This window comes from Mastigoproctus giganteus, chromosome 4 (genome assembly GCF_048544385.1).
Source record: "Mastigoproctus giganteus isolate SK-2022 chromosome 4, ASM4854438v1, whole genome shotgun sequence".
Lineage (NCBI taxonomy): Eukaryota > Metazoa > Arthropoda > Arachnida > Uropygi > Thelyphonidae > Mastigoproctus > Mastigoproctus giganteus.
Window position 1 is genome coordinate 129571013 of NC_143578.1, and position 261808 is coordinate 129832820.

Below are 261808 nucleotides of genomic sequence, written 5' to 3' on the forward strand. Positions count from 1 at the left end.
TTCGCAAAACTCTGCAGTCCATAATTACCAATATCTTAATTATTCTAATTCTAAATGACAGTATTCATGGAATTTGTTCTTGTTTTTAATCAAAGTTTGTTTGAAATTGGCAGATTTACAGTGCAATAATAATACAGACAGTTGTAACTAACGCTTTTTAACTATTTTAGTACGTGAAGCTATTTGGTACAAGATCTTGAAAGATCTTGATCTCGAAAAAATGACTTTAGTGAATCTTCTAGTATTTAAAAAAAAAAAAAAATTTCCAAATTAATAAAAACAAGAACGCTAGTTTAATTGGAAAAGTGACCTGGGGAGAAAATAGTAAATATAAAACTGGAACTGTAATGACAGGGAAATCGAGATCTCGAAGACAGACGCAGCCAGATTTTCCGGTTACCGGAAACTAGGAGCTTGACTGCCTTCGTGTGATTTGAGTCCAAACATTAAAAAAAAAAAAAAAAAAAAAGGAGGAATGGCCATCAGCCAAATGGAGGCAAAGCTGTAATCCTAAGATTTGTACTTTAGAATTGTACAAGCTATCCGAAACACTTTGTCTATTAATACCCAATAATCCCGCCCTCTTCAGAGATAATTTAGCCAGGATTACCCACTACCATAACTATTAAACGCCTCAGATACAACGTAGAATATACTGTTCGAACAGAACATAAATATTTTTAGAAGTGAACCGTTTGCGCAAAGAACAGGAAAAGAACAAAATGCCTTATATTTTAAGATTCAAGCTCTAAGGAGCAATCGAAAAACCATTTGAAGACAATGTTTTACTCACAGATTTCTCCTGCCGTCTTCATAAGACAGAAAAAATAACGGAAAGACATTACAGCTGTATTTTTTAAATCCCCAAAGTGAGAGGATCATTTAATTTAGAAAAGAACAGATGAATACAAAATGAAAATAACGCAGTTGATTTCTTGTGTTTATTTGAAATCAATGCGAAAATGATAAGACCGGCGAATCACGGTATTATTATCATTAGGTGGGGGAGGGCAGAACTTTGCTGCTGACACCAATTAAGCTGGATGAGAAGGAAGAAAAAGGCAGACATTTGCAAACTTTAGAAACTTATAACACGTACGGATGTACTCTTTGGAAACTATTCGCATACGAGACCATGAACGCAGTAGCGCCTAGTACCGTGATTATAATCGCTTCCATCTGGAAAAAGCCTGGGTTCGAATTTCGTCTCGACGGTAGTAACTTATGGTGGTTTTTTGTCTGGCCATGGCAGAGTTAGTCACCTCTGGCGAAGGTCACGTGGTTTTCCCCCACGAAAACTCTGGTTTTTCATCCCGAAAAGCAAGAACTCGGCCATCACGAAATAATCAGGGCTCATAACCACCAATGCCATCTGTGGGCTACCGATTAGTGCTGCGATCCACTGATTACCAAAGAGGGACGAAACATGAAAAACAGCATGAAACCTGTCTGGAAAATCCAGAAATACTAGAAAAGAGAACGTAGTATTAGCGGAAAAATTATCTAAAAGAAACAGACCAAACAAGAGGCTGACAAAAAAAAAAATACCAAGCAAGAACAATTAACTGACGCGTTTTCAAGCAAAAGGAAAACAGAAGAATGAACACTGACAGACAGAAGAAAGAACATTCAGTTAATGTAACAAGAGAAAGAAAAGCAAAGGACAGCTAACTAGATTTAAGAAATACAAATGGCACGTAGGAGTCAAGTGAGAAAGCAGCAGAAACGCCTTTGAGGGAAGAACAAAGGCAAGTCAAATACAATAAAACATAGTAACGGAAGGAGGGGAAGGGGTGTAGTATTTAGTTGGAAAACTTAGGCAAGGGAGTGGGAAGATAACTTTCAACTTTTTATTCTTTTAATATTTTCCTTCGTTTCAGATTTAATTTGAATTAATTGGATCCCTTCACAATCTCAATTTGACAGGATTATTAAGAGTTATTCTTCTGTATTTTCATTTCTTCATAGAGGACTAAGTTGAGGTCGCCCCCGTAAAAGTTGCTTCGATGTAAACTTAAAAATAGTGCGCAAAAAGACCACTCCTTTTCCGTTACTTGTATGAGCTACAACTGACAAGCAATCAGCGAACCCATTATTGCAAATACATTTGAGATGGACGTGTTCTTCTTCAGCTAGTAGCCAATTCTAAGTCCAAAGAAAAATTTGAACAACTGGTTGGATCATCCTTGACTTCTGGCCTAGAAGAGGACTTTTCTGGATCAAAAAAGATGGATAATCGTTACGGGTGTATTGGGTGCGTTTCAGACTTCCAGGGCCCTGCCACTGTGAGGGGCAAAGCCGTGAAAGTGGCTTCATCCAGGCGTCATTTCATATTTAGAGGAGGGGGAGGGACCTAGAATGACATTTGGTCGTTTGTACACAAGTTTATTTTATAAAAACAAGACTGTTATAGTGAGGTTGCGGTAGCGATGCAATTAGTTTTAAGTTGTGCAGTGAAGTAATCTGTACATGATACGCTTTGCAGATAATGTGGGGTCATCTGATCCGCTTGCACCCAGCAGCAACGTGTTGCAATTAAAACGAGATTCAAACACAACCGTGGTAGCTTGTTGTTTTTTTTTTTTTTTTTTTACAACTGCGCTGGAACAGATATTCGCAACACGAAATACAACTCTCTGCAGATACTTGCGGCGAAATGCAGTATTTAATAGACCGTGACGAAACACAATACGCCATCTTTATTTGGAGCACGACAGCATAACATTGTCGGTACATTGCAGGGAGCGGACGGATACAGATAATGACAGAGAGAGAGAGAGAGAGAGAGTGGATATAGGATTACTTGGTGTGATCACATCTTGATGAGTGTGTTGTAAGCAGGAGCCGAAGGGTGACCTAATGTGCGCAGAAGAAAACATTCTTTTAAAAGAAGAGTTAACATACCACAGAAACGTGACTCATTAGAAATATGACATCGTCGTATTCGTTAACAGCCAGTAGTAGCTAGTTATTACAGTTTGTTTCTTTTATGCTAAAGAAACAACGCAAAAAAGGTGAGTGGGCATTATAATTGACCCCCAGCTTCGAGTTTGTCATCCTCATCATGTGTATGTAAATATTTGGTTAAAGAAAATAATCAAAAAATATATATACTTTTGTCAAATAACAACAGGAGTTAACGTATGTGGAAATCTAATAAAGTACTGTACAGTATTATCAGGCTTGTTAGCGTATATGCGTAAGTGCCTATCGTCTTCCCCATGTCCGTCTGTCTGTCCGCATGTAACAACTCGACTCCCAGTGGACGGATTTTCATGAAATGTTATGTGTGGTTCATACAGAAATATTTGTTGAGCCATCCCAAATTTCATTAAAATCGGAAAAACAGAAGACTGTGGTATCTTCGATTAAAGTATATAAAATAAGTGATAAATACCTTCCTAGTTGTAGGGGTGTGGAGGAGGCTACAGTATCACCAGATATCTTTCCACCTGCTGTAAACACTTTTGTAAATGGCGGTGACAGTTTGTGCACGTGTCCTTAGCTTTAAATTCGAGAGGGTTCGGTAGTGGCGTAACTAGGGTTGATGGCGCCCAGGGCAAATAAAAAAAAATGGCGACCCCTGAAAACCTTTTGGAATTTTTGCATATTTTAACCATGAAAAAGCGTCCCCCAAATTTTGCGCCCTGGGCATGTGCCCCATCTGCCTCACCCTAATTAAGCCACTAGGGTTCAGTAGTGTGAGAACGTTGGAGGCGGTCGATTGTGTTGTTCCTTCAAGTGGCTTTCGAAGTCAGTCTCCTTACATCCCCAAAAATGGAGTATAAATTTTCTCCCTATTTTAAAAATGGTGGCTGTTTTCAATGAATTTTCTGTTTATACTCCGGTATAAACAAGAATTTAGCGACGAATGTTAGAAGAAAGTTAGATGTGGCATTATTCAGTGGATACAAAAATCTTGTTTTCTTATACGCATAAAAATATTCCTTTTTAATGGAATCTATCTGTTTTAATGACATCAAAAATATACGGAAAACCTTCTTAATTCATTCTCAGCATGTCCTAATTTTCGGCACTGGTTTTTTTATCCAATTAATAAGCATTTTTATCCTGTAAGATTGCAATTCGTAAAGATAAAAGCATTGGGAAAGGGGTTATGACGCTACATGCATTCTACCAATTGAGCTATTAGCACACAGCGAATGAATACATTAGAATTATGGACTATTTTTAAAGTAGTAGTTACAAAAGCCACGAATGCGTGTATACAATTAAGAAAAGTATAGCACGAGGAGGATGAAAGCAGAGCTGGTCAAATTAATTGGAGCAGAAAAAGATGGCATGGGGAAAGACACAGAGTATTAAAGATTATAACAGATAGAAGTTGATCAGTAAAAGTAATACAGAGATGGTTAGGCTGAGTATATGATGATGATTCGCATCAACAAGAATAAACTAGTTATACATTTTCTCAGGAGCAAGGAACTACCCTCTCCCGGCGGGGGTAGCTCCCGTAGGAGAACCTTGAAAGTTCAATACCCCAAAACGGGGCATTGAAATTTCAAGAAACGCGAAGTGTAGTGGTCTGTAACTTCGTGTGTGACCGACTGTCGATTTTAGGTCTGTGAGGGGAAACCGGAGTACCCGGGGAAAACCTCACTCCACGGCCCGAGATCGACTAACTCAGCGCAGAGAGGAAGAAGGCAGGAAAACTTCCTGAATACCTTCTGCTGGATTCGAACCCAGGCCCTTCCACTCTGCGAACAAGCACGTTACAACTGTGCTACCGTGAACCGTGCGAGCACGAGTCAACTTATATGTTTTGTAGTTCTCCGTAATAGTGGGGTTGTTATAGGTAAGCGAATCATTCATCTTGAGATGCTACAAGCAGCAGAAGCTATTTACAATTGCAAAACTCAAAATATCATTAATTAAAATGCGTTAATTCTTTCACTTTTAGATTATTTAATTATAAAAATTTATAATAAACACTAAAATGTCAAACTTCTTGAATTCGTGCACGGAATCTTTTCATCATATTCGGTTGATATCTTTTGTATAATTTTTTTTTTTTTTTTTTTTTTTTGTGCGAGTCATGAACTGTAATCTATTTTACGAAAATTGGTTAATTATTGATTTGTTCGGTTCCAGTGAATCTTGATATTTGCATTTTTATTTATGCAATTTTGGATGAGTTTGTGTAAGTGTAACCTCACACCACCGCTCTGCATGCGCAGATATACAGCGTTGCCAAAGACGTGATTTTGGACGAATTGTGTACGATTATTAAGATGAGACAAACAGATTGTTCGTGAATGTCCTTGGTTCTTTTATATCAAATTGTTGCGAATTCACAGATTTCTGCAAGGTTGCACAACCGGACTTCAAATACCGCATACAGGTTCAGCTGAAATATTTCGGGGAGTGATAATAATCGTAAACCTGATTATGATAGGTAATTGAGGAGGGAGGGACAGACTGAAAATAAAATATTATTACTTCTCAAGCTGAAAAAAAAAAATATCATCACACCTTTTGTAGGATAGGGGATGTATTCCCAATATGCCCTTGTTTAAAAATCGGAAAAGTGGATGAATCTTTAATGCGAAACATTTTGTAAAAAAAAAATATTTGCGTTATTTCTTCCCTTTTCGGGGTGGTATTGGTGTTTAGGGTCTAACGGTACCAGGGGTTCCCCCATCTCCGCGCAGTGCACATTGTCGTGTGATACAGAACACTGTAGAGGCCAGAGATTTAAAGATGTATGGATATTGTAGAATGTACCATTGTTCTTTTGACCTTTTAGCCGTTGGGCCCCTGGTGAGGCCACCGTTGTCCACACTATGCCCCGAGGAGGCAGATCAGATACCCAGTAATTTTTTATAGTACTCTAGCAGGTCCTGATACCTAGTTTCCTGAGATTTCAGTGACTAGGACCTAAAAAAACAGTAGTGGCAAATGGTGAAGGGAAGCAACCTTTCACTCATGAGCCAAAATATTATGACTACCTGCCTAAAAGTGTTAGGCCACCTTTCGCCCTGATAACCGCTTGCACCCGGCGTGGCAAGACTCTACGAGAACGCAGAAGATGGTCTCAGCTATCCTGGATCAGCTGGACAGAAGGAGGTCGGCCAGATCGGGGCACTGGCGTAGCGGGCCTCAATGCTTTGAACAAGATTTTTGATATTCTACTGAACCTTGCTCTGGTGGATTTATTGCGCTGATACTGTTGCCCAAGATGAAAATGAACTGCAATCGAGTTCGCTTTTGTTATGGTAGAAAATAAAATGCAATTTGGATTTAAAACACAGCAAAATATAAATTGGATATACAGTATATTGAAAAGCACTTCCATAAAAAAAAAAGAAAATATTACGTATGCACTTCCATATAAAGTACATAATCCACATTTGTATCAAACTCTTAACCATCTAAAATGACCTATGCGAAAACATTTTGTTTCGTTGGGTGATAATAAATAACATGATGGAACATTACCCGAAAGCACTGAAGGATGTTAGAGATAGTCTGATGTCTCTTTAAGCATGCGTTATTTGGACCATCCATATAGATAAGGTATCTCTGTTTTTACTTCCTTGTTTGGTGTGTACAAAGGACCATATTGTCACTGAAACGCAGATTAACTTTGAAATATACTGGTTCATACAGAGATTACATTTTTCAAAGGGGCAGCAACTTGAAAAATGTTGCTGCCGCTTTTGTTCCACAAAAGAAAAAAAGTTTCGCTTTGAACCACCGCATGTGTAATATCTCCTGCAAGATAGTGCAGGATGATCATCCCATGATTTTGATGCTTTAGATTGTACGAGTGCATTGTTACCTCTTGAAGGCCCCTTTTGATGACACGTGCATGAATGCACGTGACAGTTCAATTCGCAGATGTAAGTAGGAGGATTTACCTCTTTAAACTGCATCGAGGATTTTTCGATGGTTTGACATAGGGACGTGCATTCATGTAGAATAATCAATACGTGGTTTCTGCAAGTCGTTTCTGCAGTCAGCAGAAACGACTTAGTGTTCTAAGTCGTTTCTGCTGACTGCAGCCTTTCCAGTGATATGCAATATCCTTCAACTCCGCACCGAATTTCGGAATGATACACTTGTTGTCCACTTTTTCTGCCGAGGAACTTTTTGTGTGGATAAGCTTCCGTATTATTATTGATGCCAGCTTTATTTCTGGAATTTGTTCCAGAAATAAAGCTATGATTGGATGCACTACTTTAGTGATGCATCCGAGTCCCAGTTCATTGAAGAATCAGTTGAACAAACTTGCAATTTGTCCAGACATGCACTCTTCATTGTCCCGTCTGTCACACATGAATTTTTCGGGGATCTGTCTTGCTGACGCTCTCTTGTACCGCAATTTTTCGTGGATAACGTGAAATATCAGTATCTGCAATGTGGTTCAGAGTTATTAATCGGTCTCATTTTACTGTTGTCAAAAAATTCAATATTCATCACTAATAATATTTTGAGGCGGGCTCTTCAGTTGTCTATTTTAAATTGGTCGTGGCTCTTATACAACGCTAATACTCCATGGGTTCTCAACTCCTGAACAGAGAGCAGTTTCAAGAGAATATTCTCGAGAAATTTTTTTATTTTTTTATGGATATTAGAAATAAAACAACACTCGCATCTGCTCCTCTTACGTATTGTAAGCCACATCACCATTTTAAACTATTATAGCAAAGGCATGTCAGCTGACACAGAAATGTACGCAGTGCGTAACATTTCAGGCGCATTCGATTTTTTTTTTTTTTTCTGTGATGAATAGAAGTGAAAAGCAAATACAGTTATCTCCTTATCAAGTAATTACTAATATTATAACTTTATAGAACACTTAATAAAACTCTATAGGTTTACGTTCTCGAAACTTGCCCTTTCAGTTTAATTATAACTGTTATTCTCCTCGCCATATACTCTTTTTTTTATTTTTTTTTTCTCTATTTATATGCGTCTCTTCACAAGCAATATCACATTCACGAGTATTGCTTCACAATACACGCGAGGCATGCACGGACTGTCTCAAGCTAACAATATTGCATCGAAACTATATTTAATCCACGAATTTCTTTTTTCCATACAACTTTTATGGAAAAAAAAATTAATTGCTGGATTTTTATTTGTTCGATTTTAATGAAATTTGCTTTGACTGGGAAAATGAGTCCAAATACGAAATTTCATGAAAATCCATCCACTAGGAGTCCCTCTTTTACATGCGGACAAACGGATGGACATGGCGAAGACAACAGGCCCTTAGCATATAGATGCGCCTAAAAATTAAAAGAGTGCAGACTGATATGATTGAATTCCTCCTCGTTCACCTTTCATTGGCTTAGAGAGAGAAGTTAACACTACGTAGTCAGTTGCGCCCCGGTTTAAATTTTAAAGTGGGGAGGAATGCGGTGCATTTGTTTCTGGTAAAAACAGGACCATAAACGAGAGCAGCATTAGAGGGAAACCGGTATCCACGGCATTGTATTTTCCCAGGATATAATGTTAAAATACAATTTAATCTAAAATTTTAAAGAAAGATTCAGTGATTTTTGCCTTTTCAACAATTAATTTAATTTTACAGATGGCACGAATTGTGAGCTTCTGGGCGAAGTCTCCTTGATATAAATAAAAATTAATGCATTCATTTACATCGTAAACAGGACTGAATACTGCTACTTTTATCATTTCATTCTGCTTCATCATAGCGTTATTTAATAAGTTTCAATCAAAGTACGCAGCCAAGAGAAATCGTTGGGTGAGGATGGCAATGTATACGGTGCAGCAGTTAATTTTACATTTTTAGACTCATAGAAATGGTGGTGGTATATTTGGGTCTAACGGCTCCTGGGATTTCTCCCATCTCCGCATATGTACACTGTATCGGACAAGCCAGTGATTTAAAAGTATATGGGTCATGTGGTATGTAGCATGTTGTGCCCTTGTTCATCCGGCCTGTTAGCCGCCGGGGCCCCTAAGGGAACCCGCCGTTACCATACCTCGCAACGGGTGGCGAGGTATGGTAACGGCGTTACCTATATAGTACTCTGGCGGGTCCTGCCACCTACTTTCCTGGGATTTCAGTGGCTAGAACTTAAGAAAAAAAAAAAAAAAATGCTGCTCGCGATTAGTTATTAGCGTTTGTTAGAATAATTTAGAAGCTTGCGAGGGACTATACGCTGAAATCATATTTTCTATATGCCTAAATGTGTCGGGCAGGAAATTTTGATATACTGTAGTTAAATTTCGACGCTGTGAAAGTTAACAGTAAAGGGGGTGTGAAGACTGGAGGGAAGAAAAGGAAGTAAGGGGCCGATAGAGAGGATGGATGGCCTCGCGATTGCAGTGGAGCAGGCCCGTGCTCCACCAGAGGGAAGAGAAGAAGTGTGAGCAAAGCCCCCTCTCCCCACGGGAAGGGAAAGAAAGTACCGTTCAAGAGAGAAACAGTGTATATTGAGTCATATGACAACCTTGGATGTTCTTTAGTCCAGGTGCCCAACAGGGCAAGATGGGGGTTCTTCTGTGGTGTCTTTGAACAAGTTGAGTCAGTCTTAGTTGTATTTGCATTACTCTGGGCCATTGAGGGATGGCTGATGTCTCGTGATTGATATTGTCCTATTCATGGATTTGTGAACTTTTGGGATACCTCCACTCAAGGGGAGGGTAGGGTCCGTTGTCTTGTGAACAGATTTTGCGCAAAAAGTGTGAATGCTTTGTAGGTCTCTTCCTCTTGTAGAACGATGTCCTCCTTGTTTCGAAGAAGCGAGTGAATCTTGGTGTATAGTTGACATCTGAGGTCCTCGTATTGATCACACGCGTAGACCAGGTGCTCCCAGGACTTCTCCTGTCCACAGGAGCACCGCGGAGTAGCTGAGATTCTAAAGTCATATAGCCTCTTTCTAAACGAGCCATGTCCGGTAAATAGGTAGGTAGGTAGTTTGGAGTACGGGCGAAAACCAGGCTGGGGAGAGTGGATAAACTTGTCCGACATCCAGTATAAACTTCTTAGTAATGGAGCCTTTGTTAGTGAGGTTCCAGCGATTTTGCCATAGTGATTTCACGTGTTGCAAAATCCGTCTGATCACGGTTTTGGAGTTTGTTGGGTCTGTGGTGAATCCTATATGAGAGACTATTTTTCCTTTGGAATGTTGGTACAGCAACCCCCAGCACGCAATCTCCAAGTCCAGGGGAAGGCATCCCGCCAGGACCTGGAGCGCGTGGTTGCTCACAGTGCAGCAAGTTCTTGTCATTATGAGTAATATCGATCGGTGTGTCATCTCCAGTTTTTTCTTGTTGACAGCTGTGCTAGTCTTTGTGTACCAGGCCCCAGCTGCATAGGCTAGTGCTGGGATAAAGAATGCCTTATAGGGAACGCCAAGGGCCCTCTTCCTCAGGTCCCAGTCTTTCCTAGTGACTCTGTCCAGTAGGCTCGCATATCTTCTTATTTTTGTTCTCAGGTAGCAGAGATGTGGTGTGAAGCTAAGGTTTCTGTCAAGTATCACTCCGAGGTATTTTATTTCTGTTAGCAACTTTATGGTTTTCCCGTTTATCTTAATCTGCGGTGGTCTTCTAGGGTCAAGGTGGTGGTGGACAAGAGTTTTTGTAAAGGGCGGCACCTAGAACATCTGTTCAACTCCGCCTCGTATCTCTGTGAAGAACAGTATCACTACAAATGGGCCAGATATGTGTGTGACGTAGGTTTGCGTGTATTATGTGTGTGCATCAACTCTCTCTCCAGAACGCAGAGGTAGAAACATCTGTTGTTATTACGATTTCGTGGAGCAAGGTCATGAGGCGGAAGAGGTTTAAGGAAAGGCTAATACATCGTGGATTTTTAATGTCTGCGTACGAATTTTTGTCTCGCAATGTGCGTAGGAGTATGAACATGGCTCTGTTATTCCAGATCAACAGTCTGTGAGTAGCGTCGATATGGTACTGCTACCTGAGGAAGTCGTCTTTCCAAATCACTCCAAGCAACGGCCCTTGTGTCTTTCCAAGACTCAAGGACCGTTGCGTGGGATGATTTTCAATATGCGTTCTGTCAAACGATTTAAGATTAAATGCGATTATTGTTTATGTATATCGTTGATTTAAAGCATGGTGATTACATTGTGGTAAATGTATAATAATGTTAACATGCCTACTTTTTAAGCCCTTTTTCTAAAATTCCAGCAACGAAATTACAAATTTTGCCCTCCACTCCTACCTCAAAATTCTCGATCGAATACTCTTGTGTTCGTTTTTTGACAGCTATAGATACCAACAGTTTGTTCTCCTGACTCTTTTTGATCCTACTCTTGCTGTGAATCTCTGCTATCAATAACAGGGTGTTGTCGAGTGGCTAAGAAATTAAACACTACCCAAGGGTCATTACGCAAAGTTGTTTATTGTGAAAGCGGAAACAAGTATCAGTGTCCGTAGATCTTCCGGACTCTAAAACTCGTCTACTCTTCTGACCTTTCATTGTCAGTGCCAAAAAAAAAAAAAAAAAAAAAAAACAGAAGGAACTCGAGCTGCCCCTCACTAAAGGTGAGGTCAGCTAGTGAAAGGTAGCGTTGATCATATCCTTTTCCTTGGTTGGGGAACAGCCAGAATTTGTCATATCCTTTCTCATGTCGTCTTTTTCCTACATCACTAAATAACCAATCCTAGATTCGTGTAGTCTTTTCCGTTTAGTGTGAACATGAATGATATTTAATGTGTGGAAGCAGTGGTGGAACTACGACGAGCATCCTGGACAGTACCCCGAAAGCCTATATCTCGCTGGGAGGATCTATGAAGTGGACAAAAATATTGTGGGAGTGAGGAATAAAAAGAACCACTGTGCTGAAATGATTAATTTTCCATCTCGCTGAGTATTAGAAAATTTTAGATTCGTAGGTCTCCATCCTTCGAATCTGAAACTCCATCTGCACAGTAAATTTGGATCAAATTGTAAAACACAAATGCTGTTAGGAATATGTTGATCTCATAGATCTCTTTCAGTATGGAAAAATAGACTAAAAATAAATGGTAAACTTCAGAGCGCGATCAACCACGTTTAAAGGTACTGTACTTAATTTAAAAGAAAAAAAATCTGATAATTTCTGACATTCTCCCAGGGATTCTTCCATGCATGGTGACATTTCGGCATTCGCCTTTATCTCCGGTTGTTCCAGCTACAGACAAATCATTTTGCTTTGTCGCATCTTGTCGAAGACACAGTGGGCGGATGTCTGTTTTGTCTGGGAGTTTGGGAAAAATAAAAGAAACGCGCCACTCTTTTCAAGTATCATTGAACTCTTTCCCTGTCTGGAAGGTGTGTTGCAAATGCTAACGAGATAACCATTGTAACCATAAAAGGACAGCCTTGAAGAGTTTGCTTCTTCGAAGGTCAGCGTATCGCGTATTCAAAACAATTCGCAACCCCAGAAAAAATGCACGATGTCCCGTTGTTAAGAAAGCACTCTGTGGCTGCCATGACGATGGAATTGTTAATGCTCCTCTTGTTGTTTTGCACAGCCAAACAGCAAAAGTTATCGGGTTAATTAAGTCGCAGGTGATTGCCCCAAGCAATACCACATTACGCGAGAGAAAGCGGTAACAATTTCATATGTCACTGCTTTAACTACCCTTCCAGTCATTCGAATTTTCAGCACGCGCTGACCTTTTCGTCGCTGGCTTAAGAGAATCGCTATTTTAAACGTTGATATTGATGAGGTAATTTGCATGTCAATGCCGGAAATAAAAAGCTGCAGAGGATAGCGATAGTGGCTCTACTCTTGCGTAGCGATAGCAGATCTACGTTTCGATTCGTCATGCCCCATACTACACAATTCACATAATCAATGATGTAGATTAACAACTTGACATAACCAGCGTACCACCGGGTAAGATTTAAAGTACTGCATTGTGACGATTAATTTAGTAATAAATATTTTTGAAAAGTTGACTGTGAACAGAGATATTTGAGAATAAGTATTATGAGTTAAATACTGATTGCACGTGTAATATTCATCTACGTCACATACGCGAGTTGCCATTTTATTATTACACGGAGGTATTTCGGATTCTGTGTTAGACTCGTCAGTGATGTTTTTGATCCAAGTGGATCGTAGAATGCTGTGGAAGGTTTCTTACAGTGGGTCAAAAATAAGGTTCCATTTTAACGTTCAGTGGCCAGTTTATTTAATAAGTTCCTTTCAACATGATACTCTTTTTATTTATATCGTCCATTTATGAGTCTGTGGACCCATCTTGCCAGGTGGAAATAGTGCAGACTGATGGTGGAAGTGTAACGGTGTCGGGAGTGTTTTCACGTTGCACATTGGGCCCCTTGATATCACTGGGGCAACATTAGAATGCCACAGGTCATCTGAAAATTTTTTACAACCAAGTGAATCCCTATATGGCACATGGCAGCCCTCGCAGCCGTGTGCCATGTTATGAAGAAATGCATTTTTTTCATAACGTGATTGAATTAGTCCGCTGAGGAGAGAATTGCATAGTTTTTCATCCAGCAAACTGGCCAAAGAATACACACAATTACAGGCACAAAATGCTGAAACTTCATAGCTTTAGTTTCTTTGGCGCTTCAGTGCAGCTAATGTATTCTTTGGTAAAGGACACAAAGCTGCACTGTACCCATTTGCTAATGGGTTCTTCCAAAGCCGTCACACGGTGCCAGATAATGGATGATGCCGTGTCATAAGGCCAGAAATATACATAATTACTAAATTCTGTACATTTTTGTCTACTGTGGTGGCTTCCCAGTCTCCAGATCTTATTCCAATTGAGCACCCGTGGAATGCAATGAAACGAACTCTTTGGAGGAGGAGAAAGATTGAAAACCATCCAATTTGCAACAGTTGTGGAATAAATTTCGTAAACGTGGACCAGCTCTCCTGTGAAACGCTTTCGATACCTCGTTTTGTCCATGCCACAACGAATCTACGCTGTTCTAAAGGCTAAACAGTGGGGATGATCTACTCGCAATATCAGGCAGGTGTATGATATAATAAATAAAGATCCACTCAGCGTATTCAAGGACTGTTTTAATAACGTATAATAGATTGTGTGTGTCATTTGCCTCTCCTCGAATGCTTTCCCCTTTCTGAGAAATGCTTCTTTAGTACGCACCGAATTACCACTTCGTTTCAGATGTGATGCAGCACTTGAGCATGCAGTGTGTTGTAATTGGTCTTCCAATATGGAAGCAGTTTCGGGCCAGATTTTTTGACTTAGAGGTCCTGAGAGTCTAAGAGAATGATCTGATGGTTAATAAACTTAACAGGAAAAAAAAACACATTTTGGCTTTCAGTCGTGTTATTTACCCCTAAAGAAGTGAGAATATTAATAGGCATAATGCGGAATTGAGAGTAGAGAGGTTGGCGATCAGAGCTCAGTGCTAATTGCTGTAGTTCAATTTGTGTGAGGGTATTAAAACTAAGGTGGGGGCTGCTGGTCACCCCTTGTTGCGGATGGGGGCTAAGAAGAAAGCGACCATACGCTGTTAACATAGTTTAAGGAAAGTTCTGGCATTCGCGCGTGTGGAGGAAGTGGTACATCTGTCGAAGTCTTCTGTTGAAACGTAACTTAAGACATATTTGTATCTGTTTTTTTTTTTTTTTTTTATTCTTTATCGTGCAGATTGTCTCAAAGTTATCCGAGAAACTTTTATTTCGATGGACTTAAATCCACTGAACTAAAAGTTGATGATGCAGTTCAGTGCGCGCGCACACACTAAATGGGCATTTCTCAATAAACAAAAAGCATACAAGTGGCAAAGAACAGGTACAAACGGTAATCACGTGCAAAATTATATATATATACTTAGCCCAGTATATATATATATATATATATATATACTGGGCTAAGTTGTTAATTCTGTAAAAATATAATCTTTGAGCAAGATTCAAGTTGGAGGAGATCGCCGAGCCAAAGAAGGCTTAACTGCTGTTCCAATGAAGTCCACGGCCAGTCCAGACAAATTACTGATTTTCACGTTGAAAGTGCGTTTAAAATGTTTGTCACAGATTCGTTCTTGGCCATCTTCAACGAAGTCTTTCACTAGAACTCTTCCCAATATGCTGTCCCAAATAAAATCTTATTTTATACAATTTATTTAAAATGAAATAAGTGTTATGGTTTATTTATGCAATGAGCCAGTATTATGACGTACGTGGGACTTAGTCACTGTTGTTAGGGAAAAGGTTTTATTTAATAAAACCCTTTTCTCATCCTCTGTCATCTTTGTCTCATAACAGTCAAAATAAAACGGGTCCAAGTCTTTTCAAATGCGTGGCTGAGTTAAAACCCTGCTACTCTCAGGCGAGGGTAGCAGAATTTTTTCTCCCAGAAACTCGGGTTTTTCGTCCAGAAAACAGAAAAGCAACCACAGAATACATAAAAACAATTTAAAGATGTGCAATATGGCCTTAGTCGCTGATGCTTCTAAAAACCCTACTCCAACAACAACTTTTCGAATGTTTGCTGCTTCTTTCGCCAACATAAGCTGTATTAGGCTCCGCGACCCCGATATGCTAGTTTCTCTGATAGTTATTGGAGTACAGTAGGATTTATGTAATCAGAGATTAGCATGAAAAGCTTATGTTGTCATTCTAATCGAGTATTCTGTCCAGTTATGGCATCATTAGATCAGCAGGGGTCTTTAGATAACGAGATATCACATTTATTAAATTTTTGTTGACGTAGTGTGACACGAGATTTGCATCTGTGAACTACTACATCGTGGGCCACAAGAGAGCAAATATTCTGATTGCAACGTTTATTTGTATTATCTTAACTAGATAATTTCTCGAACTCACCTTGGATACGGAATACTTCTAGTGTACAGTAGGTTGCAAAACTTCTTAGATGTTCGAATGTGCCAAATTGATTATGTCGTCTATTGTTTTGTTTGTGCGCGAGGCTAGCAAAACTATTAGGAGTCAGTGTATCGTGTGGTCAGTTTGCCTGTTTTTCTGAATGAAAAATCAGTTTACTGCGGTGGATTTCTCACTTCCTGACGGGATTCGAACCTAGGCCTTTTCTACAAAATTTGGAAAGAGGGCGATTGGAACATGCAGGGGCTAGCAAGCAAGGTGTCGGGGATTTTAAACCCTGTTGGGGTCGTCACAGAGCAAGAATTAGAGGGACTAAGAGTTAGAACAGGTGCATCTACACTAATGCTAAGAGCATAGTAAACACATTTGATGAATTTGAAGTACAGATTAAGTTATCAAATGCGGGCATTTTATCGAAGACGCGGTGTCGCTCAAACATAAGCAATGCTGAAATTGAATATGGGGAGTACAATGTATACAGAAAGGACAGGATGGAGGGAGGGATTTGCTCTTAGTTAAGAGACATATTAAATCTAAAGCAGTGCATCCGGTTGACATGGGTGAACGGTGCAACATAAGCACTGGGAAAACAAAAATAAGAGTGGGGTTGTGTTATTGGTCTAATGACCGTGATGAGTACAACGAAAAACTATACAGAGAAATAGTGGGCCAGTCAATCAGAATGTCTTGTATTGGGGGATTTTAAATTTCCAGATATTGACTGGAACTTGTCGATTGGTCATTCTCATGCTAGCAAGAATTTTGTAGATTTATTGGATGATTGTTTTCTACAGCAGCATGTTTGAAAGGCAACAAGAGGAAGCAATACTCTTGATCGGTTATCAGTAGCGATTATACATTAAACATCTGCAGATAAAAGACCCGCTGAAAATTCTAAATTGGAAGCATTCAGGGAAATAATCACAGAAGGTATTAGACTTTTCGTACTAACTAAGAAATACTGTCCAAGGCTTAGACCTAAATGGATGTCAGATGAACTGATGAGACTTGTGGCAAAGAAGAAAAGTGCGTAGGACACAAAAATTATCAGGTGATACAGAAGCCTATGGTAAGTTCAAACTAGTCTCTAATAAAGTCACAAAGGATGTTAGGCAAGCGAAGCAGATTACGAGCAGTCTCAGGCAAAGAATTCAAAGAAGAGCAGCAAAGACTTCTTTACTTATATTAACAGTAGAAGGAAGGGATTGAATCACATTGGTCCACTTGATATTAATGGTTTAATTGATGAACCTGCTCAGATTGCTGTCAAACTAAATAGGTATTTTGCATGTACACATGAGGAATTCTGTAAAGAAGGGGATGCCAGACGCTTATCAAACTCTAACAGAGAGGCTAAATAATTTTGTGATGACTAAAAGGAAATCTGAAGAGAAGTTGTTAAAGCTGTACATTAAAAAATGCGTCTAGGGTGGATCCAATTATATGAAAGGAGGCAGCAAGGAAGGTAAGAAAACCCTTAGCCATAATTATGGGGGCCTCCTTGGATTCAGGGAAGGTCCCTATGGACTGGAGATGTGCGGATATATCCCCAATTCAGAAAGGGGGATCAAAAGGTGACGCGAGTAATTACGACCTGTTAGCTTTCCATTCCATGCGAAATAATGGAGTCGCTGGTTAAAGATGTAATGTAGGATCATCTAGACAGGAATGGAATTATACTGCATTCAAAGCATGGATTTGTTAAGGGGCGGTCTTATCTGACCAATCTGATTTGTTCCTATGCTGCAGTAACACAGGAACATCTAAAGATTAAAGGAACGGGATGCAAAAAATAATTTTGATATCATAAACTTGGATTTCAGAAACGCTTTTGATACTGTTGCGCATAAAAGACTGCTATACAAACTGGAGCAATGTGGTATTAAGGGTATGTTACAGCTATGGATAAAGGGATGGTTGAATGGGAGAAGACGGGGTGGTTATCAATGACCACTGCTCTTCGTGGGCTAATTAATGTTCAGTGCTGGGCCCATTATTGTTTTCAATATTTATTAACGATATTGATCAAGGTATTTGAGGGTTAATGTCTAAATTTGCAGATGATACAAAGGTTGGCAGGGTTGTTAATGACAGTATGGTACTGTAATGAGATCTAGAAAAATTAGGCAGATGGGCTGAGAAATGGCAGTTTAAAATGGACAAATACAAGATACTGAATGTGGGTAGCAGTAAATCCAGATTAACGTACCGAGTCTGTGAACATGTCCTACACTTAGCACATGTTCATGTTAATAAAACTGATAATTTTGTGGTGCCACCTGGACCGTAACCCGTATGTACCATTGCGCCTGAAATTTTTTTTCTTTCAAAACTTTATTCTTTTTTATATAAATTGCTTTAAACACAAAGCCAAAAGAGAAACTATTAACAAAACTTTACAAAACAAACTAATTAACATAAAATTATATTTAGCCACTCAGCCTGTCACCAGTGAATAGCGAATTATCACTATCCAATGGCTCCAGTTTTCGTCCCTTCCACTAGGAGGCTGGCGCCACTACCCAGCCAAACCAGCCATCAAACCTCCACGCCTCCTAAACACTTTATCCACATATTCCACAAACCGGAGAAAATAACTTTTATTGTATTTTCCCGTAAACCTATAGTGGCCAATTCTAGTCTTAGGTCCATATAACAAGCACATTGGAGCATGACATGAGTACCCGCCTCCATTGCCCCACAGGAACATGAACCAGATTAAACTCACTCAGCCTAGATCTCAGACCATGTCCAATAAGCAGGAAACCAGCCAAGGCCTCGCCTTTCTATCCACAAGTTTGACCGAGGGCAGAAAGACTGTCTGTCTGTCTACCCTTCTCAGAGGCTTCCCACCTCCGCTGCCACTATATGTTTACCTCATCATTGATACGTGCAACCTCTGTCAAAAACTTCAGCCGGCTGGGCACCGCTCCACCCACCGGGCACGACCTGATATCTAAAATCTCTATGGAGATGCCTCTCTTGCACCAATACTTAAGCCCTGCAAGAATAACCAGCAAATCAGCCGGTAACTTCCCGGCTATAATGTATTGCATCAGTGGATAGATACAGTTCTACACACCCTGGTCAAACTTAGATCTGTTGTCGTGGGAGTGGGTAGTTTCAATAAATTCAAGGAAGAATTAGATAAATTCGTGGAGGGGAGGGACGCACGAGGTGGATAAATGTTTTTTTTTTCCTTCGGCTGATGCTGCTCGATAAGCTTGCTTTCTTGCATCATTTGCCACAACTAATACTATTATATAATTTTTAAAAAAATCAAAATAAATGTAAGATTAGCATTCCAATTTACCTGAGCAACTCAAGGCCTGATGTTCATCATTCATATTGTATTAGGAAGAACATTTAGTTACCTTCACCCCACACCAACGAAAGCACATTCTTCATAAGAGAATCACTTTCTACGGTCATTGTCAGCTTCTTAGAAGATAAACGTGCTTCACTAGTGAATTCCAACAATGACACCCAACATTCAGGGTGACCCAGTCGCATGGAGTGAGGTAGATAAGCGTATTACATACTTGAAAAAACAAACAGTATTTCGAGTTTTAATTTTTAATCCTATTTTACAAATCGGAAAGCGGACGAGGAAGCTTTGCAAGATAATCATGTCGCCCTCGTGGGCAGCACAGTTGGATGAATCGCCGTCCTTTTCCACCCACACTAGTGGAAAAGACCTGAGTTCCTCCCGTCGACGACGGGAGGAATTTTTATGGGCGTTTTTCACAACGTGGCTGAGTTAGTCGATCTAAGGAGAGGGTAGCATGGTTTTTCCTCCCGGAAACTCGGGTTTTTCGTCCAGCAAACAGAAGCGACCACAGAACACACGAAGCAATATGGTCCTAGTTGCCGATGCTCTTAAAACACTATTAGAACAACACAACCATGTCTCTGTGAGTATATCTCCATCTAATAATTTTTGCGCTAATAGCCTGATAACAAATTTTCAGTATCCGTGGTGGGGGAGTTCAAGAGAATGTTTGTTTTTTTTATCAATTGATTTTGAAACAAGTAACAGACTTCACAATCCACCGTATTGAAAGAAGGTTCCATTTGTTATCCTTTATAACTTGTTTAAAATCTTTTTATTGTATTCATTAGTAATTTTTTGTTCGTTGCTGTTTCATATTTCGAATGTTGATGCTAGGAGGCATCATCCATTTGTTCGGTGACTAATTGAAGAGAGTTATTTTGAACTAGAGCTGAGTTCATGGAGTCTTTTCTAGATCTGACTACAGTATACATTTTAAGATAGCAAAGATATGTCCAATTTTTATTGTTGTTATAGGGTTTTAATTCGACTAAGGCCGTATTATTCCATGTAAATTGCGTGTGTTCTGTGGATTTTCTGTTTGCTGGACGAAAAATCCGAGTTTCCAGAAGAGAAAAAACCATGCTACCCCCCGCCTGAGACCAGCCAACTCAACCACGTTGTGAAAAAGACCCCTAAAAATTCTTCACATAATCGACAGGACAGGACTCGAACTAAGGTCTTTTCCACGCGGTGTGGGGAGCACGGCGATCCTACCAACTGTGCTCACGAGGCCCAGTTTTTATGGAAACACTAGGCAGGTCAAGATTGACCATCGTAGAAGACATCCAGGACTCTTGCGTAAAGGGGTGATTCTGAAACACGTTCAAATAACAGTTAAAAAATGCAATGGTGGCTATACTTGTCTGTGGTTAAAATTATGAAAGTTCTACATCTATTCCTTAACTCTGGCTTAGCGTTTTGAAACTAATTCCTCTGAAGAAAGACGTTGCTGGACATGAGATTTGCTGCTGATGCGAAGCAGTCCTTGGATATTTAACTCTTAGGAAAAAATGAATTTCTACAACATTTGAAACACTTCCTCGTCCCCATGTATTTTCATAGTTTTTGGAATAAAAGTCTTTTCATAATAAACTGTCATTTTACTTATCAAACGGCCATTGTATACGCGCTGGCGCACATACATAGACAGATAGAAATGTTTGAAAAGGATACAGATTTGCTGATATCAGTTACGAAATTTGCTTACGTTGGCAAGTGCAAAGGTTACTGTAACCGAAAAATGTTTCTATCTCTCGCGCTAATCAATCTAGCAATTCTGTATCCTTTCCAATACTGTATTTTATTTTGCAATAACTTCGTTCACTTTTAACGGATATATTAAGAAAAGTCGTCTTGCGCTGGACCGTGTCAAGACTTTTAGGCGCTTGGATGAAAACAAGGAAATGTCACTCCCAAAATACGAAAATGTCCCACTGTCCCTTTTATGCCCCTAAATATGAAATCCTGTGTTTATTTTGACACCCCTTCCCCCGAAATTTGCAATCCGATATTGCCGCTACCGTGTTAACAGAGCTCTTAATTCATCCCAACGCTTGTCTTGGGAGTATTCTTAGTTTGCTATAAGACGACTTGATCCTTACCGATAATTTGGTGATAGGATCAAAAGTCGACAACGTCCATACAATTTTTTAAATAACGGGAGGGGGTTGAGGTACATTTTCTGGGGGATCGTTTGAAATTGAATTGGAGCGTGAGCTTGTTTGTCTTTCCAGTGAGTTTCATGGCCTGAACCTTGAAAATATTAAATGGAACAGTCTCGTGGAGCCGTTCGCGCCAGTGCAATAGACAGACTGCCTTTCTCTTGATATGAGCATTAACTGACATCGTCTTTAACAAAAATATAAGTAGGCCTATTCCATGCGTTAAAATATTATGAAATAATATTTTAATACATGACTGGGATGGATCTGACGAGGGATATTCAAATATGTACGTTTCATGGCGCTTGGCCTATTCGTTTGACCTCGAACAAATCTCAACTCTCAATTGTGATGCTGGGTTGCTATCGTTGCAATACAGGATCCTTCAAGTCCCTGGGAGGCCCCAACTTTATACTTTTAATTACAGCACGGACCGAGGTTCATTTGTGTAGTCGGTTAATTACTACATTCCTCAGTGAATCTGGGATGGCAGGAGTTTCCTTTTCAAAGTGGGCACCAGTTCTTAGATTACAAAGACAATAGGTCACCATTGTCCCGATTTTCAGTCTGTCGCGTCTTAGTAATTCAAAAGGATCTTCGGACCACGAGTCTTCGTGATTTTTTCCCCTCCATCAAGGACTGCAGGCGAACATAAGGTATAAGGTATAAGGTATGTTAGTGTCTAACGGCTCCTGGGATTTCTCCCATCTCCGCGGGTGTACATTGTATCGGGGCCAGAGATTTGAAGTGTGTGGGGGTCATGTGCTGTATATTGTGTTGTGCCCTTTGTTCCTCCGGTCTATTAGCCGCCGAGCCCCTAGTGGGACCCGACGTTACCACACCATGCCACGGGGAGGCTGACCGGGTGTACCACTGTAGCTAGAGTACTCTGGCGGGTCCTGCCACCTACTTTCCTGGGATTTCAGTGGCTAGGACCAGATTTGAGAATGAGCTGATCGCTGTTTCTTGAGCAACGGTTGTAATTTTAACAGAGCGTAGGGTTGTTCGCTGATAACTTGTTCTAGGGCCAAATAGGTCGGGCAGTAATTTTGATGTTTTTAGATTTAGACCTGTGGGGAATGCGTGTATGTGTATATATAAATATATGTATATACACACACACACGCACACATATATATATATATATATATATATATATATAAACTAAATAAAAAAAAAAAAAAAAAAAAAAAAACGTTGTGCAAGAGAAAAGTAAGGGAGGAAGGCAGAAGACTGGAGGGTAGGAAACAGAAGAAAGGGTCCAATAGGGAAGATGGCCCCTGATGACAGTGTGGCATGCCCAGTGCCTCACCAGAGAGAGGAGTGGGGTGGCGGGTGGACGAAAACCACAACCCCACAAAAAAAAAAAATAAAATAAAATAAATAAAAAAATAAATATAAAAAAAAAAAAAAAAATCATTCTGTAAGAGAAAAATAGGGGGGGGGGATAAAAGAACGGATGGCAGGAAACAGAAGAAAGAAGCCGAAAAAAAAAAAAAAAAAAAAAAAAAGGAGAGAGAGATATACTCCGCAAGTTCAGGGTAGGTACAGCTAGCACGGCCAGTCAGTTGGAGCCGACAACTTGCTGGAAATCCAGCAGTGTGAGTGCTGCTATGGTGGATGGGTCATGTTCAGTAAGGTCTAGTTCAGGTGCCGTCATTGGGGCTCCATTTGGTGAGTCTGTGTCGCATCCAGACTGAAGGCTGGTCCAGTAGTCCATCAGAACGAACAGTGGGGGGGGGTCAAAACCGGGAGTCCAAGATTGATGGTCAAGTCCAGGGATCGATGCTAGGCCTCTTCTTGATGAAATGTGTCACATCTGGGCGAGAGAAGTTTGTCCAGAAATCAATGATGAGGAATTTGTCAAGGTATGTGCGGACCCTGTCTTTTATTGCACTGCTAGTCAAGTCTTGTGCAAGTTGGTCCAAGGCGTTAGCATCCATGGCTCAATGATGCGTAGCAACAATTGGCAGTCATGGTTGTTATGACCTATTGATTCGGATACTAAGGTGGTGGTAGCGCTTTCTGCCTGGTAAATAAGTCCATTGCAAATTGAGTCAGAGCTCGGTAAGTTTCTTCATTCTGTAGGGTGAGGTGTTCTTGATTTTGGTAGTTGAAGCGTAGTTTTGTTATTAGGATCCTCCTGAAGTCCTCGTAGATTTCACAGCTGTGGGCAAGGTGAACATAGTGAGTCGATCCAAGAAGTGGTACGCGCAAGTTTATTAGACGATGCATCACGAGCACATTGGAATGGCAATTGAAGCAGTGTGCGCGGGGAGAGAGGGGCAAAACTGTTATCACGCTGCCATAAATATTAATTGACGCATTTCGATCAGGATGGTGTCTTCGTCCGTGTGTCGTTTCTATGGCAACAACTGCGAAACTACGATGGTATTTCTGCGTGTACCCGTCCTTTTCCCGCGATGACGTCATTAGTCTAATTCCTAGCTAAACAGGAACGTGCGACACAGTTTGGCGCTGTGCCAGAGGCCAGCTTACACGAGCGAGTGTGAGTATACCTGCCGCTGTCATTTGGGCCACTGACTGGCGGAGGGCAAAGCTCGTTTTTCTCGGTGTTGGCTGTATATTCCGACGTGGTGTCTTTTGCCAGGTAAGTCCCATCTATTGCTTCTTCTTCGTGCCTACTCGTTTCGTTATTACCATTCGAGCGGATGTCCGCGCTCTCTCGCGTACTTTCGGATCACGTGCATTACGCTACCACCTGTATAAAATTCCTGCGAAACGCATCAAGTGATCCGTAACTGCTCAAATACTAGTACCTGACTGACTGCATACTTGTATGCAGCTCGCTCTAGTTACAGGCTCGCGATGTTTTCATTTTGCCTCTAACCTGTGTATGCGCTTTCATACGCAACTCTGTTGCTTCTCTCGTGCAAATGAATCTCCCGAGAGGGTTATGTAAGCTGCTCAGCACCCTCCCATTTTGGTCGTACTACAGTAGTAGGGAAAAGGGCCCCCAGTGAGATGAAACGTTCCTCCCGATCTATTCGCAGTATATCATTAGAGTCGGTACTTGGTATATAAAGCCAGATAGGGGTTAGTAGCCCCCGATGAGCTGCTGAACTTTTACTGCTTCATTACCAAGTAGAAAACAATCGTGGCTCTCATCTCGCAACGTGTTCGCTCTTTGATATCTTCTTCAGTTACAGTACTAAAAAAAGGGAAGATTACTTCTTAATCTCCCCTCTCCGCAATCATTCACGCCTAGACAGAAGTTCGTACTATCTCTTGCGAGACACGTGAAACCGAAATTCGGCTGATCTTTAGAATAGGGCCCCCCCCTCCAGACTGCTCCAGTCTTAGGGTGTTTACTCCCCCTTGCAGCTATTTTAAAATATTAATCGAGTTTGTGATTTTAAAACAGCGGCAAGGGGGGGGGGTAATACCCTGACTAACACTAACCATAGCGGGTTAGGCATGTCAATTTGCAAGGGGAACCCTGTTCTAAAGTTTTACCCAAAATTCCTTTCCAACTTGGGTCGTATGCATCCTTATATCAATTAAGAAATGGCATCTATCAATTGAAGAAAGCTGCAGGGAACCTGTGAAATAGCTGGCGCGAAGAAGATTTAAAAAAAAAAAAAAATGCACGCGCACGGCGAGAATTACATAATCAGTAATGTAAAGTTCAGAACTGATCACTAAAGCAAAATTTATCCTTTGATTTTACGTTTTAAAATTGTTCAATATGCGTATATCGATCCTGCATCCGTACTTCCAGCAGCCGCTATCAGCGAAGAAATGACGCATTCAAGCTTCTTATGCATTCTTCTTTCCCTCGTTTGAATATTTCAGACTTGAAATTTCTTTCAACATTGAACCTTCATTAGTGAAACTACACACAGCTGGGCTCGTGGCATTGGTCGCTGCCACGAGGGGGGGGGACAACAGCCGAGTTATGCAGAGGATGCTGAGACTTTATTTTATTTGTTTAGCTTATGTAAACCAGGCGACTAACTCCAGCAGCACGTACTACAAGTCCAAAAGTAGGCTATGAATTTTAGACTATTTTTGTGTCTCAATGAGTATTAATGTCCCATCAGGGATTCGTTTTCCTCGCATAACACCAGAAGAATAGTTTTTTCTTTTTCCACAGAAAACAAAACAAATTGATTAAAATCGTAGTTGCACAAGTTAGTAATCGCCCCCCTTATTTTAATACATGGGCGCCCCACCATCGAACTCTCAATCAAAATGACTTCTGTGTGTTGTACTATCCAATCGGATTTTTCATTATTTGTAATCTTCTGTTAAGAAATCAGGACTTAAGGGTTTACATAAATCATCTGTAATTGGGGGAGGAGGAATAAATTGCACGTGCTCATTCCAGTTATACTGTCGTGCACGTAAATTCTCACTGCTGCTTGAAATATTCCCAGAGATTGCTACGCATCAGCTCAGTGAAGGACTAAAATCCTTCCGCTTTCTGCCCTCACCGATTGTAAATTGGCTCCACTCGTCATTAGTGCCTGACACTCGCCAGGAGATATTTGAGTCCGAATCCCATTGGAGACTGGAAGAATTATTAAATGCCTCTTAAATCGGGACTAACCCGGGTACTCAAATTTGTACAGACGTCGTAGACTGGTCCAATATTGCCTTGAAAATCCACCAACAAGAGCACCTCTCGCCCACTCATTCTGCTTTCTCAATATAACGTCACTCCTGATTCGTATGGTTTGGTTATCATTAGAATAACAAAGAATTACCTTCAGCAACCTAAGATTGTTTCGAGACTTTAATGTGTGGATAAAAAGAAGAAAATGTCGCTTTCTTCATCTACACGAAGGTTCCTTATTGGAGGGTGGACTGATGCATTATGCCCATATTGCACTGTACACCCTCCAATAAGGAAATTGTTAAATGAATAATCGTTTCACTGTATGGAATATAATCAGGGAAATATGTTCCGGTCCCTCCATGATAATAAAGATGGGAATCGCCCATTTTTTTTCCGGAAAAAGTCAGTTTAGAGAGGTCAGTGAGAGCACCACTCCATTCAAAGCAATTAAGTTGTTTTTACTGACAATTTAAGGACAATAGTTTAATTTCGTCCTTGTGGTAGAATCACGAGCGTAAAGGCAGCTGATGGGCGACTCTTACTAGCCAAAAAAAAAAAAGTAATTTTTCTCTCCTCCGTAACTCGACATTAACCACCCTTCCGTTGTTCTTGTTAAGCGACGGGTGTAACTTGTCGTAGAATGTTGCCTTCCTCTAGGGGCTGCTGGGAGTTGTTGATTCTTATCGTTTTTGAAAGGAAAAGTAACAAAAAATATATAAAGTGGCAACTTGATATCTTTGACTGGATCCAGCTGTAAAAAGGGAGGCACGAAAAAAGGGAATTAAAAAGAAACATTGGATAGCGAGGTAAAAAAAGGTAAAGGGAAGGACCAAAAATCAGTCGCTTGGACATTTAATCATTGCAATTATTCAGAACAACGGAATTCCAGCACTTCAGCGGTTGCCAAGTTTTCTGCACTTTACCTGTTCTCCTTGATCACCTTTCGCCACATTCCTTCGTTCGTTGACTTGGAAAGCCACCCTTCAATGTCCTTGTTCTACATCGTGTCTGGTTCTACTTCCGTCCTTGCTGTACGGGCAACTTGTTACAAACGGCACTTCTCGCAGTCGACACACGACACTGGCTAAATGGGGTTTCTGGGGGAGGGGGGGTTTGGTGATGCAGTTAGCTGCGAATGCCAGGGATATACTGCACGAGTACAAATAAAGAAACCGATAAAGTTGCCGATTCCAAAGATAAACAGCTCGGGAAGGCTGTAGATAAAAACTTCGGGCTCTTCGTGTGCAAGGTCACAACCATCCAATGTCGCCAGGAAAAGTACCTTTTCATGCTGTTTGCGAATAACATTAAAGACACTTTTAGAGATCTATTCCATTAACAGAAATAGCCCTGATTTGTTCGAGGAGAGAGAATTTGTGATTGCTAGGTTAGTTATTCATTCTTTATCTCTTGACAAGGATAACCCTATTTCTTTGTTCTTTCCTGAACCCAGATGTATTCCGTTCTTCATTATTTAAAGAACTTGCACGACAGGGTCAAAATCAGCGTATGTAATATATTGACAAAAAATGCAATTAAAGTCTAAAAACAGTTAAAACATTAATTAATATAAATTTATATTCAACCGACTTCAACAGTTCATGCTATTTAGTTTATCTTATCGAAATTAAAATCATTCATAAAATATTTTCGTTAGATGATTCAAGAATTGTGAACCTTTCATTGGCTATAAGGATGACAGACTCCAAACCTCCATATTGCTGTCCTCAACTTCCGATAAAAAAAAAATCAAAGTATGGTTTTTAAAGATTTATTGTAAAATTTACGTAATTATTGGAATTCGCTGTGGTCTGGAAACCCTTCCTTCCGCAAACTTAAAGCCTGGCCTCAGTGCCCAATTCATCCAACATGCCAACCGTAGTATCTAGAAATTAGATAATTATTTCTCTCATGAGATTTCCTTGACAGTTATCAATAACAAGCAAGAACAATATTCCTGTTTATGTCAGAGGTTATGCAGTAGCGAATGTAGCCGCCTATAAAGACCACAGCCTCGCCTTCGTCCCACACTTGCCTCGGAAAAACCACAACCTTATTGCGCTTTGTGGTCCTGAATGCAAAAGTTGCTTGGTATGCGAAACCAGGAACTGTTGAAGCTGTAAACATTGAAGTGTCTCTCTCTCTTAATGCATGCTTCAGCAGTCTGGTCATTTACCATTCCCGATCATTAATAATTTCAGAGTTACTGGTTAACTGATAACAGACAACCCCTTTACCATCTTAAGAGCCGAACCCTACCCCAACTTCTGGCCCTCTCCCTAATACGCGGTTAACAACCTACTCATGTTTCTCTCATCCCCCTTGCCGCGGATAACATGGTTTTTTCTCCCGGAAACTTTTTTTTTTGTTGTTTTGTCCAGCAAACAGCAAATCGACCACAGACCACACACAATTTACAGCCATATTATATACGGCGCAGTATGTCCTAAGTTGTTGATGCTCTTAAAATCCAACAAATAAATAGCTTCTACTTCTTGATCCGCGTGATGAACTGTATTAGTCAAACACTAATGCAGTTCACAACAATTTTCATAAATTGCGTAGCCATTGCGTAGATGTCATTTTGGTTTCCTTGTGGTAGTCACAACCTTCTTCTGTGGCAGACCAGATTTATCCAATTGGGTGGAACTTGCTGTCATTCCTCTAAGTATGCGAAATCCATTTTACTCACAAAAACATTATTGCAGCGAAAATCGGAGAAAATTCACCAGACAGGTCGTAGCCGAGTGTAAGAACGGTTTCGCATGTCGCGCATTCGAATCCAGACTATACTTCAAATTACGATATCCATGGTTAACAGTGGGCCTCTCTGGCAGTTAAATTCCTCTATCCTCGTGCTCTTGTAAAACAGTAAATTTTAACTGTCGTTGTCTTTCAGATCGTCTGCCATGGACGTTGAAAAGCTGCGTGAAGAACTCCGCAACTACGGACAAGAACACCTCTTGCAGTTCTGGCCGAAGCTAACAGCGGACGAAAGGAATCAACTATTCAACGATCTCAGCACCATCGACCTGGCACAGGTCACCGACGCTTTCACGCAATGCATGAAGCCTACCAACACGGAAAAGCTAGACGACCTTCTCCAGCCCATCCCAGCTGACCTTCATGGCAGCGTCGCTCGATGCTCCCCAGATGAGCTGAAGGAATATAGGGAAGAAGGTAGGAACGTCTTTCTTTCTGTCTATAATGAGTATTTAGCAATGCATTATTTAGGTCAGCTTTGCTGAACGCTATTGAGGCCAAGGTCGATCGACATTTGGATGCTCACGTTGTCATTCGATTTTGTTGGTTTCCTTGTGGTAGTCACAACCAGTCAAGTGAAAAATACTTGTTGACCTAAGTGTCCTGTCGGATAAGATTTAAGGTGCTATCTTGCGATGAATTTTTAGTAATAAATGTTTTTGAAAAGTCGACTGCATTCAAAGATATTTTGAGATATTATAAATGTTTAGAATTAGTCCTAAGATTCACATAGTAGTCATTTTTTGTTACTCAGAGGGATGCTGGATTCTATGATCTCTACATGCACGAAACTGCTTTATCCATACACTACTGATTCAACTGTTTCGATGGTGCTTAATTTAAATAAATTAATTTTGTATTTGAAAGTTAACTCATTAAATTTTGACTAATATCATAAACTCGATTTCAGGCGGAACGAATTATCTTTGTAGATACAAAACTGGATTCAACAACGCTTGATTACGTATAATAGCTTAGTCTTACTAAAATTGAGTATTAGACATATTTTAGAAAATTATCGATATTAAAACTATGAGTAATCATATTTTATTGATGAGGATAGAAGCAATTTCAATGCTTAATTTCTGTTGAATCTGTAACCTCAAAGTTGTACACTCGCGGCTGTCATTTTGAGAGAGTGCTGTCAACCTTATTTTGAATCTTTACCGATTCATTTGTATTTAAGAACTGCAAGACTTGTTTCTGAATGGATAAATCGATTTTGAAAAAAGACTCGCGATGTACGTATGCTTTATTTCTGACCCATCTTGGTCATATGACACAAATACATGCCATAAGAAATATAAATACCCAAGGAATACGTCTGGAAGAATAGATTGGACTTTACAGCGCCCATTTTATTTATTATTATAAATTTTTTAATATTTCCAGATGCGCAAGATTCAATCCGGTCATTTCTAATTGCAATTCGTAGGAACTTTAAAATATTCTCGTATTCCAATAAGAGTGGTGACTGTAGTTTCTGTTATTTTAAAGCACATGTACCTCATGTTTTCAACCTTCGGGTGCGGTTAATTGGTCAAACCCAGTGCTTGATTGGACACGTGCCGGCTAGTAGAAGAGCCCTGCCTTCTGTCTGCATAAAAAATGGCAACCCTGAACTCTGTGGGGTTTATGATCTATCTGTTTTCCATTGAAGCAGAATAAAACTTCTTCTTTTCAAATGTGCCTGATCCCCCTCTTCCCCCTCCACTACGTCTTATGAGCGAGAAGTCAGTCATTCCTACCCGCCTCCTATTTTACAGCTGCGCCATATCTTTAATCTTCTCTGGAGAGAGCAGATATTTGGAGTGAATGAACAAGGCCATAGCAGTTCACGTATCGTAAATCATGTCTTTTCTTTTTGCGGATTATTTTGCTGATATAAGTTGGAATAATTACTACAAAGTCTTGTTATTTTCTTTCTTTTTGAGAAAACCTTAAACCGACACTCGTCCATCGTGTTTATTTGAAATTAAATACTGCGATTAATGCAGTTATCACGAAAGATATCACGTGAAGAATGTTTCTTTAACGTTTAAGATCACAGAACTTTTAGAAATCGTGTGTCCAATTTAATTGAGTTAAAAGAAGAATCTGTTCAGACACCCATTCCAACCAGGATTGAAAAACAGCTATCATAATTGAACTATCTTTACGCATAACTGTTGAGAGTACCATCTATTTCAGGTAACAAAAGGACACGCCTGGATGCCATCTAGGCGTGTCGTTTCGTTACCTGAAATAGATGGTATTGCCAAAAAACATTTGTACAGAAGTCACCATCAGAGACAATTTCTGATTTAGTAGACGAGAAATTGTTCAATATGACTGCTGCTGTTCATCTTGGAATGAAATCTTTGGATGTTGATTTCACAACGCAATCTCTTAAGTCATATTGCGCCAGTGCATTATGAGTCTGTACAAGGGCGTTGTTCGGGCTGAAGAACACTGATAACCCATTGGAAACACTGTACTACCACAGCACCAATTGGAGATCTTTTAGAATTTCCTCCTCCACTTTGATAGAACTCGAAACTCTGTAAAAGAGTGATAAGTAGCAAAAACCATTATACTAGTATAGAGGATGCCCTTATTCATGTAGCCGTGATTTCCGCAACAGAGGATAGCATGCTCAGCGCCATTATTCACTTAGCTCGTTTTCAGATCTGTGAGATGGTAATGTAGTTCATGTGAACATTGTCCTTCACACAATGTCGGAACCTGCGGATTCGCGTTATTTTGAGCTACGAGAATAAGTGAAAGTTATTGTTAATTTATTTCTCTGTTGAGGAGACATCCCTTGGACAGCCATTGGCTAGAATGGCGTGAATTACATTCATTCTGAAGTGCGAAGCGGACCCCAAGAGCAAAAGGTTACAAAGTCTATGGAAACGTTCACCCTGAAAGGTTGAATACAGAATTTTGAAATACACGAGTAATTATGATTTTATAATAGAATATTTAAAATTTTGGCATTGTTGGCACAGTTGTTGATTCCCAGTGGATTTCAATGTCCACATATCGGTTGCACTCCACTTTAGAAGTGGCCGAGTTCGTAAGGCTGTGTGCACGTGATATCGCTTTCTCCCTTCTCTGGCAGGCATTCATTTTAAATATATGCATAAATTGTTACTTTCGCCCCCTTCACCCACCCAATTTCTCGGCCTCATCTTCCTCCGCAAAGCTTTCGCCCAAGACAAGTCTGGAGCTCACTGTGCCTTCTAGTTTGACCTACTGACGAGATCTGTCCACTTCGAGTCGCTAACCGTGAGTGACCGGTCTGAACAACATTCCTCGATTGCTCTATGACCTTCTGTCTGTAGCGACGTTCTGCGGTTTTCCTGTTAGACCTGCTTTTCTGGCTTCGCTGCCAATTTCACACAAAGTGCATAGGCTGTGTCGCTTGAGTTTAGATAATCAAGTTAAGCTGATAGGCCTTTTTAAACCGTTCTTACGAGGTAATCACGAAAGAATAAGAAAAAATTCTTCGGTAGATTAAGCTGCAAATTACACTCCACTTTTTATCGGTATGACCTCCTTTTATATATGCTGAGAACCAATCGCTGATTTTTTTTTTTTTTTTTTTTTTTCAAAAAGTAGACAACTTTGTTCTTAATATATCTATATACGCTGGTATCCCAAAGTTAAGTTACAGTCGCAAAATCTAAGATGGCAACAAATATGTACTTCATGAGATCCTCAAATCTTTTGTAGAAGGGATATTTTTATTATAAGACATATTTATTACAAATAGAAATGTGTCTACTTTTCATCACTTATGATCATGAGATAATAAGTAGTCGAAGTTGTGGTATTCTGGGTTTCTTTTATCCCACAAGCATGGAAAATACGAGGGGTATCAAAAAGTTCCTATCTTTATCTAGAAATAATAGCCTAAGAAAGGTGAAACTTCACAGGAATTCGAATCCTTTTCTATATACCCTCCATGTATAATAACACATTTCTCCAATCTATGGTTCAGTTGTTTAATGCCTTGATCATAGAAGTCCGCATTTTTTGCCTGAAACTGTAACATGTTTTTAGTCTCCGGATCATACTGATACACCCAGCATTTGTCACCAACCGATCAAAAGAGTTTTCAACATCTGCATTACACAAATCCAACAGTTGGCGAGAACATTGCATTCGACATTGCTTCTGCAAAGGCGTCGGCAATCTTGGAACCCATCGTGCGGATACCTTAGATTATCTGGGCAGACCCTTAACTAATTCCCATTGCGTGTCAGGTTGAACAGCTGGTGCTCAACCTTTACAACCGTCTCACTGTCTGTGGATGTTGGTGGCCTTCTTTTTCTTGGCTCTTCAAAGACATTTGTACGATCGCACTGGAACTCCCGTTTCTACTTTTTTACAGTATCATAGGATGGACAATTCTGCCCATACACAGCTTTCATTTCCTCTTCAATGTCCTGAGCTTTCCTTTTCTCCAAATGCAGGAACTTGATCACTGCTCGATACTCCAATTTGTCAACCATAGCGTTCTTCCTCAGATTCCGGGCTCCACCTCTGGTGTACTATCACCTACGGCAATTAAATTTCTCATGTTAGTTATTGAATAAAAAACGGAATCTTTCTACTGGTGTTTTATCTATATGATAAAGACCATATGAACTAGCAGACCTACACTTCTGTGTGGAGATTTGGCTCTCATTCCACAACAAATCACCTTTCGTTCTCCGATGGACATTTGCAATGCCACTGAACTGTGTCAAATCGTCACCTGTGCCTGTAACATTTGGTTTCTGACCTTCTACATAAAGGAGTACTACTGTATGTACGCTTACCCTTTCTCTACAGTTTACTGGGCAGCGTAATGGCATGTCACAATTTCGCTTTCAGAAGAAAGCGAAGAAATAATTGAATTAAAAAATAGCCGGTAGATGTGGTTCTTAATATTTTATTGTAGCACGCCAAGAGATGCGACAGATAACTTAGAAATGGATGTGTCTACACTTATATTGGCAATTCTGATTTTGTATTATTGTTCGTAGCAGGTGGCGTGCGAATTTTGATTAATTTCAGTCCCTATCTACAAGGTCGTAATGGGCTTGTCTGCATTTTTGGCAGTAAATGATTATTTATTTAAAGAGGGTTATCCATTATAAGCTTAATTTAATCTAAATGTATGCTTTTCCCATTTTCCCCATCTCGCGTTATATAGGGGTGCCGCAGCATCCATTTAGGAACCTCTGCATCGGCGATTACGAATAATAGATGGTGTGGCGTGAGACGACTGCAGTGTCAGACGATAATAATGTTCCTTGGCGGGATACTTACACGAAGAAAGTAGACTGCAGTAAAAGGATTAATGCAATGCAGAGAAAAACCTCGTGTATTTAAAAATGATTGATTCGCTGTAAAAGAAAGGCAAGAAAATCTTGGGTTGAAGATTAATTTCGTCTGCTTGTGAAACACAAGCAGACGAAGCTTTTTACTAAGTTTAAAGTCCGGAATGCGCCAAGGACTATACAATTACGAGGAGATTTTCATACTTAACCACAAATAGGTCGTTAAGATACCGATAGTCGGGGCTGCAAATCCCTTGATTAGAGCTAATGATATTTAAGTGCTTTCTGAATATCTGGCAATGGGGTGTTGCGTGTAAGCTGTCTTAACTTTGATTTACAAGATTAGCATTTGTCCTCCTTACCATAAGGATTTATTAGTATGGGCACACGCACCTTCATGCACACCAATCCTAGGAATTTAAGGTTTTTCAGTTTCTGCCGTCTATTTGATCCAAAAGTTTCCAATGAAACTTCACGTTCAAGGACGAGTCCCTACTTCTATAGATTTAAGAATCTAGTGGGACATTCCATTTGATGTTTTTGTTGTTTATTTTTGAAACACGAATAACTTTTGTATTTTGACAACATCATAAAGTGTACAACTAAATTTCATTGTCATTGCGAGCAATTTCTTGCAAAGTGATCACCCCTTCTTTAATAAAAGTTATTTACTTCATTTCGATTTAAATATAGAAAACTCTGTTAACTTCAGTAGTTTTAAATATGACTTCTCAAAGAGGAGTTTGAAGCTCCTATTCAAAATCTGGACAAGATCATCTATCTCTATTAGGGATTACTGCGACTCTCTCTTGGCAATAAGCACATCACAAATATTGCTTTTGAATTAGCATTTGAAATTACACTCTTTTCCAAACAAGTCCAAAACCATTCGTCCATTCACTGTCTAACTCAACAATTAATTTGATCTCTTCCTCATTTATCCCTTCACATGTATTTCCCGATATACAGAAATTCAAATCTAATATCATCAAGTAATCTTCTGTATTCTCGATCTTCAACCCACGTACGGTACTTTAACTACTATAAGTTATTTTAGCAACCAGATGGAGTTGAATGATCGGTTCTCGTATGGGTTACTAATGGCGGATCTATCAATGGTGGTCATTTGCTGCAAAGGCTTTTTTTTCTCCCTTTGCTGGGCGAGTTTTGGAGCATTTTGTTTTCTTACAACATGCTATGTTAGTTATTGGGGCTAGAGGTATGCAACTTTAACGAGATTCAATTGTCTATTAAGAGTTTTCCGCGTAGTGACTGGAAGATGACCAATTATAAATGCATCGTACTATACACGAGTTTTAGTTTATTTTTATCACTCAAGAGTTTGTTCACACACAAATTTATAAAAGGTTCGTATAATTATAGTATAACGAACCCATAATCATGGCCATATGAACTTTTATGCGACTTCATAAAGCATCACCATCTTGAAAGTAAAAAGTGGGCAGTAATGAAATAACCTTTTTGTACTGTAAAGCATATAGTGCATATATATGTAGCACATTATTTGAAGTATATATTTTGGTGAAACACTGTCAAGCACATGTGATGGAAGGTGCAAATTACCAACAGCATGTTTTATAAAAGTGGTTAATGTTTTGGTAGTTCTGCTGGTCATTTCGCTGATAAATAAGAATTTTTGATCATTTTATTGCAGCTGTGGAATGTACGAAGAGTTCGTTTTAGTCACACTGCAAACGACTTTTAGAAATGGGTTGAGCTTGCGCAACTGTAAGCATACACTTATAGTAAAAGAAAAACAATAGGTGGCTCGAGGTCATTAGGCTTCCAGCGCCTCACTTGTGCCATAGTGTGAGTACATAGTGGGTTGGCCAAAGCGAATGAACTTGAACCGCCTATTCGTAAATTTCCACGGTCTGACTGCAATTTACTGATTGAGAATACTTCCATGGTGTGGAATTCGGTTTTCCGGATTATATTTCATTTATTAAAAAGACTTTTTCCCAAACTGGACATCGCATTCAGATTGTACGAACTGACTGCAATTTCTTACAAGGACTTGAAATTCACATTACATGAACTGCAGGGTTTCAATGTCTTATAATAGGGCGGGTACATGAGGTGTAGAACTTTGGACTGTAATTATCTGTACAGTATTGTAAATAGTGGTGTGGATACCAGGAAAGCTAACTGGGACTGCCCAGTACAATAAATTATTATATTCGTTTTCTTCTTACTACAGATCGCATTACTTTTGCGATTGTTTATTTCTGTCTAAATTATTCAGTAATATAAGAATCTGTGTATATTCATCCCAGCTGACATGTATTTTTGGAATAACCATTTTTATATTTTTGGAACAAATCCTCTCGTTATACCATTATATCCATGGAAAATTTGCTCTTGCTTACAAACTACTTTGAGGACGAATGGTGTTCCTAAATCAGAAGGTTATTGTACCACACAGAAGAGGCCCACAAGACATAGATACCACTATGATGACTGCCTATTGCAACGAAAAACCATTAATGTTACATCTTTTAATGCAATTAACCTATGAAATCGATTAAAAAGTAATTACCATAACACGCCTTCAGCATCGCTTATGCTTCGGTCCACGGTCTTGGATACTCAACATTATTTTTTAAAGAAAATAATGTTCAATTAATCATTGGGGTAAGCCAAACAGTCATTAAGTGGGATTGTCATCTCGCCTTCGATGCGTGATGAATATTCGGTAAATGGGTTGGTGCGTAGCTGTAAAATACGTAAGAAAGATTGCAAAAAGTTAACTGAATGCAGCTGATGACTTTCAAAAGTACTGTAGAATGGAATGTTTCATTTTTAGCCTTCTAGTGGAAGATGTTATCATTGTGTGTGGCCCGGAAGTTTAGTAAGCACACTAAAAGTTCATTATAATGAAAGCAGAGAAATATAGGAACATTTTTTAATAATAGATTGCAGTTACGTATTATCTAGATTAGGAAAAGCGCATAAATGCCGAAGAAAAATTTAAAAAAAATCTTCAACTTATCAATGATAATAACCTCTGTTGAAATCAAACAATTGGACAAAAAAATGCAGCGGATGCCATAGAAATCTTCCAATGTTAAGGAACTTCGACGGAATTGTAGACGTCAGTATGGATCCGTATGGCTGTAGGCCTACGAAATTAGAAGCAGATATGCAAGTAAAATTCGGCATTATTGACGCTTGACTCATCACGTGTATGGACATGTGTATATGTAAAGGGCGGCTCCTAGAACGTCAGTTCAACTCCGTCTCGTATCTCTGTGAAGAATAGTACCACTATAAAAGGGCCAGAAATGTGATTGGTGTGTGTTTGGTTGTTCTGTTCTGGCCGCTTGGCTACCTAGAAACATCAATCACCTGGAGAGATGATTCTCGGTACTCTTCCACACCACAGGAAGGTGGGCCAGTCCATGTAAAGCACCTACTGTCTCAAAAGAGACTCCGACCCACCTGGTATTGCCAGGTGGGCCAGGATCCTCTTGGGGGGCCCATTACAAAGGGGGGGGGAAAAGACTCGTCAGGGTCGAAGTTAAGTATTTTGATGTAGGCTGTCTCAATATCTAATGGATCGATCTGTTCCGCGAGTTTTCGATTAAGAGTTGAGTACCTGGAGAGGAACGAAGTCGTCTTTCTACAAACTGACTCGTGTCTTAAATTTATGAGTAGCACATGGCTGTAGCTAAAAAAATAATACGAAATACTCTATATACATATACGTGTGTTTTTTTTTTTTTTTTTTTTTACCGTATTTATTGTTATTAAACCGTGGTACTTTAGTTAATTTTATTCGAAAACAGACTACTTAAACTTGCAAAAAAAAAAAGCCAATTCCAAATTTTAACGTGTTTTTATCTTCTTGGGCAAAGGGTGAAATGCGAGGGCCTAAATTCGCAACTAATTCATTCGTTAAATTGTAGTGCGTAGTTGACTAGTCGTAGACGGTTGAGAATTTTAAAAGAACATCAGGCTTATAAGTGTTCTCTTTTCGATATTAGGAAGGATTATGCAACTGTGACAACATCACGATCGACACAACGATCGTGATGATCATTCGCTTGAAAAACGAGCCCTGAGAATACTTCGCTTCAATATTTGGATAAAATTACAAATCATACCCCGGGCCGAAAGTCTCTATTGACAGAGCACAGTTAGTCTTCCAATTACAGGATTCAATACTCGTAACTCATTATCGATAGTTGCCTGGTCGACCATTAGTTCGCTAAGCGGAGAGGAAGCCGTTCTGTAATTGCAGGATTTCTAGTCATAAGCAAGTTAATCCATTGTAGGTATAATAATCAGATCCCCTTTAAACCTTCCCTTTTAATGCAAATTAACTTAATTTTTCAGTGAACGTGTTTTCTCAACTGAAATATTTGCTTTTCTTTCGATCTCCAAAGATGAAAGAAGAGTGGAGTGAAAAGATCTTCCAATTGTAACTGGTCGGCACGGCTGCATGCATTTTATAATCTTAAATTCTATTTCTAGCTTTCTGAAGGACTCGCCCGCTCATTAATGCTGATCACGACGCTTTGTCCTCCAAACCCCACGAAATGAATGAGAAATTAATGCAGTGGTTGGGGAAGAAATCTTTTAAATCGCAGGAAGCATGGAGCGAAATGTGATCATCACTAAGAGGATGAATTTAAACTCTCGTCAGTCCATAAATACAAGTTGACGAGGAAATGGAGAAATTTTAATACATTTTAGCAAATTCTTCTATAATAAATGTCCCTTATATTCATTAGCTTTATAAAATGGAAAGCGCGTAAGATTTAGAAACAGCAAATTTCGCTTTGGAAATCTCCAAACGAAATTTAAATCAATTGCAACAAGAAGCAATTGATCCGCGCGTTAAAAATAAGGAGAACTCTTTGTACGAAATATCGCATTATTTTTTGATGTAAAACAGCTTGGCTGAATACAAAATAACGTTTTCAGCTGTGGGACGTGTTGTGCTTACTGACCCGGAACTACTCGCTAATTAAAATAGTCCGAAAGGAAATCTGTTTAAAGTTGGAGAGGCCAGTAGGAAGTGTTTCAAGATAACGGGTATAGAAACAACCGAAACGAGCATTCGCTGCAAACTATCGATGCTCACAAAGTGAATCCAAGTCAAGTGGCAAAAAGGAAAAAAAGAACTTATGTGGAGAAGGACTTTAAATTGGAAGTCGGACTCTTTCGGGACGTATTTGAAACTACAAATCCTATTTAAAGCAGTCCTTAATTAAGCAGTAGCTTAATGTAAACTCTGTAGTTCGTTCGCTTAGCGTTGAACAAAAAAAGGAACTCTGCAAGAGTTGCCCATAATGTTCATGCTAGTATACTTTTAAACTCTGCTCTCTTTAAACACTAAACTACATCCTCGACTGCTTTTTGACACAGCACGTATGCAAGCATAACGCCTGTTGTAGTGGGATCAGTCACAGCGGGTCTGCACTTCATTTAGCCTAAAAAGCGTTTATCGTTAGGCCTTGCTTGGTGGAATTAGTTATTATGTAGATGATTTGCTCTACTTACGTTCAAAGACATCTTGAGCCAAGTAATTTCATGGAGATTAACTGATTATGAGCTACGTGTTGTGGTTGAGTTATTTTCCGAAAGTGTAAACGTGGCAACTTGACCACAACTCACCTGAAAGACCACATTCTTCCTTGAAGAGATAATTAAGAGAATTTGAGATGGATTTCTCCCAGTTACCAATGTAGAATGTGAAAATCATCTTTGCTAAGTTAGAGGAAGTTTATTTTACAATTGGGATGGGGGAGGAAGTTAAAATCTTTTGAATTCGCAGTTCGGAACATCAGCCAGTCGTATTTGTTAGCTAAAAGTAAAAATGGAATCAATTAACGATAGATACTTCGAACGGTTACCACGGAAATTTTGTTACTATGGAGACGTTGACGAAATAGGAGTAAGCAGCACGTCCAGCTATTCTGGGGATGCCGAGAAATCAGATTAACGCTATTTAAGTACAGTTGAGCGATGGAGCTGAACCAGATAAGGTCAGAAAAGCAAAGACGTTACATTTGGACAAAAGTCATGAATATTCTGACTAGTATTAAAAGAAGAATATGGCGAGCCAACGAAGTATTTTGATCAAGTTTTAGTATAAAATTTCAATAAACAACGTGATGCCTTCATCAACCTTATTGCAATTGTCTGATAGCCCCATTGTTATCAGTTTCAGTATCTTCTCTTAAAGAATCGAAACCTTCCAAAATGGTAACGCGTTTCTCTGCGTGGTTCAGATGGAGATAAGCCAACTGGCGACAGGGTCATCGTTTCACTCTTCGTTGAACAAGCCATCTGTAGATAACTATTACTTTCTCTCTGTGCATGTTACCGAAGAAGGTTAGGCTCGTGCAATGACTCGTAGTCAAAGTTTCAAAGGAGATTTTGTTTGTTTTTCACTCCTATTGGTCACTCACCTGTGGCGATCTGAGATGTCAGAGCACGCGCATGTAATTATCGTGCTGTTCTGGCTCCAATCAGAGAGTTAGTGGGACACTGAAACTACCAGCTATTGTGTAGATGTATGTGTCCCCATTGAGGAGCATGAGTGTCCCCTCCCTTCCTCTGATGGGAAAGGAGGGGACATTCATTTATCAAATGCAGAAAAGCCTGCTTCTTGCATCATTTACCTATTATTATAATACTAATATTAATCCTTTTTACACATCTATCACTAACCATCAACATCTCTATCACACGGCGAGTAATTTTACGAAATATTCAGAAGATAAATGCTTGACAGACATTGAATTATTCTCATCGATGATGTCACAGTTGTCAGAAGTGTTATTACCACTCGTGCGTATTCATACATGAAAACTCGTTCACGTTCTCTAATTTTGTGCTACGCGTGAAGTCTAATGAATTTTAGAATAGTTTAATTGCATGCTGGGACTGTTTTGAATTGGTATTGCTTAAAAAAATACCCGAAAGCATTTCAAAGGTGTGCCGCGAAAAGTTACACATTATTCAACCCGTTTTAGAATACATTTGTTCACCATCAGTATTAGATCATTCGAACAGTCTTCACCAGAAATCAAGTTTGGTATTACGTGCAATTAAATAAATTGATATTTAATTACGGAATTTTATAATTGCATCGCTTTTGGCAGCAAGTTGAGCGGCTCAGCTACTGTTTTAACATGGCAGTAGACTTTTATGGATATTATAAGTCAGTTATTAATGTGATTGTCCGATACGATTGTTTTTGTGTGCGTGTACATAATCAAATACAACAGTGAAAATTAATCCCCCCTACCTATTTGATTCTTTGGTAAAAAAAAAATATTAATAATAATTAAAATAGAAATAAGCAAGGTGATACAAACCAGGAACAGAATTCGCTAAAAAAATAGTTTTTTTTTTTTTTCAAGCTAATAGCCAATCTTCCCGGAAGAATCTGGGAATTTGTGTTCGACTTCTCTGCTCCTGCAATCACCTTCCTCAGTTTAAATTTATGCGTCCTCATGTATGTTATCTGAGCAAGAGTAAGGATACCATCAGTATTTAGCTTACTCAATCCATTCAAAGTCTTAAATACCTCAACCAGACCTCGCAAGTGATACTGATGAACTCTCGTAAGAGTATCCCTTTTCTTCCCCTCACTAATCTGGTTGGTCCGTTCTGGTTGGTTTCAGCTGATTCACTTCCTTCCTAAAATGAGACCTCCAGACCTGTATGCAGTACTCAACGTGTGGCTTAACCATCGCCTTATAGGATGGGATAATCACCTCCTTATCCTGATTACAAAATTCACGTATATCATTGAGAAAACCCCATGACCTGTCCTAGCTATAGTCTGCTCTGCTCAGAGAACTTCATGCTTGAGTGCACAATTGTCCCCAGATCTTTCTTTCTCCACTACCCTGAGTGTGTATGTTATTCTTGGATTACAACCATATTCAATACCTTGCACTGCCAAGGTTAAACTTCAAATATTACTTCTCGGCACATATGCCTAATTTTTCTAGATCTTGCTACAGTAGCGTACCCTGATTACTGTCATAAACCACCCTGCCAATCTTCGTATCATCCGAAAACTTAGACATTAACTTGATATGCCATCATTAATAGATATTGAAAAACAACAATAGATCCAGCACTAAGTACTGGAGGACTCCACTAACAACATTAGTTCAAAAAGGAACAGTGCCCATTAATAACCAACTCTTTACCATAACAATGATTTGCCCCTAATCTCACTGTGTCAATTTGTATAGTAGTCTTTCATGTGGAATGTATCAAAATCTTTTCCGAAATATAAGCATATGACATCAAAATTAATTTTTACTTCCAGTTCCTTCGTTACTGCATCAAAGTATCTAATCAGATTGGTCAGACAAGATCGCTTCTTGAAATCCATGTTGAGATTGCAATATAATTAGATTCCTGTCTAGGTGGTCCTACATTACTTCTTTAACCAGTGACTCCATTATTTTCTCCTGGAACAGAAGTCAAGCTAACAGGTCTGCAATTACTCATGTCACCCTTTGTGAATGGGCATTTGCACATCTCCAGTTCATGGGAATCTTCCTGAATCTGAAGATGCTCTCATGATTTTGTCTAAAACTTTGCATACCTCTTTTGCTGTCTCTCTTAAAATAATTAGATATATCCCATCCACCCCAAGAGACTTCAGTAATTTCTCATCCACTTTCCTCAAAATTATTCAGCCCCTTGTTAGAATTTGATATACTTCTGGCATCCACATGAATACACTTTATGGTGAACGTAGATGCACAATATCTATTCAATTTTAACAGTAACACATGATCATCAACTGTGCCGGACTAATCCATTCCCTTCTTTCTAGTATTTACATAAGTAAAGAATTTATTGCTGCTTTTCTTTGCCAGAGACTTCTTGTAATCTGCACTAGCTTGAGTAATCCCATTTGTGATGAGTGCAGGACCAGTTTATATCTACTGTAGGCATCTATATCACCTGATAGTTGATTTGCATCTCATCCATTTTTCTTCTCTGCCACGAGTTTCGTCTATACATCTAATATCCATTTAGGTCTAACCCTTGAACAGTATCTAAGAGATAGCATATTTAAAATTTGCTGTTGGTACCAAAGCCCTTAATAGAATTTATAACTTTTACGTTAAGTCCCACATCAATGCACTGCAATCACAGCCGCCTAGTGGTTCTTTCATCTACAGATTCTTCACCACATAATAGAGAATAAATGTACGAAATTTTGTCAAATATTTCAACCTTGTTTCCCTAAAATGAGAAAGCCTATTTAGCACCAATTAATGCACGCTTGATATTATACACAAGATTGTATATTTTTTTAAATATTGTGTCAAATAACTTTTTCAAAAACCAACCGAAACCTTACACGAAGTGTTAGCTTTTAAGTTCGATAATGTATTTACTGCCTGTTCTGTTACTTTAAAAAGAAAAGTTTTTTATTTTATCTATTTATTGATTTAATTTGCACTGACAATCTGCTTGCCATATGGGAAAATATTTTTGCGTCTTAGGATCATAATGAATACGTAAAATGCTTGTAAGCTGTGTACAGTTTTTACAGCAAGTTGGTTTATTTTGAAACTACGCTCTACTTGGTACAGGTTTTTTCCTGAGCAAAACTAGGGCACACAAAACGATTTTTCACCTAAAACATTAATGCTTTAGTTGAAAATGCTTTGATTTATCTCTTAGGTGAGACCTCATTTGAGCACGGCGAGCATCTTTAGGCCTAAAGGTAGCAACACTAACCGGAAAAGAAGTAACAAAAGAAATCGAATGTGTAAAAGAAACTTTGCGTGGGGGGTGGGCACAGAAAGCTTGTTTGTTAAGAAAGTTATAAGCATCTGTATAGCGAGATGTCCGTGGACAGCTGGCCTTCCGGGTTGTGTTGCAGACTCGTGGCGACCAGAACTGGGTTACCAAAAGCGGGTCATAGCGTTTTTTTTCCCGCTCGTTCGACAGGTTTTGGGTGGGGGTTCTATCAAACTGGATGCTTAAGCGAGGGCCACAAGGACAGCTTTCTCTAATCCACTCCATCTTGCCCTTCTGACGCTACATAATTTGTGTGCTTGCATGACTGGAAAAACGACAGTAATGGATTGTCAGTTTCTTTAGTTTCCTCTGTAAATCTTCTACCCACGCTGGTTCCATGCCAAACTCAAAATACTGTGACTTTAAAAAAAAAAAGCGAATAATGAAAGTGGACTATGGAAATTCTTGGCTTATATACTGCTCGGTTTTACTTCAAATAAATAAAAAAATATATTTATTGGGGTGATAAGAAGAGAAATGTCAATATGATGCAGAGATGGATTGGAGTCTCATAAGGTATTGGTAGAGCTCAGTTGTGGCGTAAACTACTGTTATCCATCTGTAAATGGATCTTATTGGAGAATCTAAGAGGCGGATAGTTGTTTGTGTTTTCCGTTACGACTGAGCTCACAAAAAAAAAAAAACCATCTGACACAAATTTACAATATGTATACAGTGTAACTCCAGTCCAGGACGAATGCAAGCAATGGCCCAAACACAAACGGTGCTTAAGTAGAAGAAAAACTCATCTTTTTACGCATCAATGCCAAAGATAAGTTTTGTTTCCCTTACTTTCGCACTTCTGGTATTGCTTCAAGTACGTGCTTCTTCAATCCATTATCTGAATACACAACAGTGTTACGAAGATTAACGGCAAACTGGTCTGGAAATCATCAAATCCAAGATTCCATGAGATGATCTGCTACTTATGTTAGGGGTCCGAATAGTAAGAATTTATTCTTAAGCTAAGGCATTTCCTGCTCACTGCTCAATATGAATATATCCGTTAGATTATGCTTTGGATTTTTGTAGATCTTTTTCATTTCTACAAACATACGAAGCAGTCTTAGAACACTAACCTGCATCCACCACAAAACGACACCCTTGATGGAGCTCGTCTGTAACTACAAAACTCAAGACGTGGCATCTTCGAAATGTCCCGAAGTAACCAAGCATAATTGATTTTTCTATTTTACTGTTTCGGGGTGACTGTGTAATTACATATGAACTGAAATAAATAAATAAATAAAATAAATTCGTTAATCCGCATGCCAGTTGCATCCTTTCTGTGAGGCTTGAACCAAACTTTAAAGCAGCCTTAGAAATCGGCTGCTTTGCTCTCCCAACGAAGTTCTCTTTTGATTGCAAATTCAGAGAAAATTTCAAGAACCTATCTTGAAGGAATTCTTATAAAATGTTGTGAAAAAGAATATTTTGGATGGAGCATCTTTTTTTTATTTTTTTAAATATAGCTAGTAATAATGAAAACGGGTTTCTTAGTTTAAACCTCCTTTTAAATGTCCAAGTTCAATTTCCGGACAGTTTCTTACTTGTGACAAGTTTCTGGAAAGAAGAAAGGTCATATTAATTTATATTCTAAGTGAAAGTTATCGATTACTTTTAGATTATGCGCATGGAAGCGGGCGCCACCACACAGACTAACCCAGTTGTTTCGGGAATTAGTGAAAGGAGTTCCTTGCTGGTGTTTAATCCTGAAAACAAGCTTGCATTATGACAATTCTCTGCCCTCATTCGCCGCTCTCAACATACTGCGATTATAATCAGAATTGTCTCGGCAGTGATTCAAAAACAAACAAAACAAAACCTGGTTGTTATCTGAGAATACTCGTAGGTTGTAGTAGCTAATCCCCATTCGATAAAGCCTACAAAAAAAATGAAACGATTGTTAGTGAAATACGATTCTTTTCTAGTTCTGTTTCTCACGAATAGCATGGCTTGTATCCCAATGATTCGACTCTGAAGAATTTGATGGTTGTACAGAAATATTAAGTTTTATTGAGGAAGGCAACATTTTCCCTTCTAGAATGAAAGGAAGATGTTCAAGATGCTGGATGAATCTGTCTAGCTGACAAAAGCCTCTGCTAATGTGGCATGGTAGGATTAAACGTAATGGACGACCATAAGGACAAATTATTCCTTTGTGTCAACAAAATAATATTTATTGCGACATCTCTCAATAGTGGTGAGGTGGCACTCTTTGAATAATATTTATTCTGTTTTACACTGCAGATCCTGTTTTTATTGAAATAAGAGCTCGGGATGGACCGTAACGCCCGTTTCTTAAAATTTTCCAATTTCTGTCCCTAATTGGAGTAGTGTTTAATGTTGATTTTTACAGAAGAATCAATATTAAATTTTAATGAATTTGGTAGAGAACTGCTCCGGATGTTGGCGAAATGTAGAGCTTCTGAAACGAGTAGATTGGTAAGGGGAACAAAGGATTACTCTTTACGAAGACGGGCTGAAGTTCTGCAAATTGCAGCGTCTGGAGACTAGGCTCCTGGGAGGTGATCTGATTGAGGCGTATAAGGTCTTGAATGGTTTTAGCAAGCTCAGTGCTGAAGGGATCTTTCCCCCTGCTCAGGTTACGCACTTGAGGGGGCATAAATCTGGTAGATTTGAGGCAAGACAACTGTAGAATAGATTTGCGAAAGTTTGCCTTTCAATCTGATACAGTGTATGTACACTGTATCAGAGGGTGTTTGATTGCCGGAACAAACTTCTATCTGAAGTTCTGCAAATTGTGGACGTTTATAGTTTAAATAAATTCGAGAAAGAACTTGTCAACATTTTGGAGCGAGTGGACGGGTGAAATCGGAAGGTTTTTTTCGCTGATGCCGTATAAGCTTGCTTTCTTGCATCATATGCCTCTACTAATGCTAATCCTGAAAAGTTTTTCAACAAATTTTTCGGCAGGTTGTTGTGTGAGTTAGATTTCTAGAATGAAGGGTAGATGCTGAAAATGACGGATGACCCTGCCGTCCGGCATCCATCTTCAAGGAGTCAATTTGAGTCACCTTAGACAATTGAAATGGGAGCTCACTGACTGACTGTCCGAAAGTTGGTGGAAGAATTGCATTAATTGCTGTTTCTTTCTGCTTTTTCTTATTGAAACGTTACTAGACAAGAACAAGACTGTGATGATCATTTTTTTTTGTCTCCCAAGTGTAGGCAGCTTGGGAGCAGGGGGTTGGCACCCACGGTATTGCACTACATTTGGTGGGTGCGGTGATTTGTGCACAATGCACTGACAGGAAAGTATACTCAGGCCTAGCCCCTCGTGCCAGGGACAGGCACCACGAAGAAGACTCCTTGGTAGTGGTTTCTGCTCCCTGGTGGCAAAGTGGCCTGTTTTTATATATATATATATATTCATACTACATACACACTTGCACTCACTTACACTGCTGGCCCTTTCGTAGAGTATTCTACTTGAATACAGAGGACACTGGTGGAGATGGACCACCTTAGACACATATATATACAACCACAATACTCCAATTTCTCTAGTACGTCTAAATGAGTGTCTCCTAACATCTCAGTAGGTAATCCAGCTTGTTCATTTTAAAGAGATGTTTTAGAAACAAACAAAATGCGTGTCAGCATGACTTTTATACACTTCATCAATAGGTTTATGGGAATGTTTGTGTGGTCCGTTCTTATAACAAAAATTGCGCGATTTTGCGTATTAAACCCAGCCACATCTCAACTTGATTACACGTAGTCTAAATGTTCAAGAGTTCCCAAAGTCTTTTGCAATTCTAGAAATTACTTGATTGTATTTATATTTATTTTCAGGCCTACGCCAAATTTCCGAAGGTCGAGTAGCAGCCCTTCTACTAGCCGGTGGCCAAGGGACTAGACTAGGAGTTCCATATCCTAAAGGAATGTACGATGTAGGTCTTCCGTCTCACAAAACCCTCTATCAGTTGCAAGGTGAACGATTGCTGCGTCTGGAAGAGCTGGCCTTCAAACTGACGGGGAAGAGAGGTCATATTACATGGTGAGTTGGAAAATCTTCAACTAAAATTTCTGTAACTTTACTCTTTTTTTTTAATTTTTCACTGTGATGCTAACGAGTTCTGGAGAAAAGTGGCGATATTATATCAAACTCTACTCAATAAAATAATATCACGGAGCTAATAACTAAATATACAATGAATACGCTCTTTCTGAGTTTAATCCATATGGAATTACATTCCATATTGAAGTTTAATATTGCCAAATAACATTTGTCAGTCTTAAACTTCAATTGCCACTTCTCAGACCATCTGCCTAATTTGTCTAGATCTTGTTGCAGTAGCCTATCCTGATTACTGTGTTTAACCACCCTACCAACACCTTCATATCATCTGCGAACTTAGACATTAAGCCTGATATACATTCATCAGTATCATTAATAAATACAGAAAACAACAGTGAGCCCAGCGCTGAACCCTAGGTGATTTTGCTAATAAAATTAGTCAGAGAAGAGCCAGTGCCATTGATAACCACTTTCTGTCTTCTCCCACTCAACCATCCCTTTATTGACAACAGTAGCATTGCCCTTAATGCCATACCGCTCCAATTTGTACAGCAGTAGCAAAAGCTTTTGTCAATGTATATATATATATATATATTTTTTAAATCCAGTTTCTTTGTTACTGTGTCATTCTTGTTTGACCAGACAAAGAAATGTCTGGTCAAACAAGAATGACACAAAGAAAACGCGTGTTTATATCTACTGAAGGCATCTATATCACCTGATAATTTATAGGTTCATGACTGAAACGTATTACGTATGAACTTGTCACTTATTTACAATAGGTATATTTGGGTCTCCGTAGCCGGGTGGGCAGGAGCGGGAGTGCAGTAGCACACGCTCTTTGAGTAGACCGGGGTTCAAGCCCCTGACTGCTGAATACGGTCGATCTGGCAACCCGCACTGGACCAGCGTGGCAGATTATGGTCCATTTCCCTCAGCATGAATTGTTGAGGAGGCTTCCATCCTGCAGTGGGTTGATAATGGCTGCACTTTACCTTTTTTTTATTTGGGTCTAACGGCTTCTGGGATTTCTCCCATCTCTGCGTATGTACACTGTATCAGACAAACTAGGAATTTAAAAGTATATGGGTCATATGGTTATGTAGCATGTTGTGCCCTTTGTTCATCTGGCTTGTTAGCCGCGGTGTCCCTAATGGGACCCGACGTTACCATACCGTGCCACAGGGAGGCCGGCCGAGTGTTACTTGTAATATATAGTACTTTGGCGGGTCCTGCCACCTACTTTCTTGGGATTTCAGTGGCTAGGACCTAAAAAAAAAAAAAAAAAAAGGTTCGCAGTTAGTCATTAGTTTGTTAGGATAATTTAGAAGAAGCTTGCGAGGGACTATACGCCGAAATATTTTCTATATGCCTAAACGGGTCGGGCAAGAAATTGATGCAGTTAAATTTGGACGAGTAGGGCTGTAAAAGTCAAGAGTAAAGGGGTGGGGAGGCTGAAGATTGGAGGGAAGAAAAGGAAGTAAGGGCCGATAGAGAGGATGGCCCCGCGTTTGCAGTGGAGCAGGCCCGTGCTCCACCAGAGGGAAGAGATTTAGGGAAGGGAGGAGTGGGGGGCAAAGCCCCCTCTCCCCACGGAAGGGAGAAACAGTGTATGATGAGTTATATTGACCACCTTGGATGTCCTTTAGTCCAGGTGCCCAACACCTTATTCACAATATGAATTTATTCGCATATTTCATCTAAAAGTAAAAGTAAAGTAAAGTGCAGCCATTATCAACCCACTGCAGGATGGAAGCCTCCTCAACAATTCATGCTGAGGGAAATGGACCATAATCTGCCACGCTGGTCCAGTGCGGGTTGGCAGATCGACCGTATTCAGCAGTCAGGGGCTTGAACCCCGATCTACTCAAAGAGCGTGTGCTACTGCACTCCCGCTCCTGCCCACTCGGCTACGGAGGCCGATCCATATTTCATCTAGCAGTCTCCTTAATCCATTTTTTTTAAAAGGCTCCAGAAATAGGTACGTAGTTTCATCAATTGATCTGACATCCATTTAACTCTGTACATCCATTTAGCAATTGTATCCCTTAGTTGGTGTTAAAAAAAAAAAAAAAAAAAAAACCTAGTAGCTTCTACGGTAACATCCTTGAATGCTTCCCAATTAGAATTTGATATCGGTAGGTCCCACTGCATAGAACTTAAGAACTGTCTGAGACTAGTGTAGTCATCCAATAAATTCGAAAAAGTCTTGCTATTGTGCATTACCAACTCACAAGTCTCAGTCAATACAGTATCTGGAAGTTAAAGTACCCCATTATTAGACATTGATTTACAGGACCATTCTACAGAATATACTTATCACAATCATTAGGCCTGTAACACACTCCTACCCTCATTTTTGTTTTCCCAGTGCTTACACCAAACTGACTCAATATTACAGTGGACACTCATGTCATCTGGATGCACAATCTTTGATTTTTTTTTTTTTTTTTTTGTGCTTCTTAACTAAGAGCAATGTCCCCTTTGTACACCTTCTAGTCATAATTTCAAATTCTGCATATTTCTGCAATGTCTGCTTTTGATGACTTAATCAATACTTCAAATTCATCAAGTGTATTTACTATGCTCTTAGTTACCTTTAACACAGCCCATGTATTTGTACGTTTTATGAGGACCCCCATCATGCCTTAATCTCCGCCTTCTTTTCAGGCTGCTGCATGTTCCAATAGAAGCACATTCGCCTGTCCTTTGTGGTTTAACTGCATTTGATAAGCGATGATGACCCTTCTCTTGATATCAATTCACTGAACCGAATAGTGAATTTAATTGTACATGTATGTTTATTTATAAATAAATGAAAGGAATATAAAGAAGAGGCACTGCATCGTCACTCACTCTTGGATATCTAAACAGTTTCAAAGGATGAAGAAAATTCCAGAAAAGATAACGAGAGAAGTAATAGTACAGGTTTAGTTGGTGGCACCAAATTCTGTAAATCGGAGTGTTCATTGCATAAATGCTTTTTGGTTCAGTATTTTATATTTCCTGATTTTAATTTCACCTTATATTAAGATTCATAATTTTGATTTTATTATTCTTTTGAAATTGTTATTTAATCTTTAAATGGTATCAACATTTCATTTAGAGAGGAATTCGAATTTTTATTCCTATTCATACAATTTTATGTGGAAATCCCGTTGTGGTTATTTTACCCAGGTACGTACATTCTTCACTTTTGGTGTTATTTTAATTTTATACACCAAAGTCTTGTTTAGCTCATTTGAAGAAGAATTTTGAGTTTACAATTTTAATTTACTGGATTTTTCTGTTCTCATACCTTATATGTGTGATTCAGTCCATATTTTGTATGATGAATAATAATAAATAATAGTGCTCAACTACATTCCCGGATTTTGATTGGTCACGCAAAAACTGATCTTGAACTTGCCTGAATGCGAATGCTACCAATTCAGCACTAAGCAGAATCTTTCAATTTCTGATTAGTTCATCGATAATAAGGTCATTACCCACGTTGTTGACTTCGGTACATGTCTTACATTTGATCTTTGATTCCCTTTAGTCTCGTGTGCTTTTAAAGTCCTTGGTCTAATCAAGCGCAAATGCAATGCATTTTCTTTTGAGGCTCCATCTCTTGGCCTCTACAAACAACTAGTCTTTCCCATCCCTGGCTGTTGTGACATCATCTGGTTTCTCCATCTCAACTATTTAACAAAACAAATTAGAAAATTTTTAGCATAAATTACAGTTTCACCCTAAGCTTAACACATCCCCACGCAGATATCTTAATTTCAAAATTCCGGTCTGTCTTTCGAAACTTTTGCTGGAGAATTACTTCATCAACATTGAAGTAATTAATATTGACACATTTATCGCTTTAAATCTTTCGAAAACGTACAATCAAAATGTATTTCAATCATTTGTTTTTTCTATCATAAGTACCCAGTGAAATACCCGTGCAATCTTTCTCTTCTCTTGTGCTGATTAAACCGATTTGTAAATTTCCTAATATTTTTACTGCACTTCTCATTGCTGCATTTTCTGTTCCCTGCTTGTATTATCAAGTAAAATGATTGGCATAATTAGATTCTCTCCGGTTCACTTGACGAAAATTGAGGCGTACAGCAACGAGAAAGACGTGTTTATGTTAAGGAATATTATTGAAGTGGGAATTCAATCGTTTCTACTCAAAGACGACACGACAACACTTCGGCTTGCGCGGTGGACCAACAAATTAAACAGTGTTTAGGTCAGTGGATCAGTCTTTTAGACAAAAGGAAACGCTATCTAAGCCGACCGTCACTGAGGACAGATGAGGCCCCTAGAAATCTGCTGCTAAGGCCAAGCAAGAATTTGCGTAAACTTTCACAACTGATGAGAATATCGTACAGCCTTCTAAGGAAGATTTATTGGAGTGACTTCTGCATATCCTTAAATTCCAGCTCAGCCAGCCACCAAGACCAATTGAGAATAAAAATAAGAACTTGTTCAGTTTGCCACGAAAACCAGTGCATTCTTAGAGCGAGAACCTGACATTATAAATAAAATCTGTTGGTTTTCTGATGATAAAGAGCACCTTCATTTAGACCAGCGGTTCCCGACCTTTTTTGACTCGCGAACCCCTTTCAATGTAATATTTTTAATACGAATCACTAAGCCTATATTCTCTGAAGTCGTAAAATATTTATGAATTTTTATTATAAAATATTTCCAGTGCTATGTTTTTATTAGCGGCATTGCATAATAATAAAAATTATTAATACCAGTGGTTTTCAACCTTTTTTTTTTTTTAATAACGGCACCCCTAAGTAATTTATTTTATTTTGCGGTACCCCTACTCAATCTAATACATTTTTTGCCTGTTAGATCTCTTTCTCTCTGTCTGTCTGTGTAATATTTTATATATATATATATATATATATATATATATATATAAATGTGTGTGTTATATGATAGTTATTACAATAATATAATTATAAAAATTACATTTCGTAATACAAATTATAGTATATAATTTTATTCTTTATATAAAAGTACTAAGTTATAGATCACCACAATATTAAAAAGATACTGTACATGTTTTATAATGAAATAAACATATCAATTTAAAAAATAATAAGATTATGTAACTTAAATCCAAATTACGTGGCACCCCGGTTGAAAACCACTGATTTATACTTTGTAAAGCAGTTATCAATCAGTCCAAACTAGATTTTTAACAGGCTAAGAATAGAAAACTTTCTTCTTGCCCTAATGGTAGCCGAGCATTCTGGTCTCTTGCCAAAGCTATTGGCCGCAATTTGGCCCACCTCGGACAAAACCAGATGATTCTGTTGCCACATCAGCCAAAGATAAAAGCTGACCCGCTAGCTTCCTATTTTTCTTCCAACTCATGTATTGATGATCTTGGTAAATCACCTCAAACCATTCCCAGTACACTCCATTCAATGCCTCCTGTGGGCTTCCGTCAAAAGGATTTTGATGAATCTAATGCTAAGAAAACTCCAGGCCCTGATGGTATTTCTCCACTTGTTCTCTAAACCTGCACTCATGTGCTTACTCTGTGCTTACTCGTTTTTCATTTTCTTATTCCAAAGGTGTTTTTTTTCTTCTGCTTGAAAATTTGCTCATATCCAGCCAGTTCCCAAAAAGGGTAAAAAATCCCTCCCATCCAATTATCGTCACATTGCGATTACTTCTCCTCTTTCTAAAGTAACGGAGAAATCAATTAACCGCCAACTCTTAAAACTCCCTGGAAATCTTTCATCTGATCAACGATCGCCAGTATGGATTCCGTCAGTGTCGATCCACCGGTGATATTCTGCCTTGTGTTTACCCACCTATAGACAAATTCAATGAAAAAGTTGGGTGAAACTCAAGCTATTTCTCTTGATATTTCAAAGACTTTTGGTCGTGTTTGGCATAAAGGTCTTCTAAATAAGCTTCCATCCTATGATTTGCCAGCTGTTCTTTGTAACAGGGTATATCCAGTTTTCTCTCTAACCGCTCACTGCAGGTGAGGGTAGACGGCTCTATCTTCTAACTTGTCCGCTAATACTGGTGTTCCCCACGGTTAAGTTCTTTCTCCCACTCTTTTGCTCTTGTATATTAATGACCTTCTTCCATTGAACGGAAATCCTATCCATAGTTTTGCTGACGATAGCACATTGCATTCCACCTTCCAGTTTGAGAAACCTGCTCAAACAGCTTAAACTTCTCGAGTATCCACTGCGAAATCCTTAAATGCTGATCTCCAGATAATTTTCCAGTGGGGCAAAGATAACTTAATTTCAATCCTTCTAAAACTCAGTCCTGTCTTATATCTCGAAAAGAAGATTCTTCTGCTCCTATGCTTATCTTCGATGATGCTCCGATTTCTAGGAAAGATCTTGGGGATTACCCTGACTTCTAATCTCTCTTGGCATAAAGCACATTACAAATATTGCTTCTCTGCATTTAATAAACTTAGTTTTCTCTTTCGCTCTCGGCGTAATTTTTCTTCCAAACAGCTGTTCACTCTGTACAAATCGCAAATCCGCCCTACCATGGAATACTGTTCCCAAAACTGTCCTCAGGCTTCTAGATTCCCATTCAAACCTAACTGCCCATTCAAAAGAGGGCAGTTAGGCTAATTGATGTCTCATCTCTAACAGAGTCTCTGCACTCTCTGTCTCATAGACTTTGTTTCTGTTGCATGCCTTTTCTATAGATAATTGCCATGGCACTGTTTTTCTGAATTGGCTTCTATAATTCCTGCTCTCCCTTTCAAAGCAGTCCGAATACGTGCCACAACCAGTCAACATCATTTTGCTGTCCAACTTCGAACTCAGAACCAACTTTTCATCTTCCTCGTTTATTCATTCAACTGCCGTTTTCTGGAACAACCTTCCTTCGCACGTATTTCCTGGGGATTAGAATGGATAGAATCCCAAGTTATAAGATATACCACGTGCGTGTTCACTACTTAGGATCTCTGACAATTGTGCAGATTATTGTGCATATAAAACGTATTTTTTGAGATCAGTTTTTAAAATTTCGCTTTTCTCCATTTCAATTATGAATCTAAAATCTTATCTGTGAGCAGTGTGGGTTTAGATTTCATCACTTTTCGGTGTTTGAGTGTAGGAAATAGTATAGTTACCGATGTTTATGTAGTTGCAGTTGTTTTATAAATACAAATATTTGTTACCTTTTTATTTATCTGATAAGAGGGATAAATCTGTGGGGGATTTTTTATCAAAGCAATTAATAAGGCTTTTTTTTAATTCGAGTTGCTACTACAATATTTCCTTTATTTTTCTTGTTAATCTGAGAAAAATTTTATGCTATTTATATTAGTTTAATTTGTAATTAATAATTATTAAATAATACTAATTAATTATTAATTCTATTTATAATAAAGTACAGTACATCATAATCTTGATCTAGCAATTTCGTAAAATAGATTTTAAAATAAATAAATACGTACCAACTCACAAATCCAGTAACTTGGGACTAGAACTTGCTAGATTTCAGAATGAAAGATTATCAACAATTTATTTCATTTTGTATGGTTGGATAACATAATACTGACTGCATTTTGGTTTTTCTACGTACATATGATGCATAAAGATAAAGCCCAATGTTTTCGATAAATAATTAATGCATCAGTTATTGCATAAAAAGACGAAAAAAATTGACACAATTCTCATTATGGCATTACGTGTACGGGATGGTTGGTATTCATAAATCGGGAGATTAGAGGCCGAAACTGTAAATTCTGACCCTGTTGCCGAACGTCCCCACGTGATGTTAAACATCTATACCAAATGAACCGTAAGGTATCACGACTCCTTCCTCGCTCAGATTAACATACGTGTATGCCTTTTTTCAGTTAGTGAATTATTGAGTTAATCTATTTTGTTGGTTAATGTGTTCCATAAAATTGCAACCTATCAGGCGTTGATGTACCGGATACTCTCTGACGCTACAGTTTAGGTTTTGAAATCGGAGATCTGTGGAGAAAACCACCTGCTGTTCTTTTTTTTTTTTTTTTTTTTACAAAAAGAGACACACACACACAAGGTGGAAGGCTTCATTTTGAAACGAATTTTTGCAGCACTTTTTCGTTGATTGACTCGTGGTGCCTGCCATTAAGGTTGCTTCTAATTCTACATTTGGCATCAGTGTCGTAGTTTACTAATCCCCGGTCGGAAATGTGACATTTAAAATGTTGATTTGTTTATTCATTTAGTGTGTCAATAACTTACTTTTTGAGTGAGTTACTGGACGTTGTTAGATTCCTAATAATTTTTGGAATGGTTATCTCAAGAGAACGATTTTCTCAATTTAAATTATAATCTAAATGTCATAACTATGATTAGTTCATGATTTGATTATTTGGTCTTCTGGGAAAATATTTTGGATTATATTGGCTTATATAATTTCGAAATGTTAAGAAGAATGTAGGACTGTGAAAGGCGTATAATAAAAAGAAATGAATTTCTGATGGGATAAAGATAGAGTTGTCGTTCGCATTACTAGATGGCGCCACATTATAAAGGCATTTAGTTTTTTTTTTTTTTTTTTTTTTTTTGCTTAGGTATGTAGGCTTACGTGATACAAAAAAAAATAACTACATCCGTTTGAAATATCGAAACTAACGGAAATAAATATTTCTTTCTTTTAAACCAATGTTAACCTTAACCAGATTTAAAAAAAAAACACATCACGACGTCAGCGTTAAAAACTTTTTTTTTTTTTGCAGGACTGTAATCCAATTTCTATTAGTTATTTATTTCATCTGTGTTCCTTAGTTTGTGTGGACAAGAGTACTAATACCCACACAGTCTTAGTTCTTGAGTTTACTTAGCCACCTTAAGACTCTTAAATGCCTGAATAAGATCACCCAGGATTTCATTTGTAGAACTGAATTATTTTGAACAGTAACCCATTGCTCTTCACTGTACCCCTTCAAATAGGCCCACAGTCTTCTCAAAAAGTGGCGCACTGTGGCCACAGATTCCGACGCACCTAATAAATCCCAAAACAAACAATCTTCTCAAAAACGCAGTTTCGAAAGCAACCATTTTTCATGATTTTAAAATGTTTTTCAGGAATAGTTTCAAACCCATAACCATCATTAGTGTTCTCTGTCGAAGTTTTATCATTTATGGTATGATGGTGCAAAGTATCCCCGGCTTACTGTATCGAGTTTTTAGAAGAATGTAGATCTCTTGGAAAATTTACAATAAAGAGCGATTGAGCAAATGGTTACTTCTATAAGCAGTTCAGTTTTATAAACGATTTCTTTGTTTTAGCGTTTATGACTCTAAGGCATACAATAAATCACAAAAGTCTTGATTGTGTGTGAATGACCAAGTTCTAATCAATATGTGTAAAGTTTAAGACCCTCATTATAAGAGATTCTGAATTACTGGCCCGCTCTATTTATCTGTTAAGGTGCTCATTACACTCGTAATTTATTTGGCATCTTGCATACTGGTCTTCATTTGTTTTCCCAGTTGTCACACAAAACTAACTCGACATTATACTGTCCATTCATCTCAGCTGAGTGCACCGCCTTAGATTCTATATGCTTCTTTATAAGGTGCATAACTTTCCTTTCCTTTCCCATCCTCTTCTTGCTGTACTCGCGTACCATATTTCCCTGTAATGTCAGCATTTGATGATTTAACCAGTACTTCAGTTTCATCAAATTTATTTGCTGTACTCTTAGCATTAACGTACAAGCAAATGTGCGCCTGTATGTACAATGTGGTTATCAAATAATGATACTGTTGCAATAAAATAAATATAATGAAATATCTCGTACACCTTACAAGTTATTCCCTTCAAAATAATTGCCTTGGGACTTTGCACACACTGTTCCATACGTTTCTTCCAAGCCCAGAAACATTTCTGTAAGTCATCCTCTGTATACTGCTGTCACTTTTTTTTTTTTTTTTTTTTCCCTGAATGGCCCTTTTAATACTACGGTCGTTATATCTTCAATAGACTGGAAATGAGTTCCCTTTAAGTGCACTTTTCAGTTCAGGGAAGAGAAAAAACTTGTACTTTTGCCCAAGTACTTATTTTTGCCCTTAGTAACCACACAGACCCCATATATTTGTCTCAGCTGACCTTGTAATCCCTGGCACCTTTCGTTGCAGGCTACTGCATGATCCAATAGAGGCACAAGAATTAATTTTGCTTGCGGTGCCATTAAACTTTTAGTCCTGTGTATCCTTCTCCACCAAATTCGCAGTTTTCCAACCCATTCAACACTGCCCTCAATAGCATCAGTAAATTTTCTTGCGCCCCTTCTCCTGTTAACAAGCATAGGCCACGCTGAGAAGATCTACCTCATGAGTCTTGTGCAGTCTCTCCAGAATCGAATTGCTTGACAGGGCTCTCATCATGCGCTTCCTCTTATCATATCTGGTCAAATTTCCATACACTTTGTCCTAAATTGTGGTTTTTCCCAACATTTGTTATATCTCTTAAGTAAATCCTCAGATCTATCTATTCTTAATACCATTAGTAACAACGTATAAAACATTATTACCTTTTGTGTCCCTAAAAAAAACTGGTCTACATCATGAACCTTAGCTTTGCAGACATACCTTTTTGTTTTGTTGTACGTATCCTTTTTCACAATATATTTCCATGACGACATGGTCACTGACAAAAACTATTTCCTATGGGACCAGCGCTTTCCGCTCTGTTATCTGATGCACGAATGCGGACTCAATAATTGAGCTAGGCAGATGCATGTTTGAGTCCCTTTTTAATTCCTTCATGAGCATCAACCCTCTTCTTTCGACCCTCATATTCGCCTGTCAGAACTTTTAACAGACTAACAAACCCTATAAGAATGTGTTTCGGCCAAGTACGTTGTTGGTGGCCATTTGTTTTTGTTATCTGTCAACCAAATTTGGCATGATTGTCAAAGGGAGGATTGTCATGCCATTTTATATAAATAGTTTAAAAATTGAACGAAGACCAACTAACTAATTAAGTTATATACTACATACGTTTGTGAATAGCTTATATAAAGCCTAATTTTAGTTAAAAGCAGATAAGGAAAGTCTACTTTGATACCTTTTGCATCAACTAGACCTTAAATGTATCCGTTGTCACTTACATTGCTGATTATGCTTTGTCCTTGCAGGTACATAATGACCAGCGAACACACGATGGAACCTACTCTGGAGTTCTTTTCCAACCATCGGTACTTCGGTCTGAAAAAAGAAAACTTGCTGGTGTTCGAACAGTACATGCACCCATGCTTCACTCTAGATGGAAAGATTATATTAGAGAGTCCTTGCAAAGTTTCCAGAGCTCCCGGTGAGTTCACATTCCATTCTGTGTATGAGAATTACAGAGAATCAATACAAAACAGTATTAATCGACACAAAACTACTATTAAAATATATACAAAATTTGGATTAACAAAACAGTAAAGAGCAGTTTCTTATACATAGATGGTTTAAGTGTAAAATCATATTGTGATTATTCAATATCTGAAGGAAACGAACAGAGGATTACCAAATAAGTGTTGAGTGACAGGCAGTGAGAAATTCGTTTTATAACGACAATTCAAGCGGATATAGTGAAAGGTATTTGTTCAAGAAGAGATGGAGAATCGATGATGGAGTTTATGATATTGTAGACAAAAAGTGACCCATGGAATTGTCGTCTGAAGTGAAGAGGAAAGTATAATAACAAGCAGTTGACAGAACTGGACATACTGCTTAACTGACATTCGTAATGAGTTAATTGAGATAACTTAAAGAATTGAGGTACGTAATTAAAAGAAAATTAACAAAATGAAACGGATATTAACCTCTTATTCTCTCATGTCATTATAAATGTAGTCTTATCTGGGGTATTTATTTTTTAGTTTCTAATGTCTAATTTCTCATTTTCAAATGCGCAATATAACGGCGGACATCCAAATGCTTTTTCTACAGTTCCGTGGAGTACTTTGAAAATTGTCATCATAAATAGCATTAAGATAATTCTTCCTCAAAGTAGATTAATCTTGATGTAATAAAACTGAACTGTGTTAATATACAGGGTGTCCAGAAAATCTTTGTCTACGTAAATGTTATTCCAGTGTTCTATGAGTGCTGTCGTATACTAATAGTATATTATTGTAAAATTATGTGTAACTCCTTCCAGAATGACTCTTCTGGGAGGAGTTTCATATAATTTGACAACGTGGGTACTAGTTTATAGATACTTTATATTATAAACAAGCAATGAGTTTGATAGGTTACTACTTGAAGTCGGTCTTCAAATGGGTGTACAACGTTGGCTGTGGTGTGCTAAATTCAGCAAAATGTTTTCGGGTGGATTTATGGGGTCTGCTGGTTCTGGGTTTGTCTTTAACTGATCTCGTGGCAAAAGCGCTTCTTTTCTCATGCGTGTAGGGTCATTCTGGGAGGAATTTCACGATGAAATATTTCTCTAAATGCTTTGGGTGTTGCTTCTGTATGCATACCTAGTTCGTCTCCTGAACCCATGCAGCATTCTAATAGAATGCCAAATCCACTAATGAATGACTATTATTTTTAATAGTCATATTCGGCCTTTTGTAAGGATATTTTGAGCATGGTTTACACTTTAACTCCAAGAGCACATCCTACAGTTTAATATTTATTTGGATTTACATTCTCCACAAAGAGATATATATACCTTTTTCTAACAGAAATGAAGAGCACTTCTTGTGAACTCGCTAAGTTTCTTATCACTCATTTTTCAAGACGCTTGCAAACCTCTTCCTTCCTTGTATCGTGTGGTCATTAATACTAAAACACAGGTACCTAAATAAATCGATTGGCATAATTTCTCGCCAAAACCTTTGAATATACTTCTAAGAAATCTATAAAAACGTGTATTGAATATTTCCTAGAATTTTAAATTCTAGGCGCATTTTACCAAGATTTCATTTATAGATAAATGAAATCTGTTTTCATTTTGAAAACACAACTGTATATATCCAACACGGAAACTGGCACACAGCACAATAAGGGACATTTTGGAAGGGGGAGGAACCCCTTTTAACTGGTCAATTCCAACTGTGCTTGGTATGCAGAAATAAATAAGAGATAAAGATCTAATCTCATTTATAAAACTGAACGCAATTCAGTGCAGCAGGCAGAGGCTACTGAAACAAAATTCGATTTGATAATAAATTTAATTTCTCTGGTTTAATTTGATAATAAACTGATTTAATTCTGCCCTAATTCTTATTTTCCCCCTCTCAAGAAACCAGCGATAATCTCCTATCATGGGATTATCCCACCGTCCTTGGTACCGCTTTTCCATTGTGGATATATAAGCGCTCCTCATGTTCATCACTTAACTTTCACATTTAAAAAAAAAATTGAGATGGAAATGAAGAAAATTTTCAAAAACATTCGGTAACCCATATCTTTACAACATTGCAATAAAAGTTTACCCAAGAAATTCGTAATTATCTTTCCTTCTTCCAAGAAATACATGCACAGTTGCTTTAAACGATCGCCAAGCTGCTAGTTCAGGATCCTTCCCTGCAGCTTTGTTTAAAATACATCATCTTCAAGGGCTTCTTTATTTCAGGCCAAATTAAAATTTCTTCTTTCAATTTTACATCCATCAGATTGAGAAGCACTTTCGTTAGACAACAAAATCCACTTCCTTCTAAATCCAGAGCCTTCACAAAATTCTTCAGTAATCCAAGCTTTACATGCAAAGGTGGAAGGAAAACCAGTGGAACGTATTTAATGTTACTTCTCCCTGGTAAAAATTCCTCTTTTTCCCCACTGCTACGCATTGTTTTTCTGTTGCACGACTCTCCCACAAACATAGAAAACAACAGAATTTTGGGAACCTTCCTCCTGCAGAGTAATCCGGTTACTTAAGATCACTACAGACATACTTCATATGTTTCTTTCAAGCCAAAATCATAAAAGTAGAGGAACTGAGGAATCCATTTCAATTGTGCAGCAATACTTTTAAGCTTAATTTTTAAGCCATCAATAAATATACGCCATTCATCAGAATTATGATCAATGCCCAGTTTGTTCAGAAGACCACTGATAGAACAAACACATGCCGTTTTCAACAATAACGTATTTTGAAAATACTCTGACACTTTCGATATATTATACTTTTAGTTCTTTCTTCAAGTAACTTCCACTGTTGTAACCTAGAAACAAAGAGTTCTGGTTGTTCTTTAGATAAGTTTAAATCAACTGTTCTTAAGTACAGCGTCCAACAATTGTCTGCTTGGTAACACATCTGTCGAAGAGGATGGTTCTGCAACGCAAGAATCCTCGATATATTCATCACTACTTCCTTTATTCCATGATTTTGAGGAGCAATTATATTTATCAGGCATTTATTGTATGGAACAGGCCTTATTATAAATGGTACGTTAGATATCTGATGCTGATTCCTTCTTCTGGAAATCTCTGATATTTTTGTCATGCAGAAATAGCATTCACCAATGTGGTTGCGCGGTTCTCGCCATTTTGTTGTTACAGCAAAAAGCATACTTTTAACGTTTACAGTTAGCCACATCCTTAGATTTGTGGTGCGCGCAATACAGCTCATGTACTAAGCCCAAGTGTGTCCTGATCGCCAGTCTTTCGACCAAAGTAAAAAAGGTTTTTGTTGTAAACGGACTACACCTAAACAGAAATTGCCAGGGTAATTCAGGCATTTCCTTTGCTTCTGTTTAAACATTTTAAAATACAATTCTAAGCTGACCCAGACAATATGCAATAGATATGCAGATAAACTGTACTCGCACTATAACTATATTTTCGTTACTGAGAGGGAGAGGTAGGAGGTAGGCTGACATGGTTGAACATGTTACCTTCCCTAGCATTACTGCCATCTATGAGCACATGCAAACATTTTGTTTGCATGTGCTCATAGACTAACTATGCTCTTCTGTAGACCAACTCCACGAGGAAGTTGGGAGAAACTGAAAGAGTTGTTGTCCACAGTTCTAGAGCTTTCGATATTTATCTTTATATTAAATTTCGTTGTTGGGAGGGAGGAGAATTCATTATCAGATGAAATACTCCTTTTAGGATTTTAGCCTACAAACTGAAAATGGTACAAATCTTTTCAAAATTTCGGTTCTGATTGGCTCAACATCCCTCTTGCTCATGTTGACCTTACCTATTTTATCTGCAATGAAATTAAAAGCTATCCATGCTGTCCAAATCGTTATTTTCAGACAACACAGTAAGCACAGTACGATGCATAGTATTGTGATGTGTAAGAGATCATAAGTCAATTTCTCTATACTTGTATCTTTATTACTTTTTATCCCTCTATAAAAAATAAGTTTGCTAGCTGACACTCATGAGCCTTGTGATGAAGAACGGATGCTCTGTTACTCACAGTAGTTTAGTGGCTCACGAATATATAAATGGAAAAATTTCATTAGAGTTCTTTAAACGAAGATTGCCCCAAATCCACCCCCCCCCCTTTTTTTTTTTCTTTTCACTACATTTCCTTTAATGGCCAGAGTTGCAAATGGTTCCCTAGATGGGCAGAACGGGTGCAGCGGTTCGAATGGCCGATATTGGGGGGACCCTGGTGCGGCCCATCGAATGCACGGCCAGGCTTCTGAAAACATTCATCTCAAGCCTTTGAGGTTGTTGTAACCGATTCTGAGTGGGAGAATGGGGTCCACTTGACTTATTCGGGGAATTTCTATCTGGCCAGTGGTATTAGGGGCGTCAAGTCGTCCTGTGATTAGTCTGGCCAGTGCAAGAAGCATTGGTAGCCAGTCCGCTAGTTGAGCCATTTAAGGAGCCAGTATTCCAGGCTGAGAAACGTTGAGGTGTGTTGTAGGGGCAGAGGACCAAATAGCTGCTGCATAAAGAGGTATGGGACAGAGACATCGATAATTGTATTGATTGACGAGTTTTTGCCAGTATTATTGAGGATACCTTAAAGATTCAGGGAAACTGCTAGTTTAGGGGGACAAGGGTAACACATTCCTGAATGGTAATCAACCATTTATGTAACACTAAATTCCAAAAGATAGGACCTAAAACTGAGCCCTGTGGACAACCTTTCGATATCTTTTTTTTTTTTTTTTGAAAACTTTATGCTGGGTCTTCAACATTATCTGTCTATTTTCCAAGTTGCATATAAAATACTTGGAAACCAGACACTGTCAAAGGTCCCCCTCAAAGTCAACAAATATGACTAATTTATACTTATGTGAAGATTATTCAATATGTGTTATCAAATCTCAAAATCTCCCTTATTGATCCACAGCAGAAAAACCTTTAGAGAAAGCAAATTGGTTTACAAACTTAAAAATCCTTTTTCATACAACAATGAACTTAATTTCAAAAACAATAATCTTTCATATAACTTGCCCAAATTGGCCTATATCCTCGAGGGTCATGTAATCTTTTCCCAGGTTTCTTTAATAACTTTAACGATGGTAACTTCCAAAAGCCAGGAAAGACACCTTCTAAATAACACTTGTTATACATATTCAGCTTTATCACAGGGTATAGATCTAAATTTTTTAGTATTACATCAAGTCAAGAACAGGACATTTATTAACATTTAAGTTGTGTAGCCACAATTTCCAAATCATAAGTAAATAAAGAATCATCTTCAGGGCCACTATAAGACAAGTTATCCGGTCAAATCTTAGCCTGTTTCTGAGTATTATTTTCAGTGTCATCATTAAGAAACAGCCTACCAGTGACCACATTAATAGTGGTATCTCAATCAAAATATTATCGCTGGCTAATTTATTTGTCATAATCTTATAAATAAGATCCCATGGATCATTATCCCTCAGTTAAAACTAAATCCCTCCAAACCTTAATTTTACTGTCATTTTTTTAACTATATATCCTCTTTTTTTTATTTTATACACTTCTTTAAAATGATCAGCCTCATGTAACGCCTCCCCCCCCCACCTCTTATACCTCTGGTAAGTTTTTCTAGTTGCAAATACGTTCCTGCTTAATACTGAATTCCCCAGTCCACCATGGGGCTTGCTTATTAACTACCCTTTTTTTGAAGCATAACATAAAGAATTTTGTGCATACATTGAATATTCCACTGCATCTAACAAATTTAATGTTTGTATTTTATCACTACTAACTACTAAAGTCATTCTGTAAAGACTTAACTTTAATCCAATTAATCTTCTTAGAGAAAAATCTTTTAAAGTTTTCTGTATGACCATCAGAAATGCCAATATTGTCGTGTAAATTAATAATAAAATAAAGAGCTCTGTGATCACTATTAGTACAAATGTCATCTACATACCAATTTAAAGTTCTCTTAACTGTACTTACCATTTGAGAATCCCTTATTAAATTGTAAATTCTAAAACGCGAAATTCTCTCGACCTAAATTTCTTGGCTGTAACTTAACCTTCAACGTGTCCAATTTTTTTTAGGTCCTTTCTACTGAAGTCTTCGGAAATTAGGTGGCAGGGCCTGCTAGGCAATGGTGGGACCCACCAGGGCCCAACGGATAAGTGGTCAGAGGTACAAAATACTACACGACGCTCCACTCCCCACACACTTTTAATTCTGTGGCCTGTACTGAGTCAAAAAAAAAAAAAAGTATACAACGGTGAGGTGGGGGAAACTGCTGGTGCCGTCAGGAGGCAGTGATCACGGTGTTACTGATGTGCGATTTACTTAAAGATACGACCTCCGTATCCGAGTGATCACTAGCGGGAATAGTCGATTTGCCAACCCGCACTGGACCAGCGTGACAGATTATGGTCCATTTTCCTCAACGTGAATCGTTGAGATGTAAATATAATCCTTCTAAAGGGAAGGATTTTGCTTTCGCAAAAGTGATTCCGGTGGTCTCAGACAGGTTTTAAGTTCTATACGATATTACCATCAGCAAATTCTAAATGGGAAACATTTTAAGGAAGTAATCGCAGAAGCTTTTCATACCAACTAAGAAATACTGTCCAAGGTGTTAAGGCCTAATGACTCAGAGTACAACGAATACAGAGAAATAGTGAGTGGTAAATCAGAATGTCTTATTATGGAGGATTCCTGTACAATACAACGATATCAATGAAATGAATGTCAGATGAATTAATGAGACGCGTGGCAGAAAAGAAAAATGCAGGGGATGGATATATCAGGCGACACAGAAGTCTATGAAACCAGTCTGTAATGAAGTTACAAAGGTGGTTAGGCAGATTACTTGAAATCTTTAGCAAAGGATGCAAAGAAAATCAGCAAAGTTTTTTATTTTATTTAAACTTTTTCTTTCCTTGTTTAAATACTAGAAGGGGTTGATGATCGTTTTCAGGTTGCTCACAAACTGAATGAGTTTTTTTTTTTTTCATCTATCCTAAAAATTCCTCATTCACACGTGATTTTATTTTGATATCATATTGATGCAGGTTAGTGAAAGTAACGACAATATGCTACTGCATCATCTCTGCTTAACTCTAGAAAAGTTAAGCAGATGAAGCAGAAGCTTCCAATTTGTGCGTGTTTCTGAGCGTGCTTCAGAAAGAAATGCATGCATCGGCAGCCAATGCATGGAGCTTTAATCTGTTGTATAGTACTGTCCGGAATACGTTTGATACGATGTACCTTTTTACCAGGTACGGGTCGTTGGTGTGGAGCAGCTGTTGCTTGGCGACCCAGCGTAATATGGTTAATTACATCGTTATCTCCAAGGGTAGCTTAGAGTCGAAAACGACGCCCAGAGGCGTTTGAACACTTGAAACTGAGGCGCCATTGAGTCTTGGATCCTTCTGGACTTCCTTCTGAGTTTTAATTATTCCCATTAGTTCAGAATAAAAAGATAAACATGACTATGAAATGAAGTACCGAATTGTTGGGTGGTGTAGTGTACTGGATCTCTGGGATCCAGATGTATTCTATGATCGCATTTAATCTGTTGTATTCTATTTCGATTTTGAATGGTGATTAAAAACCTTTTTTATTCCTCCAGATGGGAATGGCGGTCTCTTCCGAGCTCTGAAAAGGAGAGGAATATTGGACGATATGCAGAACCGAGGGATTAAATACATCCACGTATACTGTGTAGACAACATCCTGGTGAAGATGGCTGATCCAGCGTTCATAGGCTACTGTATTCAAAAGAGGGCGAATTGTGCGGGGAAGGTAAGATCAAAATTCTGTGCTTTTTTTTTAAATTTTGTTCTTTGAGGGATTCAGAACTTTAAATACATAGACCTGCATAATGGAGGTAAGCTAAGAAAGTTAGGTTTCAGCCCATCGGGTTTTGTTTCTTAATTTCGTGTAATTAGTAAATCTGAATATACTATTGTTCCCAACTAGTTGGGAGCAAAAGGATATTCAGACAGTTAATTATAATAAACATTATTACATTTTATTATAATAAAAATTATGATAATAAACACACGAAGTTCTCTACTACCTTAAGTGTGTTACCACAATACTTGGAGAATGAAACCTTATTTGTCAATATCAAACCTCGTGCCACTTTTCAACCCATCTGCCTTATTTTTTCTAGATATTTCACCTAGACTAATTCCTGAGATTGCACCTAGATTCTAATTCCTAATATTCTTATGATAATTCTACATCATCAGATAGTGATGTAGAATTATCTACATCAGTATATAATTTAATAAATATTAAATTATATATTGATGTGGGGTTTCCATAGGAGTTGAGTACGTTTCTCAACACCACATACTCAACTCCTGTGGAAACCCCATGCATCGCATTTATCTACGAAGAACGGCGGCCATTTATAACCACCTTATATCTTTCCACTTAATCATTGCACTTAATGCCACTTGCCCCAATTTAATCAACCATTTAATTAGTACATGTGATACAACACCAAAGGATTTACTGAAATCTAAGTATCCAAGTGAAAAGTTATTCTTTGCATCCAATTTTAGATTTGTGACCTTCCTTTGACAAATTCGTCTTGATTCCCTTATGGGCCCACCTCTGTCAAGATTTTCTTGCATTACTTCAACTGTCAATTATTCTTTTCCCTGGAACAGAAGCTAATTTTGCAGGCTTGTATTTGCCCTCTGAACCACTTGAAACAGAGGGAGATAATTTGCACGTCTCCAATCTGCAGGTATTTCTTAATTGGAGGGTGCTCTCATTATGGCTAAAGGTTTAACTACCTCGTTTGCAGCTTCTTTTAATATTATTCGATAGATTCCAAACGTCCCAACGCTTTTTTTTTTTTTTTTTTTTTTTGCTGCAGCTGGAAATTATTTTTATTTAATTAATGTTTTTTTGCGCACAATTCTAAGTAGAAGCGCTATGAAATTAAATGAAACTTCATCAAATATAAATCCGAGATATGTATAAAATATTTGGCGTATTTAAATGTATGCTTTTAATGAAATTGGAATGTCTCCAGAATCGGATTTAAATTGTCAGCTTTCGTGAAAAAAAGATTAATTTGAGAAAGCTTTTACATAATTAACAAACATGACAAATAAAATGGGCACTTTCGCATTTGGAATGTGCCAATGCGCCCCTAAATTCATTCAAAGATATTTTCGCCCATAAATTAAAATAAGTGGATTTTAAAATTTGTACGTGAATGAAGCATATCGCAAAACGTATTTTTTATTATTATATGCTCCTTTGAGTTCAGGGAAGCGCATTGGATGCGAGGCACCAGAATCCCCGATCTAGGAGGCCCCAATCGAGGTGGCCCTCAAAGTCTCAACATAAATAAACGAAGCCGTTAACCCCTTTTGTATCTGGATCCTCAAGTACTTTTGCACGGCCCTGCTTGAGTTACCTGTAAATCGGTTTGGTTTTGGATCAAGTAGGCCTTTTGATGTACAAATTCATATGAAAGCTATTTTTTTTTTTTTTTTTTTTTTTCAGTTTGAAGAATAAACTGATGATTATAATTTAATTAATACAAAGGCTTCTAACGGGTAAAATGGGAATTTTTAATTATTTCTCGAATTACTATTATAGCCGACAGATGGCGCCACACCACAGTTATTTTGCACGCAATCATTTTAAAGATAACCTTGACCGTATCGTTTCTTCTGAAATTGTATTATTCGATCGAAGCAATAAAATTTAATTATGGCGACCTTGAAATACACGGAATGGCACTACGAATTATTTAGGATTTTAGTGAAAGATAAACTTAAATTTTAAAAGATTACCGTACTTCCATTTTCTGCTTATCTTATAAACAATAAAACTGTCTCTCGCTTGAGATGTGACTAGTTATGAGAAACAATGCTATTACTTGATTCCAGAATGTGTGTAATGAGTTCAGTCCGGCTAGAATGGACAAATGCACTGTTATCATTGATGGTTTGCCAAATTTTGAATATGTCAGGGGGGGGAATAAAATATACCAGCAAACTGAAACTTTCCTACTTTTATAGAACGCAAATAAAATAGATGACTTCGTTATTCTTTTTCAATAATGCCGATTCTTAATATCTCAATGGGGGAAGGAAAAATCTGAATGTTTAATTAAAAAAAAAAATTTCGTGATGCTGCTCCGCATACTGTTATGTGATCATGATGGTGGAGAGTAGGGTTGTCAGGTTTTCTAAAAAAAAAAAGGATTTTTGTCGATAAAATTTTGTTTTAAAAAATACAAGAAAATTTAAATTGTTTGATATTTTAATTGTACTTATTTTGACATTTTTTTTATCCTGTTTTATATACTGAAGGAACTCTTTACATGTAAAAGAAATTAATTGCAACTACAACTCTGCCTCAATCAATTCTCAGTGACTTCTGTTTCATTAACGAAAACACCCTTTCTACTACAGCATTTGAGCCAGGAAAACTTAACAAATATCCTAATATTCTACAGATATTGGGGACATTTCTTATAGGAACTTTGGGGGAAAAAAATCAAGCCACTTGTGCACTCACTTCCTCTACACAACATTTTCCAGCAACTTCAACCTATTCCCACAAAACTTTACACCTTCTTGGAGTTGAAAAATATCAATTGCCGTTTCAAAATCTTGATACGTAATTTCTTCTGTTTCCAGAGAAAAGTTTATTAACTTAGAACACTTTTCTCACTGAAGTCAGTGTTTTTTCTAGGTATTGCAATAGATCTGAATAAAAATCGCAACATTCATCAATCTTTTTCTGTTTGCATTCGGGTAAGTTTTTCAAAAATTGCTTTGCGGAATTTCCGAAGTATTGATCCTGGATTCTTTGATTTATTTTGTTACTGATCATGATTTGTATGAATCCATAATACTGAGGTCGCATTTCTCAAGAATTTTAGTAGTAACATCTAGCAATTCACCAACGTTGTCAAAAAAGTTAAAAACCACTCGCAGTTTTATTTCTGAATCTGTATCCTCACATCTGGTGTTAAGGACAACCACCTCGTTGGTACATAGCGTTATCAATTCAGACCAGTCCAGCTGCACAAAGTCAAAAAATGATTCTAAGTTTTTCCTTCTTTTAGCTGATACAGAAAAAAAAAATTAAGTTTTCAGTACAATGTTTTCTATATCTACTTCAAAACTGTCACGAGCATATTTCATGGTATTATGCAATATATGGTTAGCACAATTAGTTTTAACAATTTCGGCATTACTTGCTCTTAACAACTGAGAAGCAGAGCTATATTTTCCAAAATTTACATTTGCATTATCAGCACTGCGCAGAAATATTTTAGGTTAAAGTGAAAAGCTTCAAGCTTTTATAACTATGATTATGTTTCACATTGTGGTATATTAACCCTAATTCACACACTGTCCTATTTTTGTTTTTAAAACAAACAAAATAGCTTGATAACTTTACATCCACATTCCCTTTTCTTTTTTCTGATGCCCTTTGTATTGTGCATGCTGCTTAACGTCGAACTGACCACCATGACTGATAGAAAAATTCTTGTTGCACAATTTGCACTAAGCACGATCCACTGAAGACGCTGGAGCCACCCATGCAAAAGTTTCTTCCCACTTCTTTAAGTAGACTTGCTTATACTGCAATTTCTTCTATTTCTTGGGAGGAGACTAATGGACTGAGATTCTTTTACTAATTCTATCAAAAATTATTCAATGGCAATCCGAAAATAATAATAACTAAGGGCTTCAGCTTCCTGCTCGCTTTGCTCGCCAAACCCCGCGCACGCTTTTCTACGTAATATATAGAGGTAGGACGGAGTAAGTCAAATCTTTTCTACGTAAAAGACACCTGTCGAAACACACTAATCTATATACAATCTAATCTAATATATAAAAGAAAATAGAAAGTGTAAGAAAAAACTATTGAAAGTAAAATTGTTTGAGTGAATGAAAGTTATTATTAATTGCATGTTCTATCTTAGCCTCTTCACCGGACAGACTGATGGCTATGCAGGGCCTAATGGTTATCCAAGATGATACCACTCGGCAGCTTTTCCTAGCTGCCATGGTATGGTATGCTGACACTGGCCATTAGGGTAACCCCGAGGCCAGTGTGGGACAGACCTGCAAAAAGCACGCTCCACCATAGGAATCTTTCCCTATGTTCTTTTATTCCTACCACCTGGGGAAGTTGTCCCCTACCCTGTGCGGCCCTCTCCTTTTGCCTGGTGGCTTACTATCACCCAATTTCAACTCCCATCATTTGGATCAGGATGGGTGGGCATCCTGTACCAGGGGTTCCCTTACTGTCTCCCCTTTTAAATCAGGCGAGTGTTTGAACACTGGGCGCCTCCGTAGCCAGGTGGGAAGGAGCAGCAGCAGCAGTGCGTAGCACACGCTTCTTGATTAGACCGGGGTTCGAGCCCCTTCACCACCGAATGCGGAAAGGTCAGGGAATGACCACCGCATATACCGGAGCAATATGGCCTTAGTTGCTAATGCTCCTAAAAACCAAATAACAACAATAACAAGTCTGAACAGTGTCCCCTTTGTTCTCTATCCCTTTTATCCCACCCTCTTATTATCTCCTTTCCAATAAATTTTTTGCGCATCTCCTTGGATGCGTAGGCTACCCCAGGATTCACCCTGCCAGAGCTTTCTTCTCTCTTGATGTGTCCTGGCCCGTCTCCCCGTAACGGTGACGGAAACTGTTAGTGGCTCTCCACAGTCCCCTACAGGCTAAGTGGCCAGAGGAACAACACAACCCACATTAACACTTCACAAAACAGACACCGTGGCCTTATGCAGAGTACTGTATTCTACACTGAGCTGGGGCAGACCCCCCGGTGCCGCCAGACAACAACAACAACAAAAAAAGAACGCTGTCACTGTAATCGATATCTAATCAGGAAATGACCTATGTAATTATTTACTTGTGCTTTTGTAGTGCGCGGCATTGAAATATCACCATGTAATTATCTACATGCGTTCACACAGGTTACTCAGGAAGAGGCCTTTTGCTTCGGGTTCCCATAATGCATGAGGAATATTGTTGCATCCGAAAGAGCAGGACTAAAACATTTAACTAAACTACAAACTATGGGATTCATTTAACTAACTAAACTACATTATTGCATCCGAAAGAGAAGAGGACTAAAATGTTTACAAACTATATAAATTTTAAAATATATACAAAATACTAAACTACAGTATTTACAAATATACAATATTCATCAATATATAAAAAACGTTATATAAAATGGGACATAAAATGTTAGACAGTGAATCACGTGCACGAGGTTGGTGAACGTTATGGAGGCAGTTGTCTATAATTAATTGCATTTGTAGCGACGTAATTGCCTCGCTCTCTTCTCCCATTGGCTCGAATAAATATCACTAGGAGGAAAACATTTTTTTAATGTATAGAGATAAAAAAAAATTAAAAGTTGCACAAATATCAAATATTGTCTGTCAGCTTAACAATGTATCTCAAATGTGGGGAGAATTAAATTAACAGTATATAATAATTTATTAATCTTACCTCATAAACAAATAATCCAAAGCCCACGTCTCTACTAGGATCTTGCTCTCAATTTCAGAAAGAAAGAACAAAGAAGAAATAACGCTCACAAGTGTTTTTATATTTAAAAACACTTGTTCAGACCTTAAGATACCCTTTAAGGTATCTTAAGGTCTGAATGTGTCTACCCTACTCCTGGGGAAAACTTGGTGGTTCAGCTGGGTGTGTTGTGATGCAAGTGAAGTATTCTCTCATGAACCACATATAGCTAATGCAACAAGAAAAAGTAAACATCGCCTATAAGACAGCAGGCAAGTACATGGAGCAGATAAGATTTTAATTCAGGTGACTTCCCATGCATTGAAAGAGAAATTGTTTCTATGTTCTTGGGCACGTATCATGCTTGGGTTTTCTAGGTTCTTCTAATAGAATATGCAGAATTTTAAGTTTGTCGCGATGTCGATAACTTTTCTAAGACATGATAGTCTCGTGAAAGATCCACAAGCACGAAACTGGGACACACCATGTACTGTATACTGCTATCTCATATTGCCGAGATTGTTATGCGCGTGTTCATTTTAATTCCTTCTCACCATCCAGAATAAGAAATATGAGCTAATTTGATTCATCTTGAGTTAGATACCTTAGTAGTGCCATGACACGTCTGAGAATCGGATGAATGTTGGCACGCCCATAAAGTGCGAAAACCCTGAAATCTGAGTCGTACTTTCGAGAAATTCTGCAGGTATAAGCAAAATGAACTAATCATTACTAAACTTTCCATTCATTTCGAAAGTTTGGAGTGCTAAAAAGATGCGTTTGATGACTCGCTGGGTACGTTTCATATTTAATTTGTCCGTAAGGTAATTTTCCCTAACCAATCTGCTTAAAGCGATTCTACAGCCATTATTGTATTTATTACATAAAACACTTAACATAATTCATATCAGGGATGATCAACTTAATAAACTCAAGAACGGCACAAAACGATCTTCAAATACTTGATAAGAGCCCCACTTTACTCATTTTTATGCCTTATTTTTCTAATAAATTTGAGGTGCGAACAAAACACTTTTCGAATGCAGTCATTTCAAAATCACTAGTACCTTAGTTTCCCTTATGTAGCGTATTGGAGTTTATCCCGGCGTACTATAACTCGCAGGGATAAACCCCAAATCCTAAGATTGGCCACTACAATCCCGATTGAAGAGGACCCTTAAGAATTCGTGCAGTCTCCAATGGGGTTCGAATTCGGACCTCTCCAAATGAGTAGTAAGTGACCAACGTACTATATCTCTTACTAAGAGGAGGGGGGGAAAGAGGAATATGATGCAAGAAAGCAAGCTTATACAGCATCAGCCAAAAAAAAAAAAAAAAAAAAATCCCATACCACACAACCATCTGCTCTAAAAGTTTGTCCAGATCCTCCTTGGATTTATTTAAGCTGTCAACTACCCGCTGGCTAAAGGAAAATTTCCGCACATCTATTCTACAACTGTCTTTCCTCAATTTGAATTTATGTCCCCCTTAGGTTCGTAATCTGAGGAAAAATCCCATCAGCATTGAGCCTACTCAACCCATTTAAGGCCTTATACACTTCAATAATTTGCATTTAATTCAGAAATTAAGCCTTTCTTGGTAAGAGGACTCCTTGGTTCCCCTCACCAGTCTTGTTGCCCTTCTCTGTACTCGTTCTAGCAGCTCTACATCCTTCCTAAATTGAGGCTTCCAGACCTGTACGCAGTGCTCAAGGCGTGGCCTGACCACTGCCTTGTTCAACGGGATAATCACCTCCTTGTCCCTGCTAACAAAATTCCTGTATATCATTGACAAAACTCGATGACCTGCTCGGGAAGCCTGTCTGCACTGCTCAGAAAACTTCATATCTGACTACACAATTACATCCAGGTCTTTTTCATTTTCTGCCACTGTCAGTGTAATACCAGAGAGTTGATGCGTTTCTCTGGGGTTACTGCTTCCTATATGCAGTACTTTACATTTGTCAATGTTAAATTTCAGTTGCCACTTCTCAGCGTATCTACTAAACTTTTCTAGATCATGTTGCAGTAGCATACTGTCATTAACTACCCTGCCAACCTGGACATTAAGCCTGATATACCTTCATCAATATCATTGATGAATACACAAAAACAACAATGGGCTCAACACCGAACCCTGGGAGACTCCACTAATAACATTAATCCACGAACAGCAGTGTCCATTGATTACCACTCTGTCTCCATTATCCCACTCAACCATCCTTTTATCCATTCTGGCAACTTGCCCTTAATGCCATTACCGCTTCAATTTGTACAGCAGTTTTCCATGAACAACAGTATCAAAAGCTTTCCTGAAATCCAAGTTTATATATCAAAATTATTTTTGCATCCAGTTCTCTTGTGACCACATCGTAGAATCCAATCAAATTTTCCACACAAGACTTCCCCTTAACAAACCCATGCTGTGTGGATGTTTGTTAAGACATTGCGTGTTCAAGTCTACTTGTTAGACTTGAAACAAAACTATTGTCAGTATTCTAATAAGGAATGACAACTCTCTGTATGCAGAAACAGTGTGCAGATTTTTGAAAATATATCGTCTGTGTATTGAAATCAGTAGACATTCAGTTGCTAAAACTAAACAAACAGCCGGAAACTGCGCTTCCTGATCTTATTTTTAAGAGCTTTCTAGTTGCGCGGGCAGCAGAGTTCATACGACCACTGTTCATTGGAAAGTAAAAGTATTGAATTCAAGAGATCAGCCTTTTTGCTACAACAGAATGAAAGAATTTTGTTGTTGAATTTAGCAAGGTAATTGGTTTGTAATTGTTTGATAGAGATTTCGTGTTTTGAAAGAGGGATATATTCCGGTTTTAAGGAAAGAGTAAAAAGTGCGTAGTGACTACATTACCTTTTTCCAAAAATACAATGAGATGCCATCAGGATCGGGCCCATGACTCTTTGATAGTGACTTCGGTCCCAAATAATAATGGCGTGAAATAAATCAACTGTTTTGAGACGAAATTTTGCATGATTAATGGAGAGTCAGCTTTGATAATTGTCGATAAAAAAAAAAAAACTGCAGCCATTATCAATCCACTGCAGGATGGAAGCTTCCTCAACAATTCATGCTGAGGGAAATGGACCATAATCTGCTACGCTGGTCCACTGCGGGTTGGCAGACTGACCGTATTTAGCAGTCAGGAGCTTGAACCCCTGTCTACCCAAAGAGCGTGTGTTGTGCTACTGCACTCCCGCTCCTGACCACTCGGCTACAGAGGCCTATAATTGTCGATATTCAGCTATAACTGAAGGATGTTAAACTATCTGCAGTGCCGCATTCATATCTGATGGGGAAGAGAGTGGGCAGGTGCCCCGATAGTATAACAGCTCACTCACCAATGAGGGAGCGGGGGGAGGACAAATAGCCCCAAAACGACCGTGGTAGTAGTACTCGCAGAGAATTAGTAACAATAGTCTTCTCTACCGGTGCTTCGAGGTATAATGAGACAGGGAACTCGTTGTGAAGGAATTCAAAATAGAAGTATTGATGCCACTGCACAACTTCGGTTGGTCCCCTTAACATGTCTTACTGAACTAATCAAATTCTTACAAACTGCTTATCAAAATGAGATTCAGGAACAGTAAATAAGTGCGACATTCTTTAAATTTTGCTATAACATCACCCAATGTATAATTGGAATCGGCGTTCCCATCTGTACTCCAAATCGTCTGAAATTCACCCATTTGGTTTAAGATTGGCGATAATAAAGAAGAATCATTGGAATATCCAGATTCTTTGGTTGAACACCTTCGGTATCAGCCAACGGAGGTTCTGCAGGGATTATTCCAGTAGAACACTGGGTGGATTCCACATCTTGAAGATAGGACCCCATCTTTAGAGGGTTCTTAGATCTCTAGAAGATTCACTCTTCTGATGACTCATGGCATGGATTTTACAAACTTCATTAAAATCAAATTTGTTAACGAATAGAACTGAATAGTTAAGCTTAATCAAAGCGACTGTTAAGTCAACGGTTCTAGCAAAGTATTTGATAATAACGTCAAATCTGTTGTTCTTGAGTGAAAGAAAAGTTAGTAGCTTTAATTTTATAACGATTATTTACATTTTTTAAGCGGTTTACTCACTAAAAAGGTTGCTTACAACACAACGGCAAAGTCACTACAACTTCATTAGAGCAGCGACAATTTAAGGCTTAATAAAAGAAAACAAAAAACGAGAAAAAAGTTATCCAGACATTTTACTTGCTTGTCAAGAACATTTCGACAGTTGAAATGTTTTCAAGAACCGAAGAAAGTTTCGGATTTGTTACGACAACGGTGACAACAGCACTACGAATAGCTAAATGATTCACCCAAACCCAATTATTTTCAGTGCATCACGCGCGGAAATGGGATTTCCTTATCGTAAATGGGTTTCGCATCTGAGAGAAAGTTAAAAGCCATCCGCACGGATTCCTTCTTCCTCACGTACTGAGCGATCTTAAGAATTTCTATAGCTTGGGGGAAACTGTTAGTCGACGATGGTCCTGGCTTGGTTCGAATGTTGCTCAATGCTTTCAATTGTGTGTCATTTAGTTAAGCATAGAAAGAGAGGGAAAACACACGCAGCGAAAAAGCAGACACAAACGAAAATTCACAAGGATGGTTTGTATCTGGATGAAAATTTCGGTAGAGTAGTAGCATTTGATTTAATATGACCTTTAGTGACCCTGGTAGCCATCAAAGTCCCTTTTGCTCTCCACTTCTAACAGGCTGTTGTTAGTGGGGGAATGAAAGAGCTCTGTGAAGCACTTGTTCAATTTAATGATGAATCCTATTTCAATTTTTTTGTTTTTAGAGTTCCAGGTGATGTCCTTAGAAGTAGTATACATTAGCGCACATGATTTATAAGGTGATCATATGACATTTTCCTTCTCTACTTAGGAAACTCCTACAGTGGGCAATGCTGTTGCAATATTCGTTGTTTGGCATCAAGTTTTTCTCATTTATGACTGGACTTGAACCATTTAAGTAGACTTTGAAATACGGACTGCAGATTACAAATAATCATTTATTGACAAAAAAAAAAGGAAGCCCGTCACAGCCTCATGGTTAGGGGCAGGAATTTACAAAATTCTCATATGCTATAAACAAAGTCAGAATGATAGATTATAACAAATCTATCATTGAATTTGGCAATGATGAAACCTTCAGCTGTTTAGGGTCAGGTGTGCAATTTCACGTCTGTACGATTTGCTAGAGACAAATTTGTGACAGTCGAGTATGTGTTGATTAATTCGTTGAAGTGGCGAGTTTGAGAAAAGCCTGTATCTTTGTTGGGGACCGATCAATTCAGAGACGTTGAGTTGCCTGGTCTTTGCGGTCTGACTGGATGGGGCTGCAGTACCTGTGGTTGGGATGTTCTGAGCTGCTGTTTCAGTCGCTTCTGAGAGTAATTTGCGCAGGAGAGACCTGTTATATATATGCAAGGGTATCTTGAGGGTATTGTACATTTGTTGTCTTGTTATCGTTCTAGATGTTTGGTAATGATTGCTCTATCGCGTATTTTGATTGTTTCTTGGTTAATCAGCCATTTGCTCAGTACATTGTTTTTTTTTATTTGCCATATGTGCATAGTTGTAGGAATAGGAGATATTTTTATCAAAGATTATGCCCAGACCTTTATAAGACAGATCTTCTGGTACGCTATGATCAGCATTTAAGAGAAGGATCATCTTGGACTGGTAGACTTAATAGGAAACTCAGCGATTAGGTTAAAACTGCTGCGGAAGCCAGAAAGAGCTTTATTTGAATAACAGAACCTGAAAAAAAAAAAAAACTGGGTAAGAAATAGTAAGGCCATATAGTGGGAGGAAGCAAATATTTTTTTTTTCTGCATCAACCAAAATAAATAATTTAAATAAATGAATATTAATATAAATATAATATTCATATTACTCCCACATTCCATTCCCACAAAGAAATCAACAGTTGTAGACGAGATTATAAATATGGTAATACGTGGAAGTTCTAAAAAAATTCTTGTGTGTGAACTCAGAGGAATGAATACCGATTATCCAGAAATAACTTGATTTCTGCGCGTGTATGACGAAGAAACCTTACGAATGCAGCGATGATTCAACTGGCAGAAGCTATAAGCTGGGGTTTTCCTGTGTTTATTAGTCAGTGGATAAGGATACTGACAGATGCTTATTTGGTAATTTGAGCGATAAATTTTAAAGCTAAGGACAAGGACAGCGTAAACTACATCTACGTAAGACTTCAACACGTAAAGTTATCTAATTCATTTGGACCAGGCTAAAATTAATCGGCAAGACACAAAGCTTTAGATTACAGGCCTGATGTAGCTGAGTGGTCAAGTGTGTGGACACGCGTTTGGGTTTTTAAATTAAATTTAAGTTTAAATGCGTTTAAATTTATCCAGCAATTCTTTAATGACCCCAAATGGGTCATTAAAGTATTGGTGGATAAATTTAAAGCCATAACTTATCCAGTTCTTTTGCTGTTGGAATATGGGCATCAGCCGCCGCTATCACACTAAACCTATGTATACAGCAGAGTATTTGCTCTTAAAATAGGCAACTAGAGAGCATAACCTCCCCCCCCCCAGCTTCACACTACAACTGTAGCTCAAGAATTACACATCCAAAGGCTTACAATGCTAATACAACACTGTTCCTCAACAATAACAGTCACTCACTAATGGTATCATCGCTGGACCGTCATTCTGGGAACCCTATGGTTGGCGAATCCTCCATGTTTCCTGCGCTCTGGTTATCACAGAATTGCTTTCATCTAGCGGACAGATTTATTTCCCCACCAAATACTACTGCAAATGTAAAATTTAGACGCTGACTTCAGTGAACTAGTCACTGATAGTTTATCGTAATTCATTCCTGTTACAAGTCTTTCCTTTGCAAAAGGACCTCCTAAAGAATTCCTGTCTGTCCAACTTATTTCATTTCATGCATCGTCATGGATCGCTTTTTCTCACCATGGTAACTTCAGTGAATCGTGCTGGTGACAAACCACAATAGGCATCCCGAAAAGAATGATTCAACGACATAGAAAAAGATGCTCAATACGGACTTGGCAGCTTTTGATCGAATTTCCTTTATATATATTAGCGAATGCCCAATCAACTACATCAATAATCAGTATGTGACTCTAAACTGTATTGAACGGACACTTAACGTGCGTATTTAAATGTTCTTAGGGGTATTTGTCGCAATAATCAAAGTTTCTTTGCAGGTTGTGGAGAAAGTGGTGCCAACAGAATCAGTAGGTGTCGTGTGCAGGGTGAACGGGAAATACCAGGTGGTGGAGTACAGCGAGATCTCTCTGGATACAGCGCGAAGACGGAACCAGGATGGGAAGCTGACCTTCAACGCCGGAAACATCTGTAACCACTTCTTCACTTTGGATTTCTTGCAGTCCATCGGAAAGTAAGTTCACTTAAATAATCATTACAAAAACAGTTTCATAAGCGTGGTGAATGCACTCGGATTTTTTTTTTTAGATGAAGATGAAATTTTTTTTTTAGATGAGGAAGATGCAAAATAATTTTAGCACTACCCTTTACTACCCAAAAACTTCTAACTTTACTTTTACAGTCTTAAGAAACTTATGTATCTAAATTTAAAAAGAAAATTCGTACAGAGCAACAAAAGCTAATTTAAAATCTGTGAAATCATACATTTTGTTTTATTAACAACTTTCGTGTATGAAGGTTCCGTACATATTTCTTCAGAGTTATCCTCTTGCTATAATTTGAAATTCTTGTCCATCAGCATTGACTTTCACACCAGAAAAACAGTTCATTTAAATATCCGCACCAATATAAGAATTCCAGGAGAGATTTTAGACGCGGGTGTTTCTCGATAGATTTGCAGGAGCCTTTGTGTCCAGCGGACAACATGTTGCTTGGCGAGGATAATTTGGCCGGACTGTGGTCTACACAACTTTTTTTTTTCTCTCTCTCTCTCTGAGGGAAAGGGAAATAAAACTGTAAGCACTCATCTGTCCAGATCAGCCAGCGACTTTGACACGAATGTCTTACCTCCTGTAACTCAGAATGAATAGAAAAGCGTCAGTATGTGTGTGTGGAATCTTCTTTGCAATTACTAAAGCCTTGTATTCTATTTATAGGCACCAAATCGAGCTACTCAAACTGAGCGACTGCTCAGTCAGGTGCTTCAGTTCCCCTGACGTTCTGCAGCCATTTGGTGATTGAAGGCCCCTTCGGGCAGAAAACGAGCTGTGTATTTTTATTGTCATCCCCAAATCGAAGAAACCATCACTCTCTCTCCTCCCCACTGAAGGAGGCGCGAGATAACGGCAGGTGCGATATTCATGCACGAGTATTACCGGCTGCAACGAATCAGATCGAGGGAATTCTTTCGTGTCACAATCGGGAAAATTTCCAATCGATCCTGTTGATGAATGGCATCGTCGGTGACCAGCCACAGGGTTGGCAGTTGATAGCGGGATGCTACAATTTATAAACGATGCGAACGAAAGGAGAAAGAACATTCATCAGAGACATCAATTAATTGAAATGTTCACCATGGCCACTGAATCGAAGTCCAAAGGCGATAGGGAAATTTCAGCTTAATTAACAATTGCATATTTGCCTCTGGGCTTACACGCGTAATCAACCAAATTGAATGGGAGTTGCTAAACAGATTGCTTTTACTATAATTTAGGTTCATTATTACCGCCTCCATCCGGAAGGAAGTCATCATTAGATCTGAATTTCACATATTTCAGCTAACAAAATTGAATCATACTGGGCGGATGTAAATCTAATAAGCGAGTTGTGAATATGAATATCGCTAAAATATAGACAACAAAGACTTTCTAAATATTAAGCTGTGGCTTTCCAAATACAAAATAAGCTGACCTACGTGAATATAGGAATTCAAAATATATATTAACTACAGTTTAGTATATTAAAATTAAAAAAAAAAAAAACCTCGATTAATTCAAAAACTAACCTGCTATTTTCTTCGGAAAGACACAGCCACACACTATAGTTTCGATCCCAAATGTGGCGGGAGATTTGACCCTCAGAATGATGGCTGATGATACGAAGATTTAGGGAGAACGAAGGTCTGTGCATAATTTTTGCTGAACAAAGGAGCAGAAGGAACGAAGTGTCAATGTCAAGACAATCTTAATTCCCTCGATTCTATTGTCACTGGAGATGAGTGTTGGGCGTTGCAGTACTACCCATTACCAATGGGTAGTACTGCAACGTACTGGTACATAAAAATCATTACCAATGCCCAAAGAGTTTCCTTTATAGAAGTTCAGGATCAAGACGATTGAGATAATGTTTTTCGATAATAAACCATGATCTGCATCTTGTGTAGTTCAAAAGGAATTTGTATCTGAAGGGGAAGAGAGTTGGTGCTTCAAAGACTATTGAAGCTCTTCTCCTGGGTGAGGCCGTAATTTCGAGGGAAAGATAGTTGGTTTTTTAGATCAACCATTCACCCCACTCTCCCGATCTAGCAACAACAGATTTCTTCCTCGTTCCCAAGGTGAAAACTGCGCTCAAAGGAAATTTCAGGATGTTGAGGATATAGAGAAAAAACGTTAAACTGTGGACACCTTCGCTGAATATTTTTAGAACGGTGTTAATAAGTGCATTCACTCAGGAAGTGATTACTTTGAATAAAAATAAAACCATTTTAGAGTTCTTTAGGTGTTAAAACTGCCGCCTGGGGGTTGACATTGCATTGCAAAAATAGTAAAGCAATCATAGCGACAGCTCATGATATAAGAGGTCGCTATCTTTTGTCAAGCAAATTTTTTTGATTACTTTATTGGAGAGTAAAGTGTGTTTAGGGTCTAACGGCACCAGGGGTTTCCCCCATCTCCGTGTAGTATACATTGTCATGTGTTACGGTACACTGTAAAGGCCAGAGATTTAAAAGTTTATGGATATTGTGGGGTGTAGTGTCGTGTACAGTTGTTCATCTGGCCATTTAACCGCTGGACCTCTGCTGAGGCCCAACGTTGCCCACACGAACTCTCCAATAAAATGTGTTAAAGTCCATTAATTTCTCAGTTACTGGAGATAAACGACAATCTCCTTTCCGCTACCTTTTCAATTTAGGACTATCAACGAACCAATCATTTTTCATTCCAAAACTTCTCGCCTTTGAGATCCATCCAGGATTAGGCACCACGCATTCATAAGTACATACTGCCAAAAGTACTCAGACACCCCGATAATTTGGGGGAAATGAACTGTGTCTGCCGTCTGCGTATAAAAAGCAAAAATAATAACTGTAAATAATCCAAGTAATTTAATATTATAAAGGTTTAATATATATTATATACTAAACCTTTTGTGTTAATAAATATCATCGGCTCACAGTGCTGTTCCTTTGGAATTAAAAATGCGATTTTTCTGAGGATCCTCTAGTTTTTTTTAATTGGCTGGCATTAATTCTGTACGCAAATGAAGCGATTGCCTGAGGGCGCCACTTGTGCGCGACTCAATGTTTAATTATACATAACATAAACAATGGACTCCATTCTCGCCTTAGCCAACAAAATGGCTAGGCCAGTGAAGTAACAGAAGGCAGAATATCGTAGAAAATAAAACATTACAAATATTTTATGAAAATAAAATATTAAAAATATTTTTTGTCTACGATAGCATAGCCAGTTATGATTAAAATATCACACACATTTTGGAGATCCTCGATTTTCTGCTCAACCGTAAGATCAATCATAATTCTAGTTTTTTCAAGCCTGTTTTCTCTCTTATCATCTTAAATTTGTTTCTCTTTAATCGAATCGTGTAGTTTTGTTTCATTTATTTTAAAAACCTCCTTAAAGAATCTGCAGACCTTGGAGTTCTTGCATATGGCAACGATTTAAAATTTTTGTTGAAATCAGAACTTCAGATACAAAAACATTAGTTGTTTTTTTTCATATCTGGTTTTAGATAAGTTTGAATACCTGAAAAATTAAGATAGTTAAGTCACAGCATTACTTTTTGTCGATTCGAGAAAACAGACATTGTAATTTCACATACTCCAAGTGACTTCTGAACCAAATCCTTTATGGGTTCCGCATTAGCCGTTTTGTAGTAATCACTTTTAAAAGCGCATGCTACAAATATGAATTTCAAACAATAACCGCGCACGCGTAGCAGCAAATTCGCACTTTATCCAAATATATATTGATGGATCTAAAACTGACGTTGCTGTGGGTTCAGCATCAGTCTTTCCTACATTTTCCATATATACATCGCTGCTGAATTGTACGCAATTAAATTATCAGCATTTTTCGCACATTCAGGTCATAATTTTCACCGAATCCCTGAGTGCAGTAATTGCCCTGAAATAGAAATGTTCTCTAGGCATCCTGTTATGAAACAAATCAAATCTCGGTTGGTTCAACATAATGCAACTTGACAATATCAGTGAAGTTCTGTTAGATGCTAAAGCGCACACTACAATTCCTGATAATGAATTTGCAGATCAGTCTGCCAAACACCTACTCAGCCAGTATTATATGCAAACATGGGTCCCATAAACATCAGATCATACATCTGTCAACTAACAAGTACGCCACTCTCAGACCAACAATAAACTGTTTCACTTAAATATGAACCACAACTATGTAACCCTAGTTTTCGAAAGAATCGGTATGAAATTGTTCTTATCAGAACACGAATTAGTCACATCCATCAGACGCACCTCCTCTTATGGAGGAAGACCCTTCATATTCACTCTTCCCCCTGTTAACGGTGAAGCACATCCTCTTAGACTGTCTATATTACCAGACTGACAGGACCTGTAGTCTGTATCTTTGTGGAATATATCTGAGCCATCAGCACTCCATACCTCATAAGATATAACGTCAACTTGATTGAATTATTCAGTTACTTGAAAAGAATTCATCTATATGATAGCTTTTAATTAATAGTAACTTTATTACCACAATGTCGCATGCGTTTGTGGACTACTTCAGTCCTGCCAGGTGTAAAACATGAGATCAATAGAAAGAAAACTATAGTGTACAAACAACGTCAGAAATCAATGGGCCCAAAAATGAACTTAGAATATCAGTGCAGAAGAAAATTTGTGTACAATGCTGTAGAATACAACAGCATACACAATTAGATGAGCACTAGGTAGAGAACCCTCCATCCAGATCCCAAATCAACCAAGAATAAGATTGCCAGGCTTTTATCCTCGACCAGAAGTCGACCATCAAGGAACACATCAAACAATTATGAACAAATTGCGTTAAGCATCTAAATATTCTCAGACACCTATCAACAACGGCATGGGGAGCAGACAGGTTCACCTTACTAAACCTATATAAAGCAATAGTCAGATCAAAAATAGGAGCACACGTATGACTTAGCAAAAAAAAAGTTTCCTTAGGTGTTTCGATCCAATTCTACCATAATGCTCTTCTTATAATAACAGGAGCCTTCCACACATTTACATACAGCTTGTATGCACAAGTTAACGAACTACCACTTCCATTAGAACGCTGAAATTTCACTCTGTTAGGCATACGAAGTATGATCTCTTCCAGACGATCCTACTTGGACAACCCATTTTTCTCTTGAAATGGGAACACATACATACATATAGAAGCAATCAGTACTTCATTCAACTATTAAGCACTCGTCTCCAAGAAATTTTTACAACATAGTATCGATAATGTAGCAGAAATACCGAAGAAAATATTACCATGGATAAGCCAAATTTACAACACAAAATCACTTTCATGTACAAATCACTTCCAACAACCACAGAGAACAATTTTCGGATTAAGTACCAATCTATACAGATTTGTCGAAATTAGAGAGAATTCCACTGTTAATTTTTGCTGGATTCCAGGGCATACAATGCCCTGCAAGTTTAAAAATGGGAATATCCCTCACATCCGCGTTTCACAATTGCATCTTTAAAAAATAACGAGTTAAGATGCATCTGAAATGCTGGGAATCATCAAAAGTCTACTCGTGACTTAAGACTTATTAAAGATATCTTTCCTTTCCGACTGAAAGAAGTCAATATACGTCTTTAAGGTTTTGCGTAGTATTTTGTTTGCTTTGAACATTTCTAACAAAATATTCGAAGAACACATGTTTTCCATATTTCTTTAAAATCAAAATGTAAGTTCACACCTTTTTTTTGTTTTTTTATCAATTGCGATTAATGTTTTTAGATCCTTCGATTAATTACCGTACAGTTTTTTTTTTTTTTTTTTTTTCATTTCTTCATAAATTAGCGATCAAGCTAGAAATATGTGAATATATATCTCTTGTGGGTCTTTATTTGAGTTGCCAGTTTTATTTCCAATAGTGTTCAGACACACGCTTTCTGCATCACTGTGTTTATGTTAATGCATACTGGGAATGCTCAGTTGAATTGCTGGGTATATCTCATGAGCAGACAGACTTGTTTTCAGAATTATTTATGCATGAATACCGACTTACATTCCCTCCACCCCTTCCCAATTTCTATCATCCAGTGTCTGTTGTCTGAGACATAACCCGTATATCTTTATCGCCGCGATTATATTTGATGCAGACGTTGGTACATAAGCGGGGTGAGCGAATTGCATCAGACACTCCAAAGGACACACCCTGTGATGCTTTCAAAATAAATTTCCCTAGCGATCAACAGTTGTGAGAGAGAGAGAGAGAGAGAGAGAGAGAGAGAGAGAGAGAGAGAGAGAGAGAGAGCATTACACAAATGAGAATATGAATAAAACAGACTACTGGGACTGGGTGTAAAGGTGGACGAGGAGAGAAAGGTGGGTATCAGATACGAAACTATTTGGTAGCAAAACAGATTGAGTGATACAATATAAGATGCCTTCGCTCTTATATTGCTCACTACACACGATACTGCAATACTGCAGCTGCATTACAGTTTTCAACTAGGTTGAAACTATTCTCCGTGAAAGGATAGTGGTTTCACCATTTGTCACTCGTTTGAAAAAGTATAGGTTCGAAGATTGTACTAATTCTCCAAGGGCTCCTTCAGTTATGGCTGAAGCTGATATCAGGCAGAAGGGACCAGGTTTTCTCATGAATTATTCCAGACTTTTCTACCCGCACAACACTCAAATAAGCTCGTTAATACACACTGGGTTGGTGACACAATACACTGGCAAACCATTCAGGGAATACAAAATTTATTTATTTATTTGACTTGCTTATTTATTCGTAGACATTCGAAACGAAGGCTTTAAATGTGTCAAGGTCAATAAAATCAGGGCCGTGGCAAATGATGCGGCAAGCTTACACAGAATCAGCAAAAAAAAAAAAAAAACAACTCCCATTGCACGTATTCATTCCCTCCAGTAGTTGCTCTAGTTTATTTAAGCTATCAACTTCCACAACAGATGGAAGTTTGTTCCAGCAATCAAATACCCGCTGGCTAAAAGCAAACTTTCACAATTTGAATTTGTGGTGCCCCCTCATATGTATGGTCTGAGTAAGAGGAAGATCCCATAAGCATTGACCTTGCTCAATCCATTCAGTCTTAAACACCTCAATCAGATCATCGGGATAATAGGCACTCTCGCAAGTGCCTAGTATCCGGACGCTGCAATTTGCAAAACTGAAGACTTTCTTGCTAAGAGCACCCCTTTGTTCCCCTCACCAATCTCGTTGCCCTTTTCTGTACTCGTTTCAGCAGCTTTACATCCTTTCTAAAATGAGGCCTCCAGAGTATACAGTACTCAAGGTGTGACCTGATCATTGCCTTATACAATGATATAATCACCTCCTGCTCCCTGCTAGACAAATTCCTGTGTATCATTGACAAGACACAATGAGCTATCCTGGCAGCATGTCTGCATTGCTCAGAGAACTTTATATCTGACTGCACAAATACCCCCACGTCTTTTTCATTTTACACTACTCTGAATGTATTAATCACACAGTTGGTACATTACTCTGGGATTACTGATACCCATATTCATCAATGTTAAACTTCAATTACAACTTTTGTAGATCCTGTTGCTGTAGCTTACTCTCATTATTGTAATTAACCACTCTGCCATCTGCTGTACTCGTATCATCTGAAAACTTAAGACATTAAGCCTGATTGCCTTCATCAATATCATTGATAAATATAGAAAACAACAATGGGCCCAACACCACACCCTGGGGAGACTCCACTAATAGCATTAGTCCACGAAGAGCAGCGTCCATGGATTGTCACTCTGTCATCTCTCACTCAACTATCCATTGTAGCAACTTACCCTTAATGCTACAGTGCTCCAATTTCTACAGCAAGCTTTTGTGTGCGACAGTATCAAAAGCTTTCCTGAAATCAAAGTATATAATATCAAAAATATTTTTTGCATCCAGCTCCTTTGAATGAATTTGATCAAACCCGTGCTGAAGTATAATTGCCACTTTGTCTAGATGATCCTGCAATGCTTCTGTAACCAGTGACTCCATTGTTTTCCCTGGAAAAGAAGTTAAACTTAACAAGTCAGTAATTACTCGTGTCATCCTTTGATTCCTCTTTAGGAATTGGGGATACATTTTTACATCTCCAGTCTGTGGGAAACTCCCCCGAATCCAAGGTTCTCTCATAATTATGGCTAAGGATTTGCTTATTTCCCTTCGCTGCCTCCCTTAATATAACTGGATAGATCCATCCACCCTGGGTGCCTTTCTTATGCTTAACTTCAACAATTTCTCTTCCACTTTACTCAATTTTTACAAAATCATTTAGCTCCCTGTTAGTTTGATAAACTTATGAGAATAGTCGTCTAATAAATGGACAAAAGGCTTGCTAACCTGTGAGTGACCAACCTTCAAGTGTCAGTCGATATCTGGAAAGTTAAAATCCTTCCATTATAAGACATTCTCATCTACTGGCCCACTCTTTCTCTGTACAGCTGTTCGTTGTACTCTTCCTTGGGCCTATAACACAATCCTACTCCCATTTTTGCTTTACTGCTGTAGTCTTAGGCATGATTTTCGTTTAAATTCAGTATATTTCAAAATATGCACCTGTTATGCTATGAAATTTACGTTATTAATTATAAATAATTAAATTTTGAGTGTTCTTATGGATACGCCAGTTACGTAGCAATAATTCTACCAAGTTTGCGTTATCTGTATTAGCCTATACCGTTACGCTTGAAAGTTGTAAGTTAATTATAATATATAACAAAATTATGCAACTAACGCCAACCTAAGTGATTCGAACTTTAGAGCTACCTGTTTACCACAATTAAAAAAATTAAATTTCCCACTATTCACTCTAGAACCATAAGGATGTTGGCGAATTCGAACGATACAAAGCTTCTACTCATAAGCAGTAATTTACAAAATCTCTGGCTAAAATAACCAGCGTGACTGGGACTATAAAGCCACTTATAGAGTACGATTTAATGACCATTAGGTCAATAAAGCACCAAAATTCTTCAAAAACTATCCGTTTCCTGGAGCTGAAAACTCTTTGACTAGCGCACGGATACCCTCATCCTCGAATTGAAATAACACACTTAGAAGTGGAGAGATGAGAACCGGATAAGGGAATATAAACGAAGTTCTTATAAATGACAAAAAAAGCTCTGATGGTTAATATAAATTGAGATACTGCTCAGTTTGATAAACGAACAGTACTATTCATAGTTGAAGTGGCGCTGGTGGCACCAGCTGTATGCTAGCTAAATTAGTGCGCTATTAAAATTAATTAATAAGGTTTTCGGGAGTGTTGCTCAAAAAGAAGTTATATTTTAGATAAAATAAGTGTGGGTGAGTGATAGGTTAAGATTTGGGACCTAAAGGTAGTTTTATTTTGCGGACTGTGAACTTTTTTAAAATGGCTATCATTATGTTCGGACATAGGAAATTTGAAGGTCATTACATTTTTAAGGAACTATAATCAGTCACTGGGAATTCTTAGTAGAATAGTTGTGCTACCTGATAACTTTGATGTTGAGGTTTTCAGGATACCAAATTGTATTTAAAAATACTCGCGTGTTGCTGAGTTATACATTATTGGTATTTTCAAGGTCACAGTAATTCTACAGAGTCAGCCATTTGGATAGTTTCCAGGAGATAAAAGAACTACAGCAGTGCCACCTGCTTGTTCAGTGGTGACTAGAAATTCGGTATAAATTGCGTAAAATTATTAAATTGTGACATTACGAGAAGCTTCATCACTGAATAAGAGCTACTCTATTTATATGGCTGCGGCAGGTTTAGTAGATCGGCAGCTTAAATCCCAAGCCTGGATAAATGGTGAGGGTTGACGTCAGGAAGGGCATCCGGTCGTAAAAATCATGCCAAAACCAATAGATGTGTTCCGGTTAAGAAGTTAATCCAACTAGAGAAGAAGAGGGTGTGAATTGGGAACATATAATGTGGGAAAAGACGAATAAGAAGACTATTCATAGTTGAACTGAGTAGTTCGTTTAGATCAGTTGTTGAAAACTACGTACGTCTAGATATCAGCTATTACCACTCTATTTAAATCTTCTCAACTCAGTATGTAGATGGGCCAATTTGTAATATATTATTAACAGCTGGCCCGATGGCATCAGCAAAACTTCTTTCGGGGACGGGGTGTGGAAATAGTCCAACAAACCATTAAAAATCTAAGAAGTAGCATGACCGAGTACGCGTGTAATCCCAACTTCCTAGAAATGATTTTTGTTTTTTGCGCTGTTATGTTCCATCGTGCTGGATTATTCAGATCTATTGTGAGTGCTGAATACGAATGGAGCATTAATTTTGCTATCACGTCTGGTTTCTGAGAAAAATTAAAGATTTTCTTTTTATATTCCGGCCACACGTCAGAGTAGTTTACAACTAATCATTTTAATAATAAATGCAGTTAATGATTTTATTCGTAAATCCAGTGGGCTTGAATCCCGCAAACGCAACTCCACTAACCACTTTATATTCCTTCTTTTATCTTTGCGTCATTAAGTCCATGAAATGTTTCAAATGTTTGAAAATACGTCGTTCATGGGCAACCGCTTTTAGAACTTTGTTTCACTGATCCTAATTGGATAGAAAGAGGGAAAAATAAATGTTCTTCTCAACTAGTAATGCATGGTTAAGTTTCTTTTGTCCATCCAGGAACGTACGCTGTTCGAGAGTACTGGTTCTTGGCACTATAATGGGCAATTTCTTGGTACTGCCCCCTCCCCCCATTCACACAGCAAAGCAAAATTTTGTGAAACCAAGTTGTAGACCCAATAAAGTGCAACCGCTTTCAGATCGAAATAAAATTACCAGCTATATTTTGTGTAATTTTTTTTTTGAGAAGGAATTTCATATTTTTGTAGGTTTCTCTCTAACCGATGCCTGTCCTGTTGGTATAGTTGGATAGATATTTCATTATGTAACAGCATGACCTTTGAACAATGCAGTGCGTAAAAAAGCCTCCAGAGTTATGCTTGCGCCCCAGTGCATCCATTAAGTTACACTGGTATGCAAAACTTAAAGACCAGTCAGGTTTTCACCTGTAGCTTCTCATAGGAGTGGCCTGGATATGGGAAAAGCATACCAAAGGAACCTCGTGAGGTACAGAAATGAAGGAAACAAAATGGTACAGAGGGACTTTATTCAAAAATAGCAACATAGCACTGGCTGCCATGATACAGATGCATCACTGTCAAAGATGGAACAAAGGGAAGAGGTGGTCCTCAGTAGGAGGTATAGCCACCCCTAATGTCGATGGAGGCTTTGCACCGCCTATCCATAATACTTAGAACAATGTTGTTAAGTTCTTGCGGTAACATCGTCCATTCCTCTGTCAGCGCCATCTTCAGCTGGTGTACATTTTCTGGTGGGTGTGGACGTGCCGCTAGGCGTCTTCGATGCGACTTAGATCGGTTGAACGGGCAGGCCAATCCATACAAACAATGTCCTCACATTTCCAAAGTATATCAACAGCTGCAGTGTGATGGGGTGTGGAGATATCATCCATAAACACGAACTCAGGGCCAATGGCACCTCGGAACAGACGCACGTGGGGAATGATTACCTCAGTAAAGTAGCGTGCACCGGTTACAGTACCGCCTTCCAGTATCTAGAGTTGTGTACGTCCATCCAAGATAACGCCTCCCCAGACGAAAACACCTCGACCGCCATATCGATCCCTTTCAGCGATGTTTGCGAGGTGATACCGTGTGCCAACCTCTCGCCAGATTAGCTGACCTCCAGAATCGACTCTCATCAGTAGAGTATCTTAAGTAAAGATTTTGTGGTTGTAACCTTTAGAAATAGTGTTGGTCCTTAAATTTTGCACACAAGTGTATTAGTATGACTGCAGAAAGTGAGATTTCCCACCATAGAGAAAACTGCATTAAATCCTTTAGGTGGTTACGATATGCAAATATGTTGTTTCAAGTTCCATCCCTAAAATATAGAACTCAAAAGTTAATCTCGAATCAGGTCATTAGTTACACTTGAAGAATTAAATGAGATCTACACTCTGAAGTTGGTATATATTTCTCCCCCTCGTTGGGCACTTTCGTCCCCATGTTTGAGGAGGCTTTCACTTGGCATATCATCCGATGAAACATTGGCCGCATTGGGATTATTGAATCTTCTTACTTTTAGAACAAAGCCAATGGCCTTTGTTAAACAAAAGTAGCAGCTTTCAAAATGGAATGTTATTTTTTTTTTTTTTTGTTCTTGGCATATCGTTGGCATTGAAGATAGTATACATATCATTTTTCCACTTAACTCCATCCCCCCCCCCCTCCTTTAAATTGTCTCGCTACATAACAGGGGCCCAATGTTTATCTTGATTTCCTTTCCTATTTTACAGCCAAAACGCAGATCATAACCTTTCTTGAAAATGGTGCGTTATACCTTCATGGGACCCAAGGCAAAATGGAATTTGGGGGACCCATCTAAAGAAAAAACTAATAAAGAACACTTTTAATTTAATTTTATTGAGAAAAACAAATTATGACATAAGAACTAAATATAAAATTTCATCAAAATCGGTAAAATCATAATCTTCAAGTAAAGTTCATTGATCTTGGCAGGTAGAAAGTTCAGTTTCCGATTAAAATCACTTAAAAAATACAGAGTGAGCATAAAGACTTTCCTTGATTAAGAAAAATTGTAAGTGTTATATGAGTCATAACGAAGGCCAATGCTTAGTGTTTTTTGCACTGTACCAGGTGGACGACTTATGTAGCACTACAATCGATACAATCTCCAGTATCGATTGCGATGTATCCATTGTAGTAATAGCAGCGCTGCCTAGATGGTCCACAGATTGTGCAACTGTACAGTGCAAAAAACTAAGCATTGGCTTCTAAGTTAATTTTTCTTAATCGGAGAAGGACTCTTTATTCTCGCCCTGTATTACTTAAAACAGTGATTTTTGGCCCACCCCTCTGATCGGGACCCCTAGGCAGATGTCTTTTTTTGCCTATAGGATAACGTGCCCCTACTTCTTCATAGAATACTGAAGTTTCAAATGCAAATTTCTTATTATTCTGAATGTACAGCTTTTAATATAAAATAACTAATATTCTTCAAAAATCTGACGTCATAGGAATATTTTAAGTCATTTTTATATTCAGGAAGGAAAAAGTTTTAACTTTACCAGGGGAGGGGACTTCTTTACATTCTGTGCATTTACAGTGCTACTAGTGAATTTGCTAACCTTATATTTTGTTTCTTTTTTTCTCTCTAAGATGTGTTTTAAGCAAAAGTACAATAATTTAACTCTTACTTTTTTCTCGTCATAGCGGCAAAGATCTGAAATATCACATAGCAAAGAAGAAAATCCCATACACGAACAGCGATGGACAGTTCATCATCCCAACCAAACCGAATGGGATAAAACTGGAGAAGTTTGTGTTCGACGTGTTTGAATTTTCGGAGTAAGTACTTTTCAATAACTTCAGTTATGTTTTATATTTGTGTGATACTATAAATTATAGTCTAATAATCACGGATTATTAGACTATAGGACTAAAGATTCCCAAAAGGACCTCCTGTACCACTGATGCATACTATTCATCAGTGGTAGCTTTACATAATAATAATAATAATAATAATCTGTCTTTGAGAAATCTGGGCTGGAATTATCCTCTTGATTTGGGCCTACGCAAATTTCGCGTTGGTAATATTATTTGTGATTCAGGTGTGAGCAGTCGCATTAGCTCCTAGTACTGGGACTAGCGTGAAACGGCCATGAACAATGTGGAATTGATAGGTTTTTTTCGTGCAAATATTCAGCTACTCGAAACCACTCTATTGATCTGTATTTTGTCTTCATTCTTGAAGAGTTTCAAACCCCTAGAGTGCATCACCGTTCCATGTAAGTATTATTGCTCCTACTTCTTCCACTTGAGATTTTAAAGTCAGCGAGGAACGGTTTGAATGAAAAATTCATCTGTTTTTCGATGGGATGCTTCCCCCCCCCTTAAGGAAAGCCGATACTTCTGTGTGTGATAAGATCTCATATTTATCCAAAACGGCAGAGACTGTATTGGAAAGGTAGCTTCAGGACAGAGAAACTTTAAAAGTTTTCCGAAGGATTTGGTGAAGAAAGCTGGAGTCATTGAGTGTACAGAACGTCTCAGACGTGAAACTATCTATGCATGATGCAAAGGGAATACATTTGCATGTGGAAGTTTTTTCTTGGGAAGAATCAAGGCCAATATTTTTTTAATGTGAAGCAAAAATCATCGATTTCCAGAACGTTGTTGTTATTCGTTTATCATAATCCATGGACGTCCATAGAATTTGCATTTTGGAAAGTCTACAGAAATGTTCATTAGTAAAAGCTCCTCCCATAAAATATTCATTTATTGATAATTAATGAACCTATTTTGTGAATACTTTTTGTATTAATGCGCGAAAAAAAAGTTAAAAATTAAAAACACCAATTGACAGATTTGTGGAAAGTTATATTTACAGTACTTATAGGTATTAAAAGTGAAGCGGAATTTATTTGAACAAAATGGTTCATTGTAACGGGGATTTATTGTATTTCATTTTGGTTTTTTATCCAAGCTCTAATAACTTTCCATCACAGGATGCGTGTGCCCACGTGGCAGACTTAATTGTGGTTTATTTTTTCTTAAGGAAATTCGCCGTGTGGGAGGTCCTCCGAGAAGATGAGTTTTCTCCGCTGAAGAACCCTGACAGTGCCGAGAAGGACACTCCGACCACTGCTCGTCACGCGCTGTACAAGCTCCACAGGAGGTACATCGTTAATGCTGGTGGAAAGGTTATCCAAGGAAAAGAAAGGTACGTTTGATAGCACGGAAAGAAAATGTAGTTCTTTACGGTTTCTTTTATGGTTTTCCCAGAAAGGTGAAGGTCACCATAATATAAACTTGGTTATGGATGTCCCACAGTCCAACAAAAAGTCTCAAAAACACTACGGTTGCTTACAAAATGAATTGTCCCTTCTCACTGCGTGAAGTCGTTGGTGTAGCTGGCACCCCGTCTTCCTTTTGTGCACTGAGTAGCATTGCATGAGCGAGAGAGAGATAGAGATAATTACCAAAAGATGTTTGTGTATGCAATTTGGAGCTTATACAAATAGCATATTGTATTTTCTTCTTATTGGAGTCAAGTGATAAGACAACTAATGTAAGGGTATACTTCCTCACGTTGGTTGACTTCCTAATTAACTTTCGTGCACGGATAAGCTGATTACTACTCTTGTTTCGTTTAAGTCTGATCCTGTATTTATTTAACAATGACTTTAATAGTTAAAGCGACTTACACCAGATGTCTCCATAGTTTAGTTATTAGCATAAATTGCAAAATAACGATTTTATATTTAATACTTTCTTAATATTAGTGGGAGGGTGGAAATTACTGTAATTTTATGTCGCCTTAATCCGTTAAATATAAACGGTATTTCGTAGCATTCTTTGCTTTAAAAACCTTTATTTTATTTTTATTTCAGTAAAGTATCTGGCGCACATATCCGCTATCGCACGAAAATGTTCAACTTTCTTTTTAGAAAATCCTAACTGGATTGTAATGATGAAGAGTGGTCATTATGAAACATCCTTTGAGATAAGCCAACGCTATTAAGTAAATTGCGAAATATTTAATGCTTTTAAGTTTACGCACTGAAAGTAGGATTTTATAAATCTGCTTCGCCAACTGTTTTCGGCGAATAAACTTTGTCCACAATAAACCTCTGCGGTTGTCCGATTACAGAAAGGATATCCAACTGATTACCGCATCTTATTTTACTAATGCAAGCTGATGGACTTAGTATATTCTGTTATAGAGGAAAATATCGGTATCTTATTTTATTTTTTGTTAATAATGCCATGCAGGTTCTTGTTATAAAGATAAAGTTCGTTCAATCAGCAAAGAGATCTACTTTCTTGGGTAGCTGGAAAATGCACCTGATGTTGTCTATAAACACCAGAGAGGCGGATAAGATGATGCTATCGTTAAGCAGCTAACAAGACTAATAATGCCCGAATTTTGATGAAAGATCAGATTATACAAAAATAACCGGATTCATGGGCTGTGTCACTCTGTTGGTACATCATAATACTGTATTATAACTTTCGACACCTTCCCGGTGATAGCGAGGGGGAAGAAATCGTGTTAATTTTTAATACAAATGTAATAGCAAAAGGTTTGAGACACGTTCAGCTGCCGAGTTCATTTTTCGAATGAATGAAACTTAACATTTCATGTTCTGCCCTTTGGCTGACTTATAGCAACTTCTCTAATTATTACCAGATATCATTTTGCAACCTTTAGTAAATTAAATTACATAACTGTGCCTGGAAGCTGCCGAAATCAAACTAATTTTTGACTTTATCTGGGAGACAAAATTTGCTATCATATCGCGTCTTAGCGATAACTGCGATTCAAGTTCTCATGCGAATAACAATTTGAGAATCAGTAATCTAAATGCCTAAGAACAATAATTAAAACATCCTTATTGCGATATACAGTTTACAACTGGTTATTTTATTTTTATATATCGAAAAATGGTGACATGGCCCTGGGCACGACGAAGCCATACGAAACATTGGAGATCTGCAGCGGTTGTGAGGCACAAATCGAACCATCTGCTAGCTGCTTATAAAAGTTTCCTCTCAGGATACTTGGCGCTCGAAGGGATCTCATCCAGTAAAACAAATAGAGGCTGAAACGACTCTATCTATTCTGAAACTTTAAATAGGTAAGATGCCCTAACAAAAGGATGAGTGGTACCCAGAGGGTCAATTTTGTTAAGCAGAACTGTATAATGGAAACTCTTCATGCCTTCTATCGTTAAATATAAAATTATTTACCACTGGAAACATGAAACGACTTCGGAAAGCATTGAAAAGTTTTCCCTTTTCATAAGAGATTTCTGTTGATAAATCGCTTTGATCTAACAGTGGATCCTGTTGGTAATTTACATTCGGAAACTTTCATTACAGAATTTGATGATTTAAAAAGTTCTTGAGATCGAGATAAGAGTTCAAAAATTTTGGTTCATAAGCTAGATAAACCAGGAATACACATTATCTTCCTCTAAATACTTCAGATCACAACTTGATGCTTCTATCCTATAGACATTCTCGGCCTCCTTTTTATTTGTTCGAGCTTAATTAGACGAATGCAAAAGTGGATGACCTGTTTAATTTTTTAGGTGGACTACTGTTAAAATCTCCTAACCCCCAAATAATTCAGATGATTTAAATTAGTGTATGGATGAAATCCTTTATTCTTCATATTACTCGACAATGTCGCCCACTATGTAAGCTAGGCGTTTCAAAACTATCAAGAATAAAAACAAATTGTAGTTATGTATCCCAATATCCAGCCTTCAAGTTGGAAAAAGCTTCCAGTGAGTTATAAATCCAAATGTACAAGAAGAAAATTTTTTTTTTTTTTTTTTTTTGCATGATTGGTAGTCAAGCTTCTGCTATTTCTCGAAATCCATTGGCCGCAACTTTCCTATCCATAATTTCTCATCTAAAGAAGAATTGTTAGTTTAGCATCCTACTCCCCCCCCCCCTCTCTCTCTCTTGCAATAATGATTTTTTGTATTCTACTACCCCAGTGGGCATATTCCATCCTACCTTACGTCTTCCGACAAAAAGGCGAGTCCTTAATATCATGATTATTAAGGAGTGTACAGGTCCCGATAGCATTTCTTTATTTGTTTTTAAAACCTGCGCACCACAGTTGTTGCCTTTTTGCGTCCATGTTCCACTGATGTGATTACTATGCTTACATTAATTCCAAAAAAAAAAGAAGACAAATCCCTTCTTCACAACTGTTGCCGAAGTAATGGAGATATTCATCAAACTCCTATCTGATTAATGATATCCAATATGGATTTCATCAGGACGATTCATTGGTGATGTCTTGGCCTATGTTATTCATCTATGGACAAATTTCATGGAAAAGTTTGGAGAAAAACTCGGGCAGTTTCTATCGATCACGTTTAGCAGTTCTCTAAACTTCCATCTTATGGTAGGCCAGCTTCTTCGCTGATCACTTCACGTCATTCATTAGCATTAGTAGAGGCATTTGATGCAAGAAAGCAAGCTTATGCAGCATCAGCCAAAAAAAAAAAAAAAAAAAACCCACTTCCACTTCACCCCTCTGTTCGTTCAAAATACCTGTCCAGCTGAGCCTTAAACTTATTTAGGCTATCAACTTCCACGACAAGGGATGGAAGTCTGTTCCACCAACCAACCACCCGCTGGCTAAAGGCAAATTTCCGCACGTCTATCCTACATCTGTCTTTCTTCAATTTGAATTTATGCCCTCTCAGGTGATTATTCTGAGCTAGAGGAAGAATCCCATTAGCATTGAGCATGCTCAAACCATTCAAGGCTTTATACACCTCGATCAGATCACCTCGCTGGTGCCTAGTCTCCAGACACTGTAATTTACAAAACTTAAGCTCTTTCTTCGTAAGAGCACCCCTTTGTTCCATTCACTAATCTTGTTGCCCTTCTCTGTACTCGTTCCAGCAGCTCTACATCCTTCTTGAAATGAGGCCTCCAGACCTGTATACAGTACTCTAGGTGTGGCCTGACCATTGCCTTATACAAGGGAATAATCACCTCCTTATCCCTGCTGGAAAAATTCCTGTATATCATTGACAATACTCCATGAGCTACTCTTGCAGCCCGTCTGCACTGCTCAGAGAACTTCATATCTGCCTGCACAACCACCCCCAAGTCCCTTTCATTCTCTACCACTGTCAGTGTAGTACCACGGAGTTGATACGTTTCTCTGGGGTTGCTGTTTCCCATGTGTAGTACTTTACATTTGTCAATGTTAAACTTCATTTGCCACCTCTCAGCCCATCTGCTCAACCTTTCCAGATCCTGTTGCAGCAGCATAGTGTCAGTAGTGTCCTTGACAACCCTGCCAACCTTTGTATCGTCTGCAAACTTGGACATTAAGCTTGATATACCATCATCAATATCATTTATAAATACGGAAAACAATAATGGACCCAACACTGAGCCCTGAGGGACTCCACTAATAACATTAGTCCACGATGAGCAGTGTCCATTGATTACCACACTCTGTCTTCTCCCCCTCAACCACCCCTTTATCCATAGCAGCAATTTGCCTCCAATGTCACACTGCTCCAATTTGTGTAGCAGTCTTCCATGTGCAACAGTAGCAAAAGCCTTTCTAAGATCCAAGTATATAATATCAAAGCTATTCCCTGCATCCAGTTCTTTTGTGACTGCATCATAGTATCCAATCAAATTGGTCAGCCAAGACTTCCCCTTAACAAAACCATGCTGTGTCTGAGCTATAACTGAAGTCTTGTCTAAATGATCCTGCAGTGCTTCTTTAACCAGTGCCTCCATTAATTTTCCTGGAACAGAAGTTAAGCTCACAGGTCTATAATTACTTGTGTCAGCCTTTGATCCTCCTTTGTGAATTGGGGTCACATTTGCATATCTCCAGTCTATGGGTACCTCCCCTGAGTCCAAGGAAGCTCTCATAATTATGGCTAAGGGTTTGCTTACTTCCTTTGCTGCCTCCTTTAATATAACTGGATAGATCCCATCCACCCCGGGTGCCTTTCTTGTGTTTATCTTCAACAGTTTCTCCTCCACTTTACTCCCAGTTATTTCAAGATTCTGTAGCTTACTGCTAGAGTTGAATACACCTCTGGCATTCCCCTCGCTGAATAACTCCTCATGTGTGAATGTCGATGCAAAATATTCATTTAGTTTGTTAGCTACCTGAGCAGGATCATCAACAGTTGACCCATCAATATCAAGTGGACCAATCTGATTCATCCCCTTCCTTCTAGAGTTTACATAAGTAAAGAACTCTTTGGTGTTTTTCTTTGCATCCCTTGCCAAGGATTTCTCGTAATCTGCCTTCGCCTGCCTAACCTCCTTTGTAACTTGGTTGCATATCAACTTGTATCTATCATAGGCTTCTGTGTCATGTGTTAATTTTTAAGTATCTCCTGCATTTTTCTTCTCTGCCATATGCCTCATTAGTTCATCTGACATCCATTTTGGCCTAAACCTTGAACAATATTTCTTAGTTGGTATGTAAAGCCTAGTAGCTTCCAAGATAAGTTCTTTGAATGCTTCCCATTTTGAATTTGCTGTTGGTAACACCATCAGTTGGTTCCACTGTATAGAATTTAAATACTGTCTCAGTCCATCGTAGTCGCCTTTACGGAAGCAATAACCCTTCCCTTTACCCCTAATGGTAGTTACCTCTTTGAGTAAATCCCACTTCAGCACACTGTGATCACTGCCACCTAGTGGTTCATTTATCTGCAGATTCTTAATGCATGAAGAATCACTGCTGATAATCAAATCAAGAGTATTCCTCCCTCTAGTTGCCTCCCGAACATGCTGATGTAGAAAACAATCATCCAATAAATCCACAAAAGCCTTGCTAGTGTGTGAGTGACCAGCCCCCAAATTCCAGTCAATATCTGGGAAATTAAAATCTCCCATTATAAGACTCTCTGATTTACTGGCTCACTCTATTTCCCTGTACAGTATCTTATTATACTCATCAGAGTCATTAGGCCTATAGCACACTCCTACTCTCAATTTTGATCTCCCAATGCTTATGTCACACCAAACTGACTCAACACTGCACTGTCCAGCGATGTCGACTGGCTTCACTTCCTTGGTTTTTATGTGTTTTTTAACTAATAGCATAACGCCTCCCCCTTCCTATCCTGTCTATCCTTTCTGTAGACGTTGTACTCCCCAAATTCCAGTTCTGCATTCCTTATATCTGTGTGACACCACGTCTCTGATATCCCAACAATATCTGCCTTTGATGTTTTGAGCAATACCTCAAATTCATCAAATTTATTTACTAAACTCCTAGCATTGGTGTACACGCAAGTATACCTGCACCTGTTTCTATTCTTAGCTACCCTAACACAACCCATGTGTTTACTTGTACCACAATGGCTCCCAGCAGTCTCTGAAATACCATGCATCTTGTTTTTCAGGCTTCTGCTCATTCTAATAGAAGCAGTGCAAGAATCTCTTTCACCTCTGCCAGTGGCTACTGTCAATCTATTGGTCTTTGTCTCCACCCAAGCTAGCAGTTTTCCGACCCACCTAACACTGCCTCGATAGCATCAGCAAATATTCTTGCAACCTTTCTATTTAAGTGTATCCCATCCCTGTAGAAGCAATCTCTCCTGTTAACAAGTACAGTCCAGGCTGAAAAAAATTCTACCCCTTGAGCCTTGCACAATCTTTCCAGGGCCGAATTGATCGACAAGGCTCTCATCATATACTCCCTCCTATCGTGTCTGCGCAGAATTGCAGACACTTTCAAATTCAACCCTAATTCTCGGCTTTTGTTCAACAGTGACCTGTACTTGTTAAGTAATTCTGCCGGTCTCCTACTCTTAATATCATTCGAATACTGTTTATCTAACTTCTCAAGTGGTGTTGGAGGTTCTGTTCTTTAATCCTGTCTATAATAATCTTTTCCCATATATGGGTGATAGATAAATCTATTTGACAATTCAATCCTGTCTTTTTTTTTTTTTTTCTCCTCGAAAAGGAGCATCTTTACTGGGGATCGCCTTAACTTTTCTTGGCGTAATCACAAATATTGTTCTGCGTAACTTTTGTAAAAATTACCCTGTTCATTTCACCATGGAATATGGTGAAATGGAACCAAAATAATCATGCTTTTCTTGAAATTGCCTTGTCCATACCACAAATAATTAGGTTGTGTTCAATGGGCAACGTTCTTCGGAATTAGCATCCGCAATCCCCCACTGACCTGTGTTAATATAACCAGCTTTTCTTCCTCATTTATCTGTTCTGTTTGAACAAAGTTCCTATATTATACAGAAATTCAAGTCAAACGTTAACAAGTATCTTGTCTTCTCATCCCATACACTACGGGAGTACTATGGGTTCTAGTAACTTTTTTGGGGCTGCAATAGATTTTGCAGTATTAGTATTGACTGGTTGAAGCTTCAAACAGTAGTCTCAACACAAAATGTAAGGATCTGTGAATTGGATTAACAATGAGCTGGGTTTATAACGAGACAGACTAATTTTTATCCATTAAATCTGTATGATACTGTACAATATCATCTAATACATCATGCTGATTATTATCCTGCCGCCTAGCACAATAAATAAATGTCCATTTGGCATCCGGATAATCGATTGATGGGAAATGCTACGATTAAGACAAGGAGTTAAATGACATTACAGCTAAAAAAAAAAAAGCATCTTCGTGCTGACTAGTGCTCAAACGACATTGAATTAGAAACGACTAATGTTTTTCATAGTAAGGGGAAGCAACTAACTTCTTTTCTTCATAATTACACTAGTACAAGAAGGAAGCGCGCGCGCGCGCACACACACAGACAACGATGCTACGCTAGAACGTGTGGATACGATGTAACCCTGCTTCTAAAGAATTCAATGCACAGGAGAAAAGGCGAATTTGTCAGGCTCGAAGTGGTTTCTGTTGTTCTCTAAAATGAAGTGAATGCGCCGAAATTGTCCATCTTTGTGCTTCCCCCTCCCCACCTTTCTCAATCACCGCGTAACAAGTCCTCCTGAAGATAACAGTACGCTTATCTCCGTTCGTTCTTTGGCAGTCCCCAGTCACGGATACATGAATCCTTACAACAGCTGTCGCAGAGTCGAAGTTTCCACAAAGTGCACCCAGTCACGGAAACAAGCCATTCCTTTGACGTGGCAGTCCGCGTGACCGTCGACACTGCTTTCGTGTATTCACAAGGCAGTTTAGATTTAGAACCTAAGTCCTCCTCTTCCCCCCACTCCCCACCATCTGTCCGTGCTGTGCCAGCCTTTGCGTGCTGCCACGTGTTGTTACTGTCGACTGACGAGAATGTCTTTTATTAAATGACGTCAGAGATATGGATGGGTAAGCGATTAGAGAGTAGATTCTACCACTAAACTTTCCAAAGGAACGCTCGCATACCCCTTTACATAGTAGTTGAACATTTAAGGTCACGCACGGCTTGCTTTGCCGAACACCCTCAACATACATTGTAGAAACATTTTTCGAAATACTGTATTTTTCGATTTCGCGCATGAGGTTCTCTTTTAACCCAGTACACGTTCCTTAGTGGTAAAATGAAAACGATGCGCAGATATTTTCTATTTACCGAAAGCGGTAGTTTAGTTTAGGTTCGTAATCATCTGCTGACCCTTCTCCAATTTGAGATGTGTTCAGAAAAACATCGACCAACTTACAAGCCTTTCTTTATTTTCAAGTGGATCGCCTACCACATCTACTTCTGGGTGAATACAAATCTTTTTTGTATTCATCCAGAAGTAGACGTAGTAGAAGCACAATTTTTTTTTTTTTTCTTTGCAGCGCTGAATGTAGCTTAGTGTCACAATGGAATACAGATCAGTGATTCAGTTCCTCTTTCTCTAAGGGAATCCACGAAGCAATGGTCGCTGTTGTGGAGAAGACTGCCCAGGTTACAACGTTCTTTCCCATTCGAAAGAACCTCACTGCATGAAGAAATTCCAGGAACCCAGAAACGAGTACAGCACTAATCCTGCAAAGCTCCAAATTAGTGTAGGGAGTGCAGTAGCACACACTCTTTGAGTAGACTGGGGGTTCAAGCCCCTGACTGCTGAATACGGTCGATCTGCCTACCCCAGTGGACCAGCGTGGCAGATTACGGTCCATTTCCCTCAACATGAATTGTTGAGGTGGCTTCCATCAACAGTTGTATAAAGTCTCTGCTAGACTTCTCACCCCTTAGCAGAAGAAGGAAAGGGCACAATGTAGCAGGAAAAACGGAAATATTGCTGCATCCTGCTTATTCTCCCGGATTTTTTCGTGAAAAACACTGCTTTTGATGTCTGCCGAGTCGTGGTTTGAAGAATTTTGCAGAAATATATTGGAGGTGTCATTTTATCTGTTTTAAAAAAAGTATAATTACATGGTGTTTGTTTCACCCTTCTGTCTCAACTATTTCTGGGCGAATACAAATCTTTTTTTATCGCTCCTCGTATATCTTAACGAATAGAATATTTTAAGGGCCCAACTTCTAATAGAAGAAATAAATAGCGGCAGTTAAAATAATCTAATCGTTGTTGAAAATATAGACTGGTTCTCAGCACCTGTTAGGTTGAGTTAATCATATAGGATTTTAAATGCATTGATCCTAATTAATTCTGACGAGCTTCCCTGGCTTCTAGCCGTGGAGGGACAGTTGTCACATTAACTAATCCTGTATTTGACATAAATCAGAATGGTTTGGAAGGCGAGACTTCCTCTCTTAACAAATGCCAACGTTGAATTGTAAGGATTAAAGAAACCATTCTCAGTCAGTAGGTACTGTCGGTTGAGGTTTATTTAATCAATTTGCTGAATTTTTTTAGATACATAATAAAGCAGAAAGTTGAAACATATTAGCAAAGTTTGAAGGGTCCTTGGAGCACTGCAGTGAATGTTATAATGACTCAAGTTTTCCTCTTTCAGATGGTGCTTTTTTTTAATACAGCGAAGTATTATTCAGTCGGTTTCTTCCTGTAACTTCTTGACATGGGATTTTTCAACCAATCCTTGTCACCATTTTGAAGGTTCCGAAGAAAATGAGACGAAACTTCCATTATTTAGATCTGAAGAAGGAATCCCTAAAACGGAAAAAAAAAGAAAAAGAAAACAGTTAAATGGATGCATGAGGAATTTTAAGCAGGCAATTATCTAAAATGAATACAACATATTACTACTAGCTGAGAGAAAAAAAACTTTTGTTTAACATTTAATTTTAAAATAAATTTAGATTTTTAGACGATGACTCCACAGAATAAGTTTTGGTAATGTACGCATCGCAGTAGATTATCAAATAAGTAACTCAGGAAGTTAACCTCTTATACCAGTGGTTCTCAATTTTTGTCACTCGAATAATACCTGGAATTAGGACTATTTCGTGGAACGTAGTTTAGAAACCATGATCCTATACTCAAGCATAGCAGATAGATGGGATTTCTTTGCGTATGAACAGGCTCCTAAAAAGATCACAATTCTTTGGGGAGGGGGGGAAGGTTAAAGAATCAGAACTGGACCAACAAAGCATGCTGAATTCCAGCGCTAGTAGTGCCCGGACAGAAGAAACACTTTTTTATATATACCATTAAAAAAACCTCGAGATATTTATAGGAGGGGAGACTCGCTAAGCATATCTTTCTAACAAATTAAATGGAAGTAGTGAGTTGTTAGCCAGGCACGTGAAAAGCAGCCACATAGGGTCAGAGGAGTTTACAAGAATATCATCGTATTATACAATAGATACAGCTAAGTAATGAAACGGAAATTTGCGCCTCCGGTTTGAGAACACGATCTTCTCTTGGTTCCATTAACTCCTGTTATGTACGTGTTTTTACTGTAATTAGACGAGCCCCACTGTGTACTTACAAAATCGTAGTTCACATTACAGACTTCGGTCTCCAAATGGAACAGCCCTTATTAGATATATAGAGTCAACAAAGTGACTGTGGAAATTAATTTCCTGCTGAGGACTTATGTACATAGTGGAAGGCAAGTTTCAAATGAGCTATTAAGCCTCACCGGACGCACTGTCCGTTTCTGAGTAATTATTTATGGGCGATCCCAGCCTGACTATTATTTACTACCGTATTGATTCCGAACGACAAAGCTCTTAAGTATGATAACCAGGCACCCTGGACCACTTCGGCCTATGCTTATATCTCGAGAAGTTGGAGATGATGACGTTCTCTTTTCCTGAATCCTGTGTGGTTAGGACCGAACATTACTCTTAAGTTATGCTTCAATAAACCCACACCAAATAAGCACAAATCAAAATATTTTACACGTGTGTGATGACAACACTACAGAAATTTGGAAGTCAGCTAGCGCAACGGCACACTGGATTAGCATCAATTCGTTACAGGTTAATATCATCGTATTATACAATAGATACAGCTAAGTAATGAAACGGAAATTTGCGCCTCCGGTTTGAGAACACGATCTTCTCTTGGTTCGATTAACTCCTGTTATGTACGTGTTTTTACTGTAATTAGACGAGCCCCACTGTGTACTTACAAAATCGCCAATTTTGTGGGAATTCACATTTAATACTTTAAATTACTAAACCACGGGTCTGTTCTTCAATGAATGGATTTTTCCCCTCCACTAGCATCACTTTGTATTGAACAGGATGATCAACTTGTAAGACGAAATAGGATTCCAACACGATACTTTAAAACTGAATTAAGTTACATCCCAAAAAAACTAAAGCAGCATGGAAAGAGACCCTAGGCGACGGGAGGATCGCTTTGGTCCTTTGAGATAATCAAAGCGTCTGAGGAACGTGTCAACAGAAATGCTTTTACAGTCTTATTTTAAGCTGCGTTAACTGCAGAAAATTAAAATTGGCTCTTTCTTGGTCTAATGTTCTTGAGAACAGCGCCGGTTCTTTCAAGTGTGGCCTTGTTTTTGTAAATATTATATCTTTAAAAGTGAACTTACTTCTATGGATGTGAATTATCAGAGTTGTAACGTGTATAATTTTTGCTCACCAGGGAAACCAACGGGAACGTTGCCAACGGCTGTCGAAACGGACACGCAAGCGACCTGAATGGGTAAGTATTTCAATATATCTGTCTATTTGATCTATTATTAGCAGCAAGGTGTAGAATTAGTTCGAACATAAGGTTACATACGTGTTGGGATAGATGGATCAGTTTCGCTAAGGAAGTGCGTTTTCATCAACTACGGAAATATTTAGTCTCCTTGAAGGGATCAAAGAGCTCTTCTACTTTCTTTACAAGTCATGATCACGAGCCGCGACAAATCTGTTTCTGCAGATAGAGCGGAGAATGCACTCTAAACAGAAATCCATAATGGACTTACTGGTCCTAAATTCAACCAATCGAAAGTCAGTGAAGACGTGGATTTCACTATGCGACGTCATTATTCCTTGGGGGTTCCTCGTCCAACTCTTTTTTGCAATCGGAAACCAAAGAATGTCACTGACGATGAAGTTAATGAATCTGTACCATAACATGGCAGATGCAAATCTTGCTCCCTGTCAAAGATGGATTGTGGCTTCTGTCTCGTAAAACTTTGCCACGGATCATCCTGATCATTTATTAAAAATAAAACGAATTGCCACTTTGATATTACCTCCACTATCATAATGTGTTAGAGGTTTTGTTGGGTGGGCAGCTTATTTCCATCTAACTGGGAAATTATTCTATTCCATAAGAGTGAATTCATAAAATTCTTAAAAGGAACAATGCGCTAACCACAATAAAGTAATAACCTCGACTATGACATTTAGTGCAATTGCATCATTACTACAAAATCTCATATTGTGAACTCTTCACAACGAGTTCTCTTCTTATTCGACGTAACAATTTCCAATTAGAGATCTACTCGTACTAAATTATATAATGTTAATGTACAAACTTCTTCGGTTCGTCTTTAGCATTAACAAAGGCATATGATGCAAGATATAGCATCAGCCAAAAAAAAAAAAAAACCTCATTTCACCCATCCACTCGCTACAAATGTTTGTCTAGTGATATCTATCAACCACGCGCTGGCTAAAGGTAAACTTCCTCTTCTAAGCTTCCTCAATTTGAATTTATGCCCTCTCAGGCGATTATTTTGAGCATGCTCAAACCATTCAAGGCTTTATACACCTCAATCAGATCACCTCGCTGGTGCCTAGTCTCCAGACACTTCAATTTGCAAAACTTAAGCCTTTCTTCGTAAGAGCAACCCTTTGTTCCAACAGCTCTACATCCTTCTTGAAATGAGGTCTCCAGACCTGTATACAGTACGTACTCAAGGTGTGGCTTGACCATTTCTTTATACAAGGGGATAATCACCTCCTTATCCCTGCTAGAAAAATTCCTGTATTTCATTGACACAACGCCATGAGCTACTCTTGCAGCCCGTCTGCACTGCTCAGAGAACTTCATATCTGCCTGCACAATTACCCCCAGGTACTTTTTATTCTCTACCACTGTCAGTGTAGTACCACAGAGTTGATACGTTGCTCTGGGGTTGCTGTTTCCCATATGCAGTACTTTACATTTGTTAATGTTAAACTTCAGTTGCTACCCCTCTGCTCAACTTCTCTAGATCTTGTTGCAGCGGACTGTCATACCATAATAAATACAGAAAACAACATTGGACTGAACCTGGGGGACTTCAGGAAGAGCAGTGTCCATTGATTACCACTCTATCTTCTCCCACTCAACCATCCCTTTATTCTTTGCAACCACATCATAGTATCCAATCAAATTGGTCAGACGATTTCCCCATGCCTCCATTAGTTTCCCAGGAACAGGTCTGTATTTACTTGTGTCGCCCTTTGATCCTCCTTTGTGAATTGGGGGTCACATGGGTACCTCCTCTAATATAACTGGATAGATCCTATCCACTCCAGGTGCCTTTCTTACATTTATCCTCCACATTGCTCTTAGTTATTACAAAATCATCTAGCTCACTGCCAGATGATTTTAATACATCTCTGGCATTCTCCTCATGTTTGAATGTAGATGCAAAATATTCATTTAGTTTGTTCGCTACCTGAGCAGGATCATCAACAGTTGAACCAATCTGATTCATCCTCTTAGAGTTTACATACGTTAAGAACTCTTTGCATCCTTTCTCCTAATCTGCCTTTACCTGCCTAACCTCCTTTGTAACTTGGTTACAGACCAGCTTATATCTATCATAGGCTTCTGTGTCACGTGTTAATTTGTATGTATCCCATGCATTTTTCTTCTCTGCCACATGTCTCATTAGGTCATCTGACATCCATTTAGGCCTAAACCTTGAACAGTATTTCTTAGTTGGTATGTAAAGCCTAGTAGCTTCCAAGATTAATTTTTTGAATTTGTTGTTGGTAACATCATCAGTTGGTCCCACTGTATAGAATTTAAATACTGTCTCAGACCATCGTAGTCGCCTTCACGAAAGCAATAACCCTTCCCTTTACCCCTAATGGTAGTTACCTCTTTGAGTAAATCCCACTTCAGCACACTGTGATCACTGCACCTAGTGGTTCCTTTATCTGCAGATTCTTAAGGCATGAAGAATCACTATTGATAACCAGATCAAGAGTATTACTCCCTCTAGTTGCCTCCCGAACATGTTAGGTGCCTCCGTGGGCAGGAGCAGCAGTGCGTAGCACACGCTTCTTGATTAGACCGGGGTTCGAGCCCGTCACCACCAAATACGGCCTTAGTGCTAATGCTCCTAAAAACCAAATAACAAACATGTTGCTGTAGAAAACAATTATCCAAAAATTCCAGTCAATATCGGGAAAATTAAAATCTCCTATTCTAAGACACTGATTTACTGGTCCACTCTACTTCTCTGACAGCTGTTTATTATACTCATCAGGCCTATAACACTCAATTTTGCTTTCTCAGTGCTTAACTAATAACATAACCTCTCCTCCCTGTACTCCACAAATTCTAGTTCTGCATTCCTTATATCTGTCTTTGATATCTTGACCAACACCTCAAATTCATCTACCAAACTTCTAGCATTGGAGTACATGCACCTGTTCCTATTCTCAGCTACCCTAACACACTACATGTATTCACTTGTCCCGCAATAACACCCAGCAGTCTCTGGAATCCCCTGCTCATTCCAATAGAAGCAGTGCAAGAATCGCTTCCACCTCTGCCAGCGGTTACTGTTAATCTATTAGTTTGTGTATTTCTCCGACCCACCTAACACTGCCCCGATAGCATCAGCAAACATTCTTGCACCCCATCTCTGCAGACACTTTCAAATTCAACCACCCTAACTCACCTTTTTTTTTTTTTTTTTTCAAACATTGATCTAGGCAGCTGAGAGCTTGATGGGCCCTTCGAGAGCATCCACCCCTCCTATAACAACTGATTTCCTGATTGTTCCACAAACATTTCAAAAGGCTGAAATTCAGAGGACAACTGCCCCTCACAGCACTCCCATTAGCTTGAGCCTTTTGCTGCTCTGGTCTGAGTTATGATTTCGATCCAATTTCAAATAAAATATAACCCTAAACTTATATATCCCAATGCAATTATAACACTCTATATTTCAGTATCATCTCAGAGTTACGTTATATGTATTTAGTTTAAAAAAAAGTACAATTTAATATGATTAACTGATAATACTACTAAGCTTAACAGATTTCTAATACCTTACGTTGTATCGTATAACAATGGCGGCAAGTTACGAACACTAGTTATTTAATTAACTTACAAAATCGCTGTCTAAATTCAAAATAAACCAAGGAGCTTGTGACTAGGTCTATAAGCTTCTTATATTAAATTATTTTCTATAACAATTAAGACAATAAAACGGCTAAATATAATTAAAAACTTAATGTTCGCTGGAAAATCTTTGTCCAACACGTAGATTGGATACCCTTTCAGATACTAAGTAATAACCTACAAAATCGCTGTCTAAGTATCGTTACTAGGGATATAAAGCTACTTTTAGAAATTAATTCGATATTTCTGAGTTGAAATTATTGGGAGGGAGAACACATAAGACAGAGGGCGTTCCCTTTGAAAGAGATAGCAATAAAAACAGATCCATTAGACCTTCGAAAACCGACCACATATGTCACGTGGTTAACAACAGCTTATAATTTCATTGTGTGAAGTACGAAATAGTTGAGTGGATGGTGATGTGTTCAGTTATGAGCTTCTTGAACCGGTTTAGTGAAATGGTATTTTTCTGACCTATGGCTTTTCTAAAAAGCGGAATCTTCAGGTTCGCTTCATTTCTTCTTCTGTTACAAAAAAAGATCTGAAGTGTGGAGGAAAGTTTGGTGTTGTCAAAGCACTGTAGACAAAGACTGCCTCAGCTTTTTGTATCAGTTGGTAGATGCTTAAGAGTCTCGCTTCCTTATATCTCGAAGTCACCGATGCATTCCAGGGAAGGCCTAAAATAGAACGAACACATCGACTCACAATTGAATTGATTCTCGCAAGGTTATCTTGACATTTAGTGACCCATGAGATGATTCTGTAAGAAATCAATCTTACTGTAACATGTGGCGAAACAGGTTCATTGTATGGGTATAAGTAGGTGGGATGGCGTGAGAAGGGGGTCTTGACATAGCCACCTGCAGAAAGAAAAACCCATACGATGGACACAAGTAAGTGACCAGTTTGGTATGGGAATATTGGTACAGAAACTTAAACCTTCTGTGGAAAAGGGGACGAATTTACTGTCTGGACTGTAAAATCTTTTGGAACGGTGGAAAGTTAGTAAGTGAGCGAGAGCTAAAAATAGAGTGAAAAAGACACGCAGTTGAGAAGTCGTGGCGATCAGTCGCAAAAATGTAAGGGTGTGAGACAAAGTGCAGAAAGTGGAAGGGAGTTGAAATGGAGAAGCTAGAGGAAAGACGTTATAGTAAGGGACGAAAGAAGAGCCCTTTGAACACAGCTCTCCAGAGTATAGAAGTAAGTGCTAAGTTGTATTAAACACACGACAGGTTATAGGAAGGACTGTAGAGTGATAAGAGAAAGATCAAATGATAAATATATCCTGATATATAGATGAATTGTGCATTATTTTAGAATAAAGTAATGGATAGAGAAATAGGAGTAGTTAAGTTAAATAAGCAATGAACAAATGTGTTAAATTTAAAGAGATAATTAGGTGTAAGTACTAGCTACTAAGATAGATAATATTTGATTACTGCAGATATAAGAAATGTATAAAAAGGAGTTAAGAGTAATTCCGATATTGTTTATAACATTTAGGAAGATGAAATGCATTGAACGTGCTTTAGTGTCCTTGTTCCGACTAGAATGGGGGGAATTGGTATACATGTAATAACTGAGTTTTTTGTTTAATGCATTATGTATATTGTGTTTATCTTAACCATATAAAGAATTGGATTCAGTCTATAATGGAGTTGTAATTAGTCAATCTGAACTCACAAGCCTAGCCTGAAGGGAGAATTTTGCTTAATGCAATATTCCTCAGGAATCTAACAAGAAGAAATAAATACACGTACGAACCTGAATCTTCTGATGGTACATGAGCCAGATTGCGGGGATAGAAGAAGTTTAATCAAACTATGGGCACTCTCACAGGTTACAAAATAAGGTGATAAGAAAAAAACCCCCTACAATTCCATATGTGAGGTTGATAATTTGTTTATCCCAACTCAGCTTATCATCTTGCCAGATTCCTAGAAACTTGGTATCATTCACCCTTTCGAGATCAATATTTAATGGTTGATTTTTCTGGGTTTAGTATAAGCTGATTAAGGTCTTTATCAGTGATTAGAATGTAGATGTCATCGGATAAGCTACTAGGTAGGAAGGAGAGAGAGAAATTCATTAAAATGTAAAGAACAAATAGGATAGGTCCGAGGAGTGAGCCTTGAGGTACTCACCTAGAGAAGGTTAATTTTTTCCCTCTCAAGCCAAGATTGTTGAGTAGGATTTTATGATTTATGCAGTCAAAAGCTTTGTATAGGTCTAGAAACAGTGCTATACATAGCGACCCTTTTCAGTCCGTGATCCTAGTCTAGTCAACAATTGCCAGGTCAGTTGATCTTTTCGAACAATAAGCGTAAATTAATATGCCAATTTAAGAAAAACTTCGCCCGCATGCAGCTAGTCTCGTTCCCACTCCCCCAAATTTTGCATCTGAGAGGTTATGCTTTTAGTTAAGAAGCAAATCCAGTTGACATAAATGAACAGTACAACGTTGAGTCAGTTTGGTGTGACAGAAGCACTGGGAAAGCAAAAATTAAGAGGAGGAGGAGTGTGTTATGGGCCTAATAATTCTGATGAGTAGAATGAACAACTGTACAGAGAAATAGTGGACCAGTAAATCAGATTGTCTTATAATGGGAGATTTTAACTGGAACTTGTGGGTTGGTTACTCACATACTAGGAAGACTATTGTGATTTATTGGAGAGGCAACAAAAGAAAGCAAAACTCTTAATCTGATTATCATCTGTGATCACAGTGTATTGATATAACTGCCATCAAGGGAAGGGTTTTTTGCTTTCGTAAAGCAGATAAGTGGAACAGAATAAAAATGCATATAAATTATCAGGCGACACAGAAGCCTGTAGTGAATGCAATCAAGCCAAATCAGATGAGTATTTTGCATCTACCTTCACACACGAGGAATTGTTAAGGGAAATGGATGGCAGAAGTTTATCAAACTATAACAGAGCTGAAAATAATTTAGTATCAGCCAAAAAAAAAAAACACCTCCCATTTCATCCATCCATGCCTTAAATATGTTCAAGTTGTTAACCTCCACTACAACAGATGGATGTTTGTTCCAACTATCAACCACATGCTGGCTAAAGGCAAATTTCCGCCCCCTCAGGTGAATAATCTGAGCAAGAGGAAGAATCCCATCAGCATTGAGCTTGCTCAAACCATTCAAGGCCTTATACACCTTGCAGGTGCTGCAATTTGCAGAACTTAAGCCTTTCTTGGTAACAGCAACCCCTTGTTCTACTCACCAATCTCATGGCCCTTCTCTGTACTCGTTCCATCAGCTCTATATCATTTCCTAAAATGAGGCCTGACCATTGCGTTATACTAGGGAACAATCACCCTCTTATCCCTGTATATCATTGACAAGACACCATGTGCTACTCTTGCAGCCCGTCTACACAATTATCCCCCACTACCCAGTTGATTTTGAAATAATTTTGATAAATATGAATAATGCGCATGATGGAATCTATGCAAAAGAGGTAAGAAAACCACCGTTAATCCATAATTATGAGATCATCTTTAGATTCGGGGGAGGTCCGTGTGGACTGCAGATATGTGAATGTATTGCCAATTCACAAAGGGAAAATAATGGAGTTACTAGTTAAAAAAGTTATGCAGAGCCATCTAGACTGAAGTATAGTTATACTTCAGTCCAATTTGGTTGGATATCATGATGCAGGGGCAAAGGAAATGGATCCAAAAAATAATTTTTATACCATATACTTGTATCTTAGGAAAGCTTCTGATACTGTTGCACATAAAAGACTGCTGTACAAATTAGATCACTATGGCATTAAGGGCAAGTTACTGCAGAGTAACATACCAAATGAAAGGGACCTGGGATAACTTTGCAGACAGGACGGCTCATGGGGTGCTCTTACCAAGAAAGCCTCTAGCGTCTGGGCTTCTTTCCCTTGCTCAGACTATGAATTTGTCCCCTCATGTGCAAAGATGGTTGCAGAATAGATGTGTGGAAGCTTGCCTTTAGCCAAGGGGTAGTTGACAGTTTGAATAAATTCAAGGAAGGGATGGATAGGTGAAATGGGATTATTTATTTTTTGGCTGATGCTGTATAAGCTTCCTTTCCTGCATCAATACTAACATTTTAAGATTCACCGGAGCACATCAACGCAAGCCTTTTTATTAATTTTCAAATAAACTTATAGGGTGTATTATATGTGAACAAAACACAGTGCTTTAATAAAAAAATATTAACAACCGGAACTTTAGAAAACGAGGTAAAATTAATTTGAGCCTAATTCTCATAAAAGTCGAAACAGCCGTTCTCATCCTATCAAGATGGCCTTGATGCCTCCCAGACTGATTTGAAAGAAAAATTCTTTCCATTTGTGGATATTCAGGCCTCTTGAATAGAACTGCTCACTTTGAGCAGAAAACCAAGCTGCTGCTTCTTCTTCTTCCTAATCAGTCTGAAACCTGCAGCCTCATAGTGGGTGCTGTTTCCATCTGGAAGGTAATCATGAGTCCCCGACGACTGATACCATGACCTTATTGAAGGTCCGACTTCAACCATAATGGCAGTGTCTGAAATGGGTCATCGTGTACTATGCTTTGCCGACGCACCCGAATTGTCTTTTCCACAGACTCACTCGCATGATGGGCAATCCTCCCCCCATATACAGCTTTCATCTGCTTCTTCGCCTTATAAATGAAGAAATTTTATAACGGATCGGACCTCGATCTTCTTTAGCCACTTAATGGCAACCCCTTGTATCAACAAGAGTTCACCTTTATTAAAAACAAAGTGATACTTAAACATCGGATCAGGTCTGATACCTTTTGTCGCGAAGGTTGCTGGGGCAAAGATAAACAGAGAAAAAACCTTTGGATGGGAAGTGAGATCACAGGATTCATTAATACAAGCAGCCACAGTATGGGCAATTAGTTATGAGGTTAAATAATAACGGGAAAGAAGATTGAAAGATCTATGAATCTTTTCGCAGTTGCAGAGATTTCTCTGCCAGGGAGCCTACAGCGAACCCAACTTAAGTGGAAAAGTTTAGTAACAGTCTTGCGCAAGAATGAAAGCTGAAGTAAGCGTATTCCAATTTTATTTCAGACATGAGAACAATAAAAGTGCATATAATTTTTATATGTAACCAGAAATGGGATAAAGTCTGTATGTTATTGGCTGATACAGCTATACTTCTTTATATGTCGAAGTTTACGAGCCTGGTCAGCTATTTTTTTGTCCGATGTGATATTGATATAACCATGAAAAGTGAAAGTGCCAATAACAAAAATTGCGTAGAACTGTCAGGAAACAAATTTCGATGATTCAATGGGGGAAAGTAAAATGCGACAACTAAGGTGAGAGATATTTGAATAGCAGTGTGGTATATTTGCAACTGATATATCAATATATTAATATTTACTTTTGGTATCATTAATTATTTTAATGTTCTTTTAGCTAGCCATTTCACACACCCTAAAGCTCTGACTTCTATGAAGCAAGCAGTCAGAACTGTGTTGGGTTTTAGGCCGTATATAATGTCTGTAAATTGCGTGTGTTCTGTGGTACCCTCGCCTGAGGCCACGTTGTGACAAAAGCCCTTAAAAAGTTCCTTAAGTCATTGATAGGATTCGAGCTCGGGTTTTTTTTTTTTTTTTTTTTTTTCCTCCACCGGTGATTAAAGAACTGTGCAATAGTTGACCAGGCCCCTTTCTCCAAGAATTATGAACGTATGCAGTTACAACTTTCATATGTTACCCACCTTTGGACTAAAAGCTTTTCCACTTAAGTTGGCCTGGATATGCACTATTTCTTCATGGGTTCCTTGGATACCGAGATTTTCTGCAAACTTCTTGACTTATTTAATTTCTACAACTCGTTTTAGAAATAGTGGAAATTAAATTAATCCGACTCGCCTTGGTTTAATCAAGGCGAGTCGGATCCTTAAGGTTAAAGTTTCAGAACTGTGTAAAATATTTTATTTAGAATGCAAGATCGAAACCAGCCAAATATTCCAGGCATATATTTGCTTTGCGTGATCGCCACTCTACCTTTGCCTCCAGCAACCGATCCATATTGTTTCCATCGACAAAAACACCACACTTCAAGTAGGGAAGGGTCGCCTCTCCTGCTTTCACTTAAAGGCATTGCTATCCCTTTTGTTTTAAACAACGTCGAAAAGAATTACCAGTTAACATTAGAAAGCCAGGAGAGCTGAAATCAAATAATTGTGTGGTGAAGTTCGAAGTAGCAAAATCCTTTTTGGAAAACATCGAGACATTCGAAATAGTTTGCTGTGATTGCCTGTAATTACATCAGGATCTCAAAATGAAAATGGAGGAACGATTCTGTTGCACAATCTTGAAGAACAGCCTTTGGAACGCTAATCAATTTGTCTGCTTGGGAAATTTGCAAAACATTAATGTGATTGTCCGTAGTAAATAACCCTAATTAAACTTGAATTTTATTGCATAATTACGATAAAATCCATATTGAATTCAACTATCAGATAGTCTTCTGCCTGATGTCTCTTGTAAAGGTAGGAACAGCCACCACTACCGAATCCTTCACTCGATCGGCTTGATTCAATATGAAATCCCCAATTATTAAGTACTTTGTGGTTGGAGTTTATCTTAACTTAATGTAATACTTTTCACGAGTTTTGATTAGTGTCAATGCGTATTTAGTTAATGGTTTATAAGACTAATATTCTCGTGATAATATCCTGTTAACTACGTTGCCATCAGTAAAAATAAAATTAATGCAATAATCGACTGCTTAATTCCGGGTTGTCAGGGCCCCAAACACAGAGATTGTTCAACTAAGAAAATATGTATATGATTTATAACACAGACAAAGGAATGAACCCCGTGACATCCAACATTTAAATCAAGCAAATCAGCACCATTTATTAACTTTGGTTTTTAAAATTTATCCTGGAAGTTTGTTCAATAGACAAAAGTTATAGCTTTTAAGTAAACTGAGGGGAACATGTGGAGTTATTCTCATGATTTACGATAGTTATTGGACTATTTCGGTGCATGCGCTGAAGGGAAGGAAAAAAAGACAGTGATATTCTGCTTGAGAGTTCGTTAGGTCCTGTTAACGCCTCAATTTTTTTCGAAAGATAATGACGTACTTTATGCACCACTAAAAATAAATACAATTTTATTTATTTCTACTAAGATTTGTATAACAGTCATTGAAGTAGTAACATTAGGTGTATAATGAACAGTGGTTACCACCAATGTTCTGCTTAACATCACTGTCCAGTGATGAGCACATGAGAAAAACTCCACAATCAATCATTAAGAAACATTCTAAGCAAGAACCTGCTGCCACTAATCAATACTTCTTTTACAGACTCCCTGAAGGAACGGATGCGCCGATCGTCTGCGAGATATCTCCGTTAATAAGCTACGATGGCGAGGTAAGGAAACATTTATTGCGGGTTCAAATACAATGCATTAAGTACATCTTGGCCGTCAACGTTCGCATGATTCTATTCATGATAATTAAGGAGACTTATATCGCTGACCATATTGGAGTTATGTCTTAGTTTCAATCAATGAAATTTTGTAAAAGACTTGTCATTCAATAACCAATTCTTGCACGAGGAAAAAGACACGACAATCACTGGGCTTCGTAGATTGCCCAACGACACTTCTCATTTTGACAGCTTTCATCTCAGATTTCACTTTTCGCATCCTTGTTCGGATTAGAGCAAATCGATTACCCTCTTATCTCGGCGTGAAGTGTGTGAAATAGGACTCCACACCAAACTTCGGTCGTTTTTTTGACACAATTTCCACAGAGCCGTTAAAGATTAACTGAGCATCACAATAGTCTGCTATTAAGAAATCGCTCCAAGTATATATACGATAACTAATGATTTTCATTAGACCTTTGCAGGAGATAAACTCGCAATTTAGAGTACTGCTGCGATTCTCCACCAAGATTCTCAGGTTTCTAAACAGCTCTGATAGATGTCGCTGGAGAAAGGAATCTATAATTTCTTATCTACATTATTGTTGGTGTTGTGATTCCAGAAGCGTAGTCAAACTAGTTTTAGTATAAACCTTAAGACGTGAGGGGATTACGCTGCTTCGGCAAAAAAAAACGCCTTTTATCTTTTAACATTCTACCCATGCCAGAAGGTACCTCACTAGATTGCTGGTCTAAACCACACAGGAAGTTAGTTTTATTCTAGAAGCTGACTAAGGTCCCCTCTAATAGTTTATATTTGTCCCATTTAATTGACAGTCAATTTTTTTTTAGTTTCCAAGATTTGTAATCCTCACATGGACCCCCCCTTTCGCTTGTCTTTGGATTCCTTGAAGAAACTCTACCTCCAAACCTCAACACAGTATTCTAAATGCAGTCCTACCATTTACTCGAATAATAGAACTATAATCTCCTTTTCCCTAAGGTCCTATTCCAACTAGTGTAAAAATTACCGGCTTCCCGTTTCCCAAATGTACATTTGGCAACCACCGACCATCCACATCAGCCTGATGATAATGACTCTTATATTATCATTGTAACCTTTATTCCCTCATCTATATCAGAAACAAAAGTGACCCAGCACCAACCCCTACGTCAAGCTCAGTAGACCCCATCTTGTATAGAAACAACAAATTACATCATAGTTGGTCAAACAAGGATTTCCCTCTTGTGATCCATTTATGAAATTATATAGAGATCAAGGTGATTTTGCCAATCTTTTTGACCATAGGCTCCACGACCTTCCCTGCCACTGAGGTTATAACTAACCGGTCTATAGTTACTCATCTGATCCTTATGTGCATTGGCATTCCTCCAATCTAAGGAGATGCACGGGTAATCTTATGGCAGCGTTATAACTACTCATAACGGTTTGACTCGTTTCTTGTAGCCACTTTCACAACTGGAAAGTTAGAAATACAACTTATAGCGTGCATGTTAGTGTATTATTATTATTTTCTCAGATTCTGTTTCTAAAGATCGTTAATGGTTTATGCACAACTCTGAATTTGAACATTGTAATCTGCAGAGAATTCCACTGATCAAATAAGCTTTTATTTTTACGATATCAGCGAGTGTTTGGCCAGTGGAACGATCTGCAGTAGTATTAAATCTGATTTTGTTCCAATTATTTCATTTAACGTACTCAACTTTTTTTTTTTTTTAACAGGAACTGGAGAAGCTAATTCGAGGGAAAACCTTCCAACCTCCCGTGATTATTTCCAGCCCTATAATCGATGGCGGAATTCAAGAATAGAGATTTTTTTTTTTTTTTTTTTTTACGTTTTCTCTTCTAATTGAACAGAGATTTACAATTCTCTACGTCAGCATAATCAAAAGAATTCGATGGTTTGGATCCAACGTGTACCAGAATCACAGCAGTAATCTTGATTTGAAGCTGACATCGAGTTGCCGCTGAAATGGATATAAAATTTCCACTTTAGCAGAGAGAAAGAAAATCATTCCAAGCTTTTTTAAAAAAACATATAGGATTGCTTCTAATGTCCTGTCTGTCGGCGTATTTTGCGTTTGTAGTGTTCCACCAAAACCAAATTTTCTGACTGCAAAGAAATTATTATACACGTCTCGGTTATTAGAGAAGATTCAATCGCACAATTGTATTGTTTTTTAGGTTTTGGAAGAGTACTGTAACCGCTTATTTTTAAATGAACACTCGTGCCCAATTCAAGCTCAACTTTACACATAATTACTGTCAACAATACCCAAATAATTCCTGTTCAAGATTTAACTCCTGATAGATTATATCCAAGATACAAGCCTTTTCTAACACATTCTTAAGATCAGGGAGTTGTTTTGAAGATTCTAATTTATCTGTACAGGAATCTTCTGATGAGTCCCGGTTATTTTTAGAAAAGTTCATTATCCGGACTCTCTCATCTGCATAATTTAAAATATTGGTCTAGAAGACAAGATTAACCGAGTTGGCGATGAATTTTAGAAGTTTTTTTTTTTTAAGATGAGAGTCCATTATGAATATCTCCAACGTAAGTTGCTGATTACCACATTCTTTTGTTTTCTGAAGCTGAGATACAGAAAGCAACACGGTAGTCCCTTTTGACAGCAAGGGAATTTCTCAACCAACCAACTCCTTTTCCCATTTACACACGTATAATGCCATAAACCAACAGGTGTATATTTTTAACGCGTTGTACATACTGTATGTGAATGCACATTTTTATACAGATACTATTTTCTTATGGTGTGAATACTACATTATCAAGTTCCTCTTAACTGAGATAATTTGAAACGAGCGCAATGACTTTGTTCAATTAACTAAAGGACTCGGTACTACTAACACTACTTTGTATAGCTTTCCAAGTTAGAATTATGTAGCTTTATGTTGTAAAATTTTTAGGTGGAGGAATATTATTTAATATATTTTTTATAAAATGTATTTTTTTTTCCTGAAGATTGTATAAAAAGATGTATTGGTGCTATTTTTCGAAGAATTTTTATGAAATGAGCATATTGTGTTATGTTCCTGATGTACAAAAACTCCGTCCAACTACTCCTGGTCTCTGAAGCCCGAAATATTTAAAACAATTCAATAAACTATTTTTCGAACTTATTCGGTGTCTCGTTCTTATATTTTCAACAATTATACTAATGGGAGGCTTCAGATTTAACCTCGAAGATCAAAGTTCAAGTATCGTCTAGTGAATTACGACTTATAGTGATGGACACAATCAAAGACAATCTTTTGATAAGGTTTCTTCTGTTTAGTGGCATTTCTTTCATAATCTAAATGCTGCTAAAAGTTAGATTACGAATTCCCGAAGTGATGTTTCTTCATCCTTGAGAGGTAGGGGGAACATTTTCCTTGTATTGTGAGGGCAGTTTTCCTCAATTACAGAGTTGATGGGAATGTAGCAACACATCGTGAGTTCTATTATTGGGTCATTTATTCTGAGCACTGTGGTAAGTCTTGACCGGCAGCTTGGACGTGGATTGCCAGTCTGTCTAGGCATGATTCTACTTTAATACAGCTAACGGCGATATTTGGGTCAACTAAATAGGTCAGAAGCTTTGTAAAATAGTAGAAATATCTAAATTGAATCGTTATTTGTCTCGAAGGTGGAGTTGACACTCTTCAATTACATTAATATCAATTCTGAAATGAACACTTAATGTCCACGGACGTTTTTGCCATTCTCAAAATGACACCGCTGATGGTTTCATTCAATACTTACACATAAAAGTTGGCTTCGTCATCGTTTTGTCTCCTCAATGCGATAATATTATCGCTCACAGCAGAGGAAACAAAACCAGGGCAACTCGTTCTGAAGGTAAAACCATTGCATTAACGGAGCACGGTAGTCTTCCCAACTTCAATTAAAGCCAAATAAAAATGCATAACTTGAGTCCATATTATTTTATACAATAAAATACGTTTTTTTTTTCCTCGACCACATGAGGTCAAGAGTTCATCAAGTGGATGTACTTAGATACCCTAGCCGTTAACTAACAAAAAACACACCAGAAGTATTGGGTTACTTAATAAATTTTTCAGTAGCACTACTACTCAACTGACTCCTTCGTCAGGTTTCAAAAATGGATCAGCGTGTGCCGAACAGAAATACTCCCCACACGCTGGATATGTCACTTGAGACGGATCGCACGGTATGAATTGCATGTGTTCCAAAGGCTCGGTTTGCTTCCTTAATTCTAAGCCTACAGCACCTGTCTGTTTGTAGCCAGATTAGTTGAACCGATGCTTTTACTGATGTCAGAGATTTGAAGGAATTTGTTCCAGCATCCCTGGAAACAATAAGTGAAGAGTTTTAAATTTCCCACAGAAAAACATTCTTTGCACTACCTGAATTAAGACAAGGGCTTAGCTACCTGGCGGTCTGAATAGGGTGCGCTCACCCGATTTACTTTAACTCCCTATCCTCACACCTAGCCCAACATTTTAATCTTAAATCACATAACTTATATTCCTTTCGGTCAAACTCAATCCTAGTGTATTTTTTAAGGTCCTAGCCACTGAAATCTCAGGAAACTAGATGGCAGGACCTGCCAGAGTACTATAAAAAATTAGTGGGTACCTGATCTGCCTCCCCGGGGCGTAGTATGGCAAACGGTCTGCATGTGACCTTTTAGCCCAATGGCTAAAGGGGCACATGCAGATACACTCTATTGTATGCTACGCGGAGTGGGAGAAACCCCTGGTACCGTTAGACCCTAAACACACACTATACCTGAATCTGTATGTTGTATGACATCATCCTCCATTATAAGGCCTATGTTCCAGCCACACTCTAGTCTGAATGTCTCTCGGCAAGATTCACAGACCCTCACTAAATAACTACTGTCATTACGTAAGACCTAAATATCCATTCCGTAGTCTATCAGCTACCATTCAGAAATAAGGTTACGCATCATTCAAAATTGCAGATTATTATTTAATATGCAATCCCTCCTTCTGGCCATAATCCGCACACACTGCGAGAATTGAAGTTACAGCTCCTCGCCTTACTGTCGGCTGACATTTTCAAATTCTTGACCTCTTGAAAATCCCGGTGCAACATGATAGAGCGGGGTCCCTGGACCAGTGACAGGCACTGCAACCATCCGAAATGACTGTACCTAAACTTACGTGCAACTGTTCCCCAATCCCAACCGTAGTGTCAAATTGTCATGTTTCTCGATATGCCACTGATGCACACATCCTAAGGAACAAGATCCGATCCACGTTGTCGGCCAATTTGACATTCTCTCAATTACTAAAACATGGCTCGGGCCGGAACAACAAGAAAGGAGGAGGGTAGCCATTTTCATCGAAGGATCACCCCCTAAGCATCATTAAAACCACACAGAGTTAACTCTCCTGATTAAGACTTCGTAATCATCACAGCTAAAACTGGAACAATCACCATCAATATACATTTTTCCCCGGCCTACATAATACTTGATGTACCAAATTATCCATCAGCTGCTCATCCTACCAGGTGCAATTACCAGCTGGATTTCCTTTCTCTTCCAACCTCCACAATGTGATGCTGTGCAGTCAATGACAACTTAAGACCTAGCTTCCTTAATGTGCAAATATACCCCGAGGGATGCCCTAGAAACGTATAAGCTAGTCCTGACAACATGGACCAACATCATAGCCCAGTATTCCTCCTCAAAGAAGATAAACATTTCTCCAAAGCATGGTAGAATAAAGAAAAAACATTCCTACTGCAGAAAAGTCCCTAGAAAAGCAGATCCCATAACTTATCTCATGGCTTCAATGTCAAGATTCTCCTCATAAAATACCAGCTTAAACGAATTAAACTTACCAGACCTTGACATCCTCAATACAACAGTTAACTCACTGCCACACACTAGTACAGCCGGCGCTGACATATGATTGATAATCATTTAATAAAGTCCTAAAAAGAAATTTTTCCCCTACAGAGTTGAATACCTACAAAACAAGGCCTCATCCAAAGATTCGAAATGCAGCTGAAGTAAAACACTTTCGACTAATGCCTGTGTCCTTACTAACCAACTGCTTAGAGACGGGATTCACTATGCGCTCCCTCAAAGCTTGACCATCGTCATCCAAAGTATTTTGTCAGCTTTCGATAAAATGAGGAACTGGCAATTACTTATCTAGCTTACTGCGCAAAAGACGACGGGTGTTCAATACGGAGCTATTAGTGGACGATCGGTGAAATCCGAATAAGTCCTTTTCTGTTGAAAAATTTTATAGCACTCGTAGTTATAAAAGTAAATTACTCTCTTTAATATGAATCAATATCAGGAAATCCTTCAGTTGCAGATCACTTAATTTATGCAGCGGCTGTCGATTTTTGATTCGAAACACATCAATAGCCTGAAAGCATCCTTTCCTTACAGAGATGGGCATATGACCTTCAATTTTAATCCATTTTGCAACACGACCATCAGTTTTGGCAGGGTTTGACAGCAAGCCAGGATCTTTTCCTCTCCCAAGTTAACTTTTAGATTCAACTCGTTCTTAAAAGTTAGCTAAATAAGCTCAGTTCATCAAGGAAATGGGTTCGTCTTCGAATATGAAAGCAGCGTAAAGGGGATGCGCTTTACAGCACATCTTCGTATGCATTAATGACGTCACATTCTCGCTATCCATTTCTCCACAGCTCCTTCGGGAACTGTGATGCACTCTCCATAGATTTTATTCTTACACAACGTGTCTATTCAATTCGATTAGTTCATAAATTCATCAGCAAAGAAAAGTTCACAGAATCTTCCTGAATTGTATGTAACGAAAGTAACCAAAAACCTGATGTTCCTGTTCTCCCCGAAAAGAAAAAAAAAAAGGTCGGTTCTTAATGCGATTTACAAATTGATAATATTTTCCATCCCCCAACGTTCTACAAGAATATCACACCATGTGTTTGGCTGCAGGAAAGTCCAGATTTACGCATTTTCAGGTGCTTTTGACAAAAAACTTCTTAATATTCACGCAGAATGCGGTCTGGCGTTGTCCTAAAAGAAGAATGAGTACCTTTTGTCCCCACAATTTACTCTTAACTAAACAATCCAACCTTCTGCAGAGTACTTATTATTCACCGCCTTGCCTAATGGAATAAATTCCTTTGTGAATAGGGAAAAGTGAGATGAAGATAACTTTTCCTATGCACAAGGAATTTGATTTTGGGAAATGAAACTTTGTTCCCATCTCGGAGAGCATTTTCGTGGATCGTATTCGAAGCCTGTTACAATCGAACAAACTCTGGTTGTGATGAAACAATGAATCTGCAGAGGGAAGATGAAAAGTAGGTCATGCTTCTACGTGTAATGGAATCAAACTTCATAAATACACGCTGATTCTAACTTGTACTCATGCCTCAGCATTGTTTTGAAAAGTGTATGGATTTGTTTTTAAGTTGGCCAACCATCCCTCGTTCAGTTTTCAAGTGAAACATTGTTACTCACAATTAAGCTGTAAATTGTAGTCATTTCACCATCTCCTGTATGCAGCACTTTTCCAGATGGTTAAATGGCAACACGACGAACTGTTAGGCGAGATTGAGTCGATGCCATGGAGAATTTGGAGGAAGGTACTCGACAGAGACTCCTGTGAAATCACAACGTTGTTTTACTGGGACATTCTGTAATAAAGAAATTTGATGAGGTTAACTTTTTTTTTTTTTTGATTTGGTAGTTGTTGGCGCATCGGCTTCTGTGGCCATATTGCACCTCCCAAGGTTTTTGCAGTACTTTGATCCAAGCCCGAGGCGGGAATCGAACCCGCGACCTTTGGGTTGCCGGGTAGGTACTTTACCCACTCGGCTAGCCCGGTCGGCGATGAGGTTAACCAGCTATCAGTTGGCAAGGTACTGAAAAGTATGAGATGATCCATGAGATACGATATAAGGTTATGCTGGAAAATGGACAGGATATTCTTGTATCTGCAATTTTTCCCTGACATGACAGGATGGAATAGAGGATGATAGCCTTGTGAAGGGGGAGGAAAGTTTTCTCAGCGTAGCGTGGCCTAGTTAACTGAACTTTGTGAAGATGGAACTCGTTTGAACAAAGGAGGCAAGGATTTTTCTAATGTCATCGAGAGGGGGACCTAACAGTTAGAGGAAATCATTGAAATAACGCAGGTTAGAGACATGTGCCAAAATCACACATGCAACCTCCCTGTAATTATCTATGTACCGAGAAGAAACAAAGGTTGTTAGAAGCCAATAAAAAAATACAAATTGTAATGCCAGAGTACTATAAATACTGAAAAGCTCATATTAAACGCATTGAAGTCAACCATTGCTGATATAACAGACATGGTGCTATTTAGCGATAGGGGACGAAGAACTTCATTACAATGTGTTCGAAGGGAAGGAGTTTTGATGAGAAGCACATTCGATTCTGAAACAATCTGAGTTGATATAATTTAAAACGATAAAACTTAAATAAGTTCTCTGAAAGCGATGATATTTTACCCACTCAGATATATGTTTGGTGGAATCTCTATAAGCAGTGCCATTGCCTCTTACAGATTAGAAATCACGAACGGTCTACACCATGGGGAATCAGATTTTTGAGCCATCTGGATGTCTTATTTATTCCAACGTTCCAGAGAAACTACAAGGGACTCTAATATCCTCACAAAGGATGCAAAATTTGACAGAGAAAGAACCAATGGTGAGAAGGGCTTCAATGCCAAGAGAGGGTACTGCAGTAGATTGAGGTATTTTTTTGAGCTCTATTAACTGGAGAGAAAACCATATAGTACGAAAATTGATGAGTATAACCAACTATCCAAGTACTACTTTGGATACAAATTCGTTGGGAAATATTCAAGGGATTCTTCTCGAAACTACATATCTATTTGTTTGTTTGTTATTTGGTTTTTAGGAGCATTAGCAACTAAGGCCATATTGCTCCGAGATATGCGGTGGTCATTCCCTGGCCTTTCCGCATCCTCCATATTTGGTGGTGACGGGCTCGAACCCCGGTCTAATCAAGAAGAGTGTGCTATGCACTGCTGCTCCTTCCCACCTGGCTACGGAGGCGCCTCATATCTATTTGTAACAAAAACACTAATGGGGTAAGAAATGGAAACATATTGTTTTGTATCATGCACAAAAAGAAGAAATCGTTCAAGCAAGGTGTATTTGTTTCAAAGAAAGCCCAGCGGCAGAGGAGTTGAACAGGTACTTTGCAATAATGTTTACAATTGAAAGACACTGATGAGGGAATTCAGGGAAGAGTTATCAAAGCCTGCTGATAATTTAAAGATAAAAACGGTGTTAACGACTAGAACCAGGCCTGGTTTAGATCGGTTGCACCAGTGGTCCGAAAAATGCCAGCTGAAGTTTAATGTTTCTAGGGAACAGAAGCTCGGGGGGGAAGAATTAATAGTAGTTCATGAAGAAAAGGACTTAAGGGTAACATTAGGAGGACACACGGTGTCGTATGATTATAGGATCATTCCCGAAAGAAATCAGTAAACTGAACAAATGAGGTATATTTTCATTGGGACAACTGGGAATGGGCACAAATATAAAATTTTGGAGAGCAACAAAAGGATGGATTTCAAAAAATTTACCTTCGGGCAGCGCGTTGTAGATCATTGGAATAAATTACCTAACACGGTGGCTGAGGCGAAGAGTTTGGTAATTTCAAAGCAGAACTGGATAGCTACATTTTGGCAACAGAGAAGGTATGAGAGACAAAGTGTTTTTGGCAGATGCAAAAATACGTCCGCTTCCATGCATCATTTAGCTATTATAATTCTAATAAAAGTATCCAAGGTTGGCTTGACGAAATTTTAGACGCACAGGAAAACAGTGAGGGCACATTTTCTCTATACACATTCACGTCTGCGAATGCAACCCATTAGATAGTTGAAATTCAATCTACTTGGCAAGGAGGCTGTAGAAAGTTTGATCGCCTGGAGTGCAATAATTCTTCACTCCATGACTTTTGGAAAATTATTTGTAGATTGAGACCTTGGTATCTTACAGGAAAATAATAAAAAGTGAGAGAGGCGTGCGTTAACAGGTACGCACTTTGCTCGTTCGAATACACAAGTGGGGACCCTTTTGTATCAACTTCATCTAAATGCAAAAAAAAAAAAAAAATTGAGACAAACGTGATTTCAGTTAGCAAACCTCCAGGATTTTCAGAAACGATTATATTTCAACCCCCAATTTCTATATAACAACATCACCGGGCGTACCAGAGTGCTTCAGTTAAAAATAAGTGAGATTGGGGTCGCTCACTTATTTTTAATTTGTATTTTTGTCGTACTTCGGCTGAATGTTAAAATTGGACTAAGTATTACCATTTAGATTTTACAATTTCTGAATTTAAATTTTGCCTAATCAACTGCTTTGTTTTTTTCTCAATTGGAAATTTGTATCCGTCATCGAATGAAAAGCGAACTCTCAACATACTTCTTGGTTTTTTTCTTTCTTCCAAATAAATTTGGTTAACATTCATTTTAGGATAAACCGAAGACGAGAATCAACTTCCACAATTTAAAAAAAAACCTGATTAATAAAATATAAAGGGCAAAAAAGTTCTGCCAGAAGACAGACGAGACAGATCCCGATGCATTTTTAATTGGAACACCTTGTATACACTTTCTTTCTTTTTTCCGCCTGCAAACCTGAGTACATTCACGCTACGTGAATGAAATATTCAGTACTGCGATGAAGTAATGCGTAGTCCTGAAGTATCTCCTGCAACGAGAATGCAGCCCAGATACGAGCCTGGAATGCGCGTAAAGGTAATGGAACATGTGCAACACAAGTCCGAGGCCACGTTTTGACTGTTGGAGAAACGAGAAGTGACACAATATGTATTTATAACCCTGAGAGTTAACCACCGAAATCGTGGCATTAAAATAATTATTCTTAATGGCCAATTTGCTGATTATACTGAAAGCATAAGCTGTCTCATCCTTTCCTTGGGTCTGAACGTGGCAATCCGTCCAGACAAGTTGGCTGTAATACTTAATGGAGGTGAAAGAAAAATAACAAAAACCGTCAATACAATTGTACCAAAACTTATATTCCACCTCCATTAAGTACTTTTAAATCTCAGTTGGAGAAGCATAGTTGCCCAAATTCATTCTACTGATTTCGATTGGTCACTTGAATTTGAATAAATCTATGAATTCCGATATCAACAAAAATTACTCGAGCCTGGAATTAATATTTTTTAAGTTGAATTTGACTCACTCTCAGTATTTATGAAGCATCATTTAGTCCTACGTGTCGCGTTCCACTTCGACTTGACAGTTGATCAGGGTGGGGCTGGAGTGTCTTGTAACTTGTATTGACTGTGAAATGTCGTTAGACAACTCTTGTCTTAATTAAAATGATTCATTTGAATGCAAATCGAATTCCCTCAACGCAATGTCCTGCATACGGTAATAGCGGGTCTCTCTTTTAAGCTCCTGGACCTCGTGAGTGATCTTCTACTTAGAGCTCTAGTAGCAGGTCAGTGACTGAGTCCTGCTACTCTAATGTTCTCTACATCGCTATTTTATAAAGGGTCCACGGTGTCTCAAGACTTGTTAGATAGACATCGAAGAGAAGGATTTATAAATACAGTAATGTATTTTGAGGTTGCTGCTGATTTACAACCATGCCAATGGTCTTGTAGTGTTCACTCATACATCATATTAGATCCTTCATCGAAGGTATAATTCACTAGGGTTCATAAAAATTTATTTTATGAACCCTAGAGGTGTTTGATTATTGGTGAAACGTGCATTATCTTCATAAAGAACACTACTACAGTAAATTCTAAAATCCATCATCATCGGGGATTGAGAGATGCCGAATTTTCGAGAAGTATATCTAGTGTGAAGTTATGGAGAAGCACATTAACAAATTAACTTATTTATATAACGATTATCTTGTCCTTTTGTCTGATTTAAAATGCGTGGTCTTAAATCGCTAAGTAGAACAAAGTTGAGCACTTGTAACGAGTTGAGCTGGTATTGCACTACTTTCGGCTATATTACAGCTTTTAAAATGATTTCGTGCATCGCATGACAGCTCACATCGAACAACTTCTTCACAACTTTTTTTTTTTTGTAGTACAATACTAAGGCAACTCGTTGCAAAGGCAAGTTTGTTCTCCTGAGAATTTAAACCATTATATTATCTATGCAGTTTCAATCCTGGCGTGTGCAAAAAAAAAAAAAAACAGATGAAAGGAAAAGATAATCCTGCAAGCATCTTAGAAAGAAAAGTCACTTTTTTTGCAGGGATTCTTAAAAACAAATGCGATCGTTGATAAGAGTATCGGATTACTTTCTTAATATTTCAGTTGTAGAAATTGTGTACAGCTCTTTTTAGGTGAAAGGCCTATAGACAAATCAATTAATACGTTAGCAGATAGAATCTACTTCGTCTTTTAATTAATTAGAAGCAGACAGCAATACATTTTCTTTATTATAAAGATGGAGAACAGCGTGTAATTGTGGGCAAAAATGCGCTCAATTAAAAGGTATATCAATTATATTCCTTTTCTATGTTCGGCTCTAAACAGTGAAAATTTCATTTTATTTGCGCATGCGTCTGCCACTAGGAAGTGTGAAGCCGAGCAATATAAACTTAAACTAGTGCGTATTCCAGTTTCGTTTCCAACATAAAGCCACGGTTATGGGCATTATAATCGAACAGCGCCCTCTAAACTTCGGAGAAAGTTGTGCGCAGAATGGTGGACGCTGAACATAAATCCATCGCGCAATATTCTCTTCTAAATGGTTGCTGTTCGTTACTGGACTTATGTCTTAATGGCGGGCTTTGTGGCTGACTTAGTCGTGACTGTGGTAAATTCTCGCACAAGCCTGGCTTAATGAATTCTGCAAAATGTCGGGATTATTTCCAGGCTGGAAAATATTCGCGGGCATTTCGATGTCGAAGCTAGTTCTAGGTTGGTGGCTGATGCGTTTTGTGAGTTGGTTGGAGAGCGTGTATATAAAGCATTAGTCTAAACAAACACATGCGAGTGTAAACACATTTATCACAGGTAATGATACTTTGGTGCATTTCTGGAGTTCGCTCAATCCCCAGACTAACAACCAGCTGTCATTAATCTTCTCAAGTCGACTGTGGAGACGCGAATTTCATGCTGGAAAATTGCGACTCTGTTGTCGGTCTGGAGCGCCCGTCTCTGGCACTCATTAACGAAGAGAATTTTATTACATTCTTCGCAATACCCGAAGGAATATTTTTATGGAGAAACTGTCTTAAGAAGTGTTGCTTCTTGTTTGTCTCCTTCATCGGTTTGTGATTTTTCTCCGAGAGGAAAAATGCCGATATTCGTTCAACATTATCGTCTTTGTCTGGACCGTGTGTGCATGTCCCCATCGATTCCTGAGCGCTACCTGTCATAAAGAAATCGAAGTTCTCATTTGCGGCCCCATTACCGTTGAGCGAATTGTGGAAATTGCGGGGACACGAAGATATACAACATCGCCGCGGAATCTCATAACGTGACGGCTCGTACCTCGCAGCAAGTTGTCCAACGTCATCTACGTGGAGCCACTTTTCCTAGCACTTCCTGTTACTCACCAAACGAAACTATTTCCATCACCTTTGGAATATGAAGATGGGTGTAATCAACTGGCTAAGTAAAATCGAGTTGCGGAAATTCTAAATTAGGTGCAACGGATGGCCACTCGACTGCTGTAAATTTGCGTTTAATTTCAGCTCCGTTTTCATTATAAACAGTTCAATTTTTTGGTACTGTAATTGCACAGTTTTCGGGATTTCTGGCAATATTACGAGCAAACAAGATAATTTTTCTAATTAACCCACCATTAACAGCTGATATCATGAAATTATGCAATGAATAAAAAAATTCATCCTCTATAAGGGATGTCCAAGTGTTCTGAGCTGTCTACTAAAGCGCACGTAATACACTTTCGTCTTTTCTGATGTAGCTTACAGGGACATCCATCTAGCTGACAAGCTCGGTCAACAAATTGCTTGATTTATTATCAATTAAAACGGAACAACGCTGATGTGATCGATATTGGGCTGTCACGAGTGGTTATACTAGCTGTTTAACACACTGGCACCCCTCAATTTTGCGTAGTAATGAGTCATGAAAATTAAAGCAGGTCCATCTCATCTCAGTATAATCTTATAATAATACACTTCCGCAAAAGATTTGATAAGTTGCATCCTGCTCACATTTTACGGTTGACGTATCTTTTGGGGAACAGTACTTAAAGTAGAGGAGTATATCGTCATCCCCGCACTCTCTTCAGATCTCGTTTTATGGATTCATGTCTAGAGTCTGGTTTGTACTATCCGAGTTTTTGGGTGTGGGACAGCCATTGTTGATCAACGAAGACTTACTGGAAGGAGAAGGTTTTTCTACTTTCTCAATTGATTGAGAGCTTTCAATAGTCATGCATTCTTGACAATCGTCGTCTACATAAGGCCAAAAATATTCCTATTCTAGCCTTAGAGGCCCAATTCGAGAGTTTTCAGGTGCATAGTCCCAGTGAAAAGAGGGATTGCTGGTAATCTTTCAGCTTTCTCAGGCGGCTAAAAATGATCGTGCGAATTTTTAGGATAAAATTAAAAGAATGGACAAAATCATTGTCACGCCCTATGATTGTTCGCCAGAGGGACGAAGCTACCAGCTGACAGACACACAACAAAATCTTTTGTTGGTGATCAAAAAGTTTTTCCTTCAAAACGCAAACGTTCCTTGTATTGGTTGAGTAATGCCCAGAATTTAACTTCTGATGAGTCTTTTTACTTCCCCGGAAGATTTACTTTCTGAGACCGCTTTTGTAAGGCATCCGCATGAAAGATATTCACAACGAGCGGTTAAAAACGCTGGAGAAAACTTCGTTAACTGTCACCTTTCATAGATCCAGCCGTACTTAGCATTAATTCATGTACTGCAAAATACGTTCCCTACTCAACACCGTCTCCCTGATGCAGCGGAGAAGTCCGTGTTCGAATCCCTTTTGAAGGCGAAGAGCACGAGTCCTTCGCTATACAAATAGCAACAGATCTTAGAATCCTTAACCCGTAGCCTACAACCGTCATGGGCACTGTACAACTTGCTTCAACTGGACCACAAGAAAGATACATTTCTCTTCAATGAACAGACGCAAAATCTCGTTCACATTCTGGAGTGAATTAGTTTCTTCTTCTTCTTCGTATTTTCATTCCTTATTATTCGAGGACCTGTTAATGAGGATTAAATAAATCCAAAGCTTTGAAAGAGAATAGAACTCGAATTCAGATCCAGTGAGATCTGAAAATAAGCATTTCAGTACTGTCCGACATTTTGTTTCCTTTGAACTTCCAATTTAGTAGAATTAGTATATTCCTTAATAGATATGCGAAGAAAACTGGGTTTCATATCAGACATTGCCTGACAACTTGCAATGTATGGTGTACACATCTAAGTATCCCCCCAGAGTATTCCTCAACTATGTAAGATTTGGGTAGTCTAGGGCAGTCCAGGCGCACATAAATATTAAAAGCTAAAAAACTTGCAGGGGCCCTTGGAGCCACTGAACTCCTATACATCCAGCCTTGGGTCCCACTTTACCCAAAAATTGGTGAAGTTTGAATTCGATTCTTGACCCAAGAATCGAATTACAAAATCTTTATTCAGAATATCCCGTTTACTGCATTACGGTAAAGCTTGGTTTTAATGGGCGTTTTCTGGCACCAGGGGTATCTCGATGAGTTTTATTTCTTTTTCATCCAAGGGCAACGCGACATGGAACTATTCCCAGAAATAGGCCGCAATGCCATTTCGAGCAGGAAGTTTACTGTTTTAAATTAATTCCAAAGGTCGTTAAAATTATCATTGCCGATTTCTAATTTTGGCAATTAAACTGGCTTTCAATGTTTGTATGTGTTGGATAAACATTTTACCCAAAATAATCTTGTTACTTAAGAGTATTTTCCAACTCAAGCACCGCTTACAACACACACACACACGCAACTTATGGAGATTATAAATACTATCGCCTGGATCAAGATTTTAGAAAACAAATCGTTCCTCTCTTTAGGACAATGCCAGATATCGAAGGAACATTTAAAAAAGGATCGGAATTATTAACCCACGTTGAGAGGTGAATGACCTTTGTTCTGGTTAAGAGCATGATGTAGAAACGTTGTGTCAGTACATGGAATAAATTCCAGCTGAGGGTACGTGTTCCCCCTCTCTCTTTTCCCTTACCCTTGCTTGGCCATCGATCGTGTAATGAATGGCAGAACCTCTTTATTGGAAGGTGACCTGAAAACACTTGGCTGGCAAGAACGCAGGAATTCGCATTCTGAACTCCCGCCTGAGAAATGGACAAGTGGGTGCCGTGAAAAGAGACTAACGGGAGTGCGGAGCATAGTGCCACTGTCGATTGCATTATTCAGCACTTTCGTCAAATACCTACGGAGAAAACCAGCAAAGACAAAGAGAAAAAGCCTTGCTGAAAGAGGGGTCTGTTGGGAGGTCGAGGGAAAGTGCGATAAAATACGTGGAGCAGTTTCGCAGTGTAGAAAGGTTTTTTTTTTTTTTTTTTTGGTTTTGGGACAGTAAATACTACCATGTCCAAGTTTTTTCCGATACGTACAGAGTTCGATTGCGTACGTTATCTAATCAATGTTGTTTTGATGCTAAATATAGCTGGCCTGTATGGACCGGCCTCTTTCGGGGCTGGTCCATATGTACAAGTTAATTTGATTATTTGAAGTTCAGCAATAAAAATGGTTATTATGTTTTCCTGGTCTGGCATGGCCAAGTGGTCAACAACAGTACAATGGTACACGTGTTTCAGTTGATTGAGTCCACATGACCACTAAATACTGTAATGATCTTCCGTTCCAATCTTGTAAGCTTCTCTGACCCCATGTGGCCGTCCAGGCGTATAAATAGAAAATTTATTTATCATCAGTTATCGTTGACAGATTCCACGGAAGAATCGATTTTCTTAGGACTGATGGACACCGTCTACTTAATCTTCTCTCAGAAGATTCTTGAGGACCACTGCAGCTTATGGCCAAATAGCTTAGTACTGAGTGGGATCTTCCCCCTAATGGAAGCAGTTGACTCGAGCAAAAACCTCTCCTTCACAGATGGAAAATACTTCCGTCCAGAAAGACTCGCTAACAATGATTTTGACATTTAAAGATTTAAAAAAGCTTGATTCTCCGAAATTAGAAGTAACGATTCCTCTTATTTTAGAGTTCATAATAGGTCGCTTACTAATTAGGAGCCCTTCACCCAAGCAGAACTACAAATTGCTATTAACAAGATAAGAAACAGGAAAACCCCAGGATTAGATATGCTCGAGCCGGAAATAGTAAGGAAAGTGGCTGAGTACACCCCGAATCTGCTCCTGGACCTTTACAACCACTGTCTCCACTCAGGCTGGTTCCCTACGGACTGGAAGGGCAAACATTAAATTGATCCTTAAAAACCCTTCAAAACCACAGCACAAGCCGGACTCCTATCGGCCAATAGCACTCCTGACTGTGCTCAGCAAAGTGTTGGAGCAGCTGCTCAGACATAGGATTGAATCACACTACCTCACAGCTAGCTTAACAGCAAACAAACAGTTTGGCTTTAAACCGGGAAACTCAACCCTCGACGCACTGGAATGTATCCTTAACATGGCGGAGAGCTGCCGACAAAAATACTTTCTCCTCATCTCTATTGACTTTGCAGGGGCGTTCGACGCCCTCTGGTGGCCGAGCGTCCTCGCAAGACTCAGGGCAGCCCAACTGCCATCAAATCTATTCAGCTGCATAAGAAGCTACCTAACAAACAGACGGATCCTGGTACAGGCCCCTTACTGCAAGGTAGATCGACAGATACACCGAGGATGCCCCCAGGGCTCAGTATTAGGCCCCCTCCTGTGGAACTATGTATTGGACGAGTTCCTCTCCCTCGACTTAGGGGGTGTACAGGCATTGGCCTATGCAGACGACCTATCCCTAGCCCTTACTGCAGATTCAAGAGCCCAATTAGAAACTCTCGCGAATGCAGCAGTAACCACACTGCAAGAATGGACGGAAAGGCATCGGCTCACCATTTCGGCCACCAAGACTAAATCCATCTTACTTAAGGGCTACCTAACCCCAACTAGACCGCCGCAAATAAGAATCAACAATAGGACAATTAAGCTAGTCACAGAACTAAAGTACCTGGGAGTTATCCTGGACCGTAATCGGTCTTTCACCCCACACCTAAAATATATACAGGCTAAGATGAAAAAATACGCTGGCATGCTTGCCAGAGTCACACGTTGCGAATGGGGCCTGAAAAGGCGCACACTTGCGATCCTTTATAAAGCAGCCATTATCCCGGCAATCGCATACGCCTCCGGCGTCTGGTTCCACAAAGCCTCAACAGCGGTAAACCGCAGACGACTGGATATCATACATAGACCCATCCTATTGACCCTCACCCGAGCATGCAAGACAGTCTCTACTCATGCACTACAAGTGATCACGGGCGCTCTCCCTCTTGATCTTGAGGTGATTCGCAATGGCATGCTTCAGCAACTCAGACGTGGCAAAGTCACAACCTTCCAGGACCACACTACGGACCCGGCTAATAACTGTGAAGTTGAGAAATACAGGCTGCAAACGTACTTGACATCGATATGGCAACAACGCTGGACGATTTCTGACAAAGGAGACATCACGCGAAGGTTCTTTCCGAACTTGCAAAAGGTGTACCCAAAATATCCGACATGGCTCTGCCCTGGTCTCCACGTCACCTACCTTCTCACAGGACATGGAGCTATCCGCCACAAGCTACACCTCTTTGGACTGACAGATAACCCAGCCTGCGCATGTGGTTCCCTCGAGACCTGGGACCACCTGCTACACGAGTGTGAACTGTACGAAGATCTGCGTGGACACCTCATCACACGAGTCCAGTTCAACCCCAAAAATCAGGAGCACTACCTACTGGAGGACGAGGGAACCTACAATGCCCTAACCAACTTTGCTCAGTGCCTCTTTGTAAGACGCCAGACTCTTCCTTTGCCGGAAAATCTAGGACAACTAGGATAAATACAACAACAATCACAACAAATGATGAACCAAGATAAAACTGGACTGTGCCTGAACTGCACTCTCCCAAATACTGACCGATGGAGGACACCGATTCCATTTGAGAACTGTTAACCAAATGCATTGACTACAATCGGACCTTCGGGAGTCCTCCCTGACTGTGACTGAAGCCTATCCTACTGAATATCCACTAGTGGATGGACCTGGATCCCACGAGTAACTACTTAATAAAAGACGAAGCATGATCTGCACAAATGTCATACAGACCTGGACTGAAAACCTGGACAGAGATATCTTCACTCCACTCCTGGGAATACCAAATGGGGCAGCCCTGACGCCTTGGCGCCCGACTGAAGCCACCCCACATGTATGCCCTGTGGGCAAATAGGCCAGCTCCCTTGCCTGGCCTACTTTCTACCCGTCCCTGGCGGGGGATGAGGGGACAGCCCTGCTGTCACCTCCCCTTCTCGCCACCCCTTCTTTTCCTTCTGGTGGGGCATGGGCATGCCCCACTGTAAACTGGAGTTGTCTTCCCTATCGGCTCCATACTTCTATCTATCTCCCCCCCAGTCTTCAGTCTCCCTCCCCACTCTACCTGCACGCTAGTGAACGCCCCACACAACCTAAATTCCACAAGTGAAAATCAATTTCGCCCACCATTTCTTTTGACCTCCTAGCACTTCCTCCTCAACGTGATCACATTTTTATTTATTTATTTTTATTTATTTTTATTTTATTTTATTTATTTATTTTATTTTTTTTTATTTTATTTTTATTTTTTATTTTATTTATTTTATTTTTATTTTTTATTTTATTTATTTTATTTTTATTTTTTTTTAGGTCCTAGCCACTGAAATCTCAGGAAATTAGGTGGCAGGACCTGCCAGAGTGAACTATATTCAAGTGGATACCTGGTCTGCCTCCACGGGGCGAAAGTGGGGCAACGTCGGGCCTCAGTAGAGGTCTGGCGGCTAAATGACCAGATGAACAACGGTACAAGGCATCACACATATACAAAGTCCATACACTTTTAAATCTCTGGCTTTTCCAGTAAACTGGTTCACATACAATGTAACCTACGCGGAGATGGGGGAAACCCCTGGTGCCGCTTGACCCTAAACACACTTTACACTTTACTTAATAGGTCGCTTACTACTTATCGATTTAAGTACACTAAAAGCTGAAAAAACTGAGCACGAAACGTACCAGAGTCAAGATGCAAAGAGCGCATATCTTTCAAGCCTTACTTGACTGTGCATTGTTATATCAAATTTATCTACAGACATCTTTTCCACTCTTGTACCAAATGAAACTTTAGAGAAGTTTCGATCGTACTCGATACGGTTGCTAATGAATCTGCGATAATCTTCCTTAATGACATTTTAGGCAAAACGGCAGGGGGGGGGGGCTAATTCAAGTAGGAGTACAAAACTTCTTTAATTACAATTGATATTACAATTTTTCTTTCAGAGTAAAATTCCTTTGTTTGTTGATCACAATTTCAATTTTTTTCCCTCTGGAGTTATGTCACTGTAAGCGAATCCATACACTATTAATCCCGATTAGGGCTTATATTCACCCCTATCCTAAAGGTTAGGGATGAATGTAATAATCAAGTGGAACCAAAGTTCTGTTTTTTGACCCAACAAATATCACAAGATACTATCAGGAGCGTCGAGAGGGGGTGGGAGATCCGAGCACCTCTACTGGGAAGGCAGGATGGTCCTAGTGAGGCGTTCTTCCGGGGGTTCCTGCTGGCTCTCAACGCAGTGAATTTAGACCATAACACCACACAGTAAGCCGGTCGAGCAGCGATCTTGTGAGCCTGCTGATTAAAAATTGAATCATTTATCCTCTAAGGTCTTTGGGAAAGCACAAAATCGCTACAAAACACTTCTCCAATTCCATATTAGCCTCACCTTCAACATGCAGCAAGATTTCTTGCTAAGTTCCCTGACATAACATTCTAAATGGGTGGAAGGGGGTGGAGATAAACTGGCAAAAACACTCCACTACAATCCTAAGTCCTGATGTAAGTGGAATTGTTAGCACAGCTAGAAAAAATCTCGAAGTAGTGCTGAACTAATGCAGTGCCTGACTACATACCGAAGAGATGGCAATAACCATCGTCTCTGTGGTAGCACCCCATTGCAAATAGATAGCAACTTTATTCTCATATGAAAATTCCTTTTATTTGTAATTTAAGACCAAGATAACTCGTTGTAATAATATTGCTCGGATGAAAGTCCAACTGGAGGGCTTTCGTCCTTTTATATATAGGCAGTCATATCAAATCCTGCCTTATGGTGAATCGGCCTATTCACTGTATTTGCGGTCCACAGTGGAGCATTTGGTGTGAGCAGTTCAGAGACCTAAACATATATGGATATAACAATATCGGCGGACTAATTTGTGTTGGTACGATAACATAATCCATGTCGTGAATCTTTTAACAAATTCCCCTTCAAAAGCGCTTAAGTCTTGTCTAGGCCCCTTCAAATAAATTCGTATGGGGGAATGTTTCTTTCTAAATTCCGTTAAATTGCTTAGAATAACTACTAAGGCCACGAGGTGCGATTTGCCGTTTTCTATTGACCCGATTTGAATGTAATTTAACTCGATAAATCGTTCTAAGGTGAAATAAAACTTTATTCATGAAAAATCCATCTACTCCAATTTGAGTTATTACATGCGGACGGATAAAGATATGATAATTGTCGGATTTCTATTAGTCCGATTTTAATGAAATTGGGGCTAGCTCTATATTTTTAATAGGCCTCCAAATATATAAAATTTAATGAAAATCTGTCCACTAGAAGTCGAAATTTTACATGCGAACAAACAGACGGACAAGGTGAAGATAACACGCACCTAAAAATAAGCAAACGTCAGAATAAATTGCACTTAAGAACTAGCTAGGAGAAAGTAAACATTTACCTATTCATATCGAACTTAAAACACGCGTAAAAACTTTTTTTTATAAAAATAATCGAAGTAATTGAGAATGAAGAGGCTATGAAAACACTCTAGGCACGATGCGACTTAAGGGTCTTTTCATTTTTGAATTTATACAATAAAACACACACTTCGCAGCTAATTGGCAATACATACACGATCCTTCAAGCTATTGTCCAATTTCTATCCCAAAGAGAGTTTCCATCCCATTAAAGTACAAAGATTGACGTCACTGGAGAATGTATTAGTCCGCCGGTAATGGAAAAACTAATCCTCGCAAATAACGCGAGATGTCATCGTGTGACAGGAATCATTCGTTATGGAGATCTAAGACATTTCGGTAATTAAAACAAAGGAATTTCTCCCGGCTAATTAGTCGAGTACTGGGGTCATGTACAAAGCGGAAGCGCTTTAAGCGATGGAAGATCAAAGAAATAGCAAAAAAAAAGTTCTTAACCCCCCCCCCCTTCTCAGACTGTCTTGTATTAAACTTATAAGCAGCACACTATTCCTTATAGCCTCCTCTTCACAAACCTGCACATATAGAGTTAGCGGACTAGCACGAGCAGTCCATTACTGACCTCGCTCCAGTCTACGTCAGCTATTTTTATTCGTAATATTTCTTTCAGGCGTTGGCTCATTATGGAAGCGATCTGCATTTTATGCTCGATCCATCACACAGGCTCTTGTCACAGAAGTGCGCCATGTTTCCCAGAAAGGGTTCAAGCAAACGCTGCACTCATTTGCCGAGGAAAGGGGACTGCAATATAAAAAGCCAGACCGATGTCGCGTGTCAACAAATTTAGGAAGAACCCTTATTAGTTATTTTTGATTTTGCATCAAGGAACTAAGGCCACGAGGCGTCGGTAAATCTCTGTTTGGAAGCTCTATACGTTCTGTGAACGGTTTGTCTGATTTTGCTGGATGAAAAACTGCTCAGCACCGATAAACTCGTTTACAATGTAAAAAAAAATCGTCTCCCTTCTAGAGGGACTTCAATCTAGGCGTTTTCTAGATAAGAGACAGGAAACAAGCAAATTGACTTCTGAAAGAAACTGTCTTATACACTGGTACATTCGAAGCCCTTACTCTACTTTATGTGCATGGTTTTTCTCCTACATTGTGGTGGGTGTGTAAACAAGCAGTTAACTCCTCCACCCATTGAGAAGTAGTCACGAGGAAGTGAACAATGTCTTTTATCTTTGATGGTATTCAAAATTTCAGCGAGTTTTAATGCTAACAGAGGTCCAAAGTGATGAAAAATAGTTCCTACGAATGTTGGAGGAGTAAACTGAACTACAGTTATGTTCACTGCCACCAGAAATAACAATTATTACAACTGACCTGTCCACAGCTTAAACAACATCGAACAGGATAATTTATCTGAAATCAAAAACTCGAGATAATCTTGAAAGAAACAGTTTGCAGTTTCACATACGATATCCAAGGCAGACGAATTAATTACAATTGTTGCATCAAAAGATCCAACTGCGTTGCCAACCGATCCAGTTCTGCCGTACAATAACGAAAAAGAAAAGAGGAAGGGGGAGAAAAAGCGTATGACGTCATTTCGTTATCTGTTTGTTTGGTCGTCAGAGGGCAGTTAGATCGCCCATTGCTACCTGCTCTCGGGAATCTGAACGGCACGTGCCGAATATTACACGATTGCACTTCCTACAGCCGCCCACATGCTGTGAGGTAAAGCTGCGTTATTAGAAGGCAACCAGTCGCTTTGGGAGGACCCCACCTCTAGCCTAGAACGGAGTATACCGAGCGCCGGCGTCACAGGCCCAGCTGACGCTATCGACATGACCGAGCTGCTCTCCAAGAAGCCTGCCAAGAGTATCCTGCGGAAGAGCTCTACGACGTTCGAACACAGAGAGTAAGTACCTCCGTTTGCTTCTTTCCTCCTCGCGCAGATGATGCTCGTTCCTTTTCCTCTTCCTTCCATCCGTTTTCACGCATCAATGCGCGCGTGTGGGGTTTGCTAGTTCGAGATATCTTGGTGGACTCGTATGCAGCGACGCAAGTCGCCACCGTTCCACTCTCGCCATGTATGCGGCTATTAGAGATTTGTCACATGCACGCACGAGATTATGTTCTGCTGTTCTGTGTAACTGTTAAGTTCGGGATAAAATACACACGCGTGCATAACGAGTGAAGCCAACGTGAAAATATATCTTAAATTCTTACTTAAAACTCTTATAAGTTATCCCATCATATTTTCATTGAAAAAAAAAAAAGACAATTCTATGCGTATAACGTATTCCTCAACACCCTAAACTTGCTTAAGCAACCTATTTCGCATTATAATTCCGACCACTATTGATGAAACGTCGTAGAGACTTCCAAACGTCCACTACACGAATTAAAGAGCACACAGCTGCGTGGTCGCCATGATTGTTAACGTACCAAACAACCTTCCAGACTCAGTGGTGGATGTGTGGGTGCTTTTTAAGCGAATTAGAAATGCACCAACTCGAATATTCAAACACCTGTCAGATAGTGAACGATGGAACTCCACGCGGTTATTCATCGATGGAGTGGAAATGGCCAACGCCTCTATCAGTGGTTTAAAACTTTAAATACAGAAATTTAAACGGCGATTGTCCGTGCAGGAGTTTTAAGTCGAAATCCAAGGAACGTGGGAGACAAAAGAGGGGACCAACCGGCTTTTAAGCTTGGTTTTAAAAATAGAAGTTCCAAAAACCACTTGTGTGCGCCGAAGAACGAACGTTGCTCCAGGGTTCAACCAAGTACGCGTGGAATGAGCTGACAAGAGTTGATGTGAGGTTAATGGCTGAGTACCCGGCAATGTTCCAACTGCTGCAGCGCACGAAAATACTCGCACAAGGGCAATACGCCTTCCACACATTGATACATTTAAGCATCCCCATCTTGGATGTCTGCGCGTAATTGCGATCAAAAATTATCCACCTGCTATTCGTCATCCAAACGTTTGTATCGATTCGCGGACCAGAGAGAGGTTGTTGCTATCTGCGCGTGCGAACAGGAGCGTATCAAACTGTTGTGCGCTTCGTGCGTCTGGATGTGGGAGTTCCGTCGGAATATTCGTTATACATACGGGTGTTATTTGTACGGTCTTTAATTTAAATGTTTTTCAAAACCATTCCTCCCCCATTAAACAATAATGGATTTTTCCAGGTTCAGTTCTCGAACTTTTTTTTATCAGCTCTCAAAACAGTAAGATAAACAGTCACTAATTCAAAAACTAAACGTAAAATTAATTGAGAGTTTCGAAGGGCTTCTTTAGCAAATGTGGCTCAAATTATTCTGTTTCTTTCCGAGTACATACGTGCGTCATCAATACCTCATCTAAATTCCTAATATAATATCTAACAGTCCCTTATTCCCTGCGTTAAAGATTTAGGCTTTCTCGTTGACTGGTCTCTGACGTCAATTGATGCTCGTGTTTTATCGATCGATAGAAGCGTCCTCTCACGCTCTCCCGAAACGCTAAAAAATAAATAAATAAAATAATAATAAATGGCACACCAGAGATGGAGATGAACCTAAACATTCTGCAGCATTTATCCTTAGTAACAGTTTCTTCTAAAATTATAATCGATTTTAAAATCCGTTATTTGTGAAACTATCGATAATTACAAAGCGGCAGGAACTCTTCGACGCGTGGCACAATGTTCACTATAAACTCGGGCAATTAACGGCTTATAACATGCTTCGAACAGTTCTTGAGGTCATTTCGGGGTAGGACGTTGCTACCTTGTTCCAAGAGGTCATAACGCATGCGTCTAGTCAACAATTTCGGATGTCATAAGCGTAGATAAAGATAACGCATCGTCACTGCCTCTGTGTGCTCTCCTTCTCCAGAGAGGAGCACAGATGCGGGGGGGGGGGGGGTGCGCAACAGTTGCTGAATAAATGAGGTCTTCTTTATCTGGAATACATTCGATGCCCCCGAGAAGGAGTTATGAAATGAAAGATGACCATCTGCTCTGTGCAAAAAGATTCATGCAATGGCCTTTACGGTGGAGATAAGGGTTTGAGATGTTTGAGTTAAACTATGCCTCCAAGCAGTCCGATCCGATTCTATACTTGAGGAAGATGGGAGGGGGAGAAGAGAGAAGGAAAAGTTACTCGCTATCAGACCGACCATAAGGAAAAATGCAAGCGATAATGAAGATAAAAAAAAAAATGTGGTTGTTTTGGATGGTCATGACGGTTGACTGCCATCTTCGGAGAGCACACATTGATTATCTGAATGGCGTTTGAACTTTGGAAATAACCAAAGGTTTTGAAATTATATAGATCTGTTGTGGATATTCACTCAAAACCACTATTTTTTATGACGTCACTACCCAATAAACCTCCTTTGGGCAGATATCTACATATCGTGGATGCCGTAATCCTCTTCCCAGATTATTTTCCCTCCTTCCCTTCGCGCATTTTTGTTTTTATTTTAATTGTGGCTTTTGCCTCCGCATCTGCTCCTAGCGAAGATGCTTTCTAGGAATTATTGATCGCCGTTACCGCAGTGAATGTTATTTTGGCACCACCGCCCCTGTTCTTTGTTGGCTCAAGTGTGGAATTCCTTGTCTACTTGTGTTGACTTAAAACATCGATTTATGATGAGTTTCTCAGGCAACGGTGTAGTCGATCCGTTAAATGAACTACGTCCTCGCTCCATCACCTCTTCGTGTTTATGGCAGAGTTCTACACAGCCGATAATAATCTACGAGGTTGTTCGATATTTTTACTCTTCCAGTTGCACCTATTTTATTGAGACTTCGTACAACCAAGCAGCCCGTGGTGATACTTGGTTGTATGAAGTCTCAAACGTATGCATGTAAAAAACTCGAGATACTTCTTCTGTCGATGATCGGCTAACTAGTGTCCTGTTGAGCATCTTTATCTCAGTTCGAGTCCAGTCTGTTCGCCGACGGGATTCGAACCCAGACCTATCTAAACGAATGACAAAACCACTGTACTGTTGGGGAGAGTAGTTGGGATTAGCACTGCTATCAAACTATTTTAATTTTTCATTTTTACGTTGCTGGAAGCCATCTTTGACCAATAACACTCATACCTGAAGGCATATATGATACCAGTTGAAAAGTAAATAGAAAGCAGATGCAGATTCAATGAAAAAAACTTTGCTTTTTATTTGGCGATGGCACGGTATAAATCCACCCTGAAAAATGTAGTTATTCAATTGATGGAAGTGACCCCTTTGAGTGGGAATCACATGATGCTCCAAAACGTGGATTCGCACATTTATATTCATCGTTCCTGTCACAGAGCGAAGCGTCAGACACAGAATTTCGCTGTATCTTGAAAGCAATCCGGATGAAATTGTTCCTTTTTTTCGCCGCCTAGCATACTGCGCGCTACATCAGATATGGAGGTTAAGTTCTGACAAAAAGTAAAGGAGTAACACATTACCTCATTGACCTGACAGACAAATTGCACTTTGGCCTACTTCAACCGCGCTTTTCGTGCTTCCATCGTTTGAAGAGGCATTTTCCTAAGACGTTAAGCTTTTACTCCCTGCTATACAATGTACGGCAAATGGTTTTAGGCACTTTCCTCCCATTTACTTCTCAGCTGGGGTTGAGATCATCGCACGGCTTTCAAGTACTTATATAACGATCCTGATTGGCAGTGGAAGTTTTTTTTTTTTTTAACCAAATGCTGTTCGCTTTACTTCAACACCCTAACATTACATTACCCGTTTTTCCAAACTTGGTTTCTTAAACAGGGAATTGTAGAATAACTTATTCTCCACTTTCCCGATATGATATTTTTGAGGTAATTCCTCAGAAACTGTCGTTATAAAGGAGGAACAAGAAATACCCAAAATAAGGCATAATGACTTGATTCGTTTTTCATTAATCAGCTTAATTTATTGGGGGAAAGTCTTTATAAAAATCATCTCTAAGAATCCTCCAGTTTACCACCTCCGCTTCCTGATTTATAGAGCAGGTGTCGGCAACATGCACCCTACGGCTCGGCCGGCAAAATCCCTTTTTTTACAAACCTAAGAAATCTATTCTAAAATTTGTCACTTACCAATCTTTGTGGTGGTTTCCTTTTCAAACAAAATTTGCCTTAAATTTTGTTAAGGCCAGTGAATCCAACATCTTACAGACCCCATTTATGATCCTTGTGCTCGCAATATAAAATAATACAAAATTTACATACAAAGGGATTTGTGGTATTACTGTTTCAAACAGCCATCTTGAAACAAGATGGCCGCCATCCAAAAATAACGCCATATTTTATTCAAATGTATAGTAAGTGAAACATTGTCTTGAAGCTATTAAAATACTGCATTATGAAAGAACTAGCCATCTTTTCTTTTTAAAATAAACTCAAAAGTTATATTCTCTTTAAAATAAAGAAAAGTTTTTCGCTGGTGTCTTCTAGCACAGACGAATAATTAAAACTGAAATGTTCGAATTTGAAAAATGTGAGATTAATTTTTGTAAAAATACTACACTCGACAGTTTCCACTAGGATTTTTTTCCAGACGTCTGCTAAAGCTGTTGAACCCTTCGAAAATAATATTCCAGCCTAATGCATAATTAAAAGAGACCTGACTATTTAAGAAGGGTGGGGTCAACGCCATTCGGGATTTCGAAATATGGAGGAAGAATATACACAGGGTGTTCCGCGACATATTCCCAAACTTCACGAGCTTGTTCTACAGGTAATTTGATGCAAAAAATGTCCTACAAACCAGAGGTCGATTCGACACCGTTATCCAGTTAAGCAGTAGTGTAACGTTAGGGACTGACACTGCTGTAGCTGAGCGACTCTTGTTCTTATATCATGGCTCGTGTTTTGTTGCAGAGTTATCCAAAACGCTGCAAACATTTACAAATGTTTGCAGCATTTACTATGGAAATGCATTTTATACGGTTTCTGCAAAGAAAAAGGTTCCACCGGTTCAGAATATGTTCCAGAGACTTGAACAGCGATGACTTGGAGAAGACCAATATTCTGTTCCCATTGCAGCGAAGCTCACTTACATGCTCATGCAGAATTTCTGATGATGAGTATTGTATCGACACAGATCAATATCGAAACTACAAATCCTGGATCCTCTGTGCTCCTTAAACCAAACCAGCCCAACCATTCACCCCTCCCAGAGGTGGCGGAATGGTAGTTTCACCACTGAAAAATCCTCCAAACCTGTGTCGCAGATATGGAGGATCTTGGGCAATTCTGCGAATGGTTGCAAACATGGCTACAAATTCTGCTTGATATTCGCCCATGGAGGAAGCTCAGTTTACCCGTGATGATATTAACCAGGACTTTCCCCTCGTTAATTTCCCCCTTAGGCACAAGAGGTATCAGAAAGAAATTTTAAACGGCGATTTTCAGTAAATGTGTGGTATGGAATGTTAGGCATCCAACTACTAAGACTAAATCGGACCAGAACTTTTTTTTAAGAAAAGGAACTACGCAGAGGCCATAAATGAAACCACTGTTGGGAACAGAATCAAACTGGTAAGCATGCAATGGAGGTCTTGCAATGTATGCAACCACAACGTGGTCATTTTTAAAATGATTTAGTCGTATGAAAATTTGTAAGATGATAAATAATAAACTGAAAATTTATTCTGTATTCATTGCTCTCGTGTATCTTATTGTTCCTTTCCTCGATATTAAGGTGCTTCGAATCTTGATGTTGAGGGTCTTTGATATCATTAATCAAAACGTTGAAGGAAATTTATATTTGTGTATTTTATTCATTGTTTTACTATATATAATACAATAAAAATTGTTATATTAGATTAGTGTTCAACTCGACAAAAGGCATCGAATTGGCTAGAACATTTTTCGCTCCTGAAGTTAGCCAATATGACCTAAACAAAAGTTGACATAAAGTTTTATATTCTTATATTATTATTATTTTTTTTTTTTTTTTTAAATTCAAATACTTCTGATAGTGCATCAAACTGTCTGCCAGTCGAGAACTGCGGGCTGTCGAAATCAGTTTATTTTACAACTTATCTGAAAACCGCCAAGGGGAAATACAAGTTAGTCGTTGCTTCGAAAGATCTATCAACCTTTAGGCAGTCTTGTAGCCTGCCAAAAGACACTCAATTTCCATCAAATCGAATTGAAAACCGGCAACAGTTGGACGAATTCAATCTGCGGATAATGGAAGAGTTTCCGGAGCATTTTAGGATATTTGGAAATCGATTTTCCTTCAGGAAGGCTTATTCATATTCTATAAGTAGTGGACTTCACCCCCCCCCAGTCTCCTTGCACTACTTATCTGATCAATTTTACTTATTTCTCATCTGATTGTAGTCTCTGCGTCCACTCCATACATTGAATAAGCGAGCCCAATTAATTTAAGCCAAAGCTCACGTTGCCTGTGGCTACAGATGACCACTGGGATCGCCGTAGCGCGTGTTTACCTCGAGGAATTGTGCCGTTATTAATTATTAGCAACTGCTATTCATCATCCTCTCGGGCACGGTTCGTCTCTTCGTAATGAAACTCGTTAACGTCGTTAAGGTGTCCAGGTAATGGGGTATCGTGTAACGTATGACCTCAGCGACAGTGAAAAGGCTTCAACCTTCTGTTGTAAATTTATTCCGAAAGGCTGCTGGCAAAACCTGCCAAGCACCGGATGTTGAGAGAATCCAAAGAAATTGTGGAGTTAATGAATTCCAATTGCTATTTAAATAAATGTTTATAAAATTTCCTTTTAGAGAATTGGCCTAAGTTTTTGGAATCCTTTAAAAATTTAACTTTCCTTTATTTCTCTGTCAAAGACACAAGGTTATACGTCTCCTTACGTGAAATCTCTTGCTGAACTTCTCAGCTTTAGAACAGAGAGTTGTATTTCTTATTTCAATTTCTTGGCTACTCCATTTCGGAACAAATTTTTCAAAATATCGAAAGCCTTTCCTCTCCCTTTGTAATTCGTCCAGTGGGACTTCTCCACTACCGCTTTTCTCTTTCTAGAACCCCCTCCCCCTTTTTTTTTATTCTCAGTGTCTTATAAAACATTTTCCTTTTCTGCATGACGTGCTAAAATTGCTAGAATAGTCGTTTTTTTTTTTTTCTCTTTGTAGTGAGAGATGTATGGCTTTTTGCCAATCCTTTAGCATCTTCGGTGGATGTCACGTCCACTCTCCTTTTCCGTTCATCCATCCATTATAATAACGCCCAAGAGACTTGAGATGTTTTTACCGAATATCCTTTTCCCAGCCTTTCCGATTTGTTTATTTCACGTAGAATCACAATCTTGCATACGTGTTCTTTCAGGTACAGTGTGACGTGTTTTGGCATTATCCTATTTGTGAATTTTGTGCACTAACTTGAACAAAAAAAACCTTCCAATTCTGCGCTTTTATTGACGAGTCTTTTGATTAACTTAAAACATTTACCTCGAGAAGCTCACGCCACCAAAAGAAAAATAATTACAAGTTCTAGATAGGATAGATGGAAGGCGTTTTCTTAGATGGATCAAAATAAAAACGTTCCGTGAGATTACTCCTAAATTGCCTTTCGTAGACTAAATTTGGAGGAGCATATTGGATCATAAACACAGGAATTCTAAAGAGAAAGGTGGTTAGAATTTAGTGCTTAAATGCTTAGTGTCAGGTGCTTAAAAGCAGAAGTGTAGCACATGTTTAGAATGGAACGTGTGGTTAGGTTATCATAATTTTGTCATCTTCAAGCACGTATTAACCCAGCGGGTTGCTGTCAATCAATGAACACCAGGCTTGGCAAGACCAACTGTTCAATCTGCAGCGTACGCAAAATCTAACAGAACCATGCAAGTTGTAGCAGTACAAGCATGTCTATCAAGTTCATAACTGGTGAAGATTTGAAAATCTTCACCAGTTGAAAATCTTCAACTGGTGAAGATTTTCAAGGTTCACTCTCGAGTGCCGCACATGTCATCTAATGATATTTCATCTATATGGATTTGAAATATGATTAATTATACAATTCTGGTAGGAACTCTGACTCCAGATGTTAATTTTGTACGTGGTGCGTAAAAATCTTAAATTTGGCCCCAGTAAAAGCCATATTGTTTGAAGATGGCGTAGATAATTTTTATTTTATTTTCATGGGTCTCCATTACAGGCTTCAAACTATGACTCCAGTTCGAAATGAGAATGCTGGCCATATTTCCAAGGGTAAGACGGACATTTACAGGTTCATAAAATGCCTGATGGGCATTCAAGTGCTTAAAATAGAACTCTCATTAAAGGAATACTTTGGAGACCGTTCCTCATATTGATACTTGTGAAGAGGCTTTCTTTTTCACACCGCTGACCTTGGAAAGTCCAATGGGGGTGAAACATCGCGTGCAGTACATAATTTTACAACGATACGTCAGCATTTTAATGAATAATATGCAGAACTTCAGTAACGTTAATCTTCGTTGAAAGCGATGCCCCATCACGCCATGGCTTGTATACTTGAATCAAATTTCCTACACGATGCGCGACTCACAGAATCCCCTTCTCTAGTTACTCACGAGCACTGACATTACACTTCTGGGAATAATAATTTTACTAATCGTGCACGAACTTGCATTGTGAAACAGTTGTGCAACTGGGTACGTGAATCTCAGAGACATCTAGTGGCCACTAGATATTTCTTCAAAGTTGTTTCTATTTGGATTTAGAGTTAACAACAAAAATTATTACAATAATTCTAAGTAGAGCAAAGTTTATTGGGATTAAAATGCACTGTCAGAGTACAAATTTGTTGCTTTGTTGAAAGTATACAAATCGAAGGGTTCTGGCATTTTTAATTACTGCATCTTCTAATCTATTAACTATATCGATACATATATCGATACGAACTATATCGATAAGACTTAACTATATCGATACAGCTTGTCATTTTCCTAACTCGTCCCACCTCATTTTATCTCTAAGACAAAATATTACATTTATTTAAAATTACCTTGGCGTTCGCATTCAGAAACTAGCCTCAAACAAGCCAAAATTTATTCTTTCTCCAAACCTAACCGCTCCATCTGACTCCAATAAGCGATAAATTATCCACATTTATGATTCTCCAATCCACCACCTATTTTTCTGTTCAGAGACTTGCCTTCCGGCCTGTATAGATCACCTTAGGAAACTAATCCCTGTGACTTCCCTGTGAGGATCCAATTACTGCTGAATCCTCTGAAGAATTCATTTAAAGACCAGCCACCCATTTACCACATCTTAAATCTCTCAATCTACAAAAAACGAATCCCAAATCAAAATGCAGTAATTGCATTTAATAGAATTAAATCGCCAGATAGATTTTTTCCCCTTTAATGACCTCAATAACGATCCCGTACTCTAGCAAGATGGAGGGTTAATCAGCATTGGCCCAGGTCACTTTTGCGTGAGAGGGGCAAGAAATACCTCTCGGAATATCGGTGTTGACACTGCAAGACGACAGGTTCATAGTGTGTTAGCGTTTAACGAGCCCGAACAACAAAAATCGTTAAGTCGACCAATTCATTTAATGATCCAATTAAGGTGGAAACGTTTAAGCTTCTCTCTACTGGTCGCAAATGCCTTTTGTTGTGTCTTGGCTTACAGCAGTCTTAAATGTATCTGACAAAAAGAAATGAATAAATCCTTCCAACCAAAACTCAGTGACGTAATTCTGGTGTGTAGACGCGAAAGAGGCACTGATTAGGACACGTTAAATTTGGTCTAGTTTGGCTTCTTTTTTGTGTAAATTATAAAGCTACATTTACAAGTGAGCAAAATAGGCGTTCCACAAAAAGCGAACCTTTTGGATTCCATTTTGCACTGAAATATTTGAAATTTCAGTTATTTATGAGGATAAGAAATGTGATGAATATATAAAAAATATTTCAATAAATAAGTTTTCGGTGGAGGCAGAAGGGTGAACAAAAATGGATGGAGAAAGGTGGGCCTAGTTTTTTCTGGAAAAAAAACTAGGCCTATCTTTTTCTAGTCTCTTAAAACAAATTTATTTAACATAGTCAATGAATTCTATAGCATCAAGACGATGGCCAAATTAATATTTGTTCGAAAATCTCCCACTGAATTTAGTCAAATTTCTTTGATTTCCCAAAGCACACTTTGTACCCGCGCTTTGTGATTGTTGGTCTGATGCCAGGATTCAACACTCAATCCAAAAACGTTCTACTTCTAAGTTTTCGAATTGGTTGGAAAGTAAGGCTTATTCCACACATAACTAGTTTCTTTCTAATTGGCACAGGTCTATTCAAGCAGTGTCACGTGGTTTATTTGACGTTTTTTTTTTTTTTTACATCTATACCACTTCTAGTTGATAAACCACGAAAATGTCCTTTATATCAACAGTCGTCCAACTCTGGTTTGTCAGTGAGCTACAGCGGAAAAACTGTTATTCACTTTTTTTCTTTTTGTGATTGTTAATTTGTTTCTATCTGAGATTCCATTCCATATTGTCGATTCCCCGCCATGGCCTTATGTTGTTAAAGGTGACGCCCCAGAGTTGATTAACATACTTCTTTAAATCGAATAAGAAAAACGCGAGTGCCATTCATAAGTGCCGGAAGAGGGAAGGACCCATTTATTATTCTCTGGACTCCTTTGACTACCGATAGGTTAGACAGTGGTTTTATTACACTAGTAATCCCTTAAAAATGTCGGTACTTAGACCACATACTATAAAATCTCGACACCTTGGGATGCCTCTTCTACAAGCAAAATTAAATACGTTATCATGTGAACCTATCCCTCGTGTCATGGAGGTTCCTGCAACAACCCTGTAGTACATTAATCACCGATGATATCTGAAAATGAAGAAGAAGAAAAAAAAAGAAGCAGTTGGTGCTCAGCATTTGCTATTTGACCCAACAGCTGTGTCGTCAGTTGACCTGCATACATGCCGGATTATATCATTCCTACGTCTACGGATATCCACCAAGCTTGTAGCAATTACTCCACAAAACTGTACGCATCCACGTGATGCGAACTGACTTCATTGGCTACTTTCATATGCGTGGCAAAACAAAATTCCTTGGAAAGGAAATACACAAGTTTGTACCAAGCTAAAAGAAATTGATGTGGATGACCAGGATGCAGTAATTAAGTCTTGGCATCTGCGAAAAAAATGACAGCGTTACCCTTGACAAGGAAATTAAGGCTGTACACTGATACCCTTGACAACGGGGTGTAGCCTGAATGGAATCGCTTCTTTAACATATTATACTGGCAATAGGGACATTCTGCCAGGCGCAATCCTCCTGGAGAAAGCTGGAGACAAATGTACGAAAGCTATTTCCAGGTATCTTCGCAACTAAGGACGCAAAAGATCCTGATGTCATCCGGTCGCCAAGAAAATGACATCGTATCAGAAACATACAACTATATTTAACTCCCCGCCTGTCTGTTACGAACGTGTAATCGTTCGTCTGACAGTCCTAGTAATTTCTTTCACCTTCCTTTCCTCTTTCTCCGCTGCTCCCACCCTCCCTTACGAAAGAGTCGAACAGCAGAAGGGGAGAAAAGTCATTAATTGCATTTATCCTCGTTGTTATGGCAACTGTTTTATTATAACTTCTGCTGGTCAAGGCTGTGACGTCGAAACGGGGGTTAGTTCCTGTCCGTTCCCCTGATGACACGACTCACTAACGATGTACAAAGTAATTAATGTTTTGGCGGAAAGGCCATTAGGACACCTCTACATAAAGAAATGGAGTGGCGAACACGACATCCATTAATTCGCACGGACACACTGCGGATGTGCGAGTGGTAAGCATGCTGCGGAAACTAAGACTTTTGTACATTCCGGTAACCTTTTAACCTTTCCGAATCAAGTGTGGATTTTGAATCCAATTCTTTCTGTTACATCACTTTTAATGAACGTTTTTGAGAGTTTAAGGGAGGGCTAATTCCCCTCCCGAGAGAGGAATTAGCTTTCCATTTTCTAATGCAAGACTACATATGTTATTTAAAAAGACACTCCTAGGAGTGTCTTTTTAAATAACGTCATCTTTTTAAATAACATAATATCGAGCACTTAATAGCTCTCTATTATCAAAACTCCTAGGAGTATACAGCAGCTAATGGCTAATCAAAACGCTTAGGTCTGTAGAGAATGATTTTATTGACGTTAAAAACGCTTTTACTGGCGTTATTCCAAAAATTTTGTAACGAAAAACCGTCACGCGAAAAGCGTTACGGAAGTGACGTCATCTTCAGCTTCCGTCAGAAGCGAATTATTGTAACTTGTATTGTTGCAATCATCAATCATATTGATGGCAACAATAATTTATCTTCTACTGGACCAAATTTAATGAAATTTGGCAGGGAGCTTCATCTTAGCTCTATACTAGAGGGAAAACTTTCAAACCTCTGAAAATTGCAGTAGTTTTTCCAGGATAGTGGAAAATATGAACATGTGATCAAGGAAATTTTCTCACGTAATAAACGGAATAATGTGGACTTACAGCATATTGTTGGAAAGCTAAGGAATTTAGAAACTGAAATATTGAGGTTTTAAGATACAAAAAAAACGTTAAAACGTTTTTAACGCCTGCCGATGACTCTTAAATGTAAAACACGTTAAATATGCTAGCGGCAGGACACATTATGTACCTGCTACAGAATTTTTTTTTTTATCCCCAAATTTTATACCTCTTGAAAAAAAGAGACTGACAGAGACGATATTATTTATTTATTTTTGTTAAACAGAAATAACCGATAAATTCTCTCGGAAAAGGTTGCCCGGTAATGAAGAGAACATCAATCAGATATGCAGTCAATATAAGGTATCAATAATTAGTCAGAATCGTGTGATTCACTGAAACCATAAATGAATCACTCGCTGTGATTCTGCTATGGAAAAGTGTTTTATAATCTTTATCGCAGTGTCCTATCTAGGGCTTGCAATACCGGTCAAAATCTTAATACCGGTATTTCGGTATTTTTAATTTATGAAACCTGGATACCGGTATTTCAAAAACAAACGTTTTTCTCAATAAATTTTGATGACAATTAGGTGCAATAAAGTAAGGAAAAAAACAAGCACCGTAATTACTTGAATTCAAGTTTTAAATAAACTTTTATTGCAATAATAAACATTCCGAAGAAAATCATTAAAATACAGATATTCTAAAAACAAAAAATTACACATTGTTACTGCAAAGTTTAGTTATGTTTAAGCACCACACTACCTGTCCGAATAAAGTGAGCTCTTAAATAAAGTGAGCTCTTAAGAAACATAAGCAATCAATAGTATGATCGTTTAAAATGGATCTAATTTTGGTACATATTTGATTAGGGGCAGAAAATGCCCTTTCGGATTCTGTTCTGGTACTGAGATAATCGTAGACGATCTCAGTCCATATTTTCTAGGCTTTGAACTTTTTTAGCAAAAATAGTTAAAAGTATTTCATTAATTTCCGACTCAAGTTCATCTTTTAAAATCTCATTGGAGTCAAGAAATTTCTTATTTTGGAAAGAATTTGCGGAATACTGATGTTCCATTCCATGTTGGTCTTCCATGATTGAATTATGTTCATCATTTTCTGAAGGAGAAAGACGTTTTATTAAGCGAAGTATAATTTTCACTATAGTATCTTTACTGAGTCTGGGAGAGAACAAAGAGTGGGGATAAGGAATAAAGAAGAGAGCAAAAAGTGTAGTTAAGGAATTCTTCACATATATAAATGCAAAGAACAGAAGGACAAATCAGATTGGACCCTTATGCAATGGACGTGGGATAGTATCAGATAACAGCTGAAGTTGCAGATGAACTCAACAGTTACTTTGAATCGATATTTACATAAAAGAACCCTTTTGTGTCAATAAGATATTGTGGAAGTGAAGTTGAAAAAAATGTAATTAATGATGTTGAAATTTCAAATGATTATTTAATGAGAACTTTCGCACCTACAGGCGAGTAAGGCTCCTGTGGTTGATGGCATATACCCTATAAGGCTCCTGTGGTTGATGGTATATACCCTATAATCCTCTTAAAGGAGGCGGCAAGTGAGTGCATTGAACCATTAAGGCTAGTTATGAGAGCATCACTGGACTCCGGAGAGATCCATTGGATTGGTGTAAATTGGAACATAAAGGCGGTTCTAGGAGTGTAACGGAAAATTACCAACCGACCAGTCTAACTTCAGTAGTAGGGAAAATCATGGAGGCAATGATCAAGGGTGGAATTCAGGTTCATTTAAATGGAATTCTGAAGGATACTCAGCATGGTTTTGTAAAGGGAAAATGTTTAACAAATCTGGTTAGCCATTTTGACAGGTCACTCGTGAGCTGGATTTAGGGAATATTTTCGACATTGTTTATTTGGATTTCAGCAAAGCATTTGACTCAGTCCCACATGAGTGGTTACTTTATAAGTTGGAGTAGGCTGGAATCAGAGGGAAAATCCATAGATGGATAGCACGATGGCACCAGGCAGAGGGTTGTGATAAATGGTTATTCCTCAGATTGGGTTAAAATAAGTAGTGGGATTCCCCAAGGATCAGTATTGGGACCACTGTTGTTTTTGATTATCTTAAATGACATCTATGAAGGGATGGAGGGCGTGAGGTCTAAACTTGCAGATGATGTAAAGATCAGTAGAGTAGTTAATGATCGCCACCAAGCAAAGTTCTTCAAAGTGACCTAGATAGACTTGCGGGATGGTCAGAAAAGTGTCAGCTGTGCTTTAATTCAGCAAAATTCAAGGTGTTACACCTGGGGAACAGCAACCCCAAAATAACTTATACAATTGGTGGAGTTGAACTAAAGTCAGTAGTGGAGGAACGCCACTTACGATACGGTCAGACATGAAGTTGTCCGAGAATTGTGGACAGGTTGCAATGTTGCATGGTGTCCTATCGATGATTTATCGAACATTTGCTAGTAGGATAACGACGTCATAATCACATAGGTGATTTTATAACCTTTATGTGATTAAATTATAAACAATTATTTTTTAAAATTAGTACCGAAAAACCGGTATTTTTTGTATCAATACCGGTATTTCAATACCGGAAAAAAATGACCGGGATCCCGGTATTGTAAGCCGTAGTCCTATCCATGGTTCAAAATGAGTCTTGGTGCATGGGCCTAGGCGTTCGTGAAGCGTTCTGATGATACGTTTTTCTGGCTGCTGTCCTCAGATTATCAAGTCTAACACATCAGAAATGTAAGGTGTGCAGTAAACTACGATTTCATGTATAAGAGGAGACATCATTCAGTTTCTACAAAGCTCCAAAAATGATATTTTATCTTCTCTCGAAAAACAAGAGGAAGCTCATCTTTCTCTGAAACAGTACTTCAAGTTTTTCCTGTATCTGGAAATCATCGATCGTATTTCGCTTGTCAAGAAGTCAGTCTTACGGGTTTTAAGACAAATACCGTTATTCGAACTAGGCAAGAAGCTCGCGGGCATTTTGTGCTGGAGGTTGAAATCTCAAGTTTTATGAGATCTTCTAGAAAATGGATTTTTGGGAAAAATGCAAACCTTTTATAAACAAGAAAAATTACATGACTGTAATGTAGGTATATTAGAATTGCTAATTCTACCACAACTCTTTATTTTTAAGAAAAAGGAAAGATTCCATTATAGGCAAATAATCAAGTTATTAAAAACGAAGGACAGACTATTACTTAGTCTTTAAAATCGTGGAGAAATATCAAAGGTTATAAATGAATTGCCCATTTAATGTGATAACTTTTATTGAAGTATTTATCTATTGTTGGGCCCATTGTACCTTTTATGCAATATAAAGGATGATTATTTCAAGAATCCTGAAAACTGCGAGCTTGATTTAAATGGCAATCTCCCAAGATCATTTAAAGTATGGTTATCCCCTACGCTCTTGAGAGAAAGCGTAGGAGATAACCATACTTATAATGATGAGCTTTTATTAACTCCGTTGTTGAAGCTCAAAATATTTAATGACATTGCACAACTGTTTCACGGCCCTAATCTCTAATGGAAACCAAATAACATCAATCAAACTGCTGTCACTGAAAAGCCTACAAACTGAGTAGCGTAGCTAACTCTCGGTGGTTTTCAAAATAAATATTTGCCTTTTCGAATTGCAAACTTTACCCCAAGGATATTCTAATTCGGGAAGGGATAGAAATGAAAGGAAGGTGTTATTTAATTACAGCGAAACATATCGATCTTTGAAGCTGATTACTTCAGAAAAATTTACTTAAAAACCTTGGACACCGAGCACGCAGGGGAACAACGCTACATCCAGTCCAACTGTGTGGTTTTAATGTCTGCCGTGCACTGCTCCTCAGAGGAAGTCGTCCTAACATTCGAATCGATGCACGATGCCGCAAGTTCGTGTACCGTATTCAGCCAGCATTCTCTTGCCAAAACACTTTCCTCTCGTTCTTTTTTTTTCTTCTTTCTGTTAAGACGCCAAGGACAGTTCCTTCTTTTTCCTCTCCCACCGTAACCTACTTGGAATCTGAAAACTCTCACTGCCAACGAGGTGATCTTTTCATGCGGGCGAAGACGCACGTCTACCACCCGCTGTGTCCGAATTGACGAGGTTCACACCGTTATCAGAATGGCCTCGCTTTAAAGTGTTGAGCCAAGTTTTGTCAGGCATTTTTCATACCTCCCGAAGTTATTTTACATGACCTTGAACAGCAGGGAGAGGAAACGGTGACAACAACAAGAAAAATAAGAAAAATATTTTCTTACTGAGTTGAAGAGTTTTGGCAGATGCTGAAATATTGAACATGTCTGCATCTTTTTGACGCTAAGGACAACCTTAGCATCTTCTGCATCTTTTTGACACTAAGGCAAGATTTGTAGAATCTCCTTTCTGTTTACTAGCTATCGAGCGGTGAATGGGGAGCTGGATTCAAACCTCTGACCTTTCCACATGGCAGGTAAGTAGGGATAAGCGTCAAGTATAAAATGTTGACTGCGCAGGGTGCTGGGGAATGTTTAAAAAACGTTGTCGTAAGATCAGAACCGGTTACTGACGCCATTAGGCGTCAAAAGATAAACTTGTCCTCTCGCATTACTGACGCCATTAGGCGTCAGTAATGCGAGAGGACAAGTTTATCTTTTGTATTGAGCCTGTAAATTCAATGATCAGTTTTCTGGATGAACCAGACGTTGGAGTAAACCATGAAACATCGCCAAAGACCAACTATGCCTATTTTTATTCTAATAAAACCCATAAAATTCTTCACCTGTTAACTGGAGTCGAACCGAAATCTTTTTAATATGGTATGGAAGCTTGGTGGTCTCAACTACTACTGTATTGCTACGCTGGGCACCCTACCTCACTTTTCTTTCTCGTTTACCAAATAAAAGTAACGAATGATTATGAATTTTTTCCAACTATAACACGATATCTTAAAGACAGTAAAGAAATATGGAAGAGAACCAAGTTTTAGCGAAAATAGATTCATACTGTTTATGAAATTTGATTAGGCAAGACCAAGTGTAGCTTCACGTACCTAAGGCCAGCTAAGGTAACGTTACACATTTGTATATTAGATGGGCTAAGAACCCAGGATGCTTGCTTTTAGTCTCTTCCCAGTAGATGGAAATATCACAGCATCCGATAATTGAAATCTTCTAGTAATAACTGGGAAGAGGGTGGCTGAACTAACAAAACATTTTTTATATTGACTTGATTCGCTTGTGGATATATATTTCGATTCAAAAAACTCCATAAATACCGAGCATAAGTTTTGTGCGCATGATATTATATGGTGTATATCTATAATGAATTCTAACTTTAAATTTATTATTATTTTATATATTATTTTATTTTAACGTATTAATATAAAAGCTGTGTATATATTTATTGTTTAAATATTCGTCAGCATCGTGCTAATAAAAAAAACAAGGCCCACTGCGTACATTTTAAGTTGAAGCGCGTTCAAAATTAGTGGCGGAATGTCGACTGTTAATCTATTTATTTCCGCTTAGCTCTCCAACCCATACCGTACGCCAACAACGACAGAAAATTCGTCTTCTATTGTACATTATAATACTAAATTCATCTTCTTGTGTTTTAAAACCAGGGTAAAATAGGTGGCCATCAAAAATCGTTGACAACATAAGTGGGAAACTATTTATTCTCACTTATCTTAGAGGAATCTCATTTTCTCAAGTTTCATCCTGAAAAATCTACTCCATTACTCAAATTTAAATTGGAATCCACGAAGTATCTCGTAAATTTCTAAAAATGGAGGGGGGGTAGCGTAAAAAAATAAAGTAGGCGGTATCTTACCAATAACTTAGGGATAACCGAAGAAAAATATCCAGTTTCTAAGAAGCAGTCTTAGAAATGACCAAAAGTGGTTTCGATTTTATTCCCCACTGAAAATGAGCGGAGGAAAGACGACACCAGTCGCCAAAGAAAATGGATGGGATTGACATACTAAACGTGACTTTCCTGTTGATGCTGGCTTCTTGTGTCGTGTTCCTCATCCATATCTCTCGCACTAACTTACTGACTTCTTCTGAAGGTTTTACGCCGGCTAGAAAAGGCAGGAAATAATTGAAGTCAGGACCAAAGAAGCGACGTACTACACAGATAACGACAGAACTTTCAGAGCTGCCACGACGAGATTTATGGCTGAAAAGGCTCAATCGAGGAAGGAAAGCTCCAATTTGCAGACAAAGAAATGGAACAACGAAAACAAAACACGTCACTGTCAAACCTCATTACGATGGAAACTTGGTTGCAAAGATGGAACCGTCGAGCGGATCACGGTGCAGTTTGTTTGTTTGTTATTTGGTTTTTAGGAGCATTAGCAACTAAGGCCATATTGCTCCGGGAATATGCGGTGGTCATTCCCTGACCTTTCCGCATCCTCCGTATTTGGTGGTGACGGGCTCGAACCCCGGTCTAATCAAGAAGCGTGTGCTACGCACTGCTGCTCCTTCCCACCTGGCTACGGAGGCGCCACGGTGCAGTTACCTGCTGAATAACATCCTTTCGATGTTAAGGGACGCATGACGGAGATCTGAAGTTAACGAGATTCATTGCAGAATATGTACGATTGAGTTAAACTTAACAAAAAGCATGGTAGAAAAATGTTAATTGTCCAGCTGGCTGAATTTTTATCTTCTATACAACTTTCGCAGAGGTTCAGCGCCTTCAGTATACTGAGATTTCCCACATCCCTTAACTACCAGATGTTGACACAGAAATTTTCAAATCTTGGAGTTCTTATTTCAGTACTGCGTGTGTCATCAGCAGGTGTGGTCCATTAAATACAAAATTCGTTCTGACGTTGCTTAAAGGTCAGATCGAGGTGATTTGTATTTTTAAGGCATGATTTCCGTCTGGACTTTGTAATCGTGGCTGCTTATACGTTTTTGGCTATTCATAGCAGTGAGTCAAGGACTTCGGGCGTTTGAGCAAAACAAAAATGGTAGATAACCAACCATGGGTAGCGAAAGGATACCGGACAAGAGGGGATACTTTTCCCTTCCTCCCTCCCTCCTTGGAGTTAAATCAGCATTACTTTTCAGTAGCCTGTTGAATGAATAGCTACTGACTTTCGTAATGCAGGTACACACCCCACCCTCCTCGATTCGTCACAGTCACGATCAAGTTTAGATTGCCAAGCACATTATAATATAAAGTACACCGGGAAGAGAAAAGGTTTATATCAATATTCCAGTAATCTCGTAATTTATATAAAAAAGAGGGGGGGTGACCCTCTCCTTCATAAAGAAGAAGCTACTAATCAAATACTTAAAGGACAATTTATTAGGATCCTAGCTCACCTTGCAAAGGATACGCGAGCATGCGTATTGTATATACATAAGTTGAGAGAAGGTATCTCCCACAGTCCTCTATGGTACATTTTCGATGGTAAAAGAAACAAGCAATGTGACTTGAAAGCCGGGGGAAGAATCCTAACACGAAGGCGCCAGTTTCAGCAGGACACCAGCTTAGGGAATATACTTAGCTGGTGTTTCTCTGAAATTGGCACCAACATTTTGACCAACGCTGCTCCGGTTGTTCCAAAGGAAGAACAAATCATAAATTTATAAGATTTCGATTAACCAGCACTGGTGCGCCACCAGACATGATTTACTGGTACACATCGGAAATCCTGTACCCGTTGGACAACACGTGGGCAATTTAACCTCTTAAAAATATCCACGATCAATTTGTTGGGGTGGTATTCTTAATACCACCCCAACAAATTGGTGTCCAACTAATTTTTACGATTAGGGGTCAGCTTACCTTACTGGAAAGTTACCTGATGTGTATATAGAATGATGCGAATAGTTAAATAAATTTTCTGTTTATATTCCAGGGCCACGTAGAGTCAGAGGATTACAAGAACTTTGTGGGCTCGAAGTGACTAATGGACTGGCGGCTAATAACACATCACAAAAAACATTGTTTGAAAGAAAAAGCTTTTTTATTTCTTTTAAAGTAGCTAAACTCTATTAGCGGGAAAGCACCTGCCGAGTTTCCTTAGCGCGACAGACTGTCGAGCAGTTACGGAAGAAAGAATCTCCCAAAAATAACGGCGGGGAAAAGTGCGGTGACACACACACACACGTGGAACAAACACTAATTGCCGAGTTTGAGACATTTTTAAGGAACCTGACGAAATTAAGAAACAACTCTGCTGCGCAGAAAAGCGTGGTCTTCTCCAGGATCCATATATTGAATTTCTTAAGTTTTAGAAACACATAATCGTTCAAAGCGATCAGATGAATAACAACGTTGCTGATGACATTTTTCGTGGATAACGCAAAGACACCACAACGCCCTCTGCAACTTGAAAGAATTTGCCCTTCGGAACCCAATCAAAAAACGGTAAATGTGGAATTCAATTTTTCCCCTCGTGTACTAACGGAACACCGTACCAGAACAAGGATGGGTGAGATGGGTGAATGGGCTTCTGTTTATAGTCCATTTATTGAGGTAAAATCGAACCGCAGGACAAAGGAAAAGAGCTATTTCAGCTTTATTCCTACTGTAAACTATGTTATGAACTTGAGTAAATTTAGGAAGTAAAGCCTCGTGCTATGAGGACAATAAAAGATTAATGTACAAAAAAGGCACGACTTCACCTTCGTAGCATGAGACTACGCCCTAAATTTACTTAAGATTTTAATATGCTGTACCATCTCACACACACTGTGTATATATCTCGTTGGGTGGAGAGGTTGTTCACATCTTGATGGTGCCTATGAACCCACCGACGTGACTTCAACAGTTAAAAACTACAAAAAGCAGACCCGTCTGGAGACACACGAATTGACAATTTGGCTGTTCCATGCCCACCTCCTCCATCCTGTCATCAACCTGTTTGCTATCGTCTTCAGAGATCTGAAGTTCATTTTCATCCCAAAATTAAAACTGCAGTCTGGGTAATAGCGTATATTTCTCCACTGGAGTAGCGCAATACCGTGACAACTCGTGGAGGAGAGCCTCCACAATATGAGATCAATGCCCTAAGTAGCAAACGTAGTTTGCTTATTACTACGTACATAATGAGGCTGTGTCCTACTTGCACATTAATGCTATATTACAACCCCGACTAGACATCTATTAGCTATCTAAGGAAAGGAAAATCCTATACGAAGCTTCCGTCCCTCAAGTACAGGTTTGTTCCAAGTGCAGACGCGTCTGTATCCGGAAGATACAGCTCAATGGACCACGCCTCAAATATAAACATGTTTCTTGTGGCCCGAGTTCTGAAAGACCACATTATATCTATGCTTTCATCTTTGGCAACGCTCTCACCGAGAGGTACTGCTTTACTTTCGTGTTTCCTGTTTATCGTATTAAATTAAAATCTGACATAATTTTCTTTCGAACTTCACGTCAGTTACGCTCACTTCATTTCGAAAATGAAAAACTGAACTTCTTTAGCTGAAGACTACTATATAATAATTATGTTCTTTTTCCTGCAAAGTAGGTCAAGTGTCACCTGTACTTAGCACTACGATTTTCTCTTAAACTAGAGATCCGAGTCTTGATTGTAGCCCCGTTAACAGGGTTCTTTCAAAACCAATTGAGAAATCGGGATAGATAATGCGAAAATTTCCACGTTTCTGATATCTCGTACTGAAACGCTGCATTACGAGATAACGCGTGAATATTTTAAACAGCCAATGGGGCATGAAGTGGAAATTCTGATCTTGAAGTGTTCGCTGCAATTTTAGGAATGTTGTCAGATAAGACAACATTCCTAAAACTGCATAGTGGAAGTAACAGGCAGATTGATTTCATTTAAGAGCTGTATAAATATAAGATTAGCTGCTAAAAAAATTAGATACTAAAATATATTTCTGCTTTGTGCAATGAAAGTACAAACAAACCCGTCGGTGGACGATATAAACAGAATGGTAACGGTGTACTGGAGCGAATTTTCCAATCTGACTGTGAAAGGTGTGCAAGTGGAGATCAGATCTAGATTGATCTGAATCCTAAAATATTCTCATTTAAAATTAACTAATAAAGCATGCAGCTGTACCCGATCTATAAATCTATCCACGGCTCTCACTTAAAAATAATTTATCAAGAAGTCTTTATTCCGGCCAAAATTCTATAAACATTATGGGGGATCGGACATGTGACCTCTGTGTGTATATGACGTTACATTAAAAAGGTAAACTGCAGCCATTATCAATTTACTGTAGGATGGAAGCCTTCTCAATCCATGTTGAGGGAAACGAACCATAATCTGCCACTCTGGTCCAGTGCTGGTTGGAATAGACCCAATAATGATCCTTGGGGTACACCTGCAGGTGTACCCCAAGGATCATTATTGGGTATATTCCATTTCAATGTATATATATTTCCAGACTAGAAAGTGTTAAATTTTTGTTTTATCCAGATCATATTAACGTATACAAATTCCGTAATTATCTTAACACCTGTATTAAACACCGGACTTTCCTAGAATCTACTTCAACTTTGGATGAAGCATAACAATCAGATACAACACAGATAAATGCGAATTAGTATAAAAAGATGATATCAAATACAAATTATTTGATATAATTTGCATTTTATTATACATACTAAACAAATTCTCCGCCCCCACCAACCGGTTTCTATATCTTTATCTCGAAGATGGGGGCACTAAGTATATTTTAAAACGAATTGGGATTATCCATTTCAACATTAAAAATAAATTTCGGAGAGTCTGTGATCGGAAGTGTGCCACAGCATAAGTTATTACTACATGCAATTTAAATGAGCAGCCTTCGTTTTAAGCAATTACAGAGGAATGGTTTTGGGTTGATGCCAAAACAAACTCAAGCCATGGGGCGTCAGTGTATGTACGCTTGTTACCTGCGTGTTCTAAGCATTTACGGAATGGAAAACAATTTTAAGACTTCTGGCTTCTTTGCATCTTCCTTTTCTTCGTGGCGTGTAGTATTTCCAGTCAATACATTGGGATATTCTGAAGAATATCGATTAATTTAAATAAATTTAAGCATAAACTTAGATGGAAAGTGCTATAAATTCGAAGGACAAATCCCACTTTACATTGGCAAACAAATGCAAAGCAAACCGTACATGGATTCACAACAGCAACTTTTGATTAATAGAAAAGTCAAAGCGATAATTTCCCCAAGGTATAGTCGGTTGAGAAAGTACGTAATAACCGGACACCAGCCTTGAAGAATGACGCTTACACTTACTGTGGATGATACCCGGATCCCCAGACAAGATCAAATTTCTCTACTTGGAATGATATTAACTTTTAACCTTTCTTCCCAACAAACATATTACAATCAGTGAGATCCAGACCCGCCTAACGGAGTGTAATTTATAAAAGTCCGGAGGGGGGGGGGGACAAAACTGTCTCTTGACTGCCCTCGCGAAATTAAACACTGTTCACAACTTACATAAGTCTGATTTTCCGCACACAACAACTGTAACTTAATATAAGATTTCTTTTACAAACAAAAGGCACAGAAATCCACGCTCATATCTGGAAAGACAAGTGCTTATTATGTTTATTTTTTCTGATTTTGTTGCGTGAGTTCCGAATCCCCCCGCCCCCAAACTTGGGATCGGGGAGAGCATAGACACTTGGCGACTGTCCATAAAGGGCATTGAAATTTCTGAACTTTACCTCCCGCGTTACATAATATTCGGATATCCAGCATCAGGGCCGATCTTTATGGAGGGATGCAATGCACCAGGGCTGCAGATTGAAATGGGCCCTAAATCCCAACAAAGAGGGGGAGTGCCTTCAATTCAAGCATATAGAACTTCTTTTCCCCCAACATTAATTCTTATACATTGTACTTCAATTCCCTGAGTTCTAGGGCCGGCTTCAGTACTCTCCGTTGAGATCAACTATTGGTCGTGTGTTATTAATTTATTTTCTTAACTGGGGCCTGTGGCCACACATCCCTTTTGTTTCTGACTACACAACTCACGAAGTATAATAATAATATTCATATTATCATATTCAATATTATTATTACCATTAGCTTGTTGAAATTTTACTTTTATCCCCGAAAAACTATAAATAATCGTGTAAAAGAATTCCATTTGGTCATCGAGAACTTATAAAATTAGATATCTAAAGCACTTCTGCGATCCACTAAACAGTGTATGAGGAAAGGGGAAATTGTTCCCCAAAGCAAGCACTTTACCTCAAGAGTAAAGAAAAGTTTCCGCGTTCATTTTAATCATTTCTTTGCACGCGTAAAGTAAGTTGCTGGTTGGATCATTTTGAATTCTGAAGAGAGCAAAGTTTGTGCTTCTCATGAGAAAACCGCGGGTTAGTTCAGCGTCCGCTTGATTAACTCGTTGTGCCCGCATGTAAACGAAACCTATCCGATTCACTCGACTATATCATCAACCGTTCGCGGCAGAGGTCAAATGGTTTATCTCAAGTGTCGAGATAAGAAATCTGTTTCGCAGTCCCAATACTTGCCGACACAAATTTTTATCTGTAAATGTTACCAACCGTCTGCTTTACTGAGAAGCGTATAAGAACGTTAAACACTCTGCCTCAGACACACACGTACGAGAGCATTAACACAGTTCGTGCTTCAATTACGGGAATATTTCCCAAGGGGGTAGTTGCAGCTTACTGCAAGTGCAGGATGAATGTTACTGCTAGCTGCGCCCTCTCTTTGTCTGCAGCATTTGACAGTAGCGCATGGGCCGCACCTGGAGGTGTGGCAAGTTACAAGGATTCAGCCCCCGGTCCCCAAAAGCAACCTGATCAAGACGAAACAATTGAAAACTCTTTCCTCTAGAATCAAAACATCGGGTCTAATCCTTAGTTGTTATGGATGGAGATTTATTGGTGCAAAGTCTACTATGGCCAAATTACACCTCTGATCCTCACTATTACACCCCTCCCCACCCAAAATCTTAAGTTACACCAGTCACAGCATAATACAACACTCAAATATCAAAACAAAAATAATGCACATCAAGGCAAAAAAAAGAGTTAAACTTCAGTAAAGAAGTGTACTTACAATCGATGACACAAGCACTTACCAATATTTTTGATTTGAGACTTAACGGGAGGCATCTTGAGGGCATCTAAGTCTTTGATTACATATGTAGTTTGGTTCAGGCCTGTAGAAGAAAAGAATATAGTTATTATATGGATATGTAATAGATAATCCAAATTAATATGAAACAAGATTATTAGCATTAGTAGAGGCATATGATGCAAAAAAGCAAGCTTATGCAGCATCAGCCAAAAAAAAAAAAAAAAAAAAAACCGCTCCCATTTCACCTGCCCAGCTGAGCCTTAAATTTATTTAGGCTATCAACTTCCACAACAAAAGATGGACGTCTCTTCCACCAATAAACTACCCGCTGGCTAAAGGCAAACTTCCGCACATCTATTCTACAACTGTCTTTCCTCAATTTGAATTTATGTCCTCTCAGGTGATTATTCCGAGCAAGAGGAAGAATCCCATCATCACTGAACATGCTCAAACCATTCAAGGCTTTATACACCTCAATCAGATAACCTCGCAGGTGTCGAGTTTCCAGACACTGCAATCTGCAAAACTGCAATAAGCCTTTCTTCGTAAGAGCAACCTTTCGTTCCATTCACTAATCTTGTTGCCCTTCTCTGTACTCGTTCCAACAGCTCTACATCCTTCTTAACATGAGGAGTCCAAACCTGTTTACAGTACTCAAGGTGTGACCTGACCATTGCCTTATACAAGGGGATAATCACCTCCTTATTTCTGCTAGAAGAATTCTTGGATATCATTAACAAGACACCATGAGCTACTCTTGCAGACCGTCTCCACCGCTCAGAGAAGTTCATATCTGCCTGCACAATTACCCCCCAGGTCCATCTCATTCTCTACCACTGTCAGTGTAGTACCACAGAGTTGATACGTTACTCTGGGGTTACTGCTTCCCATATGCAGTACTTTACATTTGTCAATGTTAAACTTCATTTGCCACCTCTCAGCCCATCTGCTCAAATTTTCTAGATCCTGTTGCAGCAGTGTACTGTCATTAGTGTCCTTAACAACCCTTCCAACCTTCGTATCGTCTGCAAACTTGGATATTAAGCGATATACCATCATCAATATCATTTATAAATACAGAAAACAACAATGAACCCCTGAGGGATTCCACGAAGAGCAGTGTCCATTGATTACCACTCAACCATCGTTTTATTCATAGCAGCAATTTGCCTCTAATGCATCAAATGCTCCAATTTGTGCAGCAGTCTTCCATGTGCAGCAGTATGAAAAGCTTTCCTGAAATCCAAATATATGATATCAAAATTATTTTTTGCATCCAGTTCCTTTGTGACCACATCATAGTATCCAATCAAATTGGTCAGACAAGACTTTCCCTTAACAAAACCATTCTGTGTCCGAGCTTTAACTGAAGTCTTGTCTAGATGATCCTGCAGTGCTTCTTTAACCAGTGCCTCCATTAATTTTCCTGGAACAGAAGTTAAACTAACAGGTCTGTAATTACTTGTATCCTCCTTTATAAATTGGGGTCACATTTGCACAACTCTAGTCCATGGGTACCTCCCCTGAGTCCAAAGAAGCGCTCATAATTATGGCTAAGGGTTTGCTTACTTCCTTTGCTGCCTCCTTTAATATAGCTGGATATATCCCATCCACCCCGGGTGCCTTTTTTATGTTTATCTTCAACAATTTCTCCTCCACTTTCCTCTCAGTTATTACAAAATCATCTAGCTCAATGCCAGAGTTTAATTCACCTCTAGCATTCCCCTCCCTGAATACCTCCTCATGTGTGAATGTAGATACAAAATACTCATTTACATTCACAAGAGCTATCAAGGATACTCCGATAATATTTCCCAGTTTGAAACTGTCTGTGAAAGTTTCAATGAGTCACGTTTATGACTCATTGAAACTCTTCAATGAGTCATAAACGTGGCCCGAATAATGTACCAACGACTATGTGAACACTGCAATACTTTTGTTTGTAATATATATTGTTCTCGTTAAATAAGGTGCCAAATGAATTTAAAGGGAGGGGAGTAATAAGAGATGATGCAACATTCTACAGACAAATAAACAGGATTAATTCCTTTGATCAAGGATTTAATTAAATGAATTCTATTTAATATTATGACTATTCCAACTATGTTGTTTTTTAAAGTGGTTAAGTAAGGGAACACTTTGGAATGAGTAACAAATTCGAGGAACATCAAGTCAGGAAAATTAATTATGAGTTTGCATATAAATGTGATATTTTAATGTAACAGCATTAAAAAATAGGTGAATTACATTAATTTAATTAAGAGAACTTCAATGGATCAGACTGATTTTAGGTGTTCATTAGTGGATAAAATTTAATTGTCTGGAAGACATCGATAAAGAGAGGTACAGGAGGGATTACGTCGATGCAGTGAAACACTTGGAATGAGGCCAAAAAGAATGCTTAGCAGGAATTTGTCTAAGTTGCGGAAATGTTTATCCGAGGAACTCTGTATTTATAATTATTACTGAGAAATACAAGTTTAAAATTTACAGTTGTGAAGAGACTGTGAGTTCATCCCACAAGATCAAAGGGACAACGATGATGATGGAAACCAAAGAATATTTTTAAGTTTAAATAAGAACTACATTTCTGAGAATGAACTGTCTAAGACCAAGTTAAAAATGGTAAGGATCTTTGGGTCTCCCTTCATGAGTGAATTGTCTAGGTTAAAAATGGTAAGGATCCTGAGTTCAATTTTCTTGAGGTGATGAGATTTTACCATCTCATACCTGAAGTAGCCCTTGATAATTCTTGTACAAAAGACAAGACTTCTCCCAAATTATGGAAACTGCCCTGTTAAAGATTATCCTCTGAGAGGTTCCCAGGGTTTATATCGCATTATTGTTCCATTAGCTAAAGTGTTTGAATGTCTGCTCATCTGAATATTTGTGTAGATACTCGTATAACGAATGGGGATTTGCCATCTGTTAAGCATTTAAACAAGGAAATTCTTCTGAAGACGCAATTTATAGTTATGAAATACGTGGAGTACCAGGGACGATATTTTTGGCTTCTTTGTGGACTTCAATCTATATGTGGAAAGGAACTCTGAAAATAACTTGTAATGGAGTATTCGAGTTATTTGTGAGCATTCTGAGCAAGCGAAAATAGTTGAGAGAGTTTGGCCTTCGGGGTTCAGTCCTTGGACCTGTCATCCGGAACATAGTCTTGGACGAGTTTTTTTTTTTTTTTGCTTATGATTTGGAAGGTTGACTATGACTCAATTGACTATGCTAACGGTATGGAAATTCTAAAGCTTAAACAAGAGATTCTATCGTGGAGAAAACTTCATAATTTTGAAACTCAGTATTAAGAGTGTGCACATCTTGGGCATGAGCAGACTAAATATGAATCGGCATCCGATTTATATTTAGTCTGCTAGTCTTAATGAGGAGCGGGATTCTGGCTAAAGTTTCTAAAGTAGGATATTTTGGGGAGGGACTATTTTTCACAGGCATGTTAAACAGTTAAAAAAAATAAGGTCAAGTTGTTATATGTCAAGCTCCAAAGAGTTATTAAGGTGGATTGGGGAATTAAAGGCCGAGCACTGAACATGTTGTATGAATGCTTTTCCGTCCCAATCCTGACCTATGCTTCTGGAGCTTGGGTTGGGAGAGCGGTTAATTCTCTTATTCGAAAACATATGCTTGCTTGCACACAGATTCGCTCTTCTGACTCGTATCGTACAGTTGCGACTGAAGCATTACAAGTGATTATGAGGAAGCTGCTGGATGATGACCTCCTTATAATTTAGAACTGGTTTAGTGTACTTCACTAACAGGAACATTAGGGTGGAAGTTCTGGGTGTCAGGTCTCGCCCAGATACAGATAGAATTTATACGTCTATGAATATTAAAGAGAAAACCAGAATTAGGAAATGAAGAAGTAGATATGATGAATCTGTTAAGGACTTTATTAGCTTGATCTTTCTATGAGTGGCCTGTGCACGCGTGGCGAAGCTGTCTGCCCTTCAATGTTATGTTAAATTGCGTCCGCTATATTGATTTACGTTTAGAATCGAATAGGACGACTCGCTCTATGAAATGAATTAGTTTGCCTACTCTATTTTGTGATTGAATGTATTTCTCAAATACATTTAATCACAATTTTCAGCCAGTTTCAGAGGAGATCAAGTCTTATGAGAGAACAGACTAGATAGCTGAAACCGCCTTCTAGTGAGGAATGCAAAGTCAGTTAACTGGGTAGGTGGGTAAATCCAAAACCACTTAGACGGGACTATATGGTTGTGTTCTCCTTATGTTTTAATTTGCGATTTATTGCTTTTTGTTAAGAAGTCAGTGGATTACATATAAGCTTCTACCTCAGAAACAACTGGATTCGTCTCTCAAATGTGTCCTGGAAGACCGCTGAGAGAACATAATTTATGTGTACCGAGTAATTGAGGAAATATCATTTAAAGTTGAAAGACCGTTCAATCGGTCAACTGTTCGCCATTTTATTGAGGTTCCTTTCACATCATTGCTAGATCAATTGACTTATTTGTGCTCATTCCATCGAGAGGTGATTGCTAGAATACAACTAGCATTCATTAATGAGATGGGTTGAGACTATTTTTGATTTTTTAATGAAATACGTATATATTTTATTTATTTATCTCTCTCTACATTAAAAAGTTTTCCTCCTGGTGATATTTATTCGAGCCAATGGGTGAAGAGGGCGAGGCAATTACGTCACTGGAAATGTAATTAAATTATTCAAACATTAATACATGACTCAAACAAACCATAAATCAAACATGACTGGCATGATATCATCGCCATGCTTCTGGCAGCTTTGTGAGTGGCACATCCCACCAAATCTTTGAGAATGAAGACCAACAGACTGAAGATGGCCGACAGTGCGTTAGAATCAATTCGGTGCCCAACACATATCGGAATTGACCTACGAAGCTCATAGAAGATCCGAAATACAGGAAACAAACCGCAGTGTGGTTCACTGAGGCTACTGTTGCCTAGTAGTTGTGTGAATTTCTGTCAAGAACTGTGTGTACTTATCTCGCACAAGTTGTTTCAGTGGATGTGATGTTAAGATGAACTTTTGTATTGCAATTGCCAGGACTCTACACAGAAATGTAGTGATGAGTATTGCAGTTTACATTTCAGCTTTTCTCGTATATTTTAGCCATTCTTTTATTTTTCATTTTATTGTAATCCTGGAATTTTCTGCCGTGAAGGGAATTTGTCACTTATCAATGTACGCCTATATTTTATAATTGGTAGGACAAATAAAGATTTATTTATTGACAACTGCCTCCCTGTCTAACATTTGATGTTCCCATTGTACGTATATTAATGAATATTGTATATTTGTACAAATAGTTTAGTAATTTGTAAACATTTTAAATATTTTATTCCTGCTCTTTCGGATGCAACAATATTCCTCATACATTATGGGAACCCGAAGCAAAAGGCCTTTTCCTAAGTGACCTAATGTGAACGCAGGTAAATAATTACATAGGTCATTTCCTGATTATATATCGATCATAGTGTGGGTTGTGTTTTTCCTCTGGCCAAAGGAGATAATGGGGACAAAGGAAGAGGGTGGGATAAAAGGAACAGGGGAAGGTCAATAGTTGAGGCACTCGCCTAATTTGAAAGGGGGAGACAGTAAGGGGCCCCCTGGTTCAGGACGCCCATCCTGGTTCAGAGGGTGGGAGTTGAAAGTGGGTGGTGGTGTAAGCCATCTGGCGAAAGGGGGTAGGAAAAGAAGATCAACCACCCCCAGATGGTAGGAATAAAAGAACATAGGGAAAGAGATTCTTATGGTGGAGCGTGCTTATTGCAGCTGTGTCCCACACTGATCTGGGGGGTTACCCTAATGGCCATTGTTAGTATCCCATACCATGCTAGCTAGGAAAAGCTACAGCATGGTGTCGGCTTGGATAACCATGAAGCCTCTGAGGGCCTGCAGAGCCATCAGTCTGTCCGGTGAAGACGCTAAGATAGAACATACAATCAATAATAATTTTCATTCACACAATTTTACTTTTTATAGTTTTTTCTTACACTTTCTATTATATATTAGATTAGATTAGATACCGATCAGCGGGTTTTTCGACAGGTGTGTCTTTCACCTGGTTCAAGCCCGTCACCACCACATACGGAGGATGCGGAAAGGTCAGGAATGACCACCGCATATCACGGAGCAATATGGCCTTAGTTGCTAATGCTCCTAAAAACCAAAATAACAATAACAACAATGTCTTTCACCTAGAAAAGATTTGACTTACTCCGTCCTACCTCTACATATTACGTAGAAAAGCGTGCGCGGAGGTTGGCGAGCAAAGCCCCCTAGTGTATATATATATATATATATATTTATTTTTTTTTCTGCTATTTCCAAACTTTCTTGCCACATTAGAGAAATGTGGTAAACTTATTGCTAAACGGGAAACCGTAAAGGGATGGTATTATTTTTTTTCGGATGCTACGCGAGGGTAATCCTCGTTAACGAACATAAATTGCTGCGCATTTTACGTGGCGTTGGGTTACCGATTGCTAGTAGAAAACAAACCGAGCAAGGGGTTCCCAAGGGAATGATGAATGCAATTGCTCGTGCTTTACCTCAATACATCAAAAAGGTATTCGAGGTAGAAAGAAGTGTCTACGAAAACAGAGTCATAACTCTCGAGTAAAGGACACCGGACACCTGGCATGGAACAAAACCGCTACACAATCTAGTTAAAGCCAACTTTCCTTGAAACACCGTGGTACCAATGACGGCAATACAGATGGGTGGCAGCTGCTTTGACAAGGACCAACTCGCTGCCACCTGTAATGAGCACACCTGTACAGCCAGTTTCAGAAGATGAGACTATTTTATTGTAAACTAAAGAAGGGGAAGGCAGCCTTAGGAGCGAAAGTGGAGATGTTAATCAATATCCTGATAATTGAACTGGCATGCACTGCTCATTGGCATGAAAACAGGTTATGATTGTGTCGTGGATAGTACTATATTAATGTGGAGGTTACACGATTTTTCGGGCTCTCCTTTGGTCTCCCCCTCCCATCCATCTTAAGTAAATTTTTGTTTTTCAGTTAATTTTAACGATCTAGGCTTTCAACTGCATGACGTCAGTGGACTTGTAGTTAAAGATGTACCGCGAATTTTTCATCCCTTGCTTTATTTCACTAATATGCAGCAATGAAACCACAGAAGCCCATCCCCACTAAACGTTTGTTAAATTATAATAAAAGATAGAAGAATCGAAAAACCAGACATGCATTCGGTCCCACCACTGCACGATCTTCCATTTTGTGGTAGATAACCATAAGTGCTTTACGAATTTAGGAATTGACTCATCTCATCTTTTCAGCTTCGCTCATCTGGAAAAGTTAGTTTCAAATTCTGTTCGCGACTGGAAGACGATATTCAGTTTTTCATCCCGAAAATAAGGAAACAAGGAAACAACATATATGTACAGCGTTCTTACAAGAGATTTTTATTTTCCCTTGTATTGGAACGTCCCTCTGTTTGGTGGCGAGCCAAATAAAGAAGCATCCTTTATAAAAGAGATTTGCGAGAAGAAAGCGTTTCAAAAAAGATTTTTGGAATAGGCCTTGACAACAGGTATACGAAATATATTTCGTCCGATTGGCAATCATTATCGAGATTCTTAATTCAATTACCAAGCGCAACAACAAAGGATGTAGATGAAAGCTAAGGATAATCCAGAGCAAATGGATTAGAGCTGCGTTTCTCAAACAGTAGTCTGAGGACATCTTGGAGTCCGTAGAGAGGGAGTCCACGAATAATTTCCGAAATATGTTGTCATATTTTGAGCATAGAAATGATATTGTAAAGCGTGGGTGTCCTCGAAAACATTTTCGATCTGAAAGTGGTCTATCCGAAACCTGTAATACAGCGTTTCTCAAATTTTTGTGATAAAAGTGGTCTTTATATCACTAAAATTTAAGAACCGCTGTATTACAGACTTCGGAACCTAACCTAGACAGAAATGTAAGGCTGTTTCATCTCGCAAATAGACAAGCTATCCTTGGAACACACAATTTACAGACATTACATCTTCATCTCTTACTGTCATTCTACGCTTTCTGTTCGCTACGAAATAATGCAGAACAAGTTGAAGGCCATTTAGAGAACCGATTACTTTTCCCGATTGTGAAAGAAATCTCGGATTACGAAAAATTGCGGAAGATGAGCGACAACCCGCATAAGAAGAGGACACGATTTAACAGAGTGGTAACAAGATGCTCTTTGTTGCGAAACCGAAATGCGAACTTAGAGAATAAAATACGAAAGTAAGAGATTGTCTTAACATCTGGCAAGGTACGCAGGGATGGATAAAAGAAGAAACAGTTTCAAAGTTCTGGCAAAGAAATAAAAGTTATCGAAGCTTTATTTTAACATTCGTCGCTATGTTTTTGGGACAAGAGCTTTTATCATAAGGATGGCTACTTTATGATCAGAAATGAGCTTATATTTTCAGTTATTCTTATCCCTTTGAACCACATTTTCCTGCCTTCGAAAGGTCAAATAATTATACGATTCTAGGCAATGGCACTCTATAAAGGAGCCGGACCCGAAATGCAGCTAATGGTCAAAGTAATTCACTCTCCTTAAAGTGAATTATTTCGATACTTTTCTAGCTATGGTAATAGCATCGCAGTATGTTTCTGGCAAGTTCAGAAAGCAACGCGCTATTGCTTTTGCTTCTGTCCACGTAGCGTGCGATCTCCTGACTGAACTCGTTGACAAAATTTTGTATTAGAAACGCAACCCTTTTCCATTCTTTCCTCAGAAAAATTGCTCGCACTCGCAACCTGGAGTTCAAAGATCCATACATTTCATACACCTTAGGTTAGGTCGGTCGTAGCTTCGGGGGATAAAAAATAAAACTAATGGCAACGTAGATACGTTAAAGGCAAGTCAAACATGCCGTAGGGGTATCTGCGCGTGAGGTTAGATTACATTTCCGAGGTCTAGACAACAAGGTTTCGCGCAGTTGCCAAGTCTGTTCTCTATGGAACAAGGAAACGTCCCCATTGTGTTCTACAAACCACATTTACGAAGAGAAACGCCAGCCTTTAAGGCAAAAAAAAACAGAAGTTGCTTAAAAAGTACGGGCCTGAAGTCGGGGCAGCGAACTTAAAAGTGGGTTTCCGTCTCCATGGTAACCGCAGAGGAAGAGTTTAAAATGTTGAGAAAGGGAGAAGTGTGCGTAACCCCACGCAAGTAACGTTTAAGATTTCTAAAATATCCAAGAAGGGATGAAATAGCGTGGCTTTGATTTTTCTCTCCGTTGGACAGCTCAAACCGTGAGGAGGCGGGTTCCACGCTGTAGATTGCGACATTCAGGTGTCGCAAGTCACCTGACTCAGTCTCTGGTGCTGAATTTTTTCGCGTGGCTCTTCTCGACAGCCGCACTGACTAACTTGAACGCTGTTTGCCATGTGGGAAATCCTTTCTCCACGTGGCTTGATTATAAACTCGGTTCCCAAGATTAAGTGCATTTTTCTTCCTAAAAAAAAAAAGTTCTCTCGCTTGATTTCGAAAGATTATCTGAAAGCAATCAGTTATCCATTAATCATTCCAAAGAATGGTAGCAGTCTTCAATAAATCCATCGCTCTTGACAATGCCTGGAAATAAAAGGGACCTATCATCCTTATTAAACAGATAATTGAATAATTTTCAGATGATTAATTTGTTAACTTTCTCCACAGCTTAACCTCGATAACTATAAATAAAGAATTGAAAAAAATTCGATTTTGAATGACACGAATACCATTGGCCAGATGGAAAATCTGGAATTTAGTGATTGTTACGTCACTCACTGCAACTCAGAATATGTTGGCATTATGCCAAACTTTCATACTAACAAATATCCCGATTTAAAGCGCCCGAATTTTTTTTCTTTCTCTGTTTATGGCAAAGAAAAACATAATGCGGTTCATTATCATCGTCTTAATAACTATTCATTATAATCAGTTCCAGCGTTCCTTTCGATAATCATTTTTAAGGCGCTTAACGGAGAGGGTAGAATTAAACGGAGCATAACAGGCGTAATACATCAGTGGACCGCGTGTGTCCTCGACTAACCGAAGGACAACTGCTGACATCCGAACTGAGCGCACAATTCGTCGGAGGTCCGTAATCGCGTAACCGTGGCAACGCCGCACTCCCCATCACTCGTAAATGCGGGCTTAAAATGAATGCCTCGGTGGCTATCGAACACCGGTTCGAAGTCCTTTATTTACGTTTAGCCGTAGAAACAGAGAGGGGAGCGGTGGTTTCTACCTGCGTAAAGCGGAATCGCTCCCCCCTCCAACAAAAAGGCGATGCCTAATGGAATGGACGACCTTCTCCGCGCTTGCTTCCAGTTCCATACGGAAACGGGAAGATCGATACACTCCGGAAGTCTTTATTTCTTCCATTCCGTCACAGAAGAGAACCCTACGAACAGCGGAAGTTCGGCAAATGACTTGTGTACGGCCGTTTGAGGGTTGTAATGCTCCTGTCTACACTAGCAGCTGAAAGCGTACAAACGTAAACCCATTTACGCGATGGACGTAACAGAAACGCGGACTTCAGAGAAGTTGCCGAGGGCTCGTATTTACTAAATTTTGGTTTGGGCTGTTCCGGTTGGATGGAAGGAAACTGAGGACACGAGGAGAATTCCCGAGGTAATAATATTCGTACGCGAGAACACCGCACCCAACTGAATGTGGTCAACATCGGGGAGTTATTGTGGAGGCGCGAGTATTGTTTTTAAGTACACTGGCAGTCATAAAAAAATTCATTCTTTTTATTCGGAGGAAACTCCACCCGAAGCCATTTTCCGTACCGGTGGTAAATAAGTATTCTGTTTATACTCCCAGACGACGCGGTCAGAGGAGTTCACAAGATAGAGAATACGAGAAACAGCACCGTATTTAGCAGTCACGGGCTTTAAGCCCGGTTATTCAAAACATGTGTACTTATGCACCTTTCGCATGACCACTCGGCAGTACATCTCCGCAATCTAATCTGTTCGTACACAACAGAAGGCTGTGGAGGCAGAAGCGTCCCGGCTGCAAGCGTTTTGTTTAAACCAAAAAAATTAGCCCCCCCAGTAGTGTACGTATCGTGTACGGTTGGCTGATTGATAACCTGCAGTATACATATTTAATAAAGCAGCATTCACTTGGAATTAAGGAAGATCTCAGCATTCACCTTTCTTTGACGATTCATTCTTTATAACCCTTTCCATCGAAGTCGCCCAGCCCCTCAATGTTGCAATAACCTCGAAATTTTCCTCCCTTCCAACACAAGCATCGATGTTAATTTTCAACTTCGCTGGGAAATTGGGATTTTTTTTGCCAACAAACAAACAGAATTGTAACGCGTTATGAAGTGCTTGGCAGCTTACCGAATGGATTTCTCTTGTCGTGTAGTCTGCTGGAGTTAATTGGTAATAAATTTTCGGGGCAGTATGACAACTTTCACTTATTCCAGAGGGCGCTGGGTTGGCGATAAATTTCCTAAACAAACATTACTATGGAAATCACAGCATTCATTTCCATGGTAACACCAGATTCCAACTCTTTCAACGTGAAATTATGTTAATATTTTCTAAAAAAAAAAAAAAAAAATTACCAACGAATAAATATTTAATTTTCAGTGTAAAACAACCAACACGTTCGTCTTTCTATTCTAATTATGGATTAGATTATGAGAGAGAGAGAGAAAAAAAAAAAAACTTTTTTTTTTGAACTTGCTAAGTCTACGTTATTTAAATGAACTGAACTTTTGGTTTTATTCATCTAAAGGACATTTACGATAAAAAAAAATATCGCTCTTCTATCTTTTTAAGTTCTCGGGCGATACTAGTAGCGAGATGGCAACGGTCCAGAACCAGTAAAATGCCAAGCGCGTCCACATCGGGACGATCCAGATATTTTAAACTTGACCTTTTATAGGTCAGTCCACAATACTTTTCGAAGCACTGTGATTCAATGTTGGCTAAAGGTAAAAGTTCAAATTGAAATTAGACGATTCCACATACAGAAGTGGGTCACAATTATTTAAACAACTCGGTTTTCATTAGGAAGAGCATTCGAGCCTAGAACTTAATTCCCGACATTTAAAAATAAAATACGCATTTCAGTTGGGTGGAAGCGTAGCACCAAGGGGAAAAAAATACTATTCTTAGAATTTTAAATAATCGTACTAGAATTCACTTGAAGGTGCAGTGTGTTGAATGTCTCCAACGAATAAAAAGAAGAAATCAAGATGATCTATGAACTATCAGACTTAAATAGTCAGAAGGAAACTATTGCGATATAAATCAAACAGCGCATGCCCTACATTGAAGACGTCATAATATTAAATGTGTGTAGCGAAACGTAAAGTATGTTACCAGACTTTTGAGGCACGTTCATGTGGTCCACGGTGGCACACGTGTTGCGTGCTTGTCTCCTGAGTGGAAGGAACTGGGTTCGAATCCAGGCGAAGGCTTCAGGAAGTTTTTCCTGCCTCTTCCACCCAGTGCTGAGTTAGTCGGTCTCAGGCCGTGGAGTGAGGTTTCCTCTGGGTACTCCGGTTTCCCCTCACGAACCCAAACCGACCATAGGACACACACAGGGGGAGAGACAACTACACAGGATTTCTTGAAGGTTCATCACACCGTTTTAGCGGTGTGTTGGATTTTCAAGAAATTCGTTAAGGGAACTATCCTCGCCCAGGGAGGGGGTAGTTCCTTGCTTCATTCTGGTGGGACATGAAAATTTCAAAACACGTTTTAAGTTATGCAGCTTTTAAATTAATGCACTGAAACGAAAAAAAAGTAAACTGATTGTTCGCCAGTGATCAGAGGTTTTATTTTACGGAAAATGTCCAATTTTTTTTTTACCTCCAAAGAAACGCAAAAAATAAAAAAAATTACCACCAGTGAGCTATCAAGTCAACAATTAGTGATTTTTTTTCGTGTCAGTGCGTTAATACAAAAGTTGTATAACTTAATTATGAGTGTTCTTAGTTAATTTATACCTCCAAAATTACTTTCAAAACTATGATATGGAGGTGTAAATTAAAACAATAATCATTAGACTAAAACAAAAAACCAAAGTTGTTCTAGTTAAAAATAATGACTACCATTACCGACAGATGGCGCCACGAACAAAATTGTTGAACCAAAACGAAAGTACGTACATACATACATATCCACATACGGGTGAAGTTAATCCAAAAGTTGTATGATAACTGGATATGGCAAGTTTGCCTCTCCAAGAGTTCCTCATATCTCATCATTTTAATTATTACTCATCAGTGGAAACTTTTGTGTGGTGTTTATTAAATTCGACAAAATTACAAATTATGGAAAATACAACTTTTTCTAAACGACATACTCAAAGCAATAAACAGATAAAAGAACAATTCTTAAAGTTATGTGCGAATCTATGGGGGGAAGGAAACGGGAGCTTATTAGAGAATTATGAATGAAGGTACTTCTTAATTAAGAAATAATTGGCGTCACACAAGGCAAGATTAAGGCAATCAAGGACTTTAATAATAATAACTAGTTATTCACAACTTGAAACAACTTCACCTAGTTTTTAAAAATGACCTTAAATAAAAATTAAGCGGGGATAAATTTATGACCGATAGACGATTACTACAACCCCTAATTTGGCAAGGCCCAAGTTCTGTTTCATTAATTAACACTGTCATTAATTATTCTTTAGAAGCTTACAACGCGCCTCGGAAAAGAACCAAGACGTGTAATTAATGAGCGCCAATTTCGAAAGTTCATCCCACAACCATTATATTATTTTTCAAATAAATTGTCCGTACGGTATATTTCTTCCCCTCCCCCAAAGTTTCCCCGTGTATCGATATTTTTCTAGGGCACCTAAACAGTCAACTCTAAAACCCGAAAAGTGTTTCTAAATGACATAACCCGTAATAGCAGTCCTCTGGCATCCTTCTGACCAATATCCCTAATTAGGAAGAAAGTGAAAGGCAGTTATGAGCGAAGAACGGTTTCTTCCAGTTAGCGAGTCCAACGTTAGACTCTTTGGCCTAACACAAACAAATATTAAGTGAGGTATATTTAAAATATTCCATTTTTGCTCCTAACGATTTCTGGCACTCATGTAGCTGCAGAGGGGTCCTGAACGCAGAGGGATATTTTTAGAGACACGAAATTTAAAAGTTAATAATCTATCGGAAAGAAATATTGGATTTTAATTAATGAAAACAAAACTGAAACCAAATTTTATCTTTCGCGTGACGTCTTGTAAACTGAGTTCGATTTGTTTTGAGGGAAGTTTCTGGTAGAGCTCCTTAGAAAATTTGCTCCACTCGGCAACGGGATCCGAACCCAAATCAATGGGGCAGTAACCCTGCTTCTCGAGAGGCTGCCTTAGAGTCGCGTGAACATCATAAACATTTCGGTTGATTCAAAAATAAATACCGTGTGCAGAACATAAAAAGGGTTGGGATCACCAACGTGAAAACGTTCCGCACGAGTGGACGAAGTCACGGAAGCCCATTTGTGAGGATTAATAGTCGTCTGCCGCGTAAAGGCAATTTCGGATGGGTCAAATATTAAAAGTATCATAAAACTGCGCGGGAGGAAGGAATTTTTAATAGTAGCCAGTGATAGGACTGCGGGGACATGTTGCGACCGTCCCTGTAATTAATGTTCTACAAAACTTTGTACGACTGACCGATTTTTCGAACGATCGTGACCCTGATCAGTACTCATTACTACATTCTATTATGCTTGCCTTACGATGGCTGTAAAATGAACTTTTTCCTTCGAAACATGTGGCATCAGCGTTCAACTTGACCCCGCTGTGACCAGCAACTACTCGTACACAGCTACTCACTAATTGCGAAGTTGTCTTAATCGTTTTGAAGAAACGACAACAGGTGGCGTATTTAATTTCTTTCCGCAAAAAAATGGTCGAGAGTAAAAGCAATAAACAGACGATGGGGCATGCGTTCTAAGAATGAACTATTTATCGACTATATGGTTTAGTCACTCATTTAAGGCGCTTTTAATAGGTTTAATTTATTTACATAAGCTGTGGAACTTTAGGATTAAATTTACTTTTGGCCATTTCGATTAAAAAAAAAAAACAACTTAATTTTTATGCGCTTTCCAACACTAATTTATCATAAACTCGCTAGCGGACAGTTGTTAGGGTATCATTCGATAATTTTCGTTGTTAAAAAAGAACTTTCCAAACACAGTTAAGCAAAAAAAAAAAAAAAAAAAAAAATAGAAAGTGTCTGCTGTTATTAGAACTGCTTGTTAACCGTTCTGATTTAAAAATTCATAAATTTTAAAAACTGTTTACTAAATTACGTATTAAAGTAGGAATTATGAAAAAAGTACGCGCGCTAAATAATTAACATTCAGGGAAAAAGCTTCTACAGAAGAAGGCGAGTTAAAACTTTTAACATTCTCGGGTTGCTAACGGAAAATTCAAAAACAGTCGAGTAAAGACAGCGCCACCTGACGTTGGTTTTGCTCGACTGTTCGTAAAGCCAGTGCGTTGCGCAAAAAGTGGAAGAACAAGTGGGCTTTCCAGGTTTATTTTAATTATGGCAGCCTCAGTTTGCCCTTTGTCATCGACGTCTGTAAGGTGCAACCTTGTTGGAGAAAGTCGTTAGGAGTAATTGTGTTTATGACCTCACTGGCTACGAATGTGGGTCTTGCCGGAATGCGAACAGGTGTTTGCTACCTCCGATGACATAATGGCTAGTTTTATCGCGTGATGGAATAAAAACCGCTTATCATTTCAGCGATTTTTCGAGCCTTTTTAAACCCTCGAGGTCCACTTTGAGTAGTTATAAATATCGCAGCATTCATCTGGAGCGAAGTTAGGGTCGGAGAGGTGGCAGATGTTCTCTGACATTTTCAGCTGTTCGTTAAGTTCCAAGAAATTTCTCTTCTTAAGCTACGTCTGGATACTTGTAGGAGAAGATACATCAGCTCATACAAGCTATATCAGATGTTTCCCGCGTTAACCTTTTCCAGATACACTTTATATTTGATTTTGTCCTACAGACGAGAGGCACAAAACTGACACATGTGCAGTTTCTACATTTTATCAGCTTTTCCAGAAGTCGTTCACATTTGTTTTGCACCATGGGCTGAAATTCAATCGTGATACAAAAGTGGGGATATAATTACAGTAAAGCCTCACTAATTCGGAATCTCTATAATTCGCATTATTCGTGTTCTATTTGATTTGAACTCCTTGCATTCAATTTTGCTTTCAATACAAACATTTCATAAAATTCTTTTTTTTTTTATCATATTAGTGTATTAATATGATCTAAATGTACATATGTCTGCTAGATTTAAAATAAATATATCCGTTTTTATGAATATCCGTTTTAATAACAATTATATATAATTAAATTCTAAGTTACTATACTGTCACAGAGATTCGCACGATGAAGAATCCTAGCCTGCAGCTACTAGGAATGCAGGTGTAATGTAAACCGCTTTACTCGAGAAATCAGCTTAGAAAGATCGTAAGGAATAAATACGGTTCCATTTCATATTCTATTGCAAAAATATGGGGCTCCAGCCTAGGATAATTGCGACTGCCTCGGGAAGACATTCGTTATGGATAGAAATGAAGTTTTAATTTCGAATACGATTACTTAGAATTACAAACGATCAGTAGTCCCGAATATTTGAAACCGGCGTAGAACAATAATCATCTAACCCTAACGGCAAAGCACCTTAGAGACTTCATAACACGGTAACTTGCTTTGGAGATTGTTGCATCTACAGAAGCGATTTTTGTAGCAGGGTATACCTTCTACAAAAGCCACAGCTGACCCTTGACCACTAAAGAGAGCCATTTGAACAGATTGGCCACTGAGCTCAGTGGCATGGTGTTTTTTTACCGATGAATCGGGATACAGGCCCTGGTAAATATCACCTCGCTTATTTGGGTAGGTTTCCATTGATTATCGATGCGCCATTTGTGACTGTTAATTAACTTATTTGCATAATTCTTAATCTCAAAGTAAATTCGTCCGGTGTTTGTGCATTTTTAAAGAACGTTAAAACAAACATCTCACTAAAATTTAGCCAAAATCTAAGAAAACATTTTAGCATTGTTCTGCAGTTTTTGAGAACTAGTGTATGTTGCCACCAAATATTTTATCCCCTCTTTCAAGAAATGAATTGTCTCGCTTGTTGTGCTATAACATCAACATCTTACAGATTTATTTATAGCCAGTTAATAAAACCTTTTATTATTATTAAATGTCTCTATCGTGATTTGTTCCTTTGGATATCCGTTACTTGGACCAAGCGACTCCATCCATATTCATTTGCTCTTCCCATGATGCCCAAGTCAGCAGAACAAAGGGTGTTGCAATTACTGGCGCAGTTCGCCCGCTCAGGTACAGTTTTATTACCAGGGGTAACTACTACACACAGCACAAATCCCATCCCAAGGTCGCTATGCTCAAAGAACATGCAACATCCAAAGGCATTAATAATAATAATAATCTTTATTGCACCACGAATCAATTCATAACTGTTCTTAGTTTGCATTAAAGAGCCTCCTCTACTAACCACTTATAATGGCTGACGGCTTGAGGAAAAATGGCGCCGGGGGGAGAGGAAGTTAATTTCATTGGACCGGAAAAGATTTCAGTGCTATTGGTATAACAAAAAGGGAGTGGGATAGAGAAAAAATACAACGAAATCAAAACATTTAACAGTTTATTATAAGAATAAATAGAAGATTAAATAAAAACATAAAGACTCTAAAAATATAAACAAAAAATAGATAACAGGTATTATTCTTCATTCTTAATAATATAAAAAATAAACCAAACATGGAATTTTATCATTTTCGAGTTCTGGAGGATCATGGAGCCCGGCCAACCAATACAGTACCTCGATCCGGCTCCACTCACGGTGCATGTGAAATGAATACCAGCCAGTGAGATATAACTAAAGTTCAGTGCGTGTTTGTTTATACACATACTGAACTAGAAACATCACACCTTATTTTGTGTGCGTGTGTACACACACACGCAAGTAGGGTTTGATGTTTCTAGTTAAGAGTTATCAGCAATATAATACTTTTAAAAACTCGCATTACGTCATCCTAATAGTTATCGCAGGCGTGTGTCCCTCGGGTTATGCGACCTATGCCACGCCTGTGTAGTTAATAAAGCATTCGTGAAGGACAGAGCTGCATATTTATAAACTAGCCTGTCATAACTGCGTACTTATTAAAAGGAACAGCTGACCCAGTTCAGTGAATCTTATGTATTTTTAATTAAACGTGAAATTGTTATTTTTAATTACTAAACGTTGGGCCAGTCAACTATTTTGATGTTTGTTTTTCTTTGAAAAGATCCGTCGCCGGATCAGTCCTTTTCTGTGTCGCCCTCTTTTTCGAAAGATGACATATTAAGACAGCTAAAATAGATGACAAAAACATTGTCAATATTCTCTGAAAGTTTATAAATCACCGTGTGACCTTTGTGTCATATAGTAGCTTATTCATTTGGTAACTGTTCGAAATGTATTGGGTTCGAGCCCCAAACTCCGATTTCAATTACCGGGTCCTAAGCGGAAGGATTGGGGTTTCCCTCTCTCTCTCTCTCCAGACAAACCAGCCTTTAACACCCTTCACTAAAGACCTGTATACAAACTAATTCCCCTGGAGTTAAGGGCCTTCAAAAAATCGGTATGCAGAAGGTTCCACGTACGATATTACTCAAAGCTCTATTTATACACCCCCACAGGCTGGCGAATTTAGCAGTATGGTAGTCCACCATGGTAAAAGTCTGTTTAAATATTCCAATTTGAAGACATCGTACTCGAAATTATTCGCGTTGGATTTCCTGGAATTTTTTTGCACGCTTAGTTCTCAAAATTCACAACTCAATTCCACAACACTGAAATTATTAACGCTTTTTGGGCATCGAATGAAAAAAAGAAAGTACTATCTATATATGCTTGTATTGTGCGGCACTTATACTACCATTCAGGTAGTCGCTCACGACCTGATGGCCCTGTATTGCCATTGTTCGTACTATAGGAACCGACCACAACTTCTCTGGACTGACACGTCATAATCCAGGAAACCAGCTGGTAGTTTTGTTCCGGTGAACGCATTAGGCCGCAACCACCTCCCCGGTGGCCTGTCTTAAATATGTTGCGATTATCGCATAAACTTGCGAGTGGTGTTTTAAATGTGATTTCCCATTTATTAATAATAAAATTGCGTTTAAAAGAAAAATACGAAAATGGTGTATATTATTTTTAAACACCCATAAACTTTTTTAAATTGTTTTATTTTATAATTCCTTTATGCCATAAACAAGCGTGGCACATCGATAATTAGGAAACTCAACGGTACAGGATGCTAATTAAGTCCAAGGATAAAAAAGCCTTTGTTTTTTAATTTGTGCACGAAGTGTCTGAACTTTTAATTTTTCTGAACCGCATTTGAATACTGGATGAAATAATATTTATCTCGTCTTTTGTCACGAAATCTTCCCCGCTGAAACATCTTTAAATCGCGTGGGTACTATTTTTACTTCAAATCAATATTATCTTTTCTTTTTTTTTTTTCAATCCTTTAAGCATACGCAATTCTTTTGCCTTTCATTTCGAACAACAGAGATGACGTAATTAAAAAAATGCCGCGCGGTGAGTTAACTGTTGATTGGATTCTGCGCAGATCGAGATACATTTATATTCCTTTATTAGATAATATTGCTGAAATTGGACATTTAAACGCACTCTTACGAATTTGTAGGTAAATTGCTAAATTTGTAAAAAGCCAACGTGGGGATTTTCTAACATGGGTCACAGGTGTAGGTGCGTGTCGTGCTCGTAATTAGGAATGATTGTTATAATAAGCGTCATTTTTTATATTTTTTAAAATTATTCCCATTAGATGCCTACGTATGAACTGATTAAAGCGCCACAAAGGAAGGGAGGGGGGGGATTACGACTAGTGTACACCACCAGACTTGTCTGCATAGAAAGCTTAATCTGCAAACGTGACTGGAGCCAGATTCCACACGCAGACTTAAGTTCGCTTATTTTAATGTAGTCGCTTTGCCATTTACACTTTCGATCTACAAAAGCCATTAGATCAACAAAATGTGCAGATAATTTGGCATTAATACAATCCGGCTTCTCTACCAAAGAGAATAAACAAAGTTTCTCAAGTGATGCCGCGAATTTTTAACATCCGAGACAAAATGGGTTAACGTCACTAACAAGGACAGCGTCACTGTTGTTTAAGGGTGACAATACGAAGCGCGCACTAATTTCACCGCAGAAAGCGGCCCAACGCGTGATCGAAACTTTCACACGGGGAATGTTTAATTAAAACCTTTACGGCACTGTTTCGACAGCTGCGGCGCAATTGTCGAACATCGCCGTGTCTTAGTACGTGTGGCGACAGACTGCCCCGCACGGGGGTGACCTTATTCGGATGGAAGGAAGTGTTCCGAATAACCTCGAGCTGATGTTGGCCACTTATCGTGCCGATTTACGATTTAAGTTTCGCCGAAGGTGTGTTGTCACGGTAGCCGTATTGTAGCGCCGGCACGTGCCACCAAAATACGAATAATTATTTGACGCCGGGAAGCTGTCGATTGAATGAAGCGGGCGACAGTTGTGCGGTGTACGACCTGCATTTTCCAATAAGAACATTGTCGCTCGATGGGGGCAACGTGATAAGGTCACGTGCATTGATTGTACAACAGCCACGGATATCGGTAATAATGTCACTCACTTAATAATGAAATGTGGAATATTATCATGGCGTAACAATAACGTAAATATAAATCGCATTTCTTCTAAATTACAAACAAGGTGGGCGTTTTCTGAAACTTGACTCCCCCCCCCCCTGTGCGCTACTGATACAAGCGGAACAGAAGTGTTTTGGTGATTCCAGTTTTGAGGCGTTCTTTTTCTTTAATTTTAATTTTTTTGGTTGAGGGGGCATTTTTCGCCTCTTCCCATCCCTGAATGCCCGATATAATGTGTGCATGCAGTGTTTTTTTTTTTTTTTTGTTAAATGAAAGTTAAACTAATAATATTAAAATAAAAATAATCTTCATTAAACGCCTTTTTTTTAACTTATTTCAAAATCTTAGATAACCGTTTGTTTCCCCCAGATGTCGCTATTGCTAAAACAGCTAAGGTAAACACACACGAGCCCCCCTTCGAAGAATTACTATAAGTGAAAGGTGCGTTAAATATCAAAATATTCATATACGAGCCATACAGAAAGAACAGGGGAGAAATTTTCAAATAAACATGTCCGGAATATTAATTTGAGGCGTTTTACTTTTAAAATTAATGATATACAATGGCATTAGAACGCACAGTGTCCCAAAGCAACAGCTTACGAGATTAATTTCGAAAGATTTAATTAAATGAGCAGAAAAACAATGGAACACGCTGGACTCTGTTCCGGGTAAAATAATGGAGTCGCTGGTTAAAGATGCATTGCAGGATCATCTAGACAAGACTGCAGCAATAATTCAGACACAGCATGGGTTTGTTAAGGGAAAGTCTTGTCTGAAAAATTTGATAGGATATTATGATATGGTTACAAAGGAACTGGATGCAAAAAATAATTTTGATATCATATACAGTACTTGGATTTCAGGAAAGCTTTTGACACTGTTGCACATGGAAGACTATTGTACAAATTGGAGCAGAATGATATTAAGGGTAGATTGCTACAATGTATAAAAGGATGGTTAAGTGGGAGGAGACAGAGGGTGGTAATCAATGGGTGCTGCTCTTCGTGGACTAATGTTATTGGTGGAGTCCCAAAGGGTTCGATGTTGGGTCCACTGTTGTTTTGTATATTTATCAATGATATTGATGAAGGTATATCAGGCTTAATGTCGAAGTTTGCAGATGATACAAAGGTTGGCAGGGTTGTTAATGACAGCAATGGCAGTGTGCTACTGCAACAGGATCTATATAATTTGGGCAGATGGGCTAAGAAGTGGCAACTGAAGTTTAACCTTGACAAATGCAAAGTACTGCATATGGGTAGAAGTAATCCCAGAGAAACGTACCAACTATGTAGTACTACACTTAAGGTGGTAGAAAATGATAAAGACCTGGGAGTAATTGTGCAGTCAGATATGAAGTTTTCTGAGCAATGCAGACAGGCTGCCAGAGCAGGTCATGGGGTTTTGTCAATGATATATAGGAATTTTGCTAGCAGGGAGAAGGAGGTGATTGTCCCTCTGTATAAGGCAACGGTCAGACCACACCTTGAGTACTGAGTACAGGTCTGGAGACCTCATTTTAGGAAGGATGTAGATTTGATTTACAGAGAAGGGCAACAAGATTGGTGAGGGGAATGAAGGGATCCTCTTACCAGGAGAGGCTTAAGTTCTGCAAATTGCAGTAGCTGGAGACTAGGCACCTGCGAGATGATCTGATTGAGGTGTATAAGGCCTTGAATGGTTTGAGCACGCTGAATTTTGATGGGATCCTTCCATTTGTTCAGATTACGAACCTAAGGGGACATAAATTCAAATTAAGAAAAGACAGATGTAGAATAAATAAATACATTTTCTGTTTATACTCCGGAACGACCAAACGGTCAGAGGAGTTCACAAGACAGACAGAATACAAGAAACAGCACCGTATTCAATAGTCACGGGATGGAACCCCGGTCACTCAAGGCACGTGTATTTATGCAGTTTCTGAGCTCCCCTAAAAAGTAACAAATCTACAACGAGATTCTCTCACCGCAAAACAATAAAATGCTATCATTAATAATAATAAAGGGGAAAAAAAAGTTGATAATACGTGTATATACTGCGCATCGTTAAAAATAATCTTGCTGAAGTCATTATTCGTAATGCTCAGCCGTTTCATTGGAATGGCTTTCCCATCCTGTTCTCTGTCACGGTAATTCTCTTAGGTTCGCGTTCTTCATACGATTAATATAAATACGATTAAACGGAAATACTTTTATCATTCAGATATGGCCTTATCAGCGAGTCCACTTCGCAATACTTTGCGGCGCGGACTTAATTCTCTTCAGGAAAAAATTCCTGCCAGTTGTTGCTCGACTTTTCCGAAGTCAAAGACCTCATAAAGTTCAAACAGTTCCTCCGCTGGCCCCCTACGTAAGGCGTGCACCTGAGAATAAATTAATCAGTCATCAGAGTAGGCGAATAACAATCTGGGGCCCTCGACTGTTGCGTCCACATAACATCTGGTTACATCAGTCGATATTAAGAGCACTGGGGAACGTGGAGCTTTGAGGTTGAGAAACATTATGGACGTGCTTAAGAATACGGTAATAAGTTATCATACGGAGACTGCGCACAACATTGGATACAAAAACCCACCGCGCACTGAAGATTGGAGAAAGTTTAGCATCAGAAAACACGGATTGCTGTCATAACAACCCCATTAGGAACCTATTTGTTTTAAGGACCCTTCAGAGGGCAAGTAACGGGTTTATAACTCTCGGGCGAGGATTGGACTCTCAGGTTTTAATTCCCCAACTAACCAGATAATGCAAAAAAAAAATCTATGGATAATATATATATATATATACTGACACCTCATGAACTTAGCTGCCTTTGCAAATAACAATTAACTAATAATAATCAACAAATAAATAATAATCAAAGATATTTCTCATAATGTTATTTATGAGAAATATCTAGCAAAGAGAGCTAAGAACGGGGATGCGGTGTTCTCATACTTGGATACGAAATGGACGACAGTAAATCCAATAGGGCCCTTAATTGGTTGCAGTGGTAGGTCCACAGACAGCCCAGCAGATTAATTGAATAGATTCTCAATGCCATTTACAACCGAAAGCAAGCACCATTCTCTGAGAACTATTAAGGAGTCGAGTTACTCTAAAATAAGTGATATAATGATCTGAGATAAACACTGCTGAGATAGGGTATGGCTCCAGGAATAGACGGTTTATATTCAGTTGTAATTAAAAAGGCTACATATGAGTATCAAACTGTTGAAGTGTTAATTAGTGTCCTTAGACTCCGGGAAGATTCTCTTCGACCAGAAAAGTGCTAACATCTCTTCAATCCACAAAGGTGGTGCTAAAGAGGAGTTTGGCTTGTGAGTCAATACTACAATTGAGGCCAGCCTTTATAAGAATGGCATCTTGTAATTCACGACATCTCCTTAATGAATCCAGAATGGGTTCATTAAGTGGAAATCATGCCTGACCAGTATGGTAAATTACTATTATGTAATCAGAAAGCAGTTGGGTGCAGGTAACAATTTTGACTTTAATAAAGTTATATCTTGACTTTAATAAAGTTTCTGATATGGTGCCTCGTGGAAGGATGCTATATAAACAGGAAGAAGTTGGATTTACCTATAAGATCCTACTGTGGATTGCAGGCTGGCTAGGAGAGGGCTGTCATAAGTGGTGGGTCTTTAGAGTGGACCAACTTAACTCGTGGAGACCCTCCTATTTCTAATTTTCACTAATGATTCTGACAAGGGTATCCAAAGAAAGATGTCAAAGTTTGTTGATGGCTTGAAGGTGCGAAAGATGGTTAACAATCCTAGCCAGGCCATGTTGCTTCAAAAACACTTGGATCGGTTGCATATATGCTACCAAAAACAAAAACGGAAACTATAGTTCGATGCTTCTAAATGTAAGGCTATGCATTTTGGGGCAGTTCCCCCTGCGCATGAACCATTCTGGTTCATGCGTAGGGGCTTACTAGCAGATACAGAAAAGGGATTTGTATATCCGAAATCTTTCCCCTTCCATTAGATGAAAAAGCAGGTATGTCAAATTTGGTTGTACTCACAAGTAGGATGAAAAAGAGAAGGATAAATCTTGATACTCGTGTACCATCTAAACGAGATAACGTTTTCAACGTTTGTTCTCTTTGGTTAACGAAAAAAAAAACTATTGGGATACAGTTTTTGGGAACTATATTCATTTTAGATTTTCAAATGTTTTTACTTTTAAAAGTTCGTGTTCTTTATACGATTAGGGGAAAACTTTTTTTATCATTCCACAAAGGAATAATGAAAAAAATGTTTTCCCTAATCGTAAAAAGAACACCAACCGAAAAGAACTGCCGTGACAAGAACAGAATTAGGAGGGGGGGAGCCACTCCTGTTTAACAGCTAATGAAGACTATGAATAATGAACCGTTGTCGGGATTTAACCTTCTACAAACAGTTTTTTTTTTTTTTTTGTACAATTCGATAAAGTAGGTAATAAATTCTTTACACAAATTACACATACTGTAAAGCAAAAGATCCAAGACAACTATAGATTGCTTTTCGAGCCACGCTTCAGTAGCAATTTTGTCTGCAGCGACGAAATATATCCATAAAGGAATATATCCAGATAGCTGAACCTTCATCATTAATCGGATACATATTAATGGTACGATACAGATTTACTGCTCTGATGGAAATGGAAAGTTGAAGCGTTAATCGCAGAAGAATAAAATATTAATATGATATACAGAAATGGTACGGAAAAAAATTCCAAATGGACATTAACCATAATTAAATTTCGTGGAATTATTTTACAAAAATATTTTTTCCCCTCTTAAAACAGGTAAATCTATTTCATCGGTTAGAGGCTAGCCGTTAGCCTAAGCCAGAGGTTTCCAAACTTTTATACTTTGCGCCTTGCACGTGTTCTAAAGAACATGTACAATTAAACAGATTTGAAACACATTTAATCTCAAAGATGGAAATAAAATACGCTTCGTGCTTGGATTAGTGAGATAGTTTTGTCTACGTTTCGTTAAAATAAGAGCTGAATTAAAATTAATACGCGTTCCTCCATCCCTTCCCCCTCCCAAAAAAAAAAAAAAAAAAGTGCGGAATTCCCCACTGAGCGTGTCCCACACTAGGAAACTCTACCCTAAGTTACGCTTTTAGGGGTTAGGCTTAGCTTAGACACTTCACGCATGGTTCAGCATTTTAGCAATCTGCCAGTAAATAAATGGAAGTTCCTCTTTTTTTGAAGGGTATTATATTTACAGCTGAGTAGACACAGTGATTACAACATGCGAGAAATTTTAAAGAAACGCTGAAGGTCAAAATTGATCTCGTCACGCAAGTTTCGGGGCAAATGTGGCACCCGGCCATTTTTATTTTACGTGACATTGAATGCATTTCGGTAAAGTAACTGAAAAATAATTTTCAGTAAACTAATGTAATTTAAAAATAATTTTAATCAGATATGAAAAATGGCGCCTTCGAAGAAAATCCACGCATAAGTACATAAAGCGTACACAAAAAAAAATTACATATTTATTCATTATTCCAACTTCTATTCTTGAAAGGTCCAGATTTTAATGGGTTAAACCCATCTCCCATTGAATCTGTTACCAATAAAATATACATTTAATTGTTCTAAATTGAAACGCATATTTTAATACTTAAAATACGGTCAAGTTACCTGTGCCACACTTTAAAAATTCGGTCTCCATCAGCTACATTATACGAATTTCATTGTAACAGATGTTTTCACACCGTATTTTTTTTTTAATTCGTCTCATTAAAATTTTATAGTTAATTGAGAAAGAGAATGGCACGATCCATTTCCAACAGTGACCAGCCATAAAACCAGCGAGCTCACTTATTCGAGTTAAAAAAACCCAGCGAGGACGGTAAATGTTTGCTACAGTGGGGGGATAGAAAGGGAAAAGAAGCGCGAGCTTCAAAGTCTTTTGAATTTCCTCAACTTTCGATTACGGAGAGGCTGTTTTCACGTACGCTCCACCAACTCTCCCCATACTGGCGAATTGATCGATTTCCATTACTTCTCGGACGTCAAAGGCTTAATGATCTCCGTTGAGCCGTTCAGACGTTGAGGTGAACCACAAGGACACATTGCTTAAGACTTCATAACCAATCTCGTCTTTAATACTCCGCAATATCCGACCTTAATAAATGGACAAAGTTGTCACTTGGCAGCAGTCTGCATTAACAGAACAAAAGCTATTTAGCGCGTTATTTGTTAATAATAAAAAAAAAAAAAAAAAAAAAAGTAAGGTTTTACGTCATTTCCGGTCTCAAGTGAATTCTGAACTATGAAAGTTGTCTATTATAGAATGCAACTTACCGGATAAATGCTGACAATTTATAATTAAAGTAAAATGTTTATGGGCGCGGTTTTCGGGCATTTCTATGGATTCTCTGTAGGGTGAGTGTGAAAATGAAAAAGTGTCCTGAAATGAAAGTATGGCTTCCATTAACTGTTTTTCGGGAACACCGTGCAAGAATATAAAAAGTTAATATTTTGAAACTTACCATTATTTAATACTACGGTAGAGCGCGCACATTTTTTGAGAACCGCACGCACCAACGTCTACTTCGAATGGAACGATAATTCCACGAGAAATCTGTAACTCAATGTTTGTCCGCTAGGGGAGGGGTATTTCAATATTGGGCTATGAAATAAATATATAACGAGAATAATAGCCCGCTAGTATCGCGTACATTCAAAGTACGATTTTATGCGATTAACAAAAAAAAAAAGAGGGCCGGCTTTTAATGTTTCGGACGATAAATTGCCTTGTCAAGACAAGAACTTTTGGCGTGTTCGTTTTAAGGAAATTTCATCAACGACGCGTGTTCCTTAATTAGCGCGATACATACGTGTCCTTTGGAGGAACGATATAAACCGTGGCAAAAATTGATCGATAAAGCGCGAGGAGTTTATAAGCGCCATTATGAAACTTTTAAACAAAATACTCTTTCGTGGAAACTGAATAAACGGACAGGAAGCCAATTCTCTGACGTCATCGCGCGCACCGTTTTATTGTGATTTTTTTTCCACTCTGCGCGAGCACTCTTTCTCGTGATACAATCTCGCGGTGGTTGATATGTGACTGGTTGTTAAATTTTTCATTTCATGCGATTGCCAGAGAAGCGTTCTTTTACTCCCACATTATAACTCGGGTAAAATTAAGCCCAAGCCAGCACGTGTTGATACCACAAAGGGTTTTATTACTTTCCCTCCTCATCAGTTCACGATTCACTTCACCCTTATCGCTGAACTAGAACGATAACCAAGACATTTTGCTGTCAGCGCTGTTTGATGGGACGTTGAAAGCTTCGTGTATGGATTATACGCAGTCCGTAAAAGCTGCAACGGTGTGTCAATACAGGATGGTTGATTAACTTTCTTTTCTCACGGAGTAGCGGACAGATGCGCGTTCCTTTGGCCGTGGGAAATAATTTTGGTGTTAGCGGTCACTCGGAGTGGAAAAGACTCGCGTCACGAAATCATAGACGGATATATTAGTTAAAAAGGATGTCCAAGTAACAAACTGTTGGCAACAGAATAAAGAAACCGGTCCAGTCCCGTACCAGATGATCCAGTTTGAACTAAGCTCCGACAGGCTGTGATCTCGAGCTGATGGTGAACCAGGGCACATTCCAACGCCATTTCACCTGCTCCAATGTGGTCAACCAGGTCGTGGACACACTTGTCTCGCGCAGGGACAGCTGCGTGAATAGAAATAAGGCGCATTCATTAAATGTGGCAGGTGTGACAAAGGGTGTCTGCATGGGGGAAGGAATTGTTCGGTTTCCCTCCCAACGATTTTATTTTAATTAAACCGGCACGCTTCACAACTCGGGTAAACAAGTCGACTTGGAGGTGGATCCAGCCAGGACAGGTTGCGTTTCCTCATTCTCGCCTTGGCAGTTGCTGACTCATTCGGCGTAAGGGTGTGCGGTACCGATAGTCCGTAATAGGAGTTAATTTGTGAATCACTTGTCGTTGTCGCCCTGTACATAACTCCTTCCAATTAGCGAACTTCAAGGCAGTATTTCCGAATCGCCGGTTATTGCGAGGGTTTCACGAAGCAAACTTTGGCTTGATTAGCGTGACCGATGTGAGATGACGAAATAAAGTGAGATATCTATTTAAGGAAACACTTTTTTCCGCAAACTGAGACAAGGGGAATGTGTTCGTACGATGGAAACACATTGACAACATACCTTAGAGCCCCTTAAACCATCATTTCGTTTATATAAACAGACGCAAGTCGTGATTTCCTATTTTGAAGCTAATAAGAAAAATAAATAAATAAAGAAGCTGCACGAGGGGAGTCTAAAAGTAGTTGTTCTTATTGTAGTACGGTTTTAGAAGCATCGGCAACTAAGGCCATGTTGCTCCGTGTATACTGTGTGTGTTCTGTGGTCAGTTTTCTGTTTGCTGGACGAAAAACCCGAGTTTCCGGGAGTAAAAACCATGCTCTCCTCGCCTGAGACCGACTAACTCAGCCACGTTGTGAAAAAGGTCCGTAAAATATTCCTCACGTCACCGACGGGATTCGAACTCAGGTCTTTTCCACCCGATGTGGGGAGGGCGACAAGCTTACCAACTGTGCTACCCACAACGGCAAAGTGAAATGGGTAACTTGTTTTTTCACAACATTGTATGGGAACTTGCAGATTCGTTATTCATTTTAATGATCAATCATTCATAGAGAGAGTCCGATACGCCTTGATGATCTATAGAAGAGTTAGTGGCATTGTTGGACTTCAGCCGGCAATTGGGTAACACGTGGTCTGGTTTATTTATTATTAATTTTATTATTTTTTTGTTTTCATTGCACAATCCTCTACACATTTTGCCTGCGTTCCTTAAAACGTCCCTGCATAAATTCCTTAAAACCTTTTGGATCCCAATATTTACAAGCTGTCATAAGAAGAATTCTGTTCAAGTTACCGCTGTTATGACATAAATTTTGAAATCTATTTGCTTTATTTATGGCGAATAGTTACTACGCAGCTAACAGAGAAGGCTCTACTTCATTACGTTACGGCCGTAATAAAATATGGGGTCAATTGCACTCCGCGCACGAAAAACTAAGGAACGGGGGGTTTTTTTTTCTTTTTCTTTTCTTTTTTTTTTTTTTTTTTTTTTGTATTGATCGTCAAAATGTGGGTAATTTCGGCTGCTGTCCCTCGGGAAGTGGAGAACTATCCAAATACAGTAGCTACAATCTAATTAAGGGCCACAATACGGCCACTCCGTCTGCTGGGAACACTTTACGGGCGTCACTGTGACGAGCTAGCAGCTCACGTCTCACTGCTGTCAGTTATCCCCCTCCTTACGCAACCCTAAAGAAAAGGAAGCCGGTGTTATTAAAGGGAGGGGTGTGGATTAATGGTCCGAAGCGTAAGAAATGTGTAAAGAAGATGCTCGTCAACCCAAGTCATTGTCCAAAATGAAAGTCTCGTTAATGAAGCCTCCGAGAATGAAATTTTCTGAATGTATCGCGTCTCCTAGTTAACCACACCCCATCCGAAATAGAAAAGATGCTGAATTGCCACTTTGAAAGATGGACGTTTACTTGATCTCAGAGTAGATTGTACAAATTCGTCCATAAACTACCTCGCATTGCCATGCAAAGGAAACCGGCTTGAAAGACGAGGTAAAATTGGGACATAAAAAAGAGAAAGAAAGAAAGAAAGAAAAGGTCTCTTGATGTCGGGACATATTGTGCCTAGAATTAAGGTCACCTTTCTCGGTCGCACGTGAAAAAGAAGTGCACTCGCCTGAACAAACAGGTAACAGCCACTAAATCACTACAAACACAGACAAGTGGTAGATCTCGGGACTTTGAACCATGGTGGATGAGTGAGGAAACACCGTTGGGCATTTTGTACGTTGAATTAGGTAGCACCAGACACTGCGAAGTGGGGCGAGCGAGCGGGCGGGCGGAGAAGACACAATCCAGCTCTTGAAAGAGCATTTCTTATCAAATTTCTTGTAAGAGAGATATTACGATGCCAGGTACTCTCTCAGGACTCGATTTCTTCCTTTCAATAATAAAAACGCTGTGCTCATATCGTGAATGGAATATCTTACTGCGATTTTGTGTTCCCTCCCCCCCCCTCCACCAATGTCCTGCTTAAACCACTTTTAGCTTTTCTGATGTAATGATCAACTTCAGATCTATTTTATGACCTATAAAGCAGAATAATAAACGGTTTCCGTTTTTAATGGCCGTTATAAGGATCTAATAATCTATAATTTAATTCATAAAATAATTTATATTATTTTATGAATTAAATTATAATTCATAAACTGTGCATTAAAATTTTCCCCAGTGCACCAAGTGACCACTTTATTAGGTATACCTACCTAATAGCAAGTGATTCATCCCCTTTAGTCCTTAGAACAGCCTGGATTCCTCGTGGCAGGGACTCGACGAGGTGCTGAAAGCGTGTCAGAGATCCACCTTAACTCAATTTCTTCCCACAGTTGTTTCAAATTAGTTATTGTAAATCTCTACTCCGAAGAGCTCCTTCCACCTCATCTCACGGGTGCTCCATTGGATTGAGATCTGGTGACTGAGGAGCAACCGTAGTAGGCTAAAGTTGCTCTGATGATCGTGGGACCGTCCTGTACAAGTCTTGTCATGTGACATAGCGCATTATCCCGTTGGAAGAACTCATTCGCAGATGGCGGAGGGTATAGGTATCCCGCGAGTTATTTTGGATAAGCCCACACAACATACACTGCAGCCATAAAGAATACAGATAACCTGTGGCATCAAAATGTTGCTCCACTGGTATCAAGGGGTCCACAGTGTACCGTGAAAACATTCTCCAACCATTAACCTACTACCAACAGCCTGACACCCAGCAGGATGAGTCCATGGACTCATGCTGTTTTCTTAATATTCTGATCATTCCATAAGCATGAAAAAGCAGGAACAGGGATTTACGCACCAGGCAACATTTTTCCACTCCTCCACTGCCAAGTGTTGGTGTACGGTTATAATGGGCTCCATTATAACCGTACTTTCTTGTTTTTGCTGACTGGAGTTGAATCTAGTTCGGTACTTGGCTGCGATGTCCCATCCACAACAACATTACGAGTTATGCGTTCTTCAAATGCCTCTTTGGTTACCCCTGGTGACCAGCTTGTTATTCGACTGACTAGCCTTTCCACCACAAGTTAGTTTCCGTTGGCCTCTCGCATGAACGAGCTGTATCGGACCACAGGATCGCCGTTGATTGGATGTTATTTGGTTATTGAACCAATTGCGATATACCCAAAACACAGTCGTGCATAAAATCCGAGCAGAGTTGCAGTTTCCAATATACACATCCCCTGCCTCTGGCCAACTACCATGCCACCCAGGGCAGGATTTAAACTCGTTGTGGACCTAAGCATGTATGAGGCCCTCCTCTCTCTTACTGTTCACATGTGACAATATTAAAAAAAAGGATTTTTTAAGATGGAGCGAGCATCACCTTGTAATGTGAGTCCCTAAGCTGTAGCTTGTTTAGCTTATATGTAAATCCGGCCCTGATGCCACCTACAAATTCACTTAAATCTTTTGTCTTGCGCTTTCTTTCACCGTAAGTGCTCGTGCATCAACCCTACGTATCTGCCTTCCTACTTTATATGTAAAATAATGTCTTCAACCGTTGCTGAAGAAGTGCTTCCATTTTATGACGTGTAGGTGTAACTAATAAAGTGGTCACTCAGTGTATGGAAGAATTAGAAACGATATTTTCTTATGCGTGTGCGTACTACACATAACAACAGTCTTGCATATCTATTGGCAACTTTTTTCTAATACAGGCATTGTAGTTGTAGTGTTTATTTAGATATTTCCAGTACAATCCTCTTTCTGAACAGTTTCAGTTCGTGAACAAGAGAGAGACACGCTGCTTGCAGTAGAACACCACGTGGCCTTCCAGCTCGTTAAAAGTTACTCTTTTAGATTCAAATAGGTAGCAACATTCCTAGGGTCCGTGTTTTGTCCGCGTGTTTCCGCATGGCGAGATCTACCCGTAGCCTCTTTGTAGTAACTGGTACGGCACGAAATGCTCGCATATGTTACGGGCGCGGTGGTGAACGCGAACAGAAGAGCAGAATAAATTCCCCCCATTGACATCTGACTTTCCAAGTGGGCGCTCATTTAAAGTAGAGATGTGGTGAAACAAATGGATACAAAGTGCTAATTGTGCGCTATCCTTGCCATTAATAAATTTGTGCATCTTTATTACCCGAGTGTTTTACTATCTGTTGGGAAAAATACTCTGACGCACCTCCTGCTGAAATGCAGGGTGTGGTTCTCGTATTGGGAAATAACCTTTCTTTACATAGCGACGAACTTTTGGAAGATAAAAAAAAAAAAGTAGAAGAGAAATAAACCGATGTTTCCCAAAACGTTACATTTTTTATTAGATTTTCAAATTAATTACAGCAAAAGTTATATTGTATTTTTTATTTTTATTATTATCGTATTGAAGAACACTGGGTATACCGATTCTTTTACGCACATTTACGTATACAGTATATGATTAATCATACCTGTTGTTTTCACTACGTTCGTCCGTCCGTCCGTTCGCAGGTATCATGCGAACAATTTGTTGACAATTGGATTTTTTGAAATTTTATATTTAGCTCTTTTAGAAAGGTTTCTAGAGTCGTCTCCAGTCGTCTCAATTCCATTAAAATGAGACCAATAGAAATCTGGCAATTGCCATTATTATTCTAGACGAGTTTTCTACACATTATGTTTGTTGTGTGCGCTGATTGGAGGAATGAATGGGCAATACGACGGAAGCGCAGAAACTAAAGGTTCTGTGTTATCAATTCGCGCATAAAAGTTGCTCGTAGACGCTCATTATTTTGTTATCAGTTTACTAAATAAATTATATACTAAATAATCATGCATTATTACTTTTTGCTGAGTATATTAATCACAGCAGAAACGGTAAATACATGTTTCTATTGTTATTAAAATCCATGAAGAAATAAGTAAAGTACATTACAAAAATGTTTACTGCATCAACTGTTGTTAAAATAAATAAATAAATTTTCTGTTTATACTCCGGGAAGACCAAACAGTCAGAGGAGTTTTACAAGATAGACAGAATACAAGAAACAGCACCGTATTCAGCAGTCACAGGCTTGAACTCCGGTCACTCAAAGCACGTGTACTTATGCACCCGCGCGCCTGACCACTAGGCTACGGCGGCCTCTTACAGGAATAAATAAGTAAAGTATATTACGTAAGTGTTGGCAGCATATTGCTATTTTAGATATGCGTTAGTAAAACATGTTATGCGAAAACAAAGATGTTTTCGGATACTGAAATTAACTACAGAAGAGCAATTTGTAGGAAAGATGACCACACGTGAGAAAGATGACCACACGTGAGAAAGATGCATGGACTGGCATCGACATTGCTGTTAAGGTCTTAGATTACAAGAAAGATGCCAACGAGAAAAGTATCGTCGAAAACCTGCTCGATAAATTTCGAAAGACCGTAAAATGAGCTTGGATGTTCTCTTTATGCACTTCCACTGGAAAAATTGTGGTTACCTCAACAAGGAAGACTATTGCTGGTCTTTGCAAAGAGAGACGTCTGACAGATGCATAAAAGAAAAACCGAAACATGTTCATCTGAGACCAAAGTTTATTGGACTGTTTTTCAGGCCATGGTCGATAAGTCGGTAACGGGAGTGTTTGCGTAGTTTTTCATTCAGGGAAAAAGGTAAATTGAACAACAGAATACAGACACAATATAGTGAAGCCTGGTAACCTTAGTTGCCTAGGCTAAACACTGAAATACGAGTATACTCATGAACTCTAATTCGCCAGAAAAAAAAAATAATAAATAATAATAAAGAATGATATTCAGACTGAATGGGTCATCCCACGTATATTCCGACGTGGGATGACCTGTGACAGATGATTCCTTTCTTTATGATTTTTCTCTTTAAAGCTGCTTTCGTTGAATGTATTTTAATTAATTATTATTTTCCCCCGTTTGCTATCGCATTTCTTCTCTCCCTCTGGCAAAAGGGAAAAGCGTGGATAACCAGTTCTTGATTGCCCTCTCCAAACCCATGCAGGAAAAGAAATGGACCACCCCCTTCCTCCAAGCCCCCCGCAATCACCGATAATTGCGGCAATGTCATCAAGTCGTTACTTCGTGACTGCAGCATCTCCACGAAGGAAAGTGGGGCACACGAAGTAGGATGGAAGCCCATTTCCCCGCATTCCTACCTCTTTAGACCACTATGGTGCTATTTCCCCCATCGCCTTACCTTCAGATCCCCCCCTCCCCACAAGCGTGTGAGCGTGCTACGATGCAAAAATAAGTCCAGGAAGCGGAACAGGGGAGGGTTTTTGATGCGATATCGTGTCACCAACCGGCAACTTCGCAGCGCGATGGCAACATCGATTACGGATTATATGGTTAGAATTCTTTATGAGGGGGGACCCACCGCTAGCCTCTGTTGTAACAAAAGCGGAAGTGAACAAAATCAAGCGGAAACTGGGCATTAATTGCTTAATTAACAATACGCTGTCCATGTATGGTGTTTACCACTCCTTGCCATTGGGTCATCATCATTACCAGGATTTTAGTTAGGACTATGGCGACCGCTTGTTTTATGTATTTAACGGGACAGCCCCTAATATGACCACGATAACCATTATGGCCACAATAACCATTAGGACTACAGCCAGCCCAAATAGTTTTAATAGGGCAATGGTTAAAAGCCATAGCCTAATGCACACGCTCCCAGCTTTCGCTTGGTTGTGGAAACCCTGTCCATGTCATTTATTTAAGTATTTAAAAGAAAAACATGCTTCTGGCATAATTCAGCATTTTAACCTTATAGAACGAGTAAAGGTTGGAAGGCGTTTTTTAAAAGCTGGAAACAGTAATCATGTGGTATTTTGCAACGCTCTGGGTTGGCTCTCTTTCTTTTTTATGATTTGCAGCAGCAGTTTGCAATCTATGGCACGCGTACGAATGATGAAGACGTGAGCTATTAAAAATACCATTTACTCTATTGAAAAAAAAAACAAAAAAAAAACAAAAACAAAATTCATTGTTCAACAGCAGCGCTAAAGCTAAAAAAATTATTTAAAAATTAACTTAAGAAATAAAAAAGGAGTAACCACTTCATACGTGCGAAACGAGAACCAAGGATATTTCTGTTCTGTGCATCTGCAGTGTTTCTCATCCATTTCACCAATTAGCGCACGGCAGCAAACAATATCCATCCGCCTTCGTGGGTAGCACAGTTGGTAGGATCGCCATCCTCCCCACACTGGATGGAAAAGACGTGAGTTCGAATCCCGTCGATGACGAAAGGAATTTAAATCGTTATTTTCGCAACGTGGCTGAGTTAGTCGGTCTCAGGAGAGGGTAACATGTTTTTTCCTCCCGGAAACTTCGGTTTTGAATCCAGAAAACAGAAAATCCACCTCAGAACACACACAATTCACAGACAATAAACACGGAGCAACATGGCCGTAGTCGCTGATGCTCCTAAAAACCAAGAACAACAATATCCATCCAGTGTTTCAGATACAATACTTATATACAGTATATGGATAGCCTGTGTGATATGTAAAAGGAGAAATAAAAATTGCTGGATTTCTGTTCAAACGAATTTTAATGAAACTTGGGATGGATAGAGAAATCTTTCTAAAAGCCAAATGTAAAATTTCAAGAAAATCTGTCCACTAGAAAACTGGTTATTACATGCGGACGGACATGAAGACATTAGGTGCTATACGCTATATGGAAACTAACCTAAAATGATTGTTCCGATTTACAATACAGTGTATATATAAATATTACTATTAGCTTAGAGCGGTTTCTGTTACTCTTTCGGTGATTTTAAACTTCATGTGCAGCTGTTAATAGTACGATTTACAATCTGGCATCAGCAACAATTATGAAATGGTTGAGACAATCTTTCAATCTCGAGAACTTAAACAGTGTCGCATTAACCATCGTGGTAGGCCCAGTCTTGGTACTTCAAAGCACTGTGTGGTTCCTCTGTGATTACTGTGGTTAGTTTCTTTGCAGAATGAGATACGTCACTGACAAGCACGTCACGTTTTCTGCACGTGTGACCGATGGAAGAAAAGGTAATAATTATTTGGCCATTTTAACCGAGTTTTATCTTTTTTAAACTACTGTTTCCGCGTATTGCGCTTTTTTTTTCTTCTTTAAATTATATTAATTTGCTCTAGGCCATTTTTTCTGCAGTTTTTTAAACGTGGGTATCAAAACTGACTACTGTTCCCGCTAAGTTTAACTAGAAAGACAAATAGGCTCAAATTACGTAGCAGTACTGTTTCAATCGAAAGGAACAGTACGTCAGCTGCTGTTTGAATCTTAAGACATACACAATTTTATGAATAATTTTTTAGCTACTTTACAAGGTCTAATAAATTTAAATGTCACCAGGGTCGCCAAGAACATTAGTTCAATACCCAAGGCTGCCGTAGCCGAGTGGTCAAGCGCGCGGGTACATAAGTACACGTGCCTTGAGTGACCCGGGTTCAAGCTCTTGACTGCTGAATACGGTGCTGTTTCTTGTATTCTCTCTACCTTGTGAACTCCTCTCACCGTGTGGTCATCCCGGAGTATAAACAGAAAATTAAAGTGTATTATGTTCGTGAATTGCGCGTGTTCTCTGGTCGATTTGCCTCTTTTGTTGGACAAAAAACCCAGTTTCCGTGGGGGAAACCTTGCTATTTCCGCCCGAGACCGACTAACTTAGCCACGGAGTGAAAAAAGCCCATAAAAGTTCTTCGAGTCATTGACGGGATTCGAACTCGGGCCTTTTCCACTCGGTGTGGGAGGACAGCGATGATGCCACTGAGTTTACAAGGTATTGAACCCCCCCCCAACACACAACGTGGCTTTATCCCACTTTAAAAAATAATTAAAAATAAATAAAAATAATCATAATGAATAAAAATAATTATCAGAAGATCAAAGTAGTGTATTCTGTAAAACTTTTGTTATACATATTTCGTGAAATGGTCAACAGAGCCCTCTGCGGAGACCGACTAAATGGATCACAATGAAAAAAAAAAGCTCATAAAAAGTTCCTCCTCCCTTCTTGATGGGATTCGAAACCGGATTTTTCGAATCTCAGTGTGGAAGAACAGCGATCACACGTAGTTAACGACTAGTTTGGGTATGCCTACTCAGCCCGTGTGTAGTTTGAGTAAAGTAGGCGTGTGCAATGGAGATTTAGATAGTCTGGGATACTGACAAATATATTTTTAAAGGATGCAGGTACTCCTGGACCAACAAGAGGCCCACGACGTTGATGACCTTCATCAACTGCACCGTCTGCTTGCTTGTGGGTTGGCCGTTAGTTGGAGTGAGTTGTCTGCACACCACACACTTCATTATGTCGAAATCTTCATAATGTCAAGCCATAAAGTGGTCTTGCCGTTATTCCAATTGCAAATAGAAAACACCGCATTTGCAAATAGAAAACACCGCATTTGCAAATAGAAAACAAACTGACTCAACTCATGTGCCGAACTAACGATTGGCTACATATACCCATATATGTCCCTGCATGCATACATGAGGATGCGAACAAACACTGAATCCTTCGTTAGCTTTTCTCAACATTTTTGTTTCCACTGGGCATATTTCGTGCAGAAGCAGAATCATTCCGAGGTCATGTTGTCCATAATGTTCAAAAGAAATCGAGAGAAAATAAAAGAAACGTTCGTAAAAAAAATTCTGTACAGACACAGCCACTCGTATTGTGTGGCGCCTTATTAGGCAAATAATTGGAAGGAAAAGAACTAGTTGAAACGCCAAGCCATAGCGCATCTCCAATATTGCTTCCCATCTGTTTTAACAATGGCGACTACTCTTGAAACGATTTTCTATTTTCCTCATAGAGAATTTATCACGAGCCATCATGATTACAGTCCGATGCTTACAAGTGGGAGGAGAAGTGCCTATTTATCAGAATCCATCTATCAAAAATATTTTTGTTTAATCCGCCATCTTCGATACAATACACCTCGGAAATGTTGCGAAATGTCTTATTGGATTTGCAAGTCACAGAATAAATTTGTTTACATTATATGTGCTGAGCAATAGTAATTTCTTCGTAGTTGATTGTCCACGAATTGGCGCAGAATGAATTCATTCAAAGAGAGGATTAGAAGTGCGCGTGTTCTATCACACTGTTATTTATATTGACTATGTTCGCGAGCAGCGACCACAATTTGAATTTTTATCTCTTGAGCAAAGGCTCAGAGAGATAACGGCTTTTCGTCTCTGGTGTTATAATTACCTGTTGAATAAGTCTGTGGGCTTTCTGCATCGCAGCACGGTCCCCGGACATTATTAAAAGCATCGTTGGCATTTCTGATTGCTCAATGTTGCATTAAAATCAAAGCCGACAGTTAAAATTTTTCCTTTGATCAAAGAGATTTCCACAGAAGCGAGTACGAAGTTGGTTTACCAATCTAGTTAACGTCGATTTGTGGGAGAAAAGCGTGGGGGGGGGGAAGGGAAGGGGGAGGTGATATGCTTTGTGGTAAGTTTAGCTCCTCGATGAAACTCTCCATACCATCTTTAGTTTAACATCTATTAATTTTGCCATAGTTTTCGTTGTTTTTATCGAGAGAGTTTAGGATTTCTCCTTTCGATTAATCCACTCCATGTTTCACAGAAGCCTGAGATCTGCGCATCTTTACACATTATAAAATAACAACCTTCTAGCTTAATTTTCCGGCAATTATTCTATTCTTTTCATACTTTTTCAGTTATAACCTAGAAAAAAAAAGAAAAGAAAAGAAAAAAAATAGACATTAAATGAAACAAATATACATAAACGTCCACACGTTAATATTTAAACTTTTTAATAGCCATTTTTCTCACCAGATTGAAAAAGATATTTCTTAAAGAAGATAGGTAATGATGTCTTTGAAATCGTTATGAACGACACCAAGGTTAACGTGAAATTCTGTGTTTGAAACTTTTGTCATTTATCAAAACCTTAGCATTTGTCATTAGCTGAGTGACAGTTTTATCCAGTTACACCACCACGCTGTCGATGGCGAGGTACGCACTAATCACCTTTCTATTTTTGCAGCGAAATTGACTTGGTGGCTGAAAAAGTCCATAAAGTAGTGGTAGAGCCAGATGACCCTCCTGAACTGGACAAAGATAAAGAAGACGAAGAAACAGAAGAAGAAAAAGGTTGGCCTTCCCACTTATGTCTTTCATAATGATAATAATAATTACCCATAATTACTTTCGTGCGTGGAAATGTCGGCCCACACGAAGGAAGAAGAGAAAAAATCGTAGCGTTTTAGGAATCGCTAAATGGGGACGGGGAAGGGGTTGAGATTGTCTGGCAGAGTTCGTAAACAGCAATAATCGCAATAACTTCTGTCACAATAGATCAGCAATCTTTGTAAAGGTTTTGGCCTACTGCGAAACTGATAAAGGCACAATAAATAATAGATTTAAATTAATTAATTTAAATCTATTATTTAATTTAATTAGAGTTAAATAATAGATGTAGTTATTGATTCAACAAGTAATCCATACGGCATTAAGGTTAACGACGGTATGCTCAACTCACCAATTTTGTCTGAATTTTTATTTAAAAATGTTTTTCCCATATAATTTCTTAAAACATTGAAATTAAAATTTTTTGGTCAAAATACGTTCTCCATTTCTTAACTGAACAAAAATGCCCTACAAAAAAAATCTTATTACCAATTAATTACGATCAATTACTTATTACTAATTAAAATTACTATTCCAAATTAATTACGATTAATTACTTATAACTAATTAAATATTATTACCAATTAATTGATCACCTAATAATATATACAAGTAATTGTTTTCACTTCACTGCGCATGCCTCACAACCTCATATGTACTGAATGTTTTGTAATAACAGTTCCTCGCAAACACACCACGTGAAATGCAACATGTATTTCACGCTCTGAGATCACGTAATTAAATAAATAGCAACTGTACCTCACAAGTATTACGCCGATACTATGATTTCGTAATGCGTATTAGTATTTCTTATTAGATCTTATTCATGTTTTCTACTCTGATTAATATAATAATCAAATAGTAATGATTCATGATGTGTACACAGTACTGCCATAAATATTGTCACAAAAGTAAGACTCCCGTAAAAATAGAAAATAATATCAGAGAGCTCTGGGTTTTGCATCATGTGTAGCACTAATGTACTGTTTTCTTTAACAGAAATCATCAACTAGTAAAGGAAGCCAGTGAAAATGGAATGGTGAGATAAAGAAAACAGGACTACTGTCATAGGTGTTCATAACAAAGGACAGGATACACCTACAATTTTCAAACTTCAGAAACCACTTGGAATAAGCCGAAGATTTGTCTACAGGGAAATTGATAGCTACAATGAACAACAGAGAATTGATGACAGGCCCTGGTCCGGTCGCCCAAGAACTGTGAGGACCCCTTCAGCTATCAAGGCGGTGGAGAACAGAATTCGTAGAAAGCCCTACGAAAACAGAAAATCATGTCCAGAGAAATGGGAATATCACCAAGATCGATGTCACGCATAATCAAAAGTGATCTAGAGATGAGTGCCTACAGCAGGAGAACAGGGCAGTTCCTAACTCCAGCTCTGATGGAACGGAGGCAAAAAAAGATCAGAGGCACTGCAGCGTCGTACGCGAATGGTAAGCATCGACAGATACTCTTCACAAGTGACAAGATTTTTACTAATGAGGAGAGTTACAACCGTCAAAATGACAAGGTGTATGCCCATAGCTCTGCTGAGGTATATCAGGCCGTTAAAAGGGTTGAAAGAGGTCATCCTCCAGCATCAATGATGGTTTGGTGGGGAGTCTCCTATGAAGGTGTAACAATGATGCATTTTTGTGTTCAGGGGGCGAAAACCAGTGCAAGTGATATTCTGGAGCCCCATGTGAGACCCCCCATCAATCAGACTCTCTTCAATGGTCAGCACTGGATCTTCCAATAGGACTTAGCGCCTGCCCACAAGGCAAAGATCACCCAAACATGGCTGACAGGGAATGTGCCTGAGCTCATCAAGCATGACGAATGGCCTCGTGCCAGCCCAGATCCACTTGATTGTCGTTTGTGGGCTATTTTGTAAGGGATGGTCTATAATAAAAGGCATGCCACATTGGAGAGTCTGAAGAGATCACTGGAGCATGCTGTGGCCAATTTCCCGCTGGATGTTGTGCGTACTTCTATTGATGAATGACCGGAACGTTTGATGTCTTGTGTAAAAAACAAGTGGGGAGGCATTTTTAATGAGTGTTGTGTTGCTTCATCTGTTGGGCGTTCAAGAACAAATCCGCAGAGTTTTGAGTTCCTGTGTCTTTTAATTTTGTGGCTACATACAGTACCACATGTGACAGTATTTATAGCAGTACTGTGTATATTTAATGAACTAACAACATCCAGGCATTCTTCAATGGCAATATAACACAAAATGTCTCATCCTTTACAGACCTTGGCCTCTCTTTTCAGGAGATGAGAACCTCTCTTTTCAGGAGCATTTCCGACAAACAAGAAAGGAAACATACGCGGTATTTTGAGTAATCCGGCAGGAAATATTAATTACACGCAAAGCTGGATTTATATGGCTGCATTGGAGTAGACATTCGCCATGGCTCCAAATCTTGAGGGCATCATTTGTAATTTTTTCCCTGTTGGTAATGAGTGGAGAGCCACAAAAAAAAAAAAAAAAAAAAAAAAAAAATGTGTACCAGTAGTTCTCGAGACCGTAAATCCGGCATTGATTACATGACGGAATCGTGACGTAACATTTATTACTTTTACAAGAATTATAAGTATAAAATTTAAGAAAATAAGCTCCTCAGAAAGGTATAACTGACAAGAAAATTTTAATTAAGCTGTAATTAAAAATTGATATGTATTAGGTTATGGGTTAAGGTTCAATAAATCTTTTTTGGAAAAATGACTTATTTTTTTCCACGCACCAAGTTTTATTGAGGTGTGTAAAATATTAGTATATTATTTATTAATTACTGCAGAAGTAATCCTAAGATATGAAAAAGAACTTGTAAATTTACTGACGGTATTCAAAAAGATTAATTATATTTTAAAAAACCTGTGAGTGGAGGCTGTGTGCATAAATCAGGAGGTGATGCTTAGACAATTTCTTTAATAATGGGTCGAAAGTTTTAATCAACAAGGACGAACAACTCCATTTCTACTTTAGACTACTGAAATGCTTACTAAGTCAGCAATTCCAGAACAGCTTGAACAGATTTAAACCGAAAACTACTGCAACGAATTGGTAGGCTTACTGCTTATTGGTGGACATTGAGCAGGAAGTTTCATCTGATACCACTCATTTTAAAGGTTCAGATTACGCAGTAACGTATAACACTTTCATCTCGATAATGAATATTGACAAATCAGTGCAACTCCCTATAGATGGTTGATGTGCTGACGGTTGTTCCTGTGCCCTCTTGAACCGGCTCTTGGAAGTTTTGCACAGACTACACGTGTGAGTCACGAATCTACCCTCTCCATGGTTCATCATACACATTCCGTCAGTTTGTAGAGCCGTCCAGACCTTTCTCTTCTGTTGTAGTGTCACCTACTTTCTTCCATCTTTGAATAATATATAATCTTTGGTCATAGCAAGTGCTTACATGAATGCAAACTTGAGATATGCCTTTAAAAAAGTCCATATCGCAAGGAGTCACTGATCTGCAACCTCACTCTAAATAACTACTGTATTCTTAAAAACTTAACATAGTTACTTGTAACAGGTGCCATAACGGAGATAACTCACGTGAGTGATCTACAAATGTCACACTAATTATAATCCAATTATAATCCATTGACCACAGATCAAAGTCAGTTTGAAATTTCTCGTGCGTTTTTTTAAAACACCATCCGGAAAGTGTTCCTTGAGATGGGGGCGCCTGTTTCATTTTGAACACAGAGATGTATTTCTTCTGAGATCATGCGCCAGAATTTCCCAGTCTACTTCTCATGTACAGTATTTAGTTATCTTGTAGTGAAGAAATGTTTTCACTTTAAGAATTATCTTGTTGTTGAGAGGGTATAGCTGTAGGGATCTTTAAATGGCAGGCTGGAATCTCAAATGACGCTGAAGAATTTCACGGTATTCCATGGCTCAATCTATGAGCTGCAACTTCAAAATGAAGTGTTCTTGATGACGATAATAATGATGCTGAGCTTTTGGAAAATGAAGAGGAAAATTATGTATTTGGTTCTCTGGAACCAATGATAGACCAAAAAAATTGGACATCACGAAATTTGTTTAGGAAAGGGCCAAAGACTAGGGAAAATAAAAGAGAGGAAAAAGATCCTACCGTTCTCAATATTTATAAATTATTTAGGTGAATTTTGTATCAGATCTACTGCACCCTGCAGTGTTACACTTTTATTCCAAAGATGGAATAATGTATGATATTCTAATGTATGATCCTGGAATATTTCCCCAGTAATAGCAACAATTCGCAGTCTGATTAGAATCGAAGGCAAGCCGGAGATCGATGAAGGCTGCATATAGACAGAGCCTGCCAATCAGTCTAGTTGTGTTAAGATTTTCTAGGTGAAAAAGATGAAGCATGTGCTAGTGGATCTCTTTGGCATCGCACAATGAGAGTGATTTTTTCTTTTGTTAATATTTTCCTACCTAGGTCCTGAAAAATTCCTTCCCAATCATTTCAGAAGTGACGAGGCAACAGATATTAGTAGCAAACTTCTTGGGTGCTGATACTTTGGACATCGTCACAATCCTGTAACGTAACCAGCATAATGGTAGCCCGAGCTTAGTATTCGGAGAATAAGATGCCCTCTTGGGTAGCACAGTTGGTATAATCACCGTCCTCTCCTCACCAGGTGTTAAAGATCTGAGTTCGAATCCCGTCAATAACGTGAGGAATTTTTATCGGTCTCTTTCACAACATAGCTGAGTTAGCCAATCTCAGACGAGGGTAAGATGGTTTTCTCTCCCGGAAATTCAAGTGTTTTGTCCACCAAACAGCAAATCGACCACAGAATACACGCCATTTACAGACATATGTACTGCGAAATATGACCTAAGTTGCTGATGCGTCTAAAACCCTACAACAATCAACCAACCAGGGTCAAAGTGTGTTTGTTGGGCAGTGAGTTACTAACTTTAACAAGTTGATTTTCTGAAATCTCATCATGTTGAAGTGTTGTACCTATACCGAGATTGTCGACTTAGGGAGAGTTATCTGCACCAATTTTTTTCTCTGCAAATCTTAGCATGTGGTGATGCCCTCATTGAATTCTGTTGATGGGGTTTTTCTGGCCACGTTTTTTGCCCGAAAAGACACACTTCTCTTGTCTTGTTGTTTTATGAAAATATTCTAAGTGATTTCTTTTAATCATTTTTTATTTCTTTTCAGATTTTTAATCTTTTCCTCCTTTGATCAAATAGTGATAGGAATCGCCTGCGGGATGGTGTTTGTAGGGTAGGTGTGCCTCCCTTTTTCTCCTGCGTTAAACTAATGTCGTACTGAGGTTTGGAACTTTACCCAGTGATACACACTTTTGACATTGCTTTTGCTTCTCTGGCAATCCAAGAAGCAGCACGATTCGGTGCCCAGCTGGCACTTTGCATAGGTTGTGAGTAGACAATTGCAAAGTTTGAGCAGAAAAATGTATGCTGTGATATTTTGAATTGCACGTACTAATTACTTTTCTATTGCAGAATTTGAAAAGAAAAAAAAAAAAAAAAAACGCTTGTCGCTTGAATCAGCTTGCGATCAGAAATAAATTGCCCAAGATTTACAAAGCTTCCAATGGTATGGGTTAGCTGATAAAAATTCTCTGAAGCTACACTGTTTCAGGGGTGGAACCAGCATGTAGACAATATCTAATGCTTTAAACTTCAACCATAATTTTCCCCAGATCTTTCTTCATTTATATAGGGATAGGCTGAAAGCTCCCAAAAACATTAAACGTGTTTATAAGCTCACAGGTGATGCGATCCATGCCACCAATTTTTAAACTGTTTCTTCAGTAATTGGTTTGAACAAAGACGTGGAAAGCACTGAACACCATTTCAAAGTTGGGTCTTATATATATCAGTGATTTTATGAGAGTTATTGAGGTCTGATGAACAAAACAGTTGAATTGATTGTTTACCCATAAATCAGTTTAAATTTTACTTTAATTTTCTAATCAGTTTATCTTATTAATTTTTCTATAGCAAAAAGAAAAGAATTCGACTTCAGAAGAAAGCTGCACATGCATGAAGAGAGCTGTAAGATCCAACTAGCCCGTCAACTGCTATCGGAGGAAGATGATGAAGATGGAAAAGGGGAAAACAGCTGTGGTTGTTTAGAGACTGCAGAAGACGGTTGACAGGGAAAAAAAAATTAAATATCTGTGTAGTCAGAAAGGACAATTTTAGCTTCATCATGATAGTTACATTGTACAAATGCCTTAACTCTTGATAAAAAAAGTTTTTGTTTGGAGTACAAGGAAAGAGAAATAACTTGGCTTGCAGGTGTACATATTGTGACAAAACTTGAAGTCAGCGAGTGAAATGGAGAGAATGCAGATGTCCTTTTCTCATAAAAACAAAAGAATTCTATCGTGGTCGTAATCATTTTACTGTTACTTCGAATACTGGATATTTTATCCTGGCAAATTATGTCCGTAATCATTGTACTGTTCATCAAAGAATACTTTCTGAAAAGAAAGAAAGGTTTTGTTCTTAATTCCTCCAACGACTTAATAAACTCTAGTCCTCACATTTTATATATACATTAATTATGTCACTACATGTTAACGAACAAACGTATTCAAATTAAACTGAATTAAAAGTAAATGGAGTTAAAGCAAACAAATTTAATGTTTGCTTTTATTCTCTCATTATATGCAAACTGTTACATAAATATGTTTATTAGGATTCCAGAGGTGCAAACGGTCCGCGCTTGGGCCCACAAATCAGATTTTCGCCTAGGGCCACAGAATGACCAAATCGGCCACCAGTTGTCGATTTGGTCACTCTAATTCCAATCTAAAATTTTGCAAGGTTCCCAAAAAGATGGTATGATGTTTTGATTAGCGTGGGCGCCACAATTGAAAGGCATTATTATTATTTGAAAGTTATAAAAAATCTCTTTTTTGCTAACGTTATTTTTTAACGCTACAATATTATATTGTAATTTTTTTTCTTTTTTATTCAGAAACCAACTTTCATTATTCAGAAAGATTCGAATGTCTCAACGAGACTACTATGCCAGCGAAGACAATTAAACCCAGTTCTTTTCCATACGGTGTAAGAATTCGGAAATGCTATTCACTGAGTGATCAGCGAGGGCCCCTGTTAAGGCTGTCGACCTATGTTTTGGAATCATGAGCGGTTCTTTTTTTTTTTTTTTTTTTTTCCTTGTGTGTTTGTTATATGGTGTCAGGCGCATTTGGTTAGGCCATTTTGGGCCTATGTAATAAACATATAAATTTCTTGCGTTCTATGGCGATTTGCCTGTTTGCTGGACGAAAAACCCGAGTTTCTGGGAGGGATAAAACCATGCCACCCTCGCCTGAGAGCGACTAACTCAGCCACGACGTTGTGAAAAAAGCCCATAAAAATTCCTGACGTCATCAACGGGACTCGAACTCAGGTCTTTTCCGCCCGGCGTAGGAAGGAAGACGATTCTACCAACTGTACTACGCGCGAGAGCTCTCTAGAAGATGGTAGGAGTACAAATTCGATACTCTGTTAATACAATCATAATACGATGTAATATAATAAAAACTTTATTAAAAAATATAACTACACAAACAAACTTGTTAAGATCTTATCCCTTGCCAATAGGCTGAATTTATTCATTAACAACATAAAATAAATTTTATATTGTTTCTAATTAATTTTATAATTACAATATAAAACAAACGAATTTTTATTTAAAAAAAAACAAAACACTTCTTCAAAAGAAGGGGTAGCTCTGTTTAAATAATCATTCCACCAAATTCTCTAGAAAGAAAGAATATTTTAGAAAATCACTTAAGTATAAAAAAAAAAATTGATAGGAAAAATCGTTTTTGTTATCAAAAATTTGAAATCAGTGGGTACCAACAAACTGTTTATTGTATTCAGAGAATGCCTCCCATCGTAATTATTCAGTAACTTAAGATCCTGTTATTGTTGGGTTTTAGGCGCATCAACCCATATTGCGGGTAACTGTATATTAGGTCCGTATAAGTGTGTGTTCAAGGGCCAATTTGCATATTGTGCGGGATGAAAACCCTCTTGACAACTCACTGGAAAAATTCCTACCCCCTCCGCCTGAGATGCCTCAAGACATTCTAATAAACATGGTATTACATCTATGAGTTCATAAGAAGAAACGGCAGGAATGTTTGTTTCTTCTCATATTTAAAGATAAATCAGAAAATTAAATTGAATTTTAAATCACTTCAATTTTGGTGAAATATCTCCATTGAGAATTATCTGTCACAGCAACAGATTCGGCATAACATTACACCTAAACAAATCCTTCCCATCATCCTGGAGATAGAATTCAATCCTAATAAATTCGTTGTCACTAACAATAAATATCAGGAAATGATTCTTCAGCCTGTACCTGCGCCAATTCAGGGACTGCTTCTGTGAAGTTGAGTGATGTATTTCCATATCTTTCTACAAGTTCATCAATTTGTCTCTGATTTAATTTTCATCTCAGGTTTTATTTTATTTCTAATTTTATTGTATAAATCTTGACCGTTTTCACTTTGTTTTTCTTTTTGATTTTTTATAATTGTAATTTTATCTATTACCCACTTAACATAAGCCAGGAGGAAGCTAAGCCCTTGGCTTCCTCCATGCGTTTATGGGCTTAAAAATGAAATTGTTATGACCTTGTTGTACGCGTACAATGAATCTGAAAAACCTCACTATCAGCCATTGAATGAACCTGAAGGAAAGCATCACAAGGGATGTTGCCAACGCATATTGTGCATGGCTGGCAACATGTCTTGTGATGCATTCTTTCAGGTTTCTCCAATTGGAGTCCCCCCCTCCCCAATGCTCTTTGCTTCAGTTCTATAGCTCTTCTTCATAGCTCAATCGGACTATCTGCCTTACACTGATGATATACAGAGTCCAGTCACAATATTATGACACTCCCAATGCAGACATCACACACATCTAGCGAATCATACAGCACATGTGTCAAGTTCACACACACACACACTGCAAGCATATAAGGCTTGATGTTCGGCATCCGTGAACACAGTAACAGCCTGTATCATGGGCAAAGAAAGCGACCTATCAGACCTGGAAAAAGGCATGATGATCGGCTATCGGGTAAGGGGTCCGAAACAGCGGACTTTGTGAAATGCTCACTTGCTGCAGTTGTGAAAGGGTATCAAGACTGGACGAATAGGACAGTTTTGACGACCCGACGTGCCAAATGTGGAGCCCCATGCGCCATTGATTCCAGAGGTGAACATCGGCTGAAACGGTTGGTCAGGACCGATTGGCGCGCTACTGTTGCTCAACTGGCCGTCCAAATGAACCGTGGGGCCACCAGAAAGGTCTCCAACACGACAGTGCAGCGAACCCTGTTGCGCATTGGGCTCCGGAGCAGACGCTTGGTGACAGCACCCATGCTGACGGCCGTTCATCGCAAACGACGCCGTCAGTTTGCACAGCAACACCGACACTGGATCCCGGTCGGGTGGCAACGGGTGGCCTACGATGAGTCACGGTTTCTGCTCCACCAAGTGGAAGGATGGTGGCGTATTAGGCGTGAAACCTCCGAGAACAGACACCCGGACACGATTGTTGGCAGAAGGCAGGCTAGTGAGGGCGGCTTTATGGTCTGGGGAATGTTTTCATGCCATGGCTTGGCTCCGCTGATGAACGCAAATGGTTACCCATCGATCTTCGCCGATCAGGTACACCCGTACATGTTGACCGTATTCCCAGGGGGGGGGGGCGATGGTATCTATCAGCAAGACAATGCGCCATTCCATGTCGCCAGAATTGTCCGTGAGTGGTTTGAGGAGCACGACGAAGACTTCAAGCTACTCCCTTGGCCACCGAATTCCCCCAGATCTTAACCAAATTGAAAATCTATGGGACCACCTCGATCGACACATCAGACGGATTGATCCTCCACCAAGGAACCTACAGGAACTCTGGGGTGCACTGCAGTCTGCATGGTCACATATGCCCGTAGCAACCTTCCGCGGGCTTATTGAGTCCCTCCCATTGCGGCTGGCTGCGGTGCATGCTGCGAAAGGCGCATATTCTGGATACTAGGCAGGTGGTCATAGTAATGTGACTGGACCTTGTAAAGCTATAAAAAGCATCATCCGATCTGAAACAAGGAACTCACAAATCAACTGCCCAATCAGAAATTTAGCAAATAGAAAAGTGTCAAGCAACAATCGGTCTTGAGTTCAATCATTCTAAGCTCAAATGATATTTACTAACAAGAAGTCAAAGAACAACATCACAATTCATATTGGACTTATAAGCCACACTCATTATTTGTTACTGGAAAAAGTTTGTCCTTACGAGTGTGGCTTATAAGGACTTAAGCCTAACGTGGGATGAGATGATGTGTACACCTTTATCCTATGCCGTTATATGCTTCCAACATTTTGTTCTTAGTTCTAAAAACCCACTTCCAGAAATTACTTAGTTTAGAGCAGAAAGTGCACAGCTTACAGTGCTTCGCGGGACAAGCACAGCTAGGACTGTTTTTTTTTTTTTTTTTTTTTTAATTCCAATTGCCTAGTTGCTGCTTCATATTGTAAATGAAGTAAAAATACAGCAGAGGACGGGGATCCTTAACTTTTAATCATGAGGGTGGAGATTCTCATTAAAAGTAAAGATTTAATTTGGTTTAGAGTTCGGCAAGAAATCAATATAAATAATTATAAAAATAAAGAAATATGAATGCAATGTCGGTTAATAGGACCTTTGTGCCAGTGTTAAGCGTAGTAATACTTAAAATTCCGACTTGACTACCATTCTCAGGATTGAAAAAAAAAAAAAATAATAAATAAATAAATAAAATAATAATAATAAATAAATTGCGACCCACACTTAGCCGCGATACACAATTTGAGATCCCATACAATATGTAATGCCGTGCCGTGCTATACTCTAATCCAGTGTTTCACAACTGTGTACGCGAGTGTGCCCCGGAAAATGCGAATTAAAAAATAAATTCTGTTTGGTATTTTATTAAATATACCCATCAGTCGAGATTGTCAACAGATTAGTAACTGGCTTTGACAAGTTCTGCTAAGAAAAATCTTGTACATCCTCAGAACTGGGGAAAACATTAAATGGCGACGTCAAGTGTTTATAATAATTGCATATAAATTGTTAATCATAGATATGTCGTAATAACTGACCGTTGTACGAATCGCCCTCCTAGTTGTGTGGCTGCTTCAGGAGTCCATTCCAGGTTTCTCAAAACCGATTTTAATAACAATAAAACACTATATGAAAGAATCACTTTGATAAACACTGTACGTTCTTAAAAGAACTTTGTGTAAGTCACGTGTTCACGATTCTCATACGCAGTCGCAAGTGTAACGCTGCTTGTTGGGCAGCTATATCGCATTTTAAAAATAATTTAAAATGTGATAACTCTAATATAAAATAATGTCACGTGATATTTGTTGGCTGGCTATTTCCGGTGAAAATTAGAAAGCTAAATACGCACTCCGTCTTATTTTCGTAATCTTAAAAAGCTCCTTCATCACGTTACTATTTTTGGCTTTCCAATATTAGAATCCACCTTAACCAGTTACTCAAGTGCATGGCAACACCTCAAAATCACCTAAGATTTAAAGTATTACTGAGCATGTACTTAATAAGTAAAAGTAATAAGCCTGAGGTTAATAATCACGACACTAGCTGCTGCTGCTGCTTGTATAAGACAACGATGATTGCAGTTTGCATTTTGATTTTCGGAGCCTTCTCGTCTTTTTTTCAATAACAAATAATTAAAAAAAAAAAAAAAAAACATATTCGTTGAAGCTTACTTTAATTAAACAAAAAATCCGTCTTCTACTTTTTTTCTTCGATCGAATTTGTCGCTATCTTCAGATTAAAATCTGCCATATCCGACAGTAATTCCCTTTTGTACATAAAACGTAAACTACATAAAACGCTAGTTATGTTTTGTCATTGTATTTCTTATCTAAAGCCGTTTTACTTTTCGTTATGTACGCTCAATAGTTCACCCACATTCATTGTCTAACAGCCTCATTCACGTTGTCAAAACATGCTAGCTGCAAAACATTTTTGTTATTTGTGCCCGAAGTCTCATGAATTTTAATACTGCGTGCTTTTCATCAGCCATCATTGATTTTATCCAGAGATCGTTTCCGAAAAATAATCAGGGATGCAATGCATTTCTGATCTCATAGCTACACAGCCGATTGCGCTTTTTATATATTTACTTGCTAAAAGTTCTTGTATATTGCCTATTTTAACATTAAACAGACTCCAATATACTGTATTCAAGTTTGGAATAGATTTTCCAAAGTTTTCAATTTCTAATTTTTCAGACATAACGTATTGCAAATGCATCATGTCTACATGCAGTAAATTATTAGAATAAGCAACGCTTCCCCAATAGAAAAGACCATTGTTACTTATTGTCAGTGGATACCACTATCCAGGACATATTGTGGACTTAATTTCTACACAGGTTTTGTCCATAAAAAGGCACAAAACATGACGTATCTAACAAAGCATCCGCTGGGCTACTGAGTTCAAAGGTTCTGTAAACAAATCAAAACTGTAAGTGTGGCTCTGATGATATCATATCTGGAACTGTTGTGGAAACATGGAAATAGCGTTAAACACAGGTCTCTCAGGATGGTTAGAGGTTGGGTGCAACAAGCTATATCGATAGTGCGAGATTGCAAAGTGACATCATTGCGTGCACCATGTTGGAGTATGTTGGTATTAACAATCCCCCATGTGTGTCCTCGTATATACACCATAGCTCGTATATACACTGCCCTACCATTAATATCCGGACACCCCTTCATGGATGGGGAAACAGGTCCTATGCATGCAACACGTCATAGAACCTGCTATAAATATGCACACTAGGCTTCGAACAGACAATTGCAAAAGTGGGCATGCAAGAAGACACGTTCAACAGAATTACCTCAACATTTCAACAGAATTGATCACCTCAAGAAATGCTAGACGTCGATTAACATGGTGCAAGGAGCGCGAAACCTGGACTGTAGAGCAGTGGAAAACAGTCCTATGGACAAACGAGTCCGTGTTCGCACTCTACCAGTCTGATGGCCGTTCCTGGATGTGGCGAATGCCAGAGGAACAGTTCCTTCCTGATTGTATCCACCCAACAGTGAAGTTTGGTGGAGGCAGTGTCATGGTATGGGGCTGCTTTTCATGGTTTGGCTTGGGCCATTAACCGTTATCGATAAAACCATGAATGCTATGAAATATCAGGACAACCTGGACAGTTATGCACTTCCAAAATTATGACAATACTTCGGGGAGGGCCCATACCTGTATCAGCAAAACAACGCGCCATGCCATACTGCTTGGACAGTAACAGAGTGATTTGAGGACAAGGGTGTGGAAAAGTGGGATTGACCAGCCCAGAGTATTGATCTGAACCCTATGAGTATCTTTGGGATGTATTGGATCGTCGGGTACGTGCACGTCCAGATCACCGATAGAACAAGGTCGAACGCTAAAGGCCGAGTGGAGGAACATACTACCTGACATTTATAAAAAGCTGGTCGAAAGTATGCCACGAAGATTGAAGGCCGTCATAAAAGAAAAAGGTTTCAGCACAAAATAATAAATGACACAATAAAAGCTTTTTTTTTTTTTGGTTTCAAGGTAGGTGTCCGGATATTAATGGTAGGGCAGTGTATATGTATGTATGTAGCATTCAGAACGATTTGCAAGTTGGCATAAAAACCAAGAATAACTGACGGAAAAATCCTACACACTCCTCCTCCTCTTGAGATGGGCTAATTACAGCCTGGAATGAAGACGGACTTTAGAAATTCCTCCAGTCATCGATTGGAATTGAACCCAGACTTCGCCATGGCAGAAGGAGACGTATCGGGCCACTAGGCTGTCGCGGAGGCGTCACGTTGGTGTGTTGTACTGCAGGAGGAAATAATATCGCTACATAGCAGATTACTAGTATCGAATAAGTAATACAATTTATAGTTATACGCCAGCTTTTGATTAGAAAAAAAGCTGGTAGTGCAAACTGACATGGCCAAGAATCATCGCGAAGACAACTAGTCCTTTCACTTTAGCATTCCCGCTCTTCACATTTTGAATCTTGAAATATGTAACTTTTCAGAGCAGTACATTTTGTAAAGCAATACACGTTTACACTTTTCTGCTTTTACGGGGCAATGATTTTAATTCAGGAGATTATCAGCTGAACGGAGACCTTGTGGATGCCGATGATCGAAATGATACCGTGGTGTGCAAATTTTAAGGATCAGTCAGATTTTCACCTGTAGCTTCTCATAGGAGTGGTCTGGATATGGGAAAAGCATATACCAAAGGAACCTCGTGAGGTACAGAAATGATGAAGGCAACATCACTGACACAACAACGGTAACAAAACGGTACAGAGGGACTTTATTCAAAAATGGCAACATAGTACTGGCTGCCATGATACAGATGAATCACTGCCAAAGATGGAACAAAGGGAGGAGGTGGTCCTCAGTAGGAGATATGGCCACCCCTAATGTCGATGCAGGCTTTTCACTGCCTGTCCATACTTGAACAATGATGTTGATAAGTTCTTGTGGTAACATCGTCCATTCCTCTGTCAGCGCCATCTTTAGGTGGTGAACATTTTCTGGTGGGTGCGGACGTGCTGTTAGGCACGTCCACCCCAGAGCGTCCCATATGTGTTCGATGGAATTTAGATCGCGGGAACGGGCAGGCCAATCCATACGAACAATGCCCTCATTTTCCAAAAGCATATCAAATGCTGCAGTGCGATGGGGTGTGCCGTTATCATTCATAAACACGAACTCGGGGCCAATGGCACCTCGGAACAGACGCACATGGGGAAGGATTACCTCAGTACAGTAGCTAGCGTGCACCGGTTACAGTACCGCCTTCCAGTATCTGGAGTGGTGTACGTCCATCCAAGATAACGCCTTCCCAGACGAGAACACTTCGACTGCCATATCGATCCCTTTCAGTGATGTTTGTGGGGGTGATACTGTGTGCCAACCTCTCGCCAGATTAGCTGATGCCCAGAATCGCTGCTGAGACTGAATCTACTCTCATCAGTAAAGAGTACCTTAAGTAAAGATTTTGTGGTTGTAACCTTTAGAAATAGTGTTGGTCCTTAAGTTTTGCACACCATTGTATTTTAAGCCAAACGTATTTTTCCAGTGATGTAGGTCAGCACAACGGCTTGGTATATTCTTATATTTTCAAAATCTTTCAGTCTGCGGATCTACATACATGATCTCACATTCCTAATATTAGATAGAAGAAACATACCAATTACAAAGGTTACAGATCGCAGCCAGGAAATATATCCTGTTTGATGTGCTAGCTGCTCAGTGGAGCACAGTATTACCAGATTTCCATCAAAAATTAGTAGAAATTCTATCACGATGCATTCAAGCAGTATTATGATGAAGGTAAGCAATACGCTGTTAAATTCTTTGAATTAAAAAAAAATATATACAAGATGTATATTTTCTTGATAATTACAAATATCCGAGCCTTATGCAGGATAGCACATACGTGGTATTGATTCATGTATCCGACGAACTCATAATAACCCCTATAGGTGGTGGGGAATTATGAGATCGTCGATTACAAGTTATGATCCTTGACACTGCCCTTTAAAATGTGAATTTGGAGAAGTATCATGTCAGAGTGAACAGTGATATGTGATTTGTTATTTTGTTAGAGGGCTTAATTGCTCGGAAGCAGTTAAAGAGATGAATGAAGCATATTCTGGTGTGACCAAACTTTCCAGTGTGAAGTGGTTTCTCCAACAAGGCAATGCCAGGCGCCATATAGCTAATATTGTGCAGGCAGTGATCACTGCCATAGGTGTCGATATTCTGCCAGATTCCCCTTATTCACTGAACTACGCGCAGTGTAATTTCTTCCTGTTTCCACGTCTGAAGAAAGCTCTCAATGGCAAGCGTTTCGCGTCCGACACAACGATGACTTGAAAGAAGCCTTTTATGAGTGGGTGTGACGGTGGCAAAAGTGTTTAAAGTTCAAGGGACAGTATTTCGAGAAGGAGAAATCCACAGAAGATTCAAATTATGACAATTAAGATAAGATCTTGCACCAATCAGCGAGTTAAATGATCATCCCTCATACTTGGATTTCAGGAAACTTTTGATACTGTTACACATAAGACTGTTTTACAAACTGAAGTCGTATGACATTAAGGGAAAGTTGATACTATGGATAGTGGCGGACATAAAAACTGCATCACTTGTGAATTTTGCAAACAATGTGTTTTGCACTGCATTGTGGGTTGCAGAAATGTTCGAAATGCATTTGTTAGATGCGATATACATCTCTGTGAATGAAATCCAATAAATAGACTCCACCTGATATACCTAATTGCCATAAATATCTTGCCAAAGGGCAAAATGCGTAAAAAATGGAAATAAGAGAAATCATGCAAATGGCAATCATGACAACAAAAGATACATTTTATTGCATCTACGAGAACAAACTGAAATGACAAGTTAACGTAGTAGTATTATGTACTGTAAATCAGTAAAATAAGTCCTCAATATTTTGCTGTTTCTCCTCGAGCTGCAATTAGTCTTGCAACGATCTCGCATAGAGTTAATCAACTTCTGTATATACAGTTGCCCAATTTCGTGGTACCACACCTTTACAATGCTCTCCTGCAGCTGAATCTTACTTGTTGGCTTCTTCTGAGCAATTTTAGACGACATTATGTACCAGAAATTTTCAACAGGGTTCCAATGTGGACTGACTGTTGCCACACCAGTCCAACACTGTAATGCCAGCATTTCTGAGGTATGACTGCACCTTAAGGGAGAAAAACGGGAGGAAAGATTGGTGTATGTGTTAAGCTTTGTGAGACAAGAAGACAAACTCATCATTAAATCTAAATAGCATAAAACTTATCAATTTTTCTGTGTGGCAAGGTGCTGAGTCCTGTTGAAAAATGCAGTTTTCGACGTCTGTGTGGTGATCCCTAATAATAGGTTTCAGGCACTCCTCCAAGATAGCAGTGTAGGTTGTTATTATTATTAGCTATATGGTGCAAGGAAGCCTGAGGCTTATGCTGCACCAGCCAAAAAAAAAAAAAAAACTTCCCGAGTTACCTGCGAGAGAGAAGTAGAAAGGAATCACCAAGAGAAGAATGATGATATCTAGCTCAGGATCCTGGGTGTGCCAAGCCCATACTCACCAGATGTGAGCCCCTGGTTTCTGCATTCACCGTTCCGTTAATAAACTTAATTCGCCGCACTCCTTTGCTTGTTATGCATCCCCAGACCATCTGACCGGCAGGGGACTTTACAGTCGGTGTTATGCAGTCAGGATGGAATGCCTCCGATTTTCGTCTTCTGACATATCGCTTCCCATCCGAGTCATGCAGGTTGAATTTGTTTTTTCACTCCGTGGCTGAGTTAGTCGGTCTCAGGCGTAGATAGCAAGGTTTTATTTTTATCCAGAAACAGGGTTTTTTGTCCAGCAAATAGACGATAGAACACACGCAATTAACAGACATAAGACACAGCATGGCAGATGAATTTAATTATTCGGGTGGCCTAAATATAATAGTTTGGTTTTAGTTTGCAGGTTGAATTTCGATTCGTCTGAAAAGATGACTGCTTCCAATTGCTCTTTTGTACATGAAACATGCGTTTTACCCTAAAAAAGTTGCTTCTTCCTCATTTGTTGGGTCAACAAAGGCTTCTTCTTGGGCTGATAGGCATGCAGACTACATTCCGAAAGACGTCTTTGGACAGTTCGTGCACTTGTTTCAATACCAGAGGCCATGTCCAGTTTTAGATCAAGAGCACTAGCATGGCGATTACGAAAGCATAGCCGTTTCAAATATCGATCTTGGGAAGGCGTTGTCACTCTCTTACGGCCTGATCCAGGTCTTCTCTTGACATCACCCGTTTCACGCTTTAATTTCAGTGCCTGGGATACTGTTGACAGCCTATTTTATCAGCGATAGCACGCGTAGAAAGCCCTTCCTGGAACAGAGCAACAGCTATCCTTTTTTTCTTGGTGGCAACTGAACATATAGAGCCATGCTTACACCTCCACAAAACAGGATACTAACGAGCGTGTACACCCTTCCAATGCTGTATTTATAGAAACGGCTGATGCAATATCTTGCAATTACTGCCAGTGCAATAGAAGCGTTATCTGACGCAGTACCTTTGTTTTGCGACAAATAAAATGACTGTAATCAAACAATATCTTATACATTTCACTATAAATGTTACTTTTTTTTAAGGTGATGCAGTTTTTTTGTCTGCCTGTATAAATTGATGGTTGAGTGGGAGAAGAGAAGGAGTGGTAATTAATGGACACTGCTTTTCCTGGACTAATGTTATTAGCGGAATCACTCCGAGTTCGGGCCCATTCTTGTTTTCGATATTTATCAATGATATTGATGAAGGTATATAAGGCTTAATGTCGAAGTTTGCAAATGATAAAAAGGTATGTTACTGCAACTGGATCTAGAAAAGTTAGGAAGGTAGGATACGAAATGCCAATTGAAGTTTAACATGGACAAATGCAAAAGTACTGCAAATACCCATATCCACAATGAAATGTTATTCCAGAAATGGTGTATTCCGATACACCACTCCTCTTGATACTGTTCAATGGTAATAGTGCAATTTCTCTACCACCTCCCTGAAAGTGTTACTCATGTGGTGGGTACCTACTATCAACTCTCTTTCAAAGTCGGTTAACTCACGACGTTTATCCATACTGACCTCAAATTACCGTCTACGTGAATGCAGTGATACAGTGTACCTGCCAAGCGGTGGGTTTGTCCACTAGCGAGAGGGGTGACAGTATTGCATTGCACAGGAACCCTATGAATTCTGTCCTTTCAGTGTACAAAGTAAATAATAACTTACATTAATTTATACATATATAAAAATAAATTTTCTGTTTATACTCCGGGACGACCGAACGGTCAGAGGAGTTCACAAGATAGACAGAATACAAGAAACAGCACCGTATTCAGTAGTCACGGACTTGAACCCCGGTCACTCAAGGCACGTGTACTTATGCACCCGCGTGCCTGACCGCTAGGCTACGGCGGCACACTATCACTGCATTCTCTCCTGGCCTGCACCACAACTGAACACTAACAGTAAGTTGAGGTGTTCAGAGAGTGCAGTGCAGAAAGCAAGAGTCGAACAAATGAAATGGATCAGACGAATGAGTGTAAGTGTTTGAGAGAAAGAACACAAACCATAAATGTTACAGTTAAGTACACACTAACACTAGTTTTAATCTTTTATATTCTTACTTATTTAGCTTATTATGTATTAGTATTTAAATTTACATTAGCATTAGCATTAGTAGAGGCATATGATGCAAGAAAGCAAGCTTATTCAGCATCAGCCAAAAAAAAAAAAAAAAAACACTACTCCCATTTCACCCCTCCGTTCGTTCGAAATACCTGTCCAGCTGAGCCTTAAATTTATTTAGGCTATCAACTTCAACAACAAGCGATGGGAGTCTATTCCACAAACCAACTGCCCGCTGGCTAAAGGCAAATTTCCGCACATCTATCCGACATCCGTCCTTCCTCAATTTGAATTTATGCCCTCTCAGGTGATTATTCTGAGCAAGAGGAAGAATCCCATCGGCATTGAGCATGCTCAAGCCATTCAAAGCCTTATACACCTCTATCAGATCACCTCGCCGATGCCTAGTTTCCAGGCTCTGTAATTTGCAAAACTTAAGCCTTTCTTCGTAAGAGCAACCCTTTGTTCCATTCACTAATCTTGTTGCCCTTCTCTGTACTCGTTCGAGCAGCTCTACATCCTTCTTGAAATGAGGCCTCCAGACCTGTATACAGTACTCAAGGTGTGGCCTGACCAATGCCTTATACAAGGGAATAATCACATCCTTATCCCTGCTAGAAAAATTCCTGTATATCATTGACAAGACACCATGAGCTACTCTTGCAGCTCGTCTGCACTGCTCAGAGAACTTCATATCTGCCTGCACAATTACCCCCAGGTCCTTTTCATTCTCTACCACTGCCAGCGTAGTGCCACAGAGTTGATACGTTGATCTGGGGTTACTGTTTCCCATATGTAGTACTTTACATTTGTCAATGTTAAACTTCATTTGCCACCTCTCAGCCCATCTGCTCAACCTTTCCAGATCCTGTTGCAGCAGCATAGTATCAGTAGTGTCCTTAACAACCCTGCCAACCTTGGTATCATCTGCAAACTTGGACATTAAGCCTGATACACCATCATCAATATCATTTATAAATACAGAAAACAACAATGGACCCAACACTGAACCCTGAGGAACTCCACTAATAACATTAGTCCACGTTGAGCAGTGTCCATTGATTACCACTCTCTGTCTTCTGCCACTCAACCATCCCTTTATCCATAGCAGCAATTTGCCTCCAATGCCACACTTCTCCAATTTGTGCAGCAGTCTTCCATGCGCAACAGTATCAAAAGCCTTTCTAAGATCCAAATATATAATATCAAAGTTATTCCCTGCATCCAGTTCTTTTGTGACTACATCATAGTATCCAATCAAATTGGTCAGACAAGACCTGCCCTTAACAAAACCATGCTGTGTCTGAGCTATAACTGAATTCTTGTCCAGATGATCCTGCAGTGCTTCTTTAACCAGTGCCTCCATTAATTTTCCTGGAACCGAAGTTAAACTAACATTACACACCATCGCATCTCTCCTGGTGTGTGAGAAAAAAGATGAATGAGTGAGTGGGGAAAAAAAAAAAAAAAAAATATATATATATAACCTATCAGAAAAAAAAAAACATATTACAAAATATTTTCAAGGACATTCATGTGTTGTTGCGGTATAGCACAGGTTTCCTCCCATCAACCTATATTATAAAATATAAGAAAAAAGTATAAAAATAGAATGCAAGTAGTGAGAATTTAGATTATGAATGAAGTAAATGTCCCTCTCCCACCCCCACCGGATGAGGGGAAGATGACTCCTTTCCTTTGCATGGTGGTTCCTCACTACCAGCTAACATATCCTACCCTGGAGCAGGATGGGCAAAAAAACCAAATTATATTAGGGTCCCCTGTAAATGATTGCATCTTTGTCTGTAAATTGTTCTCTGGTCGATTTGCCAGTTTTGCTGGATGAAAAATCCCGTTTCTGGGGGGGGAACCTTGCTATCTACGCTTGAGAGCAGCTAACTCAGCTACAGAGTGAAAAGAGTCCATTAAAGTTGCTCGCATCATCGATGGGCCTTTTTCACCCGGTGTAGGGAGGACAGTGATGATACCACTATGCTACGCACGCAGATGAGCAGGTTGGGCAGTTTGACCTTCCTACCGGATTCAACACTTACATGGGCCTGAAAACGATCACTGCAGCTCCACTGCCTGCAAATTCTAATGAATGTCTAAATTCAACCGTCCTCGTAAACCTCTTTTGGCCTTCCCAAATTCTATTGTTCACCCCCTTTTTTTATTTTTTTAAATAGGCCTTGCCACTGAAATCCTCGAAAAATAGGTTACGGGGTCTGCCAGAGTACATAAATAATCTACTGGGGACCTTGCCTGCCTCCTCATGGCAAAGTGTGGGTTCCAATGGCTAAATGGTCAGAGAAACAACAGAACATAACACTATACAACAAACCACTCCCTACACGTTTTTAAATCTTTGGCCTCCAGAGTTCTGTGTCACACAGATTACACAATGCGGAGATGGGGATAACCCCTGGTCTGTCAGACAACTAACACTTTACTTTACCACCACTGGGAGGTGAGCCAGGCTGCCCATCATACTCTGGCTGGCCTCATCCAGGTAACCCTGGGCTTCCTGGCAGAGACCAAGTAAAAAAAAAAAAAAAAAAGGAAGAAAGAAAGTGAGGGGGGATAGCTAAAGAGGGTTAAAGTGGGAAGGAAGAAAGAAGGCATACTTCAGATGAAGTAGGTAGGGGCACCATATGGCATTTAACACCCGAAGGTGTTTGTACCACCCGACTGACCTTTCAGTATATAGGTGCAAAGTCATCCCACACCCGAGTGTGTCAGCAGGGTTTAAAGTCAATCCTACCCCAGAAAGGGTTTCAGTGTATCATACCCTGGAAGAGGCACTAGTTTATACTACCCCATAGGAGTTTGCAGTGCATTTAGATGGGATTCCCTTTGTGCTACTGTAGAACTATTGTCTAGGAGATTCTTGTCTGATTTGTTTCCACACATCTATTCTGCAACCATCCTTCCATTTGAATCTGTGTCCCCTCATACATGTTGTCTGAGCAAAAGTAAGATTCCCATCAACATTAAGCTTGATCAATCCATTCGAAGTCTTAAACACCTCAATCAGATCATCTCACAGATGGAGTCTCCAAATTGTGCAATTGCAGAACTGAAGCCTTTCTTTGTAAGAGCATCCCCTTTGTTCCGCACACCAACTTGTTGCTGTTCTCTGTACCCGTCCAGCAGCTCTACAACCTTTCTAAAATGACGCCCCCAGAGATGTATGCAGTACTCAAGATGTTGTCTGACCATTGCCTTATACAATGGGAAAATCACCTCCTTATTCCTGCTAGCAAAATTCATGTATATCATTGACAAAACCCCCACAAGCTGTCCTGACAGCCTGTCTGAACTGCACTGAGAACTTCATATCCTGCTTGATTACCCCCTGGCCTTTTTTGTTTTCTGCTACCCTGAGTGTAGTTGCACACCATTGGCATGTTACTCTGGGGTTACTGCTTATATCAACTACTGTCTGATATAATAACAAATCACATATTGCTATTCAATCTTATGTCCAACATGATCATCAGTGACACGTGGCTAAAAAAAAAAAAAAAACTCTTCATGCAACACTAGCTGGTACTGGCATATGCATACAGAGTCTGCTCAGTAGCGATCAGAGAGAGAGAGAGAGCATCTCTAGAGGCAGTTATGGAAAGTTCACATGGTAAACATAAAACGGCACCAGTCCGCAAATTAATAATCACCCCTCGTAGATTCTTCCTTTGTACTAACCTCATAGCAGCTAATCAGATTTGCAAAGTATGATCTCCCTTTAATCAGGAGACCACACACCAAGACAAAATGAGTTTTAAAGCCAGTAATATGTGCTCTAAAGAGATATTTATGGATGAGAAAATGTTTAATGTAATTGTAAATCTTTCTACTGATAGCATGGCATCTGACAGATGCCAATTAAATTTTTTTAATTTTATTTTTTATTTGGAAATGAAATGAAATCCTCCTTGTATATCCTAACCCATCAATATTATCTAACTGGCTATTCAGTATTTTCTACTTTCATTTTGACATAATATGAATTACAAGACATTTAACAGGCACCAAGTGGGTAAGAGTCTATCTTTCTTCTTGGTAACTTCCATTCTAATCCTGCCACAGTGCTTTCATTTTACCACTTAAAGGTGAACAGTTGGCAAAAATACAGATGTTCATGTTCTATCTGCTTGATGCCACAGGGGAATTTCTTTCAAACTGGGGATGAACGACCTTAAATTCTGAAAATTAAATTACTTTTAGTTTCTCTTGCTTTATTTTCATTCGATACATTTTGAGTTTGGTAGATAATTAACAGATCATTTTCAATTCAGCAAAAAAAGCTAAAAATAATTTTTTTTTTATTAAAACAAAATGGAATGTCTCACAGATGCTGCATGGACATTTCTGTTAAACTGAAAGGGCAAGTAATGGAAGGCTAAATAAACACAGTAATTAAGTATTGCCTTGAGTACTGCGTACAGGTCTGGAGACCTCATTTTAGGAAGGATGTAGATTTACTTGAGCGGGTACAGAGAAGGGCAACAAGATTGGTGAGGGGAATGAAGGGATCCTCTTACCAAGAGAGGCTTAAGTTCTGCAAATTGCAGTGGCTGGAGACTAGGCACCTGCGCGGTGATCTGATTGAGGTATATAAGGCCTTGAATGGATTGAGCACGCTGAATTCTGATGGGATCCTTCCACTTGTTCAGATTACGAACCTAAGGGGGCATAAATTCAAATTAAGAAAAGACAGATGTAGAATAGATGTGCGGAAATTTGCCTTTAGCCAGCGGGTGGTTAATTGCTGGAACAAAATTCCATCTGTCGTTGTGGAAGTTGATAGCTTGAATAAATTTAAGGAGGAACTGGACAGGCATTTGGAGGGAATGGTGTGATTTTTTTTTTTTTTGGGCTGATGCTGCATAAGCTCATACATTTGCTTTCTTGCATCACATGCCACTACTACTACTACTACTACTACATTAAATTTATGATAAATTTACATAACATAATGGCATTATTAAGAGTTTTATACCCAACGGACTAATGAACACTGATAGGATGAGGTAGCACTCTAAACATATTTTAATTAATGTGGTGTGTTAAATCTATTTCCAAGAAAATATAAATTTTAGTGGACTGACAGTTACAAAATCTTTTAAATGAATTATAGATTTTTCAAAAATATAATTTGGGAAATGGATACTGGTGTGGTCAATTATAATAATTTTTTATACCGATTCATGAATTTTTAAAAATATTCTTTCCACATTTCCATTATGTGCTCGAACGGGAGGGGGGGGGGTAATTTAAGATAATTTTTAAATTCTGTGGCCTACTCGAAATACAATCTTCAGAAGTAACTACCGTCAGGGGTAAAGGGAAGGGTTTTTGCTTTCGTAAAGGTGACTATGGTGGTCTCAGACAGTTTTTAAATTCTATATGGGACCAACTGATGTTACCAACAGCAAATTCTAAATGGGAAGCATACAAGAAAGTAATCTTGGAAGCTACTAGGCTTTTCATACCAACTAAGAAATACTGTTCAGATGAACTAATGAGACTTGTGGCAGAGAAGAAAAATTGCATGAGGTGCATATAAATTATCACGTGACACAGAAGACTCTGTAATCACGTCAAAAAGAAGGTGAGGCAAGCAAAGGCCAATTATGAGAAATCTTTGGCTGTTATTGTTGTTATTTGGTTTTTAGGAGCATTAGCAACTAAGGCCATATTGCTCCGGGGATATGCAGTGGTCATTTCCTGACCTTTCTACATCCTCCGTATTTGGTGGTCACGGGCTTGAATCCCGGTCTGATCAAGAAGTGTGTGCTATGCACTGCTGCTCCTGCCCACCTGGCTACGGAGGCTCCCAGAAGAAATCTTTCGCAAAGGATGCAAAGAAAAACAGCAGACTTCTTTACTTATGTAAACTCTAGAAGGAGGGGTTGAATCAGATTGGTCCACTTGACATCAACAGTTCGATTGTTGATGAACCTGCTGAGGTAGATGGCAAACTGAATGAGTATTTTGCATCTACATTCACACATGAGGAAGTCTGTAGGGAAGTGGAGGCCAGAAGCTTAAACTCTGGCAGGGAGCTAAATGATTTTGTAATAACTGAAAGTGGATGAGAAATTGAAGATAAATACAAGGAAGGCCCCTGGGGGTGGTGGGATCTATCTAGTTATATTAAAGGAGGCAGCAAAGGAAGTAAGCAAACCCTTACCATAATTACAAAATCTTCTTTGGACTCAGAGGTCCCCACGGACTGGAGATATGCAAAAGTATCTCGAATTCACAAAGGGTGACATGAGCAATTACAGGCCTGTTAGTTTAACTTCTGTTCCAGGGAAAATAATGGAGTCACAGGTTAAAGAAGCAATGCAGGATCATCTAGACAAGACTTCAGTTATACACAGAGTGGACAGAAATTATGGGATATCTACATAGTAATGGGTAGGCCACCTTTCACCCGGATAAGGGTAGTCACACAGCGAGGCATTGAGTTCACTAGTTCACGAAAGCATTCCACAGGTATTCCCATCCATGCTTGTCATCAGGACCAGAGGCAGTTCAACTAAATATTAGTTTGCACCTGGTGAACTTTTCATTTTGTTTTTCATTTAAAATGATAAACTTTAGCAAACTGAGGACTTCTGATAACATTTCAGCCATAATTGTCATGTTTACCAAAACTGTTGTTTAAAGGCTGCAAATGCTCATTTTGGAATATTTTGAGAGTGCCTGTCAAATATTACTTAGCTTTGCCTTAACTATTAATTAATTTTTTTTTTTATATATATTTCTATTTGTGATGCTAGTCAATGTAACATACCATCACAAAAAAAAAGGGTTAGAAATGTGAAATTCCTAGGTGATGCACTTTCTTTGAACACCAGTGTACTTGGATTTTAGCAGAGCATTTGATACTGTACAAATTGGAGCAGTATGGCATTAAGGGCAAGTTGCTACAATGGATAAAAGGATGGTTGAGCAGAGAGAGAGAGAGGTAATCAATGGACACTGCTCTTCATGGACTAATGTCATTAGTGGAGTTCCCCAGTGTTCCATGTTGGGCCCTTTGTTTTCTGTATTTATCAATGATATTGATGAAAGTATATCACACTTAATGTCCAAGTTTGCAGATGATATGAAGGTTGGTATGGTTGTTAATGATAGTAAGGATGGTCCGCTACTGCAACAGGATCTAGGAAAGTTGAGATGGGCTGAGAGGTGGCAACTGAGGTTTAACATTGACAAATGCAAAGTACTGAATATGGGTAGCATTAACCCCAGAGTAACATACAAACTGTGCAATACTACACTGAAGGTAGTGGAGAATGAAAAAGACCTGGGGATAATTATGCAGTCAGATATGAAGTTTTCTGAGCAGTGCAGACAGGCTGCAAGAGTAGCTCATGGGGTCTTGTCAATGATATATAGGAATTTTGCTAGCAGGGATTGGTTGGGTTTTATTGATGCATTAGCAACTAAGGCTATAATGCACCAAAACCTGGTCATAAAAAAGTAATACTTTCAATGGCCTAATGAATTAGGTCACTAAGTCAAGATATAAAAACAAGTATAAAATGTATAAGACGAATAGCAATAAACAAGTAACAATAGCAAGGTAAATTTTTAAATATGAGTAAAAAGGTTTACCGATTTTAGAATGCTAGCAGGGATAAGGAAGTGATTATCTCCTTGTATATGGCAATGGTCAGGCCCCACCTTGAGTACTGCATACTGGTCTGGTGGCCTCATTTCAGGCAAGATGTTCAGCTACTAGAACAAGTACAGAGAAGTCAATGAGATTAGTAAGTGGAACAAAGGGTTGCTGTTACCAAGATAGGTTTTAAGTTCTGCAAAGTGCAGCGTCTGGAGACAATGCACCTGCAAGGTGATCTGATTGAGGTGTATAAGGCCTTGAATGATTTGAGTAAGCTCAATGCTGATGGGATTCTTCCTCTTGCTCAGATTCTGCACCTGACGAGGCATAAATTAAAACTGAGGAAAGACAGCTGTAGAATAGACATGCGGAAATTTGCCTTTAGCCAGTGGGTTGCTCCAGGGGCTGGAACAAACTCTCATCTGTCTTTGTGGAAGTTGACAGCTTAAAATAAATTGAAGGCTGAACTAGACAGACTTTTGCAGTGAATGGATGGGTGAAACGGGAAGGGTTTTTTTTTTTTTTTTTTGGTTGATGCTATATAAGCTTGGCTTCTTGCATAATATGCCTCTACTAATACTAATTCCAATTATTATTTATTTATTTTTTTTTGTGATTTTCGATATGAATAATTACAGTTACTGGAACAATTACAGTTACTAAATTTGATCTTATAAAAAAAATAGTATTAATAAACTGAGTGCGTGTGTACATGTGTGCAAAAATATGGATGTACTATTAGAGTGCACCTCTCTCAAAACAGTGGAGACTAAAATTATAATTAAAAGATAATTCAAGAAAATGTAAAGAATCACACCTGTGTCAAGGTGCTCTAGAACTAAGTTGTTGAAAATAGTATGGTTGAATAAAATAGTATGGTTAAAGATACAGTGTAATTATTTATTTTCCATTTCAGAAACTTAAGTCACACCTTAAAATTGCACAAATATTTTATTGCCCAATCTTTATACATGTTTTTTTAAAATCATGCATCATAATAAGCATTTACAGTTTCACAGAGACTGGGTGCAAGAAAGAAATGGGCTTTGTGCTTCTCACTTTCAAAAAACAGCAAAATAAAATTATTGACACCATTCTCCATTTTATATATATCAAAATTCAAGTATAAAAAATGAATAATATAGTCAACATTTATAAAATATAATACATCTCTCATGTGAAGACTAAGAAATATAAATATGAGTTTAAAAAGGCAAAAATTTCATTCTTCAAAGACAACAGTTTCGGCAGTAAGTGAAATATATATATATATAAATATGTCAACTACAGCTTTCATTAAACACCACTTCCTAAATTTGGTTCACGTTAGTGCAAACAGAGAATGGACTATAAGCAGGAGGAAACATTAAGATATATTAATGTCCAAACAAAATCAGTATGAATATTTAGATAAATGATGATGACTGTATTACAGAATAACACAAAACAGTGGTTTGCACAGTGATCATAAAAAGAAAAATGTTACAAGATATTACAAGAAATCAAAAACAATGCATAAATTGGCCATAAAATAAGTTACAATTGGATATCCACAAGTTTCATTAAGGAAATATGAGATCTTTGTGAAAATTGCAAAATTAAATAAACCAAAATATATATATTAATTATATAACATTCTGAAGCCAATACTTTACATAATATTCACAAATTCAATCACAGTGATATTTAGGTTAATCTTGTGCTTTACAAACTCTTTTGATCCATTAAAGTTGTGCATTTATTTCAATATTCAGTGTTCTGTCACAAATATCAGATATAATTTTAAGTACTTCAAGTATGATCACAGATATTGCTAATTTTTCATTGGTAGTAAGTACATTTTTTGTCTACCTGTTTTCAGCAATTCCTAAATTTGATCTTATAAAAAAAATAAGTATTAATAAACTGAGTGCGTGTGTACATGTGTGCAAAAATATGGATGTACTATTAGAGTGCACCTCTCTCAAAACAGTGGAGACTAAAATTATAATTAAAAGATAATTCAAGAAAATGTAAAGAATCACACCTGTGTCAAGGCGCATGCTTGGGCAGTATCTAGAACTAAGTTGTTGAAAATAGTATAGTTGAATAAATAGCTAATACTAATAAAATTAAAATGAATCTAATTTTGCAATTTATATGCCAAACAGACAACACACACAGAACTTTATAACGTTGGAACAAATTTTGTAACTTTCATCATTATTAGAAGGCCACCATAGCCTAGTGATCAGACGTGCGGGTGCATAAGTACACGTGCCTTGAGTGACCGGGGTTCAAGCCCGTGACTACCGAATACGGTACTGTTTCTTGTATTCTATCTATCTTGTGAACTCCTCTGACCGTTTGGTCATCCCAGAGTATAAACAGAAAATTTATTTTAATATTCTATTAAATCTTTGATAATGATGTAGAATGCTAAAAATATTGAAATATGCTAACCAAAAATGTCAGCATGACTATATATAATAATGCCAATGTTAAAAATACAACAGCCAAAACTTTTAATATCCCATACCTTTTTGTACGTATAACAGACCTAATTCCATTGACCAAGCTTGTTATTCTGTATCATTAGGAAATATAGAAATAACTAACTTCTATATATATATATATAAATAAATAAATAAATAAAACATGCACATTTCACTAAAATTTAAATTGAATTTATGTTTTGCAAATGTGCAGTACCAATTTAATAAACCACTAAATGAGCCAGTATGCCTATTTTTGCAACCACTGCCTTTTCAACAATATGAGATATACGGTTGAAAGCAGAGTTTTGCAAAAATAAACATACTCTAATCAAATAAATACTACACATTTTCAGAACACAAAAAAGCAGTCTGAATTTAATTTACCATACCTGGAAAGAGGGGTATCCCCAGGGGCATTCTTAGGGTATGTGGTGCACATTAAAATTTAGCACCCCCCTTTAAAATTTTCTTCATATGTGTATGAAAGTTTCAGGTTTTCAGGCGCCCATTGAATGTTGGCACCCAGGTGCAGTGCACCCCCTTGCACCCTCGGGATGGCTCGCCACTGGGTATTCCTTACAATTTATTCAATGTGATGAATCAGATAACAATGCAGAATAAACAACAAATGCTCCAATTTTCATTTGGCAATTTCAACAAAGAATGTCATTTGTTTCTCATACTTGTACTATGCATAGTGCAAGTCATTTATTGGAGTTTAATATCAGCATTGCAGTTACTTTCAAATACATGAGGAAAGTTTCTGATATCTTTAACACTTTTGCTGCCAACTTTTTGACCAGAATTCAAAAACATGGGATTGAGTCAATCTAGATTGAAAGGGCAGAGACATTTGTTGGCTTTCTTCTCACTATGACTGAATTAATCAGCCTCCAGTGAAGGTTGCTTGATAAAAACATGCTTTTATCTGCCAAATTGGAAGGAAAACTTTTAAAAGTAGAGTCGTTTTTCCTTCCAAGTGGATTAAAAATCTAAAGCTGCATATTTGCATGAGGAAGCAGAGAGCATGTTAAGAATCTTAGCCTTAGTGTAATACATTTTTCACAGTGCGATACATAATGCCAAATCAGCAAGACTAATTCCACTTACCTTAATTTTATAAGTGTACGTTTGTGGGACAGAATTAAAGAGAGTTTAATCTATTGATGCAAAGAGGGAGAACACACCTGAACTGGTACATCATGCCACTTTGAATCACAATGTACCTTGAAGATTTGCTAATACAGTTGATGTGTTTTTTTAAATTACTTGTTGCAAAAATGGGGGATGTGAAATCTCAATGTAACTATGAGATTTCACATTTCTAGTAAACAAAAGCCTAAATCAATCAAAAATTGTAACCCAGGAGTGTCAGAGGCAAGCAACCTATAGTTAGCAACCTATATATATTATCCCAAGATAATTTTCAAAGGCTGAGAGTTGCAATCCTCTGAAGTGCATGTAAACTAGGGCTTGCAAACCGGTTAAATCCGGTTTTCATATTGAGTTGTTAAAACCGAAACCGAGCTTCTAAAACCGGATTCGAATATTTTTTTAGTTAGCCCTCGAATATAGTTTTTTGTTATGCACATTTCTTTTGTTTGTTCGTTTGTCTGGATCGTTCAACTGCTTTGTGTTAAACATGTTTTTTATTTTATTTTAAGGTACGAATCTCATGGGCAAGTGGCCAAAAGCTAGGAGGGGTACCTTTATCTTCCCACCTGTATCATGGCACGATGCAGGTGTACTCATTTACGACTGAGTGAGTTGGAGCGATAGCGTAAAAGAAAATGCTCAACATTTCTCCGTTCCATCTATCTTGTTCGCCAGGCAAGTTATGGAATGCGCCTTATTGATGGTTACCCACTAGAAACAGATTCGCTGAATATTGCATCAAATTTCAACCGTAGAAAGTTTTTTGCTTCTTTATTCCTATTAAATTTGCGATCAAATGTTCTCCAAAAAGCAGCTTCACCAAATTTAGCTTTTATGTAATTTTGAAAATACAATAGATTTAATTATAGATTTAATTATTTAATAAAAGGATGTAGAGCTGCTGGAACGAGTACAGAGAAGGGCAACAAGATTAGTGAATGGAACAAAGGGGTGCTCTTACGAAGAAAGGCTTAAGTTTTGCAAATTACAGTGTCTGGAGACTAGGCACCAGCGAGGTGATCTGATAGAGGTTTATAAAGCCTTGAATGGTTTAAGCATGCTCAATGCTGATGGGATTCTTCCTCTAGCTCAGAAAAATCACCTGAGAGGGCATAAATTCAAATTGAGGAAAGACAGATGTAGGATAGATGTGCGGAAATTTGCCTTTAGCCAGCGGGTGGTTGGTTGGTGGAACAGACTGCCATCCCTTGTGGTGGAGGTTGATAGCCTAAATAAGTTTAAGGCTCAGCTGGACAGGTATTTTGAACCAACAGAGGGGTGAAGTGGAAGTGGTTTTTTTTTTTTTTTTTTTGGCTGATGCTGCATAAGCTTGCTTTCTTGCATCAAATGCCTCTACTAATGCTAATGCTAATTGGGGAAAAAAAATTGCAAGTAAATAAATAAAAAATTTCTTTCGTGAAAATTTTGAAACTTGCCTCGTTTAGACTCTTCATTCAGTGCTTGCGGGAGTGATGCATAGTATTGTGCCTTTGTTATCTTCAATATTTTTATTTAAAATTGTCAGTGATATAAATTCCTACTAATTAATATTTATTACTCTTAATATGTCTAAGATTAAATCAAATGTATGGAATTATTTTGCTCGAAAAAGCAAAGATGAAGCACAATGTTCGAAATGTCAGAAGATAATGAAGTCGTCTGGAGGATCTACATCATCTTTGATGTTGCATTTAAAGAAAATGCATCAGATTGACATTAAACAAGATAACAGTGAACCTCCCGTAAAAATGGTAAGAACATTAGAAAACTTTATGTTAAAAAAATCTATGGAAGAAGAGATTTCAAAATTAGCTGCTTTAGATGGATTTTCTTTTAATTCAATTGCCAAGAGTGAGTTTACACAATCAAGCCTTCACCTTCAGAGAAATAAACAAGATAAATTACCACCAGACTCAGTGAATGGAATTAAAAATATGGTTCTGAATTATTATAAAACTAAGAAAGAAGAACTCATTCAGCATTTCAAAAATTCATTGGTTTTGGGTGCACAGTATTCATTGACTCTAGACGAATACGTCTATACAAAATAAAAGGTATATGAATATAAATGTGCATTCAAAAGACAATCATTGGTCGTTAGGTCTTATTGAGATTAATGGTTCACTTGATAGCAGAAGAACTGAGCAAATTGTGAATGGACACTTGAAGGAATTTGGTTTGAACTTGGATGAGGATATTGTTGCCTGCACCACCGATGGAGTAGCAATGATGATTAAGTTTGGCAAGCAAATTATGCCTAATCATCAATAACGTATAGCCTATTGTATACATCTGTCAGTTATAGATGTACTTTATGAAAAAGCAATCAATTATGGTGCCACAGTCTCTGAGTCTCCCAAAGACAATGAAGAAAGTAGTGATGATGAAGAAGTTGAAGAAAGACAGCAAGGCATGCTTTATCAAACCGACTTTACCGATGAGCTCATTTATTTCTTCAATCCAATGGCCAATATTGCACAAACTATTAACAAAGTCAGAAAAATTTGCAAGCTTTTTCGAAAATCACCTACCAAAAATGACATATTACAAAATTTTGTTAAAGCAAAATTTAATGGGAAAGAATATAAACTTATATTAGATTGCAAGACTAAATGGGATAGCACATTCTATATGACTGAGAGATTTTTGAAATTGAAAAATTGCATTCCAAATGCTCTATGTACAGTACTGTCAACTGAAGCGGTCTGACGATGACTGAAAAATACTTGAATTGCTATGTGAAACTTTGCAACCAGTTTAAATGATTCTGAAGGCTATAACTTCAGAAGGTACAGACTTACTTAAAGCAGAGTCTTCAATAGAATTTCTGCTTGCTAAGCTTGATACAGCAGAAAACCCATTTGCTTTAAAGTTTCACAAAAGCCTTTTGCAGTGTTACAATGCAAGACGAAATTGCCAAACTGTGGCATTGCTGAGCTATCTACACAGAAGAAGAACCCCAAAAAGTTTAGTAAAGAAGATTCAGGTTCAAGAACTTTTGATTTTCCAAGTAAGCAAGTTTTTAAAAAGCATGCTGAAGAGATTTATTGGAGATTATTTGCAAAACATTCCGAAGGAGTCTTAGCGTTGAATGAAGAAACTGAAAATAAACGAACTGTTCTTTTAGAAGAAAACAAATACTAGTCTAGTTCCGATACACTCATGCGAGAATATGATAGTGTAATAAAGAGATTAACTGAAGAGCTTTCAAAATATCTGAGTGAATTGGAAATCAGCAAAGAATTTAAAATTTTGGAGGCAACTAGCAGTAGAAGTGAAAAGCTGGAGAAAGTTTATAGAGCACTGCTGACCATTAAACCAACAAGTGTCCAATCTGAGAGAGTGTTTTCGATCACTGGTCTCTTTAACACAAAAATAAGGTCAAGTCTATCAGGAAAAATGCTTAATATACTGTTTTTAATGGATGATTTTCAGAAAAAAGCTGAGCAATAAATATTAAATAATTTCCCAAAGCTGTTTTTTTTTCACATTATTTTTATTTATTTATTATTATAGGGCTTATTACTTTTTTTGTTTACTATACGAGAAGATAGTTTTTATTCAAAGGATTGAATACAATTTGTAATTTTGTATAATCTCAAGCTGGTTACTTTTTGGAGCATTTTAATTTTTTTATTTTTTTTACTATAACAGGTGATAGATTTTGTTTAAGAGATTTGATTACGATTTGTACAATCTACCCAAGATAAAATAAATACCTGTGTTATAAGCTTTTAATTATTTTCCCTAAGTCTGAGAAAATCGGTTTTAAAACCGGTTTTAAGAGTAAACTTCGGTTAAACTCGGTTTTGAAAATTCTCGGTTTTATGCAAGCCCTAATGTAAACTGACATTATATTATATTATATTAAAAAGTAGCAAAACAACAAATCCTGGGCTTCCCCACAAGATTTATAAACAGGATATTCAGATCTTCAAGATATTCAGTTCAGCAAGTTTTTTATTTTTTATTTTCTCGTCAGGTGGTAAATTTTTTCAAGGATCAATGATGTACTTGGAAAATGTAATTTTATAACCTTAAAAAGTGGCAAGAAATGATTAAATTGTTCACTTTTTAATACCAACTTTATTTTCCATACATTATAAATGCAACTGTGAAAAATCAATTTTTTGATATTAAAAACGTACACTCACTGACAAAAAAAAATCAGAAATTGAATAAAAATTCAACAATAGTAGGGTTGCCTTTTGCCTGGATTACAGCCTATATACATCATGACATGGATTCTACTAGGTGTCTTCGGAAATCTAGCTCCAGATTTAACCATTCTTCCACCAGGGCATTTGTCAGTTACTGTTAATGTGATCAAAAGAGAAAACTGCAAAGCTGAATTGCCCTTTCCAATACATCCTCAATTGGATTCAGATCTGGAAAATTAGGCATCCGGGATAGATGTTAGAAATCTTGTGAATGTTATTATTAGCCATATGGTGCAAGGAAGCCTGAGGCTTATGCTGCACCAGCCAAAAAAAAAAAAAAATTTCTGAATTAACCAGAGAGAGAGAGAGAGAGAGAGAGAGAGAAAACAAGAGTCAGAAGTAGAAGGGAATCACCAAGAAAAAGAAGAATGATGATATCCATCTCAGGACCTTGGGTGTGCCAAGCCCATACTCACCAGATGTAAGCCCCCCCCCACTTATGTTCCTCGAATAATTCAGATAGTTTTTGCATGGTGGATAGTTGCATTGCTGTCTTGAAAGAATTCATCGCAATCCAATTAAAAATGAAGCAATGAAGAGCAAAATTGGAGGTAACATGTTCTAACAGTATGGATGTATCAGTTTGTACCAAATACCCCATACAATGATACCACTTCCAACTACTTGAGTGGTGAGTCAATGCACTCTGGATGCATTGGCTTAATGAGGTTTGTGCCACACCTTACTAAAAAGTGTAAATTGGGATGTGTCAGACCACATGATCTTTTACCATTGTTCCACAGTTCAGTCCTAGCACTGGTGGCACAACTCTAGTCAAATCTTTTGATTTATTGATCGAAAGCCAATCAATAGGCTTTCAATCAATAAATGGGTCTTTCTTTGCTTAAATCAAATTTTTCAGTGATTTGCTGAACACTGGACCTTATATTCTGATGCATAATTTGCTTTAAATCCCTGCAGTCTCATTCTTGAGGTACTGACTTTCTACCACGTTTCTTCTTTTTAAAGCTGCATTCTCTTTTAATTTTCTATTCCTTGTATACTTTTGAGATGGTTGCTTTCGACACACCAGTGATTTCTTTTGTTTTCTCAAATGTGGCTCCTGCTAAATGTGCTCCAACAATAACACCTTTCCAAAAATCAGAATGAAGCCCACCCCATGACTGTATCAACTAAGAGGTTCCAAGCAAGCATACAATGTGACAGTTTATATTTGCATACCCGCATTTAATTATCTGTTGATGCTAACTGCACAAGGTTTCCAATATTTTAAATTTTTTTAAAAATTAAAACTCTCTCTAGAGCACTTTAGACATGTACTCTGTTCACATTTTTTTTCACTGCCCACATCTGGATATTATCTTTACTGTTACTATGGCTATCATCACTGAGAACTAACTGAAAGCCCACATTCAAAACCTGGATGCTTGATTGATTTTTTTTTTTTTTTTTTTTTGATTTGGTAGTTGTTGGCGCATCGGCTTCTGTGGCCATATTGCACCTCCCAAGGTTTTTGCAGTACTTTGATCCAAGTCCGAGGCGGGAATCGAACCTGCGACCTTTGGGTTGCCGGGCAGGTACTTTACCCACTCGGCTAGCCCGGTCGGCACCTGGATGCCAGCCACGCTGCAGTAACATACAAAGGCAGCATGCATACACAATTGGAATGCTGCTATAAAACACAATGCCAACACACTTCAATAATTGGACACAAGAGGAGCCACTAATTTAAAATTTTACACTAATTGCATTAATTAGGTTTAAGAAAGCATGTTATTTTATTTTTTTTATGGCCAAACATCTTTAAAATAAAACAATGATGTAGATCTAAAGTCAAATGAATAAGGAGGAAAAATTAAAATTCACAATTATGTTACTTCAGAAATTTTAATTTCTAAATATAAATTGTTTTAGTGGATGCTTGTTTTATAAATGTGCATTTTGAAAATGTAATTATTATCAATGTGGCTGGTACACAATTAATCAGTTTTATTTATTTTTGTTTTGAAGCATCAATTTTCCATTTCACATTTCAGAGAAATGTGACTCTGCTACTGAATGTTTAAGTGTCAGAGTCATGTGCAGCTTGCAAGCCGCATCTATACTAGCCAATAATTAAAAATATAAAAAAAACAAAAAACAAAACACATACAAAATAATGTTGAGTAACTAGGATCGTTTTCCTGTGTTAATTCCTTACCCTCCTTTACTAGTTCTGACAGTTGCCAAAAAAGGTTGTTGCTACCCTTCGAGGCTAGTCATTTAGAAATTTTAGTTGACTCCTAAAAGTTTTGAAACTATGTGTATTGTCTATCTGACATCTAAATTACTAAACACATTAATTTCATTAGTACAGGATATTTATTTGGTCATATTATTTACGTCAAGTCAGTTCCTGATGCTGATCAAGTATGTGCAAAACTGTGATGTTTTTAAATAAATTTTATTTGACATTAGTATTTAAGCCAATTTTTAAGTTTAAACTGAAGTATCTTTTAATTCTATTAGTCTCCATTTTGGAAGAGGTGCCCTATAATAGAGAAAATTTAGGCTTCACCCAATTATACCATTAAATATATATATAATATTGCACATTTTCATATACATTATATACAGAACAAAATGTTATGGCACTAACCTTTTCATATATATATATATATATATATATATATATATATATATATATATATATATATATATATATATATATATATATATATAATTAAATTTTAAAAATCATTCTATTTATAATAAACAAATATCTAAAATGCATACATTTAAAATAAAATATTATTTTCGATTAAAAGTTAAATACCATATATAACTAAAAAACTGTCTATATAGTTTACAGATAGCTTTATGTCTTGGAGCATTTTTTTTACACTGTCAAAAAGGTTGTACTCATATCCATTCTCAACAGTTAGTGGCCTAACTTTCTTTTACTTCCTTTAGTTGCAGAAAGAATATTGTTTGTAGTTTTAGTTCTCTGTAATATTATTCTGAGGATTTTTTAACACTAGGTCTAATGAAAACATCGCTAGCATAGTGGAACTGTTCAGCAAGACCTAGATCTTTGACATTGCAGATAAAACTTGAATTATATTTAACTATAGGTTTTTTGATATTTATGTAGCAAAATATTCACCAATGTATTATTTATTCTTTTAAAAACTGTATACAATACAATCATATAGAAGGAAGGGGATGAATCAGATTGGTCCACGTGATATCGATCCTGATCAGGTAGCTAATAAACTAAATGAGTATTTTGCATCTACATTCACACATGAGGAGTTATTTGGAGAGGGGAATGCCAGAGATGAATTAAACTCTGGCAGTGAGCTAGATGATTTTGTAATAACTGAGAGCAAAGTGGATGAGAAATTGTTGAAGATAAACACAAGGAAGGCACCTGGAGTCAGCAACATAGGAATGCCTTGGCATTGGGGCAGGTGCCAAGGGCACCAGTATCAGAAGGGTGCCACTGACAGGACATATCAGTTCTGTGCCAAGCTATTTCATCACCTGAGGCTAGCTGATGAAATGGTGCCCCTAAATGATGTCGCATTAGGAATGAGAGCAGACGGCAGGATGAAAATTAATTTTCGCCAAATGGCATGTTTACAGAGTCTGCATGCATCCATAAATCTGAGTACATACTGTATAGCAGCATTTGCCATCCAGAACGTAGCTTTGAAGGGACCATTCAGGTGACTGCTTCATCAGCACATGCTCGAATGCATAGCAGTTCACAATTCACACATTGTGCCTGCGCAGTAGCATCATCACCGTCCTCCCCACACCTGGTGGAAAAGGCCCAGGTTCGAACCCCGTCGATGACGCAAGGAACTTTAATGGGCTTTTTTCACTCTGTGGCTGAGTTAGTCGGTCTCAGGTGTAGAGAGCAGGGTTTTATCTCCAGAAACGGGTTTTTTTTTGTCCAGAAAAACAGGCAAATTGACCAGAGAACACAAGCAATTTACAGACACAAATACAGGTTTATGTAAGAAATGATGGGTGACCTTAATAAAATAATTGAATTGAAATTCACACATCGTGTAAGTTCTATGATACTGAAAAAGTTAGAAGTTATAAATAATGTGTGTATAGTGTTTTGTGCTTAAAAACAGGTTATCGTGAATGTTGTAATTTATAATTTAAATAAAACAACAAAAGACCAAAAAACCAGAGCCTACTGTCCAAATGTGGAATATGCCTTGATCTGCCCACTGGCTATGGATACACAAAAAGTAGTTCACCACCTCGACTTCCTTGTTGGGCAGGTAGTTGGATGGGTTTTATGGGTACCACTAAGTTGCAGATGGTAATCTCTTTAGCTCTTAATTCGTGCTTAGCAACAGCACTATTACCTAAATTGCTTGAAGGCCAGTGGTTCGTATAATGCTATCCAGTTAAGTCTCTTATATTCGTTATATGGAAAATTTTCTTCGTTATACGGAAACTATTTTAAATGCAATTACTAAAGGGAATTTTAAAAAATTTGCTAAATAGAAAAATTCGCTATAAAGAAGTCCTTTAAACAGAGGTCTGATTGTACTTAATTTTCCGACATAATCCTACCAATTATTGAAAAAAGGCAGGTAACCACAAATTTGCCAAGGGAGCCAAAAACCTAGCTATGCCTTTGCCTGGGGTGGATGGGATCTATCCAGTTATATTAAAGGAGGCAGCAAAGGAAGTAAGCAAACCCTTAGTCATAATTATGAGAGCTTCCTTGGACTCAGGGGAAGTACCCATGGACTGGAGATGTGCAAATGTGACCCTAATTCACAAAGAAGGATCATAGGGTGACAAGTAATTACAGACCTGTTAGTTTAACTTCTTTTCCAGGGAAATTAATGAAGGCACTGGTAAAAGAAGCACTGCAGGATCATCCAGACAAGACTTCAGTTATAGCTCGGACACAGCATGGGTTTGTTAAGGGGAAGTCTTGTCTGACTAATCTGATTGATACTATGATGTGGTCACAAAGGAACTGGAAGCAAAGAATAATTTTGACTTCATACATTTGGATCTTAGAAAGGCTTTTGATACTGTTGCACACGGAACACTGCTGCACAAATTGGAGCAGTGTGGCATTGGAGGCAAACAGCTGCTATGGATAAAGGGACGGTTGAGTGGGAGAAGACAGAGTGGTAATTAACGGATACTGCTCTTCGTGGACTAATGTTATTAGTGGAGTCCCCCAGGGTTCAGTGTTGTTTTCTGTATTTATTGATGGTATATCAGGCTTAATGTCCAAGTTTGCAGACTATACGAAGGTCGGCAGGGTTGTTAATGACACTAATGGCAGTATGCTGTTGCAACAGGATCTAGAAAAGTTGAGCAGATGGGCAGGGCCGTTTTTACCACTAGGCAAAGCTAGGCAGCTGTCTTGGGCCCCATCTTTTTAAGGAGCACAGCACTCCCCAGAATGAAATAATTTTCATGAAAAAAAAAACATGTTTTTGTTTTATATGTCTGTTTGATAGTAAAAACGAATTGTATCTGTTACATATTTTTTATATTATTATTTAACAAAAATTTACATTTTTTAAAGAAAAGTAATATTTATTTATGCATCGTTCAGTGAAAGTTCATCACTAGATTTCAGCAGGTCAGCTGACTTCTCAGCACTTAGGTCAACTGCATGTGGCCACTGTTTACTTTCCCCACTATGGCTAACAGCTGATCAGCTATCTGGCTTCTGTCTCCACAGAAAAAAACATTCATTTATTTAGAATTATTTTTTTATTTATTATATAACATTATTACTAATACTACTTAATCTGTTATTGGCAACATTTCTTTTAATTAAAATTTGAGCAGATGGGCAGGGCCGTTTTTACCACTAGGCAAATTTACGCACCTGCCTTGGGCCCCATCTTTTTAAGGGGCCTGGCACTCCCTGGAATGAAATAATTTTATTACTACTAATACTACTTAATATTTGTTATTGGAAACTTTCTTTTAATTACAATTTTTTGTTTTGTTCATATACTAGATTTTCAAAACTGTGATTTTAATTTGAGATTGATGTTTATTTGTTGAATAAATTTATTTTGAATTGAAATGCATTCTTTTACCTTGCTCGTTCTTCTATTTAAAAAAAAAAAAAATCAATTCTAGTATTCCAGATTATCTGTGTACCCTTTAATTAATTTAATATTAATATAAAACTTAAAGAAATGGATCGGGTTCACCAATTTGCCTATGGGCCCGTACATGTATAAAATCGGCACTGCAGATGGGCTGAGAGGTGGTAACTGAAGTTTAACATTGATATATGTAAAGTACTGCATACGGGAAGCAGTAACCCCAGAGTAACATATCAACTGTGAGGTACCACACTGACAGTGGTAGAGAGTGAAAAGGACCTGGGGGTAATTGTGCAGGCAGATATGAAGTTTTCTGAGCACTGCAGACGGTCTGCAAGAGTAGCTCATGGTGCTTTGTCAATGATATAAAGTAATTTTTCTAGGAGGGATAAGGAGGTGATTATCCCCTTGTACAATGCAATGGTCAGGCCACACCTTGAGTACTGTATACAGGTCTGGAGGCCTAATTTTAAGAAGGATGTAGAGCTGCTGGAATGAGTACAGAGAAGGGCAACAAGATTAGTGAATGGAACAAAGGGTTGCTCTCTTATGAAGAAAGGCTTAAGATTTGCACATTACAGTATCTGGAGACTAGGCACCTGTGAGGTGATCTGATTGAGGTGTATGTATAAAGCCTTGAATGGTTTGAGCATGCTCAATGCTGATGGGATTCTTCCTCTCTTGCTCAGAATTGCCTGAGAGGGCATAAATTCAAATTGAGGAATGATAGTTGTAGGATAGATGTGCAGAAGTTTGCCTTTAGCCAGCAGATGGTTGATTACTGGAACAAACATCTATCTATCATTGTAAAAGTTGATAGGTTAAATAGATTCAAGGTAGAACTAGACAAACATTTGGAACGGGTGGTTGGGTGAAATGACAAGGATTTTTTTTTTTTTGGCTGATGCTATATAAGCTTGCTTTCTTGCAATCATGTACCTTTCCTAATGTTAATATGAAATGGAGCTAAACTTGTATGAGAATGAATTGTTAGTTTATGATATCAACTTAGAAAACTAATCAAACTCAGATTCCAATGAGAAAAATGCTAACAAATTAATTAATTTTAAATCAGGAATAGAGCAAAGTAGAGATTTTTTTTAAAAATCAAATATCAGTGGCACAGCTCTTTCATACTAATTCTTCAAGAACCAGAATGAGAGGCAAAAGACCTCAATGATCCTCCCCCCCTTTATAACTTAATTAGCAGCTATGACATGTTCCTACATGGCATTTGGTCCCAGGTTGGCTGATTCACCCTCACACCACTAATTATGACAGGTATATATTCATTCTGCAGGCTAAATGTAAACCCCTAATGGTGTGTGTGTGTGTGTGTGTTAAAATGGCTAAAAAAGAACTTCTGAAACCTTCACAAAATGTGATGGGACTAATTTCACAAAAGAATATTAGATTTTATCAACAAGTACAAGACACAACACGATTTTAGGCTAGGAAGAGAAACAAGTAGAGGTTTTTTAATCAAATGTGCTTTTGTGAAAGGCACAGTACCAGCCTTACTAATAGTGCAGAATAAAATTTTAAATGTCTCAGACACCAGGATTGACTCACAAAATATATCTAGAAATCCGATAAGGAATGGAATTTACAATAACAATGAAAAATACATTTATCAAATAAATAATATGTTACACAATTAGAAAATATCACAAATTTAATGAAAGGCTCACTGGACCAAATGAGAAAGATAAGGAACACTGCTTCAACTCTAGGCAACATTTCCAAAAATCAAAATGAACTGCTTACTAACAACTATATAACAAAAGCAAACTGAATAACCCACCACCATTATATCGATCTATCACTGAAATTGAGTGACACATTCAACAAGGAAAGAAATACAGATTGTCCAAACCAAAAATAAAATAAATAAAATAATAGGCAGCACAGACTATACCTCCAGACAAATTCCCCATACTGATCATGCCCCTAATATAACTGAGTGGCCAAGCATGACAGTGCAGTGACAGACTGGATGGTTTCAAGAATATCTCCCAATATCAAAAAGGAGAAATCAATCTCTTATTTTCAGAACACCTTTGCATTTATCACACAACCTACAGGTCAATGGTACATACCATTGACTAGTAGGTACTGAGGTAACTATGCAAACAAGGTCCAAAATGACATCAGACAAAAAACAATATAATTTTAGATAAATAGTAGAAAGCAGTTTCATTGTGGAAGCAATAGTTTTAAGTAGTATAGCATTTATTAGTGCAGTGCTACATAGGTTTTTCCAAAAGGGCATTTATTTTGGAACATTAATTTGCATAAAAATTATTTTTGCTATACTGAGAAATTCAGTAATAAGTATCAAAACAAAATGAAACAGAATTACATTTACACCACTGATGTGCATTCTTAATTGATTTATATCATACTAAAAAGAGCAAATGTCTACAAGGTATCACTTCCAGTACATTCTGTGACAATTTTAATTAAATTCTTAATAAAATTTTGTTCCATTGCAATGTATTTATGTAGGTTGCATTCAGTTGAAAAACTCTGTATAAGCTAAAGGTAATTTGGTATGCCTAATCCAAACAAAATAAAAATACAATTTATCAGAATAAAGATAAAATTATACAAAAAAATGAGAAAAGTAGTTTGGCATACCAATTATGTCATTCTTATTATGAACCAGTTCATGCTCATAATTAGATTAATAAATTGATAACAAAAAGTTAAAACTGTAACAATGTGCAAACTCAATTATAAAAATACAGTAATTGCAATTTACATATGTTACAATTACACTGTCAAAACTGTAAAGTGTGGTAAATTAATTGGTGAAAGGAAATTGTCCATCAAAAGTCTTGAATATGATGCACTTGTTGAAACTTGACTGCATTGGATATATACATTATAAAAATTTCCATATATTCTGGGCAGACATGGCAATGGTTTTTACCTGTTATATTCCATCAAATTCAGCTATTATCAATACCATAAAAGATAAAAAATAGGAACTTGGCTACTGCTCTGATGTTGGCCTGTCACAGCACAGGACATCATGCTGTGACCTCATGGAACATAATATTCAAAGAGTGCCTTACAGTATGTGAAGTACTTATGGCACAGTCATTACAACACTTTCAATACAGAAATGAAGTGCTTTTATAGTGAGTATAATGCAAATGACAGTTTTAATTTTTTAAAATTATTTAAAAGTATTAGAGACTATAATGATAGGTATTAGCAATTGGCTATTCATATTCAGATATTCTTCAACGTATTTCTATGGAATTAGTGACTATATGCACTAGCATTTGGCTATTCATCTTCTAATATTTTATGTATATTCTATGGTTTGTTCATACAATGTTTTCCCATTTCAGTACAATTTCATATGATAATGTAAAATTGTATCTGCATCTATAAAATTATAACCTAAACTATACTACAAAGAATATAGACCATCCTGTATAAGGATAATAAACAAGAAGTAGGCCAGATTAGAAGAGGTTACTCCACCATCTACCATATCAAAATCATCACATGAACCACAGAATAATACAAGAGAATATAGGCTATCATCCTGTTTTCTATTTACCGACCCTGAAAAAAAAAAAAAGCCCTTGACACAATGCAGTCCTTCAAGCAGTGCAAGAACAAGGTATCAACTCAACATACATCTAGATGATCAAAGAACATTAATAGTGGGGAACTAATGCAAATCATCCTATTCAATGAACCATCAAAATCAGCATTTAAAGGAAGTGTAAGATGGTGGGGGGTGTTATTTCTCCCTAATCTTTCACCTGTGTCCCTGAGAGCCTACTCTCATCAACATTGAGAACTGATTCAATGGAGGCAATAATATGGTGAAAAGCTCCAACTGCTTCTCTTCTCTTTTCTGACAATGTTTTACATATTTCCCACAACCCTCTGGAAGTAAAAATGGGGCTCCAGTATATTCATCAGGAATGTCATTAGGTCTGTTGGTGCCCCAACACAAACCAAAGTGGACAGATGATTTCTGCATTGGTAGCACTATCAAATCAAACACTGGACAAGTCAGCTAGCTACAAGTACTTTGGACAAAAAGGGTGAATGGAAAAATGAGACCAAAGCAGAGAGATTTGCAGACAGAAAAAGAGTAGCATGGATATCCTTTGATTATATCAAGAGCACTATCACCAACAACATCAATACCAACTACATGCTAATCTTTCCAGCAGCCACTTCCTTCCATCATTCACCTAGGGCTGTAAGACATGGAACACTATACCGTGAAGGAGGAGGAAAGAAGCCTCAGCACCACCCAGTGGGCAATGGAAAGGGGCATTTGTGGTATTAGCATATGGACCACAGCACAAATGACAACATCAAATGAAAATGAGCAAAGTCAAAAATGCCACCCACCCACTCTATTTAAAAGGGAAAGAAAAGATCAGCTGAACACAGTGCCAGAATGAAAAACAAAAGATGGACTTCCGGAGTCACCAAGTGGTATGCCAGAAACATCAATAGGAAATGAAGAAAATATCCAATGAGATGGGAGGATCCATTGTCAAGCTTTGTGACCTGCATCTGATCTCACAGCTAAATAGTTCAAAGGTAATCAAGATAACTGCATTAAGCATCAGTAGAATACTTTAATACTTAAATGTCTCAATATTAATAAGTTAAAAATATCACATGGTTTCAAACTGGATTTATAAACAGAGAATTTTTATTACTATATAAACGTTATCAATTTATCAAGATTGTTACATTTTTAAAATGAGACAGAGCTTTTCCACTGAGTAGAATTTTGAAGTGCCTCTTTATAAAAGAACACTTATATAACAAAGTTGTGAAATTCCAGCTCCTTTAATTTTGCTATATGGAGGTTTTACTCTATTACAATAGGCTATAATATTCCAGCAAAACATTAAAGAAGAATCTCAAGTAGCAAAAACTAACACTGCTACAGGTTCATTAGTTACTTATTAGTGATATTTGTACAAAATGCTTGGCTGGGTTACTGTCTGAAACTGAAGAACACTTCATGATTCTTATTTGGCAAAATTAAAGTAAATAATGAAAATAATATCAAAAGAAATTGTCCACAAAAATAACATGATCAAGCATAAAATCAAATAATTATGAACTAAACAGAAATTAGTAATTTACTTTTATTCTGCATGCATTTAATTTCAAACAAATACTCATCCCTATTAAAATTCATACTGCTACCGTTGAAAAGTGCATCATGGAAATGCATTTTCCACAAACTGCTACCCTTTTAGAATCTTTTATTAGCAATAAATAATTAAATTATTCACTCTAATGCCACCCTACATTTTCAATGTATTATGGACACAACTGTGAACTCATTTTTTTTATATGGAAAACATTTTTTAAAATAAAACCTTGGGGCACGCATGTCTGTTCTCCAAACATTTTTTAAAATAAATAATTAATAATTAAATAATAAATAATTAAATTATTCACTCTAATGCCACCCTACATTTTCAATGTATTATGGACACAACTGTGAACTCATTTTTTTTATATGGAAAACATTTTTTAAAATAAAACCTTGGGGCACGCATGTCTGTTCTCCAAACTTGCCTCCCTTCTTTGGGAATGGTGTAATTTGTTGCTATGGGAGGAGAAATGTGTTGCTAAGGCATGTGGCATTTGTAAAGGTAAAACTGTTGCCTTCCTTTTTATTGCTCCATGACTTGTTTTATGTTGTTGTTGTTATTTGGTTTTTAGGAACATTAGCAACTAAGGCCATATTGCTCCGGGGATATGCAGTGGTCATTCTCTGACCTTTCCGCATCCACCGTATTTGGTGGTCACGGGCTCGAACCCCGGTCTAATCAAGAAGCGTGCGCTATGCACTGCTGCTCCTGCCCACCTGGCTACGGAGATGCCCCACCTTGTTTATGCAAGTACTCTTTGTTTACATTTGCAAAAACAGAACAGAATTCTTCATTATTAAAACTTGGAATGTTTATATGTGAGCTTGTGATCCGGCATGCATCAACTATTTGAACTGTTCCTTAAACATGTGATGGTGGGCACTATCAGAATTGGACAGATAGGCCTTGCTAATTTTAAATTTTTAATGACTGCATACATTAGGTTTAATGCAGGATTTCTTAACCCCTAGGTTGCAACCCAAATTTGGGTAGCCAAGGTTTTTGAGCGGGTTGTGAGGCATTTGAAAAAAAATATTAATTTGAAAGAAAGAAATTAATTTTGTTTTTTTATCAAAGCAAACCTTTAACTTTCAAGCAAGTAAAAGAAAGTAAGTAATTTTTAAATATCAGTTCATTTTATATCCACTCGAAAATATTACATTAGCGTGCATCGTGAAAAGCTGCATTCGCCATGAGAGGCACTGTGGTGTATATTCACAGACAGACAAACTGGTAAAAACATTAGTTCTTTGATTCACAAGAACTCATATGGGCACATCAGTGAAAAATTTAGTGTGTGTTATATGGGCCTTGCTGGTGAGTGTGTATTTTTTGTAATTGTTATTAATAAACATTAAACAAAAATTTAACACTGAAAATGGCAAAATGAGAATATAAAGAACAGTTTTTAGATATTGGCTTCACATGATCATAGAGTTGTCAAACCACAATGTGTGTGCTGTGCTGTGCTGTATTGTAAAGCACTTAGTAATGAATTGTTGAAGAAAAATAAACTAAAAAGACACTTTCAGACGAAACATCAAATGACAATGCCTGAGTGCTCCTACCAATAGCTTTGCATATTCTGTGAAACAAGCTACTTTGGCATTTTATTAAGTTGCTCACCAAGTTGCAAAGCACGAGAAGCCAAACACAATAGGGGAGGAGCTCATCAAAGCAGCTGCTATTTACATAGTGAATATCACTTGCACAAAATGAATTTTCCAAGAAGTTGCAACAAATTTCATTATCCAATGATACCGTTCAGTTGAAAATTAACAATATATGAAAGAACATTATGCAACAACTTATTATGGCTATAAAAACAAGTGGAGTACTTAGTATTCAGCCAAACGAATTGACTGATGTAAGTAATGAAGCTGAACTCATGGTGTTTGTTCGATATCCGGGCATTTCTCACATGGAAGAATACTTTTTCTTTTGTAGACCACTTGCAACAACTAAAAGTGGAAAAGATATTTTTTAAAATGGTGGATTGTTACTTTAATGATGAAGGATTGGACTGGAATCAGTGATTCTGTGTGTGTGCACTGATGGTGTGCTGGCAATGCTTGGAGCTTAAGGTTTTTTATTATCATTTATTACTGCTTCTTGCACAGAGAAAATCTAGCTACAAAGAGGCTGTCACCAGATTTAGATACTGTAATGAGTGACATCATTTGAATGGTTATTTTTATAAAAACATTGGCTCTAAGTAGTAGACTTTTTAGCCAGATGTGTTCTGATTTTGGATCTGAATATGAACACTTACTATATTATTCTGAAGTGGGGTGGTTGTCTCAAGGAAAAAGTTCTTTAGCACTGTATGGCATTAGGTACAAATTGTTTTAACTAAGAAAAATCACCCTCTAGTTTCAAGATTATCTAATTCAACATGGATGCTAAAAGCAGCATATCTTTCAGATGTATTTTCTGAAATTAATGACCTAAGTGTGTCAATACAAGGTTTTAATCAGACATTAATTGAATTACCTGAAAAAATAAGCAGTTTTAAAGGAAAATTAAAATCATGTAAAAAGAGAGAAGGAGAAGGTAAATTTGCTTCTTTCCTGACTTTAAACTTGCTAACTGAAGAACATTAGTAGAAATAATTGATATTAATTATAAGAAACATTAATTTTACTAATGCACAAAATAAATTTTTGAACATTTGGAAAAGTTGGCAACTGAACTTGATTGCTACATCTCAACTGGAGATTATGCAAAATTTACGTGGCTGTGCATGCCATTTAATTACAATGTGAATGACTTCTGTGCTGATTTTATAAATCTTCATAATTTTCAAGAGTAATTCATTGTATTGCAAAGTGACAAAGCATTCCGATTTAATTTCTGTAAAAATATGTTGAGAGAGTTCTTGTTGAAGGTAAAAAAAACCCCAATTGTGGAAAATGAAGCAATGAAGGTCATTCTCCCTTTTGCTACAACATACATGTGTGAGTCTGGATTTATCAACGTTCATGTTAATATGGACATTGATAAATAATATTACATATTTAATACTTAAGTTTATTACACAATATTTGTGAAATTTTCTTGTTTGTAATTTTTTTTTAATAATTATTATAAAATGTTAGATATTTTCAGAACTTATGTGGGAGAATTAATTATGTATGAAGGTACAATAATTATTGCAATTTCATTAAAAATATGACATATTTTGCTTGTTCATTAAATTTTATATTATACAGTATTTCCAGAACTTACTTGGAAGAAATTTCGTATTTATTAATTATTACAAAAATAAGATAATCATCTTAATTTCATTGAAAACTATCATATTTTTGTTGGGGGTGGGGCTTGGGTTGCCAGATCACTACCATCCCATCCTCCATCTTGGGTCACGGCTTAAAAAGGTTAAGAACCCCTGGTTAATGAGAACATATTATTTTATTTGTTTATGGCCAACCTTCTTCATTAACAAAACAATGCAGATCAAAAGGAATCACAATAATTGAGGAATATTACAATTGAAATTGATTCATTCTGATAAATAACTTTTATTTACTCTTAATGGCCTCTATAACACTTGGGGATCAGCAGTGCCCACTGTAGGGCCAATGTCCAAACCATATTCTCACATATTTGTACAAAACATTCCTGAGTAGATCTCTGCTTAATAAACACTTCTGTGAATGTGTTAAAGCTCAAATATTCTGGTTGAACAAAATCAATTTTAACATAGCTAACAAATTTAATATAACTCACTAATTAAATTAAGTTAAAAACATGAATTAATTTTAGCAACTGATATGGTGCAGATGGTAACAGATCAAGGCAATGCAGGGAAATTAATAAAATAATAATAAAAAAAGGAATTCTGAACACCACAAAAACATGAAAAAGGTTGTTTATGCATGGGTAATGCACTTCCATCATTTCTATGAAAACATCTTGGTATTACTACGTCTACAGGTTCACTAATTACCTATCAGTGATATTTGTATAAGCTGGTGGGATGGGCTGCTAGTTGTAACTGAGCAGCTTCTAATGCTGTTGATTTGGCTAAGTGTCTGATCATAGACCTTTAAGATCCACATTTTGCCATTTTTAATTTGGAATATCTGGCCACAAGGAAGGCCCAATTAGCAGCATACAAGGTGCTACCTAAAAGTTTCCAGACAGCAATATAAAAAAGGCTTTACTTGCCAGCCATTAATTAGTCTCCCCCATCCCACCCACACCAGTTCCACTATGAGGTGATACACCTTAATGCTTTGTCCAGTGATTTCACCATTCTGGAATCCTCTTTCATTCTCTTGCTGTCTCCTTTTATTATTATTATTTTTGGATCTCCAAAATACTATTAAATTTCCTCTCTTTGGGTTTAAATTTTTAATCTCTAAAATACAATAAGTAGAAAATGGAACCATAAGAAGCTAGATATTAAAAAATAATAAACATGCTTTAAAATGTCTGGTCTTCTTTGAGCATGGAGATGAGTTATTCCATTTAGAACAGTGCCACTTTTTTATTGGATCACAAATAAAAAACCAAGATCCTGGTAAGGCTCTTGAACATTCTTAACATTCTTTATGCATGGGTCATCCTGAACATTCTTAAGTTCAGGAAGGTGTCCTTTAAAATCTATAAGTACTTATAAAACAGAAATCACAAAGAGTACTCAATGTGATCTTGCTTGTAGGTGTAAACAATAACACAGAAGCAAGTTAAAGTGTGCACGGTTGGCACCAGACTGCTTTCAACAGCATAGACTATCAATATCTAGTAGAGAATCACCATACTACTATCAAAGTTCCAGATACAATGGGAATTCAGAAACTTTTGGGTAGCACCTCACATAAGCTATTTTCTGTAAACAAAGGGATTATATCTTAATGATTCTTAGTGATTTTAGTAAGCAATTCAGTTAAGTATAAAGATGAAACAAAAATCTTGTTTACTTGTATCACCTATAATAAAGATTACAGGTGTTGTTTTATGCTTGCATATAGCATATTTTTATGTACTATAATATAAGCATTACAGTAAACCCCCGCTATTCGCGGGGGTTACGTTCCTGAAAAATGTCGCGAATACCGAAAACGCGAATACTGAGTTATGGCTCCCATAGTAATAAAGGGGTTCCGTTCCAAAAGTATGAAATATATAAGAAAAACTAGTCTAAAATTTTGTCTATGTATGTATTATATGTACCTTCATAATATGACTATGTACATAGACAGTACATAGTGAAATGCAAGCATATGGCATCGAAATGAAAATAAGAAACAATTTAATATTAAATGTAATATTTATTAGAAATTTCAAACCAGCGCCTTTGCTAGCAAAAAAAAAAACATCCTGCCAGTGCTATCACCAGTTTCGCTAAAGTGTTGATAAAGGAGTTTTGCCTTTTCGCGAATGATGAGTGAACTTAACGGAATTTTATTTTGAGTTCGGTCTTCTATCCACAGATTTAAAGCCTTTTCCATTTTTTCTAATTTAACATCACGAGTTACAGAGCAAATTTTTGAAGCAATTAGCGCGTTTTCACGGACACTACGGCGGATTTTTTCTTCCGATTTCTTGATTGATCGTACCGTTGACTCATTGATTTTATAATGTTTTTCCACTGAGGAGACACTTTGACCATTAGAAATTTTGTCTAATAACTCAATTTTATTCGCTAATGTTATCACCTTTTTTGATATTTTCACATTTCTCTTTTTATTCGTAGCCATATTTTTGTAGGGGTTAGAAAGAACTTGTCCACAATAAAGTCACTTTCTTCCGTTAACACACTCGAAAAACTCTGTTTTACACTGCAAAACGGTAGATTTATCACTTTTGGAAGCATATCAATTTATAAATTGATAAATTTATTGTTTATAAGCATATAAATTAAAAGTAAACGACGAAACCTTCCATGACTAACACATACTGAACAAGGATTACCGAGAAACATCCACGCTCACGATTTTTTCACCCCTCTCCCCCACCCACTGAGCGCTGTTTTGACCGGGAAAGATAATTTTAGCCACGCCCATGTTTTTTATGGCGGAAAATATTCACGGCGCTTTAAAATTCACATTTTTTTAGGTTTCATTTTATATTAAATCGGCGATCGCGAATACGCGAAACCGCGAATACAGATACCGCGAATAGCGGGGGTTTGCTGTATATATTGTAATAAAAATGTATAACATAAGCTATTTTCTGTAAACAAAGGGCTGAAACTTGTTAAATAAGAAATAATTACTAAAGAAGAAAGTTATTTCTTGTTACTTAAAATAAGGCTAAAAAAAAAGAAAAAAAAAAAAAAAAAAAAAGAGCTGGTTAAAAAAAATGAGAAAAGGCACATAATATAAACCTCCTCATTCAGAGTAAAAAAAACAGATAAATTTAATGGCAGTAGATCTAATTACCTATCAAACATTTCTTATAAGTTGCTTGTTCATCTGCATCTGAACAGTATGTACTGGTGATATTTAACAATAATGTTCAGGCTGTACATACCAAATAATTAAGTTCAATAGATAAAAAAAAACCTTAGTGATTACATCTAAATACCTTAACTGATATTTTAGTAGGTAATTCAGTAAGTATAAAGATGAAACAAAAATCTTGTTTACTTGTATTGCCTATAATAAAGATTACAGGTGTTGTTTTATGCTTGCATATAGAATATTTTTATGTACTATAATATAAGCATTACATATTGTAATAAAATACATAACAGCATTACACTATAATCAATATATGCAATATTATGTAGTATAATCAAATTATCTAATATTATATACTATAATAAAGATTGCTGTCAAGGCAATGTAGTGTATAAATCCATATCATAACAAAAGATCTGAAGAGAATTTACAGTGGCACTTTAACACTCAACAGGTAAATTGTTCAAAATCAATTTTTACAACACTATCAGTAATATGGATGAATTCAAAAGTCTTTGGGCGGAAAAAATTACTGCTGTTAAGTAAGGAAACTCAATTTCAGGCTGATCCTTCTGTAAATGAGAATTTCCAGTCTGAAATAATGACATAATAACAATGAGCACATGCTTGCAGATGGAAATTACGATAATTTAACTTTCTCTTTACAAATATTCTATGTTTGGCTTGCAAGGATATTAAAATTTCTGCTGTCCCCTTATCTGCAAGAATGCTTTATTTCTATGAAGTATCATTTGAGAACTATTTCACTTTTACTCACTATAATGAATCTTAAAACTAAGCCTATATTGTAATATTATATTTTAATTTAATACTATCAGGTATAAAATTCCTTTATAATAAATAGACATGGAATTTTTTAATCACATCTGTTGCACAGATATAAAAGATACTAACGGACAGCTGCAATATTATTTTAACTATCTAGGTGTATATTATTGTAATGTGGTTTACAATTCGTTCTCATTTTTTTTTCTATTCTAATTCCCTTCAAAAAAAGTTTTTTTTCAAGACAAGCACACAATACGTCACAATACATAAAGAGGTGCAAGTTTTTTAGTAATGTTTATGATAAAATTTACTATGTCTGCAAACAATTTCTTTCACACAAAGCATATTTATAGTTAGCTAGCTGCACAGCACAAGCAAAACTGAAGTGAAATGGTATTAGCATAGCTGCTGCTGCTTCCAGGTAAATTTTTCAGGATTTTTTATTTTTACCAAAATAAATATTTTCAGGGGGGGCCCCACACTAACTTTGCACTGGGGCACACTTTTTCTAGTTACGACACTGAATGGGAACCACTAAATTGTGGAATGTTTTAGCTCTTAAGAATTAAACCCTTTAGCTCTTAAAAGCTAAAGGGATTAATTCTTAATTCTTTTAGCTCTTTATTCATGCTTTCCATAGCATCAGCTTTATTGGCTAAAGGCCAGAGATGTGAACACGTATCCAGGTTTCTCAAAATCAATTCGTTATACGGAACTATTTTCAATGTAACAACCAAAGGGAATTAAAAAAAATTTGCTAAATAGAAAATTTTGCTATATGGAAATTTGTTAAAGAGAGGTTTGACTGCATCTGTTTATATTCCAGAAAGGCTATAAAAGTCAAAAGGTATTCATAACTAATAATTCTTGACAAGAATACAATCAACTTAATTTAACAGTCAAACTATGGCCAATTGAAAAACATGTGCTACTGCACTCCTGCCTTGACTATTGAGCTATATCCTAAACAAAAAGTTTATTTGCTCAATTAAGAATTATTTGAACACATGCAACTGACATTAATATGTAATTTTGAAACAGACATTGCTGAAATGACATATGCTAAAAAAAAGTGTGAAATGCCTGTTCTTAAAAAGAAGAATGTGTAGTGGTATAATAACAAATTAGTTGACTGTTACATTGAAACTTATTAATATGCAAATAATTGCTTTCAAGTCCAGATATTTAGGTCAAAAAGAAAAACTAATAGAGCCATTTAGGATTATATTATAAGTGGATAACACAAATATAAGTTAGAGGGACATCCATGAAACTAACT

The 261808-nt window shown here is 38.3% G+C and overlaps 2 protein-coding genes and 1 long non-coding RNA gene across 3 annotated transcripts; 2 read left to right on the forward strand and 1 right to left on the reverse strand.

The window, feature by feature from the left end:
* Window positions 1–23786: 23786 nt before the first annotated feature.
* On the forward strand, window positions 23787–119613 carry mmy (UDP-N-acetylglucosamine pyrophosphorylase mmy). Its single transcript, XM_090372921.1, has 11 exons — window positions 23787–23907; window positions 28778–29058; window positions 47589–47793; window positions 58946–59121; window positions 66751–66923; window positions 79907–80100; window positions 93395–93529; window positions 94740–94904; window positions 106661–106720; window positions 117694–117760; window positions 119504–119613. The coding sequence occupies exons 2-11, from the start codon at window positions 28788–28790 to the stop codon at window positions 119588–119590; spliced, it is 1533 nt and encodes a 510-aa protein (XP_090229047.1). The 5' UTR covers window positions 23787–23907; window positions 28778–28787; the 3' UTR covers window positions 119591–119613.
* Window positions 104534–218587, reverse strand: LOC150087059 (uncharacterized). The gene is made up of 3 exons (XR_016546900.1): window positions 218474–218587; window positions 167232–167334; window positions 104534–104752 (listed from the first exon to the last, which is right to left on the reverse strand). It is a non-coding gene; the product is annotated as an uncharacterized LOC150087059 (long non-coding RNA).
* LOC150087060 (uncharacterized) lies at window positions 141446–213834 on the forward strand. Its single transcript, XM_090372922.1, has 3 exons — window positions 141446–141696; window positions 207165–207271; window positions 213300–213834. Exons 1-3 carry the CDS (start codon window positions 141623–141625, stop codon window positions 213452–213454), a joined length of 336 nt encoding a protein of 111 aa, XP_090229048.1. The 5' UTR covers window positions 141446–141622; the 3' UTR covers window positions 213455–213834.
* Window positions 218588–261808: the final 43221 nt, after the last annotated feature.

What these genes read in the sequence shown, in the direction of transcription:
- mmy (XM_090372921.1), top strand. Translation starts at nt 28,788, where the DNA reads ATGGACGTTGAAAAGCTGCGTGAAGAACTCCGCAACTACGGACAAGAA. An exon ending in GGGCGAATTGTGCGGGGAAG is followed by an intron (nt 66,924 to 79,906) that starts GTAAGATCAAAA and finishes GTTTCTTTGCAG; the next exon opens with GTTGTGGAGAAAGTGGTGCC. An exon ending in TTCTTGCAGTCCATCGGAAA is followed by an intron (nt 80,101 to 93,394) that starts GTAAGTTCACTT and finishes TTCTCGTCATAG; the next exon opens with CGGCAAAGATCTGAAATATC.
- LOC150087060 (XM_090372922.1), top strand. Translation starts at nt 141,623, where the DNA reads ATGACCGAGCTGCTCTCCAAGAAGCCTGCCAAGAGTATCCTGCGGAAG. An exon ending in ACGACGTTCGAACACAGAGA is followed by an intron (nt 141,697 to 207,164) that starts GTAAGTACCTCC and finishes CTATTTTTGCAG; the next exon opens with CGAAATTGACTTGGTGGCTG. An exon ending in AGAAACAGAAGAAGAAAAAG is followed by an intron (nt 207,272 to 213,299) that starts GTTGGCCTTCCC and finishes ATTTTTCTATAG; the next exon opens with CAAAAAGAAAAGAATTCGAC.